General features: G+C 42.1%; 3 protein-coding genes across 10 annotated transcripts in view; 2 read left to right on the forward strand and 1 right to left on the reverse strand.

The window, feature by feature from the left end:
- LOC137634692 (transcription factor cwo-like) overlaps positions 1 to 2,046 on the forward strand; it is a 178,005-nt gene extending 175,959 nt beyond the window's left edge. For all 7 annotated transcript variants that reach the window (XM_068367185.1, XM_068367183.1, XM_068367181.1 and 4 more), the window contains one exon: positions 1 to 2,046. This exon is cut by the window's left edge and continues 4,471 nt beyond it. The gene's annotated coding sequence lies outside the window, so the exon portion shown is untranslated.
- A 22,278-nt stretch (positions 2,047 to 24,324) lies between these two features.
- Positions 24,325 to 153,764, reverse strand: LOC137634781 (uncharacterized). Of its 2 annotated transcripts, XM_068367311.1 has the most exons (25): positions 153,527 to 153,763; positions 97,313 to 97,537; positions 94,008 to 94,391; positions 90,724 to 90,885; positions 90,000 to 90,135; positions 87,072 to 87,635; positions 84,043 to 84,429; positions 83,397 to 83,462; positions 82,673 to 82,792; positions 80,090 to 80,155; positions 74,541 to 74,618; positions 60,006 to 60,047; positions 57,154 to 57,345; positions 45,472 to 45,519; positions 44,860 to 45,051; positions 43,562 to 43,621; positions 39,806 to 40,030; positions 39,111 to 39,173; positions 38,270 to 38,593; positions 31,223 to 31,423; positions 31,013 to 31,072; positions 28,982 to 29,110; positions 27,523 to 27,723; positions 26,790 to 26,851; positions 24,325 to 24,535 (listed from the first exon to the last, which is right to left on the reverse strand). In XM_068367311.1, the coding sequence occupies exons 1-25, from the start codon at positions 153,544 to 153,546 to the stop codon at positions 24,508 to 24,510; spliced, it is 4,035 nt and encodes a 1,344-aa protein (XP_068223412.1). In that variant the 5' UTR covers positions 153,547 to 153,763; the 3' UTR covers positions 24,325 to 24,507. The 2 variants fall into 2 exon arrangements, with proteins under 2 accessions (XP_068223412.1, XP_068223414.1); XM_068367313.1 differs by lacking the exon at positions 83,397 to 83,462 and having other exon boundaries at positions 153,527 to 153,764.
- A 2,773-nt stretch (positions 153,765 to 156,537) lies between these two features.
- LOC137634782 (small ribosomal subunit protein uS9) lies at positions 156,538 to 163,596 on the forward strand. The gene is made up of 5 exons (XM_068367314.1): positions 156,538 to 156,634; positions 156,753 to 156,809; positions 161,086 to 161,217; positions 161,581 to 161,695; positions 163,406 to 163,596. Exons 2-5 carry the CDS (start codon positions 156,753 to 156,755, stop codon positions 163,549 to 163,551), a joined length of 450 nt encoding a protein of 149 aa, XP_068223415.1. The 5' UTR covers positions 156,538 to 156,634; the 3' UTR covers positions 163,552 to 163,596.
- The last annotated feature ends 60,536 nt before the right edge of the window (positions 163,597 to 224,132 follow it).

The following is a 224,132-nucleotide window of genomic DNA, read 5'->3' on the forward strand; positions in this document are numbered from 1 at the left end:
TATGATGTTCCTTTGGTTCCATTCCATGTGCTGGACATCAGTATAAATTCTTATATATTCAGGACGCAAGTAATCTTTATTTTACACATAATTTGAGACTAACGCATTAACAAAAAAGTCATGGTGTCTCAATTTAGATTATTTATACATTTTATGTTCCATTTTAGCTCACATTTTATCATTTAAAGTAATTCATTATCACGAGGAAGCCTTCCCTTTTTTTTTTTTCCTTCGTTTGAATATACAAAGATGTATTTTGAATTGGCAACTTTCTAATGCAAAAGCGTAATTCCCAGTTTATTAATAGCTTCACTGCGTAATGGACATCGTACTTAGGTGTATTTTTCCCCTGCTGGTTTAAATTCCCTTAAATAGAACATAAACAATAGGGACCAAAATGATAGGAACCTTTAAATTTATATTGGTGAATTTCTTCCGTTCACGCTTAATACCCGACAAGGAAGGCTTATTGGAAGTTTTGTGCAATATGAATATTCATGGTAGGGTAACCTTTATAATTATAATCGTAAAGCTTTTTTCAAAACTGTTTAGCATTGAGCATTAATTACGATTATCTAAATTAATGTAAACTTGATCATTTCATATCCTACATTTGTCTGGTTTAACTATCCAGTATCTAATAACACAGACACTGATAGGTTGCCAAAACTAAGTTTACCTTAACTTGAAGAAACAAACCAAGTTTACCTTAACCCAAAGTTTCTTAAAATTTTATCACACAGTATCATGCCTAAATTAGTATGCTGTAATTGTAATCCTATTGTGTCTAATAATCGACCATAAAATCCAATAATTGTAAGCTTCTCGGTAACAATTTCATTTACTGTCAGTTTGGAATTAATGACACTAAGTTTTATTACCAAACTTCATACACAACTTATATTTGAGCCAGCAGGTGCTTTATACTTCAGCACATGTAAAACAAAAACCTAATTCATTTGTAACTTCAAGGCTGCAAAGTGATGTTTTCCAACATTTCTAGCCTTCATTCTTAATAAGGATCTTTTCTTATAGACATTTTTATTAAAAACTTCAGCTAGCTTCCATTTCAATTATAATTTCACAAAAATTTTCATTCACAGAGCTTGTAATAAATCAAAACTTGACTAAGTCAATGTTTACATTGCATAGTTAAAGCACTGTCCACGCGATCGAGCACGCGCGACAGGCAAACCGTGATACCCGACCACAGTAGGTAGTGAGAAAGAAGGTTGATGTCAGAAGTGAGAAAACTATAGTCAGATCCTTGCCTGTGGTTTTCCCACTTCGGACGTCATGAACCCTCATTCTCACTATCCTATTGTTGCCTGGTTTCACGGTTTGCACGTCGAGCATGCTCGATCGTGTGGACACGGTGTAACAAATGAAGGTTTAGTTTAATCCATCTTTGTTTTTTAGTTACAAAAAGTATACACAATATTTATGGGTGACCAAAAGTTTCCAATGTGGGTTTTGTAGATTACTTTCACAATTACAGAAAAAAATATTTTGTTGCTTGTGCTCATATGTGCGGTACCTGTTCTCAGATTTTGACTTTTGTAACTTAGTTAATATACCATACATAAATTTCTTAAGATTTCTTAAGACCTGTAAAATTTACAGCATTACAATGTAAATACATGTTCAATCATGGAGGTTGTGTAGTATTTTTTAAAATTGCTGATGTTACTGTTATTTATTCCTACTTTGTCAGAACAACTATGGATATCTAAAAAAACAAGAATTGTTTAACTACTGCTTAATTCATTAAAGTACAATAATTTAGTTCCCATTATGTCACTTCAAAACCATCACATGTATCACTCTACTGTAAATGTTTGAATTGTGGGAAAAGGTTTGGCTTTAAATTGCAACAAAAAGAACAGATTTTATAAGTATGTTATCTTTGAGAATATTGAGACAATTTTTATCCCAACTTTCATGTGGTCATTGGATATAATTTTTTCCTATCGTGAAAGTTGTTGGTTATGGTGTTGTATAAAGTGAAAACCAAGATGTTTAGCACTGAATTAAATCCTTATATTACTCACGATTTTTATTTATTCTATGTATCCCTCAGTTTGTATGTACAGTATATCTACTGGCTGTTATACAGTAAAAGTAAATAGAGATTATAGGTAGTAGGTTGGCCTGGGCACCAGCCACCCGTTGAGATACTACCGCTAGAGAGTTATAGGGTCCTTTGACTGGTCAGACAGTACTACATTGGATCCTTCTCTCTGGTTACGGTTCACTTTCCCTTTGCCTACACATTCATCGAATAGTCTGACCTATTCTTTACAGATTCCTCTCTGTCCTCATATACCTGACAACACAGATTACCAAACAATTCTTCTTCACCCAAGGGGTTAACTACTGCACTGTAATTGTACAGTGGCCACTTCCCTCTTGGTAAGTGTAGAAGAGACTCTTTAGCTATGGTAAGCAGCTCTTCTACGAGGAGGAGGGCACTCCAAAATCTAACCCTTGTTCTCTAGTCTTGGGTAGTGCCGTAAGCCTCTGTACCATGGTCTTCCACTCTCTTGGGTTAGAGTTCTCTTGCTTGAGGGTACACTCGTGCACACTATACTGTCTAATTTCTCTTCCACTTGTTTTGTTCAAGTTTTTATAGTTTATATAGGAAATATCTATTTTAATGTTGTTCCTGTTCTTAAAATATTTTGTTCCTTGTTTCCTTTCCTCACTGGGCCATCTTCCCTGGTGGGGCCCCCTGGGCATTGCATCCTGCTTTTCCAATTAGGGTTGTAGCCCAGCAAATAATAATAATGTATTTGAATGAATCCTTACCAAAGAGTTTGGTCACAAAAAACCCTTGGTCTCTGAGATGTTAGATAACCTCCAACCGCATTGTGGTACTTCTTCACGTACGGCTCACATAAGAAGTCGCACGAAGTTGAAAGCTCTCTTGGAACTTCCTTCAGGATTATTATTATTATTGCTAAGCTACAACCTTAGTTGGAAAAGCAGGATGATATAAGCCCAGGTGCCCCAACAGGGAAAATATCCAAGTGAGGAAGGGAAACTAGGAAAATTAAATATTTTAAGAACAATAGCAACATTAAAATAAATATTTCCTATATAAACTGTAAAATCTAACAATCAAAAAAGGAGAAATTAGATAGAATAGTGTGCCTGTGTGTACCCTCAAGCAAGAGAACTCTAACCTAAGACAGTGGAAGACCATGTTACAGAGGTTATGGCACTACCCAAGACTAGAGAACAAGGGTTTGATTTTAGAGTGCCCTTCTCCTATAAGAGCTGCTTACCATAGCTAAAAGTCTTCTACCCTTACCAAGAGGAAAGTTGCCACTGAACAATTACAGTGCAGTAGTTAACCCCTTGGATGAAGACAAATTGTTTTGTAATCTCAGTGTTGTCATATGTATGAGGACAGGAGAGTTGGTAAAAAATAGGCCAGACTATTCGGTGCTTGTGTAGGCAAAGGGAAAGTGAACCATAACCAGAGAGAAGGATCCAATGAAGTACTGTCTAGCCAGTCAAAGACCCCCATAACTCTCTAACAATAGTATCTCAACTAAGAAGAACTGGGTACCACTGCATGTGGCCATTTCAGTGCTACCAGAATGATTTTGAGATTTGGCGTGATAATGGCTTTACTGGTCACTTTCCTTACGAGACAAAATGATGGGAAGGCAGAGGTGGTGAGGCCATCCAACGGGTGTTGAAATACGTCTCCAGTATGTCTGCTTGGGCACCGGTGAGGAATACACTGCGAGTCCTTCAGTAATTCTCTCATCACTAAAAGATTCTGAGCCCGCAACTTTATTTTCGTCAACTCAGATTAAATGTGATGACATTTAGTTTTCCTGGAATAAACTGTGCTGAGAGTTACTCATTATCTTCTGACCATGAGTGTATGCTCATACCAACTGGTAAAGGGGACAAAAAACTGGTGACCCTTGCTTGCTGACATAAGCCACTACAGTACTGTAGTATTGTTGCTCATCAACACTACTGACCTCTTTCTATGTCTTGGAATTGGATCTGAGCTAGATACGCAGTGATATACACTTTTATAATCCTTAATAGGAACATCAAGCAACTCTGAGGATCGCTTGAGTTAGCGCTCTTTCTTGTGGTCTATGACTACCCTAGGAAAAGGGGAGAAAAGAACTGGTCGGTCAGAAGATGGAGCTATTCGGTTTTTGGTTTTTCTCTTAGAGAATTAAAGGAGACATGTCCTTTAAATGCCTTTTCTTCTTAGCTCGAAATATTCCTTGAGGTGGTGTCGGCTCTTGTGGTGGAAGTTCTACATAATTTAACAGTGCACATTCATGAAAATCTTGTTCAGATGGTCAAGAGTCGTAGTTGGCACATCTCTTGGTCACACACTGGTCGGTATTATGAACCTGTAGGCTTCTCTCATAGTTGAAGCCTCACTTCTCTGAGGTTCAGACTCCGGACCAATGGCCCTCTTTAAGCCTGCATACCTCGAGGAAATATGTAATAAGATCTCTCAGAACCAAAGTCTGAAGAGATCCAGGAGTTCTCTTCATTGGTTTAACCAAAGGCTGATCATCTGGGCACTTCTTCCCAGTGAGGTATGCAGAGAACCCAGAGACGAAGTCTTTGTCATAGGATTCAATGCTCATAGAGGGTGATGGCACAACATAATGCTTCAATTGTGCAACTCTTTCTCATTCAAATTTCGGAGAGCTTCAGCCAGAGCCATTTCAACGGCCAGGACATTCAAAACTGTATGTCCTGCAAAAAGTACAGAGTGAAGGCTTGGTCTTGAACCTGCATCACTTTTGTTCAGTTTTCCAGGGCTTACCCACATGTTTGCTTGTGAGTCTCCAAAGACAAACATGATCTGAAAGAAAGAAAAAAAGATAAAAACTGAAGATAGAGAAAAGAGATCAAAACTGACAAATTTTGAGTCAACAGGGAAGTATGTGTGTACTAAACTACGGCTGAAGTCAAAGTGAAGGTTGCTCTGCCTGGCGGGTAGTTAGGGCCTACCCTCCACCCACCAGCAGGTACAATAATTTTGTTAAAAGTTTAAATGACTGCTCCAGCTTCGCTGAAATCACACTTTCATTAAAGGGCAGTGGTTTGTATTTGTGTAGGAACAAATAGCCGATCATCAAGAAACAAAAGAATACTTATTCCCATAAACCTTAATTAATTTGAGATAAAGCCATCATCTTGGTGGAGATTAAGAGATCTGTCCATAGACCAAACCTCATGCACTTGAATTAGTAAACCTTCAAACTGTTCACATACCGATGGACATTCCTTGAATTTGATAAATGGGAATGTGAAAATATGAATCTGTCAAGTCTATGAAAACCTTAAATTTTTTCCTTACTATTGCCAGAACTGTTGAGGATTTTTCCTTCTAAAATTTAGTGAGAATGATAAACCTTTTTAAATAAAAACATTTAGACCCAGTCTCAAGTTTCAGGACTGGGAAAAACCTGTTGCAAAATCCTGGAGATGGATGCAATAACCTTTCTGTCACATTTTACCAAAGGAGTCTTTGCCAAGAGACAGCATAGCCATGAACACTGTGTTTACAATTTGATTGTGTTCAAAATACAAATAATGATTGCAGTCAGTTTATCAACTACCGTCAAATGGTTCCCTATTGGGTATAGGACACTACACAAACCTGAATTAAAACATGTTAGACAATTAAATAGTTGAGTGAAACAATTTACAATGAAATACAAAAAAAAAAAAAATATAAATATCAAAATAGAATTTAAATAAACTTATAATTTCTATACTAATCCAATGATCATTATAATGCTACCAAGTTTCTCATTAAACCCTGTTGGAAATTTGCATTACTAAAAGCGTTGCTTGGATTTCCAGTAGGTTGATTGAGAGAACAGAGATGAGAATGCAAAGGTGGATTATGGGAATGTCACTGTTTGAAAGATTGGAAAATGATGAAATAAGAAGAACAGCAGGTGTAATAAAGATTACCGAGATGATGAGTGTCATGACTGAGATGGTGTGGCCATGTGTTAAGGATGGACGGTGGGGAGGGATTGAGGAGGGCTTAGAAGGAAACTGTCAGGGGGAAAAGATCAAGAGGGAGGAAAAGAATTAGATGGCGAGATAAGGTGAAGTATGATATGGAGAGAAGAGGTTTGGTGGAAGAGGATGCCTTTGATCGAAGGCATTGGAGAGGGCACATCAGGCAACCTACCTTTTAATGACCCTTTAATGTAGGGATAACGGTGGGGAAGAAGAAGAAAAACAAGGCTCAAGGGGTGGCAATCAACTCCATAATGCAGTGTATCAACAGAACCCTTGAACTGACTGGCATACCAAAACAGCTAGACACAACATGAGAAGTTAATATAAGATTCAATTCAAGAGATGATTAGTCTAGGAATACCTTTTACTCAAAAGCCTTGCTGGCCTTTTGTGATTGCCTAAAGCTAGCAAAATCAGAAATAGAGGACGTAAAATCAGCAATCCGAATTAAAAGACAACTTCCTTCTACAACTTGAGTCTTTAATGTGAGCATTCACTCACTGAAGATAATCCCTCATTAAAGGAACTGACAGCAAACTACTGTATATCCTTCGCAACAGTCATTCAAATCCCGTGACAGAGAATAAAAATCACTACCATGCAGTAACAAAATCCTTTGAACAACTCTCAAAAGTCATAAAAAAGTCAGAAGACCTCGCTTGTACTATAAAAAGTGATACTGGGTTTCTATAAAACTTCCTATAACAGAATCACATTCTGAGGAGCAGGTATTATTATCATTATCATTATCATTGCAAGCCAAGCTACAACCCTAGTTGGAAAAGCAGGATGCTATAAGCCTAAGAGGTCCAACAGGGAAAAATAGCCAAGTGAGTAAAGGAAACAAGGAAAAAAAATAAACTACAAGAGAAGTAATGAACAATCAAAATAAAACATTTCAAGAACAGTAACAACATTAAATTGGATCTCATATATAAATGATAAAAACTTAAAAAAACAGAGACAAGATAGAATAGCATGTCTGAGTGTACCCTCAAACAAGAGAACGGTAACCCAAGACAGCGGAAGACCACGGTACAGAGGCTATGGCATTACTCAAGTCTAGCAAAAAATGGTTTGATTTTGGAATGTCTCCCTAGAAGAGCTGTTTACCATAGCTAAAGTGTCTCTTCTACCCTTACCAAGAGGAAAGTAGCCAATAAACAGTTACACTGCAGTAGTTAATCCCCTTGGGTGAAGAAGAATTTTTGGTAATCTCAGTGTTGTCACATGTATGAGGACAGAAGAGAAGTGTAAAGAATAGGCCAGACTATTCGGTGTATGTGAAGGCAAAGAAAAAATGAGCCGTAACCAGAGAGACGGATCCAATGTAGTACTGTTGAATATTCCAATAACTCTCTTGTGGTAGTATCTCAATGGGTAGCTGGTGCCCTGGCCAACCTACTACCTATAAAGAGATGTTAGAACGAAAGCATGGCAACTGAGGAACTGAAGGATAAAGGGTATGATTCACCTGTGAGGAAATATTGCTATACACTGCCACATGATTCCAATACTACACTAGAGGGGCAGGACTATAACAAGGAAATAAAATGGGGAAATTTTTTTAATTCTAGGGTAGACGTTGACAATTAACCCGTTCTGAGAGCTAAACAATATGAATACCAGGGAAGTTTTATAGAAATAATTAGGAATCTATTCAATTAGACAACCTCCACTACATCCTGAAAATATGTTATTTTCATTAGTAAAATAAATTTTTGAATATACTTACCCGATGATCATATAGCTGTCAGCTCTGCTGCCCGACAGAAAAACCTACGGGCGGAATACGCCAGCGATCGCTATACAGGTGGGGGTGTACATCAACAGCGCCATCTGTCAAGTAGGTACTCAAGTACTCGATGTCAACACAGAACCAATTTTCTCCTCTGTCCACTGGGTCTCTATTGGGGAGGACGGCTGGGTCCTTTAATTTATGATCATCGGGTAAGTATATTCAAAAATTTATTTTACTAATGAAAATAACATTTTTCAATATTGAACTTACCCGATGATCATATAGCTGATTCACACCCAGGGGGGTGGGTAGAGACCAGCATTACATGTTGACATTATTATGAGCTAAGTATTCCGTATTTCATTTTAGCAGTTATTCAAAATAACAAACATAAAATAAATAAGTACCTGGTAAGGAAGTCGACTTGAACAATTACTCTGCCTTTTTAAGTACGTCTTCCTTACTGAGCCTCGCGATCCTCATAGGATGCTGAGCGACTCCTAGGAGCTGAAGTATGAAGGGTTGCAACCCATACTAAAGGTCCTCATCAAAACCTCTAATCTAGGCGCTTCTCAAGAAATGACTTTGACCACCCGCCAAATCAAGTAGGATGCAAAAGGCTTCTTAGCCTTCCGGACAACCCAAAAACAATAATAAAACATTTCAAGAGAAAGATTAAAAAGGTTATGGAATTAGGGAATTGTAGTGGTGGAGCCCTCACCACTACTGCACTCGTTGCTACGAATGGTCCCAGATTGTAGCAGTTCTCGTAAAGAGACTGGACATTCTTAAGATAAAAGACGCGAACACTGATTTGCTTTTCCAATAGGTTGCGTCGAATATCTTTGCAGAGATCTATTTTATTTAAAGGCCACGGAAGTTGCGACAGCTCTAACTTCGTGTGTCCTTACCTTCAGCAAAGCTTGGTCTTCCTCATTCAGATGGGAATGAGCTTCTCGTATTAACAGTCTGATAAAATAGGATAAAGCATTCTCTGACATAGGCAAAGATGGATTCTTAACTGAACACCATAAAGCTTCAGACGGGCCTCGTAAAGGTTTTTAAATAGAACTTAAGAGCTCTTACAGGACATAATACTCTTTCTAGTTCATTTCCAACCATACGATAAGTTTGGAATATCGAACGATATTGGTCAAGGCCGAGAAGGCAGCTCGTGTTTGGCTAGAAAACCAAGTTGTAGAACATGTAGCCGTTTCGGATGAGAATCCGATGTTCTTGCTGAAGGCATGAATCTCACTGACTCTTTTAGCTGTGGTTAAGCATATCAGGAAAAGAGTCTTAAAGGTGAGATCTTTCCGGGAGGCTGATTGAAGCGGTTCGAACCTGTCTGACATAAGGAATCTTAGTACCACGTCTAAATTCCAACCAGGTGTAACCAAACGACGCTCCTTCGTGGTCTCAAAAGACTTAAGGAGGTCCTGTAGATCTTTATTGTTGGAAAGATCTAAGCCTCTGTGACGGAAGACTGATGCCAACATGCTTCTGTAACCCTTGATAGTGGGAGCTGAAAGAGATCGTTCTTTCCTCAGATATAAGAGAAAGTCAGCTATTTGAGTTACAGAGGTACTGGTCGAGGATACGGATACTGACTTGCACCAGTTTCGGAAGATTTCCCACTTCGATTGGTAGATTCTAAGGGTGGATGTTCTCCTTGCTCTAGCAAACGCTCTGGTTGCCTCCTTCGAAAAGCCTCTAGCTCTAGAGAGTCTTTCGATAGTCTGAAGGCAGTCAGACGAAGAGCGTGGAGGCCTTGGTGTACCTTCTTTACGCGTGGCTGACGTAGAAGGTCCACCCTTAGGGGAAGTGTTCTGGGAACGTCTACTAGCCATCGAAGTACCTCGGTGAGTCATTCTCTCGCGGGCCAGAGGGAAGCAACTAGCGTCAACCTTGTCCCTTCGTGAGAGGCGAACTTCTGCAGTACCTTGTTGACAATCTTGAACGGAGGGAATGCATATAGATCTAGATGTGACTATATGAACTACTGCTGGGTCCGGGATAGGTGAGCAAACTATTGGGAGCCTCTTGGTCATCGAGGTTGCGAAGAGATCTATGGTTGGCTGGCCCCAGGTGGCCCAAAGTCTCTTGCATACATCCTTGTGGAGGGTACATTCTGTTGGAATTATTTGTCCCTTCCGACTGAGACAATCTGCTATGACATTCAAGTTGCCTTGGATGAACCTCGTTACTAGTGAAAAGTCTAGACCTGTTGACCAGGTGAGGAGGTCCCTTGCGATCTTGTATCATGTCAGAGAGTAGGTCCCTCCTTGCTTGGAGATGTACGTCAAAGCCGTGTGTTGTCCGAGTTCACCTCCACCACTTTGCCTTGAAGGAGAGACCTGAAGCTTTTCCAGGTCAGACGTACTGCCAGTAGCTTCTTGCAGTTGAAATGCATTGTCCTTTGACTCGAGTTCCATAATCCCGAGCATTCCCTACCGTCTAATGTCGCACCCCAGCCTACGTCCGATGCGTCCGAGAAGAGAACGTGGTTGGGAGTCTGAACAGTCAGGGGAAGACCCTTTCTAAGGTTGAAAAAGTCCTTTCACCAAGTCAGACCAGACTTTAACTTTCCGGAAATCGGGATCGAGACCGCTTTAAGCGTCTTGTCCTTTTTCCAGTGAAAAGCTAGATGGTATAGAAGAGGACGGAGGTGTAGTCTTCCTAGTGACACAAATTGAACCACGGATGACAGAGTCCTTACCAGACTCATCCACAGCCTGACAGGGCAGCGTTCCTTCTTCAGCATCTTCTGGATGGATAGCAGGGCTGGGGGTTGATCGTCTTGTTCGGCAACGTCCTCATCAGAGGGTTCCTCATCCGAAACTGATGAGGAAACGGCAACGGAGTGGGCAACGTCTGACTCGCTGAATCCGGTCGCACTGGTGTATGCGTGACGGAGCCGGACGCAATATCATGGTACTGCTGCACAGTCTGTGAACTGTCAACCATGGGGACGCGAGGAAGTACAGCGTCAACCCGAAACTGTCTAGACTGTCTGGGTTGTGCAGTCAACACCCTACCGGGTTGCTGAGGTTGACGCACTGCGTCACAACAAGTCACCTCTGCTGGTTGTTGAACGTCTTCCTAGTGACACACTGAACGTCAACAACCACCTCCGAGCGTCGCTTAACGTCAACGTGCGACTGGCAACCCACACTGGGTCGCATCGGTGGAGGAACCACCTCAACTGGCGGACGCGAGTAGGATACCTCAGCGTCAACAGGGCGCACAACCAACCGGTAGGAAGGTTGTTGGCCAGAAGGTTCTTCTCCGTATTAAGTCCTCTATCAAGGACACAAGCTTGGACTGCATATCTTGCAGCAAAGCCCATTAGGGTCTACGGGAGCAGGTGTGGCAACAGACATGGTTAGCAACTGAAGCGGAACCATTTACCATCCCTGGAAGCCTTGTTATGTGTGACATAATAGTACAGCAAAACTTCAAAGGCTCGACAAAAGTTCATGGCTAAGCAGCTTAAGGCTCCTCTCCAAATGACAGAGTCCTCAAAGGAATATCAGTAGGAGGAAGAACAGCACTTTCTCATCTACAGGAACCTTGTCCGAGAAAAGCTAGGTTATCTCAGTGAGGGTCTCACTGGTGCATTAGCAGCAGACCAGAAGGCAACGTTATGTAACTGCATGACAGTCTGTGAACTGTCAAAAACTGAACTGTCAACCACAACAGGTGCGTGAGGACATGCAGCACTGGTGCATTAGCAGCAGACCAGAAGGCAATGTTATGTAACTGCAGACAGTCTGTGAACTGTCAAAAAACTGAACTGTCAACCACAACAGGCGCGTGAGGACATACAGCACTGGTGCATTAGTAGCAGACCAGAAGGCAACGTTATGTAACTGCTTGACAGTCTGTGAGCTGGCAACCACCAAAGCTGTGTGGGGAAGCCTCAACTCCTGACTGACTAGTCTGCTGCGGGCGAGTGGCGGTAACCACAGTGGGTTGCGGAGGCTGACGCACCGTGTCAAAACACGGCAGCTTAACTCCACCCTCCTGTTGTTGTGGTAGCACACGCACGTCAACGGAGTGCTCCGTGCGTCTGTGGGAGTCAGCATGGGTCTGGCAGGGTCGACTGCGCATGGGTGGAGGAGCTCTCACAGCCAGAGTGTGGGAGCAGGCAGCCGCAGCGTCTGCTGGGCGCACAACCGTGGCAGGTTGTAGGCAAACGGGTGCATCGTCAACCTTCTCCGCAGTCGGAGTGTGGGAGCAGGCAGCCTCAGCGTGAGCTGGGCGCACAACCGTGGCAGGTTGTAGGCTAACGGGTGCAGCGTTAACCTTCTCCGCACGAAACTCCTGCAAAACCGCAGCTAATTGAGTCTGCATAGACTGCAGTAAAGACCACTTAGGGTCTACAAAAGCGGCAACAGACGGAGCTACTGTCCGTTGTGACTGAGGGTCTAAAACAGCGGGTGCGGCAACAGACGGAGTTACTGCCTGTTGCGGTACCACCTTGCCTCTCTTGGGAGGTGTGCAGTCGTCGGATGACTGCAGCGAGTCCGAACTGACCCAGTGGCTACACCTGGGCCGTTGGACTTGCGCGGAAGGGACCGACTTGCACTTAATAAGCTGCGAGACCTTGGTCCAAGGTTTCTTACGAGAAACCTCTTCCGCAGACGAGAAGTAAATGGGCTCTCTCGTCTTTGTGTGGGTGGGGCGATCTTGGTAGATACGCCCGAAACCACGGAGGGAAAAACGTCTGTTCGTTGATCAAGGCCTGAGGAACCCATAAGTCGTTCGACATTACTTCTCCCCTGGGCTTGGGAGCTTGCAAGAGGTCCCGGACTAGGTGAACGACAGGCACGAACAGACGAACCCTCGGACGCAACACTGTAACACTTTGCGCATATCACTTTATCACTTTGATTTTCTGTTTTGCACTTATTTCACTGAAATCGAAACTTTTACTGATTTCTACCTGAAACACGCAATCCTACCCTTCATTAAAAGGTAGTAATTGCGAAAACAGTCGTATAATGCAACAGAAAACGGATTTTGAGCGAAGCGAAAAATCTATTTTTGGGTGAGATAGCCATGGCGTCCTGATGGAAGGTTCCTGTTTGGTAGCTTCCTTGGGTATAAGACTACTAAGATATTCCCAGAGAATTTAACCACAGGTTATCACAGAATTCTAACTTCTGGAGCGAGTATCTCAAAGGTTTCCCTTTAAGACATCGTAATACAACAGGGGACACGCATGTCTGAACGTGCCACATAGCTATCTCCACCCCGAACAGAGTTAATGCTTCGGTGTGTAAGGGCTGAGAATAGCTGGGAGCCGTTCCACAGCTAATCTCACTCGTGGCTACTACTGATACTCGAGACGTAAACAAACGGACGCCATTGTTCTAATGACGTCACGCGCGTCTTTATCCTGGCGCCAGTTGCTGCCCATCACCATGATACAATTGTGTAGGGTGGGAACAAACTGAACGAAGTAGTAGGGAGGGTCCATCAGGACGCCATGGCTATCTCACCCAAAAATAGATTTTTCGCTTCGCTCAAAATCCGTTTTTTGGGCTCAAGCCATGGCGTCCTGATGGAAGAGTACCAGAGAATCAATGTATCGTGGTAGATTTTCCCCCAGAGTTAAGTGCCTAGGCATTGACAAAACAGCAAAGTAATCTTAGGTAAGAACCATAGGAACGAAGTATCCTGCCCCCCATTGGTAGGAAGTTCCCATGGGCTATGCCGACGTCAAAGTGGTATTGAAGGGCTATTCATCTTGACAGAAGAACTTTTAAGAACTTAGAGATGAAGCAGAATGTTTGATATTTGTATAGGAACATTCTGAAGTAGGCCAGTGGTGGTTGGGCACTGTGTATAGAGTTCATCTCCTGATTATCAGAAGTAAGTATTCGTGTAGGAACCTTACTGAGACAAGGTGAATATAATTTAGGATTAGACATCTTAAATTCTTCATGACCATAAGGAGGAATAAATAAAACTATGACAGTATGTATTTCATAGTAAGTAGGAGCTGAAAGAGACGCATAAGTAATAAAATAGAAATTTTATTTCACAATGCAGAAATTAAATAATTTACAGCAAAAGTAAAGTTCATTTACAGTAATAATAATGTACATAGAAATAAAGGCTTGCTCTTGAATCTGAAAAGGAATTTCAGGATTAGTAGGTACTCGTTCTCGAGGAACGCAAGTCTTTAAACAACACATCATGCTCAAGGCATGCGGCACTTGTGTGACACTATGACATTTCACCTGGGATAAGAACAGTTATAAAAGCACTAAGTGTTTTTAGACATCACTATGAATCACTCGAGGGTCAACATAGGCACCCGAAGAGTTAGAGTCCCAAGTAACTCACTGTTCTACGCAGAGTTAGGTGCAGGTTTCATAACACTACCTGCGGCTACCACAAAATGTTTGATTTCGTGCACTTGTTTCGCATAATGTTTAAAGAAAACTCGCGAGGACTTCCAGCCCGTAAAGTTTTTAAGGCTCTCAAAGTCCATGCTCTGAAAGAAGTTCAGAGAAGATGCCACTTTTCTAGGATCATGACCAGCGGGTGTACTGTTCGGATCCGCTCTGCGAATGAAGTAGGTGATTTTCGCTCTTAATTGTTTCAGTGACAGGTCACTGCCCGATGTTTCTCCTTTGAAGAGTTGGCCTCCACCAAAGTTCGAAGTTCTGCGAAGATAGACCTTGAGACTCTCTACTGGACATAGAGAGACATCCTCCTTCAGGGGGCATATTCTCCAAGGGCCCCATCTTTTGGTGGGTAATTCATTTTTGGCGAGAAACGTCGGATCAGGGGAGAGGGTCACTTCTCCTGAATCAGCAAACAGGATGTGTCCCTCTTCTCTTGATAATGCCACTATTTCGCTGACTCGAGCTCCCGAGGCGAGAGCAAATAAAAATATAACTTTCTGAGTCAGATCCTTGAGGGGGCATGAATCATTGTCCAAGTTGGAGGCGAAATGGAGCACCTTGTCTAGTGACCAGGAGATCGGTTTCGGAGGGGGTGCTGGGCGTAGGCGAGCACATGCTTTTGGTAATTTGTTAAAGATGTCGTTGGACAGATCAATTTGGAAAGCATATAGAATTGGTCTAGTCAAAGCCGATTTGCAGGTTGAAATCGTATTGGCTGCTAATCCTTGTCCATGAAGGTGAATGAAGAAGGACATACAGAAATCAATGGTGATTTCTTTAGGATTTTTTGCTTTAACAAAGGAGACCCATTTCCTCCAGGATGATTCATATTGCCGTCTCGTGGATTCGGTCTTGTATTCCTCTAGGAAGTCTAGACTTTTCTTCGAGATCCCAAACCTCTTCTTTGCGGCAAGGGAGAGAAAATCATGAGATGAAGGTCCTTGATTTTCGATGATGAAGCGAAGACAGTCGACTTCTGTACTTGTTGAGAGAGAACTGGGCCCGGGAGAGGGATCAGCTTGGGCTGCAGCTCCGGGACCAGGGGGTACCAGTTGCTCCGGGGCCACTTGGGAGCCACTAGGGCCGCTGTCCCTTTGAAGGTTCTCAGTTTGGAGAGGACTTTCAACAGAAGGTTGGTGGGAGGGAACAGGTATATCTTGGACCATCTGTTCCAGTCCAGTGACATGGCGTCCACCGCTTCTGCTTTGGGGTCCTCGTACGGGGCTACGTACAGAGGAAGTTGATTGTTGTCGCTCGTTGCAAAGAGATCTATCTGAAGTTCTGGGACTTGATGAGAGATGAAGGAGAATGATCTTGCGTCTAGAGACCATTCCGACTCTATCGGGTTTGTCCGAGATAGAGCATCCGCTGTCACGTTGCGGAATCCTTGTAGGTGAACTGCAGACAGGTGCCACTTCTTCTTCTCCGCCAGACGGAAGATTGGGAGAAGCACCTGATTTATCTGGGGCGATCTTGAGCCTTGGCGATTGAGACAACGAACTACCACCGAGTTGTCTAGGGTTAGACGGATGTGGATCGAGGGCGGCGGGGATAACTTCTTCAGAGTAAGAAGGACCGCCATGGCCTCCAAGATGTTTATGTGGAACGTCTTGAATAGTGGAGACCAGGTCCCTTGAGCTTGTTTCAGGTGGGAGTGACCTCCCCAGCCCTCCAGTGAGGCATCCGTGTGGATGTTGAGTGATGGAGGAGGGTGTTGGAGAGGAATGGACCTTTTCAGGGCCTTTGCTTCCGACCACGGCTTTAGGAGGCGTCGAAGTCTGTTTGGAAGCCGTCTCTTGAGGTCTCTTCGAGCGATGGATGCCGATCGTCTCCAGACTCCCGCGGCATCCTTTAGCTGTGCGCGAAGCACTGGGTTTGTCACTGAGGCGAATTGTAGAGAGCCTAGAACTCGTTCCTGCTGTCGTCTTGAAATGCGTTAGGATTTCAGTAGTCGCTTGACAGACCCTGCTATTTCCTTCCTTTTCTTCTGGGGGATGGAAAGGCGGTGTGACTGAAGATTCCAGTGGATTCCCAGCCACTGAAACTTCTGAGCTGGAGAGAGGCGAGATTTCTTCTCGTTGATCTTGAATCCCAGGTGTTCTAGGTACTGGGTAACTTCGTCGCAAGACTTTGCACACTCTTCGGGCGATGGAGCCCAGACTAGCCAGTCGTCGAGGTAGGCCATCACCTGGACGTTTCTTAGGCGGAGCTGTTGTACTATGGCATCCGCCAGCTTTGTGAAGATCCGAGGGGCCACATTGAGGCCGAATGGCATGGCCCGGAAGGCGTAGCTTTTCCTTTGGAGTCGAAATCCTAGGTAGGAGGAAGCATGATGGTTCATTGGAATGTGCCAATAGGCATCCGCCAGGTCTATAGAGACCGTGTAGGAACCTTGAGGCAGAAGGGTCCTTATTTGTTGAAGCGTCAGCATCTTGAATTTGTTGTTCTCTATGAACTTGTTGAGGGGGGATAAGTCCAGAATGACTCTGAGCTTGTCTGAGTCCTTCTTGGGAATGCAAAACAGTCTCCCTTGGAACCTGGTGGACTTTACCTTCCTTATCACCTTCTTGTTCAAGAGGTCTATAACATATTCTTCCAGAATGGGGGTCGATTGTTGAAAGAACCGCTGGAAGATTGGGGGTGGTTGCACCCAACTCCAGCCTAGACCGTTCTTGATGATGCTGTGTGCCCAGGGATCGAAGGTCCAACGATCCTGGAATTGGCGGAGTCTTCCTCCCACCGGAAGCACTTCATTGCTTCTGGTGTCCCGAGGACTTGTTGCCTCGGCCGCTAGCTCCCTTTCCTCCTCTACCTCTGGAGGGACGACGAGATGCGTCTATGCTTGCACCCCTGGACGAGCCTCTACCTTTGGCATGAAAGGTAGTGGATGGTTGCTCAAAGGCAGGGGTGAAGACCGGTGACTGTGACAACACCGGTTGGGGGACCAATTGAAAGGTCTGCTGTGGTTGGGCAACCACTTGGGAGGTAGCGGGTCCCGGAAACTGACGTCGTTGTTGACGTTGCTGGGGTTTTGGCTTCTGAGGTTTCCTCTTAGGCTGAGGTCCATCGTCCTGAGAGGGTTTCCTTTTTCTGGACATGCCCCACTTGTGGAGAAGGTTCCTATTCTCCGTGGCGGCTCTGTCAGTTATTTCCTTGACAAGGTCAGAAGGAAACAGGTGCTTTCCCCAGATGTTGGAGGAAATCAGCCTCCGGGGTTCGTGTTTCACGGTGGCACCGACAAACACGAATTCACGACAGGCTCTACGAGCCTTTATGAAATGGTACAAGTCCTTCATTACTGTAAGTAAGTGGGATTTGGCTAGTACCATGTAGTGATCAGGTACTCTTGTGTCACAGGCCATAACTTCAAGTTGGACTTGATGAGAAAGAGATGCCGCAAGCCTCTCCTTCGTGTCTTGTTCCCGGCGAAGGAGGTGATCATTGAGCTTAGGGAGGTCCTCATTAAACTGACGTCCGGCGACGTCAGGATCGAGCCTACCCACGACGAAAGTATGTTGAACATCTTTCCATTGTCGAGTGTCAGGGGGTGTCACGATGGAGAAGGGTCTGCACTCCTCCAGTGCAGGGCAGGGTTTTCCTTCTTCCGCCGCTTTAAGGCATGCAGCTAAGGCCTTTTCCAAGAAAGGAAGAACCGCAGTGTCAGGTGCGACGTATGTAGGATGCTTCTTGCTCAAGGCAGGAAGCTTAGAGCAGGTAAAGCCCCTGCTCTTAAATGCGGAGGCTAGCATAGCCTGGGCCTTTGCGAGATCGAACACTATCTCTTCTTTAGGTTCGGTCTCCTCCTTCGAGGCAGGTTCGGAACGAAGCCGGACGTAACAGTCCGGGTAGGCCTCGAAGCTTGGGAAGAACTCCACATCTTCCAACGGGACCGTGCCAATCTTGTCACTAACAAAGATCCTGCCGGTCGCAATAACCATATGCTCTGCATACCTCCACGGGTTGGCATGAGAGCAAGCTGGGAGATCCTTAACCGAAATCTTCTTCGGTTCTCTGGATCCAATCATTGACCTGATGGACTCCTGGTTCTCCTTCAGTCTGTCGTCCATGACAGCTCTAATCAGCCGGATCAGTTCTTGGGTAGACGAAGAGGGATCCGGGGTCGAGGAGGTAGACGGAATGGACACATCCGTCGGTGTAGGAGTAGGCGGAGGGATGGATGAGGGAGGAGCTCCAAGCTCCGACTCGGTGTATTCCACCTTGTCTTCGTCCTCTTCGGCTCCTTGAGCCATAAGCGTCTTCTCCGTGTCTTCCGAGACGTCAGAGATCTGTTCATCATCCTCGGAATCTAAACGACACTCATGCATGGACTGAGCCATGACCACATCAGGTTCCACCGTAATTTGGACAGTGGGGATTGCTTCTTTCGGAACCACTGAGTCAGGGGAGGCCTTAGGGAACAACAGGGACCTCAGTTCTTCGGTGGCCAGGTACGGTCCGGTAGCATTTTTCTGAAAGCCACGCACCCACTTGCGCAGCTTTTCACGAGAAATGTCTCTAACCTCCGCTGAGGGAGGGTTATGGAAGGCCTCAACTAGGTGGGCCTGGCAGACCGTACAATCCAGTGGATTCCAGAACTTCAAATCCCCTTTCTTGTCTGCACAAGGGGCGTGAGTCCTGCAAGCCGTATGCCCGTAAAACTGCGGGCGTTTCACAGCGCAGAAGGCGAAGTCACACTTCATCTGCTCCTCCTGTGGAAGAAAGAGAAAATGAGTATGGGGGAGTCATAGGAATGGCTCTTAAACTAAGTTAATATTAATCATTAATTTTAACTTAGAGAAGGTGTGATGCATAGAGAATGAAAACAGTAAAGGAGAACACGCTCCATGCATCTCGCCCGGCTGGTTACCATAAGCTTGGTCCTGGGATAATCCAAATGACCGAGATCATTGGATATAGTTTCCTAGGATTCCCATTATATTGGAACTCCATGGAAAGCCAAGGACAAGGTTGGGATCGAATTCATTCGGTTCCCAGTTAAGAGCCAGAAGGCCTCATTAAAGGTAACTGCTTCTGGCAACCAGCCGTGCTAAGATGCACATAGCATGCTGGAATTAGGGCTATCTTAGTCTTATGATAGCTACAGTGAGGGGGTGCAAGTATTCTTGACGCCTCTGGGGCATCCGGCAAGCCGCCGGCATGCCGGAGCCCGCTCCAGCATAGATTCTGGCATTAGAACAGACAATTTTCAAAAGTCAGTTAGATACCAGGATGGCGGCCGCCGGCACAACGGCGGCACGCCGGCAGGGAGCGGCGGCTCCGGCAGCCGGAGGATGCCAGGTTGGTGACTGGGATAAGGATGGTACAGGTAGTATCGGGTTGCCGGCAGTATATGCCGGCACTCCGGTGATCGACCGGCAAGCGGACGATTAGATAGGAGTAGGAGAGCCGCCGGTAGTAGCCGGCGGCAGCCGGCAGTCCCTCGGTACACGGGGGGCTGGCGGCAAGGGTAGGGAAGTCACCAAGAGGGAGGCAGGTATTGCCGACAGTAGAGGCGGCAAGAGACCGGCACCCGGATAGATAGAGAGACAGGGGGAGGGGGGAAGGGATGCAGGAAGTACCGTCAGGGTTCCAGACATCCCTCCCCCTCCCTGAGAGGGTGTACCCATGATAGAGACAGGCTCTAACATCCATAAGCAGGGGTCACTAGGGACCGGGAGCAGGTAGCCCAAGGGAGGGCTAGGGAACACCCAAGAGGGGGGGGGGGAGACTCCCCTATGCAGAACTACACTAGTAACTAACCTTATAGGACACTATGAAGGTATATGTACCAGAGCGGACTGCACAGGGAAGCTCGGGTAGCCCTACTCATCCACCCTAAGGAGGATTTGTAGGACAGGGGACAGATGAGTATAAACTAACCTAAGCATAGGCTAGGCTATACAAGAGATAGGTGGGGAGGGAGAAGAGAGAGGTCTTCCCAGGAAGGGTTTCTGTACCAGAGCGGCCACTAAGGGAAGGGAGGACACTCCCTAACCTAAGATCAGGCTGATCGGCTAAAACGGTGCAAGAGTACAGTTTCAGCATGGAACAGAGAAACCTTCCTAACCCGACCTAGAGCAGGGCTAAAAGTCCTGAACTAGGCAAGGAAGAAGACATATCGCTATCGCAGGAAAGTCATAGACTATCCTAGCCATAGAGGTAGGCTAGCCTAACCTCACTCTCAGACGCAATCCTAAAGGGGGTTCATTCCTTTAGGGAGGACTGAGAGGCGATATATATACTCTATTAGACAATTAATCCCTTTACTCAGAAAAGGGATCAAGGCTAAATAGAGGGAATGCCAAGGCAGGGGATGAAGGAAGCATATAGGGGTCCTAAGGTTAGGTTAGGCTAGAAAGAATCACTGACTAGCCTATCCCCTATATGGTCCCTGAAGGCGAAAACATTTGCATCACTAGTCAAAAGTATTGTAAAATAATAATGCCACTATCTTCATAACTTAGTCTAGGATCACTAATAAATCATGCATGAACACTTGTATGTAGGCTCCTGGCCTGGGGGCTATAGTAGCCGACTGGTATGAGGTCAATCGATGACCGATAAAAAGCGTCTAAACACGATATAAAAGTTCCTAGCTATGAAGACTAAATAAACTAATGTATTAGATTAGTATATAATGCCGGAAGCGTTGTTGTGGCTAACTAAATAAGACATGCAAAACAACAACGACGCCATAAAATGGCGGGTCCGGTAGAGGCACAGCTCTGCCACAAAACATCAATTATTTCGCAAAATAATATTTACTTTACGGCCAGAGCTTAATTAAACAATACTGGAACCTTGTACTCAACTTTCCAGAAGAAGGCGAGGCTGAAGGTAACGACATAGCGAAGATGCAAAGCGATAAAGTTAACACAAGGGAAAATCCGTCTAAGTAGGGCAGCTACTAAACAAAGGATAAAGACGCGCGTGACGTCATTAGAACAATGGCGTCCGTTTGTTTACGTCTCGAGTATCAGTAGTAGCCACGAGTGAGATTAGCTGTGGAACGGCTCCCAGCTATTCTCAGCCCTTACACACCGAAGCATTAACTCTGTTCGGGGTGGAGATAGCTATGTGGCACGTTCAGACATGCGTGTCCCCTGTTGTATTACGATGTCTTAAAGGGAAACCTTTGAGATACTCGCTCCAGAAGTTAGAATTCTGTGATAACCTGTGGTTAAATTCTCTGGGAATATCTTAGTAGTCTTATACCCAAGGAAGCTACCAAACAGGAACCTTCCATCAGGACGCCATGGCTTGAGCCCAAAAAACATATACAGTATAAAGATAAAGAATTCAGTGGCTGGGAAAGAGACTAAACACTAGATCAAATAAACTACGTTTACAATCTCTCACCGCACATAGCCTGGGAACAAGAATAAAACCCTAGAAACGTTTTACCTTCTTCCCCTACAGCGACTAGGGAGGAGAGTAAAACGAGAACAACGTTACCCGCTTGAACGAAACGTTTTTTCTCCTCTCTCTCCCTCCGTCTCTATCTCTCTCTCTCTTTCTCTCTTGATTTCGCACCTGAGAGAAGAGCCCAATTATATATCGTCAAAACATGTTATTTGCTAAAGGAAAAATCTGAAAGGTTTTCCAAATAAAAAGTTCCTTTAATTTAGAATTTAAACCATTAAAGCTAAGAAAGAATGAACGAAACGCCAGAATCGGTTTACTCTAACTGCAAAGTGAAACCGTGAAACACTCTCTCTCTCTATCTTAACGATAGAGCGCATGTTGAACGTCCTGAACGTCAACAACTGCGTAGACTAAAAAAAAAACTAAATGTTAGTTCATCTTTGAAAACAGTACGAGACTATCAAAAAAATTCTTTCACAAAACATTAAATTTAAAAAGTTATAAATTCTTTAAAGGTAAAATACGATATAACGGGCTCAACGTTGATTAACTTCGGTTCCAAGTTAGGACCGCCTACTAACAGGAAAGGTCGCATATAAACAAAACATAAAAATCTATTTTTATATGTTGATAATAAATGGAAAGTTAATCGAAGAGGCCTAATAAAGGCGGAGAGATATAAAATATATAGATCTAAAACGTGTTAAGCAAAATTACTAAAAACCTAAACACACTTCCGTCTAAGGGAAGGGTCGGCCATTTAAAAGTGAAAGAGAGTCCATACTCTCTTTGTCACCATAATTAAATCTATCCAAAACGAGTTCAAGTTTTGAAATGAAGATAAAACCCCTGCATAGCGAAAGCTCAAAACTGGAATAGTGTACTTCACCAAATAGTTGTGAAAACAAATCCAGTTAGTAACAGCGTATTTAGTAGGTCTTGCCAGTGGCACGACAGAGAGAAAATTGATTCTGTGTTGACATCGAGTACTTGAGTACCTACTTGACAGATGGCGCTGTTGATGTACACCCCCACCTGTATAGCGATCGCTGGCGTATTCCGCCCGTAGGTTTTTCTGTCGCACAGCAGAGCTGACAGCTATATGATCATCGGGTAAGTTTAATATTGAAAAGTTGAGATTTCAAGTACAGTACTTCACATGAGCTTATTCCTCCTTTTGTGGATGAGGTGATAAAAATTTTCTATTGCCCACACTAAGCAATTACAGGAGTCACTTAACCATCTATGTGTTTTTTGTACAAAAATACATTGCATATACAGTATCTATGCACACCAAATTATAAGTTTGAAAAAACAGCACAATGTGTAAAGATTAAATACTCTAGCGGTATGAAAAACACATCTACTTATGCGGATTGAATCAATGATGTGAGGTAACTGGCTTGTTAATGTAGAAAAGGTAGAATGATAATTTAACCCTGCCATCTTTAATGGTTAATAACTGTTTGAGTTCATTAGGACTAAGACAAAAATAAATACAAAAACAAAGAAATATTGGAATATAAAGTGAAAATTGGAGTACGGAGGTTAAGCCAAACACTCAAAAACACCAAAATGACAAAAGGCCTGTGCAGCTACTAACTTCACACCAGTGGCTTAAAAGGTAGGTAGAACTTATTGATTCATATCAAAGTGCTGTAATACAGTACAGTATTAAGAATCCTCACATATCTAGAATCATTAACTACATTAAGAGGTACACAAGAAGGGAATGCTTACATCAAGCCTTGTACATTGAACTATAAATAGTACTGAAAGTTCTGAGTAGCATCCCTTATACCACCAGCAGAATTGCTTTTCTACCCGAAACTCAAACAATAGATTTTGGAAGAGCAAGTAACTGCTATGAGTATTTTTGCATACACACACTAATATCTTATGTTCAAGTCCAACAGTTACATTACTAGTAAAAGGTAAACCCAACAAAGGCCCTAGAGTACTAGACACACCAGGCCTAAGCTTACTAAAAACACTAACAAATCCAACTTTCTGTTACCAATCACTATCGATGAGATAAAAAATCATAGCCTCTCCAAACATCTAAGATATGACGAGCCTTAAATCTTATGAACACAATCTTTTCAATAATAACCAAGGGAACAATAATAAACCTCTTTATTCGCCCTACTCTCATATCTGCTAATTTGATCTGCCATCGGACTTACATCACCAAAGTTCAGGATTGACATACTAGTGTATGATAATGGAATGGGTAAAGAGAAAGCCCCTTGAATGGAAAGTGCATACTTGTGTATGATAATGGAATGGGTAAAGAGAAAGCCCCTTGAATGGAAAGTGCTAGGTGTAGTCTACCAGGTATACCTCTTTCCCCAGGCTATCCACTAATACAGAAGGCAATAATGCATAAGTAGAATAAAAGGCTTGTATTTATAAAATACAAATAAGATTCGATATATTTTCTCTTCTGTTGTTTTCTAGTAACACAGTAGTACTTTCAAAAGTCCTTTATAGTTTATTGACTACAATATTCAAGTTACAAACTATAATTACAGCTTCTGAACATTGAAATATATTTTCTGAAAGGTAAATCTACTGCAGATAAACTGCTAAATTATTTCTAAATTTGGTTTTAAGAGAGAAAAGCAAACATAAACTATTTTACAAGGAATTTGCATGAATCTGTAAATGACCTTAGAAGTTCATCTGGAGAAAATAATTTTCATTTAAATTGCTCTAATTAATATATACCTGCTTCAATCCCATAGGATTCCCCTTCAGATTCATGTGTTTTGTTTCCATTACTTTCATAATGTTCATCCAGAAAGTCAGGTTCCTGTCTTTCATAATCATAAAATGCCTCCTCCGCCTTTTTATTTTCTTCCTCAACAAATTCCGGACTTTCCATAGGCTGAGGTATCACTTCAGTTTTTGTACTTACTTTATTACACAAAGTCAGCCGCCTTTTTAAGGGTTCTTGGTCCTGTTGTTTTTCCTGGAAAAATACATTCAACTTGTAATCCCAGCAATACTTTAAGCAGGAAAGTAATGAAAATTAGGCTCAGTTGCAATCATTAGTGATAATATAGTATAATACAAAACCTATAAACAATCCATGCAGTATATATTTCGCCGAGGGCTATCCTTAAAAGTTAACTCTTAATAAGACCTGAAAGTAAGACCCATAACAAATTAAAGGGGACACCCAAAAGGGATAATAATATAAGAGATGGAGACATACGTACACCTGGGAGCTAAAATGACACTTCATAGAAGCTTGAGACTTGTTAACAATCACGAAGATTCATGGTAAAATCATTTAAACTAGCAATCCACTGAAGATGATTAATTTTTCAAGAATACTCTTAGACAATTTAAAATTTAAGAATTGCTTTAAGAGAGAACTGGGTGAAAATCCTTTACTTCCACTTGAGATGATAATCAAGCGATTATGATCTATAACAATACAAAATCGGTTGAAGATGACATGTATTGACAAACATCTATAGATAACATAGAGCAATAATAAGTATCAGAAATTATCGAGGTAACTCATTTGGATAGCCTACCAATATCATTAAAGAGTAGAGCTCCTCCATAATCATAACCTTTTTTTTCCCCCTTAGTTTATTACTAACAGTAACAGAGTTTCCTACTGAAGAGTAAAGCCTATACTGAACTGGGCTCTGCCATTCAAAAGAGTTTATTTTGAAATTTATTGAAAATTATCTTCCAGGCTAACAAAACTATACACTATTCATGACATCATATTATTAATATGTACTTGATCATGAACACCTATATTTAAAGTTATATAATGGATTGCAAGACAGATTTATATTGTAAACTGATATCACAAAACTTACGTATAATGTAACATAAAATGTACATACATACATATACCAAGGCACTTGCCCCAATTTTGGGGGGTAGCCGACATCAACAAATGAAACACAACAAAAAGGGGACCTCTACTCTCTAAGTTCCTCCCAGCCTGACAAGGGACTCAATAGAGTTCAGCTGGTACTGCTAGGGTGCCACAGCCCAACCTCCCCCATTATCCACCACATAATGCTGAATCCCCTACTGCTGCTACCTCCGCGGTCATCTAAGGCACCAGAGGAAGCAGCAGGGCCTACCGGAACTGCGTCACAATCGCTCGCCATTCATTCCTATTTCTAGCACGCTCTCTTGCCTCTCTCACATCTATCCTCCTATCACCCAGAGCTTTCTTCACTCCATCCATCCACCCAAACCTTGGCCTTCCTTTTGTACTTCTCCCATCAACTCTTGCATTCATCACCTTCTTTAGAAGACAGCCATTTTCCATTCTCTCAACATGGCCAAACCACCTCAACACATTCATATCCATTCTAGCTGCTAACTCAATTCTTACACCCGTTCTCACCCTCACCACTTCCTTCCTAACCCTATCTACTCGAGATACACCAGCCATACTCCTTAGACACTTCATCTCAAACACATTCAATTTCTGTCTCTCCATCACCTTCATTCCCCACAACTCCGATCCATATATCACAGTTGGTACAATCACTTTCTCATATAGAACTCTCTTTACATTCATGCCCAACCCTCTATTTTTTACTACTCCCTTAACTGCCCCCAACACTTTGCAACCTTCATTCATTCTCTGACGTACATCTGCTTCCACTCCACCATTTGCTGCACTCGTGTAACAGTGGTGCATAGGAGGGGCACAAAGCTGACACAGATACTTCAAAGGTGGTAGGTTTATGGGAGATGTGAACAAAGGGATGAATTATGGGGAAAATTGGGTATGATCATTTGTACCCAAAAATTTCAGAATATGTTACTGGCTCGCCCAATTCCTTTTGCTCTTATGGTCTATAAATTAAATTTTACTTTTTCTCTGTTTTTTTCCTGCAAGTTCACGGATATATAGATATCACATCAGTATTGTCCAAGGCACTAGGGTACAAGTAAAGTTTCTAATGAACAATCCTATTTTATGACCTTTGACCAAATAGAATATAAAGCATTTATGTTTTAGTTTGTCTTTCCACTAACTGCTAGAGATGCTATATTATGGTCAATTCAGAATAGTAATTACCATCTACAGATATTTAAAGATATTACTAAATCATTATTAATGGGAATAATCTGTGTAAATAATTTTTTTACATAACCAATGATAAGGTACCATGGCTATAGCCTACCATTACAATTTACAGTAGTAAATATGTACAACAGCACACTATTCACAATACCTGTTTGGATTCTTTTCTGGATGGACGTTTGGAGATCTTACTGTAATATTCACTCCTTTGATCTGAAATAGATATATATTTATAGGAGATATTACGAACAAAATATTACAGTAGTGTAACTCCTTCATTTTATGAGTATCCACCTTTATATATTCTTATTTTCAAAATCAAAATTAATTTTTTCAATACAACCTTATTAGTTTTAAAAAGTCATTTCCTGTTAAACATGTATAAGCATAATATAATAATGGAACTGTTCTGGGCCCAAAATACATTTCCATAAATCATACCTGCTGCTTAACCTTTTTACTCCCAGGCTATTTGGAAATTTCCAACCCTTAACCCCCAGGGGGTTATTTTTTTCCCAGCACATTTTGGTGTATATTTTTTTTTAAATTGCTCTAACAGCCTTAATTTTTGTCATACAGAGGTCAGGTTGGTCTCATCTCTTGGAAAATGCCTGAAGTTTCTCAAAAAATTATCAAAAATATGAAAAAAATATTTTTTATAGCATTTTTTTGCAAGGACGTACCGGTACGTCCATGGGGGGTAAAGGGATGGCTTTTGTGAAACGTACCAGTATGTCCTTTGGGGGTAAAAGGGTTAAAGGGACATATCCTTTGTAGATATGTACTGTCCATCATATTCCAAAGCAAGGCGCATTTTAAAAACTTTTGTTAGGCTAAAATACTCCTTATGGTATAATAGTGACTGAATAAAAATAAAGACTTACACTGTGGTCCTGTGAGAGAACTCTATCAGTTGTCTCAGAATCGGAAAAGGTCACAAAAGCAAAGCCTCGACACAGACCCTTCTTATTCCTTTTCACATCAAGTTCTTGAATGTCTCCAAATTCAGAGAAATAATCCCAAAGATCGTCATCACTGAATTGCCTGTCAAGGCCACCAACATATAATTTTTCAGACCGCTCAACCTGTAACATAAATGTCAAAAGGTTATAACTCAGGCATTCCCAGAAAAAAAATTTGTAGAAAGAAATACTCGATTGTAACTACATTTAAAAATTTATCATATGACATTAAAATAGGTATACTGTTCGTATTTAGAAAAATGTCCAAACATTCATAAATTAATCAAACAATAACTGATGACAATTCTATAACATCAATATATTGTTTGGTATCTACACCATAAATAAACAGAATTTTGATGATAAAACTGATTATTTTGATAACTCCAAGTCACAGTGTTTATATCTTTGAAGCACAGTAAGCTCATGTTTAAGAGAAGAAAATATTCTAAGCTCATGTTTAAGAGAAGAAAATATTCTTTACATATCCTCTCCTCCCAATAGTAGGCCAACCAAAGAGATTAGCCCATGAACAGAGCTCCCACAGCCCCAGCTCACCTCTTGGTCCTCACAATTTGGAGTTTATGGTGACCTCAAGTAATACATAACCCACTTGAAGTGGGAAGGAAGGTCATCATACGACCTGGAGGTAAGTATTAGAATAATATATTTTACTATCAAAATTCTGTCTATTTTGATACATCTTATCTCCAGATCATAGTGCTGACTCTACTACATTAACTAGGAAATGGGCTAGTGGTTATCAGAAAACAAGTTAAAGTCAAATAAATACCATACCAAGTATTATGTTAAAATTAAGACTCCTAACTTCAGGTAAATGGCACAAAGCACACCTGAAGATCCTGTGCACTGAAGAACTTTAAGATTGAAAAAAAAAATTAATTGTCGTCTTTTAAACAGTACAATATGGAAAATTCACCGTACTGTATACTTTATTGTGGATGACATGTTGTTCAAACTGATTCAAAAGATTTTGAGGACTAGGACGTCGGGCTAGGTGAGTGGGAGTGCCATTCAGGGGCTACTCCCCTGGGTTAGGGCTGTTAAATGGGGAATCCCAAAACGGAAATTTAAAGAATTTTCTCTTATATTAGATGTTGAGTTCGCTACACTTCTAAGATATAATTGTTGTGACATAGAGTTAAGAATCATCAAAATTATATTAGTACCGTCAATGTAAACAAGATTTTATTACTGTTTCATATGAAACTATTCTTTAAAAAGAAACCAATACAAATTCTTTACTAAACTAATTCTTTCTTAACCTTATCAAATGAATCTCTTTTATTGTTTATCAAAGTTCCTGATATTGGAATCACATTAAATTTTCTTCAACATCATCTTCCTCCTTTCCACTAACCTCATCTTCCTCTTTGGCAACCAGGTCCTCCTTAAGGTCTACTTCTTGAGTCTGATCAGGGACAAAGTCAGGTTCCACATTTTCAATGTCTCTTTCTTCAGGTACCACATTTTCAATGTCTCTAACTTCCTGAAATACAAAGAATTATTCAGTCACATAAAAGTCACAGGAATCTAAATAATTTAAAACAAAATTTAACACTTTAATGTCTAAGAGACAGAGGGAAAGAGAATTAACTACTCCCTGAGGATTAGTTTGTCCTGCTAACTTTACAGAGTATTTGTATCCACATTCTATTTCACTGTTACATTGTGGAATGGTCTTACTGGTAACATTACTAATTAGTGTGTATGCATGAATAACATTAGCATGATAAAATAAAATTTGTAAAGGAAAAGGATGCCGCCACATGAGCATTACTGGGTCCTTTGGCTGGCCAGATGGTACTACGTTGGTTCCTTCTCTGGTTACAGCACCTTTCTCATTTGCCTACAAATACACCGAATAGTCTGGCATATTCTTTATACATTCGCCTCGCAACACCTACCTCCCTTCAACAACCACTCAGGAGGAGTTATGAATGAGCTTGGAAAATTCGCCATTCTTGAGAGCTATCTTTAGTAAATGCAGTATAGCAAGACAGGGCACAATTTTAAATAATTGAATAAGCTGCACTTTACAGAGCCATGTAAAAATTAATATTAGGTGAGATTTATAGAAATTACATTTACTGTATGACAACAGCCTCTATCATAACTTCAGCTATATCCTACCATAGTAACTTAGTATAATATATGTACATACATACATATACCTCGCACCACCTTCCCTTCTCTTAGGTGAGATTTATAGAAATTACATTTACTGTATGACAACAGCCTCTATCATAACTTCAGCTAGATCCTACCATAGTAACTTAGTATAATATATGTACATACATACATATACCTCGCACCACCTTCCCTTCTCGTACATCTCATAACCTTACTCTTACCCACATTAACTCTCAACTTCCTTCTCTCACACACACTCTTCCAAATTCTGTCACTAATTGGCCAAGCTTTTCTTCTGTGTCTGCAACCAGTACAGTATCATCCGCAAACAACAACTGATTTACCTCCCATTCATGGTCATTCTCGTCTACCAGTTTTAATCCTCGTCCAAGCACTCCATCAACATACAAGTTAAACAACCACGGCGACATCACACATCCCTGTCTCAGCGCCACTCTCACTGGAAACAATCGCTCACTTCATTTCCTATCCTAACACATGCTTTACTACCTTTGTAGAAACTTTTCACTGCTTGCAACAACCTTCCACCAGCTCCATATAACCTCATCACATTCCACATTGCTTCCCTATCAACTCTATCATACGCTTTCTCCAGATCCATAAACGCAACATACACCTCCTTACCTTTTGCTAAATATTTCTCGCATATCTGCCTAACTGTAGAAATCTGATTCATACAACCCCTACCTCTTCTAAAACCACCCTGTACTTCTAAGATTGCATTCTCTGTTTTATCCTTAATCCTATTAATCAGTACTCTACCATACACTTTTCCCACCACACTCAACAAACTAATACCCCTTGAATTACAACACTCATGCACATCTCCCTTACTCTTATATAGTGGTACAATACATGCACAAACCCAATCTACTGGTACCATTGACAACACAAAACACATATCAAACAATCTCATCAACCATTCAAGTACAGTCACACCCCCTTCCTTCAACATCTCAGCTCTCACACCATCCATACCAGATGCTTTTCCTTCTCTCGTTTCATCTTGTGCTCTCCTCACTTCCTCTCCTGTAAACTCTCTCTCATTCTCATCACCGACATTTCAACACCTGCAACAGCAATTATATCTGCTTCCCTATTATCCTCAACATTCAGTAAACTTTCAAAATATTCCGCCCACCTTTTCCTTGCCTCCTCTCCTTTTAACAACCTTTCATTTCCATCTTTCACTGTCTCTTCAATTCTTGTAAAATAATAAAACAAAAAAGGACAATACCTGTTTGGGTTCCTTTCTCAAATGAGTAAAACGTTCTACTGATACGAACAATCCATTGATCTGAAAAAGATATATTCATAGTGAACATCATGAATAAAAAACTATATTGTCCCTCTATTCACCTTTAAAACAAGTTGCAATTCAGAACCTTTGTTAGACTCAAACTCTCTTTTTGGTGTGACACAGAGAATGAATGAAAATAAAACTTACCTTGTGGCTCTGTGAAAGAACTTTATCAAGTGTCCCAGATTTGGAAAAGGTCACAAAAGCATAGCCTCGACACAGACCCTTCTTATTCCTTCTCACTCTAAATTCTTGCATGTTTCCAAATTTAGAGAAATAATTCCAAATATCTTCATCGCTGAACTTCCTGTGAAGGCCACCAACATACATTCTTTCAGTTGGCGTAACCTGTAACATAAAACATCAAAAGGTTATTACAAAGACATTACCTGAAAACAACTTTGGAAGAAATAATAGATGGCACTCAACTGCAGGTAACCTAAAATTATTAATTATTAAAAAATATTTTAATTATAAAATAAATTTTTGAATATACTTACCCGGTGAATATATAATAGCTGAACCTCTGGCGGCTCGACAGAAAAAACACACAAAAACTCGCGAGCGATCGCTATGAAGGTTGCGGGTGTGCCCACTAGCGCCAACTATAGGCCAGATACCGCATATACATGTAAACAGACCCAATTTTTCTCATCCCGCTGGGTCTCTATCGGGGAGGAAGAGGGGGCCTTTAATTTATATATTCACCGGGTAAGTATATTCAAAAATTTATTTTATAATTAAAATATCATTTTTAGATATTCAACTTAGCCGGTGAATATATAATAGCTGATTCACACCCATGGTGGTGGGTAGAGACCAGAGTTAATTAAGTTTACAGCGTATATGCTTAGAGTTTTTGACAGTTATATCATAACAAAACCCAAATATATAAAGGTACCTGGTAAGGAAGTCGACTTAGACGATTACTCTGCCTTATTAGTCTGTCTTCCTCACGAAGCCCAGCGATCCTCTTAGGATGCTGAAAGACTCCCAGAAGCTGAAGTATTAAGGGCTGCAACCCATACAACAGGACCTCATCAAACCCCTAATCTGGGCGCTCTCAAGAAATGACTTTGACCACCCGCCAAATCAATCAGGATGCGAAAGGCTTCTTAGCCTTCCGTACAACCCAATAAAACAATATTAAAAACATTTCAAGAGACAGATTAAAAAGGATATTGGAATTAGGGTAATGTAGTGGTAGAACCCTCACCCACTACTGCACTCGCTGCAACGAATGGACCCAGTGTGTAGCAGTCCTCGTAAAGAGTCTGGACATCTTTTAAGTAAAATGACGCGAACACTGACTTGCTTCTCCAAAAAGTCGCGTCCATAATACTTTGCAGAGATTTATTTTGCTTGAAGGCCACGGAGGTTGCTATAGCTCTAACTTCGTGCGTCTTAACCTTAAGCAAACATCGGTCTTTCTCATTCAAGTGAGAATGAGCTTCTCGTATTAAAAATCTGATAAAATATGACAAAGCATTCTTTGACATAGGCAATGATGGTTTCTTAACTGAGCACCATAATGCCTCAGATTTACCTCGTAATGACTTAGTACGAGCTAAATAGAACTTAAGAGCTCTAACAGGACATAATACTCTTTCCAGTTCGTTGCCTAAGATCTCTGATAAGCAAGGAATATCAAAAGATTTAGGCCAAGGACGAGAAGGCAGTTCATTTTTGGCCAGGAAACCAAGTTGAAGTGAACAAATGGCTTTTTCTGTAGAAAAGCCGATGTTCTTACTGAAGGCATGAAGTTCACTGACCCTTTTAGCCGAAGCCAAGCACACTAGGAAAAGTGTCTTGAGGGTGAGATCCTTCAGGGAGGCTGAATGTAATGGCTCAAACCTGTCTGACATGAGGAACCTTAGGACCACGTCTAAGTTCCATCCAGGAGTTGCCATACGACGTTCCTTAGAGGTCTCGAAAGACTTAAGGAGATCTTGGAGATCTTTATTGTTGGAAAGATCTAAGCCTCTATGTCAAAAGACCGAAGCCAACATGCTCCTGTAGCCCTTAATCGTGGGAGCGAACCTTTCTCAGATGTAAAAGAAAATCTGCGATTTGGGCTACAGAGGTACTGGACGAGGACACAGATGCTGACTTGCACCAGTCTCGAAAGACTTCCCACTTCGACTGGTATACTCTAATGGTAGAAGCTCTCCTCGCTCTTGCAATCGCACTGGCTGCCTCCTTCGAAAAGCCTCGAGCTCTTGAGAGTCTTTCGATAGTCTGAAGGAAGTCAGACGAAGAGCGGGGAGGCTTTGATGGACATTCTTTACGTGGGGCTGACGTAACAGATCTATCCTTAGAGGAAGACTTCTTGGAAAGTCTACCAGCCATTGAAGTACCTCGGTGAACCACTCTCTCGCGGGCCAGAGGGTAGCAACCAACGTCAACCTTGTCCCTTCGTGAGAGGCGAACTTCTGCAGTACCTTGTTGACTATCTTGAATGGTGGGAATGCATATAAGTCCAGAAGAGACCAATCCAGTAGAAACGCGTCTATGTGGATTGCTTCTGTATCTAGGACTGGAGAGCAATAGATTGGTAACCTTTTGGTCAACGAGGAGGCAAAGAGGTCTATGGTTGGTTGACCCCAAGTAGCCCAAAGACTCTTGTCCACGTCCTTGTGGAGGGTCCATTCCGTGGGTATCACCTGACCCCTCCGACTGAGACAGTCTGCCAAGACGTTCAAGTCCCCCTGGATGAATCTCGTCAACAGGGAGATGCCTCGATTTCTTGACCATAAGAGAAGGTCCCTTACGATCTCGAGCAGCGTGAAGGAGTGTGTGCCTCCTTGCTTGGAGATGTACGCCAAAGCTGTGGTGTTGTCTGAGTTGACCTCTACCACTTAGTTTCGAAGAAGCTTTCGAATATCATCAAGGCCAAGCGGACTGCTAATAGCTCCTTGCCGTTGATGTGCATGCTCTTCTGACTTGAGGTCCACAGACCCGAGCATTCCCGACCGTCCAGGGTCGCACCCCAACCCAAATCCGACGCGTCTGAGAACAACACGTGGTTTGGGTTCTTGATTGCAAGGGATAGTCCCTCTCTCAGACTGATATTGCTGTCCCACCATTTCAGGCATGCCTTTACTGGTTCGGAGACTGGGAATGATACCGTCTCTAACGTCTTGTCCTAGTTCCAGTGAGAGGCTAGATGGAACCGGAGAGGCAGAAGGTGTAGTCTCCCTAGTGAGACAAACTGCTCCAGGGATGAGAGAGTCCCTACGAGACTGTTCCAACTCCTGACTGAACAAACGTTTTCTTTTCAGCATTAGTTGGACTTCGAGCAGGGCTTGTTCTATTCGGTGGCAGACGGAAAAGCCCGAAAAAACTGGACTGCGAATCTCCATCCCCAAATATAGAATAATCTGGGATGGGATCAGTTGGGACTTTTAGGTTGACCAAAAGTCCCAACTCCCTGGCCAGACTCAACGTCCAATGTAGATCCTGCAGACAGCGAAGACTGGACGATGCTCTGAGAAGCCAGTCGTCCAAGTACAGGGAGGCTCGGATCCCCGATAGATGGAGGGATTTTGCCACATTCCTCATGAGCCTCGTAAACACGAGAGGAGCAGGACTGAGGCCAAAGCACAGGGCTCGAAACTGGTACCCCACATTCCTGTAAACAAACCTCAGAAACGGTTGGGAATCCGGGTGTATAGGAATGTGGAAGTATGCCTCCTGAAGGTCGAGAGAGACCATCCAGTCGCCTTCCATTAATGCTGTCAAGACAGCCTGGTAGACTTCATCGTGAAGTTTGTCTTGACAATGAACACATTGAGCGCACTTGCCTCTTACGTACTCCTGCAGTGAACATGGCTGCCAGATCATTGGAGCCATCCCTGAGGGACTTGTTCCTGCAGAGAACGTGGCTGTCAGATCATTGGAGCCATCCCTGAAAGCCTTGTTTATGCATGACATAATTGTACAGCAAAACTTCAAACGCTCGAAAAAACTCCTAACAGGAGATGGTCTAGCTCTGAAGTCGACCATAAAAACTTGGAGCGTCTCATGGCCAGGCGCCAGGGAGAGTCTATGAGGTTTGAGAAGTCTATCTGGGCAGAGGCAGGAACTCCCAAGCCGAGAACTTCTCCCTTGTCATATCAGACTCTCGCTCTATAAGCCAGCTTAAAAGTAGGGAAAGCAAAGGTTGTCTCCCCCAAACTCCTCCTGGTGATTAACCAGTCGCCTAGCAAACGTAAAGCTCTCTTAGAAGAGCGAGAGAGCACTAGCTTATAAAACAACGGCTTCGAAGTAGCTAGGCCTAGTGTAAACTCTGACGTTTAGGCGAACGAGGAGCAGCAGTTACAAAAAGATCCGGACAAAGATCCTTAAAAATCAGCATGATTTATTTAAAGTCCATAGAGGGCTGAGCAGCTTTAGGCTCCTCTCCGTCTGACAGAGTCCTCAAGGGAATATCAGTAGGAGGGGGAACAGCAACTTCCTCATCTGAAGGAACCTTGTCCGACAATAGCCGAGTCTCAAGCAAGGGAGAGACCTGCCGTGGTGGCAATGCTTGACAAGCAGAGTCCATACGCAAAGGAGCAACAGTAGCAGTCAAGGACGCTATGTCATGTAACTGCTTAAAGGACTGACCAGTAACAACAACAGGTGCGGGAGGACGTTCGATGTCAACTCGAGACTGCCTTGACTGCTTAGACTGAGCAGTCAAAACAACTCTTGACTGCGGTGCTTGACGCTCAACGTCAAAACAAGTCAACTATGCTGGTTGGTGAACGTCCTGAACGTCAACAAGAGCAAGCGGCAGCGGCTGAACGTCCACAAGCGGCTGAGAGTCAACACGGGACTGCATCGAGTGAGGCTCTACAAAACACGATTGACGTGATTTTGTAACGTCAATGTCAACAGGACGAGCAAAGGCTCGTTTGGGTGGCTGACGGCCAAGATCTCGATCAGCGTAAGCGGCGAGGATCATCGTGAACCTGCTCAACAGAATAGTCCTCCATAAGAGAGGCAAGCTTATTCTGCATGTCTTGCCGTACAACCCATTTAGGATCAACGGGAATGGTTGCGGTAAGAGACGAGGGTAACGTCTGTGACTGCAAAACCTTGCCTACAAAAAGACTCTCGGAGCCTGTGTTACGCTTTTGTTTAGGCGGTGAGCAGTCTTCCGATGACTGCATAGGGTCAGAGCTGTCCTAATGGTTAAAATCAGGACGCTGGACCTGTCCTGAAAGGACTGACTTTCGCTTAAAGGGCCTCGAAACCTTGTTTCACGGTTTCTTATGCGAAAAGCCTTCGGATGACGAGGAGAAAAACGTCTCGCTCGTCTTATGGTAGGGGAGATCTTGGTAAGATACACCCGATACCATAGAGGGAACGTCTGTTCGCTGATCAAGTCCTCTCGAACCCATAAGTCGTACGACATTACTTCTCCCCTGGGCTTGGGAGCTTGCAAGAGGTCTCGGACTAGGCGAACGACAGGCACGAACAGACAAACCCTCGGTCGCAACACTGATAACACTTTGCGCAATTATCACTTTATCACTACGATTTTCTGTTTTGCACTTACTTCACTGAAATCGAATTTTTCAACAATTCACATTAGGTATGAATAAAACTGATTTCTACCTGAAGCACGCAATTCTACCCTCATCAAAAGGTTATAATTGCGAAATCAGTCGTATAATGTAAGCACATTAATACAAGCAAAAAACAGTAAACATATATTAAGATAAAAAGATCAGTGGCTGGGAAGGAGACTAAACACTAGTTCATTCAAAACTACGTTTTCAATCTCTCACCGTACAGTGCCTTGGGACGAGAAGAAAAACTAAAAACGTTTTATCCTTTCTCCCCGTACAGAGACTAGGGACGAGAGTAAAAAACTGACTCGAGAACAACGTTACTCGCTTGGGACGAGAATAAAGATCGGAACGTTCTCTCTTCCTCTCTCTCTCTCCGTCTCTCTCTCTCTCTCTCTCTCTTGATTTCGCACCGAAGAGAAGAGCCCACTTACCTTTCGTCAATAAACAGGTTATTTGACCAAAGGAAAAAACTGAAAGGTTTTTCAATTAACAAGTTCCTTTAAAATAGTATTTAAAACATTTAAGCTTTGAAAGAAGAATGAACAAAACGTCAGAATCGATTTACTCTTTCTGCAAAGTGAAACCGTGATTCTCTCTCTCTCTCTATCGTAACGATAGAGCGCAAACTGCGTAGCATAAATAAACTAAACGTTAGCTCATCTTTGAAACAGTACGAAGACTATTCAAAGAAAATCTTTCATAAAATATCTACTAAAAAATATTCATTTAATAAGTTTTAAATCATTTGCTCTGTAAAAGTTATTTACGATTGAAAGGGCTCAACGTTGTTTAACTTCGGTTTTCCAAGTTAGGACCGCCTACTCTCGGATTAGAGGAGGAATAGGAAAGGTCGCATATAAACAAATCATTAAAATTTATCTTGATGTTTATTATAAATGGAAAGCTAATCGAAGAGGCCTAATAAAGGCGCTGAGGTATAAAATATATAGAGGAAAATCTATAATTAATTTATAACGTGATAAGATAATTGCTAAAAGCCTAAAACACACTTCCGTACTAAGGGAAGGGTCGGCCATTTAAAAGTCAAGGAAAGTCCAAAAAACAATCCAAAGTCATCAAAAATTAAATCTATCCAAAAACGAGTTCAAGATTTAAGTTGAAGATAAAACACCTGCACTGCGAAAGCTCAAACCAAAAGGAAGTACTTCACCAAATATGTTGAGAAAACTCCAGGTTATACAGCGAGTATTGATACGTCTTGTCGTTAAGGCCGACAGAGAAAAATTGGGTCTGTTTACATGTATATGCGGTATCTGGCCGATAGTTGGCGCTAGTGGGCACACCCGCAACCTTCATAGCGATCGCTCGCGATTTTTGTGTGTTTTTTCTGTCGAGCCGCCAGAGGTTCAGCTATTATATATTCACCGGCTAAGTTAAATATTTAAAAATAGAATATGTCTATTATATATGTTTGGTAAAGGTATAAAAATTTGTATATCAAACTAATTATACATTATGAAAATTCTACAATACTGTATTAACATCCAGCAGGATATAAATATCCTAAAAATGTATGTATCATTAATTCAATGATCTATGTAAAAATACTCTTTAATAAAAGTACGTGAGAAGAAAACAAGAATCGTTTTCTAAATTTTAACTCTTTCTTAACCTCATCAAATTGTTCTCTCTCTTCATTAGTCATTTCAAAGGTCACCATATTGGAATCACAATTTTCAGTTGAAACTTCTTCATCATCCAATATTTCCTTTTCGTCCTTTTTATCTACATCCTCTTCCTCTTCACTGTCTTCATCTTCCATTTCGCTACCCATCTCTTCCATCAGGCCTAATTCTTGAGCCTGCAGCAGGACAAGGTCATCAGCCAGCTTTTCAGGCTTCACCTTTTTGGCATTTTCCGTGTTTTTAACTTCCTCGACGCCTGCTTTTTCCATAGGTTTTTTCTTCGAGTCTGTAACCGCAACAGGCTCTGGATGCTGGAAAGAAGAGATCTTTTCAGTTATCTAACAGAAATTTGAATGCTTTAAGCTAAAAAAATCAATATTTGCATCTCTGAGGGAAAAAAAAAAAAAAAAAAAAAAAAAAACCACCACGGGAAAAGAACAAGTCTGAGCTGCTAACTTTGCAGAATATCTGTATAAAACATTCTGTTGAGATCCAACTGTGTCAAGCTATTTAGTTATATTGTGGAGTGGTCCTCAAGGCAGTGCTATGATGTGTGTATGTTTGTGTATAACATTAGTAAAACAAATGTTTTTATAGAAAAATGGAAAACTAAGAATCAAGCAGAAATTTTTATAAGAAAAGAAAAAATGAATGAAGCGGAAAATAAAAAATTTATTTTGAATCACTGCATGAAAATATTTTGTAAATTATCATTCCAATCCTAAACAGTCATCAATCGTCTCCTACACCCATTGACGCATTTCTTTTACATTACATTGATAAAATATTTCATTCATATGGAATTAGAAAAGCATAAGTCCACCATACCTTGGATTGCACTTTTTTAACAACAGGTTTTGGTTTGTTAATGGTGACTGGGACCCCATTTATCTGTAAAAATAAAATAGATGTAAACATTTAACCCTTTTACCCCCCAAAAGACGTACTGGTATGTTTCACAAAACTCATCCCTTTACCACCATGGACGTACTGGTACGTCCTTGCAAAAAACTGCTATTTACATTTTTTTTTTTTGCATATTTTTGATAATTTTTTGAGATACTTCAGGCATTTTCCAAGAGAATGAGACCAACCTGACCTTTCTATGACAAAAATTAAGGCTGTTAGAGGAATTTTAAAAATATATACTGCAAAATGTGCTTGAAAAAAAATAACCTCTGGGGGTTAAGGGTTGGAAAGTTCCAAATAGCCTGGGGGTAAAAGGATTAAGTACTCAAGATATTCTAAAATCCTGCTATACTGTACTAACATTTCGTTTACAATTTCTGATTCATATAAATAACCATAAAAACAATAACGGTGATTACAATTACATTATTATAACACACTTTTTTTTTCCACAATATCAAGGGTTATTTCATATCAATAAAAAAAATTGTAGCAATGACATTATGATCGGAAATTCTCCAACTAATGTAACATACAGCATGTATCGAAATAGCAATTGTCAGATAATGATATTACCTACAAAAATTAAATCAAAGATTTGATAAAACCCTTACCTCATGATCACTTGTAGACAGCACACGCTCTGCAACCTTATAATCATGAAAAACAATGAATCCAAAACCACGACAGATGCCCTTCTTATTCCTCTTTACATCAATAAGTTGAATGTCACCGTAGATAGAAAAGTAATTTTGAAAATCTTCATCTGTGCAGGTAGGGGGAAGCCCACCGACATACAATTTCGGTGATTCCTCTTGTAGTTCATCTTGCAGTGCAACCTGAAATTTATGTTGACCAATGAAGAAAACTTGACTATAAATACAGGAAACTCAATAATAAGTGTTATTTTTCAAGTTGAACTGAAGTTGTGTAGTAAGTATACTGTGACACTAATCCAACCAGTGCAAATATCAGTGTAATTCCTGTGTCAATATTGACTGTGCTTGAGTAAATTAAAAACAGAATTTTCATAACTAAATTACTTTATTTCTATATTCACTTTGAGTTCATACTGTTTCTCGCTCCAATCTGGATAAATAGGTTGTTCCTAGTACAGTACTCAAGGCATTGGTGGGAGGTGGATCCCAAGTACAAGTACTCATCAAGTTTTCCATGGAAATGCATTCAATAGTACTGTGAGCAGTGAGGGAAACACATTTTGACGTCTCTATTCATCAAAAATCAACAAATCTCCATAGGTTTATGAATGGTTTAATGGTTTGCCAGTTCTAATGCTTATGTTTCATGTTTCACTACGTCTCCACAAGTATTTACTAGGATGAGGGCTCCCATATTAAAGGTGTTTTTGGAAAATATTCAGGTTTAGCAACTTTGATTACTCAGGGTATTGAAAAGGTTACAAGTCCTAGTAATAGTCAAAATGAAGTTTCTTCGGGTTTGCTTTCAAAGAATTCTATATTTGGGTATGATAATAAAAAAGTTACTCTTCATGCTTTTCCATAGGAAAAGAGAATGCATTCCTTCATTCTGTTGTTGGAGAAATTCAAGCAGTTGGAAGCGCTGTCAGTGCAGAAGTGGATGAGGTTACTGGGGACCATGGCGTCTTCAAAGAAGTTGGTTTTAATGGCTCATTTAACGATGACAGAATTCCAATTTCATCTTCATCAACACTGAAACAAAATGTCAGATCTGGACCCAGTATGTGTTCCAGTGATGCTACCAATTACATGTGAAATGGGGTAGTGATCCTCACCATTTGGCATGGAAGTTGGAGGCAGTTTATTTAGACAACTATACGGCATTGGTTTACATTCTGAAGCAAGGGGGAACAAATCTTATACGCTAGTTTATTCCATGAAAGTTGAATGTGATAGCAGATCAGCTAAGAATGCTATATTTGGGAATGATAAAATTCTTTTCATGCTTTCCATAGGAAAAGAGAGTTCTCTTACTAATATTGTTACATTGTCATACCATGACTCGTGTCCATACAGTAACACCGATCTCACTAAACTGATATACAGTATAGATACTACCCATTGAGATACTACCACTAGAGAGTTATGGGGTCCTTCGACTGGCCAGACAGTACTACATTGGATCTTTATCTCTGGTTACGGTTCACTTTCTCTTTGCCTACACATACACCGAATAGTCTGGCATATTCTTCATAGATTCTCCTCTCTCCTCATACACCTGACAACACTGAGATTACCAAAAAAATTTTCTTCACCCAAGGGGTTAACTACTGCACTGTAATTGTTCAGTGACTATTTTCCTCTTGGTAAGGGTATAAGAGACTCTTTAGCTATGGTAAGCAGCTCTTCTAGGAGAAGAAAACTCCAAAATCAAACCAGCGTTCTCTAGTCTTGGTCAGTGCCATAGCCTCTGTACCATGGTCTTCCACTGTCTTGGGTTAGAGTTCTCTTGCTTGAGGGTACACTCGGGCATGCTATTCTATCTAATTTCTCTTTCTCTAGTTTTGTTAAAGTTTTTATAGTTTATATAGGTAATATTTATCTTAATGTTGTTGCTATTCTTAAAATATTTTCTTTTTCTTTTTTCCTTTCCTCACTGAGCTATTTTCCCTGTTGGGGCCCCTGGGCTTATAGCATCCTGCTTTTCCAACTAGGGTTGTAGCTTAGCAAATAATAATAATAATAATAGCCTGACTTTTATATGTAATTTCAGGTGATTTGATTTCCAAATTTTACTTAACCTAGCCCTTGTTTGACTTGCTTTTTTCAATCTTTCATTAAACTCAAATTCTAAAGATCCTGTATTAGAGAACATAGTTCCTAAATATCTAAATGATTCAACCTCATTACTCCTTTCTCCTTCCAATAATATTTCACCTTCCATTGCATATTCCGTTGTCATCATCTCTGTCTTTCTTCTATTTATTTTGAGCCCAATCTCACGTGATATTTCATGCATTAGTTTTAAGGAAAGATGAGTCTCTAGCAATTCAAATTAATGTTTTTACTCTTCTTAAAATATTATATTTTTCCTTGCTTCCTTTCCTCACTGGGATATTTTCCCTGTCGGAGCCCCTGGGCTTATAGCATCCTGCTTTTCAAACTAGGGTTGTAGCTTAGCAAGTAGTAATAATAATAATAATAATAATAATAATAATAATAATAATGTTTTATATTTCCTGAGTATTTCCTTCACTATGCCACCTTCACCTCAATGTGGGAGTCAGCAATAAAAATGCCAAGATAGGTTCATAAAAATAAAAAGAATCTAATTACAGTATAAAACTTTTTATAGCAGAGCATCCCCACTGACTAATGATGTTAAGAGGTTGTGGAACTTGTTTCAACTTTAATGCTGAAAGATAAAGGTATATGATCTACTCATGCAACAGTATTTCCATACACCAGCGTATGATTTCAATACTACAAAAGAGGAGCAGAGTAATCATAAAGAAAGTAAACAGGAAATGTTTGGTTTAACGGTAGGCATCCACATTTAACCCGCTTTGAATCAGTAGAACTTCAAAAGTTCAAAGTTGGAGCAAATGCTTTTTTGTTGACCAGGCGGACATGAGTCTTTTTATAGTTTATTTATGACATATTTGTTTTTGATGTTGTTAATAGTTTATTTATGACATGTCTGTTTTTACGTTGTTACTTATTTTAGAATGATTTATTGTTAATTTGTTCTCTTCATTTATTTATTTCCTTTCCTCACTGGGCTATTTTTCCCTGTTGGAGCCCCTGGGCTTATAGCATCTTGCTTTTCCAACTAGGGTTGTAGCTTGGATAGTAATAATAATAATAATAATAAGAGGTAAACATTATGAATGCAAGGTAAGTACTGTACGTAAAAGGGATTTTGACGAAGGAAAAATCTATTTCTGGGGAGAGACCTGTGACGCCCGGCGAAAAGTCCTTCTTTGTACTTTTTCTGATATAAATCTTCCAAATATACCAGAGAAAATTAAAAGCATGGAATGCAGAGGTTACAACCCTCGCGCGATTCCATTATAAAAATTCTGTCATTACAAAAATATGTCTTCAGCTAGATCCTTTACCATTCAGAAGATACTATTTTAATTGCCATATGGATAATCACCACAGCAAGCTATATTTGGCAAGTCTTCAACCTTTCAAAGACATGAATCACAGATTTTGCTTCCATAATTCTATGGCCAAGTCATTTAGTAGACATTATTTTTGTCAAAAAGGATATTTCCTGTTACATTGGGGAGTCACAAGACGTCTCTATACCTAGCAATGACATGTTCTAGAAAATGCCAACATATAATACTCCCCTACTGGCAAATACTTTCAAATATTAGATTTACAGAAATGGAAATAGGTTCCTCAAGTTTAACAACTTACCTCATCCTTCATATATTTCCCGAAAACCTCTTGCTTCACCGTTACTAATTCGCCATTTATCTGAAAAGTTTAATAACGCTATTATTAAATTAATATTCAGCAATCAAGCTATTTTGTAAAAATATTAATCTGAGACAAAGAATTTTATTTCTAAATGTGATATAAAACGCTACCCCAACAAAAATAAATATACCTGTAAACACATTAGTCATACTAGGCCTTCGTTGAGGTCTAGAATATCCTTAGTATAGAGAAAACTAGGACCACAGATGACAGACCTTTAGCTAGACAAGGCATGTAAACCCCTCCTATACTTCTAAATAGTCTCACAAGAAAAGCAGCCTTCATTGTTAATTATTGAAGTAGTACCAGAGCAAGGTCCCACTTATGTGGCTCGATACTTCTGTGAAATAAGTCTTTCAAAATGATAGAATAGTTTCCTTACATTACTAGAAGCTGTCACTTAGAATCCCTGTAGTTCTAATATCTCTGAGGGGATAGCCTTTTATTTCTTGACTGAAAAGATCAAAAGCTTCGAACAGAAGCACAGATGCAGGGGAAAAATATAATTTCTAAGAATGGATGTACTCATTGAGCTAACATTCATCTCATTGCGCCAATTCTTGAATATGCCCTTACTGGTCAATGTTTGACAGAAATGGGCAAAGGCTACTACAGCACCTAATTAGCCTCAACCTCTGTGACCTAGCTCAATAACTTGAAAGAGTGAAGTAGAGGTCTGCCTGGTATGATCACACAATCATTATCATCGTAAGGATTTTACGTCACCTCTTCCTTCTACAGAGTTAGACATTAAATGCGCTCTCTCCATTCTCTTCTATAGCATATTATTATGTCTTCTAAACTTCTTTCAAATCTAGGTCTTCATTTAACAACCTTATGCACATTTCCTGGACATTCCTATGGGTTTTGTCCTGCCACTTCTCTTCTTAGTACATGTCCAAACATCTTAATCTTTGTATTCTCAGCCAATATTTCCGTCTCAAGAACACCGCGCCTCATCAATAACTCTATTTTTGCATTATGTTCTCTCCAACCATACTCCAATTATGAATATTAACATTCTAAAATCAGACCTTATTCCTCAAGCAATTTAAATTTCATACCGAGAAAGAACTTGCTTTTCGCTATGGCTCACCGTACCTCAATATCATCTACTTAGTAACTTTAATCTTCTAGACGACAATTACAAATACAATTCATATTACAAAGAAACATATAGTACTTATAATGAAGAGTAACTACTACATTAAAAAACATAACAAATTTGACATTACCACATGTGGTTCACTCTGATGAATGACTTTCTGTGCAACGGCAATATCCGCATAAGTAATTAATGCAACTGTGTTCTTTGTTAGTATCCTTTTCATTTCACCAAATTGGGAAAAGTACATTTCTAAACTCTGAGGGTCGTGGGCTTCAGTCAAACCCGTAACAATGATCCTTGGACGATAATCTGGCAAAGCCTGGGGGGTAAGAGAGAATATTAGTAGAAGTTCTTAATCAAATATATCTTTTGTTTCAAGTATCTTTTTATTCCAAATAGAGTACCAATTAACTAGTGACATATATACTAGCATGTATGTACATAAAATACAACGAAAATTAAAAAAATTCCAGAAATAATTTACATCACTCGACCGAGAAAGTTAATGACAGGATAACCAAAGAAATAAAAATAAGGTGAATTATTAAATACAGTAAAAATGATAATTAAAATATTAATAATGATAATGATAATGATTATAATCATGAAAATCTAAATTATGGATATTCTTTGTTCAAAAATAAAATAACAAGGTTATTACAGATTTCAACCTTATTATTCAGATTAAATTTTAACCATTTTGTAGGCACTATAAGATGTGAATTTCAAAAATTCTTACCTCATCCTCAGTTTTCGCTTGCTTAACATGGAGTTCGTATCCATTAATCTGAAATATCAAAGTAAGCAATAACTAATATTTTCACATTATCAGAGATAATTTATATAAAAAACTTTAACATATTTTAAATTTATTTTGGAAAATAAGAGCTCCTTGGGATTATTTTTTCGAACTTGTTTCAAATTCAATTTCGTATTAAAATAAATAATTTTATCCATTGTGAAATTTAATGTTCAGACTGTATAAAGGGATTTTGACGAAGGAAAAATCTATTTCTGGGGAGAGACCTGTGGCGCCCGGCGAAAAGTCCTTCTTGTATACCTTTTCTGATAAAAACCTTCCAATTATACCAGAGAAAGATAAAAGCATGGAATGCTGAGGTTACAACCCTCGCGCGAGCACCTTTTGGGTGTCGTGTATAAAGCAAAGGCGCGTGAAATCCACTATTCACAGGTTGTCTTCCATTTAGTTAATTCCTTCGCCAAAGGGATGGGCCGATACAGAGGCCCTAGACACATCCCCATCGCCGCACCACCCACGCCACGACGCGAGCGCCATCTGAACAACATCCTTCTGTATTGGCCATGATGGCTTGGAAAGGAAAGGGTGGGATCGTGTAAAATAAGGGGAAGGGTTTCGCCGGGCGCCACAGGTCTCTCCCCAGAAATAGATTTTTCCTTCGTCAAAATCCCTTTTCTGGGTCGAACCTGTGGCGCCCGGCGAAAATGTACCAGAGAATGCCTTCCAAGCCCAACAATAACTACTAATTTAATAAGGGGAGAGAAACAACACCATGTAAAGAAAATCATATATAATTAAGGTAAGTAGGCATAAAATATAAACTAGCCACAGGGCATAGTGAGAGTAAGGATAAACAAACATGATAACAAGGAAACCTCTGAGTATCAGAGGAAAACATGCAACAAAACTGACATGGCTAAGAATATCCCAACTTAATAACAAGGGAAAACAATAATAGTTACAATCATATTAACCTAATATGTTATACACTTAGGGCTAACGAACCACCAAGGAAGCGGCGTCGTGGTGCGAGTGGCGGGTAGGAGGGAGAAGAGAAGAGATGGATGAAAGGAAGAACAAAAGATCAATGGGGAGAGATAAGGCTCCCAGCTGCAACCGTTGGATATTTAAGAGCCTGTAAGTTCTTTAGATAGTGGCGTTTGAAGACCATAGGAGATTTCCAACCCGTGTACTTCTTAAGGTTATCAAAGTCCATATTCTGGAAATAGTTGATGGAGGTAGCTATCGATCGGATATCATGAGCATGGGGAAATGATCCCGGATTGGCTTGTTTAATGAAGTATAGGATCTGTTGCCTAATGCCACGTATGGAAATGGTACCTCCTTGTTCTCTGATAAACAAGGGGCCAGACGATCGGGTAGCAGTCCTGGCTAAAAAGGCCCTGAGAGTGGTGACCGGACATAGAGAAGCATCTTGGAGAAGAGGAATAATCTTCCAAGGGGACCACCTATTTTGGGGGTCCTCGTTCTTAGCTAGGAACGCCCTGTCTGGTGAAAGAAGTACCTCACCTGAAGGGAGGAAATCCATGTTCTCTGAGTTTCGTGAGAGAGCTGCTAGTTCTGAGATTCTGGAACCCGAGGCCAAAGCTGTTAGAAATAAAGTCTTCCTAAGAAGAGTGATATAAGAGCAGGATTCGTTGTCCGTGTCGGAGGCCAGTTTGAGGACATCATTTAGAGACCAAGAGACCTTTTGAGGACGGACCGAAGGTCGAAGCCTAGCACATGCTTTTGGAATAGATGAGAAATAAGACTCCGCCAGGTTAATGTTAAACCCAACCAGGAAGACTTTCCTCAGAGCTGACTTAATGGTGGTTATAGTGCTAGCTGCTAGGCCTTTGTCAAAAATGGACCTAAAGAAGGAGATGGCTAAATTAGGAGTCATAACCGAATGGTCTGAAGTCCTTAAGAAATCCGCTAGTTTCTTAACCGCCGAATCATATTGGCGAATCGTTGAGTCCCTTTTGTCTGATTCTATAAAGAGGACATTATCTGGGTCGATGTTTGCGTCCCTACGTGCCGCAAACTTCATGAAATCCACAAAGTTAGGGTTTTGGCTATCCTTGAGGAATCTGACACAGTCCGTGTTTGGACCACCTGGGTCAGTTTGGGGAATGGGATCCGGAAGGGACGGAGTTTCAACTCGAGGAGGAGAGGAAACCAACTGCTCTTTGGCCAGTGAGGTGCCACTAAAGCTACTGCCCCGTTGAAGGAGCAGAGTTTGTGCAAGACTTTCAGTAGAAGATTCACTGGAGGGAATAAGAAGATCTTCTGCCAATGGTTCCAATCCAGGGTTAATGCGTCCATGGCATAAGCCTGAGGGTCCAGGTTCGGTGTCACATAACACGGGAGTTTGTGATTGAGTCGGGTCGCGAATAGATCTACCTGGAGACCTGGAACCAGCCTGAGTATCCACCGGAAGGAGTGCATGTCCAGGGACCACTCCGATTCCAGTGGGCTCGTCCTGGATAATGCGTCTGCTATCACATTCTGGACTCCTGCTAGGTGAGTTGCTGACAGGAACCAGTCTTTGTCGGCTGCCAAGGTGAAGATAGTGACCAGGATCTGATTCAGGTTGGGTGATTTGGACCCCCCTCTGTTGAGGCAGTGGACTACGGCCGTGCTGTCTGAGACTACTCTGATGTGGGTCAACCTCGGAGGGGAGATTCTCTTCAGGGTCAAGAACACCGCCATGGCTTCGAGAACATTGATATGGAACTGTCTCATGGCGGGTGACCAAGAGCCCTGACACATCTGATGTTGGGAGTAACCCCCCCAACCACTCAGAGACGCGTCGGTATGAATTGTCACTTGTGGAGAGGGGAACTGTAGAGGAACCGACTTGGAGAGGTTCCTCCGATCGGACCATGGTTGTAGTCTCATTTTCAAGACAGAGGGGATCTTCGAGGTCTTGTCTCTTAAAGGTATTGTCGCCCTCTTTCTCCAAACTCGATTGATGTCTTTGAGTTTGGCTTTTAATAGGAGATCGGTCAGTGAGGCAAACTGGAGTAGGCCGAGGACTCGTTCTAAAGCTCTTCTGGACACCTGTTTGTGTTTGAGAAAGTTCCTGACCTTGGAAGCTATCTCCCTCACCTTCTTGGGAGGAAGGGAGAGCTTGTGCTTTGAGAGGTCCCAACGGATGCCTAACCATTCGAAGAGGCTTGATGGTTGTAGGCGGGACTTCCGGAGGTTGACTTGGAAGCCCAGTTTGGCGAGAAAATGGAGTACCTTCGACGTAGCTCTTTTGCATTCCTGGTGCGACTGGGCCCAAATGAGCCAATCGTCCAGATAGGCGACGATTTGTATCCCTTGGTGTCTGAGTTGCTCGAGCACCGTCTCCCCCAGTTTCGTGAATACCCTGGGGGCAATGCTGAGACCGAAGGGCATGACTTTGAATGCGAAGGCTCTCTTGCCGAGACGGAAGCCTAGATAAGGAGAGAAGTTTCGAGCTACTGGGACATGATAATAGGCGTCGGTAAGATCGATAGAGGTGGTGACGGCCCCACGGGGAAGTAAGGTCCGTACCTGAGAGATAGTCAGCATACGGAACTTGTCGCAAAGGATGTAAGAGTTGAGCTTCGACAAGTCCAGAACTACCCTCAACGCCGACGAGTCTTTCTTCGGGACTGTAAACAGGCGGCCTTGGAACTTCAGGGATCGAACCCGCTTGATTGCTCTCTTCTTGAGTAACTCCGCAGTGTACTCTTCCAGGATGGGAGTGGGTCTCTGGAAGAAGGTCACCGGTGGAGGAGGGGATCCCTGTGACCATTTCCAACCCAAGCCCCTTGATATTATGCTGTGAGCCCATGGACTGAAGGTCCAATGATCCCGGAAGTGATAAAGTCTCCCTCCTACCGGCATCACATCATTGGGAGGGAGTGAACTTAGGGCCCCTCCCTCCACGGGAACCCCTTGCTCTGGGCCCGCCGCGTTGGCGGAACTGTCCTCTACCTCTGGAACTCCCTCTTTGGTATCCACGAAAGGAACCGGAGGGTTCGTAGGCAGGGTTGTATGCAGGTGAGGGCATCCAAGAGGGGTTGGGCTGTGTACCAGGGGGAGCAGCGAGGTAGACTACCTGCTGAGGAGGCGCCTGTTGTCGAGAAGTCGAGGCCGCGGAAGGCTGTGGGGACGAGGTACCCCGGGCCGCTTTGTAAGGAGCAAACCTCAGCTTCTTCTTGAAGAATGTGTGTCTCTGGGGTTCGAACCTCTTTTTGGCTGAGAGACCCCACCTTACCTGCAAATTCTGGTTTGCCCTCGCTGCGTCCTGAAGAACCTTATCCACCTCGGTCTGAGGGAAGAGGGTCTTACCCCAGCAGGAGGAAGCTATCAGTCTGTTCGGCTCATGCCTGATGGTGGCCTCCGACAGAACGAACTTCCTGCAACTAACCCGTGCTGACCAGAAGTCATGGAGATCTATTTGGTAGGATAGCAGCTGGTTCTTTGTGGCGACTCTGAACAGCGTTTCCTCTGGGTAAAGAGATGCAAGGGACTCCATGGAGGTGATGGATTGGAGGGACCTAGCAAGTCTAGTACGGGTCTCGAACTCAGTTTTGAGAAGACTCTATTAATCTGGGAAGCTTCTCAGAGAAAAGAGTAGAGGCACAGTCCGGGTCTAGTTTCCCCACCGTGAAGGTAGAGGCCGCAGCATCCCAGGCTGCCGAGGAACCCGGAATAAGCAAAGAGGTGGGGTCCGTCTCCTTGAGAGCCGGCATGGAAGAGCCTTCTTTGATGGCCTGTATAGTCAGCTCTGTGACTTTGTCTATGAGCGGCAAAGAGATGGAGGCCGCTGTCGTAAAAATAGTGTAGGAACCCTTGTGAGGGGTGAGCTTGGAGTTAATACACCCCCACTCTGATAGTGTTCTGGCCCAGATAGCCTGGGCCTGCTCTTTTGGAAATATGACCGTTTCCTTCGGTACCTTGTCCATACGGACCAATGCATGTTCCTTTAACCGTACAAAACCATTGAACGGGAATGCTAGGCCCGGGGGATAGAACTCCAGGTCCTCTAGAGGGCGGGTGCCCATGCCCTCCAGAGTTAGGGAGCCATCTACGAATGGAGCATGCAAAGCAAACCGCCAAGGATTGTTTTTATCGAAGGGCGGCAGCTTCGATGCGTCTGGGGCAGAAGGGGGAGGGAACTGAGTTCCGGCGCGGATCAGAGTAGCCATCATATCCTTAATCTCTGTTATTGCACTAGAGTGATGTTGAACTTGATCCCTGACCAATCCTTTGATCAGTTGGATGGGGAGGAGATCAGCCCAGGGTACCTGAAAGTCACCCGTTGGTTTTTTCTTGGATTTGGTAGACTTAGACTTCTTAGGAGTAGTGGTTTTACGAGGAGCAATATGAATATCAGGAGCTGTCGAGGGTCCGGGGACCGGTGACGTTGATACTGGCAAAGCTGAAGTCTTATAAGTTCGAAGTGGCTTCACCTTGGGTCGTACGGAGGCAGAGGGATCCCGAGGAGAAGCCTTAGAGTTATCAAAACCTAGAAAGGAAGAGGTAGAAGAGGGAGTAGGAGAGAAAAGGGTTTCCACCAACTCGGCACCACTTACCTGCTCGTCCCTGGGTTCTACGTCTATATCCAGACCAGCCATGTCCATCGGTACGAGGGTTTCGTCCTCCACGGAAATGGTAGCCCTGACTTCTTCAATTAATGGGGCAGCAAGGTCAGGAGAGACTGCAGCAGTAGTCGAGCCTGGGAAGAGACGGGAGGCCATATCCCCATCGAGGAGATAGGGTGCGCCAGACGGGGCATTCCTGCCAAAGCCCGACACCCACGGCCGAAGAGTAGCCCTTGCTGACCGAAGAGAGACATCATCGGCCTGTAAGATTTGCAGTGATTAGTGATGGAGGAGGGGGTTTGCCCTCCTAAATATACTGTGTATATCATATTCATGTCTATATTAGTGTCTGCCAACGAGAAATAAGGAACAAAGGGAAAACCCACTTACATCATCATTCAGCAGAACTGACGACAACTCGTAACAGAACGAGCACAAATCCGGGAACCACACTGGGTATTGGGCCTGTCCCGGTTCCTGGATAAAGGGAATGGAGCAGTGAGCATGAGACCGGCAGAGGTCATGCCCAACGGGGTCGCTGAACGAGGCAGAGCATCCTTCAGCAGTACAACGGGCCTTCTGTAAAAGAAAGGAGACATGAGTCTGGTGATGCTTGAAACTCTGATAAGGGATAAAAACCTATTATTTTAGAGTTCTGGCACTCACTGAATTACCTAAGCACCCATATTGCATTGACCAAACAACTGACTATTAACTTTAAGTTGATACTGCCCCATACCATTGTTGGCACTTTAAAATTCAATTGTCTGTATATTTGTAATGCACCCAATGTCTGTTAATGACATAAGGATAATAAGCTTAAAGTAATCCGCCGACCTCCAAGGGTCGGGGAAGCAGTGACATGCCCTTAAAATAAATACAAACACCAGCCTTAGCTAAAGGCAAGGCAAATATAAGTGTGAAGTGTATGGGCGACCTCCGGTGAAGCCGGAGCTCCGGTGAGGCCGGATTGTAATGAAATGTCCTGAATAAAGGAGCCTTAGCTAATTAGCTAAGGCAACTTTAAGTGTGAAGTGTTTGGGCGACCTCCGGTGACGCCGGAGGATAATGAGATGCCCTGAATAATTCAATTGTGGCTAATAATTCAATTGTGAAAGATAAAAAGCTAAGTCGTAGCTAAAGACTAAAGCTTAGATTATAGTAAAGCGTATTTACGATCTCCGGTGAGGCCGGAGGGAGAAGAAAGGTCCTGAATAATTATTGTGAATAACAACACAGTTGTAATAACAAAGGCTATTGTGGATATGGCCGTGGCCTGAGACCGAAGTAAGGGCCACCGGAGGGTCGTATCTAAACAATATGAAGCCCGTCCCATGTAGTAAACAATATAAATATAACAATAGAACGAAAGTTATTGAGAATCCCTCGTGGCGGAGTATAACTCAAGGCGGAGTGGAAAACGTTCATAACTACTCCCGAGCCGTAACGGGGAGAGGACGAAACACAGACCAAAATAACGCTAACAATTGAAAAGTCACGAAAAATAAATAACTCGTAAGTTATCATCCACCCAGAGGGGGAGAGGTGAGGGAGGGAGAACCCGCTGAACGCACAAAACGGAAAACGGGAAATCCGCTCCCCCACCGGAGCTAAGAAAGAAAACGAGAGAAAGGGGTAACTCGTGACTGCGAACAGAAAACGGGGACCCCAATCTCTCGCTCTCTTGGACACAAAAACAGGACTAAAAATCACAAAACACTATTATAAACGTATAAAATAAAAATGTACATCCATATAACACTACGATCGAAGAATAGCATCCGTTAAAACTTAAAATAAATAGCACAGTCGAGTGACGAACGCCTCGGGCGGTTACTAAACAAAAACAAAGCTAAATCGCTATCTCGATCGTAGGCTGGACTTACTAGCAAAAAGTACCATGAGCATAAATACACAAAAAAATAAAAATAAAAATAATAACGGTTCTAAAGGCATAAGGCCAGGGACTTAACCAAGAACCTAAGTGACAGAGTACTAAACGGGCAGATAAAGATGAATTCCCAAACAAGTGAACAAACAATGGCCGCCATGAAAGGCCAGACGGGAATAATAAAACAGACTTTACTGGATATAAAACACAAGCCCGGTACAATAAAAAACTGTCAAAACAAACTATGGTACTTAACATTGGAATGTGTGAAGATGGAGCTTCGGACATGACAAAATAAATCCACGATAGATAAAAAAGACCGAGAGCACAACAAAACCATTCAACACTTTGAATTCCAAAAAGAAGGATGTTGTTCAGATGGCGCTCGCGTCGTGGCGTGGGTGGTGCGGCGATGGGGATGTGTCTAGGGCCTCTGTATCGGCCCATCCCTTTGGCGAAGGAATTAACTAAATGGAAGACAACCTGTGAATAGTGGATTTCACGCGCCTTTGCTTTATACACGACACCCAAAAGGTGCTCGCGCGAGGGTTGTAACCTCAGCATTCCATGCTTTTATCTTTCTCTGGTATAATTGGAAGGTTTTTATCAGAAAAGGTATACAAGAAGGACTTTTCGCCGGGCGCCACAGGTTCGACCCAGAAAAGTGATGAAAAATAACAAATTTGTAAGTAATTTGTATTTTTCCCAACATGCAAACCTAGAGCTACTTATAGGGGTATTAATTTCGGAGAAGCTGAAAGACGATTCATGACAATTTTAGAGTGGAATAACGACCCCAACCGCTAGTTAGCAGGTGGGGGGTGGGGGTAGCCGGCTACCCCGCTCACTCACACACCTGGGCTGAGCAACCACATTGTTCTCAGGTAGGACTTCTTGGGGACAGGGCTGGTGGGTCAATTTGTATAAATAGATACAGGTTTGTATGTTAGGAAAAAATAAAAAATTACAAATATATCATTTGTTCCAACACAAATAAAAACCCTATGCTATTTATAAGGGTGAATTACTCTTAGGTGGGAGGAAGTCCTCTCACCAACTGGCTTTGAAGGAAATAGCAACCCTGCCCTTGCTAAAATCTGTGCTATGCACAGAGGATCTTGAACCTGGCACATACCGTGTGCCACCAGAGCATTTGGGTTATGGTTTGAACTAGGTAGGTCAAGAATGAATCGAGAACTAAGTGGGTTTTTAACCCTTTTACCCCCAATGGACGTACTGGTACGTTGCACAAAACTCATCCCGTTACCCCCATGGACGTCGGTACGTCCTTGCAAAAATTGCTAATTACATTTTTTTTGCATATTTTTTATAATTTTTTGAGAAACTTCAGGCATTTTCCAAAAGAATGAGACCAACCTGACCTCTCTATGACAAAAATTAAGGCTGTTAGAGCAATTTAAAAAAAATAAATTGAAAAATGTGCTTGAAAAAGAAAATGCCTGGGGGTTAAGGGTTGGAAAGTTCCAAATAGCTTGAGGGTAAAAGGGTTAAGCCACCCCAAAAAGAGTCATGGTTTTAAATTCCCAACATAATGAAAAGTAAACTAACTAGCCTGTCGTAAAGATGAAGTTGGAGTGGCAGTACTCCCTAGCCTTTTCTGCTAAAAAAAAAAAAGGTTTTTAAATCACAAGAATTAACTGCAAAGGAAAGTTGTTCAAGATCACGTCCTATATCATTGCACACTAACAAACATGAGTGTATTATCTTGTAAACCATGCAACTAAAGGTTTTTATTTATTAGTCATAATGATAGGTTCAAAGGAGGGCATTACATTTTATAACAAGGTTAGGTAACTGATTAGTCTTTATAAAAGTCCAAACATCTTGATGTATTGAAGACTTAACCCTTTTATCCCCAAAGGACAGACTGGTACGTTTCACAAAACTCATCCCTTTACCCCAATGGACGTACCGGTACGTCCTTGCAAAAAACTGCTATTTAAATTTTTTTTTTCATATTTTTGATAAATTTTTGAGAAACTTCAGGCATTTTCCAAGAGAATGAGACCAACCTGACCTCTTTATGACAAAAATTAAGGCTGTCAGAGCAATTTAAAAAAATATATATACTGCAAAATGTGCTTGAAAAGAAATAACCCCTGGGGGTTAAGGGTTGGAAAGTTCCAAATAGCCTGGGGGTAAAAAGGTTAAGAGACCATACAAAACTAGAATTTACAATCAAACAGATTTAATGAATCTTTATACCAAGTAACCCTTCTTAGGAAATGTTATAATCATTTAATGACTCTTATCCACAGAGGAACCAAGGAATAAGAAGTCTGTGATGTATAGCCTCAGAAACCGCCGTCTTTGAGTACTTAGCGGGAAAAGCTACCTTGTACCTTACCTTAAAGACAAGTTATAAAACTTACAACTGACACATTGGTGCTGTGCATATGTTGTGGCTCATGGATGATAGGCATATCCTATGTAATGGCACCTCATGAGTAATAGCAATGTATTAAATTCTTATTATCATTTTTATTTATAATTCTTACTAAATACAAACAATCCACTATAGTATTCAAGTCTTATGTATAACCAAACTCGTAAGGGTAATAAAAACATGTCTATCTGCCGAGTCATCAGCAGCCATTGCCTGGCCCTCCTTGGTTCTAGCTTAGGTGGAGAGGGGGCTTGGGCACTGATCATATGTGTATATGGCCAGTCTCTAGGGGCTTGTCCTGTTCGATAGGGCAATGTCACTGCCCCTTGGCCCTGTCATTCATGAGCGGCCTTTAAACCTCTAAGCCTTTAAAGCAAACAAAAATGCACCGTCATCCAAGATGTGAGGCAATAAACAAGCTTTAGCTGATGCATCAAAAACAACAATAAAAAAATAAATTTTACAATATGAAATGCCTTATCACAAATTAGCTGATGCATCACTTACAACGATAAAAAAAATAACTTTTACGACATGAAACGCCATCTCCCAAATTAAAATAATGATGTTTAAGAGGGCCTACTTTAGCGAGAGGAAGGATATAAGGATAAACAATACTGACTCTGTCTTCTACCTCCCAATCTAGATGTCTAAAAGAGCACCTAGAGATGCAGAACTGCAAGGGTTTAAGTTGAGACTCTACAAGAGACACTCTGTAAGGTGCAGTGAATATTCAGAACCCTCGCAGAAGGAACACTATGTAATTATGCCCACTAAACCCTACTACAGAAGTCAGGTTAGTGTGAGCAACTGGGCAGGCAAGTCACTCTTACCGCACACAAGTGGAGGTTCTCCGGTCCTCTGAGAATAACAAAGGAAGTTGAATAAGTTAAGCGCTATAAAGGCTCATCTTGGCTGTTAAGTGAGTACAGTATCAACGTGTTATATGGTTACCAATGGCGCGAAACGCACTATTCTCTCACTGTAATTCCCTTTGAACTAAAAATTTCTCTCTCTCCTAGGTCATTATGAGAATCGAACGGCAGTCATTCAGTTTACAACGTAAAAGATTTACTAATGCGAACTGCATACGCCGGTTCCTTAAATACTTGTTTGAAACATATTTTACCCGACAGAAGCCATGATACATCGTACAGCTCACAACAGTTGCTTAAAACACTACTTTCCCTACGAAGAAATGCTAGGAAATCCAGCATGTAAGCTAGTTTAAAATGCAATAATCACTTTGCAGTATCACAATCTGGAAGAGAGATGTCTTAACTGAACCACTAAGCCAGAGTAACTGAAGAACAGGGAAACTGTTAGCATGATACTTACCATTAACCTATAGATTGTTACATTACTTTACTAGAGGCATGTATCTTTTAAAAGGGAAGAAAATTTGATAATTGATAACAGAACTTGCGGAAAAGCAGCAATATGAAAATCAGGAGAGGATCATATAAATGGAATTATCTAAATGGAAGACAGCCTGTGAATAGTGGTTTCCACACGCCCCTGTTGTATACACGACACCCACAAGGTGCTCGCGCGAGGGTAGTAACCTCTGCATTCCATGCTTTTATCTTTCTCTGGTATATTTGGAAGGTTTATATCAGAAAAGTGTAAAGAAGGACCTTTTCACCGGCCGTCACAGGTCACCCCAGAAATGATAGTATCAATATACTGTATAAGATAAATTGCATCAAAAGTAAAATATTTACCTACAGTATACCGTAATCATGAAAATATAAATAAAAAAATACAACAAAATACAATACCTTATGATATAAGCCTTCCTTCAAGACTTCTTCCATACCCGAGGCATCATTAAACTTGATGATGATTCGATTTTGTCTGATCGTCACTTTTGAAATCTTGCCAAATTTCTCAAAGTATTCAGTCACTGATTGCTCGTCATGAGCATCAGAAATGTTCCCCAAAAATAGCTTGCGTGGATCAATCTTTTTAGGCTGTGAATTTATAAGAGCACATCACTATTAACATTCCCAAACATGAATAAAAAGACAAAAATGTGTTAAAAAAAATGTCTTTGTAACCAAGTGCCTTTGTCTGGAACCAATTTCATGATTGTGACTGATAGCAAAAGAAAAAATAAATCTACAAAAAAAAAAAAAAAAAAATATTATAATTATTATTATTTGCCAAGCTACATCCCTAGTTGGAAAAGCAGGATGCTATAAGCCCAGGGGCTTCAATAGGGAAAATAGCTCAGTGAGGAAAGGAAAAAAATAAAAATAAAATATCTTAAGAACAATAATATTCAAATAAATATTTCCTAAATAAACTATAAAAATTTTAACAAAACAGGAGGAAGAGAAATTAGATAGTGAGCCCAAGTGTACCCTCAAGCAAGAGAACTCTAACCCAAGACAGTGGAAGGCTATGGTACAGAGGCTATGGCACTACCGAAGACTAGAGAACAATGGTTTGATTTTGGAGTGTCCTCCTAGAAGAGCTGCTTATCATAGCTAAAGTCTCTCTTCTGCCCTTACCAAGAGGAAAGTGGCTACTGAACAATTACAGTGCAGTGGTTAACCCTTTGTGAGAAAAATTGTTTGGTAATTTCAGTGTTGTCAGATGTATGCAGACAGACGAAAATATTTAAAGAATAGGCCAGACTATTTGGTCTACGTGTAGGCAAATGGAAAATGAACCGTAACCAGAGAGAAGGATCCAATGTAGTACTGTCTGGCCAGTCAGACCCCATAACTCTCTCGCGGTAGTACCTCAGATAGATTACAAATATCCGACAATTTGAGACACAGGAAGCCAGTAAATTAATGGTTAAAACACTGTCTCTCCTTTAGATTTTGGCACTATAAAGCTGGAATAATAACTCTAAATGTCTATGACCTATAAAAGAACCCTGTATAAGCTCCAATATGTTATTAGAACTATTAATCCCAACTTTTCAGGGGCTGCATTATAAAGAGGAGAGCTGGAAAAGTGAGATAATATAAAATTGACAGAAGAGTCTTGTCTCAAAGTCTGCCAGCCACAGCTCTCCCACCTAGTATAATTCTTTGAAATAAAATGATATTGTAAAGCCTTTTTTGCATCTTTAAAAGTCGCTAAGGAGACGTTGACCACCGATCAAAGAGATTAATTTTCTCAACATGACAACCAGTTAGCTTATAATGATAATACTGTAACTCGTCTTTTAAAGAAAGCGAGATGAAGGTACTTTGGGAAATTTTCTTCTCAGAGTGACCACCAGTTTGATTCTGATCCTAATTGACTATACAATCAACTTAATTATATAAGAAATATCTAGTTTGATTTTAAATGACTGAAGATCAGTAAATGCAATTCTGATATACTTTATAGAAAGTCTCAAAACTGAATAGTGAGAAATGCTGGAAATGAAGGAGATAACTGACCATAAAAAATGCATCAATAATCAAAATACAGTAGTGAAATATAACAAAATGATTAAAATAAAATTATGGTAAATATTCGTCAAAGCTATACATTACCTAATAAAATACGATTGACCTCCTTACTATTCACACACTGATATTCAAAATAAAAAGTATTGGACCTGTTCCAAATGAGATAAAATATGAAATATCAGCAACACACTTGAAAAGTGAACTATAGTCTATTTCTTTTAGCGAGTCATATTTGCACCGACTCGCAACGGGCCCTTTTAGCTCGGAAAAGTTTCTTGATCGCTGATTGGTTAGAATTATCTTGTCCAACCAATCAGCGATCAGGAAACTTTTCCGAGCTAAGAGGGCACCGCTGCGAGTCGGTGCAAATATGCCTCGCTAAAAGAAATGGACTATAGTGCCGAGTACAGGAGGTCCCCAACTTGCAAACATTCGGATATAAAAATAAAAATAAAAATAAAAATAAAAATAAGATAAAGAAATACTGTAATGAAACATTATATCCCTTAACCCTTTTACCCCCAATGGACGTACTGGTACGTTTCACAAAACTCATCCCTTTACCCCCATGGACGTACTGGTACGTCCTTGCAAAAAACTGTTATTGTATTTACATTTTTTTTTTTTTGCATATTTTTGATAACTTTATGAGAAATTTCAGGCATTTCCCATATGAATGAGACCAACCTGACCTCTCAATGACAAAAATTAAGGCTGTTAGAGCAATTTAAAAAATATATATTGCAAAATGTGCTTGAAAAAAAAAAAAAACACCTGGGGGTTAAGGGTTGGAAAGTTCCAAATAGCCTGGGGGTAAAAGGGTTAATAAAGTAAGGAAAATTACGTTTTGTAATAACCCGATAACTATTTCATATGAAACCTTACTATTCGTTGACTTATGTAGCTGGAAATCACAGGCATGGGATTCTAGTTAGGGCTACCCTAGGTCAAAGTTAAAATATGACTTAAAAACAATTTGACGTAAAAGCAGCTTCTTGGAACCTATTTAGTTTTTAAGTTGAGGACCTTCTGTATACACTTATAGAATGAAATAAGGTAAGTTATTAGTTAAGCAGTGAAGACGGAGGCCTCACATGTACTAAAAACTACCCTCATCTTCATATATATGAATCACAAATGACCAGCAATCCTGGAAACACAGTTTACATTCTATAAAAAAAATACACGAGAAAGAAACCCATAAAAAAATACATTACCTTAATTGGAGCATCTCTGTTATTGCCAAGCCCTGGAGCAATCTGTTAGAGAAGTAAATATATTTGATACTCATTCCAAAAAATTGAAATTACTTGGTGTAAAGATAGACTTCACTTAAACATTTGATGCTAAACACTCATATTTTATGTATATAGAGCTAGAAATCTTATAGCCTAATCCCATAATAATTCAGGTTTATGAAAAGTGCTTTTGAACATTCTTGATTCCGATTTAATAAGTTTCATGAAAAGATTTTTCTAAACAAGTCATAAGCAGTTTCAATACTCAACAGCCCAAGATCTGAGGGAGGAACATAAAAGTCTACTAATCATTCAAACTCTCACACTAAAATAATGCAACAGGCTCTTAATAAAACTGTGTATCTCATTTGTAAAAAGAGAAACCATGAATATTGAAGGGGTATTAAATTTAAGTAATAAATGCATTAAAGTAAAACTAATAAGCCCTACTTATAATACTACTAACACACTAGCATCTACTCCTGCTTGGGTAAATTAGAAAGTAATTTTCAGGTGACTTAAGCCCTTCATAAAAGAAGGAAATTTAATAATAAAAGTTCTTCTTTGCATACTCACTTAGCATTCACATTGATTCTTTCCCGAAGCTAGCTACATTTCAACGTCTACCCTAAGACTAAAAGTTTCCGGTTTTCTTTCCGTGTAAGGATCCTACCACTACAGTGTAGCATTGACATATGGCACTGTAAAACTACTATGCATGGATAAACCATACCTTTTGTCTTACAAAGGGGAAAGAAAATGGGAAATCTTTTAAATTCTGGGGTATATGTCAATATAAGCAAGCTTCGAGAGAGTAGCTATATGAATATCAGGGCAGGTTTATAGAAATAAATCTTGTCATTCTTGAAATATTGTATAATGAACTTCACATGCACAAGTTCCTGTTCATTGAAAAAGACTTTACAATGTGTTAACTGACTAAGGAATGAAGCCATTGAACTCTTCAGCTTTTATCTGAGAATCTATTTGAGATACTACCGCTAGAGAGTTATGGGGTCTTTTGACTGGCCAGACAGTACTACATTGGATCCTCCTCTCTGGTTACGGTTCATTTTCCCTTTGCCTACATACACACTGAATAGTCTGGCATATTCTTTACATATTCTCCTCTATCCTCATACACCTGACAACACAGATTACCAAACAATTCTTCATCACCCAAGGGGTTACTGCACTGTAATTGTTCAGTGCCACTTTCCTCTTGGTAAGGGTAGAAGAGACTCTTTAGCTATGGTAAGCAGCTCTTCTAGGAGAAGGACACTCCAAAATCAAACCACTGTTCTCTAGTCTTGGGTAGTGCCATAGCCTCTGTACCATGGCCTTTCACTGTCTTGGGTTAGAGTTCTCTTGCTTGAGGGTACACTCGAGCACACACTCCTATCTTATTTCTCTTCCTCTTGTTTTGTTAAAGTTTTTATAGTTTATATAGGAGATATTTATTGTTGTTACTCTTCTTAGAATATTTTATTTTCCTTTTTTCCTTTCCGCACTGAGCTATTTTCCCTGTTGGAGCCCCTGGGCTTATAGCATACTGCTTTTCCAACTAGGGTTGTAGCTTAGTAAGTAATAATAATAATAATAATAATAATCCGTAAGTTGGTTTATTAACATGTTACAGAAGACTTCAGAGAATGGCACTGAATTCTTGCCAATTATTAGAAGATTGAATTTAGTGTCTTTGTTTATGAGGAAGAGTTTAAGTCATTTATTCAGCAAAAACTGAATGGGGATTTTAAACTACTACATGACTTCAGTCAATTCTCTTTACTCAATCATAAGAATTCTATTCACAAAAATTTTAATTCAAGTCTTCTTTGGGCGTTGAGAAAAGGGCTTGAACTCTCTATAAATCACAGGACATATAAAAATGTTATTTTGATTATAAAATAAATTTTTGAATATACTTACCCGGTGAATATATAGCTGCAACTCTGTTGCTCGACAGACAACTCTACGGAAAAACTCGCCAGCGATCGCTACACAGGTTGCGGGTGTGCCCAACAGCGCCATCTATCGACCAGATACCCAGCTCTCATGTAAACAAAGACTCAATTTTCTCCTCGTCCCACTGCGTCTCTATTGGGGAGGAAGGGAGGGTCATTTAATTTATATTCACCAGGTAAGTATATTCAAAAATTTATTTTATAATCAAAATAACATTTTTCAATATTTAACTTAGCCGGTGAATATATAGCTGATTCACACCCAGGATGGTGGGTAGAGACCAGTAATATATGTTTACACTTTTATGAGCTAAGAGTTTTTTATTTCATTTTAGAAGTTATCAAAATAACAAAAACAAAATAAATAGGTACCTGGTAAGGAAGTCGACTTGAACAATTACTCTGCCTTTTTAAGTACGTCTTCCTTACGGAGCCTCACGATCCTCTTAGGATGCTGATCGACCCCTAGGATCTGAAGTATCAAGGGTTGCAACCCATACAACAGGACCTCATCAAACACCTAATCTAGGCACTCTCAAGAAATGACTTTGACCACCCGCCAAATCAACCAGGATGCGAAAGGCTTCTTAGCCTTCTGGACAACCCATAAAAAAACAACACTTCAAGAGACAGATTAAAAGGATAAGGAATTAGGGAATTGTAGTGGTTGAGCCCTCACCCACTACTGCACTCGCTGCTACGAATGGTCCCAGTGTGTAGCAGTTCTTGTAAAGAGACTGGACATCTTTCAAGTAAAATGACGCGAACACTAACTTGCTTCTCCAATAGGTTGCGTCCATTATACTTTGCAGAGATATATTTTGCTTAAAGGCCACGGAAGTTGTTACAGCTCTAACTTCGTGCGTCTTCACCTTAAGCAAAGTTCGGTCTTCCTCACTCAGATGTGAATGAGCTTCTCGTATTAACAATCTGATAAAGTCTGACCAAGCATTCTTTGACATAGGCAAGGATGGTTTCTTAACTGAACACCATAAAGCTTCAGATTGGCCTCGTAAAGGTTTAGTACGCTTTAAATAGAACTTAAGAGCTCTAACAGGGCTTAAGACTCTTTCTAGTTCATTGCCTACGATCTCCGATAAGCTGGGGATATCGAAAGATTTAGGCCAAGGCCGAGAAGGCAGCTCATTTTTGGCTAGAAAACCAAGTTGCAGCGAACAAGTGGCTTTTTCTGACGAAAATCCGATGTTCTTGCTGAAGGCATGAATCTCACTGACTCTTTTAGCCGAGGCTAAGCATACCAGGAAAAGAGTCTTAAGAGTGAGATCTTTCAGGGAGGCTGATTGTAACGGCTCCAACCTGTCTGACATGAAGAATCTTAGTACCACGTCTAAATTCCATCCAGGGGTAGCCAAACGACGCTCCTTGGTCGTCTCAAAAGACTTAAGGAGGTCTTGCAGATCTTTATGTTTGGAAAGATCTAAGCCTCTATGCCGGAAGACCGATGCCAACATGCTTCTGTAGCCCTTGATAGTGGGAGCTGAAAGGGATCGTCCTTTTCTCAGGTATAAGAGAAAAACAGCTATTTGAGCTACAGAGGTACTGGTCGAGGATACAGAAACTGACTTGCACCAGTCTCGGAAGACTTCCCACTTCGATTGGTAGACTCTAATGGAAGACGCTCTCCTTGCTCTAGCAATCGCACTGGCTGCTTCCTTCGAAAAGCCTCTAGCTCTCGAGAGTCTTTCGATAGTCTGAAGGCAGTCAGACGAAGAGCGTGGAGGCTTTGGAGTACCTTCTTTACGTGTGGCTGACGTAGAAGGTCTACCCTTAGAGGAAGACTACTGGGAACGTCTACTAACCATCGCAGTATCTCGGTGAACCATTCTCTCGCGGGCCAGAGGGAAGCAACTAACGTCAACCTTGTCCCTTCGTGAGAGGTGAACTTCTGCAGTACCTTGTTGACAATCTTGAACGGTGGGAATGCGTAGAGATCCAGATGTGACCAATCTAGGAGGAAAGCATCTATATGTATTGCTGCTGGGTCCGGGACTGGAGAGCAATAGATTGGAAGCCTCTTGGTCAGCGAGGTTGCAAAGAGATCTATGGATGGTTTACCCTAAGTGGCCCAAAGTCTCTTGCACACATCCTTGTGGAGGGTCCATTCGGTTGGAATTACTTGCCCTTTCCGACTGAGACAATCTGCCATGACGTTCAAGTCGCCTTGGATGAACCTCGTTACTAGGGAGATGTCTTGACCTTTTGACCAGATGAGCAGGTCCCTTGCGATCTCGTACAACGTCAGTGAGTGGGTACCTCCTTGTTTGGAGATGTACGCCAAGGCCGTGGTGTTGTCTGAGTTAACTTCCACCACTTTGCCTCGAAGGAGAGACTTGAAGCTTTTCAAGGCCAGATGTACTGCCAACAGCTCCTTGCAGTTGATATGCATGCTCCTCTGACTCGAGTTCCACAGTCCTGAGCATTCCCGACCGTCTAGTGTCGCGCCCCAGCCCACGTCCGATGCGTCCGAGAAGAGAACGTGGTTGGGAGTCTGAACAGCCAGGGGAAGACCCTCTCTTAGGTTGATATTGTCCTTCCACCAAGTCAGACAAGACTTTATCTTTTCGGAAACCAGGATCGAGACCGCTTCTAGCGTCTTGTCCTTTTTCCAGTGAAAAGCTAGATGGTATGAAGAGGACGGAGGTGTAGTCTTCCTAGTGACACAAATTGTTCCACGGATGACAGCATCCCTACCAGACTCATCCACAGCCTGACTGAGCAGCGTTCCTTCTTCAGCATCTTCTGGATGGATAGCAGGGCTTGATCTATTCTGGGGGCTGATCGTCTTGTTGTTCAGCAACGTCCTCATCAGAGGGTTCCTCATCCGAAAACTGATGAGGAAACGGCAACGGAGTGGGCAACGTCTGGCTCGCTGAGTCCGGTCGCACTGGTGCATGCGTGACGGAGCCGGACGCAACATCATGGAACTGCTGCACAGTCTGTGAACTGTCAACAACCATGGGTGCGCGAGGAAGCACAGCGTCCACCCGAGACTGTCTAGACCGTCTGGGTTGTGCAGTCAACACCCTACCGGGTTGCTGAGGTTGACGCACTGCGTCAAAACAAGTCACCTCTGCTGGTTGTTGAACGTCCTGAACGTCAACAACCACCTCCGAGCGTCGCTTAACGACAACGTGCGGCTGGCAACCCACACTGGGTCGCATCGGTGGAGGAACCACCTCAACTGGCAGACGCGAGTAGGTTACCTCAGCGTCAACAGGGCACACAACCGACCGGTTGGAAGGTTGTTGGCCAGAAGGTTCGGTAGCAACCTTCTCCGCATTAAAGTCCTCTATCAAGAACGCAAGCTTGGACTGCATGTCTTGCAGCAAAGCCCATTTAGGGTCTACGGGAGCAGGTGCGGCCACAGACAGGGTTAGCGACTGAGGCGGTACCGCTTTCCATCCCTGAAAGCCTTGTTTATGCATGACATAATTGTACAGCAAAACTTCAAAGGCTCGAAAACAGCTGGGAAGTTGACCTGTAAAAAACTTGGAGCGTCTCCTGGCCAGGCGCCAGGGAGAGTCTACGAGAATTGAGAAGTCTATCTGGGCAGAGGCATGAACTCCCAAGCCGAGAACTTCTCTCGTGTCATATCAGACTCTCGCTCTATAAGCCAGTTTAAAAGAAGGGAAAGCAAAGGCTGTATCCCCCAAACTCCTCCTGGTGAAAAACCAGTCGCCTAGCCAACGTAAAGCTCTCTAGGAGAGCGAGAGAGCACTAGCTTAAAAACAACGGCTTCGAAGTAGCTAGGCCTAGTGTAAGCTCTGACGTTTAGGCGAACGAGGAGCAGCAGTTACAAAAAGATCCGGACAAAGATCCTTAAAAAATATCATCATGATTTAATTAAAGTCCATAGGGGGCTAAGCAGCTTTAGGCTCCTCTCCATCTGACAGTCCTCAAGGGAATATCAGTAGGAGGGGGAACAGCAACTTCCTCATCTACAGGAACCTTGTCCGATAAAAGCTGAGTCTCAAGCAAGGGAGAGACCTAACGTGGTGGCAATGCTTTACAAGCAGAGTCCACACTCACTGGTGCATTAGTAGCGGACCAGAACGCAACGTCATGTAACTGCTTGACAGTCTGTGAACTGTCAACAACTGAATTGTCAACCACAACAGGTGCGTGAGGACGCACAGCGTCCACTCGAGACTGCTTTGACTGCCTAGACTGAGCAGTCAAAACAACTCTAGAATGCGGAGGTTGACGCACAGCGTCAAAACAAGTCAACTCCGATTGTTAGTGAACGTCTTGAACGTCAACAGGAGCATCAGCCAGTGGCCTAACGTCCAAATGCGGCTGAAAAACCACACGAGACAGCATCGAGTGTGGTTCTAAACAACCTGACTGACGTGACTTAGCTACGCCAACGTCAACAGTAAGCACAAAGGAACGTTAGGTTGGCTGAAAGCCAGGATATCGATGAGATAAACGGCTAGACTCAACGGACTAATCGGCAGAATAGTCTTCCATAAGGGAGGCAAGCATATACTGCATGTCTTGCCATACAACCCATGGAGGATCAACGGAAATGGTTGTGGTAAGAGACGAGGGTAACGTCTGTGACCGCAACACTTTGCCTACAAAAAAAAGACTCTCGGAGTCTGTGTTACGCTTTTGTTAGGCGGCGAGCAGTTATCCGATGACTGCATAGGGTCAGAGCTGTCCTAATGGCTGTAACCAGGACGCTGGACCTGTCCTGAAAGGACTGACTTTCGCTTAAGGGCTTCGAAACCTTGTGACAGGTTTCTTATGCGAAAAGCCTTCGGATGACGAGGAGAAACAACGTCTCTCTCGTCTTATGGTAGGGGAGATCTTGGTAAGATACACCCGATACCATAGAGGGAAAACGTCTGTTCGTTGATCAAGGCTTCTCGAACCCATAAGTCGTTTGACATTACTTCTCCCCTGGGCTTGGGAGCATACAAGAGGTCCCGGACTAGGTGAACGACAGGCACGAACAGACGAACCCTCGGACGCAACACTGTAACACTTTGCGCATATCACTTTATCACTTCGATTTTCTGTTTTGCACTTATTTCACTGAAATCGAAACTTTTACTGATTTCTACCTGAAACACGCAATTCTACCCTTCATTAAAAGGTAGTAATTGCGAAATCAGTCGTATAATGCAAGCTCATTAATACCAGCAAAAAACAGAAAACATATTTTAAGATAAAAAAATCAGTGGCTGGGAAAGAGACTAAACACTAGTTCCTATAAACTACGTTTTCAATCTCTCACCGCACATAGTCTGGGGACGAGAATAAAAAACTAAAAACGTTTTATCCTTCCTCCCCGTACAGAGACTAGGGACGAGAGTAACTCGAGAACAACGTTACCCGCTTGAACGGAACGTTTTCTCTCCTCTCTCTCCCTCCGTCTCTATCTCTCTCTCTCTCTTTCTCTCTTGATTTCGCACCTAAGAGAAGAGCCCAATTATATTTCGTCAAAAAAACATGTTTTTTGACTAAAGGAAAAAACTGAAAGGTTTTTCAATTAAAAAGTTCCTTTAAAAAAGAATTTAAAACATTTAAGCTAAGAAAGAATGAACAAAACGTCAGAATCGATTTACTCTTTCTGCAAAGTGAAACCGTGATACACTCTCTCTCTATCGTAACGATAGAGCGCATGTTGAACGTCCTGAACGTCAACAACTGCGTAGCATAAATAAACTAAACGTTAGTTCATCTTTGAAAACAGTACGAAGACTATCAAAGAAATTCTTTCATAAAATATTACATTTAAAAAGTTTTAAATCCTTAGCTCTTTAAAAGCTAATTACGATATAAAGGGCTCAACGTTGATTAACTTCGGTTTCCAAGTTAGGACCGCCTACTCTCAGGAAAGGTCGCATATAAACAAAACATTAAAATTTATTTTTATATGTTTATAATAAATGGAAAGTTAATCGAAGAGGCCTAATAAAGGCGGAGAGATATAAAATATATAGAGGAAAATCTATAAATAATTTATAACGTGATAAGATAATTACTAAAAGCATAAACACACTTCCGTCTAAGGGAAGGGTCGGCCATTTAAAAGTGAAAGAAAGTCCATACCCTCTTTGTCACCATAATTAAATCTATCCAAAACGAGTTCAAGATTTAAGATGAAGATAAAACACCTGCATTGCGAAAGCTCAAAACTAGAATATAGTACTTCACCAATTAGATGTGAAAAACTCCAGTTTAGCAACAGCGAGTAAAGTACGTCTTGTCGACACCTCGACAGAGAGAAAAATGAGTCTTTGTTTACATGAGAGCTGGGTATCTGGTCGACAGATGGCGCTGTTGGGCACACCCGCAACCTGTGTAGCGATCGCTGGCGAGTTTTTCCGTAGAGTTGTCTGTCGAGCAACAGAGTTGCAGCTATATATTCACCGGCTAAGTTAAATATTGAAAATGACCTTTTTACTAATCAAAGAGCACTCAGTTTATGATTAAACAAAATTGCAATTCTTTTCATCCATCTATCTAAGTCGTGGAAAATGATGGATTATCATTATAATTATTTCCATATATATGATTATCATTGTTATATGTACCTTTATTGCTAATACACATTTAGCATATATGTTGTGTTAGGAATACATGTATGCAAGTATTCTCGTTTATTGGAGCATAGGGAATACTATGTAGCATTTATATTATCTCATGTGGCATGCATTTCATATTTTAATTATCTGGTATTATTGCAATCAGTCTTTCCCGTAGCCCGCCACTGTTTACAGCTCCTCCAGTGTATTACGTTTATTTTGATTATTTTCACTTATTATATGGCTTAAGAACTTACGCAAGTGTTTCTGTGAAAACCTTATTTATTTTATATATAATAATAACTAAGATGGCGCAGTGATTGATTTGCCATAAGTGAATTTCGATCATTTAGTGAACTTCTTCAACCGGCCTGGACAATGCAAGAAGTGTTTGTGTTCATCGTAACCAAGTTCATTAGCAGTTGTGAACCATAACTTCGTTTGGATGTATACACTGGCAGTGACTTTGTTTTGTGATTACAGTGACTCTATATAGGGCTGTGTTTATTTTAGCAATCTGAGTTTAGGGCTAATGTGCGTCGGCCATCTGCAGAGGCCGGAACAAGAGCGTCACATTCATACTCAGCTGCGTTCGAGGGGAGACTAACGGCTCTCGCTGTGCATGCAATAGCCACGGCAGTCACAGTGTTACCAGATACAGCATAGCTCTGTTGCCTCGAGCTATTGTACTCTGTGATTGGCTACCGTTTGTGACGTCATTGTGACGTTACCACTGACGGCATTGAGTGATATTTTCTCTTGGATTTCGTGAGATTTTTCTATTTATGCCGCCAAAACAAGATAAAGGAAGGAGACCAAAGACTTCTGAGGTTTCTCTCCCATCATCCCCAACCCCAACTGACATGACGTCATCTCCAACGCATTCAAGATCTATTTCTCCTTCATCAACCCCTTCAACCATGGATTTTATCAGCAAAATGTTTGAATACATGGATAAAAAAGATGAAGAAAGAAGAAAACAGGATGAAGAAAGAAGAAAAGAAGACAATGTCAGACATCAGGAAGAATTCAAAGCATTAATTGAAGCTATGACTGGTCCCAGGCATACCCTACCCCAAGCAAGTGGTATAGGGTCCCCTACCCCAGCACCATCGTCTGCAAGTGTTCTCCAAGTGCCTAATTCAGCTGTGCAGACACCTAAGGTGACAGTAAATTTGCCTCCACCATTAACCCATGATGTTACTTATAGGCAATACACAGAATGGAAGCAGAGATGGAAGGATTATGCTGTTATGGTAGATTTGGATAATTTACCTCAACCTAAGCAGTTGATACAGCTAAGGGCATGTCTCAGTGTTGAGATGAGACGCTTATTAGAACACAATTTGGGTATTCCACCAGACTCAACTATGCTTTTGGATGATGTTTTATCTCATATCGAAATTTATATAAAGGGTCAGCAGAATGAAGCACTTCGTCGGTTAGCTTTTACTCAATGCAAGCAAGCAGAAGGCGAGTCATTAACAGATTTTTTCGTTCGTTTACAACAGCTCTCAGAGGAGGTTGATTTATGTAAAGGCGTTAACTGTGTGGAGGCTCAAATGAAACATGCTATTTTGGTTGGCATAAGGAATGAAGAACTCACCAAGAAGCTCATTAGCATGCCTACAATAACAACACTTGAGGAAGTGAAGCTGACTTGCAGGGCTTTTGAGGCTGCAAAGAAGACAACGACAGAGCTTAAAGCTTCACAGACTTCAGTGCGTGCCGTGTCAAACTACACGAAGTTAAAGAAGGCATTTGCTAAACCGGAGCAACCTAAGAAAATTCATCAGCAAGAGAAAACTCCTTCTTCAAGTAGCAGATGCAAGAATTGTGGTCAACAGCATAATAGTGACACATGTAAGGCAGTATCCCACAAGTGCAGGAATTGTGCTAAAACTGGCCATTTCCCGTATACTGCCGCATGTCCTGCATTGGCTAAGGAGTGCCGAATTTGCCATAAATTTGGCCACTATGATGTTTGTTGTGCACAGAAAAAGTCAAAGGGACCAAGGGAGTCGAAAGATTTAAAGGACACCAAATTGAACACTGTCAAAATATCTTCTCCAGCCATACGTTCAGTTAATTTACGTCCCCTAAGTTGTCTCTCACCACCTATCAATTTACATGTCACATATGGCAGTAAATCAGGGAAGATCAATGTTATCCCTGATACTGGTGCAGATACCACTGTCTTTGGAGTGCAACACTTACAAGCATTGGGTATTGATGTCAAGGAATTGTCTCCGCCCCCTGAGTTGCAGTTTTCCAACGCCGATGGATCACCCATGGAAGGTAACGTCTTGGGATCAATGGAGGCCGTCATGACTTATGGTGATATCTCATACAAGGGGTATATTGATGTTCTTAGTTCTCTCCCAACACCATTACTGTGTTATGATGCCCTCCGCCACCTGAGGATCATTCCCTGGGACTTCCCACGTCAAATGCAAGAGAGGAAACTTGGCAGGACTTCAGCAGGAACCAGTCAGGTCCCAGTCAGCCAAGTTAATACATGTGAAAAAATGTCCATCCCTCCGCCTCCAGCCACATCCTCACCTGAGGAAGCCAAGCAATACTTCCTAAAGGAATATAGCGATGTGCTAATGACGAAGGAGCAGTTTCATCAAGGAGCACAACTCAAGCCAATGACTGGACCACCTATGCGTATTCACCTGAAAGAGGATGTGAAACCCTTTGCTATCTACACTCCGCGTCTTATACCACTAGCCTTTCAAGAGGACGTCAAGACCGAGTTGAAGACAATGGTAGCACAAGGCATCATTGAACCTGTTGGGGATCAACCATCCCCATGGTGTCACCCCTTAGTGGTCGTGGCCAAACCTACAGGTGGTGTTCGTGTCACCACAGATTTAAGCAAGTTAAATTCACTGGTTTTAAGGCCTGCACATCCTTCACCATCACCATTTAGTGCAATCAGGAGTATTGATCCTAATTCAAGGTATTTCTCCACCATGGATGCATTGTGTGGGTACTGGCAGATCCCACTAGCAGAGGAAGACCAAGCCCTTACAACATTCATCACGCCCTACGGTCGGTATCGCTATCGTCGTTCACCCATGGGATTCAGCGCTTCAGGAGATGCCTACTGCAGGAGAGGTGATATTGCTCTTCAGGGCATCCAACATTGTGTCAAGGTTGTGGATGATATCCTTGTATATGATAAGGATTATTATTCTCACTTATGCAGGCTCAACAAAGTTTTGTTTCGCTGTAGGACTCACAGTATTACTTTAAATGCAGAAAAGTTTGTTATTGCTAGCCCTACTGTATCTTTTTGTGGGTATGCGTCATCTGAAAATGGAATTGCAGCCGACAAGGAGAAAGTTCGAGCTATATCAGAGTTTCCAAAGCCAGCAAATCTGACAGATTTAAGGTCATTCATGGGCCTTACTAACCAATTAACAGAATTTTCATCCAATCTTGCAGCTGCAACAGATCCGCTTCGGCCGCTAATGAGCCCTAAGAGATCCTTCACGTGGACAGCAGATCATGATGCCGCATTTGCCAGTGTTAAAAAGGCTCTCTCTCAGCCACCTGTGCTGGCTCATTTCAACCCTACCTGCCCCACCGTACTACAAACGGATGCTTCTCGTTTATATGGTTTAGGATACGCACTTCTACAAGACCATGGAGAAGGCCGTTTCCGCATGGTCCAGTGTGGTTCAAGATTTTTGGCTGATGCAGAAACTAGGTGGGCCACCATTGAGCTAGAATGTTTAGCTTCAGTTTGGGCTATGAATAAATGTCGCCATTACTTACTTGGATTGCCCCATTTCACATTGGTGACTGACCATAGACCCCTGATACCCATCTTGAATACATATACATTGGATGCAATAGAAAACACGTATTCAGCGTCTGAAAGAGAAAATTTCACCATATATCTTCACTGCAGTATGGCGGAAAGGCAAGGAACATTGCATCCCTGATGCCCTTTCACGTTCCCCTGTGAGCCACCCAACGTCCGAAGATGATATGTTAAATAGTGAAACCCATCTTTCCCTCAGGAGTGTAGTAGCCAAGACTGTGGATGCAATTTCAGATGTGAAGACATCAGATACACAAGATCTTATTTTGAAAGAGATTCGCACTGCAGCACGTGAGGACCCCTCGTACACAAGACTCCTCCAGAACGTTGCCAACGGATTCCCCAGTCACCGCTACAATCTCCACAATGACCTACTACCCTATTGGAAAATAAGGGAGGATTTATACACCGATGATGACCTTGTCCTGTATGGTAGCCGAATAGTAATTCCCTTAGCTATGCGACGCAGCATTTTAAGACGCCTTCATGACAGCCATTGTGGAGTGGAGGCGACTAAGCGTCGGGCTAAGCAGACTGTATATTGGCCTGGTATTAATTCAGACATAGCAAATACTGTCCATGCCTGTGAGCCATGTCAGATAATGCAGCCAAGCCAACAGCAGGAACCACTATTATGCAACGAAAACCCCTCTCGTCCCTTCGAATCAGTATCGGCTGATTTCTTCAGTGTTGCTGGGAAATCTTTCCTGGTGTATGTTGACAGACTATCTGGATGGCCTGTAGTTGTAAAATTTGGTACCAATACTACAGCGGAAGTAACAACACGACACTTCAGTCACATCTTCCGAGACTTAGGTGTTCAAGTAAGGCTGAGGACAGAGGGTGGACCTCAGTTCGCCAGCTCAGAATTCAAGAATTTTCTTACCCGATGGGGTGTTCAACATGTGATATCCACACCTTACTATCCCCAAAGTAATGGCCATGCCGAAGCAGCCGTGAAGAAGGTCAAACATTTTATCCTAAAGGTAGCACCTTCTGGGAACATCGACACCGAAGATTTCGACAAAGGATTATTGGAAATACGGAATACTCCTAACTATGCTGGCCTTTCTCCAGCGCAGATATTATATGGCCAAGCCCTTCGATCATGCATCCCAGCCCATGCATCATCATTCAAGCAGGAGTGGCAAGAAAAAGCAAATGAATATGACCTTCGTGTAGCATCACGTACAGAAGCAGCCAAAATAAGGTACGACAGCCATGCACACCCTTTGGAACCACTCAAACTCAATGATAATGTCCGTATCCAAGACCCCATCTCCAAGCGATGGGATAAGACTGGCATTATTATGGGCATCGGTAGGTCACGAGACTACCATGTGAAGTTACCCTCAGGAAGAATATTATGGCGTAACCGCCGTTTCTTACGCCCTGTACCTCATTCTCCTTCACATTTGCCTGACGAGACACAGCAATCTCCAAAGAAGAAGGATGTTGTCCCTGATACTAGTCAACAACAGCAAAGTGGCACTAAAGCTGAGTATCGGCGTTCACCGAGACGCCATACCCGTTCATATAGCTCATTGAACGCAAAGGGGAGGGGGAGGTGATGGATTATCATTATAATTATTTCCATATATATGATTATCATTGTTATATGTACCTTTATTGCTAACACACTTTTAGCATATATGTTGTGTTAGGAATACATGTATGCAAGTATTCTCGTTTATTGGAGCATAGGGAATACTATGTAGCATTTATATTATCTCATGTGGCATGCATTTCATATTTTAATTATCTGGTATTATTGCAATCAGTCTTTCCCGTAGCCCGCCACTGTTTACAGCTCCTCCAGTGTATTACGTTTATTTTGATTATTTTCACTTATTATATGGCTTAAGAACTTACGCAAGTGTTTCTGTGAAAACCTTATTTATTTTATATATAATAATAACTAAGAGAAAAAATCTAGAGATTTTACTGTCTGCATGCTGAGGAAAATGGACCTAAAATATAATATAGAAAGTTAAATATGAGTTTTGAGAAATTATGAATAGAAGCTTTGTATAATTAAACCTTATTGTAATCTACATTTAGTTGGTAATATTAATTAAAATATTATAGTACTGTATACAGTTGTTCATTATCAAATACTTGTAATACACTAAAAAAAAAAGGGGAGAAAATTACTAACTTTTTGTAAATGCTCATCAAAGATCCACTTTTTATCCTCAAATTGGTCAATTTCAGGAGTTTGGTCTACCTCCTGCGTCTGAAATGAAAACAGCAATTGATGGGTTTAAAATGTAACGTCCACCATAGATTTTGTGAATAAAGGACAGCATATTTAGTAGGATTCTTGTGAGCAATATAATAGCAATGTATTCATTTCTAGGCTAACCAGTTATTCTTAGGAAAACTTTTTCTTACCAACAAAAATTTGCTTATAAAAATGTCCTTCAACATTCACAAATACTATGCAACTAGGATACTACCAGCAAATGATAAAACTCTACAAACATGTTTACAACCCTTCTTAATACAGTACTTAGTTCATCTATTCTCTTGAATACTTATAAAAATTATGAATCTTTAGAAACATGACATAGAATGAAAACATTAGGTGGCTCAGAAAACCAGTACTACTGTATTATATAAATGAATTTTCAAGACCCTGTGTAATAATGGATTTTAGTATTTTCTGCTCAGGCACTATTCTGTATTCCCTATTACAGTGAACTCTCGCTACTTCGCGGTTCGACAATCGCGGATTCACCGCTTCGCGGGTTTTTTCCATAACCCATATATATATATACATATAGCGGATTTTCCGGAAAATTCGAAAATACCGCGAAATCTGAAGACAACCAAATACGATATTTTGTTACCTGTAATTCCATTAATACTGTAATTAGTAATATCTGCTCTTACTGATTGTTCATTGCATTACATATGATATATAATTCAGCACAGAAAGAAATAAAACACGAAAAGAGAATGTGATCATACGATAATACTGTACAGTACTGTACAGTATACAGTACAGTACGTAGTAAAATTAAATCGAACATGAAACGCAAATCAGATGCAGTCATACCATATTAGAATGGTGTAAGGCTGCTGATGGCTACTACTGTACAGTACTACAAATGTAATGGATGTGCTTCTTTTCCATGAATCTTTTGTATGTATACGTACGTAGTAGTGCATCCAATAATATTCTTTGTTGCAAAAATCACATTTCGAATAAGCGTACGAGAGAGAGAGATACATAGAGAGAGAGAGAGAGAGGCACACATCCTACAACAAAAGCGTAAAATAGCGTACGTAAAGCTATTATTATTATTGTTATTATTATTATTGTTGTTGTTGTTATTAAAATTATTATTGTTATTATTATTATCATTATTATTATTATTATTACTGTATTACTGTACTGTACTGTATTATCATACGATAATTCAGTACTGTATACAGTACGTAGTAAAATTAAATCGAACATGAAACGCAAATCAGATGCAGTCATACAATATTAGAATGGTGTAAGGCTGCTGATGGCTACTACTGTACGTACAGTACTACAAATGTAATGGATGTGCTTCTTTTCCATGAATCTTTTGTATGTATACGTACGTAGTACAGTACTGCATCCAATAATATTCTTTGTTGCAAAAATCACATTTCGAATAAGCGTACGAGAGAGAGAGAGAGAGAGAGAGAGAGAGAGAGAGAGAGAGAGAGAGAGAGAGAGAGAGAGAGAGACACACACACACACATCCTACAAAAGAATAAAACACTGTAGCATACGTAAAGCTATTAAATATTGTTATTATTATTGTTGTTGTTGTTAATAAAATTATGATTGTTATTATTATTATCATTATTATTATTATTATTACATTACTGTACTGTATTATTATCATTATTTATTATTATTATTAATACGTACGTTCGGTAGGCGCGGGGCATCTTGTATGAGTTGGTAACCTACGCATCATATACTGTAAGACGGGTTGTGATTGGTTCAAGCGCTGATAGATGACGAATCAGAACTCAAGTTTTGTTATCTAGCCTGTGATTGGTGTTTTGCCATCATCTCCAACCCGCAGCATCTAGGTTCTCGCGGGCCCGGATCGTCCACTCTCTGTTCCCGCGTATCGCTGAGTAGACGTTCTTAAGTTTGTGAATCTGTGCTGTGTGCGACCTTTTTAAGTTGAACTTTTTGTCAAATCCTACTGTAATGGCTCCCAAGCGTTCTGCTTCTCTTAAGGCTGGTAGTGAGCCTAAACGCCACCGAAGGATGATGACGATAGCTGAGAAGGTTACGCTTCTCGATATGTTAAAAGATGGTAGAAGTTACGCGTCCGCTGGGCGCCATTTTGGCATCAACGAATCTACTGTTTGCTATATCAAGAAGGACGAGGCGAACATTAGAAAGACGGCTGCAATCACCTTTAGCAGATCAGCGAAGCGAGTCGTTACAACGCGTAATAAAACGATCGTACGCATGGAAGGTGCTTTAGCTGTGTGGATTGCCGACTGCCGGAAGAAGAACATAGCCTTGGATACGAACACCATCCAAACAAAGGCTTTGAGCTTATATGAGAATTTTGCTGCAAAGGAACCTAAAGACGACGACGGCAACCATGCTGAAGATGATGATGATGCAGATGATCCTCAACCAGGGACATCCACTGATTCCCAGCCTCAGAAACGTTTTTCCGCCAGCAAAGGATGGTTCGCGAAGTTTCAGAAACGCTTCGCCCTGAAAAGCGTTTCCCTGCATGGGGAGGCTGGTTCGGCTGACACTGCCGCTGCTGAAACTTACGTGAACCAGACGTTCAAGAATATTATCGCCGAAGGTGGATACAAGCCGGAACAAGTCTTTAATATGGATGAGACCGGCTTGTTTTGGAAGAGAATGCCGTCGCGAACTTTCCTGTTCAAAGAGGAAGCCAAAGCCTCTGGCTTTAAAGCATTCAAGGATCGCGTTACCCTCGTGATGTGTGGCAATGCTGCTGGATTTTTGCTAAAGCCGGGGCTTATTTATAAGTCGAAAAATCCTCGCGCTTTGAAAAATAAAAATAAGAATCTCCTTCCCTTGTACTGGATGCATAATCAAAGAGCATGGATTACGAAGATGCTGACCTCCAACTGGTTCCATCAGTGTTTTATCCCGCAAGTCAGCAAATATCTCGTAGAGAAGGGCTTGCCATTCAAGATCCTTCTCCTTATGGATAACGCTGGTGGACACACAACTGACCTGTCGCATGAGGGCATTCAGGTTGAGTTCCTGCCACCCAACACCACGTCATTAATTCAACCGATGGACCAGGGGGTTATTAGGGCGTTCAAGGCCCTCTACACGAAGAACACCTTGGCGGACCTCGTTGCGCGTGTGGATGCTGCCCAAGATGATGAGGATGAAGATTTTAACTTGAAGGCGTACTGGCGGCAGTACACCATAGCCACGTGCCTGCAGAATATTCAGAAGGCACTTCAAGAGATGAAACCTGCAACCGTGAATGCGAGCTGGAAGAAGTTGTGGCCCGAGATTGTTTACGACGACAAGGGATTTACTCCGTCGGAAATCCAACACTCAGCAATACGCAAATCTGTGCAGTTGGCTGCCATAATTGGAGGCGATGGGTTTGGCGACATGACGACTGAAGACGTCGACGAGTTGTTGGACTGCCATTCCCAGCCCCTAACTGACGCAGACCTCGAAGACCTGACGAAATCGGCAAGCGAAGAAGAGAGTGAAACCCAGGAAGAGACCCAAGAAAATGTCGAAGAAACGGGCTTAACATTAGAACGGCTTGCCAAGGCCTGCAACCATGCGAAGGAGTTGAAAGAAATGTTGCAAGAGTGGGACGAGGATATGGTTCGCTCGATGCAATTCTGCAACAAGGTTGATGACATAATGACTCCCTACAAAATGCTCTTGGATCAAAAAAAGAAGCAGCGGCAACAACTTCCGATCACAATGTTCTTCCAGCCTCGCAAAAAAGAGCCAGTTCCTCCTGCTAGTACGCCTTCGGAAGAAATTGAAGAAGTTTCCCAGGAAGAAGTTGAAGAGGTGTCCCAGGAAAAGACACCTCCGTCTGAAGAGACGTAAAATACTACCTGGCTGCACAGTAGAACACATCATCAGCTTCATCATCATCATTTCTACTGTGCAGCAAATTCATCGCCATCATCATTCAAGTTTTTCTTCAACTTCTTTCGTGGTGAGTACAGTAACAATCTTTATTTTTTTACTTTAATATTCTTACATTCTAAAACTGTATTTGTGCCTGTTTTATAGTTTAGTACTGTACGTACTGTATGCATTAAGTTAAAGGGAAGGTTTTAAAAGTCTACATGTTGTAACCTATCATATTTTTTTTGTTTAAAATTTACATTTACGTACGTAAAACAATATCTCTCTCTCTCTCTCTCTCTCTCTCTCTCTCTCTCTCTCTCTCTCTCTCTCTCTCTCTTTTATGTTTAAAATTTACATTTACTGTACGTACGTAAAACAATCTCTCTCTCTCTCTCTCTCTCTCTCTCTCTCTCTCGTAAATTGTTTTCCTGCTTTGCTACGTACAATACTGTATGTGCTGTACAGTACTGTATGATTTTATATAGATACGGTAAATTATATTTGTAAGGTAACATATTTTGTAAATGCTTTTACTGTAAATACTGTACTGTATCATTATTTATCACTATCATCATGCGCGTTAAATGCCTTGTTTGTTCTGAGCGTGGTTGTTTACTGAGCGTACAGTACTTTATGACGCCGTCGTTTCAGGCGGCGTCATAAAGAAAAACATTTCATTTGGAAGTCCTAAGAAAAATACGTAAACTAAAACATTGGTAATAAAAAAATCAACATACACTACTGTATAATCAATATAATCGATGCAAAAACTAACCTATACATATATGTGTACACTAAATGAGTTTGTTTCTTCATTATGATCAGAGATGAACGTAAACAAAACATTGGTTGCCATTTTTTATCGTGCTTTTTAGGTGTTTAGGAAACGCATGATATAAAATCGCCTTTAATATTTGTGCCTGTTTTAGTTTAGGGTGCTGTAGTACATGCATTAAGTGTTCTGTACATTAAAGGGTGGTTTGTTAACAGTACTACGTACAAGGGAAGGTTTTAAAAGTCCAAATATACATGTTAAATAAATAGGTAAATATGATGTCACTACTTCGCGGAATTTCACCTATCGCGGCCGCGTCTGGAACCTATCTACCGCGATAAACGAGGGTTCACTGTACATAATTGTTAATAATGTCCGTTATTGCATGTATAATAACTGTGACTACCTTAAACTATTTCCTGTTCTATATCCATTGTCATATAACTGTGAAAAGAACCATAAAAAAGTGGTCCAAGCAATACTTTGCTCTTGTTTTTTATGAGAACTGAAATGATAAAAGAAAAACTGTGAATACCCATAATTATTAATTTGAGGAGTTCCTACATCGACGAATAGGAGATGGCGCATGTAAACTTGCCAGTACTCCATACCATTTTCAGAAATCCATGAGCCTCCTAGTGAATAGTGAAATACGAGTTTCAGTTATAGAATTTTAAGCAAAGGCTTTATTAGAAACTAAAATCTCACTGGTGACTGTTAAAGCAAAGAATTAATTCCTCACTGTCAAATGGTAAGTATTAAACCAAGTGAAAAATAAAAAGAAAAACTACCACTACAGTTAAACAATAGCCATGTTACTTACAGAAATTGGTTGGACAGTCGGCTCAGGGGGCACGTAATCATCACTTTTTCTCCCTTTCTCTTGAACCTGGCGAGATTAAAAAACATTTAGGGCAAATCATGTTGACTGAAAAAGGACTCCCTGAAATCTACTCAGAAATTGTAGTAAAACCACTACTATTATGATCTTAAAAATGGGTTTGGCTTTTACTTCAGAGATATTTTCTACAAAATAATTCGGCAATGGAATGAAAAAATAATTTGAGCAACAATATCATTTAAACATTGAAAAATTCCTATTTTTTACATGGTATCTATTTTCAAGATATCTGCAATTATAGAAATTGGGCAGATCATTATTCCGTTCTAATATAAGTATTGAGGATGTATTTGGGAGGAATTTTTACTTCTCAATTCTTTTACAATTATCAAAGTTCTTGCTCTCATGAGTATTTAATACTAGTATATCGTTTTCAATCTGGATGCCAAAGTCGTTACAAGAAATCATTTGGGTTATAAAGGGGACTATTTAACTTGGGTCAAGTTTCAGTCAAGGTTGTTAAGATTTCCTACCTCTTTCCTTCACTATCCCACCTCTATCAGTAAGTGAGATTCCGCATTATGAATGTCAGAGAAGGTATGTAGAAATAAATGGAATTCTAATAATAAAATCAATTATTTCTATGTTAACCTGGCATCCATAAACAATCACCTATTCCACGACCTCTCCACTGAATAGTGATGTTAAAAGGCTATTGAATATGTGTCGACTTTAAGACTGAAAACACGAAGTGCCAGCAATATATATTGCTGGATATATTCCTAGGATTCCATGTAACTTTTTTCTCAGGTATATTTAGCAGTATTTATACCTTTGAAATGGTGCTTTAAGGAGCATTTCACGGAGCAACACAGGTTGAGCCAAGAAATTGATTTTTCCTTCGTCAAAATCCCTTTTTTATATTGTCTAAATACTCCACTAGAGGGGAAAAACTCACAAAGAAAGAAAAGGGAAAATATCTAGTCTTTTAGCGCAGACGTTAACATTTAACCAGCATCGAGAGAGAAGAATTATGAACATCATGTAAGTAGAGAAATAATTAATTTTATTATCAAAACTCCATCTTCATGTATTTTGATTTTCATAGGTATTATGTACGCCTCTAAGAATCTGGTACCACATTGCATTTTTATCTTATGTAATTGGTGCTGTCTAGTGATGTTTCTGTGTCATGTCACTTTGTGGTGGGAATTTTGCTGCAGCAAACTTGTAAAGGTATCCCAGGTAAAACTAGTCACATTTCATGTCCTTACTGGAGATAGAATCACACTTATGTGAGTTATGTCAGTACAAACATTTTTAATGTGTATTCGTAAAGGTCATAATACTTCCTTACGTTTTTTGAATATCCCAACTAATAAAATATATATCACTGTCCTTGCAACCAAGTTTAGTTATTAAATCTATATAAAAAAAAACCTGATGTCATTCGCATATTTGGAAGCATCTGCACAAAAGCTCAGCATCTTGGCAGTCTCCCTCCTTCACCTGAGACTGATTGGTGGATGTTCTTGGTTGGCAGTGCAAGGCAGACTGGACACAAAATGTCAGAAAGCAATGTCATCTACATTAAAGATCCAAAGACACTAGAAAGGACTCGTCAAAATTCCTGGAAATTCTGTCTCCAAGAGGCATTTGTTGTCGGTGAGCAAAATAATAAAGGGTCTACCTAATTTTTGGATCCATATGAAAAATAGGAAATGCATTCCTTATCTCTAATCCACTTTCTCAGTGATCTTCAGGCCACCCATCAACCATAAAGCACTAGAGTTTTCCCGATGAAGGATAATATATCCTAGTTCCTAAGCCCCCTTTTTGGATTAGTAAACTGTACTCTCTTCATAATATTAACTCCTACTACAAGGAAAATCAGGTCTGCCTGACAATTGTATGGTACATATACCTGTTGGTTATCTATTGTTCAGCATCTGCAGTTCAGATTATTTACCTCTTATAAGTTTTAAAAGGGCCCAAGCACTCCTTATATGTGAGTACCATCTATATTTAGAAATCTTTCAGAAAACCCTTCAATGATAAATTTCTGCTTACATTGTTTGTTCTCAACAGTAGATCCAGATAAAGCATGAATGAGTTATCATTAATCTTTTTATCTGAAAGACTAGAGACTTTGTTCATGAACTTCCAATTCCTTAAATAAAAGTATATCATTGCAATAAAGCAAACTACATTTTGCATGGATATTCAAGGGTATCTTCATAAGCCAAGTCACCTATAGTCAAATCTTTTTAGTGAGGCAGATTTACACCGACTCGCAGGGGTGCCCTTTTAGCTCGGAAAAGTTTCCTGATCGCTGATTGGTTGGACAAGATAATTCTAACCAATCAAATAGCAGGATAATTTTCTGAGCTAAACGGGCACCGCTGCGAGTCGGTGCAAATGCACCTCATTAAAAAAATTGAGTATAGTACACTTGCCATATGCAATCTAATAAGTCTTTAAAAAAAAAAATATATCAATTAACAAATGATATATATTAATCAAATTTAGCATAAGACTCATGATATCAAAAAATAAAGTACCAACCGTCTGTATGTGCCTTTTAAAAGCCCAATCAATGGGCGCTATCTTTTTTGCTGGTTTGTTTTGTTCCCGCCATGAAGAGCCATTACTAACGGGAGCTCCGTAATCATATGAAGCAGTCGCCTGCAACAAGATATATAAAAATTAACTTAATGTGGGAATGAGGATTATAAAACTGTATACAGTAGTTTGGCCATACTAAATCATCAAGTTATGAAAGGTAAATACAGCAGCTTCATGACAAAAAACTACCGTCTAGTAGCCAAACCGTGTCATAATACAGTACACAGCATCTCATGTTCAAAACTGATGCCTTCAGTCACAAACTCAGTACTTACAGGAACATCTTACCAATAACCTGTTAGAACTATTGATTACCCAATTTTTTTAAATTAACTAAAATTTTATCACACTGAAAATATAAGAAAACAACCATGATTGGTATTCAAGATCCTGCTGCCTGATAGCAAAACAAATATAAATTTCCACCAGGTCACACCATTGGTTGGTGAAACTCAACAGAGTTTAAAGCACTGGAAAACACAAGTGGTTAATGCAAAGCCAGATGTTGATATATTAAATAATTAATACCAATTAAATGAAGTATTTAAAATTTTGTGAATGAGAGCTATGGCTGTCCTCTCACCTGCCAATCACGAAAAAGTTAAAACTGCATACTACAATTCATACATAATCTAGCATTGTGCATCTAACTCGTGTAACCTACCTTTGTAGTATTTTTCCTCTTTTTATTATTTTCCACTTGAGGCCTCTGATTAAAACCCTCGTCTACCTGGAAAATTGAAAAAGTTGCTTCCAAAATTATATGATACTGAATCAAAATTCAAATCCACTACTGTAGTATTTTGGTATAACCTGAAAATAAAATCTTATAAAATCAAAAAAATTTTTGAAACAATGTCATTAATTCAACATAGCTTTTCATCTATTTACAATGGCACTTTTCCTAATTTTGGGAGGTAACCAACATCAAAAACGAAATTAAAGGGACTTTTCCCTCATCGTTCCTCCTTGCCTTATGAGGGACTCAGACGAGTCTTTAACGTAAAAACTACAAACCCAATTTCAACGTAACATAGATTTTTAAGAAAATACACCAAAGCACAAGGAAGGAGTGGAGATAAGAGCAAAATAAGACTGCTTGGCGGAGCAAAGGAATCCTCTATACTGAGTGCCCCTCTAGTTTACTGATGTAATAAGTACCAGGTTCCCCATGGCATTACAGGTACTAGATTCATGTTTGATAGGATAATATAAACTCTTTCAAAAAATAAACTTCAGTTTATGACACTCATTGTGCAAAGAACATTAAGCATAAGTAAAATGTGAGGTAAACTTCTTCATTTACTTACTATTTCCATGGGATTGGTTTCGTAATTGTCTGCACTATATGCATTCCCTAAGTTATTTGATGCACTTGGGAAAGATGAAGCTAAATATCCCTGTTGTGGAATTGAGCCCATTGGTGGAATAGGCGCCATCGGTGTAAAAGCCGCCATCGGTGGAACAGGTCCCACTGGTGTAACAGGTCCCATCGGTGGAACAGGTCCCATTGGTGGAACAGATCCCATATGCGGAACCATGGGCACAAAAGGAGCAGTGGGGCCCATTGCAGGATTGAACATACCAGGTCCGGGAATTCCACCCATGACGGGAGCTGAACTATCTAACGGAATAGCAGGCATACCAATGGGATTTTGATACACGGCTTGAGCTTCTATTTCAGGGCTTTTTGGAATCTGAAATAGAAGGAACAATTGAAAAAAATAAAAACAAACCAATACGAAATTATAACATTAAAGATGTACAGAAAATTTACACCCCCACCACTTATAGTAAAAACAGAAAACTAATTTACAGGGGTTTTTAAATTAAAATACAAGACGGTAGCTTAAATGGTAACTTGTGTAGACCCATTACTATAACCCTTTGTATATCCTCGGGTCCAAAACTTGTGTGAGAAAAAATACCTACAGTAGTCCTGACTTGTCAGTTATGAAGTTAGAGATTATTTTCTTTTACAACTTAATGTCCAGTAGATTAATCTTTCATGATACAATGTTTGTCTTGGTTTCATTTTGATGCTAAGTAACCAGTGTAGTAAATTCAAAATATTAAAACCACTAAATTATAAACTATTGGATAAATTAAGGTTAACCAAAGAAGAAAACTGTCAAAATTATCCATTAAGAAACACCACTTTTAAAACTGTACTAGTTTTATAATTTCTTTTACACTATGAAACAATACAATAAATCTCCTTTCCAATTTTAAATAGTATATTATTGCTATGTTTTAATTCTTTCATTCTACCTTGTTTTGAGTACTGTTCTCCTGTCTGGTGTTCAGCTGCTGATTCTCATCTTAATTTGTTGGACAGAAACTTACGGTCTATTAAATTTCTTATTCCTGATCTAGATATTAATCTTTGGCACCGTCGTTCAATTAGTTCATTATGCATGTTGCATAAGATTTTTCATAATTCTGACCATCCTTTACATTCAGATCTCCCTGGTCAATTCTATCCTGTTCGTAATACTAGGCAGGCAGTTAATTCTAATAGCCAGACCTTCTCCATCATGAGGCTCAATACTACACAGTATTCTAGAAGTTTTATTCCAGCTGTTACCAAGTTGTGGAATGATCTTCCTAATTGGGTAGTTGAATCAGTAGTACTTCAAAAGTTCAAAGTTGGAGCAAATGTTTTTATGTTGACCAGGCTGACATGAGTCTTTTTATTGTTTATATAAGACATATCTGTTTTTGACGTTGTTAATAGTTTATATAGGACATATCTGTTTTGACGCTGTTACTGTTTTATGAAAGATATATTGTTAATTTATTCTCATCATTTAGTGTATTTATTTCCTTATTTTCTTTCCTCACTGGGCTATTTTTCCCTGTTGGAGCCCTTGGGCTTATAGCATCCTGCTTTTCCAGCTAGGGTTGTAGCTTGGCTAGTAGTAATAATAATAATAATAATAATAATAATAATAATAATAGTAATCCTTGTCTTCAATTACACAAAGAACCCTACATGAAAAAATAAGGATAAACATATAATTCCTTCCAAAATGCACACACTTTTTGGGTGAATTAAACTGAACAATCTCCCAACACACTTGAGGTAACACTTAACACAAAAATGTTCCAGATTTCTTGTCTTTACTTTCTATGCATGTAATCTTTAGATGTCTCACAAAATTAGAATTTTATCTAATTATTATTATTATCATTATTAAATGCTAAGCTACAACCCTAGTTGGAAAAGCAGGATGCTATAAGCCCAGGGGCCCCAACAGGGAAAATAGCCCAGTAAGGAAAGGAAACAAGGAAAAATAAAATATTCTAAGATCAATAAAAACATTGAAATAAATATTTCCTACATAAACTATAAAAACTTTAACAAAACAAGAGGAAGAGAAACTAGATAACACAGTGTGCCCAAGTGTACCCTCAAGCAAGAGAACTCCAACCCAAGATAGTGGAAGACCATGGTATAAAGGCTATGGCACTACCCAAGACTTGATTTTGGAGTATCCTTCTCCTAGAAGAGCTGCTTCTTCCTTAATATGTTAAAATCTTATGGCAAGCATATAAGAAAGTTATGCAAAACCATCATTATTATGAACCATTACAGTACAGTATCAGAATTACAATTTACAGTACAGTACAGTATTGTGTTATCATTAGAGAATTGTAATGTATTATTAGCAAACCCTTATTACTTCATCATTAAATATTTAATTTGTTTATTATCAGAAGAATCAAAGAGCGCACATTTTTTTGCATACAATTTAACCACTAAGACTAAAAAAAGAGAGAGAGAGAGAGAGAGAGAGAGAGAGAGAGAGAGAGAGTGTGTGTGTGTGTGTTAACTATATTTGGCAAAGAGGAAGCCAGAGGAAACTCAGGTGGAGATTTTAAGTAGTTCTAAATAACAAAGAGGCTTTGATTGAAAACTAAGAAAACAAACTATATGCCAAACAAGAGGTCCTGGCCACTCCATATCCTCATTGAATGTGTCAAATATGTGGCAAAATAAGCAAGTCTAGGATTAGCCTGGTGAATCATAGCAATGCAAAAAGATAGTAAGAGCAGTAGCATCTAGTATGAAAACTCATCATACTACAATTATCAAATGCAAAAAATTTTAAGGTTTGTCATTGGCTACGATAGACTGCTATTATTTATCAAATGTAGAATATATATATATATATATATATATATATATATATATATATATATATAAATTATCAGTAACATCAAAAGTTTTCACTACACAAAAGCAAAGCACTCAATAAGCAATGGCAAACTAAGTCCTAAAGCCTTATATTTGTAATAAATATTAATGAAACTACAAAACATGGAACTATCTTACCTCAACAGATTTCTTGTGTTGATAATCAAGTGACTTTTCCATAAGAGTTACTCTGCTATTCCAATTGATGTCTTCAAACAAGGACAATATTCTGTCCCGTATGTCATCTAACCCAATCGCATTCTGTTCCGGATCTAAAACTCGCAGTATACGCAGGTTCTCTTCTTCGAGCGCCTCGGCATACCTTATGTACTTCTCATTTTCTTGCGATAGTTTTTCATTAGCAAGTCTTAGTTTCCTAGCAAGAACTGTATCTATATCCTCTTCAACCTGAACTTGCGGTTGCAAGGAACCACTCGACGTAGCCATTGGAGGATACATGATGGGTTGTGCAGGTACAGATGTCACCAGGGCTGGAGGCGGAGGAAGTGAAACCACACTGGGTTTCAATAAAGACTGTACGATAACATTCTGACCTTCCACAGAATGAAAGAGGCAGTCACTTGGTCCTATATTTTTCAAAAATTCTGCTTTCACCTCTGTCAAAATAGTCTTAGTAAACTCTTCTCTAGTTAGATGTATAAAGGGACAATTCATTATAGTGCACTCACCATCAAGGTTATTCTGCAAGGAAAAAAAAATAATTTAAAAGTATATTCACGGTTAATTTCACTCTGAAACAGAAGATACAAAAATACAATAAAAAAATTACGAATCCAACATTGATCTTAATCGTAAAAGAAAAGAAGAAAAAACTTTGATATAATTTCTGTATTTTGAATCTTCACCATTATCATGCTATACTGTACATACATCAAAGTTAATATGAAACTGGATATCATACAGTAACTGTTTGTATTATATTCATAACAAAAAAAATAGGATGATCAAAAGCGTGGAAATTTTAATTGGTAGATAAAGCTAGTAATTTTATTGAATGTCTTCATATTCAATCAAATGTTAAATAATTGGCAATCAACTTACGAATAACAATGGTTATTTTATTTTACATTTTAAAATCAGTACGGTAAATAAATTCCTCAAATGGCCTTATGTTAATGCTTATTCAAGCTTTACAAATGTTCTGCCTCACAACCTAATTATCTTATATATTGACAAAGGTAGTGGCAGGCAAAGGTTTAGCAGTATAAGGGTCTAAAGTAAATAATTTGAGGTTCTGCGAGATGAATCAGAATCTGTAATGAATGTGCAGCGAACTTTCAGAACCCCTACTGAAAGAAACTCTTTGAAAACTAGACTCAACTTGGGGAGTTAGGTAAGGTTGGCAACTGGTCGGGAAAGATCAGAGATATCATTTTAACAGAGAATTCACTGGATTCTAAACTCTACCAAAGAAAGCTAGTGATGTCAAGACCTTATTATAAAGCTCAATCACAATCAAAAGTTAGCTTATTGTATGTGAATTGTCTAAAGGAGGAGGCTTGTCACTATCACTGCGATCCCTGCTATAATCAAATAGCCTAGCCTTCTCTGTTTTTTCCCTGAACTAACAGCATGTTCCCTTTAGCACTTGCACTGTCAACTTGATTGAAAGCCATTACAATGTACTATCACGATAGGTACTGTGAGGGATACAATTTCCCATCACAATCAAATCACAGTATTTCTTCACCCAAGGGGTTGATTAATGCACTGTAATTGTTCTATGGCCACTTTCCTCTTGGTAAGGGTAGAAGAGCCTCTTTAGTTATGGTAAGCAGCTTTTCTAAGAGGACACTCCAAAATCAAACCACTGTTCTCTAGTCTTGGGCAGTGCCATAGCCTCTGTACCATGGTCTTCCACTGTCTTGGGTTAGATTTCTCTTGCTGGAGGGTACACTCGGGCAAACTATTCTATCTAATTTCTCTTTCTCTTGTTTTGTTAAAGTTTTAATAGTTTATATTTATATTTTAATTTTGTTACGATTCTTGAAATACTTTATTTTTCCTTGTTTCCTTTCCTCACTGGACTATTTTCCTTGTTGGAGTCCCTCGTCTTATAGCATCCTGCTTTTCCAACTAGGGTTGTAGCTTAGCAAGTAGTAATAATAATAATAATAGCCCAACACAATACACCAAGGGAATATAGACAATGAACTTCCAGAAACAATGCCTGTGCACACTACACATAGTAATTTCTTAAAAAACCAGGGAAGACTTCCTAATAAGCAAATAATCTGAAGTAGGTCTTGCCAATAGCCAGCAACTGAAGAAACTGAGGAGACAAAGATAATGATGCATCAGTTACCACTTAATGTTAAGCGAAGTTTAAACGATCGAACGGTTTGTCAAAACCCAGTTGTCGAACCTTATTATCAAACTGCTCAAAGAGGTGGAGTCAGCCACAAATGTATAAGGTTTGTGGACAATGAAGCCCCGCCCACAAAAGTCAGGCGAGAACAGACTTTCTTCAAGTCGTTCATTACTAGCTAAGCTAAAACCCTAGTTGGAAAAGCAGGATGCTATAAGTGCAAGGGCTCCAACAGGGAAAAATAGCCCAGTGAGAAAAGGAAATAAGTTAACAAATAAACTATTTATGAGTAATGAATTCTAACAACCAATTTTCAGCTACATCGAAAAGATACTCCTATCAAAGAGTGAGGTTTTGTAAATGTGTCATAACAAAAAGGGCAATCTTGAGAGCTTTTAATCACTCAGAAACATATGGTGTACAGTGATCCAATTAAATCTGAAAGCCCTTAGTATAGGAAACACAAAATATCATAACCTTTGGTATAAGAAATATGTGCAATAGTTACTCACCTATCTGAGACAAGCTATCTTTTTTTTTTATTCTGTAATAGAATGATGTGTCTAGGAATAAAACATGATGTCTGTACTGGCTATCTCAAAGAAATGGTTTTGCGATGACACGGACTAATAAGAATTTGATCTCTAGAAATTAAAAAAATTAGGTTGAGACACTTAAAAACTTTACTGAAACTCAATAAAAATAAGTTTATATAGAGCAGTACATGAGGTGCCTACCTTGCAAACAGATTGACCTTCCTTGATGGGAATATCCAACAGCAGGGCTTTACGGATGGCTTGACCCAAGATTCGTTCATTAATCAGGCCAGTTTGTTTGTAGTAGAGGATATCTTCCTTGTTTATATGCATGTAACTAGAATACCAAATAAAATCATATTCTATTAGAAATATAACGATTGGAACAACATTTATGTTATGTTAAATAAAGATCTGTAGCATTTCAACAAAAAGTAAATTGTACTGCAATCACTGGAAAACATTGTCTAGGTTAATATTTAATAATTCCGTATTCGACGCTTGCTAAGGCAGAGCACAAATGATTTTACTGACCAATATATGAAAGAGAGAGAGAGAGAGAGAGAGAGAGAGAGAGAGAGAGAGAGAGAGAGAGAGAGAGAGAGAGAGAGAGAGAGAGAGAGAGAGAGAGAGAGAGAGAGAGGATTTTGGATTCAGGATAAGGAGTTGAATGAGAGAGAGAGAGAGAGAGAGAGAGAGAGAGAGAGAGAGAGAGAGAGAGAGAGAGAGAGAGAGAGAGAAAAAAAAAAATAAAAAGTGGGAACAGAGGTTAAGTACAAGGCTAAAACGCTGATGCAGCTAGGAACCAAAGGAATATTGCTAAGACTTTTTTCTCAATGCCTACATTGTACCTTATGAGATACACTGATGGCACTATCCTTCTACCGGAGATACCTGTTTAATATGGAAATTTCATGATATTTACCTGCAGTTGTTGCTATCACAATCATTGGGATATCTCTTGCAGCACTTTAACCATAACTGCTTTTGCACTAAAACTCTCAGATCTGGTTCAGGATGAGCAAACTTACAGTTTTCACCGCGTTTGCAGAGCCCTCGTATGAAATACACACACGTAGGCTTATCCCTGGAAAGGTAATGGATTTATGTCAGTTTATGCTGTATTGTACTTGCTTAACCTATAACAGAACTTTCAAAACAGAATTTATCATTTCAATACTTACCCCATATTCATTGTGCTACAAGCTGTGAAACCGTAGCTTTGGTTGACAAAATCGAAATTTAAAAGAATAGTGTTTGGATTTGTATCACTAGCCTTCCCTTATCTAGAAAACAACTACTACTACTATAATGCTCTGCTAGCTGTGGCTGCTATATTTGAAATGGCCACCTTAGCTTTGTCCCTACTAGGTGTGGGAAGGAGGGAGGAATCTAATGCATATTGGGTAAGTATTGAAATAAATCTCATTCTAAAAGTTCTGTTTAATTCAATTAGTCTCACACAACATTCATTGTGCTGATTCCCACACTGACCAAAAGGTAGGCACTCATCATAATCTAGGAGCCATATCCCCAAAGATGTTGGCAATCATGGCTCGCCATTCCTCTATTTTTGACTCTCTGCAGCAACTGAGCTGCAGATATTCTTCCTCCAGTCATTCTCGCAAAGCCATCCATATATTTTTGCCTAGGTCTTCCTCTCGACCTCCTTCCATCGATTTTACCAGTGAGAGATGCTCTAATTCTTGTCATCTCACTGTGACCCACAAGCAGCATTTGCCTACCTCTCACTAAAGCTGAAAGTTCTCTCCCAACTCCTTTTGTCTCTAATACCTCCTCATTTGTTTAGTTCAAGTCCATATTTTCAGCAGCCCTCTTCAATACCTCCTTATCAGTTTTCCTCTCAGTCTATGATATTTTCATCATTCTTCTCCAAAACCCCATTTCATTTGATGCAAAGAATATTACTCACCATAGTACTGCTGAGCTGATTGGCACACACCTTGTGAAGGGCCAGGATAAATTTCCAAGAGTTTATGAAGGGACCGGAAGGGGATGAAGAATCCCCTTTCTATGATCCAATCAAGAACAAGGTTGACTTTTTCCGACAGTTACCAGCATCTGTTCTCTTTAAAGCAATAGGTGCTGCCGGCAGACTCTCAACTGTTCTCCAAAGTGTTCATATTATGGCAGAGAAGTGTGTGTGTGACTTGAAGGGTTTCTTACATCACGAGAGACTGTCACATCCTGCTGCTTTCAGTGATGGGGGAAACCTCCCCACCTCTCAGAAATCCCTACTCACTACCATTCTTGATAGCCAAATTACTACCCCTGGGGCAAAATAAGAAACGACACTATCAGAATTGATGGTGCAGCATTGGCGAAGAGTCTGCCCCACATAGTTTAAAGATGTTAAAAGAGTATGCAATACCTAATGTCCTTTCAACAACACAAGCATACTCTACCAATAACAAGAGAACAAACAGTGTTTGATGTCTACTAACCATCTAGTCTGAAAGCTGAAAGTAGACCAAAGCAAGGATGCGGAGTGAGACACAGGGTGACACGCAATGGCTAAATTCCCTTAAACTGGCAAAACTTCCTGAGAGAAAATGACAAAACCAAGTAGCTTCAATTTTTGGATGATAAGATTGCATGTGTGGTCACACCAAAAGCAGGTCATTGGGACCAAGGAAGAAGGTTCTGCCAACAACTGCACTATCAATCGTGAAGAAGCCGACGTGTGGATTTTTGTAAATGCCAAGTATCCAACAGAAGCTGGCAGCAAAATCATCGTGGTTAAAGCCTGCGACACAGATGGTGTCATCATTGCAGTCAGTGTTCTGCAAGCACTAGAGGAGCTAGGTCTGCAGCAGTTGTGGGGTGCCTTTGGCCAAGGGCAGAACCTGAGATGGGTTCCTGTTCATGACTTGTGTTGCACTCTTGCAAAAAAGCACAAAGGAATGTCCTTCTTCCATGTCTTCACTGACTGTGATGTTGTTTCATCATTACGTGGTAAAGGCAAGATGTCAGCTTGGCAAACCTGGGATGTTTGTGATGAGGTTTATCAGAATCTTCAACCAACTCAGCCAGGTACCCTCTGCTAGTGGATGATGGAGACCTGGACACCTCAGAGAAGTTTGTAGTTATGAAGTACGACAGATCCAGCACAGAATGAAAGTGTTGATAATACAAAGCCATTCCTCCAACATATGTAGCATGTGAAGTGTACTGCCTACCAGGCTGACTGCATCCGGAATCAGTGAATGTCAACCAGAAACTAAGACTTCTAACAACTGGGCTGGACCAAGAAGGGGGATCTGTGGCAGATTGTTTGGACAGAGATCCCACCAATTGCAGAGAGTTGCCGGCAGCTGACTAAGTGTGGATGACCGTAAAAATAGTGCGGTCAATGCAAATGCTATTACACAGTCGATATTAATGTTACTGCTTTAGTCTGACCTGCACAGCACTGTGCAGCTGTAAATGCGAGGTTTAGAAGTATTGTAGGGCAGTATACTCATTTCGGCAGCAAAACTATATGTGACAAAAAATATAGGTCAGCTCCCTACTTGTACATCCAATAATATACCGTATTGATGATGACAATGAACTTGCCCCTTTTTATGCTAATTAAGTATCAGGGAATGATATTATAGTAGAAGTAAGCTAGTGACTAAGCACTTGGTTCCAAATTTGGATTCTACATACGGAACTATGTAAGACTGTTTCCAGAAATGAAAGATACAGTAGTTACAATTACATGCTCCACTAATAACCAAGAGCAAATAGAAGTTACTGAAACCCTTTTTAGTGAGGTTAGATTCATTTTATCTGTTGCTCTGGAATCTTAGATTTTGTAAAATGTATTGAGAATGGAACATATGTAAATCAAATAAACAGCTATCGAACAAATGCTTAAAAATATATATAAAAAGGATGAATTTAAATATAAGTACTCATGATCTTCTAAGTTCCAAAGATTTTTTTCTGATAATCAAATCCAAAACCAATGAACAAGTGGCAGATATAATTCTGGTCAGTACTACATTGTATTTTCAATTACTTAAAATAGTTGAATGAAAACATCCTTTTTGTTTTAAGGGCTGCCATAAACATTTGCTATACAGTACGTACATAAATATATTTCAATATAAAATACCTGGAAATTTCACATTTAGCCAACTCAAAGAACACTCACTTCAACAGCTAGAAAATTAAATTTACATAGAGAACACCAATACTAACCCAGTAGAAACTACTTCATTTAGAGTTTCTTTAATCACTGCATTTACTCCTCCCAGGCTTTTTATGTCTTCATTGCTTGCTCTTACTCCTCCCAGGCTTTTTATGTCTTCATTACTTGATCTTCGACTTCGAAGAGATCTCTCGGTGCTTCTGCTACTTCGGCGGGATATATTACTACTATGACGTCTATCCTGTTCATCATCGCTAGTTCTACTTCTATCCTCATTATACCTTCTTCTTTTGTCATCGTCATATTTTCTATCGCCGTCGTATTTTCTATCATCGTCATATTTTCTATCATCATCATACCGTCTCTTTCCCTCGGCATGGTAATCGTATGGTCTCTTCTCATCCCTCCAAGATCTTTCACTGCGTCTCTTTGATCTGAAATACGAACCAGTTGTTACGTAATTTTTGGTATTATTTTTTAACAAATATCATGATTATATTGACTAATTACCTAGAATGCTATCCTTCCTTCAGTAAATAATGTTCAAGTCATTACAGTACAGTATATATAAAACAATAACGCCAGTAATTCAAAAAGCAGAATAGCTATGAAATGTTCAAGTCATCACAGTACATATAAAACAATAACTTCAGTCATTCAAAAGGCAGACCAGCTATGAATTTCTAAACTATGAAATTGCTAATGATTTCAGAGATATTTTCCTATTATCAAACTCTTCCAAACTTGATTACAGTGATATTTTCACATTCTTAAAAGCAAAGACTGAACAGATTTTCTTCTTATAACTAAATAAACTATTTTAAGACAAACTTCTTCCCTGATTAATGCTATCCTTCAGTAAATCATCTTCTGTGTGATCCCATTAATTCATAATCAAATTAATTGGCCAATCCTATTTCAATATTATTATTGTTATTACTAGCTAAGCTGCAACCCTAGTTAGAAAAGCAAGGGCTCCAACAGGGAAAATAACCCAGTAAGGAAAGGAAATAAGGAAACGGATACATACATACATATACCAAGGCACTGCCCCCAATTTTGGGGGGTAACCGACATCAAACCTATGAAACAGAAAAGGGGACCTCTCCTCTCTACGTTCCTCCCAGCCTGACGTAAGACTCAACCGAGTTCGGCTAGTACTGCTAGGGGTGCCACAGCCCACCCTCCCACATTATCCACCACAGATGAAGCTTAATAAGGCTGAATCCCCTACTGCTGCTGCCTCCGTGGTCTTCCAAGGCACCGGAGGAAGCAGCAGAGCCTACTGGAACTGCGTCACAATCGCTCGCCATTCATTCCTATTTCTAGCACGCTCTCTTGCCTCTCTCACATCTATCCTCCTATCACCCAGAGCTTCCTTCACTCCATCCATGCACCCAAACCTTGGTCTTCCTCTTGTACTTCTCCCATCAACTCTTGCATTCATCGCTTTCTTTAGCAGACAGTCATCTTATGATACTGATAAAAACTTGATATTCTTTTTCCTCCTCAATGACAGGTAGCTATAAAACTGGTTAGTATTCCAGCCTTTACAAACTCTTTAAACCTCTTCTCATTTTGTCTCCCAAAATCCCCTCTCATGAAATTCCAGTTCTTCATCTTACGTCCAAACTCTTCATTTAGAATGCTAGTCCTCTTCACAAAATAATTAAGAACTATACATGTAATGTCTGGTTGAGGTTTCTTACGTTCACGGGTATCTTGTATCATTCTATTCTTACGTACATTTTTTTCTTTTCTTATAGTATTCTTTTAAATGAACTTTAAAGTTCTTTACATCAAAGAACTATTCCTTTTTTTATACATCGGAATAAGTATGCAGAAAACAAGTCTTGTACAGTACTATTGAACTCTTTAAAGTACTTAGCATTCTATAGTCAATTCCTTTTAGCGAGGCAGATTTGCACCGTCTCGCAAGAGTGCCATTTTAGCTCAGAAACGTTTCCTGACAGCTGATTGGTTGGACAAGATAATTCTAACCAATCAGTAAGCAGGAAACTTTTTTCAAGCTAAAGAGCAATACTGCAAGTCGGTGAAAATGCGCCTCATTAAAAAAAAATTGAGTATAGTGACTGCACTTTAAATTTTCTAGTATGTCTTTCATCTAGAATTTACTGTTCTATCTTTTCTCTTCTGTATATGTAAAATTTTTTATATTTATACAATTGTACTATACTTCCCGTGGGTTTACCATCCAATTACCAGAGAGACATGACTAGCTTTTCTCTTTTGTGAAATTAGCTCAGAATTCTGAGTGGGCAATACAGTTCACAACTATAAAATATCCAAACATCGTTGTCAATGGTATCACAGTAGAGATTGTCCCATAACTTTGAATATTTACCATCTGCAATAACCACTGCAAACAATACAGTATTAGCATAATATTTCCAAAATTTAATAGAACAAATACAGTAGGGTGTACCCCCGAGGGCTGAGTGAGTTTGAAATTTCAGGGACGGCAGCATCATAGACTAATAAAAACAAAATTCATTCTGTTATTTTGTTATATTTTAACACAGAGTAATCATGAAAATTGAGGCAATTGCATGCAATCTGGAGGGTCTGAAACTAATTAAAGGAATGCAAAAATTAAGAATTCTGGTAGGAAAAAAAAAAAGCCTGTACATGCATCATCGTACAGTACCTATTCTGGTGACAATGCTCACCTGACATGTGAGCATAAGAAAAACAAGCATTTGTACTTGTACGACCACACATCTAACTGGATTTGACAATGAAAAAGTCATTAAGGTTATCGTCTTCTCGATACATCTACTGTTATCCTGCTATTATTAATAAAAAACAACACAAAACCTTAATTGTCTCATCTAACAAAACTTAAAACTACAGCTTGGGTAATTCCTAAAAGGTTCTCACCATAAATGGCATTTTGACGTAGGAAAAATCTATTTTTGGGTGTGATAGCCATGTCGTCCTGATGGAAGTTCCCTCCAGCAACCTTCTACTGTGTAATATTTCTGCGATTGATATTATAAGAGAATTACCGTCAGGTATCACAGGGTTATAACCCCCGGAACGACTATCCGAAAATATCGTGTATAATCAAGGATGTATCCTAAGATAACCATAGGTATCTGCACCCCAAATAGACCTTTCCCAGTCTAATCCTCTAAGGGGAAGGATAAGTGAGGAGCCGTTACATATCCTATCACCTTTCGGTGCTCCCATACGACCCTGCCGCACAATTCCTTCTCCGCAGCTTGTTTGCTTCTGTGTGATATTTTTGTATGCGCTCTTTTCATCCTTTTTCGAAGATTTTCTTCGTATGTCGGCAAAAACTCAAATTGAAAATTTGCTCAAAACAACATACCTCTCTTCCTCCTCATCATCGCCATCTCCATCTGAATAACGATGTCGATCATCCTCTGAATGACGACGTTCCTCGTTATCTTCAATGTCTCTATCGTCCAAGTGTACGCCATAACATTTTCTACCCTCAGAAAGTCTTGGGCAACGTCGCCTTAAATGAGCGGTGCAAAAAATTGACTGCCTCACATCTCGACCTCTTTTACCCGTGTCAGGAGATCTGCTTCGGCTGGAAAGAAAAGTAACAATTATAATAATGATAATAAAAATATTGATAATAATAATAAAAAATAATAATAATCTCAATAATACTAATAATGGACAGTCAAGCACCAAATTTTCCCTACCCTTTAGTTTTTGTCTTCTTACCTAATGGTCAGATTTGACTGAAACTCAAGTTGGATTTAATAGTTATCGCTGTAAATTTCTTATGTAGTGTAGTAATCATATCAAGCTGTCACATTGTATCAGACCCAAATAAATGAGGTGCACTCCAGGACACTGGCCTCCTGAAAAGTCCAAGTCCTCAAAACTATATTTCCAGATTCTGTTTTTCAGGTATAAATGTTGATGAAGACAAATATAGGACAAGGCAAAGAAGAGAGAGACTGGCGTTCAAAAGGCCTACTCACAGTCTCTATTGTAACCCAACCAAGAATATTGACCCACACTATTCGTGATGTCAAGTAGTCTACACAATGACCCCCTGGGAATTAAATAGCTGTCTCCCAGATCCAACTCCTTACTTTCTATTTGCCAAGACCAAGATGACAACTTGACAACATATATAAAACATGATTCATCATCTAAACCAGCAAATTGCTGTCAATTACTGTTATCATACTTTAAACGCAAATAAATATCCTTAATCTGAGGTGTGTGTTTTTTAAAATGTTGTAATGTTCTCACTTCCTATTATAATTTGATTGGATTAAATTATACAATATAGAATCCAAAACATGTACCGTATATTGTTTCCACAACAAAGTATAATAGCTTATATCTAAGTATACAAGTTTTTACAGTTCGAGTGCCCCACTAGGTATGAGTCTCTACGACCACTTAAGTTTGTTCTCGTATCCATGTTGCTCTTTTTCTGTCTCCTAGTGTTATTCCCATCAATTTTTTTTCCATAGCTCTTTGAGTTGTGACTAGTTTATGTTCTAAGGCTTTAATAAGGCTCCCAAGTTTCTGATGCATAATTAATATTGGTAGAACTATCTGATTAAATACTGTACTTCTCTTTTTAGAGAAAGTGGCATTTTACATTTCATAATCTCATTTTGTTTACCAAAAGCTCTCAAACCCACACTTATCCTATTTTCTAATTTCTGTCTCATGTCCTGGGGAAATACTTACAGTCTGTCCTAAGTATATTCATTAACAATCTCTAGAGGTTCATCCATAACCCTTATTGGTTGTCTCTCTGCATTTCCATTGAATATCATCTTAGTTTTCCTCAATATTCACTTTCAGTCCTACATTTCTGCTTCCTTTATTCAAATCTGCTCTCATCTTTTACAATTCCTCCCATGATTCACTAAATTGTATTATGTCATCTACAAACCTTAAGTAGTTAAGTTATTGCCCATTAAGGTCGATTCACACGACCCGTTTTCTTTCCGACAGGCTGGCCAGTGGCTAACCACCATCAAAAACGGATTTTGAGCGAAGCGAAAAATCTATTTTTGGGTGAGATAGCCATGGCGTCCTGATGGAAGGTTCCTTTTTGGTAGCTTCCTTGGGTATATAACTACTAAGATATTCCCAGAGAATTTAACCACAGGTTATCACAGAATTCTAACTTCTGGAGCGAGTATCCTAAAGGTTTCCCCTTAAGACATCGTATATCAACAGGGGACGCATGTATTAACGCGCCACATAGCTATCTGCACCTCATACAGAGTTAACACTTCGATATGGAGGGACAGAGAATAGCTGGGGAGCTGTTCCACAGCTAATCCCTTCCGTGGCTACTTTTGGTACTCGAGACGTAAACAAACGGGCGCCACCGCTAGATGACGCCACGTCCGTCCTCATCCTGAAGTCAGTTGCTTGCCGATCACCATGATACAGCAGCGCAGGGTGGGACCTGACAAACTGAATGAAGTAGCAGGGAGGGTCCATCAGGACGCCATGGCTATCTCACCCAAAAATAGATTTTTCGCTTCGCTCAAAATCCGTTTTTTGGGCTCAAGCCATGGCGTCCTGATGGAAGAGTACCAGAGAATCAATGTATCGTGGTAGATTTTCCCCTTGTGGTGGAAGTGCCTAGGGCTTTGACAGGATAAGCATAGTAACCTCAATAAGAGAACCGATGGGAAGAAACTTCCTGCCCCCCCTGGCAGCGAAGTCCCAACGGACCATGCCGAAGATCAAAGTGGTCATCGAAGGGCTACTCACCTTGCTGGGAGAACATGAAGAACTCGGAGACAAGACTGAATGATTGGCATTCATATAGGAACATTCACAAAGGCAAACAAGTGGTGGTTAGGCACTGTATGTGAATAGAGTCGTCTGGTCTCTAAGGTATGATGTAAGTAAGTATTCGAGTAGGAATATTACATTGCAGAAGTGAGTATATGATAAGGGTTGAACCCTTAGTCATCTTCATCGATATAAGAGGAAGGGGATAATAAAACTATGACAGTCATGTATTTCATAGTATAAGTAGGAGCGGATTGAGACGCACAAGTAATAAAATAGAAATTTTATTTCACCATTGCAGAACATGTTAAGGAAATGCAATAAAATTGTAAAGGTTATTTACAATAAATTATAATGTACATAGTCATGAAAGACTTGCTCTTGAATCTGAAATGGAATTTCAAACTACCTGTATTAGTAGGCACTCGTTCCAAAGGAACGTCAGTCTATTAAAATAAAACACATCATGCTCTAGGCATGCGGCACTCATGTGACGACTATGACATTTCACCTAGGAGAAGAACAGTCTATGAAAAAGCACTAAGTGTTTTTTTTTTAAAAGCACTACGTATCACGCGAGGGTCAACATAGGCACCCGAGGAGTTAGAGTCCCAAGTAACTCACTGTTCTATGCAGAGTTAGGTGCAGGTTTCATAACACTACCTGCGGCTACCACAATTGTTTGACTTCGTGCACTTGTTTCGCATAATGTTTGAAGAAAACACGCGAGGATTTCCAGCCTGTGAAACTCTTAAGACTTTCGAAATCCATACTCTGAAAGAAATTCAGAGACGATGCAACTTTTCTAGGATCGTGACCGGCGGGTGAACTGTCAGGATCCGCTCTGCGAATGAAGTAGGTGATTTTCGCTCTTAGTTGTTACAGTGACAGGTCGCTGTCCGAAGTTTCTCCTTTTAAGAGTTGGCCTCCACCAAAGTCCGAAGTTCTATGAAGATAGACCTTGAGGCTCTCTACTGGACATAGAGAGGCATCTTCTTTCAGGGGGCATATTCTCCAAGGGCCCCATCTTTTGGTGGGTAATTCGTTTTTGGCGAGAAACGTCGGATCCGGGAAGAGGGTAAGGTCACCTGAATCTGTAAACAGGATGTGGCCCTCGTCCCTTGATAATGCCACTATTTCGCTGACTCGGGCTCCTGAAGCAAGAGCAAAGAGAAAGATAACTTTCTGAGTCAGATCCTTGAGAGGACACGAATCATTGTCCAAGTTGGAGGCATACAATAGTGCTCTAGTCAAGGCTGATTTGCAAGTAGAAATCGTGTTGGCTGCCAAGCCCTGTCCGTGAAGGTGAATAAAGAAGGACATGCAAAAATCAATGGTGATTTCCGTAGGATTTTTGCCTTGACGAATGAGACCCATTTTCTCCAGGATGATTCGTATTGCCGTCGTGTGGATTCGGTCTTGTATTCCTCGGGGAAGTCTAGACTTTTCTTCAAAATCCCAAACCTTTTCTTCGCGGCTAGGGAGAGAAAATCATGAGATGATGGTCCTTGATTTTCGATGATGAAGCGAAGACAGTCGACTTCTGTACTTGCTGGGAGAGTACTGGGCCCGGGAGAGGGATCAGCGTGGGCTGCAGCTCTAGGACCAGGGGGTACCAATTGCTCCGGGGCCACTTGGGAGCCACTAGGGCCGCTGTCCCTTTGAAGGTTCTCAGCTTGGAGAGGACTTTCAGCAGAAGGTTGGTGGGAGGGAACAGGTAGATCTTGGACCATCTGTTCCAGTCCAGTGACATGGCGACCACTGCCTCTGCCTTGGGGTCCTCGGACGGGGCTACATATCGAGGAAGTTGATTATTGTCGCTCGTTGCGAAGAGATCGGTCTGAAGTTCTGGGACTTGGTGAGAGATGAAGGAGAATGATCTTGCGTCTAGAGACCATTCCGACTCTATTGGACTTGTCCGGGATAGAGCGTCCGCCGTCACGTTGCGGGATCCTTGTAGGTGAACTGCAGACAGGTGCCATTTCTTCTTCTCTGCCAGACGGAAGATTATCTGGGGCGATCTTGAGCCTTGGCGATTGAGACATCAAACTACCACCAAGTTGTCTAGGGATAGACGACTATGGATCGAGGGAGGCGGGGAGAGTTTCTTCAGTGTTAGAAGGACCGCCGTGGCCTCCAAGATGTTGATGTGAAACGTCTTGAATAGTGGAGACCATGTGCCTTGAGCCTATTTTTTGGTGGGAGTGACCTCCCCAACTCTCTAGCGAAGCATCCGTGTGGATGTTGAGTGATGGAGGTGGGTGTTAAAGAGGAATGGACCTTTTCAGGGCCTTTGCTTCCGACTACGGCTTGAGGGAGGCGGGGAGAGTTTCTTCAGTGTTAGAAGGACCGCCGTGGCCTCCAAGATGTTGATGTGAAACGTCTTGAATAGGGGAGACCATGTGCCTTGAGCCTATTTTTTGGTGGGAGTGACCTCCCCAACTCTCCAGCGAAGCATCCGTGTGGATGTTGAGTGATGGAGGTGGGTGTTAAAGAGGAATGGACCTTTTCAGGGCCTTTGCTTCCGACTACGGCTTGAGGAGCAGCCGAAGTCTGTTTGGGAGCCGTCTCTTGAGGTCTCTTCGAGCGATGGATGCGGAACGTCTCCAGACTCCCGCGGCATCCTTTAGCTGTGCACGTAGCACTGGGTTTGTCACTGAGGCGAACTGTAGAGAGCCTAGAACTCGTTCCTGCTGACGTCTTGAGATCCGTTTGGATTTCAGCAGTCGCTTGACAGACCCTGCTATTTCCTTCCTTTTCTTCTGGGGGTTGGAAAGACGGTGTGACTGAAGGTTCCACTGGGTTCTTAGACATTGGAACCTTTGAGCTGGAGAGAGGCGAGATTTCTTCGCGTTTATCTTGAATCCCAGGTGTTCTAGGAACTGGGTGACTTTGTTGCAGGATTTTAAACAATCCTCGGGCGATGGAGACCAAGCTAGCCAGTCGTCGAGGTAGGCCATCACCTGGACGTCTCGGAGGCGCAGCTGTTAAACAATGGCATCTGCCAGCTTTGTGAAGATCCGAGGGGCCACTTTGAGGCCGAAGGGCATGGCCCTGAGGCGTAGCTTTTCCTTTTGGAGTCGAAATCCTAGGTAGGAGGAAGCGTGGTGGTTCATTGGAATGTACCAATAGGCATCCGCCAGGTCTATGGAGACCGTGTAGGAACCCTGAGGCAGAGGGGTCCTTATCTGATGAAGAGTCAGCATCCTGAACTTGTTGTTCGCTATGAACTTGTTGAGGGGGGATAAGTCTAGAATGACTCTGAGCTTGTCTGAGTCCTTCTTGGGGACGTAAAACAGTCTCCCTTGGAACCTGGTTGACTTTACCCTCCTAATCACCTTCTTGTTCAAGAGATCCAGGACATATTCTTCCAGAAGGGGGGGGGAGATTGTTGGAAGAATTGCTGGAAGGTTGGGGGTGGTTGAGTCCAACTCCAGCCTAGACCCTTGTCGACGATGCTGTGTGCCCAGGGATCGAAGGTCCGACGATCCTGGAATTGGCGGAGTCTTCCTCCCACCGGAAGCACTTCATTGCTGCTGGTGTCCCGAGGGTGTACCTCGGCCGCTAGCTCCCTTTCCTCCTCTGCCTCTGGAGGGACGGCGAGATGCGTCTCTTGCCTGCACCTCTGCTTGAGCCTCATCCTTTGGGACGAAAGGTAGTCGTCTGTTGCTCAAAGGCAGGGGTGAAAACCGGTGATTGGGGCAAGACCGGTTGGGTGACCAGCTGAAAGGTCTGTTGTGGCTGAGCAGCCATTTGGGGAGTAGCGGGTCCCGGAAACTGCCGTCTCTGTTGACGTTGTTGGGGTTTCGGCTTGGAGGATCTCCTCTTAGGTTGAGGGCCGTCGTCCTGAGAGGATTTCCTTTTCTTCGGCATGCCCCACTTGTGAAGAAGGTTCCTGTTCTCCATGGCGGCCTTGTCGGTAATCTCTTTCACTAGACCAGAGGGAAAGAGGTGCTTACCCCAGATGTTGGAGGAAATCAGCCTCCGGGGTTCGTGTCTCACTGTGGCACTTGAGAACACGAATTCACAACAGGCTCTCCGAGCCTTCATGAAGCTGTGTAAGTCCTTGACTACAGTCGCCAGATGCGTCTTGGCGAGCACCATGTAGTGGTCGGGGACTCTAGTGTCACCGGCCATGACGTCAAGCTGGACCTGGAGGGACATGGATGCGGCAAGTCTTTCTTTCGTATCTTGTTCCCGACGAAGGAGGTGGTTATTAAGTTTCGGGAGGTCTCCGTTAAACTGACGTCCAGCAACGTCAGGATCTAGTTTTCCCACCACGAAGGTATGTTGGACCTCCTTCCAGTGTCGAGCATCGGGGGGAGTGACCAGGGAGAAGGGTCTGCACTCCTCCAGTGCAGGGAAAGGTTTCCCTTCTTCCACTGCCCTGTGTACCGCTGCGAAGGCCTTTTCCACGAAGGGGAGGATCGCATCATCAGGTGCGACGAAGGTAGGGTGCTTCTTGCTCAATGCCGGAAGCCTTGAGCAGGTAAAACCCCTGCTTATAAGGGTGTTGGCCATCATAGCCTGGGCCTTCGGAAGATCGAACACTATCACCTCCTTAGGTTCGGTCTCTTCTTTAGAGGCAGGTTTGGATCGAAGCCGGACGTAACAGTCTGGGTAGGCCTCAAAACTTGGGAAGAATTCCACTTCTTCCAGGACAACCGAGCCGACCTTCTCACTGATGAAGATCCTGCCCGTTGCGATCGGCATATGCTCGGCATACCTCCAGGGGTTGGCGTGCGAGCATGCAGGGAGGTCCTTAACCGAATTCCTTTTCGGCTCCTTGGAACTTCCCATGGTCCTGATGTATTCGTGTGTCTCACGGAGTTTCTTGTCCATGATGGCTTCGAGCGTCCGAAACATCTCCTGGGCGTTGGTTGGGATGGGGTCCGGGGTGGCGGAGGTAGACGGGAGTGATACTTCCGTCGGTGTAGGAGTTGGGGTGGTGGTGGAAGGCGGAGCGACCTCTTGCTCCGACCCAGCGTAATCCACTTGGTCCTACTCATAGTCCAATTCTTCGGCCATGAGGTTCCTCTCCGTTGTCTCCGACACTTCCGACATACATTCCGCGTTGTCGGTATCCAGGCGACACTCGTGCATGGACTGAGCCATGACAACATCGGGTTCCACCGTGATCTGGACGGTGGGGATCTGATCCTTGGGGACCACAGAGTCTGGGGATGCCTTTGGGAACAGTAAGGCCCTCAAGTCTTCGGTAGCAAGGTACGGTCCAGTGGCGTTCTTCTGGAAGCCACGCACCCATTTGCGTAGCTTCTCTCGAGAAGCGTCCCTAACCTCCGCTGAGGGAGGGTTATTGAACGCCTCAACCAGGCGTTCCTGGTAGACCGTACAGTTCAGTGGGTCCCAGAACTTCAGATCACCTTTTTTGTTTGCACAAGGGGCGTGAGTCCTACACGCCGTGTGCCCATAAAAGTGCGGGCGCTTCACTCCACAGAAGCCATGGTCGTACTTCACGTACTCCTCCTGTAAGAGAAAGAGGACATGAGTACGGGGGAGTCATAAGGATGACTTCTATTTTAAGGTTAAGTATTAAGTGATTAATCTTTAACCTAATATTCAGTGGTAGAAATACTGTGACGTTCAGAGAGTGGGCGGAAAAGAAGGAGATAGACACATCCTCCGTGTGACCCGCCCGGCCGGTTACCGTAACCTTATCCGTAGGCAATTTGTTGTGACCGAGGACACAGGGCAGAATTCCACATAGCATGCCGTGTAGGCAGTGGGAATTTCTAGAGGGATTGCCAAGGATATAGAACTGGGACTGAGGCCACTCAGACCCAAGGATATGGAACGTAGAAGATTTCATAGGGTAACGGTTTCCGGCAACCGGCCGTGCTAAGATACACGCAACATGCTGGAAATCTGTGATATGCAAGAAGACAGCATGGTTACTAATGGAACGGTAAGGCAATACCTATCCATTATGTAATCAAACCATCTGGTTGCAATGTAGGGTTATCAACATCAGATGATAGCTAGTAGAAGGGGGTGCAAGTCGCCTTGATGCCTCCGGAAGGCTCCGGCAGACCTCCGGCACGCCGGAGGCCGCTCCAGCAGAGTTTCTGGCATTAAGGAAGACAATATAGAAGTCAAGAGTAATACCAGGGTGGCGGCCGCCGGCGGGGAGCGGCGGCTCCGGCAGCCGGAGGTTGCCAGATTGGTGACAGGAACAAGGATGGTTATAGCAGAACCGGACTGCCGGCAGCGGATGCCGGCACTCCGGGGGCCGGCCGGCGGGCGGACGGCCAAGCTATGAGGGAGGGGGAGAGCCATCGGCTGGAAGCCGGCGGCAGGCGGCAGTCCCCCGGCACACGGAGGACTGGCGGCCATGGGGGTATGGGGAGAGTCATCAAGGTAGGAGGTGGGTATCGCCGACAGTGGAGGCGGCAAGGGACCAGCACCCGGATAGTGAAAGAGACAGAGGGAGGGATGTAAGAAGTCCAGCCATGGACTCCCAGACATCCCCCCCTGAGAGGGTGTACCCATGATAGAGGCTGGCTCTATCACCCAGAAGCAGGGGCCGCAGAGGACCAGGAGCTAGGGTAGCCCAAGGGAGGGCTAGGGGACACCCAAAGAGGGGGAGACCCCTGTATACAGAACACATCCAGTGGCTAACCCCATAGGACACTGAAGGGTATATGTACCAGAGCGGACTGCACACAGAAGTTCAAGGTAGCCCTATCACTCCACCCTAAGGAGGAGTTGTAGGACAGGGGACAGATGGGTATAGACAAACCTAAGTATAGGCTAGGCTATACAAGCGATAGGTGGGGAGGGGAGAAGAGAAGAGTCTTCCATGAAAGGGGTTCTGTACCAGGGCGGCCACTAAGGAAGGGAGGACACTCCCTAACCTAAGGTAAGGCAGCCTGACTGAAACGGTGCATGGGTACAGTTTTAGCAAGGAACAGAATTACCCTTCCAAAACCTAACCTAGAGCAGGGCTGAACGCCCTGAACTAGGAAGGATAGAAGACATATCGCTATCGTAGGACAGTCGTAGACTTAGTCCTAGCCATAGAGGAAGGGCTAGCCGTTCCTCACTCTCAGGCGCAACCCTAAGGGGGGTTCATTCCCTTAGGGAGGACTGAGAGGCGATAATATACTCTGGTAGGAGCTTGATCCCTTTACATGGTAAGGGAAGCAGGGCTACGCAGAGGGAATGCCAAGGGCAGGGGGATGAAGGAAGCATATAGGGGTCCTACATGTAGGTTAGGTTAGGAAGGTACACTAACTAACCTATCCCCTATATGGTCCCTGAAGGCGAAAACACTTGCATCACAGTCAATAGTATTGTAAAATAATGCCACTATCTTCATAAGTTAGCCTAGGATCACTAATAAAATCATGCATGAACACTGATATATAGGCACTCTGGCCTGGGGGCTATAGTAGCCAACTGGTATGAGGTCAATCGATGACCGATAAAAAGCGTCAAAACACGATATAAAAGTTCCTAGCTATGAAGACTAAATAAACTAATATTATCAATTAGTAAATGAGGCCGGAAGCGTTGTTGTGGCTAACTAAATAAGGCATGCAGAACAACAACGACGCCATAAAATGGCGGGTCCGGTAGAGGCACTGCTCTGCCACAAAACAACAAATATCTCGGAAAGTAATATTTACTTTACGGTCAGAGCTTAACTAAACAATACTGGAACCTTGTACTCAACTTTCCAGAAGAAGGCGAGGCCAAAGGTAGCGACATAATAAAGATGCAAAGCGATAAGTATAGCACAGGGAAAATCCGTCTAAGTAGGGCAAGCTACTGTACAAAGGATGAGGACGGACGTGGCGTCATCTAGCGGTGGCGCCCGTTTGTTTACGTCTCGAGTACCAAAAGTAGCCAAGGAAGGGATTAGCTGTGGAACAGCTCCCCAGCTATTCTCTGTCCCTCCATATCGAAGTGTTAACTCTGTATGAGGTGCAGATAGCTATGTGGCGCGTTAATACATGCGTCCCCTGTTGATGTACGATGTCTTAAGGGGAAACCTTTAGGATACTCGCTCCAGAAGTTAGAATTCTGTGATAACCTGTGGTTAAATTCTCTGGGAATATCTTAGTAGTTATATACCCAAGGAAGCTACCAAAAAGGAACCTTCCATCAGGACGCCATGGCTTGAGCCCAAAAATGTTGTACAGTCACATGAGGCGTTCCGTATCCGTTCACCCGCGCGCGGTTTCATTGTTTACTTAGACTCTACCACGTAAGGATCGAGTAAATTACGATCATTTTGACACTAAGATATTGGTTGATAACTGTGTTGATAAAATAAGTTATGCAACTTCATTATAGTTTATGCACCATGCCAAGAATATCAAAATCATGATAAACTCACATGTTTTATTCAATGCCTCTCCAGTCATTTTCCATATCTTTTCTTTATGAAAATTATTCCTATACATCTTGTTTACCATGTCAAACATCTCCTCATACCCTTGAAAAAGGTCAATTAACCTCTCATACCTGATGTCAACAACAAACAAACTAATTTTTATGACTATACAATGAGGAAAAGTCGGGGTTGTAGGCCACGAAACAAATGGGTACGATACAGGTCCTCGTTCACACGAAACATCATCCACCCGTTGGTTGGGACGGGTGGCTAATGGCCGTCTAACCAGCCGAGGTTTCTTGGAAGGAAAGCTGAGCCGACTCGGACGGCTGACGGCCGAGGGCCACCGTCAGCCTGACGGGTCGTGTGAACAGTTGCATTTGAATACACGCAAGAAAGCTAAATGCCGCTTAATCGACGGCCAGCCTGTCGGAAAGAAAACGGGTCGTGTGAATCGGCCTTTAATGTTAATACCTACATTTTCACAATCTGAATTTTTTAAAACTACGGTACTTCCAGGCATGCAGTGAATAATATATAAGAGATGTGGTCTCCCTGTTTAGCTCCTTTCTCAATTGAAATTTTCTCACTATTTTTATATAGTTTTAGGATAGCTGTAGCCTATTTCGCATGGATATCTCTTCAAGAGTCTTAACATAAGATTCATCTATTGCTTGTCTTTGAAAGGCATTCATTACTGCAGAAGTTTTGACAGAATCAAAAGCTTTCTCATAGTCTATGAATATCATACATACTGATTTGTCATATACCCTGTTGATTTTTCCATTAGCTGGTCAATTACAGTACATGGATATGGTCAGTTGTAGATTACCTACTTCTAAAGCCTGCTTGTTCTAATAGCTGATTAAAAGTCTAGTTGTCTTTCTATTCGGCTTAACATTTTTGTAAATATTTTAAACACTACTGGGTAAGGGTATTGGGTGGTAATTTCTCAGGTCTTTTGAGTCGCCCTTTTTGTGAACTATTATAAGAGTTCTCTTGTAGACATTTTGTGTAAAGTTCAGGCATTTTACTATGAAATCTCCTCTATCTACTCTTAAATCGATTGTTAGGTCGTCATCTGATTTGCCTCTTTTCATGCTTTTTAATTCTTTCTTTACATTCTTTTGGCAACGGCTCAGGCATTTCATTATTTTTATCGGCAAAGTTATTTCTTATATCAATACTGTATGGCATTGTATAGAAATCCCCCACAATTATCACAACATTTCTATTTTCATTACTTAAAGCAAATATCAGTTGGCACCCAGTTCCAAGTCTTCTTTTCATCAATTTGATGCTGCTTCTTTTTTTTAGTGTTTCCTCGTTTTATCTTATTGTGTTTACGAATGTCTCGAGATAGTTCAGCCAATTCTATTTCATCTCTTGGATTTTACCCTCATTTCACATCTTTGCTTTATCAGGTTTTTGGCATTTTCCGATAGCTTTTCTTGATCTTGTTTAAGAACTTTTCCACCTATCTTTAGTGCCGATTCCAATATAAATTTTGTTAAATTACTGTTCATTTCTTCATTACATGCTTCCATTTCATCATGTAGCTGGAATTACCTATTTTGTATTTCTAAACTAATATCAGATTTTTCTCAAATTAGTTTCCTCTTCCTTTCCTTAAATCTAAACAAGTTTTGCTTCTCACCATTCTATGATTGCTTGACACTAACTTGTCTAGTACTGTTACTTCTTTGATCAAATAAACCTTTTCTCTGGGAATAATCTATTTCGTTTTTCCATTTGGAGTTCTCCATGTCCATTTCCTACATTCCTTTCTATAAAAAAGTAGATAATTTTAAGGTTGTTTCTTCCAGAAAATCCAACAAGCATGTCTCCTGTCATTTCTTGTGTCTACTCCATATTTACCAACTGCTGATTCTCCTCCCATTTTTTGATCTACTGTACTTAAGCATTGAAATCACCACCAAATAAACGTAAATTGAGTCTTATATTTTTTCATAAATATCTCCAGATCTTCATAAAACGTTTCTATTTCTTCCTCTTTGCATGGGATGTTTTTGGTACATAAGTTTGATTGATCTTCAGTTTATACTTCCTTTAATAACTAATCAAGCAATTCTATCACTAGCGCTACAAAATTCTTCTATGGTACCTGCAAGACTTTTATTAATAACAAAACCCACTAAATTCTTTTGTTCCTATCTTGTCCTCTGAAGTGAAATATATGGCCCTCTTTTAATTCTATACTGTATAAGATTCCCCTGTTCTTCTAATTTGACTCAATCCTATCATATCCCAATTTATTTATCTCGGCTTTTCTAGTAACACAGCTAGATCTTTTTCCCTAGAAAGGGCCCTAACGCTGTATGTTTCACAGTTCAGTTTCCAAAGGTGGCCTGTTCTAGTTCAGAGATTTTTAGCACCCCTGCAGTGGGATGTAACTGCCCGCCACCTTGGGCAGCTGTTCCACTGCCGTTGGGGACCAGGGCTGAGACGGGGGTTATTTTATTCATGTCTGGGTTTAGGCCAGGTTTCATCACCACACTGGCCACCTCAGATGGATGGTGGGAGATTCTGGTCTGACTGCTCACAGTAAACCAACCTAGTATGGGTGGCCCCGACTAGTACAGCTTTGCTGTTCATGCGATGCGTTAACTCTTTCACCACGTTAAGGTATCCCCACTCAGAAAGGGATATATATTGCTATTTTTCAAGCAAGGTGTATTCACAAATTTATAACTGTGAATGACCTTTATCTGAAATGACATAAAAGCATCGAGTTATATAAGATCAAAGACATTACACCTTACATGTACTCAGCTGTGTAAATTGGGAGAGCAAATACATTACACCTTACATGTACTCAGTTGTGTAACGGAGGAGAGCAAATACGTTACACCTTTTATGTACTCAGATGCGTAACTGAGGAGAGCAAATACATTATTATTATTATGACTTGCTAAGCTACAACACTAGTTAGAAAAGCAGGATGCTAAATGTCCGAGGGCTCCTACAAGGGAAAATAGCCCAGTGAGGAAAGGCAACAAGGAAACTATGAGAAGTAATTGCCAATTAAAATAAAATATTTTAGAAACAGTAACAGCATTAAAATAAATCTTTCATAAATAAACTATAAAATTTAAACAAAAATAAGAGGAAGAGAAATAAAATAGAATAGTTTGCTCGAATGCACCCTCAAGCAAGAGAACTCTACCCCAAGACAGTGAAAGACCATGGTACAGAGGCTATGGCACTACCCAAGGCGAGAGAACAATGGTTTGATTTTGGAGCGTCCTCCTAGAAGAGCTGCTTACCATAACTAACAAGTCTTTTCTACCGTTACCAAGAGGAGAGTTGCCACTGAACAATTACATTGCAGTAGTTAACCCCTTGAGTGAAGAAGAATTGTTTGGTAATCTCAGTGTTGTCAGGTGTATGAAGACAGATGAGAATATGCAAAGAATAGGCCAGACTATTCGGTGTATATGTAGGCAAAATGATAATAAGCCGTAACCAGAGAGAAGGATTGAATGCAGTACTGTCTGGCTAGTCAAAGAACCCAATAACTCTCTAGCGTTAGTATCTCAACAGGTGTGTAGTGCCCTGGCCAACCCACTACCTATACATGACATGTACTCAGTTGCGTAAATGGGGAGAGCAAATATGTTACACCTTACATGTACTCGGTTGTGTAACTGGGGAGAGAAAACACGTTACAGCTTACATAAACTCAGTTCTTTAACTGAGGAGAGCAAATATGTAACAGATTACATGTACTCAGTTGTGAAACTGTGGAGAGAAAATATGTTACACCTTACAGGTACTCAGTTGTGTAACTGGGGAGAGCTAATATGTTACACCTTACATGAACTCAGTTGTGTAACTTGGGAGAAAAAATACGTTACACAAGGGGTGGCCTACCTTTTGTTTCCCATGCACCAATTTTTATCACTTCTAATTCACATGCGCCACACAAACTTTGACCCCCTTTTAATCCTCTAAGTATGGTGATTTGGACATATTTGGCAGTTATACATATACTCATTATATATATATATATATATATATATATATATATATATATATATATATAATATATATATATATATATATATATATACATACATATTCGGTTTATGACGAAGTTATGATGGTATGATTTTCAATACAATTGGAGTAATATTAGTGGAGAAAAATTTACTATTTCTTTTTTTTAATCGGGATTTTTGCTAATAAATCAAAACATTTTTAATCAAATGATTTGAATCTTGTATATGGCGAAGGTGTTTTATATGTCCAAACTCTAAAAAATATATAGAAAGGGTGTATTTTGAATAATTAAAAAAAGAAATGCAGAACATAGCAGACTGTCCCCTTAAATTCTATTTGTATTTTTTTTTTCTAGAAATCAGTATTATTATTAGTATTATTTTTTTTTATAAGCAAGCATGTTTTTTTCTTTTATTATCTCTGGGGTATAGTGCGCCACTTGTAATCGTGTAATGCGCCACTGTTGGCGCATGCGCCATAGGTTGGCCACCCCTGCGTTACACCTTACATGTTCTCAGTTGTGTAACTTAGGAGAGATAATATGTTACACCTTACATGTACTCGGTTGTGTAAATGTGGAGAGCAAATACGTTACACCTTACATGTACTCGGTTGTGTAACTTAGGAGAGATAATATGTTACACCTTACATGTACTCTCGGTTGTGTAAATGTGGAGAGCAAATACGTTACACCTTACATGTACTCGGTTGTGTAACTGGGGAGAGCAAATACGTTACACCTTACATGTTCTCAGTTGTGTAACTTAGGAGAGATAATATGTTACACCTTACATGTACTCGGTTGTGTAAATGTGGAGAGCAAATACGTTACACCTTACATGTACTCGGTTGTGTAACTGGGGAGAGCAAATACGTTACACCTTGCATGTACTCGGTTGTGTAACTGGGGAGAGCAAATATGTTACACCTTACATGTACTCGGTTGTGTAACTGGGGAGAGCAAATACGTTACACCTTGCATGTACTCGGTTGTGTAACTTGGGAGAGTAAATACGTTACACCTTACGTGTACTCGGTTGTGTAACTTGGGAGAGCAAATATGTTACACCTTACATGTACTCGGTTGTGTAACTGGGGAGAGCAAATACGTTACACCTTGCATGTACTCGGTTGTGTAACTTGGGCGAGCAAATACGTTACACCTTGCATGTACTCGGTTGTGTAACTTGGGAGAGCAAATACGTTACACCTTGCATGTACTCGGTTATGTAACTTGGGAGAGTAAATACGTTACACCTTACATGTGCTCGGTTGTGTAACTTGGGAGAGTAAATATGTTACACCTTACATGTACTTAGTTGTACAACTTAGGAGAGCAAATATGTTACACCTTACATGTACTCGGTTGTGTAACTGGGGAGAGCAAATACGTTACACCTTGCATGTACTCGGTTGTGTAACTTGGGAGAGTAAATACGTTACACCTTACATGTACTCGGTTGTGTAACTTGGGAGAGTAAATATGTTACACCTTACATGTACTCAGTTGTATAACTTAGGAGAGCAAATATGTTACACCTTACATGTACTCGGTTGTGTAACTGGGGAGAGCAAATGCGTTACACCTTGCATGTACTCGGTTGTGTAACTTGGGAGAGTAAATACATTACACCTTACATGTAATCAGTTGTGTAACTTGGGAGAGCAAATATGTTACACCTTACATGTACTCGGTTGTGTAACTGGGGAGAGAAAACACGTTACAGCTTACATAAACTCAGTTCTTTAACTGAGGAGAGCAAATATGAAACAGATTACATGTACTCAGTTGTGAAACTGTGCAGAGAAAATATGTTACACCTTACAGGTACTCAGTTGTGTAACAGGGGAGTTAATATGTTACACCTTACATGGACTCAGTTGTAACTGCGGAGAGCTAATATGTTACACCTTACATGAACTCAGTAGTGTAACTTGGGAGAGCAAATACGTTACACCTTACATGTTCTCAGTTGTGTAACTTAGGAGAGCAAATACGATACACCTGACATGTACTCAGTTGTGTAAATGGGGAGAGCTAATATGTTACACCTTACATGAATTCAGTTGTGTAACTTGGGAGAGCAAATACGTTACACCTTGCATGTACTCGGTTGTGTAACTTGGTAGAGTAAATACGTTACACCTTACATGTACTCAGTTGTGTAACTTGGGAGAGCAAATACGTTACACCTTACATGTACTCAGTTGTATAACTTGGGAGAGTAAATACATTACACCTTACATGTAATCAGTTGTGTAACTTGGGAGAGCAAATACGTTACACCTTACATGTTCTCAGTTGTGTAACTTAGGAGAGCAAATACGATACACCTGACATGTACTCAGTTGTGTAAATGGGGAGAGCTAATATGTTACACCTTACATGAATTCAGTTGTGTAACTTGGGAGAGCAAATACGTTACACCTTGCATGTACTCGGTTGTGTAACTTGGGAGAGTAAATACGTTACACCTTACATGTACTCAGTTGTGTAACTTGGGAGAGCAAATACGTTACACCTTACATGTACTCAGTTGTATAACTTGGGAGAGTAAATACATTACACCTTACATGTAATCAGTTGTGTAACTTGGGAGAGCAAATACGTTACACCTTGCGTGTACTCGGTTGTGTAACTTGGGAGAGTAAATACATTACACCTTACATGTAATCAGTTGTGTAACTTGGGAGAGCAAATACGTTACACCTTGCGTGTACTCGGTTGTGTAACTTGGGAGAGTAAATACATTACACCTTACATGTAATCAGTTGTGTAACTTGGAAGAGCAAATACGTTACACCTTGCATGTACTCGGTTGTGTAACTTGGGAGAGTAAATACATTACACATTACATGTACTCAGTTCTGTAACTTGCTAGAGCAAATACGATTCACCTGACATGTACTCAGTTGTGTAAATGGGGAGAGTAAATACGTTACACCTGACATGTACTCAATTGTGTAACTTGAGAGAGCAAATACGTTACACCTGACATGTACTCAGTTGTGTAACTTGAGAGAGCAAATACGTTACACCTGACATGTACTCAATTGTGTAACTTGAGAGAGCAAATACGTTACACCTGACATGTACTCAGTTGTGTAACTTGGGAGAGCAAATACGTTACACCTGACTTGTACTCAGTTGAGTAACTGCCACCAGTTGTGAAGCTTCACGGGCCGAATTCATTTAATCAGAATGCTTCACATTAGTTTTAGTTATTATTTATTCCTTCAAATATGAGTTGTTGATATCTATAAAATCTGAATCAGTGCAATAGATTACATTTATATCCCTCTTGAGTAAGGTGCAGGTAAAATGCAGTTCTATCTCATTTCTTTACCGATTAAACTTTAACGTTAACATTAACTTTTTACAGAGTTAAATTAATACACAAAAAGGAGAATTATTTATCTTGAAGAATGGAAGGCTGGGAACATAGCCTGGTACTTCACAACGGGTTGTGAAAGCCATAAGACCCCTGATCAGGCAGAAAGGGACCTCTTCCCCTCACCTTCCCAATCACGGGGCACCGCCCCACACTAAGTGCCGATGTGACCGGTACTCATAGCATTCACGGACTGCGGTACACCTTGGCCGCACAGCAGGAGAGAAGTTGGGGATTCCCATTTTTGCCCTGCAACCCAAGAGGTGGAAGGAATACCTTTAACTCCTCTCCATGGTGTAGGAGGAATTTATCCAGATGTCTCCATGGGAGGACACCTGTCCAAGACAGAGTTCCCTTCCTGCCTGATTTGGTTGGTTTCTTCAACTGCACAGAAAATTGAATTATTGAGAAAGTCTTTCTAAGAATTTAAGTGATCAATTTAGTCTGAAGAAGTGTTTTAATTCTTTCACTCTGCCCTATTTCGAGGATTGTTCTGTCTGATCTTCAAGTGCTGAATATGATCAAAATTAGTTAGACAGAAACTTACGGCCTATTAAATTTCTTATTCCTGATCTACATATTAATCTATGGCAATGTCATTCACTTTAGTTCTTTATACATCTTGCATAAGATTTTTCCAAAATTATCATCCTTTGTTTTCCGATCTTCCCAGACAGTACCATCCTGCTCACAATACTAAGTATGTAGTTAAATCTAATAATTAGGCATTTTACATCATAATTATCAATACTACACAGTACTCCAGAAGTTTTATTATAGCTATGACCAGGCTGTGGAATAATCTTCTTAATCGGCCAGTTGAATCAGTGGAACTTCAAAAGTTCAAACTTGCAGAGAATATTTTTTATGTTGAACAGGCTGACAAGTCTCTTTTTATAGTCTGTATATCAAAGAATTATTCAAATGCTGTCACTTTTTTAAATATTTATCAATTAATTATTATTTCTCTTGTAGTTTATTTACAGTATTTCTTTACTTCCTCTCCTCACTAGGGTATTTTTCATTGTTGGAGCCCTTGGGTTTATAGCATCCTGCTTTTCCAACTAGGTTTGTAGGTTGGCTTGTAATAATAATAATAATAATAATAATAATATCGTGGTAGGAGACCCTCTTTTAGGCAGGTTGAGTTAAAAGTAATGGCTGCATCGGCAGAGTTTATTTTCTTATCCAATTTTTCTATTTTCCGGATAATTCTCTTCTCTAGAGCGCTGCAATCAGCCAGCAGACTTGAAAAATTCATCAGTCGGGTGAATGACAAAATCGGGAAGACTTTTCAAGTATATTCTCACAAAATACAAGTAAAACTTTTGGTACAAAATAGTAAAAACTACGACGCGTTTCGAGGATAAGTCCTTCCTCTTCTTCAGGTAGAGAGTGAGGTGGATGCTGCCGTCGGGTGGTTTTCCCGGCCGAGATCATCGTACACCAGACACCATACCATATCAGCTCCGATCAACCAATGAAAACAAACGAAAATTCCAGCCCTTTCACTTGTAATCCTAATCCTGGGTATAAATACCACCCGACGGCAGCATCCACCTCACTCTCTACCTGAAGAAGATTAAGGACTTATCCTCGAAACGCGTCGTAGTTTTTACTATTTTGTACCAAAAGTTTTACTTATATTTTGTGAGAATATTGTACTTGAAAAGTCTTCCCGATTTTGTCATTCACCCGACTGATGAATTTTTCAAGTCTGCTGGCTGATTGCAGCGCTCTAGAGAAGAGAATTATCCGGAAAATAAAAAAATTGGATAAGAAAATAAACTCTGCCGATGCAGCCATTACTTTTAACTCAATAATAATAATAATAATAAATAATAACAATAACAATGATGATAATAATAATAATAATAATAATAATAATAATAATAATAATTTAATAATAATAGTAATAATATATGCTCACTTAATTGCATGCTTTTAGATTTCTTCTTGAGAGGGTAGTAAAAGAAAAGTTGAACCCGAGATGTTTGTAGGCAGGCGTGTTCAAGCATTTTTAGATCTGGAGGCCAAATAACTAGGCCACACGTGATGGGGGTGGCACAACTGGATGCACCAGCATCCAGGATATCTTATGGTGCCAGTATCAGGTCGATTGGTGGAACATGGCACATGCTGGGTCACGACAAATGTCGGCCCTAACAAAGAGAGGAAAAGAGGCACACAGCACGTAAATGACAATGAACCTTATCCTTTGAGGTCACTGTTGAAAAATTTAAAGGCCGCTCATGAATAGCAGAGGCAAGTGACAGTGACATTGCCCTATCAAGCAGGACAATGCCCTAGAGACTGACCTTATATACATATGATCAGCACCTAAGCTTGGACCAAGGAGGGCCAGGCAATGGATACTGATGACTCAGCAGATAAATCTATAGGCTCCCTTAAAAACCCCCATCCTTAGCTCACAAAGATGGTGAGGTTGCAGCGACCAAAGAAACAAACAAGTTTGAGCGGGACTCGAACCCCAGTCTGGCATTCACCAGTCAGGGACATTACTACATTGGCCAACACAACCCTGATGGTTGCACACAGTGTACAACTGGGGTGCCAAACCTATTACCTTGAACTGAGGTAAAATTCTAATTTGACCTTTTGAGGTCACAAAGTACAAAATTCGATGTGACTAGATGAGAGGAACACAATTACAAACTGCATTGCTGTATACAGTATTAATTAATTTAGGTATAATTGGTAGAAAAAAAAAAAGCACCCAAATTTGACCCATGACTGGACCTCAGAGGTCACCTATTGACCCAGAACATTAAAAGTGGGTATCAATCACTTGTTCTCGTGACGCCCGACTCACTCATTTTGGTCAGTGTCACTAGCTCAATTCGTGGCCATATACGAGTGGGTATCATATCAAACCCCCATCCGTCTGTGTAAAGAAAAATGCCAGAACCGAACGAGGGTTAAAGATTTAAATAGCAAGTAGAGCCAGTTAACAAGTCATCAATATCTATAAAAATTCACTTACTCCTCATGTGTGGCTTGATGACAGTCAAAATTTGTAGTTTTGAAACTTGCTTTATTGTAAATGCAGAAATGTGATATTGGAAGGCAAAAGAAAACTTTTTTGATTGCTATTTCAAAATCTGTATTGCAATTCACTGTCTGTGCTATAAGTAGATTACCAGAATACTGCTGTTAACCATGATAAAAACGAAATAAATGAATATATGTTGAGAGAATGGAAAATGGCTGTCTGCTAAAGAAGGTGATGAATGCAAGAGTTGATGGGAGAAGTACAAGAGGAAGGCCAAGGTTTGGGTGGATGGATGGAGTGAAGGAAGCTCTGGGTGATAGGAGGATAGATGTGAGAGGCAAGAGAGCGTGCTAGAAATAGGAATGAATGGCGAGCGATTGTGACGCAGTTCTGGTAGGCCCTGCTGCTTCCTCCGGTGCCTTGGATGACCGCGGAGGTATCAGCAGTGGGGGATTCAGCATTATGAAGCTTCATCTGTGGTGGATAACGGGGGAGGGTGGGCTGTGGCACCCTAGCAGTACCAGCTGAACTCGGTCGAGTCCCTTGTTAGGCTGGGAGGAACGTAGAGAATAGAGGTCCCCTTTTTTGTTTTTGTTTCATTTGTTGATATCGGCTGCCCCCCCAAAATTAGGAGAAGTGCCTTGGTATATGTATGTATGAAAGTATAAACAAAGCAATGTAGACATGAAATAGACCAGTATTCCATTACGGCAAAGCGCACAGGTCTTGTGGGAGGGACATGGAATGTTTCAGGTAAATCCAATTTAGGTCACAAAGGCAATGCATCAAACCAATGCTGGTCTGGCTTTAGGTTGAAGTAACAAGGGTTATAATGGAACATAAATAAACGAATTCATAATAGGACATGATCCAAAAGTTCTCTGAGCTATGACCTATTTCTCACGAGTTGTATTCTTTACTTTTATATTAATTGGTGTGGCTTGTGAGCAAGCAAATCTAAGTTTATTGTTGTCCCTTGTATATGTGTATGTATATGTGCATGTGTGTATATGTATTTGTATATGTATGCATGTGTATACTTATGTATATATATGTGTACATTAAGTTTATCTATATCAATATTTACTTTTTATAATTTTTTTTAATTGATGATATTTTATTTGTATTATTGCCCGAAGAGCTCTGCTCCACATGGGCTTAGACCGAATCTTTTTTTGTAAATATTTTGTATGTAATTATGTTTTTGTCCAATAAACATTATTATTATTATTATTATTAAGATTCCAAAAGTTAAATTTGTCTGTGAGGGAGGCCCTCTGGGATCAGAGTAATTAGAAATTATTCAAATAATTGAAATTTAACTTTATTTTCAACTCTCCTTAGAAAACACTCTGTCATAGTCCTAGTTTTTACTGTATGTGCTAGAGGATACTTCCCATTTTCTGCACGTTTGTGACTTGATCGAGAGATTCCTTTTCTCGTAGTCCTTCTACTATTTACAAGTATGGACTTTATATGCTATACTGTATTGTGGTCTGAAGAAAATGAAGGTAGTTTTGTGGTATAAGCAACCAATTCTGCTATGGATTATCATTCTAAAATCTACGAACAATAGATAAAATTCATCAGGTTAAGTTTAACGATTTCTATAATTCACAAAAATGGACATAAGGGTTTTGACTAATGGCTTCAGTCTAATGCTAAAGATATTGATAGTTCTTTATTTGGATAATTGCTTATTCATGGTGGTAGTTAAAGAAACTGTTTATGTTTACATGCAAGTTCACCAATTTTGATTCTAACCCTTACCTGATTATATTTTTAGTGATTAATTTTTTAATGTATTCTTAATATTTCTTAAAAATCATAACTCTATTCCATTGAAGTTTGTTTGAGCAACGTGGATCTGATTATCAATATATGGATTAATTTGCTTTACGAACCTTTCTTTTCCAAATGTTCAGTAATTGGCCTATTACTATGTTCATAAAGAGGTCAACTAAGTATGTGTATATTACCCAACGAAATGTGAGGATGAGATTTTCCAAGGTATTTTCTGCTGGAATTTGAGAGTAAAGACATCGAGTCTGAAAATCAATTCAAACAGGGAATGTATTGTTGGAGTTTAGTAGATATTCTTCAGCTCCAATCAATCAGTTAAAAACCTCTAGATAGAGTTCCTAATATCCTCCAATTTTGTATTATTGGTGTATGTTAAGCTTAAAGATCAATCTACCCAGTAAGCTTATAAATGTTGGACCTAAGGCTAACATATTCATATAATATTTTACCAATGGTGAATCTTAATGGTGCTACTTCTCAGCATATTAAAACATCAAGTGAACATCCTCAGTTTTAATCTTTCAATTTAATTTAATATCTCCTGTTATAAATGCTTTAGCTTACAGAAATTCTGATCACCAATACATCAGGATTCTGAGAAAGTGGAACTACACAGAAATTCAGATCACATATCCTCCTCTTCTATTTCTGAAATAAAAATGCATGACCAACATTTTTGTTCAACAGCAGGTAATGTAGCATGTCATATTAAGCACTTATTTCAAGAAATGTAGGCAAGTTCCTTTCCAAAAACGGAAAAGGTTCAGAACCATTTAGAACTGATTGAATAGTGAGAAGACCCTCTTTGTTTCAAGGACCTCTTCCTCTTCACCAATGCATCCCATGATAGGTGAGGAACTAATGAGGATTATCTTCACCTGTCAGTAACTTGGATAAAAAAGAAGTCTTGCCTTTACATACAATGCTTGGAACTTTTAACAGTATTCGAGGCTTCTCTGGCTCAGGAGTCACTAGTGCTGAGGAAGTGCATAGCAGTTTTTTATGGACACAATAGCACTGGCTACCATTTAGAAGAGGGGAGCCACCCAGTTGCAGTTGTTGCTCTACATGACAGAATGGATACTAACATGGCAAGAAATGTGGGATATACATCTAGTGCTGCAATTCCTTCCATGGAAATTGAATTGTCAAACAGTTAGGCAGCAATCAATAAGTGCTTCCAAAGGAGTGGTCTCTTCCTCTGTTAATATGCAGAGATTTGGAGTTGGTCGAAGAAGCATTAGTACAATAAACATATTTGCAACATCCCTCGAAAAACAAATGGTCTTTATCTCACTGGTTCCAGATCAACGTGAAAGGTAGATGCCTTGTTGCAGGTACGATCAAACCTGGACTTATGCATTTATCCATTTTCTATGATTTGAGCATTGATTAAAAAATTTCAGGGTGCATTTGATCAACAGGATGACAATGGTGGTTCCCTATTGGTATTAAAGGGAGTGATCTCCAAATCTATGGTCCGAGTTGTGGTCTGCCTGAAAAGGCAGACTTACGAGACCAATTTTTTCAGACTTCTTTTACGTGTGACTCACCCAAGCACAACATGCTTCAGCTAACCACGTGAAGATTGTCCACTGTACCTAAAAAAAAAACATTGGTTTTCTAAGCCATCTAGATTGTCTACTTTGACTTCCAAGCAATTTGCAAAATAATTTTCATCACGGGCAGTGAAAGGTACATTTGATCTATGCAAATCAAAGACTGTGTCGGTGAACAAAAAAAGTTATGATAATCTCATTAAGTTCTTGGATTTTCTGTTTTATGGGAAGAAACCCTCTGTTTGGGCTGTCAAGGGTTATAGGTAAACTTTTAATATGGTCCTCACGCATCTGGGATTGAATTTACCCTTATCGGGTATTATTGCAAATGTGCTTAGATCCTTTGCTATTAAAAAACCTCCAATTATCTGATCTATGCATTGGAATTTGGATATGGTATTGCAGTTCTTTAAATCTCCATTTTGAATCTTTGGAAGGTCTTTCCTTCCAGGATATTAAGACCAACCAAAAAAAATTTCTGTTAGCTTTGGCTTCAGCTAAATGTATTGAGAATTGCAACCTTCTCTTCAACTGTGGATTTAAGGTTGATAAAACAGTACTGACTTTTGCCAAGCTTTAAGGCTAAGAATTATTTCAAATTGTACGGTAAGTCTTCTCTCGTTCTTCCATAACACCTTATAAAGTATGGTGAGCAATGATTCTTAGAACAGGTTCTTTGGTCCAATTAGGGCAACTAAGGTTCATTTAAAGAAGGAAGAGAATATTAGAAGAATATTCCTTGGCTTTGTTGGGTTACAGTACTAGGGTGCTCTCCATACCAAATTAAGGCATTATTGCCCAAAAGTTCACATCAAATCAGAATCCTGTCAAGTGAGGAACTTGAAAGTTAGGTTTCATGATTTTAAGAGAGTTGCTACTTCCCTTAATTTATGGATGATAACTCATTTTTGGAGATGGTTTTGGTAGCAGCTCAGTGGTGTACCAAATCAGTTTCTTCCCAGCAATATCTAGGGAAAGCCTGTTTTTCTTATAAAGACTACAGAACAGGTACTATGGTGTCTGAAGGTAATGTTCTGTTTAAGCGACTGTTTTGGACGTATACATTTGCTAGTTTTATATTGGCTGTCTGCTAAAGAAGGTGATGAATGCAAGAGTTGAAGGGAGAAGTACAAGAGGAAGGCCAAGGTTTGGGTGGATGGATGGAGTGAAGGAAGCTCTGGGTGATAGGAGGATAGATGTGAGAGAGGCAAGAGAGCGTGCTAGAAATAGGAATGAATGGCGAGCGTTTGTGACGCAGTTCCGGTAGGCCCTGCTGCTTCCTCCAGTGCCTTGGATGACCGCGGAGGTAGCAGCAGTAGGGGATTCAGCATTATGAAGCTTCGTCTGTGGTGGATAACGGGGGAGGGTGGGCTTTGGCACCATAGTAGTACCAGCCAAACTCGGACGAGTCCCTTGTCAGGCTGGGAGGAACGTAGAGAGGAGAGGTCCCCTTTTCTGTTTCATTTGTTTGATGTCGGCTACCCCCCAAAATTGGGGGAAGTGCCTTGGTATATGCATGTATGTATGATGCACTGAAGTTTGTACTGGTGTCTGCCATCATGGCAATCGAATATTTAGTGTTTCTCAATGTGGAATCGTGTTTTAACGAGAGGATGAGAAAACTCTTCTCCATCCTATTCGTGGCAATCCTCAAGATCCATGAAATTTAAGGTGAGCTTTGTCAGGTGACTTGAGTTAGTTTTCAAGTAAGATTGCTTTTTATTTAATCCCTCTTCTTTACTCTCAGTGTTCCTTCAGACTGTAGGACTCGGTCAGGTGAGCTTCAATTAAATAAATGAGTTTAAATTATTAATTTAATTATTTCAATACTCACCAGCGATTTATTTAATTGCCAGCCCCCTTCCCATTGATATTTGATGTCAAGTGGTTTTTCAATTTGAGTGGTCTTCGTATGCTGAAAGCATGCACACGCTACATTAGTTACCATATAATACATGATCCCCAATACAGGGTCTTTATAATTAGAGTTTAATGAAAGATTGAAAAAAGCCAATCAGACAATGGCTAGGTTAAGTAAAATTTGAAAATCAAATCGCCTGAAAGTACATATAAAATCAGACTATATATCAGTTCAGTGAGATTGGTGTTACTCTACGGACATGAGTCATGGTATGACAATGAAACAATCTCCAATAGATTTAGTAGATTTGCGAACAAAGCCCTCAGAGGAATGGGGGTTAAATGGCAGGACAGGATTGGAAATGAAACACTAAGAGATATTACTAGAGTGCCATATGTGGATGAGATCATGAGGGGTAGATGGAGATGGTTTGGGCATGCTCTTCGCACTCCCCAAGAGAGATTAGTTCACCAAACGTTCAACTGGGCCCCACAAGGGACTAGAAGAGTCCGGAAGGTCCAGGCCTACATGGCTGAGGACTATGAAACGCAAAATAGGAGATGATAAATGGAGGAGTATTGAATTAAAAGCTCAAGATAGAGACAGCTGGCAAAATCAAAACGAGGCCCTTTGCGTCAATAGGCATAGGAGGAGATGATGATGATGATAACACCACATACACTTTAATAGTATCCCAAGGGGTGAGGCAATTGAAGTGAAGTAAAATGGGAACTTTAATTTTCAAATGATGGATACTGACACGAACAAGCTTTGGGGAGGAAGCCTGGTTAACTACAGGATTACCAGTTTTATCATCAAAATTACAGTTTATGTTCTTATATGGTAATAGGATTTGGCACATTTACTATTTGTGTGTTTGTATCTTAATCATATGGGATATATGTACAGTACAGTGGAACCTCTACATCCGAACGTATCTACATCCGAATTTTCCAACATCCGAAGTAAAATTAGAGCAAATTTTTGACTACACCCGAATTTTATTTCGACACACGAAGTAAACATTACGCCATGGAGCGTCGAGTGCTCAGTTCTCTGTTCTTGTGTGTATCATATGGTTGTCCTCTCTTTGGTCTGTTATTAACAGTGCTTATTTTCTTCCTTTTCTCACATTTCCTTTTTGATTTTACCTATAATCATGGTGCCTAAGAAGCTAAGTTTCAGTACAGGAAGAAGGCAATTCTTTCATTAGAATTGAAGCAAGAAATTATAGAAAAACATGAGAGTAGTGTGCATGTGAGTGATACTGTATGGCTAAACAATATGGCCGGAATAGGCCTATGATCTCGAGGATCATCAAGCTGAAGGCAGCCATTAAAGCAAATAACCATCGAAGGGGATCACCATTATTACAAGACATCGTAGCAATACCCTGGAAGAGATAGAACGCCTTTTGTTGATAGGGATAAGGGACAAAGAGATTGTTGGCAACGATCATTTGTGAGAAGGGCCAGCGTGATGAACAGAAAGAAAGGAAAAGTGAAGCAAAGTAAACAAAGATAGCATTAACAAGCTCTTTTAAATAAGACTTCTCTCTTTTTCTGTTTCTCTCTAAACATAGCATTAACATGCTCTTTAAATAAAATCTCTCTCTCTCTCTCGTTCTTCTTCGCTGTTATAGTGTTAGATACGTCTACGTCTATTATTATTTTTTTTTTTTTTTTTTTCGAGAGAGAGATTAAACAAAAATGTGTTTAGAGTACATATGATTTTAACAGCGTCAACGAGTTGAAAAACAATTAAATGAAACTAAGAAAGTAATAACAGCTAATCTGAATTCCTTTATTAACTAAAACAAATATTGATACAAACACACGCGTGTGCGTATGCACAAACACACACACACAGGTGCAAGAATTGCTACGCAATAAGAGAGACGGTCGGGGTGGAGGTAAACTGCGATAACATACCGTAACTCGTCACTGAAAGTGATGAAAATAAAAAAAAATAAAAAGAAAAAATGTAAAAAATATGAAATATAAAAATTAAAAGAAAAAATAAATAAGCTAAGTTAGATTTAAATTTCCGTAGTGTAAGTTACGGTATGTCATCGCAGTCACCATCTTTACCTCCTCGCCGATCGTTTCTCCTCGTGCGTGTGTGTGTGTTTGCGCATACGCACACGAGGGTGTTTTGTATCAATATGTTTTAGTTAATAAAGGATTTCAGATTTGCTAATATTGTTTTTTTAGTTACATTTAACTGTCTTTCAACTCGTTAACGCTGTTAAAAATCATATGTACACAACACATTTTTGTTTAATCTCTCATTTTTGTTTGATCTCTCTCTCTCTCTCTCTCTCTCTCTCTCTCAGAAAAAAAATTAATTGACGTCTCTAACACTAACAGTGAAGAAGAGAGAGAGAGAGAGAGAGAGAGAGAGAGAGAGAGAGAGAGAGAGAGAGAGAGAGAGAGAGAGAGAGAGAGAGAGAGAGAGAGAGAGTATTTATTTAAAGAACATGTTAACACCATGTCTACCTTCTCGCCGTGTCCTTGTGGCGTAGCAAATCCTACACCTGCGTTGGCCTGTCTCCAAGGTAAAGTGGCAATAAAACATATTTTTTATTCATTATTTCTTTATAATTATCTTTTTTACATGCTTCTTTCATATTATGCAGTTATGTTATTGTTATGTGTAATTATGTGTAGCCATTTATTAAGGATTTATTATGGGTTTTTAGGCTGAGGAACGAATTAAATGAATTACCATGTATTCTTATGGGAAAATTCGTTTCTACATCCGAACATTTTCTACATTCGAAGTAGGTTGTGGAACGAATTAAATTCGTATGTAGAGGTACCACTGTATATCTGTACTGTATTTCAATTCAATTGGACATAATCACTCTTATTCTTACATTAAAATCTGATGGGAAATATTATGATGCAACAATTTTGTTGAGTGTTGCTCAAGTTACTTAAATATACTATTTTATCTTTTACGCTAGCAAGAAACTGGGAAAAAGAAATAATTCATAGAAAGGGCCATGGATATGACAAATTCGAAGATAATTTGTATTTTTCCTAACCATACAAACCTTAGCTATTTACAAAGGGTATTACTTTTAGCGTAGCTGAAATGGCGAGCCATTAGAATTTAACGAGGGTGTATTACCCCCGCGCTAGTTAGCGGGGGGGTAGGGGAGTGGTAGCTAGCTACCCCTCCTCCCCCTCACACACAGGTGAATACTCACTTTCACTTAGAGGTAGGACTTGTCTTGGGGGACAGGGCCGGCGGGCAAATATGTGTAAATAGCTAAGGTTTGTATGGTTAGGAAAAATACAAATTATCTTCGAATTTGTCATTTGTTCCGTAACCGAAATACAAACCACGCTATTTACAAAGGGTTACTTATCCCTTAGGAAGGGTGGAAAGTCCCCAGCCATACTGGCTTTGGCTTTACCCGGGGACTCAGAATCCGAGTGAGTCGCACTCGAGAAAAGGAGTCCCTGCACCTCACAAGTTTCTTGCTCCGCAAGGAACCATGTGGCCTACGTAAGCTTGTGTGTGAAGGAAGAAGTGTGACCCGTCCTAGGCAGTTGATCTGGAGTTCCAGAAGGAACTCTGGGTTAGGACGTTCCCAATACCACCTCGTCAGGGTATGGGGGACGCGACAGTATTGACTCAATACTCGGAACACAAGGAAGCATGGTTTACCTGCAGAGGTTCGAGGTCAGCTATGCAGAGACCAGGATGCTGCTTCCCCGTAGAAGGGATGATGAAGAAAGAAGTAAGGGCCAGACATACTTCTTTCGTTCATGCAGACTAAAACCTGATAACAATGCCCTCAACCTTCTGCTACCTGTCCAAAAAGGAGCCTGAGGTTAGACCAGCTGTTGTGTACCCACCACAGAGCGATAGAAAACGTATCGAGACTCCTGTGGGTCACGCCCTGCAGGAAGCGGGCTGCGAAGGTCATTAGACGCTTCCAGACTCCAGCTTGTAGCACCTGCGTCACAGAGTAGTATTACTCGAAGGCGAGGGACGTTGCGATGTATCCAACATCGTGCTGTAGGGCGACGTGACGGGGGAGGGTCTGAAGACAGGTCGAGATGAATGTCCTTGAGTCCGGGCTGAAGAGGTATACTGATGACTCTCCCCCCATGTCCTCCTTGTGCTCCCAAATCGGCTGCAACTGAGGACAAACTGCAGCTGTTCCCAGCGCTAACCTCTTGATTCCTTACTGGCAAGAAAGAGTAGGTCTTGGGACATCAGACACAGAATGGAGACTCGAAATCTTGAATGAATCGGACCGAAGGGCCGGGACCCTCAGATTCTGAGTCTAGCCAACAACTCAGGAGCGAGCCTGAATGTTGCCTTCCCCTCTTCCTTAGAAAGGGGGGAGTAGTAAGAGACCAAGAAGATTGCTTACACACTGGCCGTGGCCAGAGTGAGCAGAAGACCCAAGGCGGAATACAATCCGAGGCCTGTCGTAAAAGGGTCTTGAGAAAATCTCTTAAAGGACTAAAAGTCCGAGCCATGCTCCAAGTTGGAGGTCTTCCTCCGACTAGGGCAGGGACGATCGTAGCTTCGCATGAGCGAGGATAGATCCAGCGGGCAGGAAAAAGTTATTCCTTTAAGCCTGAAGGTCAGGGAAAGGCTGAGCGACAGGCTTCATTGCCGAGAGCGGAAAGGAGTTTCCTCCCGCCGAAAGGCAATAAAACCGTTATTGCTGGAGAAGAGGCCTCAAGGGAAGAGGTATATCTCCCACGGCACCAACCACCTTAGACTCTTCACTTTGCCTGGGAGACCCCTGTGGATGACTATCGCAGATGACGCGACCTCCGTACCGCGACTGTAGCGGGTTGTCTCTTCTAGAGGAGGAAGCGTAGTGTCTCCAGGCATGAAGCCGAAGCAACGCCCCGGTTCGGGAGAGATGTCGCAGTGTGGTTGCTTGAGTAGTCTGCGCCGTGGGAGAAGCTCTCCCGGGAGTTCCGTCAGGGGAAGCAGAGGGTCCAGAAACCGTTCTGCGCATAGTCCCAGTGGAGCTCTCCCATTGAAAAGTTGACAGACAACCTGGTCTTGTTGAGACCCATTGTCCACAGACAAAAAGGAGGGAAGACGCAGGCGTCGAAGTTGTCCCACCATCACCGAAATGCATCTTGCCAGAGTCTCGGGGTCTGAGACTGGGGGGAAGAATAGCGGAAGCTTGAGGTTCCAAGCTGTCGTGATCAGGTCCCCCAGCCCAGAACTTGCTGGTTACCCAAGGTCAAAGACCCCCAGGTACACTCTCTCTACGAGGCTCTGCTCGGATAGTCTGAGAGAAACATTCTCCTGCCTGGAATGAGAGAGCCGATGGTGGTATTGAGAGAATCTCAATCATCCCGGTATCTCTACTGCAAGATGTGAAGGTGTGAAAATGCGTCCCCTGCTGGTTAGAATGAAGTCGACGCGCAACGGGGCGACTCAGCAGGAGTTGTAGGATCTGAAGAGGGGCCAGACAGCCCCTAAGCCTGACTGAATGATGGAGAGGTATCCTTCAGGTCTTGACCATAGGCCTGGACCGGAACATGCCCCCCCCCCTTTCCTTTGACGAGTCCGAGAACCGCATCAAGAAGGTGGGGAAAGGACGAGAATATCCACTACCATCAAGAGGCTCCATAGGTCAACACCCATTGCAGGTCTAATAGTTCCGCTGGTCCCATAGGGCCAGGGAGTCCGGTTAAACATTGGCTGAAGCCACCGGAACTTGGATTGCCCCACATGGAACTTATCCTGAGGCGACCGTTCGGACTATAGACGGGTCAATGAGGAAAGGAGAACTAGGAAACGTTCCAAGGTAGGGCTGAAAGCTCTGCTTGACTGAGAACAGGTACTGCGACTCTCCTCAGTCTTGCCACAGTCAACCGAAAGGAAGGCTCGGAGGATGTGGTAACAGAATCTGGCGTCCCCAGGTGGTCACCCATCCAAGTACCGACGTTGCTTAACCTCGCTGGACGGACGAGAAGCGGGGTTTCCAATGTGGTAAGGCCGTTGACCCAATATCATGGCCAGATACTCCAGATGTTGAGGCAGAGGAAGAGAAGGCTCCAAGCAAAATACCATGAGCCCACACTCATGGTAAGCATCCGGAAGCTTGCCAGGTAGTAGGTTGGCCAGGGCACCAGCCGCCCGTTGAGATACTACCGCTAGAGAGTTAGGGGGTCCTTTGACTGGCCAGACAGTACCATATTGGATCCTTCTCTCTGGTTACGGTTCTTTCCCTTTGCCTACACAGACACCGAATAGTCTGGCCTATTCTTTACAGATTCTCCTCTGTCCTCATACACCTGACAACACTGAGATTACTAAACAATTCTTCTTCACCCAAGGGGTTAACTACGGCAATGTAATTGTTCAGTGGCTACTTTCCTCTTGGTAAGGGTAGAAGAGACTCTTTAGCTATGGTAAGCAGCTCTTCTAGGAGAAGGACACTCCAAAATCAAACCATTGTTCTCTAGTCTTGGGTAGTGCTATAGCCTCTGTACCATGGCCTTCCACTGTCTTGGGTTAGAGTTCTCTTGCATGAGGGTACACTCAGGCACACTGTTCTATCTAGTTTCTCTTTCTCTTGTTTTGTTGAAGTTTTTATTGTTTATATAGGAAATATTTATTTTAATGTTGTTACTATTCTTAAAATATTTCATTTTTCCTTGTTTCCTTTCCTCACTGAGCTATTTTCCCTGTTGGGGCCCCTTGGGCTTATAGCATCCTGCTTTTCCAACTAGGGTAGTAGCTTAGCATTTAATAATAATAATAATAATAATAATGAAGAAGGTCGAAACCCGAGCCTACCGGAGTTGACCAGCCCTCCAAACAGCAGAGGAGGCGGAAGCCTGCACCTGAGCGGCCAAGAGGAAGGCAGGGAGAGTTCTCTGGGGAAACAAACCTGCTATGCCACGGCGGGATAGCCACACTGCATCATAAGCAGGAATACTTGCAGTCTAGGCTGAATTCGACGAGCACCCTGGAAGATGGATGGAATGGAAACTGAAAGTACCCGTCCTTCCGATCCAGGGTTTAAGGAGTCCTGTCGCCTCGTTACCAGTCTGATCGATTCTGCTGGTCTACGCTGGCCGAAGTTTGTTCGACAAACTTGATCAGGGCTGAGAGGTCGACTATGGACATCCCCTCTCAGATCCTTCCTTACAAGAAAGGATCAACTGAGGGGGCCGGGGGTGAAGCCGTCGATGATCCTAAGGAAGACCTTCGCCTAAGGTATGGATCATTCTGCCCAACCGGCAACTCTACTGACGCTATGGCATAGAGGTTCAGAGACACTGAATTCGCTGACAGAGACGGCAGGCGCGATATCCTTGGCTAATCACAGAGATTGTGCGGGAATGGGCATCGGGAAGCTGTCATTCGGATGAGTAACCTTAAGCATCCTCCCAGCGAAAAACCTGCAATCCTAGAGTTCGTGAACTCCTTTTAGGACTATGCCCCCCCCCCCGGGGAGTCTCCCGTGTCATCTGTTCCTGACAGGAGGAAACTGCAATTGGACACCTTGTCCCAGTTGTCGTAGCCGATAACTTAGGCCGACGTGGTTAAAAGAAAAGGGCGCTGGAGCCCTGCAGAGTCTGGAAGAAAGCGCCTTGGAGGAGTGAAACCGGAAGTCGATTTACTCCGCACAGCAGCTGTCTAAGTCTCTGTCCTTGGGCACAAACAAACTCTTCTCAAGGATGGAAGGGTGTCTGAGGTCGTCGACCTCCAGAGATGAGACACCCGAAGGAAGCCCTCAGTCAGCGCGTCCAGATGGTACAACATCGAGCTTGTCCGCAAGTTAGATACTTAACGACGAAAGGCCAAGGTGCCTGAGCTCGAGAGGAGGAAAGTACCCTTGATCTTCCTGTAGCTTCCTTGAACCAAACCTCGGGCCGTAACCGAGGAGGGAAAGAACCTGGTAAGCTCCCAGAGGAAGAAGTAAGCAGTCACCCCTTGTCCGATGGAGAAACGGAAAGCCCACCCCCCCGCCAAAAATCCTTCCAGGGAATGACGGGGAAGGGCTAACCCAGGTTCAGGAATAGAGGAGTGTTGCTCAGATCTCCCTTAAGTTTCTCCTATTCTTGCAAGTGCCATGCTCTGTGTTTACGGGGTGAAGCCGTGTTCTGGAAATACGCTCCAGAAGAACTCGCCAGGCTGGTCATGCTGCGAAAACCCCATTGGGAATCGTGGTCGCAATTGCCCTGGAGCTCGCGCGACGGAAATTCCTGGTGGTCGGCGAGCGATAACCCATAGACGAGCAATGGATACTGCAAGAAATAAGCCGACATTTGTGCGAAGAAACACTGTAGGTTCGCGCGACGGAACACCATCCGTCTGTGCGATGGAAAAAACCGTTGGTTCGCGCGTGGGCGAACATTGGAGAGCATGAGCGTAGACGTGCAGGCACGTGGGCGTGTGGGCGCGTGGGCGAGTGGTCGCGCGGTTGCACGGGCGAGCGGTCGCGCGGTTGCACGGGCGAGCGGTCGCGCGGTTGCACGGGCGAGCGGTCGCGCGGTTGCACGGGCGAGCGGTCGTGAGGGTGGGCAGGTGGATGAGAGCGAGTCCGAGGCGGCGAACGCAAGCGTTAGCGCGATGGCGAGGAAACGCGCTGCCGCGTGGGCGAGGAGGACCGCTGGCGATATGGATCAACAAGCGATCGGTGGTGAGCTGGTGAGCGCTAACGCGCAGGTTGGCGATGGCGCGTTGTGTTATGCCGACGCGATGGTCGAGCAGTATGCGCAGGTGAGCAATCGTGCGTTGGCGAGCAGTATGCGAAGGTGAGCGATCGCGAGCAGTGATCAGCATGCGCCGGGTCGCGCGATGGTGATCAGTATGCACAGGGTCGTGTGATGGTGATCAGCATGCCAGGGTCGCGCGATGGCGATCAGCATGCGCAGGTTGGTGGTCGCGCGATGGCGATCAGCATGCGCAGGTTGGTGGTCGCGCGATGGCGATCAGCATGCGCAGGTTGGTGGTCGCGCGATGGCGATCAGCATGCGCAGGTGGGCGATCGCGTGATGGCGAACAGCATACGCAGTTGAGGGTCGCGCGATGGTGATCAGCATGCGCAGGGTTGAGCGATGGCGATCAGCATCCGCAGGTGTGCGGTCGTGCGATGGCGATCAGCATCCGCAGGTGAGGGTCGCGCGATGGCGATCAGCATCCGCAGGTGAGGGTCGCGCGATGGCGATCAGCATCCGCAGGTGAGGGTCGCGCGATGGCGATCAGCATCCGCAGGTGAGGGTCGCGCGATGGCGATCAGCATCCGCAGGTGAGGGTCGCGCGATGGCGATCAGCATCCGCAGGTGAGGGTCGCGCGATGGCGATCAGCATCCGCAGGTGAGGGTCGCGCGATGGCGATCAGCATCCGCAGGTGAGGGTCGCGCGATGGCGATCAGCATCCGCAGGTGAGGGTCGCGCGATGGCGATCAGCATCCGCAGTTGAGGGTCGCGCGATGGCGATCAGCATCCGCATTTGAGGGTCGCGCGATGGCGATCAGCATGCGCAGGTGAGCTAGTAGCTGGCGAACCATGTTCCTTCAGAAGTGTTGGAGAACGTTGGCGTGCCGGCTGTAACACACGTGGGCGATCCGGAGATCGCTGACGAGCTGATGATCGCTGACGAGCTGATGATCGCTGACGAGCTGATGATCGCTGACGAGCTGATGATCGCTGGCGACCTGATGATCGCTGGCGAGCTGATGATCGCTGACGAGCTGATGATCGCTGACGAGCAGAAGGCTACGCGTGGAAGCCTGCGCAAAGAAGAAGAGTCCTTGACCCCGACCTGAACCGAAGTTCTAGATCGCGAGGGCGAACGTGGGCGCACAGGGCGCGTAACAGGAACCAAAAGGAACCGCAGGGAAGATCATCTTGAAAGCGCTGATGAACAGGAGAGCGCTGACGAACAGGAGAGCGCTGATGAGCAGAAGGGCGCGCAGGGAAACCCTGACACGCAAGGGAAGAACCCCCGTGGGGGCAACCCTTTGCCCCGAAGGGATCGTTGTCCGCCGGGAGACTGATGTCCGTCGGAAGACCGCTGTCCGTCGGGAAGACCGTTGTCCGTCGAGAAGACCGTTGCCCGTCGGAAGACGAGATCAGACTGCTGTCCATCTGCACCAAGGCGGAAGATCGAGAAAAAGGAGTTGTAGGCTGCAAACGGAGATCCAAAAAGGCGCCTCAAGCACCCTTATAGGGAGATGAGAGGCCCTTACGACGAGGCGGACAGTGGGCCTTACGGCGAGGGAGGCCAACAGCAACAGCAACAGAAGAAACCTCCGAAGAGGAGTCTCTATGAGTGTACTCTCTCGCGAACGAAAGAGAAACACTTCGTGGAAGAGACTGGTCAGCCAGTGACCTAAAAGGAGCAATCTTCCGAAGAGGAGCTCCTGCAGTTGCCCAGACCCTTGAGCGAAACTGCAGGTGCGACCGCTCAGCACCAAGAGCATAGTCGCACGAAAAAAAAGGCAAGAGAAGAACCCCCCAAAAGGGGAAAAACTCAAGCCTGGACAGGAAAAACTTCCCTCGGAAGGAAAGTTATCCGCCCAAGGAGGCAAGCCTCCTGACTGTTCTAAAATGAACTGGAGAGCTGTCCGTCGTCACGGGAGTACTACCAGTAGAAGGAGACACGCCCCTGACGAAAATACAAGGGGGGAGGCAGCAACAGCCGAATCCCCAGGACTCAACCAGACAGCTCACACCGTTGCTATATTACAGAAACGAACTAGATCGGTAACTGTAAAAAAAAAAAGAAAAAAAAATAATATTAGTACACATTCATTCCCCCGGGAAGGCTCCGAAGAGGAATCCCGAGGGAAAGGAACAAGAATTACACAACAGGCACGTGCCCTCACAACCACTTACACTCGCGGAAGGAGAGCTGTAACCAAAACAGAATTATAACAATTATAATTATGTAACTATGTAATTATGTAATTTAAAAATGAATGAACACTAAAGAAAGAACGAAAACCCCGAAAGGAATCGTTCTACAAGCTGAAAAATGTTATTTTCATTAGTAAAATAAATTTTTGAATATACTTACCCGATAATCATGTAGCTGTCAACTCTGTTGCCGACAGAAATCTACGGTCGGGATACGCCAGCGATCGCTATACAGGTGGGGGTGAACACCACAGCGCCATCTGTGGTCAGGTACTCTAGTACTTCTTGTCAACACCACCTCAATTTTTTCCTCGGTCCACTGGTTCTCTATGGGGAGGAAGGGTGGGTCAATTAAATCATGATTATCGGGTAAGTATATTCAAAAATTTATTTTACTAATGAAAATAACATTTTTCAATATTAATCTTACCCGATAATCATGTAGCTGATTCACACCCAGGGTGGTGGGTGGAGACCAGCATACATGTTAACACAGAAGCTAAGTATCCCGTATTTTATTTTATTAGTTATTCAAAAATAACATAAAATAAATAAGTACCTGGTAAGGAAGACGACTTGAACCATTACTCTGCCTTTATTAAGTACGTCTTTCTTACTGAGCGTAGCGGTCCTCTTAGGATGCTGAACGACTCTTAGGTGCTGAAGTATAAAGGGCTGCAACCCATACTAAAGGACCTCATCACAACCTTTAACCTCGGCGCTTCTCAAGAAAGAATTGACCACCCGCCAAATCAACAAGGATGTGGAAGGCTTCTTAGCCAACCGTACAACCCATAAAAAGTATTCAAGAGAAAGGTTAAAAAGGTTATGGGATTATGGGAATGTAGTGGCTGAGCCCCCGCCTACTACTGCATTCGTTGCTACGAATGGTCCCAGGGTGTAGCAGTTCTCGTAAAGAGACTGGACATCTATGAGATAGAATGATGCGAACACTGACTTGCTTCTCCAATAGGTTGCATCTATAACACTCTGCAGAGAACGGTTCTGTTTGAGGGCCACTGAAGTAGCCACAGCTCTCACTTCATGTGTCCTTACCTTCAGCAAAGCAAGGTCTTCTTCCTCCAGATGAGAATGTGCTTCCCTAATCAGGAGCCTGAATAGGTAAGAAACTGAGTTCTTAGACCTTGGAAGAGAAGGCTTCTGATAGCCCACCTTAAGGCTTCTGATTGTCCTCGTAAAGGTTATGACCTTTTTAGATAGTACCTAAGAGCTCTAACTGGGCAAAGTACTCTCTCCAGTTCGTCCCCCACCAAGTTGAACAGGCTTGGGATCTCGAACGACTTAGGCCAAGGACGTGAAGGAAGCTCGTTTTAGCAAAAAACCGAGCTGCAAGGAACATGTAGCCGTTTCAGATGTGAAAACTATGTTCCTGCTGAAGGCGTGGATCTCACTTACTCTTTTAGCTGTTGTCAAGCACACGAGGAAAAGAGTTTTTAATGTGAGGTCCTTAAAAGAGGCTGATTGGAGAGGTTCAAATCTTGATGACATAAGGAACCTTAGGACCACGTCTAGATTCCAGCCTGGAGTGGACAACCGACGTTCCTTTGAGGTCTTAAAAGACCTAAGGAGGTCCTGTAGATCTTTGTTGGTGGAAAGATCCAAGCCTCTGTGGCGGAAAACCGCTGCCAACATACTTCTGTAACCCTTAATCGTAGGAGCTGAAAGGGATCTTACGTTCCTTAGATGTAACAGGAAGTCAGCAATCTGGGTTACAGTGGTATTGGAAGAGGAAACTGCATTGGCCTTGTACCAGCTTCGGAAGACTTCCCCTTTAGACTGATAGACTCTGAGAGTGGATGTCCTCCTTGCTCTGGCAATCGCTCTGGCTGCCTCCTTCGAAAAGCCCCTAGCTCTTGAGAGTCTTTCGAAAGACTGAAGGCAGTCAGACGAAGAGCGTGGAGGTTTGGATGTACCTTCTTTACGTGAGGTAGACGTAGAAGGTCCACTCCTAGAGGAAGAGTCCTGGGAATGTCGACCAGCCATTGCAGTACCTCTATGAACCATTCTCTCGCGGGCCAGAGCGGAGCCAACCAACGTCAGCCGTGTCCCTTTGCGAGAGGCGAACTTCTGAAGTACCCTGTTGACAATCTTGAACGGCGGGAATGCATACAGGTCGAGATGGGACCAATCCAGCAGAAAAGCATCCACGTGAACCGCTGCTGGGTCTGGAATCGGAGAACAATACAACGGGAGCCTCTAGGTTATCGAGGTAGCGAACAGATCTATGGTTGGCTGACCCCACAGGGCCCAATATCTGCTGCAAACATTCTTGTGAAGGGTCCACTCTGTGGGGATGACCTGACCCTTCCGGCTAAGGCGATCTGCCATGACATTCATATCGCCCTGAATGAACCTCGTTACCAGCGTGAGCTTTCGATCTTTTAACCAGATGAGGAGGTCCCTTGCGATCTAGAACAACTTCCACGAATGAGTCCCTCCCTGCTTGGAGATGTAAGCCAAGGCTGTGGTGTTGTCAGAGTCCACCTCCACCACCTTGTTAAGCTGGAGGGACTTGAAGTTTATCAAGGTCAGATGAACCGCCAACAGCTCCTTGCAATAGATGTGAAGTGTCCTTAGCTCCTGATTCCATGTTCCCGAGCATTCCTGTCCGTCCAAAGTCGCACCCCAGCCCGTGTCTGATGCGTCAGAGAAGAGACGGCGGTCGGGTCTCTGAACAGCCAAAGGTAGACTTCCTTGAGAAGAAAGCTGTTCTTTCACCACGTGAGAGTAGACCTCCTCTCTTCGGAAACAGGAACTGAGATCGTCTCTAGCGTCATGTCCTTTATCCAGTGAGCCGCTAGATGATACTGAAGGGGGGGAGGTGGGGTCTCCCTAACTCGATGAACAGTGCCAGCGATGAAAGTGTCCCTGTTAGACTCATCCACTACCTGACTGAGCATCGGTTCCTTCTCAGCATGCTCTGGATGCAATCTAGGGCTTAGTATATTTTTGGGGCCGACGGAAAAGCCCGAAAAGCTTGACTCTGAAGATCCATACCCAGGTAGACAATGGTCTGGGATGGGACGAGCTGGGACTCCTCAAAATTGACCAGGAGGCCCAGTTCCTTGGTCAGATCCATAGTCCATCTGAGAATCTCCAGACAGCGACGACTTGTGGGAGCTCTTAAAAGCTAGTCGTCTGACGGAGCCGGACACAAGATCATGGTACTGCTGCACAGTCTGTGAACTGTCAACCATGGGGAAGCGAGGAAGTACAGTGACAACCCGAAGCTGTCTTAGACTGTCTGGGTCGTACAGACAACTCCTTATCGGGTTGCTGAGGTTGCCGCACTGCGTCACAACAAGACACTTCTGCTGGTTGTTGAACGTCTTCCCAGTGACACACTGACTCCGTAAACAAAAAATCCTCTAACAAGGACTAAGCTTGGACTGCATGTCTTGCAACACAGCTCAAGGTCTATGGGAGCAGGTGTGGTAACAGACGGGGTTAGCGACTGAAGTGGAACCATTACCCTCCCTGGAAGCATGCTATGCTTAAATAAAAGTCCATAGGAGGCTAAGCAGCTAAAGGCTCCTCTCCAAATGACAGAGTCCTCAAGGGAAAATCAGAAGGAGGGAGAATAGCACTTTCTCATCTACAGGAACCATATCCGAGAAAAGCTAAGTTCTCTCAGTGAGGGTTTCACTGGTGCAAAAGCAGCAGACTAGAAGGCAACGTTATGAAACTGCTTGACAGTCTAGTGAGTTGGCAACAACCAAAGATGTGTGACTGAGAAGCATGCGGTAAGGTATGCAGAGCATGCTGTATGTAGAGCATGCTGTAAGGTAAGGAGAGCATGTTGCATGGCGTGCGGCTTATGCTGCATGGGATGAGGCTCATGCTGCATGGTATGAGACTCATGCTGCATGGGATGAGGCTCAAGCTGCAAGGGATGAGGCTTATGCCGCATGCGTTGAGGAGGATGCCGCATAGAATGAGGCTCCTGCCTCATGGGTTGAGGCGGTTGCCGCATAGCATGAGGCTTTTGCCTCATGGTTTGAGGAGTATGCCGCATAGCCTGAGGCTCCTCATAAGCATGAAGCTGCCTCATGGGTAGAGGAGGATTTTTTAAAGAAATCTAAACCTGACACTAATCTAGCTGTCCGAGGATTTACCTGGTGAGACATCAGTCTCTTTACCAGCGAGTTTTACCAGATTTCCCCGGGCCATCACGTGACACAATTGGTAGTAATTCATTCAAATTACCCCTAATGAGTCAATATGGATAAATATCAACACAACATCGTGTTCAAATAGAAATAAATTTCTACCTCATACTTGGGATCGAACGCTAGCCCCTTCTAATGAAAGGCCAGGTCGAAATCAACCATGCCACGAGAGCCCATTCAAGAGTTGAGGTTCTTGCCTCAAGAGTGGAGGTGGCTGCCGCAAGAGTTGAGGTTGCTGCCTCAAGGATGGTGGAGGTGGCTGCCGCAAGAGTTGAGGTTGCTGCCTCAAGGATGGTGGAGGTTGCCGCAACGCAAGAGGTTGCTGCATAGCGCTGGTATCTGGCAACTCCCAGTGCGGCAGCTCACGCGTGGAGGTAGGTTGAGGAACCTCAACCTCATACGTCTGGCAGGGTGGACTGCGCAGAGGTGGAGTTGAGGTTGCTGCCTCGAGGATGGTGGAGGTTGTCGCACCGCAAGAGGTAGCTGCCTCGAGGATGGTTGTAATGCAAGATACTCCTGCCTCAAGGGTAGAGGAGGTTGTAAGGCATAAGGCTCCTGCCCCCATTGTTGAGGAGGTTGCTGCGTGGTAAGAGGCTCCTGCCTCAAGGAAAGTGGAGGTTGCTGCACAGCGCTGGTATCTGGCAACTCCCAACGCGGCAGCTCACGCATGGAGGTAGCTTGAGGAACCTCAACCTCATACGTCTGGCAGATTGTACTGCGCAGAGGAGGAGGAGCGCTCGCAGGAGGAGGTGTATTAACCTTCTCTGCCTGAAACTCCCGCATCAACACCGCAAGCTGCGACTGCATTGTCAGCAGCATAGACCACTAGAGTTAGAGAAAGACAACAACAAACGGAGCTACTGTCCGTTGAAACTGAGGGTCTAAAACAGCTGGTGCGGCAACAGACGGAGTTACTGTCTGTTGCGATACCACCGTGCCTCTCTGGGAGGTGTGCAGTTGTCGTACTGCAGCAAGTCCGAACTGACTCAGTGCTAATGGCACCACCTAGGAGTTGGACTTGCGCGGAAGGGACCGACTTGCACTTAAAAGCTGCAAGATTTGGTCCATGGTTTCTGCGAGAAACCTCTTCCGCAGACGAGGAATAAATGGGCTCTCTCGTCTTTGTGTGGGTGGGGTGATCACGTCGGCTACGTGAGTTGGTTACACCCGAAACCACGGAGGGAAACGTCTGTTCGTCGATCAAGGCCTGCTGAACCCATAAGTCCTTCGACATTACTTCTCCCCTGGGCTTGGGAGCTTGTAAGAGGTCCCAGACTAGGCGAACAACTGGCACGAACAGACGAACCCTCGAACGCAACACTGTAACACTTTGCGTGTATCACTTTATCACTTTTGATTTTCTGTTTGCACTTATTTCACTGAACTCGAAACTTTAAGTGGTTTGTACCTGAAACACGCAATTCTATCCTTCATTAAAAGTTAGTAATTGCGAAAACAGTATTACAATGTAACAGAAAAACATAATGAAAGATAAATAATTCAGTGGCTGGAAAAGAGATTAAACACTAGATCAAATAAACTACGTTTAAAATCTCTCACCGCATAAAGTCTGAGAACAAGAATAAAACTCTAGAAACGTTTACCTTCTTCCCCTAAAGAGACTAGGGAGAAGAGCAAAAACGATAACAACGTTACCCGCTTGAACGAAACGTTTATCCTCCTCTCTCTCCCTCCGTCTCTATCTCTCTCTCTCTCTCTCTCTTGACTTAGCACCTGAGAGAAGAGCCCAATTATATATATCGTTAAAACATATTATTGTTAAAGGAAAAAAACTGAAAGGTTTCCCAAATCAAAATTTCCTTTATTAGAATAGAACCATTTAAGCTAAGAAAGAATGAACAAAACGCTAGAATCGGTTTACTCTTACTGCAACGTGACACCGTGATAGACTCTCTCTCTATCGTAACGATAGAGCGCAAGTTGAACGTTCTGAACGTCAACAACTGCAGAGACAAAACAAAACGTTAGTTCAACTTTGAAAACAGTACAAGACTATCAAAGAAATTCTTTCAAAAACATTAAAATGGCATAATATGTTAACAGGTAAAAACGAAATGACGGGCTCAAAGTTAATTAACTTCGGTTCCAAGAAAAGACCGCCTACTATTAGGAAAGGTCGAATATAAACAAATATAAAAATTAATTTTAATAAGTTTATAAAAAAGGAAGTTAATCAAAGAGGCCTATAAAAGGCGGAGAGATATAAAATAAATCTATAACTTTGTTAAGCAAAATTAAGAGAGACTAAACTCTCTTCGACACCAACACTTCCGTCTAAGGGAAGGGTCGGCCATTTAAAAGTGAAAGAGAGTTCATACTCTCTTCGTACCAAAATTAAATAAAAAATTAAATCTAATTAATTCCAAAAACTTGCTAAGCTAATGATATAGCTTCCTGAATAGCGAAGGCTAAACTCTAGAGCAAATACATCACCAAATCGTGAGCAATAACTCCAGAATCAACAGCGTATCCATGTAGGTCTAGCCGGAGGCACGACAGAGGAAAAATTGAGGTGGTGTTGACAAGAAGTACTAGAGTACCTGACCACAGATGGCGCTGTGGTGTTCACCCCCACCTGTATAGCAATCGCTGGCGTATCCCGACCGTAGATTTCTGTCGGCAACAGAGTTGATAGCTACATGATTATCGGGTAAGATTAATATTGAAAAACAAAAAACAACTACAATTAGATTCATAACTAATTGAGACAAATGTACGGCGTAGCAACCCCCCACACGGAAAGGAAGCTAGGCTACAAGGCCGTAGTAACATGTAGTAAAAGGGTGAACGACCTCAAGAGAGAGAGAGAGAAAGACTTAAGTCAAACTCGATCGCCACCCATAAAAATACGCCGTGGTGGCCTAACTGCCGAGGCCTCCACGTAGATATCGTACACTACACACACAAATCTGAAAAGGAAACTTAATCATTTCTATACTCAAATATATATACAAACATGAAAACATGTTTACATATATATTGAGTAAATGAAAAGTAAGCGATTAAGTAAAGACAAAACAAACAATGGCTGCCAAGCGAGGACCAAGACAGAGACGTCTGTCACAGTCCGAGCCAAAAGTGAAAGTGAGTATTCACCTGTGTGAGGGGGAGGAGGGGTAGCTAGCTACCACTCCCCTAACCCCCCGCTAACTAGCGCGGGGGTAATACACCCTCGTTAAATTCTAATGGCTCGCCATTTCAGCTACGCTAAAAGTAATACCCTTTGTAAATAGCGTGGTTTGTATTTCGGTTACGGAACAATTATCTTTTAAACACTTAGGTCTGCATGCTACTACTATATTTGATTATCATTTCTAATTCAAACTTCAACGGATCCTCATTCATTATGGAAAACAAAGTTGAATCCTCACAATATATATGGGTATCATCAAGAACCACATATTGTCTCAAAATTTTATAGAAAAAGGACATTTGTTAGTACAGTGATACCTCTGGATACGAAAGTTTCTGCTTACGAAAAATTCAGGGTACAAAAAGCGATACGAAGATTTTTATGCCCCAGTATACGAAAAAATTTTCAGGATACGAAAAGCTTACGAGATCCCAACTCGTCGCTGAGAGTAATTTCAATCAAAAGGTAAGTTTCAACTTTTTTGTTAATTAACTGTACCTTTTTTTTCAGGGTATCAACCCTTAATTTAGGTGTACAGGTATCAATACACCTTCACTGATCCAAATGCTTTACATACAGTACCGTAACTTTAATACAGTATTAAAGAAAACGGACTGTTTTCTCAGGGCTTGGAGGGGATAACTAGGCTATAACTACATTATTGAATAATCTCAAGGTGGTTTCTGGAATGGATTAGGCTGTTTTTAACGGTTGGGTTAATTATTGAATGATAGAAATGGCTGCATTGCATGTTTATTACTACAGTTTAGCGTGTTTATGAAAGAAAAGGTGTCTTTTCGTAAGGCTTAGAACGGAATAGGCTCTTTACATGTAAAATGCGACTCAGGATACGAAAAATCAACATACGAAACCGACCGTATCCTGAATGGATTACTTTCATATGCTGAGGCATCACTGTAATTCTAAAAAGAAGTTAATAATTTCATAAATTTCTGTTGAAATTTCCTAATAAAATTAACATAACTGTCATGTCCAGGTAATACTGACACAGTAAAATTAGAAGAAAATAAGGACCAACAATTTAATCAGAAATGAAATAATGCTTATGCCCCAATGTGGCCAGGTGCTGACTGGGGCCACTGCAGAAATGAAGACATGAAAATTTTTTTACAAAAAAATAATAAGCATCAAAAGTACGCATAGACAAGCTTAAATGAAGGCATGAAAAACAATGCATATCTTTCACATGCATTTGTTCATTTATGATTACAAAATGAATAAAAAATGACAAATTAAAACAGTAATTTGTATTTTTCCTAACAATACAAATAAGAGTTCTTTACTATAGGAGTAGAATTGGGGCAAGGTTGGAAATTTGGAAGTTAAAACTTTTAACGAGGCATAAACAACCAGCAGGTAGTTACCCTACCTGCTGCAGGGGGTCAACAGCCACCCTTCATTCAGTTCACCGTAACCTCAACTGAAATGTAGCTGGGTGGTGATGGCGGGAAAGTTTGATTAATGAACTCAAGTTTGTATAGATTGGAAAAATACAAATTAATTTTAAAATTTATCCCTTGTTCCTACAAAAATACAAACCCTTGTTCTTTACATGAGACTCATCCTTAGGAAGAAGGAAGTCCCCATTCCAGCTGGCTGAAAAACATCTCCGGGAATCTGAGACATGGCATCAGATGCAAAGTCTAAGTTCCTAAACCTTGTCCACCATGAGAAAAGTAATGGTAAATGCGGCCCATACTAGATGACGGAGTGAGGTTGCGGGTCTTAATACTTTGCGCTGAAACCAAAGCGACGTTGAAACTTGGCATTAAAGTTCAAGTAATAGGTTTGTTTTGTTTCATCACATTTACCTTCATAGGAAAAGTGCGGAACAGATTCTAAAAGTAAAATGAGCTCACCCACTTTCAGATATTGTACAACTAGCGTGAATTACGAGGCTGTATCCCGAAGAGAAGGGAGAAGGGTGAAAGGAGAAGACAGCCAGTCGCTCTTCACTTTCACCCCGGACTAACACATAGCTTAAGCCCTTGATCTACAAATACTGTCCTTGTTAAGGAACTTGGAAGCAAAACCACCTGCTGAGCAGCTACGACAGGACCTACTGTAAACGTGTCATTGTCCTGAGAGTCACATCCTGCAGATAATGGGCATTAAAACTGGTCTGTCTCTTCCAGACACCTGCCCTGAAAACCTGTGACAAAGAAGTTTCTCTTAAAGGCCAAGGAAGTGACAATGCCTGACGTCACAAGCCTTTATTTGATCCAGGAGGAGGACTCCTAAATAATGAGAAATTACTTCCCTTAACCAGAAAGATATACTACTCTTCAAGAGTTTCTTCTTTGTCTTCCCTGTACTAATGAACAGGCTACAAAGTCAGGTCTGGTTATCCTGGTACAGTATGTTTAAGATAGCTCCTCAATGACCTAAATAGGAACAATAGGATCTGATCAGGATTCTCAGTTCTCTCACAAAGACTAACAACTTGAAATGAAGAAAACCTAGGAACCGAAGAAGCAAGTTTCTGGGTTTTAACGATGAACTCAGGGACAAAGTTCAGCGAGCCCTCACTTTAACCGTTTGGATGAGAGATGTCAAAAGATAGCCCGTGAAGACCATTGTCTTAAGGTAAGGTTCCTATCAGACGCGCGCTTCAGAGATTCGTATGGTGCCCTCTTTAAGGAACTTAGAACCTTGACAACATTCCTAGTTGGCAAGCTAATATAAACTGGAGGACAGGACTGCTTGAAGCTCCGTATGAGCTTAGACGTCTCCTCCAAGGAAGGAATGTCTAATCCATTAAGTTTAAAGACTTGGCTCAAAGCCAGGCAATAGCCTTTCACTGCTGAAACGGAGTAGAGTTTCTCCTTACTGAGGTAAAACAATAAGTCCGAAATCATAGGTATACAGTAACAGCTTCGAGTGGAGTGATACTTTTTCCGCAACACCAACCACATAAGACAGCCCACTTGGACTGGTAAACTGCAAATGAAGATTCTCTGAGGTATCAAGACATCTTTTGTGCAGTCTCTCAAGATAAACCTTTTTGAGAGATGCTGGATAACCTCCAGGCAGACAGACGCAGGATTTGAACTGCACTGTTGACCATTCTCACGTGGGGTTGCTTCAAAAGATGCGGTAGGTAGTGAGAATTATAGAGTCTTTTGACTGGCCAGACAGTACAACATTGGATCCTTCTCTCTACTTATCGCTCATTTTCCTTTTGCCTACACATACACAACAAATAATCTGGCCTATTTACATATTCTCCTGTCCTCATACACTTGACAACACTAAGATTACCAAAACAATATTTCCTCCAAGGGGTTAGGCACTGTAATTGTTCAGTGGCTACTTTCTTCTTGGTAAGGATAGAAGAGACTCTTTAGCTATGGTAAGCAGCTCTTCTAGGAGGAGGACACTCCAAAATCAAACCATTGTTTTCTAGTCTTGGGTAGTGCCATAGCCTCTATACCATGGTCTTCCACTGTCTCGGGTTAGAGTTCTCTTGCTTGAGGGTACACTCTGGCACACTATTCTATCTTATTTCTCTTCCTCTTGTTTTGTTAAAGTTTTTATAGTATACTGTATATAGGAGAGATTTATTTCAATGAAGCTGCTCTTCTTAAAATATTGTTTCCTTTCCTCACTAGGCTGTTTTCCTTGTTGGAGTCCCTAGGCTTGTAGCATCCTGCTTTTCCCACTGGGGTTATAGCGTAGCAAGTAATAATAATAATAAATCGAGATCTCCACAAGGAGCTGCAGATGATCTGTAAACCATTCACGGTGTGGCCACATCAAGGTTATCGTATCATGGAAAGATTTGGTGTTTCTCTCACCCTGTTGAGGACCCATCTTAGTAGGCAGAAAGGTGTGAAGCAGAGGCATCTAATCCCTCTTACTGAAATTGAAACGCGTCCTCAAACGCTGCTGACGAATCTAGAACTGGCAATCAGAATACTGGAAGCTTTGAGTTGAAGGCTGCGACAAACAGGTGATTGGTCGGAGAGCCCCACAAAATCATTACCCTTGTTGCTATCTGAGGACTCAAAGACCATTCACCACCAATGATCTTTGTCTTGCTCCGCTGATCCGCATAATGTCCCTTCTATCTGGGATAAACTGGGCTGAGAGAGATTGTATTAATCTCTGACCATTGGAGGGGCTATACTGCAAGATGGCACAGGTGGTGAGAGTCTGTGCACCCCTTTTTGCATATGTAAGACATGTTGAGAGAATGGAAAATGGCTGTCTGCTAAAGAAGGTGATGAATGCAAGAGTTGATGGGAGAAGTACAAGAGGATGGCCAAGGTTTGGGTGGATGGATGGAGTGAAGGAAGCTCTGGGTGATAGTAGGATAGATGTGAGGGAGATAAGAGAGCGTGCTAGAAATAGGAATAAATGGTGAGCGATTGTGACGCAGTTCCGATAAGCCCTGCTGCTTCCTCCGGTGCCTTGGATGACCGCGGAGGTAGCAGCAGTAGGGGATTCAGCATTATGAAGCTTCATCGGTGGTGGATAATGTGGGAGGGTGGGCTGTGCCACCCTAGCAGTACCAGCCGAACTCAGTTGAGTCCCTTGTCAGGCTGGGAGGAACATAGAGAGGAAATGTTCCCTTTTTTGTTTCATTTGTTTGATGTCGGCTAACCCCCAAAATTGGGGTAAGTGACTTGGTATGTATATGTATGTATGTAAGACACCACAGTGGTGTTGTCGCTCATCGACACACCTACTGTCCTTGAAGAGGGTGAAAATTCTGCAAATCTAACCCCTTGCTCTCAGCTCCGGCTCTGAAGACTCCTCTAAGACTAATCGATGGTCAAGGTGGGCTCCTCAAACTTCAAACGAAAAGTCTGTGAAGAATCTGAACTTTACCTCAAATGCATTAATTTCACATTTACCATTCACCTGGTAACCACAGACAAGCTACTTCACAGATTTCATGAAATCTCAACTGGAAGACTCCCCTGCACCTTTACAAATGCCTTATCAAACTGGGTAATTTTTGGTGACGTAGCTTTAATCTGCCCTTAATTCTCTAGGTTGACATGCTTTAATTAAAAGGTCTTTTTAATACAGTTAATGGTCAACTTTCTCATCTGTCTATTTGCAATGCAATGATTCCTTAATAGAGCAATGAGGACCTATTGGGTGTTGCACAAACCCAAGACAAAAGAAAATAAAAGGCAATTAAATGACTGAAAAGTTGAACAAATTGAAATAAACTAAGAGTTTATGCAATAAATAAATAATCAAACAATTTGAGCAATTATTAATGAATATTAAAATACAATTTAAATAATCATTATTTCAGCACTAAACCTAAGATTATTGAAATATTAAAATACAATTTAAATAAATATTATTTCTACACTAACCCCAAGAGAATTAAAATACAATTAAAATAAACATTATTTCTATACCAAACCTTTGATTATTACATCGTCATCCAAGTAGATATGTTCTTAGTATGTACTGGGTGGGGCACTTTCAACATTGGCGTCACTGAAGCGTTCAGGGATGTTCAAGGGCAGGAGAGGGACTATGGAAACTACCAACACCCTGACTAGCAGTGCTTGTACTTGGTCCTAAGTTCCTATACCTCAGTCCAAGTCTCACAAGTCTTAGTTGAATCAGTCTTCCTGTGCTCTGGTAACTTTCTCCTCCTCCTTTTAGGGGGGGAGGTGGTATCAAGTCCGAAGGCTTAGCAAGAGACGAGAAAGGAGATACAGGAAGGCAAGCAAGTACAGTCAGCCCTTTGTCTTTACAGGGGTTAAGTAATAGACACAACCGCGAAAAGCGAAAATACTCGAATAATTGGTGTCCTTTGGTTGATGAACTCTTAGTACCTCTAACCAACTAATCACTGCCTACATGCAGTCGCCTAACACCACAAACAATGGGATTTTGATGAAAGAAAAATTAATTTTTGGGTGAGATAGCCATGTCGTCCTGATGGAAGTTCCTTCTGGCAACTTATACGGTATAATATTTCTGCGATTCATATTACAAGAGAATTACTGTCAGGTATCATGGGGTTCTAACCCTGGAAACGACTATCCGAAGATATTGTGTATAATCAGGGACGTATCCAAAGATAACCAGAGATATCTGCACCCCAAACACCTTTCCCAATCTAGTCCACAAAAGGGTAGGATAAGTAAGGACCCGTTACACATCCTATCACCTTCCAGCGCTCCTATACAGTCCCGCTTCTCATTCCTTTGATCGCAGCTGGTGGCTACAGTGCGGTTGATTTTTGTGGGTGCTTTTTTCGCAGTTTTTGAAGAATTATCTATGAAATGGCTTCCTCTTCTTCGTCAAAGGAGGGATCTTCGAAGGAGATGCATTGTTTTATAGTAGTCCCATAATTATAATGTATGTTATATAACTAATTGTAAAATAAAATACTATACAAAATTGTATTCTTAGATCCTTTCCTTAAAAACTCTGTCCAAATAATCTATAACATTAAATGAAGTGCTAGTCAATTTCAATCTATGTTTTTCACAATCAAAAAGCCTTAAAACTTAGCTATTCAACTCTATTATGAAGTTATATATAATTTAGCTTTGATTAATTTTCACTTTAATATAATTTACCTCTACCACTTCTTTACATTAAATTCTAATATATTATCCCTTAACTATTTTCCTTTTATCATTTCTAATTATTAATTATTCTCAGCTTATTATTACCCTTTAATAATATCTGATACCTTCCTGCAAAATAAGTTACAAGACTTTTAGTTTAAATAAATGAAATAAAAAAATCATAGTCAATATTTGGTGAAATATCAATATTTTATTCCATTCTTCCTTCTTTGTTTGCTTTTCAGTTCTCGTATTCGCACATTCTTATTGTTCACTATAAACTTTTTTCTGGGTATTATCTTTATTCCTTATTTCTTTTTAACAGTTTTAATTCTATTTAATGCAGATTTTAGATATTTAGGATATTCTTTCCTGAAACTGTGAGCTCTATTGACAAACATCTGGCTTTTTCTATTTTTAGCCATGCTCCCACTAAAGCTTACATCGACTTGCTTGTTTTATGAAGAAATTTTTTCCTTTCCCTTCGTTTTTTTTAAAGAAAAAACTTGAAATTTTTATAAAATGAAATCTCTCTAAACATAGCGTAAGTGAAAAAAAAATTTAATTTGCTCTGTTCTGCTTTTCATGATTTTTCAGTTTTTTAAAGAAACATTGTGGTATGAACTAGCAGTCATAATAAAAAAAAAAAGTTCAACAACTTTGGTTGATTAACAAGCTAGAACTGGCTGTGATTGTAATTCTAAAAATATTTCTTAAAAAAAAGTGCAAATGTTTTTGTTAACAAATAATTTGGGAAATGATTATCGTAAATTCTATACAAATTCTAATTCCCTTATTTTTCTTCACTCAAATCTTTTCATAGAAATTATTCAAGCATACGATAATCCAATTTCAAAAAATCTTTTACCTTTTTTCATAGCGAGAAAGAGCGAGAGAGAGAGAGAGAGAGAGAGAGAGGGAGAGAGAGGTTTTTTGGACAGCTTTCAATGTCCGTCTAGGCTTTCCTGCACCTGTACACAGAGTCAACAAGACCTCCAGGAAACATACCTAGGCAGCAGAGGGACAAGAGCACAGCTAATTGTCCTGACCAGTGGTGTTTATATGCAAAGGCAGGTACCCCAGGGCCTCCTACCTGACCCCGGGGAAGGTTTCAGTACAGCGCTACTTCCCCCACAAAAACATGTAGAGGAACTGGAAGGAGACTAACGACAATCCTCCAGATCTATCACCCTGTGCCCCAGAGATTTCATCCTCCTCTTCCTGTCGGAAGGCATCTCCTTAGCATGGTAAGAAGCAACCATGCTTCTACTTCACCAGTGCTGAGAATTTCCTGGTTGCAGACCAACTCCCAGTAACCAGCATCAACTGATCTGCCACAACTAAGAACATGTCCTGGGGCATCACCACACAGCTCTCTTCTCCCGGCAAGGGGAGAGATGCAAAAGGGCAAGAAAACTTCTGGTTTATATCATCTGCTAGAATTTCTAGGAGGTTCTCCACCCTCGTGGAGCCACCAATTCCAGCGGCAGGCCTCAGCATGTCCAAGTACTTGCAAGAGTTATCTGCCAATACAATGGAGGGAGAAATTTGGGCAATAGGTAGAATGAGGTATTACCTTTGCTAGAAGGACGCAATAATGCTATCTCGCTCAAAGAACTCGCATAGTGAATGGCAGCAGACTTCTCACCTGACGGAGGGATGAAGGAGCTTGAAAGTTTCTTAGCCATCAGCTTGGGTGTACCCAAGACCAACTGAGAAGAATCTCTCTTAGACTACTACTTCCCGTTCTTTCTAGGCTCTGACCACTGCACCAAAGGCCATTCCTTACACTCACAAAAAAGTAAAGTCCAGCGAACAGTCATGACCACTGCAGAAACTACATAGGTGATGAGGGTCGACTTTTGAGTTACTCGCATACTGGCCACAACCTTGGCCGGACTTTCCAGGACACAACTGCATGTCCGACCACGGAGCTGACATCATCAACAGGAATAAAGTAACCTGAAAAAGGAGAAGCAAACTGTCGGAAAATAATCTAAAATAGGATGCCAAGAAATAAGTCTATAGGTCGGTGGCCAAAATCAAAGTGTAGGCAGTGCTCCCTGTTGGATGGCAGGGTTCCCCCATTCACCAACCAGCTGTTTACCTCATTAAAGCTTACAGTAGTGGCTGCTCTAGCTCTACTGAAGTCATACTCATATCAAAAGGTAAAAATATTTGTATTAGGAATAGGAACAAATGGTATTATTGGGTGGCTCTTGCAATTAATCTGATTTATTCCCCTGTTGAGACATGCGGATTGATTGAATTTTTGCATCAAAGTAGCTGAACATTTCATGATCCTAGAAATTTTCAAAAACGTGAGGACCCATGGAGATCGGGACCATCATGATAAAACAGTAACTTCAAGGCAGTTAGGAGATAATAGAAATAAAAATTGCCTAGTCTAGAGATGAAGCATTTAGGCTGGATCAAAACATACAGTATAAGGTTTAGAATAAATTTAGCCTATGCTACATTCTGACCAACATATGCTTTTCTCATATATTTTAGAGGTCTACACTAATTCAGGTTTTAATATTTTATAACTTTAGGCTTTAGGCCCCAACTACAGGAGGGAGGGAGAAAATATCGGTGCAGTATTATTTCACCATTACCAAAGATAATACTGTACTGTCATGAACAACGAGCAAGGTTGCATTGTCCTAAGTCAGTAGATCAGTGGAAAGGAAGGTTTTGGAGAAGCTTCACTCTCACAATGACTAGGAACACAGCTTCCTAAGCTGAATTAGGCTAAGGAACATACAGTTACGGCAGTTACTAATGCTGTTTTGTTCCTATACAAACAACAACCCTCGTCCTTTAATAGTAATAGGTTTACGCCTTGGATTGAAGTCGGCTATCAAAATCTATACCGAGGTGTCAGTAATTACTCGCTAACTAGCTGTTCAAGTTTTTTGCTTTTTCTTCCAGTATATTCCTAGCATTGTAGCGTGCGGGGGAATTTAAGGAGGAAATAAGGTTTGTTTAATCCATCACGAGTGTGGATCATGAGGTAATGTCATCGTATCTGAGTAATTAATCATCACAGTAGGAGAACTTCAAGTTATTCCTCAACTAGGGCACACCTTTGTCTCTCAGCGCCAACAAGAGGATCCATATGTTCATCCGACTTAGAGTACATTCCCAGTTACTATTGCTAGTGTTCAAGTAAAGCCTTACTAAACTTGCTAGACTTAACATGGCAACAGCCCAAAATCCCATTAAAAATAATGCAGCCGGAGTCGAAATTGGATGAATCCATGATAATTCAATTTCTAACCAAATACAAGAACCGTATACTTTCCTTTGCAACATCTTGATTTTTATCTATATCCGACCTTGAATATTGGGGTAAACCAACCATTTATGAGTTCTTCTATCCCCCCGTACAAAAAATTATCGGCGGATCCCAATGAGAATCTGGGGTTTTTGGGTGGGTAAACACCAAAAATGAGTTATTAACAGCAGCAGATTTTTAGAAATGCATAATCTATATAACCATTAGGAAAAACATAGTTCATGTAAGTGGCATGAAATTAAAAAACCATAATAACCTATAATTGCTATAACGCCTGTCGAATGGTTTTTCTTCGGCCGTAGCTCAAAATTAAATAAGCTCTCGCTGCTTCTCTATTCTGACAACGAGTAAATGGATATGTTGCGCACACCATCAGTGTAAGTCACTATTAAAACATTATCGTTACTTATAACATATAACGCGTTCCTCAAATGGTTTTTGTTCCGCCGTAGATTGCATTGCTAGCAAATAAAAGATTATCACATTGCTCCTCTGTTCTGGCAAGCGGTACGTGGATGTACTGCGTACACTAACTATGTGAATCATTATTTCAATGATATTTTTTTACCTTTCAGATCAACAATGGCATAGTCTTAAATATAATCAATTGCCGAAATAGATGAAATTAGACAAAATACTGAAACTGATTGAACGCCCCCCTAGAGGACTTCCTAGGACGGTAGTCATCCTGGAACTGATGTGGAGGAGGAACCAGGAGCTGTTGTAAAACAACATCCCGAGATGCATAAATACTTGGGATATCTTAATTGGCTCAAAAATCCAACTATGGATTGTCATGGGAAACTAAGAAAAGTTGCATTAAGAAAATGAAAACAATGCATGTGCGCTAATTAGCAATCAATCTCCCAAAAGAAAATAATGGACTTGGACAATGATATGGTGTTAAAATTATAATCGATCGATAATGCCAACATAGCCGGCACTCATTATTTCTTGCAGTGAAACTCCATTCAGCTAAAAATTAAAGAATTATATAGAATTAACCCAGAATTATTTGATTTGTTACATAAAAAAAAAATTTACATATCTGCCTGCTTGCTTTTGTGAGGTCTTATACTCTGTGACCACTGCAGTTAGGCCTATTCAGCCTCAACAAAATCAACCAAAAAACCATTTTATAACAAACGCATTTGGTATAATTTAGGATTCTAGGTCAGCTATCTAGCTAGCACACAGATCTATCGTAGCCCTCCTCTTGATGGCTGAAGTTTAGCTCTACCAGTAGTAGATTCTGGAGGCTAATACAACAGCTCAAGTTTATAGCAAATTAAGCTTATTCTATTACATGCTACTGTAGCAGGTGTGAGCTACCGTGGTATAACTTTAGTCGTGCGATGTTTAGAGGTGAATTTGAGGTGGGATGGTCATAGGGTGAAGCCCTTAGTAAGGACATGATGTCCCAGGCTAAGGGGGACAGGAGTGTTTGATATTCAATAGCGTCGGTGCACGGGTAAAGATTTACCAGCTATTATGCCCGGTATACGAATACAAAAAGGATACCGGAATTCGAGTTATTTCATTCGGTTTTCACATATCTGACAAAGTATAAGGTGATTTACCTTCTCAACAAGCAAAAGCAATTCGGAAATATGATGCGTAGATATACAAATGAGGCATTTTAACCTCAAAAACGTCAAAACTTTAAAAGCCTTGTCTTAGACAAAGCAAACTTACCTTCGAGAGTTGTACGGCATTTCTGTCAGATGTGATGTTATACCTTTTTTCTCAAAACGAAATTAGGAAAATGTACGCGCTTAAATAAGGCCGGAAATTTCCACGACGAGAGTTACTTGAATAGTCTTTTGAGAGACTGTGTAACAATTTTGACGGAGTGTTTGGGAAATCACCATAGCCAGCCCATCAGGCATCAAGGCGAGTGTTTACCTTCGTCTTCTTTCCTTTTTGGTTTCAGAATGCAGACAACAAGGTCACTTGGTACAACATTAAACTTCTTTATACTTTTCTATTGCTTTGAATTATTCAGTTATCACGATTTTAAATGTCATTAGAATTAGCATAAAAATACTGAAATGTATTAAAAGAGAAGTTATTTATCAATCACACCTTATGTTAGCTACTGTGCGCCTAGACATTATAATAAACTGCCAACTGAAATGAAGGATTTAAAGGGAGCAATTGAATTTAAGAAGAAACTAAAGACATTACTTTTCACAAGATCATGTGATTTGGAAGATACTACAATCAAAGAATTATATAAGTTATAATGAAAATCTTTGGTTACATTATTAATATGGACCCGCCCGAGAAGTAGTTCACTCGACTTCAGTGGAGGGTTGGATTTAAACCCAAAACAAGTAACAAGTAAGTATTGCTCGCTTACCATTAAATCGTCACTGTCAAAGCACTCACAGAATAAGAAAGTCTCCAATTTCCTATTTAAAGCCTTAATATCTTCAATCATTCGGATGTCTTGTGGGAGCTTATTGTATAGCCTAGGGGTCGCATATTTAAAGGATCGAAGTAAGCCCACAAGTGTTAACTAGTAAATTATAATTAATGCTTTGGTGACAGGAAGTCAGGCTTATTATAATACTTATTTGGAAAATTATGTTAATCATTGTAACTATAATTATGCAATCCCTTGTAAAAAAAAATTCACTTATTTCTTCTTACAACCAAAATACAATATTGTACGCCTATCGTCAGCAAATTGTCATGGGTTTCTCTCAATTTGTTTACTTGTTTGTAATACAATGAAAGATTTTGTACTAAGATATATAATTATAATCTCTCATGGTCAGTTTTGTCTGGTTTTATATTCACTTAATATTTTTGTGTCGATTCATGTCAAATTCACATTCCATTTTTTTTTCAAATATGTACAGTAGATGTGATAAAATTGATGTGAAATTTTCATGGGTAAAAATCTTTGACCACGACCTATAAAATATCTCTAGCCTTTTTTAAAGATAATACGGCGGTTTTGCTTTATAAAATATCAAAGCTGATAACTTATTATCATTCACGAAGGCATGTGCCCAACGTGAGTATTTTGAACCGTTACTACGCAATTATATTTGGCTATTACCGGATAATCAATGTAGGGCAGACTTATAGGATGAGCAAAATGAATGAATTCGGTAACAGCAAAAATTGTGCAATTTAAGCAAATATCCTTGTGCTCTATAATCCCATCTCATATAAAAAGAAGTGTAAACAAGAATTGTCGATGCGTCTTTGTTTCTGGTGAGACGAACCGATACTAGAGAACATATATCGGTTGTACGGTGTAGAACTCATTTGCCGTACGAATTTTAAGCACTGCCTCTAGATTTTGACGCTTGTTATTCATTTGTTTTATTTCCTACTGAGGATATATCACAAATAAAATTTTGCTCCTGGGAGATCTACGACATCGAATTAACAATTATTTTAAATATAAAAGTAAAAGTATAAAGAATTATAGATACTATTACATGGCGGACTATAAAGAAACATTATAAATTACTTTGATTCCAGATATCAATTTCAAGGTCTCAACATATATCTGAAATACATTTATATTTGGTAATCACAAATTACTTATAAAGTTAGAAAAACATTTTGTATACGTTTCATTTAGAGGCTAATGAGCCCCATAATATAAACGGATTTCACACCCACTCGATTGTATCATTAAATATTGGCTTATTCATTTACTCACTTAGTCACACACACACACGCGCGCGTAAGATTATAAAAATTAAAATGACACTTTCTCTAACAAAAAAGTATTTAATCAGATGGCCCTATACCAGTATTAACTTATGCATCAGAAACTTGGACCCTTTCTAAAGCCTTAGAACATAATTCAAAGAGATATGAAAAGAATAATGATAGTATTAACACTTATATACCTGACAACACGGAGATTATCAAATAATTCTTCTTCTCTCAAGTGGTTAACTACTGCACTGTAATTGTTCAGTGGCTGCTTTCCTCGTGGTAAGGGTAGAAAAGACTCTTTATTAGCTATGGTAAACAGCTCTTCGAAGAGGACATTCCAAAATCAAATCATTGTTCTCTAGTCTTGGGTAGTGCCATAGCCTCTGTACCATGGCCTTCTACGGTCTTTAAGTTAGAGTTCTCTTGCTTGAGGGTACACTCGGGCATGCTATTCTGTCCTATTTCTCTTCCTCCTATTTTTTGAAGCTTTTAAAGTGCATGTATAAAAAGCATAATTTAATGTTGCCACTGTTCGTAGTATATTTCATGTTCATTGTTTATTACTTCTCTTGTAGTTTTTATTTTTTTTTTACTTTCCTCACTGGGATATTTTTTTCCTGTTGGAGGCCTTGGGCTTATAGCATCCTGCTTTTCCAAGTAGGGTTACAGCTTAGCTCGTAAATATATATATGTATGTATATATAAATATATATATATATATATATATATATATATATATATATATATATATATATATATATATATATATATATATATATATTGCAAAATACTATATAATAACTATATATAAATACATTGTAGATATGGTTTTCTATTTTATTCATAATAGATTCTTGTTATACATTGCCCGAAGAGCTCAGCTCCACATAGGCTTGGACTGAATCTGAATTTTTTTAAATAATACTAATGTAATTTATTTTCTACCCAATAAAATTTATTATTATTATATTCTAAAATACCATTAAAAAAATCTTGCCTCTTTATACACGTGCTGCCATCTATGGTGTAAAATGTTAACACTTTCACGGTGTTGGGTCTCTTCTGCGCCTATTAACACGCTGCCTTCCTTCACACGGAGACCACTGCCGAGTAAAGGTATACCGAAGAGTTCTGAAAAATTGTATCATATTTGTCGTGTGTATGCACAATACTGACCTCGGAAATACACTGTACTTGTAAGACAAGCTTGTTCATTGTTTTATTTCAATTACAGATGTCTACTACGGCGGCAAAAGAAGTAGTACCTTCAGTACAAGTGTTCGGCAGGAAGGTGAGTAGAATCTTGCCATGTTATGATCAGAGAGGAATTTAATTTGACCTGTAACCGATATAATCTAAAAGTAATTTAAGTTATAGGGAGCTAAATGTACTCTAGGTACCATTTGTTAGGTGGATATTATCTTTATTTCGACTTTATTGGGAGTAATTAATTTGAAATCGTGTTAATTTATATCCTTATGGACATAAGGCATGTATTTGTTCAGGCCTTATTCCCGCGTTATTATTTTTTATTATGCCGGTTGATCTGAATTTGACATTAGATTGTTACAGGATCATGGCATATTGGTCCAAATGGCTCCATTAACCCCAGATTTGAATTTTCTAGTGTACAACCGTTCATTTGACCTACTCCCGAGCAATAAAATTGAAGAACCACTCAGTAATTTGGGTATTTGTTTACAAAACTACTCTCTCCATGTACGGCCAGATTATGCAAAGCAATTTTGTAATTTGCTTCAATTAAATCCATAGGTACTATGAAAATTAATATGTATGGTGGTGCCATATTCGATGGAAGAGGCTTTTCTTGGTATGTATTGTGGAGCAGGGCAGTGGTTATTGTTAGGATGCTCCTCTCTCACAGGCCCTGCCGCCCTCAAAACTAAGGCGATTTAGTATGACTTTGAGGTTATTTCTTTACTTATAGGTATTATCGTAATAGATGGACTACATGTTCCAGGAGCCTTTGTATATCACCGGCCAGTTCCTCATGCTTTGATTAAAAATGAACATCAACTAACTTAAACTTTTCCCCCTAACCTACAAGCCGTGGCCTTACCTACATAACTATAGGGGGCTAACGCCCACCTGCCGACCCCCTTACACTGCCGTATTTTAAGTTAGCCATAATATTACCTTGGCTGCTATCATACATATAACCCCCCCCCCCCCCCCCCCGCTGGTTCCACAGATAAGATACAATTGGCCGGCCATTCTGAGAGCTCCTCTCTTAAAAAACACATTACTTCTACCTACCTAAGCCATAGATTTGGTGAGATGGGTATGACGGCGGCCATGCCCCCCGTAACTTCCTCATTTTTAACATTATCACTTGAAATACTGACATCCCCTTTAGGAAAGTAGGAAGGGACACGGCCTGTAGGTTACGTTAGTTGGGAAGTTTGTTTGGTGATGTTTTTAAATGCGGTAGGTTTTTTGTTATAAGTTGGTGACATGATACGGAAAGGGGGTACCTGGTTGGGTTGTTTGTAAAAATTAAATCTTAGGTAGTCACCTGGGTTTACTTTAGTATACGATTGGAATAATTTATATCACGTCTGGTGTAGGCCAACAAAAACACCTAATGCGTGCTATTGAATTAGAAATTTCCAAATAATTGTCGGGCCAAAGCTATGTTGTATATTACTCGTGCATTTCTAATGTAATAAGTTCGGACAAACATTTAGCTTTATTAAAATAATTGCTGTGACATGTTCATTGTCACAATATAATACCCATAAGTTAAAAGGGGAATGGAATTGTATGTTTTTGGCTGCCGACATGTGTTGTAATGTTTGACTTTGGGTACCATTTCTCTATTAGCGTGGATTTTCTAATCAAATGTTTCAAAACCCATCTGACCTTGTGGTAAGATTATAGAATAGTAGGGGTGTGTATATGATAGCGGCCACCTGTACGGCTAACTTAGTGTGTAAGGGGCTCCGCAGAAGGTGATGCCCCGTTAGGTATATAGGTAAGGACATGGCTTGTAGGTTAGGTTAGGGGGTTGAGGTTAGGTTAGTTGATGTCCGTTTTTAATTAACGCTCCGAATAGTGCAATAAATGATTTAGACCATGAATCTTTTAGTGTTTTGAATTTTTTTTTTACCATTTATAGCAGAAATCCATAAGTCTTTTAATAATATTGGATAGACTACTATAAATGAAATGCTATGATATAGTCATTAGTAATGTTTGAAACCTTAAAAATATAGTTTACCAGTCTTTATTTATCTTAACTAGTTAAACCAATTTGGTTTCTGGCAATCATCGCAATAGAACAGTTACCATAATCAAAACTCAGTGATGTAAACAATACATTATCAAAACACTTAAGCTTAGTTCTGACAGGCTTTTGGACGCATAGAAAATTACCTTTTTTTTTCAATCACTTATATTATAAAACAATTGTATCACTCGTTAGTATCTCCTCACCTAAATTACTGCAATACGGCGTGGGGGAGTAGTAGTAGAAATGTCTTGCAACCATTAATTGTAATTCAAAAAAGACTGGTAAGAATCATAAGCTCCAGTGATTACTTAGCTCATACATCGCCACTTTTCCGGTCTCTCTCGATATTGAAGCTGGAAGACAATTATAAGCTCTCCTTAATGAATATGATGTTCCAAACACTTATTTTGAACAAATTTCCAGATTTAAGACGAAAAATAATTCAGGAACAATCAGTTCATCCATATGGAACAAGAAATTCAAACTTAACTCTCCCTTTCATACGTATTAATAGATGCGAGCAATCGTATCTATACCAAGGTATTAAACTTTGGAATACTCTGCCCGCTTATCTAAAGGCACTGCTTAGCGTTCGGTCTTTTAAGAAATCATATACAAATCTCCTGTTATCTGGGTATTAAGCTTTATTAATGAATATTTATACTTGCCTACCTAACCACAACGCAAGTATGTTTCATTGTTTAGAATATTTTTTTATTTGTAAAACTAGTTCTTTTACTGAGTTTTTTGCTTAATATCTACAATTTTTTCAATGTATATACCATTAGCTTTCATATACCATCTTTCCTTATCATATAAATATGCATTTCCATTTGTTTTTAGGCTAAGATTCTCATTTATATGTATCTATTTGTATACATATGATTATGTATATGTATGCGTACATTTTGTATATCTATATCCATATTTACTTTATTTTTTATTTTTACTTAATTGATGATATTATTTTGTTGTATTATTGCCCGAAGAGCTCTGCTCCACATGGGCTTGGACTGAGTCTTTTTTTCTTTTTGTAAATCTTTGAATGTAAATATTTTTTGTCCAATAAACATTATTATTATTATTATTATTATTATTATATTTACTTGTTTGGTAGGCCAAATTTATACTGATGGTCTTTGCCTTATCTCGTATTTGTTACGTTTTGTGTTGCCTCTCTGGTCTAGCATTTACAATAGTTTATAACTTTTTGACAAGGTCGTTTGAACATGTACATGTTGCAAATTCAGTCTTGCTCGATGCAAGATAAAACAAAAAAATGAATGGCCTTTCTGTCATAGTACTTGAAATTATTGTATAATGACGTTGAATATCAATCAATTAGGACAAGTTAGGGCCTTTTGGTTAGTACACATCCTGTGTCAATATCCTTAGAAGTAGTAGCTTTAGAAAACTAATTTGCTACTTCCTTTAATACTTTGTAATTAAGAATGTTCATAACTTGCTGTCCAGGCACAATTTTACTTGTGCAACCCAAGGGGGAATCCCTAGTTGCATCTTGGTGCTGAATTGCCTATCTGGTCCCAGTGCTTGGTTTTATAGTGCGATTCATAAATCCAATTAATTAATTATTACTTAACTTTTTAACCCTTTTACCCCCAAAGGACGTACTGGTACGTTTCACAAAAGCCATCCCTTTACCCCCATGGACGTAGCGGTACGTCCTTGCTAAAAAAATGCTATAAAATTTTTTTTTTTTTCATATTTTTGATAATTTTTTGAGAAAATTCAGGCATTTTCCAAGAGAATGAGACCAACCTGACCTCTCTATGACAAAAATTAAGACTTTTAGAGCAATTTAAAAAAAATGTACTGCAAAATGTGCTTGGAAAAAAATAACCCCTTGGGGGTTAAGGGTTGGAAATTTCCAAATAGCCTGGGGGTAAAAGGGTTAATTTTTGTTGTCAAGATGAATGTTCTTGATTATGATTATAGGGTCAGGAAAATTTTTTCAGATTCATAAATCCAATTCATTAATTATTATGTACATAACTTTTGATTTTTGTTGTCAAGATGGAAAAATTTTGATTAGCAAATTATTGGGGATGGCTTCATTCCTGAAAATTTATATTCCCTGTTAACAAAAACAATGGTACCTTCTGGTTAGCTGATCATTATGGATGGCAGCTAGGGTGTAGAGAAAAAAAAAATTATGACTGATGCTCCAACAATGATACTTGAGGCATTAGTTTTAAAGTCTAGTTAATTTTATGCAAGGACTACCAGCATTATTATTTAAGTGCTTTTCAAATAAGATATGACTATGCTGAGGTTTATGTCATTTGCATTTCAGAAAACTGCCACAGCTGTTGCCCATTGTAAGCGTGGAAATGGGTTACTCAAGGTAAATGGCCGCCCTCTTGAGCACATTGAACCCAGAACCCTCCAGTACAAGCTTATGGAACCTGTCCTCCTCCTCGGTAAGGTACGTACGAAAGCAACTTTTTGTCTTATATGACCTTATTCATTAATATGGACCTCAATTTGCCATTAATGGTTTTTTTTTTTTTTCCTCATTCAATTTGACTGTGATTGTTCAACTTATATAATGAAGGAAATAACATATAATTATGAATTTAACTATTTGTATATCTATTATTACCCAAGAATATAGAATTTATATTTTGAAATTAATTTATTGTACTACAGCTTACTCAGTAAAGGGTGAGAAAATAAATTTTCCTTTTGAAGTTATATAATATAATGTATTTGTAAAAAAAAAAAAAAAGTTTGTTAATACTGGCTGTCTTTAACTATATATATTTTGATACAATTTTTTTTCCCTCAGGAAAAGTTTTCCAATGTGTCCATAAGAGTTCGAGTTAAGGGTGGTGGACACACATCCCAGATTTATGCCATCCGTCAAGCTATTTCAAAGTCTCTGGTAGCTTACTATCAGAAATGTAAGTACTGTATTTTTTCTATAACATGTTTCGTAATTTAAGACCAGGTTCATCTCCAAACACAGAAGTATCAAAAATTTTCAGGGTACAGCTATATTAACCCTTTTACCCCCGGGGTATTTGGAAATTTCCAACCCTTAACCCCCAGGGGTTATTTTTCTCCCAGCACATTTTGCAGTATATTTTTTTTAAATTGCTCTAACAGCCTTAATTTTGGTCATAGAGAGGTCAGGTTGATCTCATTCTCTTGGAAAATGCCTGAATTTTCTCAAAAAACTACCAAAAAATATGAAAAACAAATTTTTAATGCATTTTTTTTGCAAGGACGTACCGGTACGTCCAAGGGGGTAAAGGAATGGCTTTTGTGAAACGTACCAATACGTCCTTTGGGGGTAAAAGGGTTACCATTGCCAACACTATATGAGCTTAAGAACTTGATATGTATGTGCTTTGTCAGTCTGTCACTCCGTACATATGTCCTTCGTCACGTGAGAGTTGCAGTCCTAATTTTTTTTAATCAAGACACCTTTATTTCATGTGAATATTCTAATATATAAATAACGTTCAGTTTAGTTTTCCCCCAAATCTCAAGCAGATAGAGATAAATGAATAGCCGTGACATCACGCCAAATTTTCCTTTTTTTTTTTTTTATCTAGCCATATTTATCATTTTATATAATAAAGCTTAATTACACAAGAAATGCAAAACATATGTTAACATGTATAGTTTCAAGATCATTGCAAATTATTTTTCCAATATTAGAAAATAGTTGAAGCAGAAAGGTTGAGTTATTGGCCTTCAAAGTTTTCAGTAACATGAGTGAACTTTTTACTACACCGTACTTTGCTTATTAACGTAATAATTAGTATTTTTTTTGCATGCAACATTCTAAACATTTATTTATCGACTTTAGATTTAAATTGTCCTGGTTTATTTCTCATCATCATCAGATTTTATAGCTTCACTGATGGGGTGTTATCACAATTTTAAATCATTGAATTGAAAAGGGTTTTACCAGCAATGGTCACCTTCCCTAACCTACTGGTGTCTCAGTCTTGAGTTGACCGGAGGGGTATACAGATGCCAGATATCACAAGATTTTCAGGCACGAAATGAAACGAAAATACTGAAAAAAATACAGAAATAGAGAGTATTTCAGACAGCATGTGGGTTATTCTCTCGCTTGTCTTTGGTTACACCCATATCCCTTGTCACGTGACCAACAAAATGAATAATTATAGTATATAAATCCATGAAAAACTAAAATGAGATTTTAAAAAATCAATGGTTCCTATAGGGTGATCTGGACCTTAATGGAAACTAATTTCAACTGTAATACAATTAACCATTTTACCCCCCAAGCTATTTGGAACTTACCAATCCTTAACCCTCAGCCGTTTTCTTTTTCAACCACGTTTTGCAATATATATTTTTTAAATTGCTCTAACAGCCTTAATTTTCGTCATAGAGAGGTCAGGTTGGTCTCATTCTTTTGGAAAATGCCTGAAGTTTCTCAAAGTTATCAAAAATATGCAATAAAATGTAATTAGCTTATTTTGCAAGGACGTACCAGTACGTCCATGGGGGTCAAGGGATGAGTTTTGTGAAACGTACCAGTACGTCCATGGGGGGGTAAAAGGGTTAAGAAAATTTGGCACTGATGTTGGTTATAAATTACTCTTACAATATTGCCCATTTACTTTTTACAGATGTGGATGAAGCCTCCAAGAAGGAGATCAAGAAAATCTTGATTGATTACGATAGATCTTTGCTAGTTGCTGATCCAAGAAGATGTGAACCCAAGAAGTTCGGTGGTCCAGGTGCCCGCGCACGTTACCAAAAGTCATACCGTTAAGAGCTGCTGGATGGATTGCTTTTTCAATTATATCTTGAAAGGCTATTTCTATTTTATTAACCCTTTTGATATTTATCTTAAGTCCTCTCTTGCAGCCTAGAAACAGGTATAGCAAGAATAAAGTCTGTGGGTTAGTTCAAGTTGAAATGCAAAAATGCTCTCTATTTTTCTACTGAAATTTCTGTAGTTTTTATTATTTAACCATACAACATGCCCATTAAGGTGACCAACATTTCTGCATCCTTTTGAACATCTTGTCCAACTAAGTAACAATTACTTCCTGTAATGCCTCCTAGATGCCAAAATCATCAATCTATTAGCAATATTTGGGATAATCTGTTTTGGAATAGATTTATGGCTTTGCATAGAGTAAAAAAGGCTGAATCTCTTAAATGAATGAGGCAATGACCCCTTAGTTTCTGGTTCATGAGCTTGACGTAATTTGTTAGTACCTTTTTGTGAATGCCTCCAATATTTTCTTAATGCAAGGCTTGGTGTTTCAAATATTGCAGATATGGTAAGGATCACGTATGGATCATACATTTGCAAGTGAACTGACCTCTTGTTATTCTTACTAGCTAAGCTACAACCCTATTTGAAGGAAAAGTAAATGCCTTAAGCCCAATGTCTGCAACAATGAAAAATAGCCCAGTGAGGCAAGGAAATAAGCTACAAGAGAAGTAATTCACAACTAAAACTATTTTAAGAATAAAAATGTTAAAATACTTTCATATTAAAGGTTAAAAAAAGACCTTAAGATTGAATGTACCAAAATAGGATTTGTTAAATCCTTTACCCATCTTTGGAAACTTCCTGTCACATTATGAGTAAGGCTCTCGTGTAAAGGGCTCCAGATGTACCTGTGGCTTTTTTTTGTGTAAGTAATTGGTCAGTTGGTTGACATGGGAATAATTTGCCCATTTGGAGAACTCAATTGAATTTCATATGGCTTTGTTAGGCAAATTTATTTCAATAAACCTATTAACTTTATTTTTCTGATCATATATCATTTACTGTTAAATTCGACTTCCCTTAGATTCATCTTCCCAAAACTTTTAAGAATTAACTCTGAACAATATTGAACTTATCATAGAAAGGAATATTGAACTTATCATAGAAAGGCATATACCGTAATGCAAAATTGAGCAATTGGTAATTAAATCTGCACTAGATATTTAACCACATTTTGTGTGAATCTAGTGATAAAATTGAAGCTATCTCTTGTATTCTGGAAATTTTGAAGAATAATTCAGTTTGGTTCTTTGGATAGCCAAACTTTTGGAATTGTTTTCTTGCGTTTGATTCTTAAATACCATTACAACAGTGTTGTCAGTATATTAAAGATATTGCAACCCTGATTTTTGCAGCATCCTTTCACACAGTTACCTGCATTAGCTATCATTCTACTGTAGTTCATTGCTTTCTTCTGTCTTGCGATAACTGTATGATTGGTATTAGACTGTCGCCAACAGGGAGGTCATTGCAGAAAGAGAATGGGAAAATAACGACCAAAACAGCCAGATCCGGATTTAGACCTTAGGACCTAAGCACTAAAAGAGTTTGTGTAATTCAAAAAGTAAATGCAAGCCTCAAAATTTTATCCACCAAAATCAAAGAAAATGATATTTTCATAAATTTTTTAATATACTTACCCGCTGGTTATATAATGGCTAAAGTCCCTGACGCCTCTGCAGGAAATTCAAAATCTCGCGCGCGGCTTAGCGCAGATATGCCAGGTGTACCCCAGCGCCGTCGCGGTACAACAGGTAGAACTATACTCCACCAATTCAGATTTTCCATGCCCCATGGTCTCTAGAGGGGAGGAGGGTGGGTCTAAAACATATAACCAGCGGGTAAGTGTATTCAAAAATTTTATTATGAAAATATTTTTAAATATAAAACTTACCCGCTGGTTATATAATGGCTGATTGACACCCATTGGTGGCAGGTCAGAGACAGCTGCATAATTGGAAATTCACTTGAAGAGTTACATAAACAACTTAGCGGTTCTTCACCTGATATGGAAGCTGACAGCAATGCTCTGCCTCATTTTGTCTGCTATCCTTAGGAGATCCAGTGATCCACTCAGGGCTGATGATCTCTAGGAGCTGTCAAACGGTACAACCACCTATAACATGACAGGACCTCAACTAATACCCTTGTTCCGGGGGCTCTCTAGGAACAAAATGACCACCTGACTAGGTCAAAGATTGCTGACCAATCTTCACGTACAATCACAAAAATATATATAAGTCCCAAGAGAAAAACAGGGGTACTAGGAATTTAGGGAAATGTAGTGGAAGATGTTTCACCTACTACTGCACACGTTACAAGTGATCCCAAAAATTAGACGTCTTCATAAGAGACTGGATATGGTAAAAGTAAGGATTACCCCTTCACAAGGCTGTATACGTGATGCTTTGCAGAGAACAGTTTACTTTAAAAGTTACAGAAGTTTCTACAGCTCTAACTTCGTAAGTCTTTACTCTTTCAACATCTTATGGTCTGTCACCCAACCGTGTGAAAGAACCTTTGTAATCAAAGTCTATATGAGATGATAGTGTGTTTTAGACATGAATAGCGCAGGCTTCTTGACTCTGCACCCAAGAGTCATGAATAGACTCTTAACTTCTTTGTTCTTGTCCCGATAAAACTTCGTTTTAATCGGGCAAAAAACTCTTCTCAGCCCATCACAAACCAAATTCAAGAGGATAGTGATCCCAAAAGATTTAGGCTATGGATGAGAAAGATGTTTGTTAATGACCAAGAATCCAGGTTGCAAGGTACCTATGTCCATGTTCTTGCTAAAAGAGTGAACTTCACTGACTCTCAACTATGGTAGACTTACTCAGAAAGTCTCCAAAGGTAGGCCTTAATTGGAACAACCCTCTAGATCTTAGGGGTTTTCCGAAATACTGGAGGCAGCTAGACCTAAAGCTTGATGGTTTAAAATAAAGCGTTTATGATCCTGACACAGGTAAAAGGACTAAAGACATGCTTACGGCATGAACCCAACATGGTCCCAGCATGAGTCCAATATGGTTCCTGCATGCTGCCTACACTCAACATGTCGTGAGAGAGAATCAAGGTCTAGAACCGCCTCCCAAAACGCGTCCATATCGGTCGCAAGAAACCGATATTAAAGCTAGGCTTGTTGAAAAGAAGCATCAACAACGTGAACCTCATGCTGTGAGGTTAAGACCTGATCGTGTGTAATCAGCGAGTGTTCAACAAACTTAAAGCCAAAGCTTGACAAGAGGGAGCGCTGGCTGCGAGGCCAGAGAGACGCGGAGGAGAGACAATAGTCTGTTTATACTGCTGTGAGACAAAGACTTGACTGTATGCGACCATAATGTCGCATGTGATTGCATTGCCGTAAGATGTCAGTGTGCTGTATGCGTTCACCTTGTCATGTGGATACAGCATTCTGTGTGTGTCCCACTTGTTGTAAATCTACAGCGTGCTGCATGGAGGCGACAGCATAGCGTCCGGTCATTGACGGAAAGACATAACTGTTTGCCGAGAGTTGTTCACGTGTAGCATGCGTCGGCATGAGAGATAGTACCGCAGACCGCGAAAATGAGACAACTTGTTAAAAGGATCAAATTTGACTGTAAGCATCCAACATACGACTAGACTGGCGTCTGCGTCTGCCGTAAGAGGGAGACCAGACTTCTACAAGCACCCGCTCTAACGCTTCTCGTAACACGAGCATATCTCTGCGAGGAAGCGTTACTAAGCATAGGAGAACTACTGTATGCCTTCTGACACCAATCGGAAAACCATTTCTTTGATCTATGGTAGTCCTTAGACTCTTTTAGGAAAAAATTCTCTCCATCCCAAGAATCGTAAACGCCAAACAGATGAAATAGGCCTCTTTTAGCTCAGACCAAATCTACACTCGTGGGGAAGCGAGTGCGCCAACCCAAGCGTGGGCGAAGACCAGGAGAGAACATTAACCGCAGTCCTGAGAGCGACCCGGGAGAGTCCCTATGACATTTTAAGAGCGCCTTGTGCGCAAACTGAATGTATCCAATGCTGTGAGATACCGTCAACAGTAGTCACTAGACCTCAGAAGAAAGTAATAGACATTTCCCCAAACTGGGGGAGGAGAAGTGTGAACAGAAGCAAACTGAGCACCTTTTCCTCCCGAAGAACTGTCTCTTACACGATTCTGGTGCTGACACGTCGCCTTCCGAAAAGAAAAAACTTCCGGCGAACGTTAGTTACTGCAGGATAAGTTATTAGAAGACATACGACTCCTGAAAGGTCTTGGACATATTGATTGGTGACTACCAAGTCTAGATTTTGCGACCTTCGATGAGAACAAAGTCTTTCCTCCCTGAAAGTGCGTCAGATTCCAGAGGAAGAGCTAGGATTGTATGTGACATGTCTGACTTCCGCTTCTCTCGCGGAAGAAAAAACACACTCGATTGCTTCCTGTTTAAGCATCAAAACACGCCTGCTGCGAGGGTAAGTTCTGTTCGAGTGCATACATGACGAGTAACTTCCTAGTCTGGTAGACAGGGAAAATGTAGTACAAGTGATAGCCTCAGCTGTCTCCTACAAACAACCCTCTAGATCTTAGGGGTTTTCCGAAATACTGGAGGCAGCTAGACCTAAAGCTTGATGGTTTAAAATAAAGCGTTCGTGATCCTGACACAGGTAAAAGGACTAAAGACAAGCTTCCAGCATGAACCCAACATGGTCCCAGCATGAGTCCAATATGGTTCCCGCATGCTGCCTACACTCAACATGTGAGAGAGAATCAAGATCTAGAACCGCCTCCCAAAACGCGTCCATATCGGTCGCAAGAAACCGATATTAAAGCTAGGCTTGTTGAAAAGAAGCATCAACAACGTGAACCTCATGCTGTGAGGTTAAGACCTGATCGTGTGTAATCAGTGAGTGTTCAACAAACTTAAAAGCCAAAGCTTGACACGAGGGAGCGCTAGCTGCGAGGCCCGAGAGACGCGAAGGAGAGACAATAGTCTGTTTATACTGCTGTGAGACAAAGACTTGACTGTATGCGACCATAATGTCGCATGTGATTGCATTGCCGTAAGATGTCAGCGTGCTGTATGCGTTCACCTTGTCATGTGGATGCAGCGCTGTGTATGTGTCCCGCTTGTTGTAAATCTACAGGGTGCTGCGTGGAGGCGACAGCATAGCGTCCGGTCATTGTCGGAAAGACATAACTGTTTGCCGAAAATGAGACAACTTGTTGAAAGGATCAACTTTGACTGTAAGCGTTCAACATACGACCAGACTGGCGTCTGCGTCTCTGACTGCGTGAGGGAGAGACCAGAACTTGCGTCTGAGTCTGCCGTAAGAGGGAGACCAGACTGCTACAAGCACCCGCTCTAACGCTTCTCGTAACACGAGCATATCTCTGTGAGGAAGCGTTACTAAGCATAGGAGAACTACTGTATGCCTTCTGACACCAATCGGAAAACCATTTCTTTGATCTATGGTAGTCCTTAGACTCTTTTAGGAAAAAATTCTCTCCATCCCAAGAATCGTAAATGTCAAACAGATGAAATAGACCTCTTTTAGCTCAGACCAAATCTACACTCGCGGGGTAGCGAGTGTGCCAACCCAAGCGTGGGCGAAGGCTTGGAGAGAACATTAACCGCAGACCTGGGAGAGTCCCTATGATATTTCAAGAGCGCCTTGTGCGCGAACTGAATGTATCCAATGCTGTGAGATACCGTCAACAGTAGTCGCTAGACCTCAGAAGAAAGTAATAGACATTTCCCCAAACTGGGGGAGGAGAAGAAGTGTGAACAGAAGCAAACTGAGCACCTTTTCCCCCCGAAGAACTATGTGTCTTACACGATTCTGGTGCTGACACGTCGCCTTCTTCCGAAAAGAAAAAACTTCCGGCGAACGTTAGTTACTGCAGGATAAGTTATTAGAAAACATACGACTCCGGAAAGGTCTTGGACATATTGATTGGTAACTACCAAGTCTAGGTTTTGCATCCTTCGATGAGAACAAAGTCTTTCCTCCCTGAAAGTGCGTCAGATTCCAGAGGAAGGGCTAGGATTGTATGGGGCATGTCTGACTTCCGCTTCTCTCGCGGAAGAAAAAACACACTCGATTGCTTCCTGTTTAAGCATCAAAACACGCCTGCTGCGAGGGTAAGTTCTGTTCGAGTGCATACATGACGAGTAACTTCCTAGTCTGGTAGACAGGAAAACGTAGTACAAGTGATAGCCTCAGCTGTCTCCTACAAACAACCCTCTAGATCTTAGGGGTTTTCCGAAATACTGGAGGCAGCTAGACCTAAAGCTTGATGGTTTAAAATAAAGCGTTCGTGATCCTGACACAGGTAAAAGGACTAAAGACAAGCTTCCAGCATGAACCCAACATGGTCCCAGCATGAGTCCAATATGGTTCCCGCATGCTGCCTACACTCAACATGTGAGAGAGAATCAAGATCTAGAACCGCCTCCCAAAACGCGTCCATATCGGTCGCAAGAAACCGATATTAAAGCTAGGCTTGTTGAAAAGAAGCATCAACAACGTGAACCTCATGCTGTGAGGTTAAGACCTGATCGTGTGTAATCAGCGAGTGTTCAACAAACTTAAAAGCCAAAGCTTGACACGAGGGAGCGCTAGCTGCGAGGCCCGAGAGACGCGAAGGAGAGACAATAGTCTGTTTATACTGCTGTGAGACAAAGACTTGACTGTATGCGACCATAATGTCGCATGTGATTGCATTGCCGTAAGATGTCAGCGTGCTGTATGCGTTCACCTTGTCATGTGGATGCAGCGCTGTGTGTGTGTCCCGCTTGTTGTAAATCTACAGGGTGCTGCGTGGAGGCGACAGCATAGCGTCCGGTCATTGACGGAAAGACATAACTGTTTGCCGAAAATGAGACAACTTGTTGAAAGGATCAACTTTGACTGTAAGCGTTCAACATACGACCAGACTGGCGTCTGCGTCTGTGACTGCGTGAGGGAGAGACCAGAACTTGCGTCTGAGTCTGCCGTAAGAGGGAGACCAGACTGCTACAAGCACCCGCTCTAACGCTTCTCGTAACACGAGCATATCTCTGTGAGGAAGCGTTACTAAGCATAGGAGAACTACTGTATGCCTTCTGACACCAATCGGAAAACCATTTCTTTGATCTATGGTAGTCCTTAGACTCTTTTAGGAAAAAATTCTCTCCATCCCAAGAATCGTAAATGTCAAACAGATGAAATAGACCTCTTTTAGCTCAGACCAAATCTACACTCGCGGGGTAGCGAGTGTGCCAACCCAAGCGTGGGCGAAGGCTGGGAGAGAACATTAACCGCAGACCTGGGAGAGTCCCTATGATATTTCAAGAGCGCCTTGTGCACGAACTGAATGTATCCAATGCTGTGAGATACCGTCAACAGTAGTCGCTAGACCTCAGAAGAAAGTAATATACATTTACCCAAACTGGGGGAGGAGAAGAAGTGTGAACAGAAGCAAACTGAGCACCTTTTCCCCCCGAAGAACTATGTGTCTTACACGATTCTGGTGCTGACACGTCGCCTTCTTCCGAAAAGAAAAAACTTCCGGCGAACGTTAGTTACTGCAGGATAAGTTATTAGAAAACATACGACTCCGGAAAGGTCTTGGACATATTGATTGGTAACTACCAAGTCTAGGTTTTGCATCCTTCGATGAGAACAAAGTCTTTCCTCCCTGAAAGTGCGTCAGATTCCAGAGGAAGGGCTAGGATTGTATGGGGCATGTCTGACTTCCGCTTCTCTCGCGGAAGAAAAAACACACTCGATTGCTTCCTGTTTAAGCATCAAAACACGCCTGCTGCGAGGGTAAGTTCTGTTCGAGTGCATACATGACGAGTAACTTCCTAGTCTGGTAGACAGGGAAAACGTAGAACGTCATTCTCGTCAGGGAACAGCATTCTGATACGCAGAAAACAGTTACAAGATCCAGGATACCATAGCGATGACGAACTGATCGCTTCAAGACATTCCAACTTTGCTCTTTTCAAGATACTATGTCGCATGGTTGTGATGTCGTAGCTCGACAATCGTAGGCGAAGAAAAGAGCCTTACTTCATCATTCCAAAGTGGAGAAGGGACGTCTTGGACTGCATCAAAAGTATCGTTCGGCGGAACAAACGTTTAATGCACAAGGTCCGCGAAGCACCTCAGCCTACCGACCTTCCTTCTCCCAAGGGTTAGAACGTAAGGAAGAGGTATAGGAATAGGGGCAAGGTGAACACAAACAAACACCTCCTCCAGAGCACTGCGCTATGTTTACGAGTCACTAACAAGAGAGGTTTAAAAACATAATACATTAAATCATAAAAGAACTGCCCGTGGTGAGAGATATACTTTTACGTTCTATTCTCATAAAGGCCTTAATACCCCTTCTGCTGTTGCAGCTGCAAGCGCTGCATCAATCTCTACAGTAAGGTTTGTTATTTTTCTGAGAATGATTCAATGTTAATTTATTTATTTATTTTACCATTAATTTACTGGGCCATCGTTCCCTAAAGGAGCCCTTTGGGTTAAAGCATCTTGGTTTCCCAACTAGGGTTGTAGCTGGCTAGTAATAAAAATAAAATCAAATAAATATCGATACCATCAACTCAACTAGCAAAAACTCTGAAGTTGGAACGAGGAGCAGCAGGTAAAAAAATATGAGAGAAACTCTTTAGAAAAATTTTCATGAGTTTCTGAAAGTTATTCCCTTCCTTTTACAATCTCTATCCTAGGAAGAGAAGTTTTGATTCTTAGGAATCCACTCCTTATGATTCTGAATTCAGACCTCAATACTTAGAGATTTTAATTCTAGTTCTCCCAACCAAGAGTTAGCCCAGCAGGCCTTGGTCCGAGAATATAATATCTTTCTAGTTAAGATTTATTTCTTAATATAGCGCCTGGAGCAACAATAACTCAACACTAGACGGTCATGATCAGGTAGACATCAAAGTCTATTGTCATAGGTAGCGAAGTGTCCACACTGGCGCTGAAGCGTCCATACTGACGCTGAAGTGTTCATACTGACACTGAAAGCGTCCACACTGACACTGAAGCGTCCACACTGACGTGGCACTTCGCTCCATTCCGTTGACATTCCGTTTCCGTTGCCGCACCGTACCGACGACGCTTCGCCGGCTCTGCTGCCTGGCGAACGTCGGCGTATCTGGATAGACTGATACTAGGCGCTATGAGCAGTCGGTTTGCATTGAGCAGGTAATCGAAGCAATGTATCCACTTTGTCCCACCATTGAACATTGGGGTTGGTAGGCCGCCTGTGTGACAACGAGTCCTCACCGTTAAAGACACGTCGCCTGTGCGACCGTGTCAAAGACCGGAATTGAGACACCCAAACGCACTGTTAACGGCAGGCTGAAAAGACTGCATAAATGAAGATAGATGCTGTTTCATGCCTAACTGCAAAGATCAAGGATCAACCTTAGGTGAAACGTATTCAGCATTATCTTCGTTGATCCATAGCGCATGCCACTGTCGAGAGACGACACCCATCCGGTGGATTTGGCGGCACTGCATCCGTGCCGCATGAAACGTAACACACGCAGAACGAAATCTAATTTCGTTTTCAGCTTAGCGTTCTGGTGATCAACAGAAAACGCTCGAGAGGACTTCAGTTTGGGTCTTAAAAGACTGTAACGCCTGGTTACCCTCTCGATTCCTTTCGCCGTTCGACTTAACTTCTCCCCTGGGTCCGGGAGCTCGACAAAGGTCTAAGGCTAGGATAATGACAGGTCCGAATAGAAGCACTCTCCACTGAATAAAATTTACTGCACAATTTATCACTAAAAAATTTGAACTTTACTCTTTGGCACAAAGACAGTTTCTTAATTACCTGAAAACCAAAGTATACGCTCTCTCAAACGAAATGACCTCCGTAAGGGAGAGACTAATAATTCTGTCACTGGACAAAAGTGTTTGAATGGGAATGCAAAAGTACCGAATCCCATATAAATGTAACAAAATATTAAATATCAAATATTACCTTAATAGAAATATTTAGAAATTAAAATAAACTATTAAATTAAGGGGTTCCAATAAAAGACAAATCATCACTCGCACCATTGGAACATCTACAAATAACATAACAACAATTTTAGTATTCCAAAAACCACCAATGCAACAACGATACATAGAATTGTGCACTACATCGATTGTAAAGAATACTGCATCGTATAAAATAAACTAAACTGTAACTTCCTTTAATCTCTGACTAAGGAAAAAATACTGAAAGGACCAATTAATTGCAAAATAAAATGTACCTTTTATATAGTACAACTTAAAACTTGAGAAGTAAGATGAATGTACTTATTCATAAAATCACTACAATATATTGTAAAATTGTAACAATACTGACTACTGCGCAACAAAAATAAACTGAACGCTTGTTAATCTTTGCAAACAGATCGAAGATTATCTAAAGAAAAAGGACAACATTTTCTCAAAATAATTCTTTTATTTTAATTTATAACTTAATACTTTAAAAGCATATTCACTTATATTCTTTGTAAAAAAGCAAGACAGACTTTTAGCCTACGGAAGAGGCTGTGACATCATCAATGGACAAAATGTTTACATTTCGCCCCTATGCTTTCGTAAGATTTATAAAAGATTGAAAAACCTCCTAACCCTACCTTTTAAGTTATAAAAACGTGATCACAGATCAAATAAAACAAATATGCGAAAGCCAAAACTCAAAAACGTTAATACATCATCAAATAACGTCCAAACAGAGTAAGAAAACGAGAGAGAATTTCCAATAGAACAGCCAGCTATGGCCGGCAGGAAAAACGGATTTTGAGCGAAGCGAAAAATCTATTTTTGGGTGAGATAGCCATGGCGTCCTGATGGAAGGTTCCTATTTGGTAGCTTCCTTGGGTATAAGACTACTAAGATATTCCCAGAGAATTTAACCACAGGTTATCACAGAATTCTAACTTCTGGAGCGAGTATCTCAAAGGTTTCCCTTTAAGACATCGTAATACAACAGGGGACACGCATGTCTGAACGTGCCACATAGCTATCTCCACCCCGAACAGAGTTAATGCTTCGGTGTGTAAGGGCTGAGAATAGCTGGGAGCCGTTCCACAGCTAATCTCACTCGTGGCTACTACTGATACTCGAGACGTAAACAAACGGACGCCATTGCTCTAATGACGTCACGCGCGTCTTTATCCTGGCGCCAGTTGCTGCCCATCACCATGATACAATTGTGTAGGGTGGGAACAAACTGAACGAAGTAGTAGGGAGGGTCCATCAGGACGCCATGGCTATCTCACCCAAAAATAGATTTTTCGCTTCGCTCAAAATCCGTTTTTTGGGCTCAAGCCATGGCGTCCTGATGGAAGAGTACCAGAGAATCAATGTATCGTGGTAGATTTTCCCCCAGAGTTAAGTGCCTAGGCATTGACAAAACAGCAAAGTAATCTTAGGTAAGAACCATAGGAACGAAGTATCCTGCCCCCCATTGGTAGGAAGTTCCCATGGGCTATGCCGACGTCAAAGTGGTATTGAAGGGCTATTCATCTTGACAGAAGAACTTTTAAGAGCTTAGAGATGAAGCAGAATGTTTGATATTTGTATAGGAACATTCTGAAGTAGGTCAGTGGTGGTTGGGCACTGTGTATAGAGTTCATCTCCTGATTATCAGAAGTAAGTATTCGTGTAGGAACCTTACTGAGACAAGGTGAATATAATTTAGGATTAGATATCTTAAATTCTTCATGACCATAAAGGAGGAATAAATAAAACTATGACAGTATGTATTTCATAGTAAGTAGGAGCTGAAAGAGACGCATAAGTAATAAAATAGAAATTTTATTTCACAATGCAGAAATTAAATAATTTACAGCAAAAGTAAAGTTCATTTACAGTAATAATAATGTACATAGAAATAAAGGCTTGCTCTTGAATCTGAAAAGGAATTTCAGGATTAGTAGGTACTCGTTCTCGAGGAACGCAAGTCTTTAAACAACACATCATGCTCAAGGCATGCGGCACTTGTGTGACACTATGACATTTCACCTGGGATAAGAACAGTTATAAAAGCACTAAGTGTTTTTAGACATCACTATGAATCGCACGAGGGTCAACATAGGCACCCGAAGAGTTAGAGTCCCAAGTAACTCACTGTTCTACGCAGAGTTAGGTGCAGGTTTCATAACACTACCTGCGGCTACCACAAAATGTTTGATTTCGTGCACTTGTTTCGCATAATGTTTAAAGAAAACTCGTGAGGACTTCCAGCCCGTAAAGTTTTTGAGGCTCTCAAAGTCCATGCTCTGAAAGAAGTTCAGAGAAGATGCCACTTTTCTAGGATCATGACCAGCGGGTGTACTGTTCGGATCCGCTCTGCGAATGAAGTAGGTGATTTTCGCTCTTAATTGTTTCAGTGACAGGTCGCTGCCCGATGTTTCTCCTTTGAAGAGTTGGCCTCCACCAAAGTTTGAAGTTCTGCGAAGATAGACCTTGAGACTCTCTACTGGACATAGAGAGACATCCTCCTTCAGGGGGCATATTCTCCAAGGGCCCCATCTTTTGGTGGGTAATTCATTTTTGGCGAGAAACGTCGGATCAGGGGAGAGGGTCACTTCTCCTGAATCAGCAAACAGGATGTGTCCCTCTTCTCTTGATAATGCCACTATTTCGCTGACTCGAGCTCCCGAGGCGAGAGCAAATAAAAATATAACTTTCTGAGTCAGATCCTTGAGGGGGCATGAATCGTTGTCCAAGTTGGAGGCGAAATGGAGCACCTTGTCTAGTGACCAGGAGATCGGTTTCGGAGGGGGTGCTGGGCGTAGGCGAGCACATGCTTTTGGTAATTTGTTAAAGATGTCGTTGGACAGATCAATTTGGAAAGCATATAGAATTGGTCTAGTCAAAGCCGATTTGCAGGTTGAAATCGTATTGGCTGCTAATCCTTGTCCATGAAGGTGAATGAAGAAGGACATACAGAAATCAATGGTGATTTCTTTAGGATTTTTTGCTTTAACAAAGGAGACCCATTTCCTCCAGGATGATTCATATTGCCGTCTCGTGGATTCGGTCTTGTATTCCTCTAGGAAGTCTAGACTTTTCTTCGAGATCCCAAACCTCTTCTTTGCGGCAAGGGAGAGAAAATCATGAGATGAAGGTCCTTGATTTTCGATGATGAAGCGAAGACAGTCGACTTCTGTACTTGTTGAGAGAGAACTGGGCCCGGGAGAGGGATCAGCTTGGGCTGCAGCTCCAGGACCAGGGGGTACCAGTTGCTCCGGGGCCACTTGGGAGCCACTAGGGCCGCTGTCCCTTTGAAGGTTCTCAGTTTGGAGAGGACTTTCAACAGAAGGTTGGTGGGAGGGAACAGGTATATCTTGGACCATCTGTTCCAGTCCAGTGACATGGCGTCCACCGCTTCTGCTTTGGGGTCCTCGTACGGGGCTACGTACAGAGGAAGTTGATTGTTGTCGCTCGTTGCAAAGAGATCTATCTGAAGTTCTGGGACTTGATGAGAGATGAAGGAGAATGATCTTGCGTCTAGAGACCATTCCGACTCTATCGGGTTTGTCCGAGATAGAGCATCCGCTGTCACGTTGCGGAATCCTTGTAGGTGAACTGCAGACAGGTGCCACTTCTTCTTCCCCGCCAGACGGAAGATTGGGAGAAGCACCTGATTTATCTGGGGCGATCTTGAGCCCTGGCGATTGAGACAACGAACTACCACCGAGTTGTCTAGGGTTAGACGGATGTGGATCGAGGGCGGCGGGGATAACTTCTTCAGAGTAAGAAGGACCGCCATGGCCTCCAAGATGTTTATGTGGAACGTCTTGAATAGTGGAGACCAGGTCCCTTGAGCTTGTTTCAGGTGGGAGTGACCTCCCCAGCCCTCCAGTGAGGCATCCGTGTGGATGTTGAGAGATGGAGGAGGGTGTTGGAGAGGAATGGACCTTTTCAGGGCCTTTGCTTCCGACCACGGCTTTAGGAGGCGTCGAAGTCTGTTTGGAAGCCGTCTCTTGAGGTCTCTTCGAGCGATGGATGCCGATCGTCTCCAGACTCCCGCGGCATCCTTTAGCTGTGCGCGAAGCACTGGGTTTGTCACTGAGGCGAATTGTAGAGAGCCTAGAACTCGTTCCTGCTGTCGTCTTGAAATGCGTTTGGATTTCAGTAGTCGCTTGACAGACCCTGCTATTTCCTTCCTTTTCTTCTGGGGGATGGAAAGGCGGTGTGACTGAAGATTCCAGTGGATTCCCAGCCACTGAAACTTCTGAGCTGGAGAGAGGCGAGATTTCTTCTCGTTGATCTTGAATCCCAGGTGTTCTAAGTACTGGGTAACTTTGTCGCAAGACTTTGCACACTCTTCGGGCGATGGAGCCCAGACTAGCCAGTCGTCGAGGTAGGCCATCACCTGGACGTTTCTTAGGCGGAGCTGTTGTACTATGGCATCCGCCAGCTTTGTGAAGATCCGAGGGGCCACATTGAGGCCGAATGGCATGGCCCGGAAGGCGTAGCTTTTCCTTTGGAGTCGAAATCCTAGGTAGGAGGAAGCATGATGGTTCATTGGAATGTGCCAATAGGCATCCGCCAGGTCTATAGAGACCGTGTAGGAACCTTGAGGCAGAAGGGTCCTTATTTGTTGAAGCGTCAGCATCTTGAATTTGTTGTTCTCTATGAACTTGTTGAGGGGGGATAAGTCCAGAATGACTCTGAGCTTGTCTGAGTCCTTCTTGGGAACGCAAAACAGTCTCCCTTGGAACCTGGTGGACTTTACCTTCCTTATCACCTTCTTGTTCAAGAGGTCTAGAACATATTCTTCCAGAATAGGGGTTGATTGTTGAAAGAACCGCTGGAAGATTGGGGGTGGTTGCACCCAACTCCAGCCTAGACCGTTCTTGATGATGCTGTGTGCCCAAGGATCGAAGGTCCAACGATCCTGGAATTGGCGGAGTCTTCCTCCCACCGGAAGCACTTCATTGCTTCTGGTGTCCCGAGGGCTTGTTGCCTCGGCCGCTAGCTCCCTTTCCTCCTCTACCTCTGGAGGGACGACGAGAGGCGTCTCTGCTTGCACCCCTGGACGAGCCTCTACCTCTGGCATGAAAGGTAGTGGATGGCTGCTCAAAGGCAGGGGTGAAGACCGGTGACTGTGACAACACCGGTTGGGGGACCAATTGAAAGGTCTGCTGTGGTTGGGCAACCACTTGGGAGGTAGCGGGTCCCGGAAACTGACGTCGTTGTTGACGTTGCTGGGGTTTTGGCTTCTGAGGTTTCCTCTTAGGCTGAGGTCCATCGTCCTGAGAGGGTTTCCTTTTTCTGGACATGCCCCACTTGTGGAGAAGGTTCCTATTCTCCGTGGCGGCTCTGTCAGTTATTTCCTTGACAAGGTCAGAAGGAAACAGGTGCTTTCCCCAGATGTTGGAGGAAATCAGCCTCCGGGGTTCGTGTTTCACGGTGGCACCGACAAACACGAATTCACGACAGGCTCTACGAGCCTTTATGAAATGGTACAAGTCCTTCATTACCGTGAGTAAGTGGGATTTGGCCAGTACCATGTAGTGATCGGGTACTGCTGTGTCACAGGCCATAACTTCAAGTTGGACTTGATGAGAAAGAGATGCCGCAAGCCTCTCCTTCGTGTCTTGTTCCCGGCGAAGGAGGGGATCATTGAGCTTAGGGAGGTCCTCATTAAACTGACGTCCGGCGACGTCAGGATCGAGCCTACCCACGACGAAAGTATGTTGAACATCTTTCCATTGTCTAGTGTCAGGGGGTGTCACGATGGAGAAGGGTCTGCACTCCTCCAGTGCAGGGCAGGGTTTTCCTTCTTCCGCCGCTTTAAGGCATGCAGCTAAGGCCTTTTCCAGGAAAGGAAGAACCGCAGTGTCAGGTGCGACATAAGTAGGATGCTTCTTGCTCAAGGCAGGAAGCTTAGAGCAGGTAAAGTCCATGCTCTTAAATGCGGAGGCTAGCATAGCCTGGGCCTTTGCGAGATCGAACACTATCTCTTCTTTAGGTTCGGTCTCCTCCTTCGAGGCAGGTTCGGAACGAAGCCGGACGTAACAGTCCGGGTAGGCCTCGAAGCTTGGGAAGAACTCCACATCTTCCAACGGGACCGTGCCAATCTTGTCACTAACAAAGATCCTGCCGGTCGCAATAACCATATGCTCTGCATACCTCCACGGGTTGGCATGAGAGCAAGCTGGGAGATCCTTAACCGAAATCTTCTTCGGTTCTCTGGATCCAATCATTGACCTGATGGACTCCTGGTTCTCCTTCAGTCTGTCGTCCATGACAGCTCTAATCAGCCGGATCAGTTCTTGGGTAGAAGAAGAGGGATCCGGGGTCGAGGAGGTAGACGGAATGGACACATCCGTCGGTGTAGGAGTAGGCGGAGGGATGGATGAGGGAGGAGCTCCAAGCTCCGACTCGGTGTATTCCACCTTGTCTTCGTCCTCTTCGGCTCCTTGAGCCATAAGCGTCTTCTCCGTGTCTTCCGAGACGTCAGAGATCTGCCCATCATCCTCGGAATCTAAACGACACTCATGCATGGACTGAGCCATGACCACATCAGGTTCCACCGTAATTTGGACAGTGGGGATTGCGTCTTTCGGAACCACTGAGTCAGGGGAGGCCTTAGGGAACAACAGGGACCTCAGTTCTTCGGTGGCCAGGTACGGTCCGGTAGCATTTTTCTGAAAGCCACGCACCCACTTGCGCAGCTTTTCACGAGAAATGTCTCTAACCTCCGCTGAGGGAGGGTTATGGAAGGCCTCAACTAGGTGGGCCTGGCAGACCGTACAATCCAGTGGATTCCAGAACTTCAAATCCCCTTTCTTGTCTGCACAAGGGGCGTGAGTCCTACAAGCCGTATGCCCGTAAAACTGCGGGCGTTTCACAGCGCAGAAGGCGAAGTCACACTTCATCTGCTCCTCCTGTGGAAGAAAGAGAAAATGAGTATGGGGGAGTCATAGGAATGGCTCTTAAACTAAGTTAATATTAATCATTAATTTTAACTTAAGAAGGTGTGATGCATAGAGAATGAAAACAGTAAAGGAGAACACACTCCATGCATCTCGCCCGGCTGGTTACCATAAGCTTGGTCCTGGGATAATCCAAATGACCGAGATCATTGGATATAGTTTCCTAGGATTCCCATTCTATTGGAACTCCATGGAAAGCCAAGGACAAGGTTGGGATCGAATTCATTCGGTTCCCAGATAAGAGCCAGAAGGCCTCATAAAGGTAACTGCTTCTGGCAACCAGCCGTGCTAAGATGCACATAGCATGCTGGAATTAGAAGAATGCAAAGAGACAGCATGATCACTAATAAATCAGTACTAGGTACTGATCTTAAAAGCAAAGCAGCTTATCTATTTGCTATGTAGGGCTATCTTAGTCTTATGATAGCTACAGTGAGGGGGTGCAAGTATTCTTGACGCCTCCGGGGCATCCGGCAAGCCGCCGGCATGCCGGAGCTCGCTCCAGCATAGATTCTGGCATTAGAACAGACAATTTTCAAAAGTCAGTTAGATACCAGGATGGCGGCCGCCGGCACAGCGGCGGCACGCCGGCAAGGAGCGGCAGCTCCGGCAGCCGGAGGATGCCAGGTTGGTGACTGGGATAAGGATGGTACAGGTAGTATCGGGTTGCCGGCAGTATATGCCGGCACTCCGGTGATCGACCGGCAAGCGGACGATTAGATAGGAGTAGGAGAGCCGCCGGTAGTAGCCGGCGGCAGCCGGCAGTCCCTCGGTACACGGGGGGCTGGCGGCAAGGGTAGGGAAGTCACCAAGAGGGAGGCAGGTATTGCCGACAGTAGAGGCGGCAAGAGACCGGCACCCGGATAGATAGAGAGACAGGGGGAGGGGGGAAGGAATGCAGGAAGTACCGTCAGGGTTCCAGACATCCCTCCCCCTCCCTGAGAGGGTGTACCCATGATAGAGACAGGCTCTAACATCCATAAGCAGGGGTCACTAGGGACCGGGAGCAGGTAGCCCAAGGGAGGGCTAGGGAACACCCAAGAGGGGGGGGGGGGGGGAGACTCCCCTATGCAGAACTACACTAGTAACTAACCTTATAGGACACTATGAAGGTATATGTACCAGAGCGGACTGCACAGGGAAGCTCGGGTAGCCCTACTCATCCACCCTAAGGAGGATTTGTAGGACAGGGGACAGATGAGTATAAGCTAACCTAAGCATAGGCTAGGCTATACAAGAGATAGGTGGGGAGGGAGAAGAGAGAGGTCTTCCCAGGAAGGGTTTCTGTACCAGAGCGGCCACTAAGGGAAGGGAGGACACTCCCTAACCTAAGATCAGGCTGATCGGCTAAAACGGTGCAAGAGTACAGTTTCAGCATGGAACAGAGAAACCTTCCTAACCCGACCTAGAGCAGGGCTAAAAGTCCTGAACTAGGCAAGGAAGAAGACATATCGCTATCGCAGGAAAGTCATAGACTATCCTAGCCATAGAGGTAGGCTAGCCTAACCTCACTCTCAGACGCAATCCTAAAGGGGGTTCATTCCTTTAGGGAGGACTGAGAGGCGATATATATATACTCTATTAGACAATTAATCCCTTTACTCAGAAAAGGGATCAAGGCTAAATAGAGGGAATGCCAAGGCAGGGGATGAAGGAAGCATATAGGGGTCCTAAGGTTAGGTTAGGCTAGAAAGAATCACTGACTAGCCTATCCCCTATATGGTCCCTGAAGGCGAAAACATTTGCATCACTAGTCAAAAGTATTGTAAAATAATAATGCCACTATCTTCATAACTTAGTCTAGGATCACTAATAAATCATGCATGAACACTTGTATGTAGGCTCCTGGCCTGGGGGCTATAGTAGCCGACTGGTATGAGGTCAATCGATGACCGATAAAAAGCGTCTAAACACGATATAAAAGTTCCTAGCTATGAAGACTAAATAAACTAATGTATTCGATTAGTATATAATGCCGGAAGCGTTGTTGTGGCTAACTAAATAAGACATGCAAAACAACAACGACGCCATAAAATGGCGGGTCCGGTAGAGGCACAGCTCTGCCACAAAACATCAATTATTTCGCAAAATAATATTTACTTTACGGCCAGAGCTTAATTAAACAATACTGGAACCTTGTACTCAACTTTCCAGAAGAAGGCGAGGCTGAAGGTAACGACATAGCGAAGATGCAAAGCGATAAAGTTAACACAAGGGAAAATCCGTCTAAGTAGGGCAGCTACTAAACAAAGGATGGAGACGCGCGTGACGTCATTAGAGCAATGGCGTCCGTTTGTTTACGTCTCGAGTATCAGTAGTAGCCACGAGTGAGATTAGCTGTGGAACGGCTCCCAGCTATTCTCAGCCCTTACACACCGAAGCATTAACTCTGTTCGGGGTGGAGATAGCTATGTGGCACGTTCAGACATGCGTGTCCCCTGTTGTATTACGATGTCTTAAAGGGAAACCTTTGAGATACTCGCTCCAGAAGTTAGAATTCTGTGATAACCTGTGGTTAAATTCTCTGGGAATATCTTAGTAGTCTTATACCCAAGGAAGCTACCAAACAGGAACCTTCCATCAGGACGCCATGGCTTGAGCCCAAAAAATCTGATTATCTGAATTGGTTGAGTATAGTTCTACCTGTTGTACCGCGAGGGCGCTGGGGTACACCTGGCATATCTGCACTAAGCCGCGCGCAAGATTTTGAATTTCCTGCCGAGGCGTCAGGGACTTTAGCCATTATATAACCAGCGGGTAAGTTTTATATTTAAAATCTAAAAGTAAGAAAGCAATCTTAATTTTCTTTATACTTTCACTTTAATTAGACAAGTTCCCTCATGCTTTTTTTTTTAAGTTAAAATTGAATAAAATTTACAAGAAAATTATTTTTGTGTACTCTCACATACATTTGAAAGTTTCCTCTTGTTTTTAACAGCAAATTCTTTATTAAAATCCTTAAAACTGATGTTGCGTAACACATCGGCCATTATTATTACAAGGTAAGCTATAACCCTAGTTGGAAAAGGAAGATGCTATAAGCCCAAGGGTTCCAACAAGGGCAAATAGCCCAATGAGGAAAGGAAATAAACTACGAGAAGTAATAAACAAACAAAAGATAATACCTTAAGAACAGTAACATTGAATAATTTTTCTTCATATACAGTATAAACTAAAAACTGGGGAAAAAAGGAGAAATAAGCTACACCACCATGCCTGAGTGTACAATCAATGAAAATTCTAATCCATGACAGTAGATCTGCTTACCATAGCTAGAGTACTATCCTTACCAAGAGGAAAGTACTGTAGCTACTTAACAATTAGAATGGAGTAGTTAAGCCCTTAAGCAAAGAAGAATGGTAATCTCAGTGTTGTCAGGTATTTGAGAATGTGACAAAATGAGCCGTAACCAGAGGTATCCTGTGTAATACTCTGGTCAAAGGACCTGGTAACTCTATCAGTATTATCTTAACAGGTGGCTGGTGCCTTGGCCAACCTACTACCTTAAAAAATCAGAGATAAGGCATTCAGCCTACTTTGTTGCATAGTTCTGATTCGGATAATAATGCGTTATTGAACTAATAAAGTTTTCCTTGAGAATGACTTTTATTTCCATCACAAAATAGTTAATAAAACACACCCAAATATATCCTACAGTTATGGGGGCCACCCCGTGGGAACCAGGGATTTTGGGTAGGGAAAATTTACTGGTGAATCGATAAATAATGATAAAGCTAACCTTTTCTTCTCTATACATTATTTTCTGTGATGTACCTCGTTTTCTCCGACAATGCTTTAGTTCCTTATTTGTAGCTGTGTGCATTAAGGAGTCCAATGTGGCAGAGTGTAATGGCTGCTCTTTTGGCTATTTCAATGCTATGAACAAGTTTCATGGTACTCCTGGTGAAGTGAATAATTTTTTAAAAGATTGTGGCATCCCTCAAGGGTTAAAGTGTACCAAGTGCATTCTGACTTAGCTTTTAGGGAAGACCAGCAAATTTTCTACTGCAACACTTCTGTAAAGACTGCCAGGACAAAAAAAGTAGTGTGAATCATAAGGTAAGGAATTATTTGTGATTTACTTTATTATAATGTAAGGATGTATTTGAGATTTACTTTTAGTTTGTGACTTAGGCGGGGCTTGCCCCCTGGCTAGGTCTGTAACCTGGGAAGGGGGTCCAAAGGGCTTGCCCGCTAGCTAGGTCTGTGATCTGGGAAGGGGGTCCAAAGGGCTTGCCCCCTGGCTAGGTCTGTAACCTGGGAAGGGGGTCCAAAGGGCTTGCCCGCTAGCTAGGTCTGTGATCTGGGAAGGGGGTCCAAAGGGCTTGCCCCCTGGCTAGGTCTGTAACCTGGGAAGGGGGTCCAAAGGGCTTGCCCGCTAGCTAGGTCTGTGATCTGGGAAGGGGGTCCGAGGAGCAATAGGTCTGTGACATGGGAGCTACTAGGTTAGGTTAGGTTAGGTGGGATTTTTAGGTTCTGTGGCCTTTTACAAATCTCGAAACTATTGAATAATAACGTTTTGTCTTGTTCTCGCACACGCAAAGTCCCAGATTCCCACATATGTCATTGGGAAGGGCGGGGTCCATAAAAGTGGAACAACTTATTTGCAGTGAAAATATAAAATAAATTCGTTGAAAGCACATTATTTAGAATAAGAAAAGCTGTTTATCTTATTAGAAATGTTATCCTGTTAGCGTTCAGCTAAACAATTTGTGGCCTTGTTAAAAATATAGGAAAGCTGATGTCTATATTTGGAAAGGCAGACTCAATGTTATCTTCTACAAGTATTTTATAAAATTCATCATGACAATCTTGTTTCTATATTATTTGTTTCACCATTTATGGCCCACATGAATGAAACTGAAGATCACCCTTAAAATTACTGTGGTACATTGCTTAGAAAATAAAATGCTATTCCTCTATATATATTTTCTATCTGAGTTTCAATTATGTTAACAATAATTGAATAAATTATGGTGATACGAAATTTATCTCTGGCATTCAAATATACACCTGGTGCATTAGGGTACTTTTTTTTCTGATACGTTTGCGAGTTGTAATTGCATTGTCTTTAAGGGGTGCAGTTGTAGACAAACTTTCTACATAATTGGATATCTTACTTTTAAGTGTAATTTACTTTATTTCAATTTTTAAAACCTGTTTACATGCTGTATGTAAAAACCAACAACAAAGCCTTTTATAAAAACGCACGTAAATATGATTAAAGTTGAGCATTTTAAAACATTTCCAACCAATGTTGCATAGGAATCAAGCAAATCTGTAGATAAATGTTTATTGAAATACCTAGTTAGGTTACTCTCACATTTGGGCTTAACAAAACCGTCATTATAAGATATATTATAGTTGAATAAGGAATAAAAAAAAAATGATATTTTTTTCTTAAAGGTATAACCTCACCTTGACAGCGTAGGGGGCTTGCTAGAACAAGATGTGAGTGCAATAGAACGTTGTATTATTCCTTCGAATAATTTACATTATATTTGAAATACAACGAAACGAACATCCTTCACTGTTTAAGCCCAATATGATATTAGCATCTATCTAATTATCAAATATTAATATCGTGTCTCTCAAACCGGCAAACAGAACTAAACATTCATTTAGTCAAAGTGTTAAAGTTCATCCTACTCTTTATGATGTCGCAAAGACGTATTTTTCTTAATGAAAATCATTATTTGGTAATTAGAATCTATCATGTGTTATTAACACATCTTATAGGGGACTGCCTCTATATATTTTGAAGAAAACTTACCTCTAATGCTCTTAGAAACAAAATCTCCGGGTCAGTTGTTCCCCATAGCTAGGGGGTTTAAAAGCAATTGGACCATGTTTCTTAAACAGCAACTCATAAGTCCCCTGAACTTCCTCTGGGATATTCCAGTCCTCTGATTGGTTATAAGTTCCTCATCTGTGATTGGTTGTTGCCTTTGTTTACTATAGCTACACACACACACACACACACACGCGCGCACTTACGCACATATCTAACATCGTCACCAAAATAGTCACTTATTCCCTTTGAATAAATTACATTATACTTGAAATTTAACAAAATACGAGTTACAGTTATATACTTTATTTAGTTCCTTCGCCATATAAGCTTGATATAATATTAATTTGAATATCAGATGTTAATCAATCGTTTATAGAAGCTTTAAAGTTCATCCTACTCTTTATGACGTCATGGACTTTTTTTCTTAATAGAAACAATTATTTAGTAATTAGAATGTATACATCTGATAAAATATACTATTAAAACATCTTATAAGGATTGTCTTTATATATATTGTGAGGAAAATATAATTCTAACGCCCTTAAAAACAAAAATCTTTAGATCCGTCCCCCGTAGCTATGGCATTTGAAGACAACTCTATGAAAATTCGGGCATGTTTCTTCAACAGCAACTCATAAATCCCCGGAACTCTCTCTTGGCGGGATATTTCAGTCCTCTGATTGGCTGTATCTTCACAGCTGTGATTGACTGTTGCCTTTGTATACAAATTCACACAGACACATCTAACATCGTAGCAGAACCAAGTTAATTATTCCTTCAAAAAGGGCATATTTGTTTAGCTTACGCATTTTAAAAAGCTCTACTGTTTATTTTAATATAAATTTGATAGTATTTTAATTTCGTTTTCATAAAAAAATGTAATAACTAAGTCTTACTTTATCCATAATAAGTATAGGTACTTTACCTCAACTCAGTCGAGATTTCATGACGTCACATACAACTACCAATCACAGCAGGAAAAGAATCAGCCAATGAGATGCCAGATATTTCCCGCTAAAGAAGCGTATAGTGAGAGGGTTCTTCTAACTTATGGGCTGCTGTAAGCAAAATAGTCAAATTAAGGCGAGACATTTTGTTCAAACGCTCTAGGTAAAGGAATTTTTCATCCTAGTTCGTTCTTCTTCTTTCTTTTTATCTTTTATACATATAACAATTATATTTAAGATACATTTTATTACTTAATGATTATTTTGAGTTTTTCCCCAAAAATGTGTAGCTTTTATTTTAAATCATCTATCTGAAATATGTGACTGCTGACATTTCCCCTACACCTTTATGACGACATAGTTCGTAATAAACACACATGCCTTGGTTAATTATTTGTTCAGTTACATTATACTTGAAATTTAACAAAATGCAAATTAAAGTTACGTATATAGTTACTTCACCATTTAAGCTTGACATTAATAACAGCTCACACAACCAGCAAAGCAAAGACAACCTGTAAAATTCATCCTATTATTGATGACGTCACAATGACATTTTCAGAATAAAAATAATTATTTAGTCATCAGAATTTATCCCTCTAATAAAATACGGTATTAGAATATTTTATAAGCGACTTTCTATATATTTCAAAGAAAATAAATCTTTTGTTCCCTTATAGAAAGTTATTCAGGGAAGCCTGATTAACTTTCTTTAAGGGAACAAAAGATTAATTTTCTTTGAAATATATAGAAAGTCGCTTATAAAATATTCTAATACCGTATTTTATTAGAGGGATAAATTCTGATGACTATATAATTATTTTTATTCTGAAAATGTCATTGTGACGTCATTATTACTATTATTATTATTAATATCCATCAATAATAGGATGAATTTCACAGGTTGTCTTTGCTTTGCTGGTTGTGTGAGCTGTTAATAATGTCGAGCTTAAATGGTGAAGTAATTACATACGTAACTTTAAGCAACTCATAAGATCCTGCTTGTCTTGACAGCATATTCCAGTCCCTTGATAGGCTATAACTTCCTCAACTGTGATTGGTAGTTCCCTTCGCTTACTACAGCTTAATAGATGCACACACGCACATTTATCTTGATAGCCAGAACACAGTAAAGTATTCCTTCTATTATCACGTATTTATTCAACTTATACCTCATAACAAGATCCATTGTCTATCTATGAAAGAAAAATAAATAGGCCGTTAAGTCTATTTCTATAAAAATTGTATTTTTTTTAGTCCTAATTCATCTGCAATAAGTATAGGCTTTTTACCGGTTAAATTCATTCATAAAACACGATTGCATGACGTCACATACAACTACCAATCACCAATCATAGCTGAGAAAGAATCAGCCAATGAGACGCCAGATATTTCCCCCTAAAGACTTTCCTAAGTTAGATCAACCTCCTGTAGTTTTTGATCAGTTGTTGTGTAAGGTGCAATCATTTGTTTAGCTGTGAAGTCTACACGTTACTTCCTTTAAACGCCCAATTTAAGTATTATTTCATAATTTTTTAAACACATAAGGATGATATTTAAGTAGCCTTAGAAGATTACTTATTCAAATACGTATCCATTACAGGCTTCCCTTCAGTGATCACACTTTAATCATGGGAGTGAGAAACGCATATGAAATGATCATTTGTATGTAATTTTTATTCTAATTCTTATTTATATCATATTTGTTATCAATTTGAATATTTTGAGATGAAGTTGAGAATTGAGTTCATATTCATTGCTTTTATAAAAGAAATATACCTTGTCAGAAGTCAAAAAGAAAAAAAAAAAACAATACATAGTGAATAACAATGTAGAGGTTTGGTATAGACCTGAATTTCCTTTTTCAATATTAAACTTACCCGATAATCATGTAGCTGTCAACTCCGTTGCCCGACAGAATTCTATGGAGGGATACGCCAGCTATCACAATACTAGAAGGGGGTGTACTTACCAGCGCCACCTGTGGCCAGGTACTCAATCATTTGTTGTTTACACCTCCTCAATTATTCCTCTGTCGTGCTTCCGGCTAGACGTTCTGGGATACGCTCATGGTCTTCGAGTTTATTCATGGATATTTGGTGAAGTATTCTCTTAGATTAACGGCTGTCGCATACTGGAATCCTTTTTATATTAGCTAGTTAGCTTTTATATAAACTCTGATTAACGGTTAATGAATTTTTGCTTGTTTTTTGGATCACCCTTTGACTTACTCTTTGAAACAAGATGTCTGACGTTTCGCAAGCTCCCTCCCATAGACGATGTAGGTCTTGCAATAGGCGTATTCCGAAGGTCTCGTTAGATCCTCACACCGCTTGTTCTGACTGTAGGGACAGGCCCTGTCTATTAGAAAATCGGTGTGAGGAGTGCGCCGGACTTTCGGAATTGGATTTTGTACGTCTTTTAAAATATTCATCCAAGTTAGAGAGAACTAGAGCTAGGAGAAGTTCTTCTCACTCTTCTATGTTTTCCTCACCTCATGATCCCCTACCTTTTCCTACCCCTGTAGTGGCTACCCCCGAACCTACTGTGTGCCCTCCGCCTGATATGTCAACTGTTTTGCGTGCTATTCAGGCTTTAGGAGACAAGGTAGAATCAGTGGTAAGTGACCATAAGTCTCTGATGGCCGAGGTTAAAGAACTGAAGGTCAAGAGTGCAGTGGGTGGAAATAGTGCCAGTGCTGTGACGAGTGCTAGTGTCTGTGCAGTGCCAAGTGCTAGTGGTGCCAGTGTGGTGCGTGAGGATTTTTCTGTGCGAGCCAGTCGTCCTCCCAGTCCGGGACCTCTTGCAAGCTCCCATGCCCAGGGGAGAAGCAATGTCGAAGGGCTTAAGGGTTCGACAGGCCTTGTTAGGCGCACAGAATTATCCTCGGTGGTTGCGGGCGTGTCTTCCTTAGACCGTCACTCCCACCTGCAGACGATTGAGCCCGTCTTCTCGTCCGCTGATCTTCATGCAGGGAAGAAACGTTGGTCTCAGGTCTCGAGACCGCTGAAACGTAGAGTTCAGTCAGCGAGTGCTCAGCCAGGTTGCAGTCATTGGCTCAGCTCCGACTCGCCTCTGTCATCGATTGACAGTACTCCGCCCAAGAGGAGTAAGGTTCTGCCTATACAGACCCCGACTGTGACTTTACCTCAGTCTTTTTTCGCTTCTGCCGACCCCAAGTGGACCCTGCTTCAGTCCATGCAAGTTCAGCTTTCGGACTTAATGCGTGAATGTCGGGCTGAGAGTGTTGCACCTCCTGCACTCCCTCCACCTGTTCTCGCTGCACCTGTGCTCGCCCAGCCTGCACCTGCTCCGCCTGTGCTCTCCCAGCCTGCACCTGCTCTGCCTGCACTCCCTCCACCTGTTCTCGCTGCACCTGTGCTCGCCCAGCCTGCACCTGCTCCGCCTGTGCTCGCCCAGCCTGCACCTGCTCCGCCTGGTCGCAGCACCATCTGCCAGGCGTACGATGTTGCACCACTTTCGGAGTTTGCTGTTCACAGTGTTGTTCAGCCTCAGCCTTCTTTAAGGCAACCTTTGCTTGGGGATCAGGAGAGTTACACTCTTCCTCCTCCTCCCCTTGCTGCTCCACCAGTGGTGCAACTCTCGGTTGGGGTACAACAACCTCTCCCCTCCGTGAGTCTGTCTGCTGCACCAGCGCTGCACCGGGTTCAACCCTCATCTAGGCAAGCTCATCTACACCATGCACTTGCGCCTCAGGAGCCTCAGCTTGCTAGAACTTTACCTTGTTCTGCGCAGCCTCAACCTTCTCATGCTCCACTCATCTCTCAGGAACAGGAACGGACTACACCGCCTCCGTCCTCCGTTCAGCTGGTGCATTCCTTGGGTGCAACTCTTGCTAGGAGTCAACCTCCTTCACCCTTGCACCTGCCTTCTGCTCCGACTGTTGTTCAACCTATGCAGTCTGAACCTCAGGTTTTCCCTCAAGTTGAGGAAACCTCTGCTGTTGTTCCTTCCCGTTCTGACTCTGCGGTTCAGCATTCTGGTCCTTTTGCTTCGCTACCTTCTGCTGATGAAGTGTCGGATGATGAGGAGGCACATCTTGATCCCTCATCAGACATGGAGGAATCTAAGCCTTCTCCATTGTCTGTTGATTTTAGAAAGGTCTTGGCTCTACTCAGGGAGCTTTACCCTGACCACTTCGTCTCTGCTGTTCCCCGCTCTCCTCCATCTGAGTTTTCGCTAGGCGTGCAACAAGCTAAGTCGTGCTATACTAAGCTTGTCCTAGCTAGATCCTCCAAGAGGGCCTTAAGGATCTTAGGGGATTGGCTTCAGTCTAAACAACACCTGGGCAAGACTTCCTTCATGTTCCCTCCAACGAAGCTCGCATCGAAAGGTTGCGTTTGGTATGCCACAGGGGAAGCACCAGGCTTGGGAGTTCCTGCCTCTGCCCAGGCTGACTTCTCAAGTCTGGTGGACTCGCCTAGGAGGACTGCGATGAGACGCTCGAAGGTTTGTTGGACCTTCTCAGACCTGGATCATCTTCTGAAAGGGTTGTTCAGAACTTTCGAGATGTTCAATTTTCTCGACTGGTGCCTGGGAGCCCTCAGCAAGAAAACATCACCTGCGGACAAAGACTCTGCCATGTTAATTATGTCCTGCATGGATAAGGCTATCAGGGATGGATCGGGTGAGCTAGCGTCGTTATTTGTATCAGGGGTGTTGAAGAAAAGAGAACAACTGTGTTCCTTCCTCTCAGCCAGCATTACACCGTGCCAGCGGTCACAGCTTCTTTTTGCTCCACTCTCAAAGTTCCTCTTTCCCGAGGAGCTAGTTAAGGACTTATCGGCTGCCCTGATACAGAAGGACACGCACGATCTTGTAGCTTCATCGGCTCGTAAGTCTAAGGTTACCACCTCTGTCCCCAAGACTTATCGCTCTCCAGTGGCTGATACCCCGGCCACTAGGTTCATACCGCCCTTTCATGGTAGAGCCCCCAGCAGAGGAAGCTCCCGTCCAGACTCTCACAGGGGCAAGTCTAAGAAAGGACCCAGGACATCCAAGGGAAAGCACTGACTCTCAGATTCTCCAGACAACAGTAGGTGCCAGGCTCAAGATCTTCTGGCAAGCCTGGGAGAAGAGAGGTGCAGACGCACAGTCTGTCAGTTGGCTGAGGTACGGTTACAGGATTCCATTCTGCCTCAAACCGCCTCTGACCACATCGCCCATCAACCTCTCTCCCAACTACAAAGAAGAGGACAAGAGGCTAGCATTGCAACAGGAGGTGTCGCTTCTTGTGCAGAAGAAGGCAGTGGTTATAGTCCGGGACCATCAATCCCCGGGCTTCTACAACCGTCTCTTTCTTGTGGCCAAAAAGACAGGAGGTTGGAGACCGGTGCTGGACGTCAGCTCTCTCAACGAGTATGTCACCAAGCAGACGTTCACAATGGAGACGACCAAGTCGGTCTTAGCAGCGGTCAGACAGGAGGACTGGATGGTCTCGTTGGACTTGAAAGATGCATACTTTCACGTTCCCATTCATCCAGACTCCCAACCTTTCCTGAGATTCGTTTTCGGAAAGGTTGTCTATCAGTTCCAAGCCCTGTGTTTTGGCCTAAGCACAGCTCCTATGGTCTTTACTCATCTGATGAGGAATGTAGCGAAATTCCTGCACTTATCGAACATCAGAGCCTCCCTCTACCTAGACGACTGGCTGTTGAGAGCCTCCACGAGTCGTCGTTGTCTGGAGAACCTCTCTTGGACTTTAGATCTAATCAGAGACCTAGGTCTATTAGTCAATTTAGAGAAATCTCAACTCATTCCCTCCCAATCCATTGTGTACCTGGGAATGGAGATTCAGAGTCGGGATTTTCGGGCTTTTCCATCGGCCCCCAGGATAAACCAAGCCCTACAGTGCATCATGAGCATGCTGAAGAGGAGCAATTGCTCAGTGAGACAGTGGATGAGTCTCATAGGGACCCTCTCATCTCTGGCCCTGTTTGTCGAGCTGGGGAGACTCCACCTCCGCCCTCTTCAATTCCACCTTGCAGCTCATTGGGACAAGGGCTCGACTCTAGAAGCAGTCTCTATCCCTATCAACCAAGAGATGAAGACCACTCTCCGGTGGTGGAAGCACAATCTTCTTCTCAAGGAAGGTCTATCATTGGCCATCCAGACCCCCCATCTTCTTCTCTTCTCGGATGCATCGGACTCGGGCTGGGGTGCGACCTTGGACGGACGGAAATGCTCAGGAGTGTGGAACAAGGAACAAGGATTACTCCACATCAATTGCAAGGAACTGTTAGCAGTCCATCTTGCCCTGTTGAACTTCAAGTCCCTCCTGCTAGGCAAAGTGGTGGAGGTGAATTCAGACAACACCACAGCCTTGGCTTACATCTCCAAGCAAGGAGGGACCCATTCGAGGAGCCTTTACGAGATCGCAAGGGACCTCCTCATTTGGTCAAGAGGTCTAAACCTCACTCTGGTCACGAGGTTCATCCAGGGCGATATGAATGTTGCAGCGGATCGCCTCAGCAGAAGGAATCAGGTCATTCCCACGGAATGGACCCTCCACAAGAGTGTGTGCAACAGACTTTGGACGTTGTGGGGTCAACCTACCATAGACCTGTTTGCCACCTCCATCACCAAGAGACTTCCGCTTTATTGTTCCCCTGTTCCAGACCCTGCAGCAGTTCATGTAGATGCTTTCCTTCTGAACTGGTCCCATCTCGACCTGTACGCATTCCCTCCGTTCAAGATTATAAACAAAGTTCTGCAGAAATTCGTCTCGCACGAAGGGACACGGCTGACGCTGGTTGCTCCCCTTTGGCCTGCAAGAGAATGGTACACAGAGGTACGTCAATGGCTAGTCGACTTCCCCAGGACTCTACCTCTAAGAGTGGACCTTCTACATCAACCACACGTAGACAGGTTGCACCCAAACCTCCACGCTCTTCGACTGACTGCCTTCAGACTGTCAAAAGATTCGCTAGAGCTAGAGGCTTTTCGAAAGAGGCAGCCAGTGCGATTGCCAGAGCTAGAAGAATTTCCACTCGTAGAGTCTACCAGTCTAAGTGGGAGGTCTTCCGAAGCTGGTGTAGAGCCAATTCAATATCCTCTACCAATACCTCTGTGATCCAAATAGCTGACTTCCTTATTCATCTTAGGAATGAGAGATCCCTTTCAACTTCTACAATTAAAGGGTATAGGAGCATGTTGGCCTCAGTCCTCCGCCACAGGGGTTTGGACCTGTCTTCCAACAAGGACCTTCAAGACATTCTCAAGTCTTTTGAGACGTCTAAAGAACGTCGTCTTTCCACTCCAGGCTGGAATCTGGACGTAGTCTTAAGGTTCCTTATGACATCTAGGTTCGAACCTCTCCAGTCAGCTTCCTTCAAGGATCTTACCCTCAAGACTGCTTTTCTCGTTTGCCTTGCAACAGCTAAGAGAGTCAGTGAGGTTCATGCCTTCAGCAAGAACATTGGTTTCACAACCGAATCAGCTACATGTTCTTTTCAGCTTGGATTCCTAGCAAAGAACGAACTTCCTTCACGTCCTTGGCCTAGATCGTTCGAAATACCTAGCCTCTCCAACATGGTAGGTAACGAACTAGAGAGAGTTCTTTGCCCTGTCAGAGCTCTCAAATATTATCTGAAAAGGTCTAAACCTATTCGAGGACAGTCAGAAGCCTTATGGTGTGCCATCAAGAAACCCTCGAGACCCATGTCCAAGAATGGGCTTTCGTACTATATAAGGCTTCTGATCAGAGAAGCACATTCTCACTTAAAGGAGGAAGACCTTGCGTTGCTGAAGGTAAGGACCCACGAAGTAAGAGCTGTTGCTACTTCGTTGGCCTTTAATAAAAACCGTTCTCTGCAGAGCATTATGGATGCAACCTATTGGAGGAGCAAGTCAGTGTTTGCATCATTTTATCTGAAAGATGTCCAGTCTCTTTACGAGAACTGCTACACCCTGGGACCATTCGTAGCAGCGAGTGCAGTAGTAGGTGAGGGCTCAGCCACTACATTCCCATAATCCCATAACCTTTTTAACCTTTCTCTTGAATACTTTTATTGTTGTTTTTATGGTTGTTACGGTAGGCTAAGAAGCCTTCCGCATCCTTGGATTTGGCGGGTGGTCTATTCATTCTTGAGAAGCGCCTGGGTTAAAGGTTTGGTAGAGGTCCTTTAGTAGGGTTGCAACCCCTTGTACTTTGGCACCTTTGGGTTGATTCAGCCTCCAAGAGGAACGCTGCGCTCAGTAAGGAAGACGAACTTTAAATAAAAGGCAGAGTAACGGTTCTATTCGACTTCCTTACCAGGTACTTATTATTTCATTGTTATTTGAGATAACTGTTATATGAAATTTGGGGATACTTAGCTATCCTTTAATCATGTACACTGGTTTTCACCCACCTCCCTGGGTGTGAATCAGCTACATGATTATCGGGTAAGTTTAATATTGAAAAATGTTATTTTTATTAATAAAATAAATTTTTGAATATACTTACCCGATAATCATGATTTAATCGACCCTCCCTTTCCTCCCCAGAGAGAACCAGTGGACCGAGGAATAATTGAGGAGGTGTAAACAACAAATGATTGAGTACCTGGCCACAGGTGGCGCTGGTAAGTACACCCCCTTCTAGTATTGTGATAGCTGGCGTATCCCTCCATAGAATTCTGTCGGGCAACGGAGTTGACAGCTACATGATTATCGGGTAAGTATATTCAAAAATTTATTTTATTAATAAAAATAACATTTTTATATGTTTTATTTTATTAGGAATAATATTGAAACAATGGTTTAGATACAGAATGCAGAAGTCTTATCAGGGGAAAAAATTCACATTCAGAATTTCATTTTGTCACAGCTGAAAGCAATTGAGAATAGGCTTCTTTTTTTTCTTCTCAGTTTCCTTTATAAACTAATAATTGAACTGTTAAAAAATCAAAATAGCATAAACAAAACTGATTGTTGAATAGGGCTGCTTTAAAAAATTTCAATGTTAACACTCAATTTCTTATCCTAACTTAAAATAACCTAATAAAGTGCACATCTTGACATATACTAATGATTGACAAATAGGTTTTAAATTAATTTTCTGATGTCCAGATAAAGTTAACAGTACCCAAAATGCTACTGTCCTCAGCGGGTTGTGTCCCCAGTGGGCACCTACCCACTGAGGCTAAACATGTTATATAGGGAATATGCAGGGGTGACCAACACAATAGCTAGGTTAGGTTGGTTTGTTAGGTTCTGTACCCTTTTTTACCTTTTTATATATTGTGTAAAGTGTGTATGGAACAATTCATTAAAATATTCATGACAATATTACCGTAGCATTGCTACCATTAGCAATGCCTTTGTAACGTTGGGTTGTTTCTTAGCATTATTATTAATTTTTTAAGTAATAGATCTCAAAGAGTTGTTGTTGATGGGCACCATAGTGATTATAGGAACGTGATATCCGGTGTTCCACAGGGTAGTGTTCTTGGCCCATTACTTTTCATACTATATACACATGACATGTGGTTTGGCCTAGAAAACAAACTTGTTGCATATGCTGATGATGCTACTCTCTTTGCATCAATTCCATCCCCTGAATGTAGATCTGGGGTTGGTGAATCCCTTAATAGAGATTTAGCTAGAATTAGTGCATGGTGCAAATTATGGGGTATGAAGTTGAATCCTAACAAAACTCAAAGTATGATTGTAAGTAGATTAAGGACGGTGGCTCCTCAACATCCGGATCTCAGTATTGATAATGTTTCTTTAAATATGTATGACTCTTTCAAAATTTTAGGTGTGATTCTCGACAGTAAATTTACTTTTGAGAAACATATAAGGTCTCTGTCTTCTTCAATTGCACAAAAAATAGGCTTATTGAGAAAGTCTTTCAAGATTTTTGGTGATCAATCTATTCTGAAGAAGTGTTTTAATTCTTTCATTCTACCTTGTTTTGAGTATTTTTCTCCTGTTTGGTCTTCAGCTGCTGATTCTCATCTTAATTTGTTGGACAGAAACTTACGGTCTATTAAATTTCTTATTCCTGATCTAGATATTAATCTCTGGCACCGTCGTTTAATTAGTTCATTATGCATGTTGCATAAGATTTTTCATAACTCTGACCATCCTTTACATTCAGATCTCCCTGGACAATTCTATCCTGTTCATAATACTAGGCAGGCAGTTAATTCTAATAGCCAGGCCTTCTTCATCACGAGGCTCAATACTACGCAGTACTCCAGAAGTTTTATTCCAGCTGTTACCAAGTTGTGGAATGATCTTCCTAATCGGGTGGTTGAATCAGTAGAACTTCAAAAGTTCAAAGTTGGAGCAAATGCTTTTTTGTTGACCAGGCGGACATGAGTCTTTTTATAGTTTATTTATGACATATTTGTTTTTGATGCTGTTAATAGTTTATATATGACATGTCTGTTTTGATGTTGTTACTGTTTTTAGAATGCTTTATTGTTAATTTGTTCTCTTCATTTATTTATTTCCTTATTTCCTTTCCTCACTGGGCTATTTTTCCCTGTTGGAGCCCCTGGGCTTATAGCATCTTGGTTTTCCAACTAGGGTTGTAGCTTGGATAGTAATAATAATAATAATAATAACACTGTATCATTGGTAACGTTGCTTATTTTAACATTCCCAGTACATACGTGAGTTTTGTGACCTGGGAACTCCTAGGTTAGGTTAGGTGGGTTTGTTAGGTTTTGTACCCTTTTTGTACTTTTTATATATTGTGTAAAACTTATATTGAAAAATTATTTAAAATACGTATAGAAATATCTAGCATTACTATTGCCAGTAATGTCACCGTACTATTGGTAACGCTGTGTATCATTCGTATCGAGGCTAATTTTATAGTTCTCAGTAAATACCTGAGGTTTGTGACCTGTCAACTACTAGGTTAGGTTAGGTGGGTTTGTTAGGTTCTGTACCCTTTTTGTACTATTTATATATTGTGTAACCGGTAATATTACCTTAACAATGTTATAACGATAACATTAGCAAACGTTACCAATGATAGTGTTACCAATGATGGTTGGTAACACTGTGTATCATTGGTAACGTTTGCTAATGTTATCGTTTTGCATACATTTGTGAGTGAAGTTGTTATCAGGTTATTACCAATTATCATGTCTGACAAATGGCTCCATTGCCTGAAATGTCCCTTTCACTAACTCAACATAGCCTGGTTGGGGCATTTTCCCTATATAACATGTTTAGCCTCAGCGGGTAGGACCTACTGAGGACTTGATGCCCGCTGAGGACAGTAGCACTTCGGACCCTTATCGATAAAGTTACATGTGTAGCCTAAGCTTACTGTAGGCCTAAAAAACTTTTGAACATCATATTGTACTGTACTGTATTGGCAAAAAGTTTGGTTTTCATTAATTGAGATTTACCATTGGGGCTGACATGTGTGGTCACAAATAGGTTTTGCTTCGTTCTGTCCACAAATTTAACAGTTACCGTAACAGCATATGAATGATGGATCTGTGGTCACCCCCTTCCCTTAATACACTAAGCATGTGCTTATTTTGCTTAATGGCTAATCCAGCCATTGGATACGGTATTTAAGAAACAATTGAAATATGTAAACATTTGTACTGTATACTGTCGAAATAGATTGGTCGTGTGTAAGCTATAAAATGAGACTGTTTAACCAGTTCAACTCATTAAAATGAGTCTCAAAATTAACCTCATTACTTTTACTTAATAGTGCAACATTTGACAAGTTTTCACCTAATTGTTGAGTGGACATCTCTTTCAGTTATACTAAAACAGGCCCCTTAATAGGATTGCTGTGTAACAATCTTTTTATCCAATTGCTTATGTATGGTGTACAATAGTAGTTAATCAAAGGCCTTTTGGCATATGCTTTTTGCCTATGAAATTTATATTGGCTTTTACTTCATCATCATCACCATCTCCTCTTACGCCTATTGACGCTAAGGGCCTCTGTTAGATTTCGCCAGTCGTCTCTATATTGAGCTTTTGAATCAATACTTGTCCAATCATCATCTCCCACTTCATCCTTTATAGTTCTCAGCCAGGGAATGTGTTGTCACCTATGTTGTGTATTCTCCTCGTGGATTTTGTAATGCTTAGAACAGTTGGGGATAGTAGAGAAGGATTGGACTGGATTGATAACAGGAAATTAGCTGACCTAGAGTATGCTGATGACTCTGCCCTTATTAGCAGAACACCACAGAACTTGCAAAGCTTGCTCACCAGAATGCATGAAATATCACGAGGTTAGGCTGAAGATAGATAGAAGAAAAACAGAGATGATGAGAACAGAATATGTAATGAAAGATGAAACATCATTGGAAGAAGAAAGGATTAATGAGATAGAATTATTTAAATATTTAGGAACTATGGTCTTTAATACAGAATCTTTAGAATTTGAGTTAATTAAAGATTGAAAAAAGCAAATCAGACACTGGCTAGGTTAAGTAAAATTTGGAAATCAAATCACCTGAAATTACATATAAAAAGCAGGCCATATATAAGTTTAGTGAGATCGGTGTTACTGTATGAACATGACGGGTAATATGACAATGAAACAATATCCAACAGATTTAGTATATTTGAGAACAAAGCCCTCAGAAGGATATTAGGAGTTAAATGGCAGGACACGATTAGAAATGAAACTATGAGAGATTACTCATGTGCCATAAGTGAAGGAGATCATGGTAAGGGGTAGATGGAGATGGTTTGGGCATGCCCTTTGCACTCCCCTAGATAGATTTTTTCACCAAACTTTTAACTGGTCTCCACAAGGCATTAGAAGAGTTGGAAGACCCACACTTACATGGCTGAGTACTATGAAGCGTCAAATAGGAGATGATGACCGGAGAAGTATTGAATTGAAAGCTCAAGATAGAGATGACTGGCAAAATCTAACTGAGGCCTTTTGCATCTATAGTCATAGGAGGAGATGATGATAATACTTATTGTTGTATGTGGGCCATAAGCCCCTCAGTTTGAGGCATAGCCTCCTCAATTTTCTCGTAACACTCAAAAATAAACTACGGGAGAAAAGAAACGACCTTCCCGTTTTCTCTTTATTCCTCTCTACTCTCTACTACAGATTCAAACAAGAGCTTGGGGGAGCACGCAGGTCCCATGGTTCCTTTTTGTAGAAAACTTCACATAAAAAAAAATAGATAACATTGCGATACAGACAAGACAAATCCATTTAACCAGCAAATCATAAATTTCTCACTTTTATTCTCTTTAAAGCTTCCCCAAAGGTAAAAAAAATACAAATATGTGACGAAAACGGGAGAGGGGAAGTCCCGGCTCCCATCCACTCGGGAAATTAATACAGTTTTCACAATATAATCACAATTCACATAGATTACTCTTTATAATTGTAATGACCCAATCATAATAACATATCAACCTTTCAAATAAACATATTTTTCAATAAATCAACTATTTCGATAATGTCAATAAACCTGGGTGCGTTCTCATTGGACAAACACTACACTTACCAGCGTAAACGAACGTTGGGTGCGTTTTCATAGGACAAACAAACCAACATTTAACATCCTCCCCACCATAGGAGTGTCTCAACACTCCTATCATCATCAGAGCCTTCCAAGGCTATCTTATTACCTTAATCTACAAGTCAAGTTTAATAGGAACCTTAATAGGTCTTCCCTTTCGGGACTTACCAACATTAGACACTAAGGGTGATTCTACAGGCTCCTGTCTAAGATTCTCAAGTCTCTCCTCCTGGGAATTACTACCCATTTCACCCTTCAAATCTGTTATTTCTAGATTATACAAATTTTGCACAGGCCTGGATATAAATCCACGTTTGGTTTTAACCTCAACACTTCTAACAACCCCATCTTTTCCAGGATACAACTTAGTAATAACTCCAAGAGGCCACCTTAACCTTGGCACCCGTTCATCCTTTACTAGTACAACAGAACCCTCTTTAAGGTTACAATTTGGCTTGAACCCCTTCACCATACAAGGCAGGTTTCTAAGATACTCAGTCTGCCATATTCTCCAAAATTTGTCTAACTGACCCAGACGCACAGCTTCTCTTACACACAAATCCTTTGAGGATACACCACAGTCGGGATCATCTACTAACTCTAACTGAATACCTGCAGAACGGCCAATTAGGAAATGGGAAGGGGTAAGAGGATTTGCGATATCAGGTTCCTCACCTACAAATGTCAAGGGTCTAGAATTAATACAAGCTTCCACCTCATGAAGTGTAGTCTCTAATTCACTCTTGGACAAAGAATTAGTGCCCAATGTTTTCCTCAGTGCAACTTTCACAGATCTAATGAGGCGTTCCCACCAGCCTCCCCACCAAGGAGCATTAGGTACAATAAACTTCCATTGGGGCGTCAACGAGCCATAATGTTCTCTTAACAGGTTGGAGACACTCACAAAGGTTCTAGCATTGTCAGAGTAGAACACTGTTGGAACACCCCGTCTAGCTACAAACCGTCTAATGGCCAAATTACAATCAACAACAGAAAGAGACTCGGTGAGCTCTAAATGAACAGCTCGAATGACAGCACAGGTAAAAAGAAGTATATACAATTTCTTGGATGGAAAATCAATACAAAATAAAGGACCAGCAAAATCCAGACCTGTAACCGTGAATGGAGGAGCCGACTTAACTCTCAACTCGGGAAGTGGCCCCACAGGCTGGGAACAAGCCGAGGCATCACAACGCCGACAAGCCACACATTCTCGACAAACCTTCTTTGCAATCTGACGAAGGCGAATGATCCAGTAACTGTTTCGTAAAGTGGATACAAGTGTAGCAACACCAGCATGCTTGAGCAACCTATGCTGGAAACGAACTAACAGTAAAGCAATGTGGGTACCAGGAATTATTATAGGGTGCTTACTCTCAAAACTCAAGTCTGCATTCTCTAAGCGCCCTTTTATTCTCAGTAGCCCATCCTCATCTAGGTAAGGATCAAGTTTAATCAAGGAAGAACCCCTTGGGAGGGGGAGAGATCTACTCAGAGCATTTACTTCCTTTGCAAAGGCCTCTCGTTGCACAAAGTACAGCAGTTGTACCTTAGCCTTCGTCAATTCTCCATAGGTTAAAGGTCCACTTAATTTGCGGGACGAAGGTCTGCAATTCCCAACAAATCTCAGTACCCAACCTACTACATTAAGGGCCTTTGTAAAGGAACTCCATCGGGTGAATTCAAATAAGGGCGGCTCATTTTCAACTGCAACACAAACTGTGTCAGTATCACATATCTCTTCTGAAGGAATGTCCGCCCCCCTGCCTTCCTGATGAGGGAGCGGGGAGGAACAGAGCCAAGGAGGACCCTTCAGCCAAATATCAGACTGCAAAAGCTGCTCAGCAAAAACACCTCGAGATACAAGATCCGCTGGGTTGTCCTTGCCTGGACAATGCTGCCAACATGAAGGAGGTGTCAAATGTTGAATCTCAACAACCCTGTTAGCCACAAAGGTTTTCCATCTATTGGGGTCCCCCTTTATCCAAGCTAGGGCTACTGTGGAATCCGTCCAACATTGAACAGAAACCTCTTTACCCAGCTGCAAGGCGGACGTCACAAACACAACGAGTCTAGCACATAACAGGGCTCCGAGTAATTCAAGCCTAGGAAGGGAAACCCTTTTTATAGGGGCTACCTTGCCTCTTGCAACAACCAGCGATACCTTGAATTTATCCCCCTCAGGCACTCTCACATAAACACAAGCACCATAACCCTTTTCTGAAGCATCACTAAATGCATGGAATTGAACATTAGGAATTTCCTTAAAGGGTGACTCAGAAAACAAGTACCGATCTACTCTAAATGACTCAAGCACAGAAAATCCTACAACCCATAATTTAACTCTGCCTTGCATAGCCTCGGGTAATAGCTCATCCCAATCTAAACCTAATCTCCAGATTTCTTGAAACAGTATTTTTGCATGCATAACAAACGGACATATGAGCCCCAAGGGATCAAAACACCGAGCTATGAGGCTTAGCACATTTCTTTTGGTACAAACAATATCTCCAAAGGGGTCCAGGTTCTCAACCTTAAAGGTAAAACGGTCAGGGGAGGATACCCAGTGGAGGCCTAGAACCTTGACACTCTCTTCACTAGAACCTTCAGTTATAGTTAAAGTCTTACAATTAGAAGTACACTTTGACAATGACATACCAGCCTCCTGCAGGATACCATAGGCTTCTTCAAATCTTAAACTTGCTTCTGCGGGACTATCAGCCCCAGATAGCCAATCGTCTACATACAGATTCTCATACAGTTCAGAAACCACCTCTGTGAGAGGGTATTTCTTTAAATGAAATTTTAAGGTGGCATTTAATAAAAATGGACTACTCTTATTACCAAAGGGCATTCTTATAAATCTGAAATGTTTAACATTGTTCCCCTCTTTCAACAAAAACCTATGAACATCATGGTCCTCCCTTCTTACCTTTATTTGAAGAAAAGCCTTTGTAATATCAGCTGTTAAGGCCACCCTCCACCTTCTAAATCTTAACAACACCTCAACTAAATCAGGGTTGAGTGAAGGACCACTTTCTAAACAATCATTCAGAGATACTCCATTACTGCCACGTGCAGATCCATCAAAAACAGGCCTCACCTTGGTGGTTAGTCTCCCTTCCCGTACCACAGGCCGATGAGGCAAATAAAATATAGGATACCCACCTTCCCGTTGATGGGAAGGAATTTCTTCAATAATACCCTCCTTTTCATACTCATTAAACACCTTAAAATATTGTTCCTGCAGACAGGGGTTTTTACCTAACCTATTATAGAGACCTTCCAATCTTCTCAAAGCATGATGTTCATTATTAATCAAATCTAATTTCATATTCTCAGATTTCCATGGTAGGGCCACTTCATAGCGACCATCTTTAAAACTTACCAAATTCTCAAATTGAACCAAGACTGGGTCAGGGTTCATCACCTCAGAATGTAGTTCGTTGGGTTTTATGCCAGCAGACTCTAGATCCCAAAATTGACTCAAACTACACTCTTGTACATTCTCAATTGCTAACAATTGTACACTTCCACCAATATTACCTTCAGACCTATTAAAGGATCCGGACAAAATCCAACCAAAAATTGTCTCCTGGGCCACAAGCCCTTCATGATACATAACCTGGTTGGGGATCATCATCTTCCAATATAAATCAAGGCCTATCAACATATCAATATGTAAATTTCGATGGGATCCATACTCATCGATCAACTTAAGGTGAGAAAAAGGTTCTAAACACTTAGGGTCCACTTTGGACCTAGATAACGGAGGACAAATTACATAAATCTCAGCAACCTTAAAACTATATTTGTGATCATTTGCCCCTACACTCATTATTTCATAAATACTACACAAATCTGCCTTAGAGGCTTTCCCTCCACCAAAGGCAGAAAATGATAAATACTCAGAAGTCAGCCACTTAGGCTTGACCCGTTTGACCAGTTCCCTTGAAATGTAAGACCGATCTGACCCCGTATCAAACATTACAGTAGCAAATGTGATACCCTGATGGCCTACTACCCTGACTTGGGCCGTCTGCAATACACAACACCTTGAATTAACCTTGTTTTTCACCTCACAAGGTGCTACCCCCACATGGGTCACAGAATTTGACCCCTCTTGCACTCCCTCTACTACAGGGTTATTTTCACTAGCTGTTACGGAGGGTTTCGTTTCAGATCTCCGACATACAAGGGAGTTGTGATTCCCAGTCTTGCACTTTGAACACTTAGCCCAACAGGCCTTGGCATAATGGCTTTTAGATAAACACTTAAAACACAAACGCCGATTACGCACGGCTTCTTCTCTTTCTGCAAGGGGGAGCTTAGTTATACCTAAACACCTTTCACTGGGATGCAGCTTTCCACAGAATGCGCAAGACGTCTTCGAACCACTTTCTTCTGATGAAGTTTGAAGGGCAGAGGCTGAACTGGGAGTGTGCTTTTTAGTCCGTCGTTCTACACTGGGTTCCTCGGATTTTCCAAGGCTTAGTCTCTTGATAGCCTCTGCCCTCTCTCTGCCTTCCACTTCTCGTTGCAAGAACTTCAGCAATCCGTCGAGATCTCCTCTTTTCCGTCCACTACGCGACCAGTCCAACCTTATGTCATGAGGTAACAGAGCAAGGATCATAGGCACCAAGATCCGCCCGTACTGTTCACCTCCAACTCCAAGGGCCTCCAAACTGCGCACATGGCCTACTAACTCATCCTGTAATTTCCGCAAAGAGGACGTGTGAATTTCAGTCCTTGCGCTCCTAGATGAGCTAAGTTGCATTAGGGTTTGAAGGTGAGCTGATATAATGTTTTCTGGATTGCCATACCTTTCTTCTAACAACTCACAGGCTATCTTGTAATTAGCTGTTGTTTGGGTGAGGCCCTGTAGTACACCCCTAGCCTCACCCTCTAAAACAGATTGAAGATACATAAATTTGGAAACAAGAGGCATAGGCTGATCGTCCACAAGTGCCATAAATTGGTCCCAAAATGGCCGCCACTCTGTTATTTTCCCGCCAAATTTCACTAGCTGGAGTTTAGGCAATTGCACACTAAAACCCTCATTACCGACTTCACTGCCTGAATTAATATCTTCACTGGACCTATTAGCAACCAAGTTTCTGTCCTTGCCCAGCCTCTCTAAGGTAGCTGCTGCTTCAGTACGGATTTTTCTTACCTCTTGCAGAAAATGGTGGTCTTCTAGTATTCTTCTCTGGAGCTCGTCAACATCCTCTATAGAATTCTGGTCTCGCTGAATTATTTCTTCCCAGTCGGCCTTCTTATTATCGTAGTCTTTTACGAGACTTGTAATTTCATGCCAGGTTGGATTACCGGCCATGGCTCTGGTCAAATCTTCTGAGGCACAACGCAGCCATATTGTTGCCTTCTCTCTCTGCAGCACTGCTCTCCTAAGTTGATTTATGTCGTTGGGGAATCCAGTAAATTCAGCCTCGCTCTCATCTGATTCCCGGGTCTGGGTACCATGTTGTATGTGGGCCATAAGCCCCTCAGTTTGAGGCATAGCCTCCTCAATTTTCTCGTAACACTCAAAAATAAACTACGGGAGAAAAGAAACGACCTTCCCGTTTTCTCTTTATTCCTCTCTACTCTCTACTACAGATTCAAACAAGAGCTTGGGGGAGCACGCAGGTCCCATGGTTCCTTTTTGTAGAAAACTTCACATAAAAAAAAATAGATAACATTGTGATACAGACAAGACAAATCCATTTAACCAGCAAATCATAAATTTCTCACTTTTATTCTCTTTAAAGCTTCCCCAAAGGTAAAAAAAATACAAATATGTGACGAAAACGGGAGAGGGGAAGTCCCGGCTCCCATCCACTCGGGAAATTAATACAGTTTTCACAATATAATCACAATTCACATAGATTACTCTTTATAATTGTAATGACCCAATCATAATAACATATCAACCTTTCAAATAAACATATTTTTCAATAAATCAACTATTTCGATAATGTCAATAAACCTGGGTGCGTTCTCATTGGACAAACACTACACTTACCAGCGTAAACGAACGTTGGGTGCGTTTTCATAGGACAAACACTACACTTACCAGCGTAAACGAACGTTGGGTGCATTTTCATAGGACAAACAAACCAACATTTAACACTTATGTACTTTACCCTTAAAAAACTAAGTTTTTTTACTTATGCCTAGATCTTTTATTTGCAATTTGTTCTTATGTGTATACATATTTTCCTCCAAGCTGGAACAACTGTTAAAGTAGTTAAGAGCAAGGGCAAGAAGCTCTGGCCCAATCTCCACCTGTTTGAAGTCTCACTTTTGTTTTGGCCACAATGAGTTCAGATGTACTGTTGCACTCTCTATCTGTTTCTCTGAAGGGGCATAATTTCTTGTGATTATCTCCCTCTAGAGATAGTACAGTAGGTCGTGTCCGCCTGTGCAGTATTCCTTAAAGAGGGAGAGTGTCTTGTGCTGTTTTTATTCACTAATTGAGTGCATCGGCTACCGCTGTTCTTGCGCTCACTCCCCTGCCTCTATCCTTTGGGATGTGTGTTGTGCGCAAGGAGCCCTCAGAGCTATGTCAGCATACTTTCAGGTTCTGGTGTGATGTGGAACTTTGCTAGTGTTCTCTGCACCCCCAGGATTGAAGTTTCTGTGCTTACTGCTATTGATTATGACCTAAGGAAAGCTTCGGCCTCCCTATGTCTTGCAGGTAGACCCTCCATAACTTTGTAAGGGAGCGGGTGGCTATTGCTATCTCCCTCACAGTGCCTCGCTTTGTGAAGCTAAAGGTGATAGCGTGATTAAGGTGCCCTTGATCAGTGGTACCACCCCATTAAGCCCAAGGCTAAACTAACCAGTCTAGCTTTTCAGTCTTTGTTCCGTAACTGGAATAAAAACCACGCTATTTAATAGGGGTATTACTTTCGGCGTAGCTGAAATGACGAGCCATTAAAATTTAACAAGGGTTTACTGCCCACACCGCTAACTGTAGGGGAGGGTAGCTTGCTACCCCCCCCTCCTCACACACACCTGTGCTTGAACTCACTTTGCTCTCGGCTGGGATGGTAGTCGGACGTGTCCGCTGTCATCCTCGCCGCTCATTGGCAGCCATTAATGCTTTTTTGTTTTCTCTTCGACAGTGTTGTGTGTGAAGTTGGCCTCTGCTATTATGCGCTCCTGCCCTGGATTACCCGACTGCCCCTGTGGAACATTCATGTCGGCGGTCGAGACCAATTCTCACGCCCTTTGTCCTTACTGTAGGGGCCAACGGTGTGATAGCGATAACAAGTGTAGTGAGTGGTCTACCTCCCAGTGGGAGAGGATATCGCGGCGACGGAAGAAGTCCAAACGGGATATTTCTCCTTCGAAGGTTTCTTTGAAAGGAGAAAAACCCAAGGCCTCTTCTTCCATTGCTCAAACCTCCTCTGAAGCTCCCACTCGGTCGGTCTCTTTCGAGAGACCGTCGAGTGGTAGCGTAGACCGTTGTACTGTTTTGCAAACTCGGGATTCAAGAGATGGCGTTGCCTCCCATAGCGAAGCAGCTCCACCTCTCCCCCTGGGGGAGGATTTGTCACTAATCCCTTTGTTTCAGCTTTGGTCTTCCTTGGGGCTTGAGGGTTCGCCCTCCAAGGAAGTCTTACTTGACTACATCCGATTGGGTGCCACGGTTAAGCAATCGCCGTCTCCGGCAGATTGCTGACGTTGTGGTGTCAGAGGTATCCAATGCGGTATCACCCATCACCTCTGTCTCTTCAAACCCTACGGTAGCTGACGGCTTAATTTCTCCCGATCCTGTTCAACCAACGAGGGAGAAACTAAGTCCAACAGTCTCTCCTGCTGGTGTTTCTCTCCCTCTGGGGAGTTCACTTACAGAGACTGCTCTTCGGAGGACTGCAGAAGGTCAGCTTGCTGATCTAACGGCCCCCAGAGGGCGTATTCGTCGCAAGGCTCACCTTCCTCTTTGCCAGAGAGGCCTCGGTGAGGAGGCGCCTCTTTGGTTCTACATCTTCGTTGCAGTCCCCCACAGAGGAGCCTCGTCATCGATCACCGACTGTTCCTGATTTGGTCCTGGACCTTTCTGCGGATCGTTCGCGATCTCCTTCAGTGGAAGGTCGTCCTTTCATAGGACACGTCGACTTTCCACCCGACAGACCTGCCGACCTGCCGTCACCTTTCCTGGATGCTGATGCGCACTACGTGCCAACGAAACCTGACTTCCTCGCTCGTCAGGCCTCGTCAACTAACCCTAGTACAGGGCATCAAGGGCGTATGCGCCAACTCGCACATACTTCCCATACAGCCTATGCACGTAACCATGAGCATACGCGCCAACGTTCTCCTGGGTGCCAGGCTTTGCCTGAGCAGACAGACATATGCCCATGCCCAGCTGCGCGCCAACCCTCTCCTGCGCGCCATCAACCTCCTACGTGCCAACGTGCCAGTGGTCTCCTGCGCGCCAGCGCTCTCCTGTACACCAGCGATCTCCTGCTCGCCCGTGCGCCCACGCCCAGCAGTCATCTCTCCTGCTCGCCCCCGATCTTCTGATCTGGGCGCTGTGGAGAAGTCTAGGTTGACTTCTCCACAGCGCCAGCGCTCGCCATCACTCGCCTACGCGCTCATCCTCTCCTGCAGTTGCGCGCCCTCATTCTCACGTGCGCCCACGAGCAGCACAGGCTTCTACTGCGCGCCAGGGGTATCTCTCCTGCGCGTGCTCGCCGTACGTCTACTTCAGGGACACGCGAACTCTCGCCCTTGCACTCAACGCCCTGATCCTGCGCGCCCACGCGAATATTCTCCTGCGCTCGCTCCTGTGCGCCCACAGTCTCCCGCGCGCTCTCGTGTGTGCCATCAGTCTCCCTCGCGCCCGCACGCACGCTCGTAGTCTCCCGCGCGCGCACCAGCAGTCTCCCGCACGCAATTCGCGGTATTCACCATTACGCGCCCCCGCGCGAGAGTCAATATCGTCCCGCGCGCGAGACTGCTGAACAACGCATGGCAAGGTCGCCATTGCCGCATTCCCCTCCGCGCAAACGCATAACAGCATGTATTGTGGCAGGAAATTAAACATCTAGAGGGGTCCAGGATCCCTAAGCCTTTCCCGGCGAATCCACCAATGAGAACTCCTCCCAGGGATTCTTCAATTCCTGTCCCTTCAGAGGGGGGTGTCTGACAGTGCGTCTGTCAGCCAACAGCCTTGGTTCGGGGCACTAATCAAGGTCGTGACACAGGTGTTCAAGCCTGTTTTCTCTGAATTAGGTCACAGATCCTTGGCTGTTTCTACCCTTTTGAAGAGAAAAAGAGGAGTTCCAGACGCGGTAACTTCTCCAAAGGCTAAGTTGACTCCACGCAAGCCTTCGAGGCAGGTTCCTTCTTTCTCCCAGATTATCTCTCCTTCCCTGTCGGATGAGGACTTCCTGTCCTCAGGGGAATTGCGTGAGGTGAGACTTTCTCCCATCGCACCAATGGGGGAAACCTCTTCTCGCGCTGAGATGTCTTCTCAAGTGGGGGCTGGAAGGAACTTACCATCTTCGTCAATGTTGGAGTCCTACATCCTTCCCAGGAAGGAGTCTAAGGACTCTAAGATATTACCAAAGTCCTCTACAAGAACCAGGACGGAGCCAACAAGCCAATCGGAGAACGTCCGCGACTTTCCCCAAGAGGAGCCTTTGGGGACAGGAGACTTCGCTGCAAGTCCGACGACAGGAGGAGAACAGCAAGAGTCAGAAAATACATTTTGGCAAGTTCTGACTCTAATGGGGGCTCTCAACGGGTTTTCCGACCCAGAGATCTCCTCGAGAGGGCAAGGACACGGTCTTGGAACGTGTATTCGGTACTCAGAAACCCTCTAAGACCAGTGCAGCTCTGCCCTGGTCTCAAGGGGTTAAGAGTACCAGAGACAAGATCGCTGTACAGCTCTCCGAGATGTCCTCCTCCAACCGTTCCAGTGCCACCAATAAGCTCGTGCCACCTCCTCGCGTACAGCAGAGGAGGTACTTTGAGATCTTGGGGGACCCTTGTTTAACTCTTCCTCTCCACCACTCTTTGGAAGAGATTACCAGGGGAGTCCCTCTTGAGAGACTCTCCAGCCGACAAGTCTCATTCTCAGCAACCGAGATCCTTAACCAGGAGAAAGTTGCGAAGTGTGCTATGCAAGCCACTTCGTGGCTCGACATCTGGTTAGGGACCTTAGGTATCCTGATACGCTCTGAGGATTTCTCCAAAGAACGTACCAGGAAAGCTATGGAGACGTTCCTTCTCTCAGGCACTCACACGATCAAGTTTCTGGCCCACCAAGTCTCGAACTTGTGGGCAAACACCATCCTGAAACGTCGGGAAGCGGTGGCTGAGAGATTCCATCAAAAGGTCTCTAGCACCGAGATCAATAGGCTCAGACATTCCTCTTTAGAGGGATCCATCCTGTTTGAGCCTAAGGATGTGGAACAGGCCGCTGAGAGGTGGAGGAAGTCTCATCAAGACTCCCTCCTTCATAGGGCTTTAACATCTAAGCACCACAGCAGTCCCGTCCAGCCAAGACCGCTAAATCGATGACAGCAGCGAAGACAGTGGTGTCTTAAGCCCTTTCCTGTCAAGTGTCAAGGATAGGAAAGGCAAAACGTCCTCCAGGGGAGGTAAGAATCACAGAGGGAGCCGCCGAGGCTGCAAACGCTAGGATTGGCAGTCCCCCTGCATGTCCACCAGTGGGGGGATGCCTACAAAGTTGCTCAGACAGGTGGAAGCAACTCGGGGCCGATTCCTGGACGATTTCCGTAATCAGTCAGGGATATCGCGTCCCGTTCACAACATCTCTACCTCCCCTAACGACGAATCCAGTGTCATTGAGCTCCCTTGCCATGGGATCGTCAAGGGGGCAAGCCCTTCGGGCAGAAGTCCAGACCCTATCGAAGAATCTCCAGGCTTCTTCAATCGACTCTTGTAAAGAAGGCATTTGGAGGCTGGAGACCAGTCATCGACCTCTCAGCTCTGAACAAGTTTGTCAAACAAATTCCGTTCAGCATGGAGACGGTGGACACAGTCAGACTAGCAGTGCGACCGCAAGACTTCATGTGTACACTGGACCTAAAGGATGCGTACTTCCAGATCCCAGTCCATCCGTCTTCAAGGAAGTACTTAAATTTCAGCCTAGACAACAAAAAGTACCAGTTCAGGGTGCTGTGCTTCGTTCTCTCCACAGCACCACAAGTTTTCACCAGAGTGTTCACCCTAATATCTTCATGGGCACACGGATTGGCGTCCGTCTCCTCCGTTATCTGGACGACTGGTTAATCCTAGCAGACTCAGTGTCATCCCTTCTTCAACACCGGGACAAACTTCTGAGACTTTGCCAAGATCTGGGGATCATGGTAAATCTCGAGAAGTCCTCACTGCTGCCCACTCAAAGACTGGTATACCTAGGCATGATTATAGACACCAATCTCCATAAAGCCTTCCCATCAGACGACAGGGTAGCAAGGCTGAGGAAGGTCACAAGCCCTTTTCTCAGACGAGAAGAGAACTTCCAGCCCAATCGTTGTTACGTCTCCTCGGTCACCTTTCATAGCTGGCTCGTCTAGTTCCCAACAGTCGCCTCAGGATGAGTTCCCTCCAGTGGCAACTCAAGTCCCGGTGGAATCAAGGTTACGATTCCCCGGACGTCCTGATCCCTATGGGACCTGTGGAACTGACGGACCTCCAGTGGTGGGTGGCAGACAAGAACCTACGAAAAGGATTGGATCTTCTCGTCCTCCCTCCGGATTTGATGCTGTTTTCGGACGCTTCAAAGGAAGGGTGGGGGGCCCACGTGCTGCACCACACAACCTCAGGCCTTTGGTCAGAGTCAGAAAAGTATCTCCATATAAATCTCCTAGAGATGAAGTCTGTCTTCCTGGCCCTTCAACAGTTCCAACAGTACCTAGCAAGTCACTCTGTGGTGGTGATGAGTGACAACACCACAGTAGTGGCCTACATCAACAAACAAAGAGGTACTTTTTCGCAGCAACTATTCCATCAAGCAGTAGAGATACTGAGATGGGCCGAAATCCACTCGATACCACTATCGGCACGCTTCATTCCAGGCAAAAGGAATGTGCTCGCCGACAATCTGAGCAGAGCGTCTCAGATAGTGAGTACCGAGTGGTCTTTGGATCAACTAGTAGCCAACAAAATCCTGACTTTGTGGGGTTCTCCGACGGTGGATCTTTTTGCAACGGCCCTGAACTTCAGGCTCCCGCTGTACTGCTCCCCAGTCCCAGACCCCAAGGCCCTCTGGCAAGATGCTATCCAACAACAGTGGGACAACATCGACGTTTACGCCTTTCCCCCGTTCTGTCTGATGAGGAGGGTGCTCAACAAGACCAGAACATCGGTCAATCTTTCAATGACCCTCATAGCTCCGCTATGGCATCACACGGAATGGTTTCCGGACCTTCTGCAACTCCTAACGGAGCTACCAAGAGAACTTCCTCCACGACACAATCTTCTCAAACAACCGCATGCTAACATCTACCACAAAGCCGTAGCTTCACTACGACTTCACGCCTGGAGACTATCCAGCATCTCCTCTCTGAGAGAGGATTTTCGCAACAAGTTGCGGTCAGGATGTCTGGACACCTGCGAAAGTCATCTGCAGCAGTCTACCAGGCAAAGTGGAAAGTCTTCTGTGGTTGGTGTCGTGGAAGGGGTATCTCTCCACTCGATGCCACTATTCCAACAATAGCGGAGTTCCTCGTGTATTTGTGGGAAGAAATGCTCCTTTCAGTCTCGGCAGTGAAAGGCTATCGCCCAGCCTTAAGTCTAGCTTTCAGGCTGAAAGGAATGGACATTTCTTCATCGCTAGAACTTTCTCTACTCATACGTAGTTATGAACTTACCTGCCCTCAGTCGGAAGTGAGACCTCCCCCATGGAACATGGTTCGAGTTCTCAGGTCTCTTAAGAGACATCCCTATGAACCATTACACCAGGCATCAGATTGCCAGCTAACCTGGAAGACGGTGTTCCTGCTAGCTTCGGCTTCGGCCAAGCTAGTCAGCGAACTTCATGGTCTCTCGTATGACATCACCTATTCAAGGGGATGGGGGGAGGTAACGTACAGCTTCGTCCCTGAGTTTATTGCTAAGACTCAGAATCCTGGAGTGGCGGATTCTCGATACGACTTCTTCCAGATTTCTAGTCTCCGTTCTGTAACAGATGACCCAGACCATCTCTTACTATACCCAGTAAGGAGTTTGAGGCTATAGCTCAAAAGAACAGCTGCAGTCCGTCCTCATGTGCCAGCACTATTCGTCAGCACAGGAAGGACTAAGAGGAGGGTCACCAAGAACACCATCTCTGCATGGATTTGTAGGGTCATTGATCTGGCCTTGAATCCAGATCCTCCTCCGTCACGTCGCCCTAGAGCACATGATGTCAGGGGCATAGCTACGTCCCTGGCCTTCAAAATAAATTTCTCAGTGAAGCAGGTTCTTCAAGCGGGGGTGTGGAAACGTCAAACAACGTTCACAGCTCACTACCTGCAAGACGTGACCCACAGGAGGCTTGATACGCGCTCTATCGGCCCTGTGGTGGCTGCACAACAGCTGGTTTAAAACCTCAAGCTCCTTATTGGACAAATAGCAGAAGGTTGAGGGCATAGTTACCCAGTTTTAGTCTGCATGAATGAAAATGTTTGACTGGCCCTTATTCTTTTCTTCATCATCCCCTCTCTTGGGGAAAGCAGCATCCTGGGTTCTCTGCATAGCTGACCACAAATCACTGCAGGTAAACCATGCTCCCTTGTGTTCCTATTATGAAGTTAATACTGTTACGTCCCCATACCCTGACGAGGTGGTATTGGGAAAGTCCTAGTCAACAAGTTTCCATCTAAAGAATTTCAGAACAACTTCCCAGGACGAGTCACACTTCATCATACCTTCGAACACAGCCAGAACTGGCTGGTACGTCCACCCTTCCTAATGGGTGAGTCACCCCTATTAAATAGCGTGGTTTGTATTCGTTACGGAACAAATGACAAATTTGTAGATAATTTGTATTTTTCCTAACTATACAAACCTTAGCTTATTTAACCAAACTTGCCCGCCAGCCCTATCCCCCTTGAAGTCCTAACTCCAAGCATAGCGAGTTCAAGCACAGGTGTGTGAGGGGGGGTAGCAAGCTACCCTCCCCTACCCCCGCTAACTAGCGGTGTGGGTAGTAAACCCTTGTTAAATTTTAATGGCTCGTCATTTCAGCTACGCCGAAAGTAATACCCCTATTAAATAGCTAAGGTTTGTATAGTTAGGAAAAGTACAAATTATCTACGAATTTGTCATTTTTGGTGGACCTCAATGCTTATGGAGGTGTAGACCTTAGAAAGATTGCTGATTTCTTAACACCTAAGTTGTCTTATTTTCTGCAAGTTAGCAAAAAGAGGTTCTTTTAGCATTTGTAGGAGAATTGGTAATGTTACTACATTTAGTACGGTAAATCTGTTTGCAGTAGCACTAGCCCGTTTGATTACTGCCAGATTTCCATAACTCTATGTAATGTTTATGAACATCTTTTGGCATAACGTCTAAATGGGTATACTAAAGTAATCATCTGTTCCTTAGTTTGCAATTCTGCTCTTGTAAAGGCCTCGGAGCATGTGATATCCTTCTTAAATCTCCAATGCTGTACAGAAATCCCTAGATTATTGTCTGGAAGTTTGTGATTGGTCTTGATTTTAGTGGTCCTTTTCACAGTGTTAGTCACGAGGACATTGTCAAACTCAAACAGTTGGGAGTTCTCTTCTTAGTATCATTATTATCATTATTGAATTCTTGAGTAATATTATTATTATTAATTGCTAAGCTACAACCCTAGTTGGAAAAGCAGGATGCTATAAGCCCTGGGTCCCCAACAGGGAAAATAGCCCAGTGAGGAAAGGAACTAAGGAAAAATGAAATATTTCAAGAACAGTAACATTAAACTAAATATTTCCTATATAAACTACAAATACTTTAACAAAACAAGATGAAGAGAAATTACATAGAATAGTGTACCCGAGTGTACCCTCAAGCAAGCAGATTTGTTGTTGATGGGGACCATAGTGAGTATGGGAATATATCCAGCTTTCCTCAGGGTTGTGTTCTTGACACTTTACTTTTCATACTGTAAACACATACAGGTATAGTATGTGGTTTGGCCTTTTAAAGAAGCTTGTTACATGTGCAGACAATCTGACTCTCTTTGCATTAACTACTTTTGAATGTAGATCTGTTAAGGCTGAATCACTCAACTCTTTGACATTGCAATTAATTAGTGTAGTTTGATCCCAGGACCAAGCTCCTGACTACTAACAAGTAAAGGGAAAGATATATTTTTGGTTTGTTTTGTAACAGGAAAGCAAACCTATTTTCGGCGAGGCTAAAAGACGAGCCATTAGACTTTTAGCGAGGGTTACCCACCAGTACCCCTAGTTAGCGGGGGGGATGGATGGTAGTAGCTACTCCTCTCACTCACACACCTGTGACTTTTGACTTTTTAATCTCATGTTTTTCATTTTTTACAGTACAGTATACAGTATATGAAAATTTTTTTTATGTTTTTATTATATATATTTCAAGTTTTCTTTATAGTGAATGTTGCTATTTGGATGACAGCGTAGTGCGGCAGGTTCTCAAGGGCGTAGAACCTTCCTCCCTTGGACAATGGACATCCCTTAGGCGGGTGGCCTTCCGAGTGACTCGGCTGCTGGCACAGGGGTCATCATCGTTTGGATACTCCTCCGCTCGGCTGTTGTCTGCTTGTGGCCATCACAGAGCATGACTTCGGTCTTGCTCTTTCTCACCGATAAGTTGCTCACTTCATGAGGGCGGCCGGTAGACACTCTGCCGGGGGGTGACACCTTTCCTGTTCGCAGGTTAGGTTGTGCTAACGAATAGTTGTTCCGTAACCGAAATACAAACCACGCTATTTACAAAGGGTTATTACTTTTAGCGTAGCTGAAATGGCGAGCCATTAGAATTTAACGAGGGTGTATTACCCCCGCGCTAGTTAGCGGGGGGGTAGGGGAGTGGTAGCTAGCTACCCCTCCTCCCCCTCACACACAGGTGAATACTCACTTTCACTTTTGGCTCGGACTGTGACAGACGTCTCTGTCTTGGTCCTCGCTTGGCAGCCATTGTCTGTTTTGTCTTTACTTAATCGCTTACTTTTCTTTTACTCAATATATATGTAAACATGTTTTCATGTTTGTATATATATTTGAGTATAGAAATAAGTAAGTTTCCTTTTCAGATGTGTGTGTGTAGTGTACGATATCTACGTGGAGGCCTCGGTAGTTAGGCCACCACGGCCTAATTTTATGGGTTGCGATCGAGTTTGACTTCGGTCTTTCTCTCTCTCTCTCTCTCTTGAGGTCGTTCACCCTTTTACTATGTTTTACTACGCCCTTGTAGCTTCCTTCCCGTGTGGGTGGGGTTGCTACGCCGTACATTTTGTCTCAATTAGTTTATGAATCTAATTGTAGTTGTTAATTTTTCGGCTTGTAGAACGATTCCTTTCGGGGTTTTCGTTTTTTCTTTAGTGTTCATTCATTTTTAAATTACATAATTACATAGTTACATAATTATAATTGTTATAATTCTGTTTTGGTTACAGCTCTCCTTCCGCGAGTGTAAGTGGTTGTGAGGGCACGTGCCTGTTGTGTAATTCTTGTTCCTTTTCCTCGGGATTCCTCTTCGGAGCCTTCCCGGGGGAATGAATGTGTACTAATATTATTTGTTTTATTTTTTTACAGTTACCGATCTAGTTCGTTTCTGTAATATAGCAACGGTGTGAGCTGTCTGGTTGAGTCCTGGGGATTCGGCTGTTGCTGCCTCCCCCCCTTGTATTGTCGTCAGGGGCGTGTCTCCTTCTACTGGTAGTACTCCCGTGTCGACGGACAGCTCTCCAGTTCATTTTAGAACAGTCAGGAGGCTTGCCTCCTTGGGCGGATAACTTTCCTTCCGAGGGAAGTTTTTTCCTGTCCAGGCTTGAGCTTTTCCTCTTTTGGGGGGTTCTTCTCTTGCCTTTTTTTCGTGCGACTATGCTCTTGGTGCTGAGCGGTCGCACCTGCAGTTTCGCTCAAGGGGCTGGGCAACTGCAGGAGCTCCTCTTCGGAGGATTGCCCCTTTTAGGTCACTGGCTGACCAGTCTCTTCCACGAAGTGTTTCTCTTTCGTTCGCGAGAGAGTACACTCATAGAGACTCCTCTTCGGAGGTTTCTTCTGTTGCTGTTGCTGTTGGCCTCCCTCGCCGTAAGGCCCTCCGTCCGCCTCGTCGTAAGGGCCTCTCATCTCCCTATAAGGGTGCTTGAGGCGCCTTTTTGAATCTCCGTTTGCAGCCTACAACTTCTTTTTCTCGCACAATCCTGAACGATCGCCCTCATGCGGATGCTGATCACCATCGCACCCTTTCACGCGATCATTCACCTGCGCATGCTGCTCGCCATCGCACAACCCTGAACGATTGCCCGCTTACGCATGCTGCTCCTCATCGCACCACCCTGAACGATCGCCCTCCTGCAGATGCTGATCACCATCGCACCCTTTCACGCGATCATTCACCTGCGCATGCTGCTCGCCATCGCACAACCCTGAACGATTGCCCGCTTACGCATGCTGCTCCTCATCGCACAACCCTGAACGATCGCCCTCTTGCGGATGCTGATCACCATCGCACCCTTTCACGCGATCATTCACCTGCGCATGCTGCTCGCCATCGCACAACCCTGAACGATTGCCCGCTTACGCATGCTGCTCCTCATCGCACAACCCTGAACGATCGCCCTCCTGCAGATGCTGATCACCATCGCACCCTTTCACGCGATCATTCACCTGCGCATGCTGCTCGCCATCGCACAACCCTGCACGATTGCCCGCTTACGCATGCTGCTCCTCATCGCACAACCCTGAACGCTCGCCCTCTTGCGGATGCTGATCACCATCGCACCCTATCACGCGATCATTCACCTACACATGCTGCTCGCCATCGCTTACCACCAGCGATCTTCTTCACCTACGCGGCAGCACGATCCCTCGCCGTCACGCCTATTCGCCTGCGCGCCCGCGCGATCGCTCGCCTGCGCGCCCTCGCGACCGCTCGCCTGCGCGCCCGCGCGACCACTCGCCTGTGCGCCCGCGCGACCATTCGCCTTTGCGCGACCATAGTTCGCGGCGAATTCCACAGCCGGTGGTAGCAGCAGGGACGCGTGCTCCTAGGCGGCACTCGGGATCACCTCCATCCAAGCACAGGTTGGTAGTGCAGGACGAAGACAGGTCAGTACAGCATTCTTCCCACCTTCTTTTCAGGCAGGAACCGTCGTGTCCTCTCCAAAGGATCGCCCGATCCCTTTCACCTTAGCGAGGATTTCGGACTCTGTGTCCTTGGAGCAGCAGACATGGTTTGATCCGCTGGCACGGGCGTTAATGAGGGTTATGAAACCAGCACTCACCGGCCAGGGTAACAAACCAGCGGCTGTCTCTCCTACGCTGAAGAGAAAGAGAGGAGTGGACTTCGTGGTGACTTCCCCCAGGGCGAAGTTGGTTCCCAAGAGGTCGGTCTCGAGGGTCCCCTCTCCTGCACGAGTACTCTCTCCTTCTCCCGCCCTGGAAGGATTTTTTGGCGGGGGTGCTTTCCGTTGAAGATTTCTCCATCGGACAAGGGGTGACTGCTTACCTCTTCCTCTGGGAGCTTACCAGGTTCTTTCCCTCCTCGGTTACGGCCCGAGGTTTGGTTCAAGGAAGCTACAGGAAGATCAAGGGTACTTTCCTCCTCTCGAGCTCAGGCACCTTGGCCTTTCGTCGTTAAGTATCTACTTGCGGACAAGCTCGATGTTGTACCATCTGGACGCACTGACTGAAGGCTTCCTTCGGGTGTCTCATCTGTGGAGGTCAACGACCTCAGACACCCTTCCATCCTTGAGAAGAGTTTTGTCTTTGCCCAAGGACAGAGACTTAAACATCTGCTGTGCGGAGTAAATCGACTTCCGGTTTCACTCCTCCAAGGCGCTTTCTTCCAGACTCTGCAGGGCTCCAGCTCCCTTTTCTTTCAACCACGTCAGCCTAAGTTATCGGCTACGACAACTGGGACAAGGTGTCCAATTGCAGTTTCCTCCTGTCAGGAACAGATGGCACGGGAGACTCCCCCTGGGGGGCATAGTCCTTAAAGGAGTTCACGAACTCTAGGATTGCAGGTTTTTTCGCTGGGAGGATGCTTAAGGTTACTCATCCGAATGACAGCTTCCCGATGCCCATTCCCGCACAATCTCTGTGAGTAGCCAAGGATATCGCGCCTGCCGTCTCTGTCAGCGAATTCAGTGTCTCTGAACCTCTATGCCATAGCATCAGCAGAGTTGCCCGGTTGGGCAGAATGATCCATACCTTAGGCGAAGGTCTTCCTTAGGATCATCGACGGCTTCACCCCCGGCCCCCTCAGTCGATCCTTTCTTGTAAGGAAGGATCTGAGAGGGGATGTCCATAGTCGACCTCTCAGCCCTGATCAAGTTTGTCGAACAAACTTCGGCCAGCGTAGACCAGCAGAATCGATCAGACTGGTAACGAGGCGACAGGACTCCTTTAACCCTGGATCGGAAGGACGGGTACTTTCAGTTTCCATTCCATCCATCTTCCAGGGTGCTCGTCGAATTCAGCCTAAACTGCAAGTATTCCTGCTTATGATGCAGTGTGGCTATCCCGCCGTGGCATAGCAGGTTTGTTTCCCCAGAGAACTCTCCCTGCCTTCCTCTTGGCCGCTCAGGTGCAGACTTCCGCCTCCTCTGCTGTTTGGAGGGCTGGTCAACTCCGGTAGGCTCGGGTTTCGACCTTCTTCAGCGCCGGGAAAAGCTTCCGAATGCTGACCATGAGTGTGGGCTCATGGTATTTTGCTTGGAGCCTTCTCTTCCTCTGCCTCAACATCTGGAGTATCTGGCCATGATATTGAGTCAACCGCCTTACCACGTTGGAAACCCCGCTTCTCGTCCGTCCAGCGAGGTTAAGCAACGTCGGTACTTGGATGGGTGACCACCTGGGGACGCCAGATTCTGTTACCACATCCTCCGAGCCTTCCTTTCGGTTGACTGTGGCAAGACTGAGGAGAGTCGCAGTACCTGTTCTCAGTCAAGCAGAGTTTTCAGCCCTACCTTGGAACGTTTCCTAGTTCTTCTTTCCTCATTGACCCGTTTATAGTCCGAACGGTCGCCTCAGGATAAGTTCCATGTGGGGCGATCCAAGTTCCGGTGGCTTCAGGCAATGTTTAACCGGACTCCCTGGCCCTATGGGACCAGCGGAACTATTAAACCTGCAATGGGTGTTGACCTATGGAGCCTCTTGATGGTAGTGGATATTCTCGTCCTTTCCCCACATTCTTGATGCGGTTCTCGGACTCGTCAAAGGAAAGGGGGGGGGGGGGGGGGGCATGTTCCGGTCCAGGCCTATGGTCAAGACCTGAAGGATACCTCTCCATCATTCAGGCAGGCTTAAGGGCCTTAGTCTGGCCCCTCTTCAGATCCTACCGCTCCTGCCAAGTCGCCCCGTTGCGTGTCGACTTCATGCTAACCAGCAGGGAACGCATTTTCACACCTTCACATCTTGCAGTAGAGATACCGGGATGATTGAGATTCTCTCAATTCCACCATCGGCTCTCTCATTCCAGGCAGGGGAATGTTTCTCTCAGACTATCCGAGCAGAGCCTCATAGAGAGAGTGTACCTAGGGGTCTTTGACCTTGGGTAACCAGCAAGTGCTGGTCTGGGGGACCTGATCGCGACAGCTTGGAACCTCAAGCTTCCGCTAGTTTTCCCCCCAGTCTCAGACCCCGAGACTCTGGCAAGATGCATTCCGGTGATGGTGGGACAACTTCGACGCCTGCGTCTTCCCTCCTTTTTGTCTGCGGACAATGGGTCTCAACAAAACCAGGTTGTCTGTCAACCTTTCAATGGGAGAGCTCCACTGGGACTATGCGCAGAACGGTTTCTGGACCCTCTGCTTCCCCTGACGGAACTCCCGGGAGAGCTTCTCCCACGGCGCAGACTACTCAAGCAACCACACTGCGACATCTCTCCCGAACCGGGGCGTCGCTTCGGCTTCATGCCTGGAGACACTACGCTTCCTCCTCTAGAAGAGACAACCCGCTACAGTCGCGGTACGGAGGTCGCGTCATCTGCGATAGTCATCCACAGGGGTCTCCCAGGCAAAGTGAAGAGTCTAAGGTGGTTGGTGCCGTGGGAGATATACCTCTTCCCGTGAGGCCTCTTCTCCAGCAATAACGGTCTTATTGCCTTTCGGCGGGAGGAAACTCCTTTCCGCTCTTGGCAATGAAGCCTGTCGCTCAGCCTTTCCCTGACCTTCAGGCTTAAAGGAATAACTTTTTCCTGCCCGCTGGATCTATCCTCGCTCATGCGAAGCTACGATCGTCCCTGCCCTAGTCGGAGGAAGACCTCCAACTTGGAGCATGGCTCGGACTTTTAGTCCTTTAAGAGATCTTCTCAAGACCCTTTTACAACAGGCCTCGGATTGTATTCCGCCTTGGGTCTTCTGCTCACTCTGGCCACGGCCAGTGTGTAAGCAATCTTCTTGGTCTCTTACTACTCCCCCCCTTTCTAAGGAAGAGGGGAAGGCAACATTCAGGCTCGCTCCTGAGTTGTTGGCTAGACTCAGAATCTGAGGGCCCCGACCCTTCGGTCCGATTCATTCAAGATTTTGAGTCTCCATTCTGTGTCTGATGTCCCAAGACCTTCTCTTTCTTGCCAGTACAGGAATCGAGAGGTTAGCGCTGGGAACAGCTGCAGTTTGGCCTCAGTTGCAGCCGATTTGGGAACACAAGGAGGACATGGGGGGAGAGTCACCAGTATACCTCTTCAGCCCGGACTCAAGGACATTCATCTCGACCTGTCTTCAGACCCTCCCCCGTCACGTCGCCCTACAGCACGATGTTGGATACATCGCAACGTCCCTCGCCTTCGAGTAATACTACTCTGTGACGCAGGTGCTACAAGCTGGAGTCTGGAAGCGTCTGATGACCTTCGCAGCCCGCTTCCTGCAGGGCGTGACCCACAGGAGTCTCGATACGTTTTCTATCGCTCTGTGGTGGCTACACAACAGCTGGTCTAACCTCAAGCTCCTTTTTGGACAGGTAGCAGAAGGTTGAGGGCATTGTTATCAGGTTTTAGTCTGCATGAACGAAAGAAGTATGTCTGGCCCTTACTTCTTTCTTCATCATCCCCTCTACGGGGAAGCAGCATCCTGGTCTCTGCATAGCTGACCTCGAACCTCTGCAGGTAAACCATGCTTCCTTGTGTTCCGAGTATTGAGTCAATACTGTCGCGTCCCCCATACCCTGACGAGGTGGTATTGGGAACGTCCTAACCCAGAGTTCCTTCTGGAACTCCAGGTCAACTGCCTAAGACGGGTCACACTTCTTCCTTCACACACAAGCTTACGTAGGCCACATGGTTCCTTGCGGAGCAAGGAACTTGTGAGGTGCAGGGACTCCTTTTCTCGAGTGCGACTCACTCGGATTCTGAGTCCCCGGGTAAAGCCAAAGCCAGTATGGCTGGGGACTTTCCACCCTTCCTAAGGGATAAGTCACCCTTTGTAAATAGCGTGGTTTGTATTTCGGTTACGGAACAAATGACAAATTCGAAGATAATTTGTATTTTTCCTAACCATACAAACCTTAGCTATTTACACATATTTGCCCGCCAGCCCTGTCCCCCAAGACAAGTCCTACCTCTAAGTGAAAGTGAGTATTCACCTGTGTGTGAGGGGGAGGAGGGGTAGCTAGCTACCACTCCCCTACCCCCCCGCTAACTAGCGCGGGGGTAATACACCCTCGTTAAATTCTAATGGCTCGCCATTTCAGCTACGCTAAAAGTAATAACCCTTTGTAAATAGCTAAGGTTTGTATGGTTAGGAAAAATACAAATTATCTTCGAATTTGTCATTTTTCTTCATCAATTGAAATAACCATTTGTAATTTAACTTTTCAGCTTCAACTTCGCTTGCAAGCGAAGGGTGCGCATGACCTTAACTTGTTCGCTCCCTCTTAGGAACCCCCTTTCCGCTGGAGGGTTGAGTGGCTCTCTCTAGTAGTTTGTTTTGTTAGGTAATTAATTAATTGCAATTCTTGTGTTGCAGTTTTTCACGCTGTAGCTCTCATTCCCCCATTGATTCGGCCAGGGAAGGGAGTGCGCAGTCCTTAATTTGTTTCTGTTCTCTCAGGAGACATCTTCCCCATCCGTGGATTAGGTGCTCCTTCCAAGGGAGTTTTTCTTTGTTCGGCCAAGATAGCTGACATAGAAGAGCAGTGCTGTTCATTCCTTTGGAACCTGCTGTCACTTTCCTGTTCTCCTACGCCTGTGGCAGCTCCTAATCAGCATGCTAACCTTGATGAACTGGCTCTGACTACGTTTTCTCGGG

This window comes from Palaemon carinicauda, chromosome 45 (genome assembly GCF_036898095.1).
Source record: "Palaemon carinicauda isolate YSFRI2023 chromosome 45, ASM3689809v2, whole genome shotgun sequence".
Taxonomy (NCBI): domain Eukaryota; kingdom Metazoa; phylum Arthropoda; class Malacostraca; order Decapoda; family Palaemonidae; genus Palaemon; species Palaemon carinicauda.

Bases quoted from the DNA above. Each gene is read 5' to 3' on its own strand.
- LOC137634781 (XM_068367311.1), bottom strand. From the start codon at position 153,546: ATGCCGTACAACTCTCGAAG. The intron at 82,793-83,396 runs GTAGGTTACACG...ATCTTGTTGCAG, and splicing joins AGAGGAAAAATACTACAAAG to GCGACTGCTTCATATGATTA. The intron at 38,594-39,110 runs GTATGGTGGACT...TCTTCTTTCCAG, and splicing joins TTAAAAAAGTGCAATCCAAG to CATCCAGAGCCTGTTGCGGT.
- LOC137634782 (XM_068367314.1), top strand. From the start codon at position 156,753: ATGTCTACTACGGCGGCAAAAGAAGTAGTACCTTCAGTACAAGTGTTC. The intron at 156,810-161,085 runs GTGAGTAGAATC...TTTGCATTTCAG, and splicing joins TACAAGTGTTCGGCAGGAAG to AAAACTGCCACAGCTGTTGC. The intron at 161,218-161,580 runs GTACGTACGAAA...TTTTTCCCTCAG, and splicing joins CTGTCCTCCTCCTCGGTAAG to GAAAAGTTTTCCAATGTGTC.